The sequence below is a fragment of the Lissotriton vulgaris genome, chromosome 4_2 (assembly GCF_964263255.1).
Source record: "Lissotriton vulgaris chromosome 4_2, aLisVul1.2, whole genome shotgun sequence".
In the NCBI taxonomy this organism is placed as follows: domain Eukaryota; kingdom Metazoa; phylum Chordata; class Amphibia; order Caudata; family Salamandridae; genus Lissotriton; species Lissotriton vulgaris.
The window spans coordinates 17406-305763 of NC_141692.1; the positions used below are offsets into that span (position 1 = coordinate 17406).

At 46.4% G+C, this 288358-nt stretch overlaps 1 protein-coding gene across 1 annotated transcript; it reads right to left on the reverse strand.

Moving 5' to 3' along the window:
- Positions 1 to 9012: 9012 nt before the first annotated feature.
- On the reverse strand, positions 9013 to 134696 carry LOC147718082 (GTPase IMAP family member 4-like). The gene is made up of 4 exons (XM_086919253.1): positions 134613 to 134696; positions 112692 to 112773; positions 112022 to 112096; positions 9013 to 13505 (listed from the first exon to the last, which is right to left on the reverse strand). The coding sequence occupies exons 3-4, from the start codon at positions 112044 to 112046 to the stop codon at positions 12661 to 12663; spliced, it is 870 nt and encodes a 289-aa protein (XP_086775379.1). The 5' UTR covers positions 112047 to 112096; positions 112692 to 112773; positions 134613 to 134696; the 3' UTR covers positions 9013 to 12660.
- Between the last annotated feature and the right edge of the window lie 153662 nt (positions 134697 to 288358).

The following is a 288358-nucleotide window of genomic DNA, read 5'->3' on the forward strand; positions in this document are numbered from 1 at the left end:
ATTTTTTAAAACAAGAACAGTAAGTATAAGGATAGGAAAAGACATTTATGTTACAAGAAAGACAGCTATAGGAAGTGAAGAAAAAAAACTGTTACTCGCAATCTACTGCTGATGATGTCACTGACCATGTCAAAAATTATGTAATATATGACATGATCAGAAGTGAATTGCGGGTAACAGTATCTTTTCTTTACTCCCTATAGCTGTCTTTTTTGTAACATAACTGTCTGTTTCATTTCCTTATATTTACTGTTCTTTTTTTAAAAAAAATTTTTTTAGTTCGCTCAAAGTTCGCGTACCGGAGTGCGAACTGGGAGCGAACTAATAGAAATAGAGCTTGGCAGAGTTCAAAGAATTCTACCAATTTTTTTTAATAATGGGGAGGTAGTTCTGAAAAGAACTTTTTTTTTGTTTTTGTTGTTTTATTTATTTATTTTTTTTTGAACATTTTTTATATTTTTTTGTTTTTTTCTGAACATTTTGTATTTTTTTTATTTTTTGGGGGGTAGGGGGGAAACAAAAATGATTCAGTGAAAAGGGCTCAACAGGAGCAACGAAATAAAGAAGAATTTATTTCTTGGGTCGTTTTGGGCACACATGATTGTTGATGGCTCTCATTATAAGGATAATGCTACTTTCGCGGAAGCAAAGTGTCTGGTTGCACCACACACAGACTTGCTTCACTTCCCCCATGGTGATTTGGATGTTCGGGATCATCTCCCTCGCCTCCGGTCCCGATACCTCCTGAACAACGGATCTTCTCGACATTTCTGGGGGATTTTGTTGTTGGTCGCGAAGCTGGGCATTGCTGTAATTGTTAGGGTGCCACCGACCCATGTGCCTGTGCATTGTATAATTGCCATAGCTGTATTTTTTATCCGTGCCCCTGGAAAGACGTTCGCCGCAAATACGGCAAAAGACGTATCTTGCATTGACTTTTTTTTGGTCAGCTGGAAATTTAAAAAATTGCCAGATGTAATTTTCTTTCCTGTTATATCTCCTGGGCTCCTCTGGCAAAAACTCAGGAATTTCTTCTTCTTCCTCCTCTTCTTGATTTTCCTCCTCTTCTATAATTATTGAAGTATGTGGTCTTTTCTTCCCATGAGGAGGTGGAGGAGGTGGTGGGGGCACACTGGCTGAAGCAACCATTGAAGCCATTGCTGAAAAATCAAAAGGGGTCTTTCTCTCACCAAGATGAAAGTCAGAGTGAGGAAAGAAGGAGGGGTTTTCATCATTTGGGAGAAGGAAAAATTCTAAACCAATGAAAAGTGTTAATTTTACATCACATGACGAAGTATTACATCATTAGGAAACCAAAAGTGAAATGAACCAATGAAAAGTGTTATTATCGAGTCACATGACCTGTTGTATTTACGTTTCGCGCTTTGCTCCGCTTTCCGGATCGCTTCCGGGTCCGCTAACTTGGCGCGTCCAATGACGTATTACGCGATAACGCAAAACGTCATGCGAACGTAACACTTACGCTAAAGGAACGTTTACTGGTTCGCGTACTAAGCCGCGGCTTTAAATTGAGCTAACGGGAAGCAGACCGGTTCGCGGACTGGGAGCGAAACAAAAAAAATGTTTTAAAAAAATTATCTAAAGTACATGAAAAATATATTTCAAGATTTAAAGGAGAATACATTTTACAGCTACAGATATTAGCTTTTAAAAAAACATTGAAATTCAATGAAAAAACCATAGGTTATAGACCATATATAGTTAGGAATTTGCATTTACAAAACCTTGAAAATTCAATGAAAAAACCATTGGTTATAGAACATATATAGTTAGGAATTTGCATTTACAAAACCTTATTTTACTCGCATAAAACCATTGAAATTCCATATATAGTTAGATGCGCTAACTATATATCGCGCACCCGCAATCCACTGCTGATGATGTCACATATTACATCATTCATGACATGGTCAGTGACATCACTGATGACATCACTGATGACATCTCAAATGACATCACTGATGACATCACTGATGACAACATCCAGTGACTGTATGTTTCTGTAAAGTTAAAATATGTCTTACATATTGAAGAATGAGTGGATGTATAAGTGTCTGGATGAAGGATTTAGTAGGTGCATGACTGACTGTATGATTAAGTGATTAAATGTGTCTCACTGAGTGCATGGGTTAGTGACTAAACCGTCTTAATTTGTGCATCATTACGTCTGTTGTTCTGTAAACTGTTGCATGTGTTGATAAGTAGCTATATGAGTAACTACATGGGTTATTGATTGGTTGCCCAAGTATTTGTATGGGAGACTGAGTGTGTGTGTGGGTGGCTGGGAGGTGTATGACTCTGTGCATAGATGTGTGAGCAGTTGATTCACTAGATGTATGGTTTCAAAAGTGCATGTGGAAACAGCTGTATGGGTGGTTGACTGTGTGCATGAGTGTATTGGTGAGTGAATGGATATCTCAGTGCTACATGTCAAAGTAAGTACATATATAAAACACAGTACATGTGAGAGTTGACATATATAAATAACTGTGCATAAGAGCCAGTGAATGTGTGAGTGGCTGTATGGATCATTGTGAACTTGTATCAGGGATTGTATAATAGAGTAAATATGTGTTAGTATATGTTTGAATAAGTAAAGTTTGTATAACTGTATAGTTGAGGAAATGGAGGTGTGATTGATTCTTTGCATGACTGACTAGGTGTGTGAGTAACTCCATGGATGAGTGACAGTCTGTGAGTGTCTGTTTACACTGATTGTATCTAAGGTTATATTAGAGTCTGAAGAGGTTCATCGTATTATCACATGAATGATATCATCAGTGATGTGATCAGTAATGTCAAATGAGATGTCATCAGTGATGTCATCAGTGATGTCATCAGTGATGTCATTTGAGATGTCATCAGTGATGTCATCAGTGATGTCACTGACCATGTCATGAATGATGTAATATGTGACATCATCAGCAGTGGATTGCGGGTGCGCGATATATAGTTAGCGCATCTAACTATATATGGAATTTCAATGGTTTTATGCGAGTAAAATAAGGTTTTGCAAATGCAAATTCCTAACTATATATGTTCTATAACCAATGGTTTTTTCATTGAATATATATATATATATATATATATATATATATATATATATATATATATATATATATATATATATATATATATATATATATATATTTATTTATTTATTTATAATTTGGCAGGGGTGTAAAACATCAGCAGAAGAGTTTGTCAGTAATATCAATAACAACTCTTTGAACCTAGAATTCTGCGCTGACATCAGCAATGTAAAAGTTAATTTTTTAGATGTAGAGGTGTACATAAAGAACAATGAGATCATGACTAGAATGTATAGAAAAACTACGGCTGGAAACTCAATTTTACATGCGCAGAGCAACCACCCACACCATCTTATTAAGAGCATCCCCTATGGGTAGTTTTTAAGAATCAGGCGCATATGTAACAATGAAATTGATCTTATGATTTGCTTAAATGGGTCTTACCAAAGATTTTTGCGTAGAGGTTATAATACTCTTAACCTCACTGACTCTCTGAAAAGGGCTTTGTCAACTACATTATTGGCCACGATAGAAGAGCCTCCTTTAGTCATTCCCGAGGAGGAAGTTTCTGTATCAGAGAAAACTTCTATTCGTCTAATCACCACTTTTAATAACCAACATAAAAAGATGAGGCAAATCATTAAATCTAATTGGCCCATCTTAAAAACAGACATTGTGGTGGGCCCTATGTTAGAAGATATGCCTAACATTACTTTTCGAAGAGCACCCTCTATGAGGGATGCTCTGGTTAAAACTAGCCCTGAAACCATTGTCAAACCTAACTGGTATTCTAACAAAGCAGGCTTTCGAAAATGTAGTTCATGCCGGGCTTGTAAATTCGGTGTGAACACCAGCGAGTTCGTTGAGGGTCTCACCAATGCTGTAATTCCGATTAAGAACACATATACCTGCAAAACAGACCATGCGGTCTATGTTTTAAAATGCACGTGCGACTTGCATTATGTAGGTAGCACGAAACTGCAAGTATTTAATCGAATTCTACAGCACCTACGTGCCATTGTAAATTCTGACCCAAATTACCCAGTGGCACGGCATTTCAAGCTGATTCATAATACCAACCTCAATGACCTGCAATATTTTGTTATCGATTCAGTTCCCCCAAATTAAAGGGGTGGTGACAGAGAGAAAAGGCTCAGGCAATTAGAAAGCCAATATATTCTGAGGCTTAACAGCAAGATCCCTAATGGCCTGAACATGGGAGAAGACCTGAAAAACTTTTTGTAAATTTGTCATATGCATGATTTCTTATAATGGATTTTTTACTATTTATGGTTTTAATCTATTTATTCATGTTGAGGTTGGTTTATTAAGATTTGCTCCAACTATTTAATCAAACATGTAAGAATATGACTGGCATATATTATCCAACTGTGTTATTATGAGATTTGGTTTCCAACCATCAATGCTGATTTTGATATTGAGATCAATCGTCTATATCTCCCCCTAAAACAGCATAATTTATGCATTGCCGACTTTTGCACTTTTTTGCCACTTTGCACTTTATCAACACAAGTTTTCTGCTCCAGGGCATTCCTGGCTATATCATGTTTGTTCCTTAACATTGTGATTCAGCACTTTGCACTTTTTTCTTTACACTTTTGAATTCAGTAGTGGTTTTTAGATCAGTATACTGTAATAATAACGGACCCTATGGGCATTGATTCTATTTTCATTCAGTCATTATATGCACGTTAATTTTGCAACAAACCATTTGGGCACTTGCCCTCTATACGATGAACATAGTGTAGATGTTCATAAAGTTGATAATGTGTTGTTGCAGTTATATGCATTTATGCATGGAGTTTTATTACATTTTAACTTTTAATGTTGCATTTTCACAATATGAATGATATTTCTTCCATGTTTATTTATATGTGGGAGGAGCTCCGTTTGTAAATCAGTATATAACCACTTATGTCTCTGGGTCTTGTCATGTGATCAAGTCCGGGTTTCCCGGACGAAACGCGTCATGCTGCCATCCCCATTGATGGAATAAAAGCACACTATTTCTTTTGAATCCTTGGTCTTGTGGTCTGTACCTGGCTGTGTCCGTTTGGTTCCCTCGGCGCTTCAGGATTGTGGATCTTGATATATATATACATATATATATATATATATATATATATATATATATATATATATATATATATATATATATATATATATATATATATATATATATATATATATATATATATATATATATAACCTACTGGCGGTCGCCAGTAGGTAGTTATAGTTAGACCTAGCTACCATAGGAAATCCGCAACATTCTATTGGGAATGACTCTGGCGCCGGTTGAGGAATTTGGGTGTAATTTTCCAAAATTGTGGCCAGCTCCGCTGCGCTCCTTCCGTTAAAGTTTTGGGGGGATTCGTGAAGTGGGGGCTGAGAAAAAAGGGGGTTCCCAAAACGTGTTTTCCCCATGTTAATTTCCATAGGACGTTCGGACACGTCTACAGCCCGAACCGCAGAACGGAATTACGCAAAACTTTGCAAAATTGTAGGGACTGGTACGCAGATGTGCCTTTGCTATGTTTGTTGAAAATTGCTCCAGTGTTTTTTTTTTTAAATTAACTTTAAAAACACATATATATCTATCAGTCTCTCTGATGCCCGTTAGATTGAAGTGAAGAAAACTGGTGTACTGTCTGAGACACTGGACAGGATTGCTAAGAGCATTTGCCTGGTGGGTGACTGCCCTATCCTGAAAGAAGAGACTTTTTCCTTGAAACTGGGCTTTGTTTCTTGAGTTGCGAGGTGTGCAGCTCCACCGTGGAAACAACAAGAGCCTGCCTGTGAGGCTCAAACAGACAGAGTGAGAAGACTCCCCTCTGGTTGGTTGTACAGTGGCTTCAATTTCCCCAAAGACTTCTTCTTTTGTTAATAATGTACCCCTTTAGTCGTCCCATTTTTTAGGAGGAGCAGCCCTTTGCAGCTCTTCATTCTAATTCTTAAGGCTCTGTGTGGTCCTCCTGGTCCCAGAGATGATTAATGTTCTGGCCCTCATAAAAGGAAAATGTAACAGTCAATTGGAAAATGTTTTTATTAGATATGTGGCTATTCTGAAATTTAAATTAAATAGTCACTGAAATACATAGGAGCCCTGAAAATGTTTACTAGATGCTTTTAGGATTTGCTTTTGCTTAGGACTAAAAAAATGATAATTCTGTTTGTAATAGTGGTCATTACTTTATCCTGATATCTGAATGTTAATTATAACCTAATGCTTTGTTCCCTTTGTATTCCTGCTTATGCTTATATATACCCGCTTAATGAAATGTTTAGAATGAAAAATGCCCACCTAGCAATGTATTAGGAAATGGATAAATTTATGAAAATTAATGTGCAAATATTTTCTATGTTCCTACTGGATCATAGGAATGTCTTTAGCTCATGCTAAAAGGACTATCTGTTAAATAGTGGACTGATTTGTCAGCATGAGCTGAAAGCCATTTTGTATTTCTGGCAGCCATTTTGCTTGCCATGTGCTCGCCATGTGCTCTGTCCTCCCTCAGTGTTGACTGCTCTTGTAATCTGCCTAGAAACTAACTATATTTAGCATCTTCCACCTTTGCACATGCCCAGAAGGGCCTAGCCAGTAGAATGCACTTGCTTCTCTAGTATAACTGTCAGGCTATTTTTGCTGCTGTATGGAGAAGTAACTCTCCTCCCACTTTGTTGAGCAAGTAGATCTTGTATGCCCATATTAGTCATTTTGCATGCTTACATGAGCCAGGACTGCCCCAGGGTCTTAAGCTGACTATGTAACCCTAAGCATATATAAGGCCTCTGTTTTCTGCTCTCTTCAGACTGCCTCATTCAGTTGCTAAGGCTTATGTGTGACGTAGTTTGACTCATTTGAGGTTAATAAAGATGTTCTTTTAAATTTCAGCTTCTGTGCCAATTTCTTCTTTGTTGGTTTAAAAGACCCAAGTATCGGTGGGACCCCTGAGAAGGTTTCTTGATTTCTTCAAAACGAGATTGAGCTATATTAGGTAATGTAAGATATGAGGTCCGAAACGTATTTTTTTTTTTATTTCATAGTTCAGCTGCGACTGCCTGGAAAATTCCACTGTAGGTGTGTCTTTGCATGGCTATGAAATTTTCAAAATGTATGTCTATGCTTACTGATATCAGTTTCCTCTGTGACACTCTCTATGGCTGTGCAGACGGGGCTCCGCTTTGAGTGTATTTGAATAAAGTAACTTTTGGTATATTCTCTACTTTTCTTCCGACTTCATTTGGTGTAGAAGGCTGATAGATGGTATCGAATGACCCGGGAGGCCTATAGTGGATCACTTTCTTCATATTAAAATGGGGCACATTGGTATCTTTTTTCCAAACTCATTCCTGGCCTCTGGTCTCCCAAGGGCTCAGCGCACTTGAATGTATAAAATGGCAATACATGAAAAGAGCAGTTTGTATAGCATGTGTATTGACAAACATTTTCCCAGGGGCCAAAGTGTTTGGTATGTGATATGCCTGAATGCTATATTGTTGTCAGGAGAGTGGCAGTCAGAGTCTGCGGGAGGCAGGCTTACCAGTAAGGTGGGTGTAGGGGAAGCATAACATATACATCTAGTGGCTCTGTTGCACAATGTGAAAAATCTAAATTCTGGTATTAATCCTTGCTTTACCCTTAACCAAAATGTGTGATCCTAGGCAATTGTTTTTTTTTACTTCCCTTCTTTTTCTTCATGTGCACGCATAAGAGGACCTTGAAATATATGTCTACAGGATGTGTGCTGTACAAAAACGTACTCGGTGTTTGTGATTTAGTAAACTCGAATGTTGTTTATGTATAATAGGAACCCAGGCAACCCGAAGAAGCTCCCATAACAATTGACTTGCCACTTACTTCAGTGCTGGCATTGTTGTTACATGGGTGTGGAGAATTTAACGTTTTAAGTTCCTGCTTGAAATCTAGCAGTTTTGTAAAAATGCTTCGCAATTCACTGATATAATATAATGTGCTATTGTGAAACAGTTCTGTGTGTTAAAGAAATGCATTTTTTAAGTTTATCATATGTTTACAATTTGTCTTTAAAAACAAAGGTGTTTTTAAGGTTAAGCGGTAGATGTCACAAAATTAACTTTATTTAACTTCTAATAAAAATTCATCATCTATTTGCTGGTTTTTGTATCACCTTGTTAATGCTAGAGCTTAGTAGAGTAACCAGAGGGGCACATATGGCCCATGGGAAGTACTTTAAGTATCACTGCTTTATTGGAAGTATAGGAACAGTGGTTTTCTTTCTGTTGCAGGACATGCTGCCTTCCTTCAATTGCTGTGGCATTGAGTCTTCTTTTTATTGTCATGACAGATACCCAGGCTTCCCATAATTGACACTGTGCAGTGATTATTGGTGTCCTAGAGAAGTTAATCTGAGGAGGTCGCACAGCTTTGCGTAAAGGGTTTGAGGCATTACCTTGATCATCTGATAGGAAAGAGGCAGCAAATGAATGACCGAGGCTTAGACATATAGCATAGGTGTGGGAGCAAAGCCATGCACCTTGCGCGTGTCAACAAGGACAGGAACAGGGCAAAGGTGCAGAGACATAAGCAAAGTGAAGTTCAGGACTACAAAAGTGTGAATTCCCTGATGAGGTGCAGAGACAGTAGGAGTCTGAGGTGCAAGGACAGAAGGTGTTTGTGCAAGGGCAGGAGAGGCATAAGTGGTGCATAAAAAGGGCATGAGCAGGGTGATGTGCAGAGCCAGCGTCAGTGTGAAGTGAAGGGTATTTTGCAGAGACATGTGTAGTAGAAACAGTAGCAGTGTAGATACAGTATTGTGGTGAACAGTCAGTATATTTGTATCTTTGAAGTCTTGGAAATCGTAAGGCAGTAGGGTGAGAAAAACATACAACAATTTTTCCCAAACAGTGGGTCATGACGCAAGGGTGGGTCACAAAAGTCCAAGCAATAAATAAAGACGACTTTAAATTCTGTATTTATTATGTCACATTTGCTGTGCTTCAACGATAGAGGTCACATGTCAGGCCATGCCTTCTGAGAATTTGTTGGTTATTTCCCTAGCATGGGGATTTGTGTTTACAGACTCCTGTCACTTTGGAATCAGATAAAGAAAAAAGCAAAGTGAAATATGTTAACATATAAAAAATGCAAATATTTGTAAATACATTTTACACAACCAGCAGTTAGGAATAGTGACGTTTTACCTTCAACTCTGTTTATTTAATATACAAGAAAACCAGAAAAAAGAAATAGATAAAAGACATGTTGCAAAAAGGAAGCCCATACCCAGTGACAAAATATACTGATGAAGTCAAATGAGAGGTAGACATTACAATACAATCCAAGGCAAAATATGAGAGCTAAATAAGGAAGAAGAAGATGTAGTTCACCGTTTTCCCGGTAAGGGTTATAGTTGGGCACTGTTTTTACTAGGGGGACCTCCACGCAATAAAGCATCTAAGCAGAGGAACCAAGTGGCTATAGGTGGAGGAATGGGCTTTTTTCCAAAATAAGGCTATGGATTGACGTGCAGTAGTGAAGTTTTAAATTGTATTTGGCAAAGAATAAATCAAGACACTTGACTTGGTGGTGCACAAATGATGGATGTTCACTGAAGCTTGATTTTCACACATTATCATTTGTGAGCAGTAAAGTTTTGGCGAAATAGGGTTGATCCAAGTGTAACTAGAAGTTGCTTGATATTCAGACTGCCTCGTGCCTAGGGAGCAACAAAACATCAAGGACAGCTTTTTGCTCCATATCCCAGTCCCTGGTGAGAGTCTGTGCCTTGCCTTGTTATGGCTTCTACTGGTTAATTTTATGTAATTACTTTAAGCTCAAATAGAAAAACAGCAGGACTCTATAAAGCTTTGGTGGCAGAAAGGAAAACAGATAGAAAACGGCCATAGGCCCTTCTACACACAGGGCGCACTTTCAGTGTTAGTGCCATGGTGCATCTTAAAACAGGTGCCATGGATGCAAACAGAGACAGTGTTCCCTATTACCATGAATGCACTGCCCCCAGGGCAGCCGCAAACTCATGCTTTCCTGGGGGCAGCGCAATGAAGTGAAAGACGGAGCAGCTGTGAAAGAGCTGCTCCGTGTTTCACTGTGGAGACAGCATTTAGGAGAGGCGAGAGGTCCCTTTGCAGGCAGGTGTAATGAGTGACTGAACCTGCCTGAAATGGCATGATGGGGGGTCCATAGGCCACCCTTACTCTCTTCCAGAGGGCTGCTATGAGGGAGTGGACAAAGGGATTCCCTGCCCCCATGCAAATGAGGAAACACCCTCTGGTGATAATGTTGGTACTACATGTACACCAGCACTATTAGTATTACAGAAGGGTTCGCACAAGCATCTGCAGTCCTTTCTGTAATTCCAAAGTGCCTCAGGGGTGCAGAGAAGGTGTAGAGTTTTCTAAGCACCTATCTTTCCCAGCTTGGGATGTTCAGAACCAGGTGGAATGCTGGGAATGAGCTACATTTGTGTCAGTGTGTGTAGGTCAGAGTAATTAGGAGAATGAAATTGAAATAGGTGCTATATGTGTTTTATTTGGAAATCACGACCGTTTAAAATGCTAAACAAATAAGAAATATGTTGTATGTATTTGGTTATACATGGCTTTTCACTGTTTGGAACGTAAATCGATCTATTTATATATGTATATATATTAGTCAAAATATGCTGTTACATTATGTTTTCTGATAATATTAGACATTACAATATGTGTTATTGTATTTTTTAAATATTTGTTTTTACATACACGTATATACATATACATATATATGTGTAAATGTGACTGTCTTTGTGTACTCTCTCTCTCTCACTATTTATATTGTAATTGTAGTGTAATTGCATTTATATAGTGCTTACTACCCCTGACGAGACGTTGAAGCGCTTTTTTGGCGGGAAGCATGCTACTCTGGGACCCATAGAGGATTAGTTTTGAATTAGTATAGTGAAACATGCAAGTACATTTTATGTGGTGGATAGGTTAGTCAGTTATTTGGATTTGGAAGGGTAGCAGAAGGATAGAGGAGGACAATGGTTTGTATTTATATAGCGCTTGTTGACGCAGGTTATTCAAGAAGCCCATAAAGTATTAGTGGTGAATTAATATGGTGAAATATGAGGTAATTTCAGTGGTGGATATTGGTCAGTTACTTGGAGTGAGAAGGATAGCGGAGGGATAAAAGGGGAAGAAAGATTTGCATTCATATAGCACTTGTTACCCCTGATGGGTGTTAAAGCGCTTTTCTGGCGAGTAGCACGCCAATCTGGAGCCCATAAAGGATAAGTGTTGAAAATTAGTATAGTATAAATATGAAGTAATTTGAGTAGTAGATATGTTATTCAGTTATTTGGGCAGTATATTAGTATAGTTTAATATGGAATTCGAGAAGAGAACATGATAGTCTGTTAATTTTTAATGAAAAGGATAGCGGACGGATAAAAGAGTGAAGGATTTTTTTTTTTAGGTCTTAGTAGTAGGAGGAGGCTTTTGGATGAGTAAAAAGGAGTTTTTGAGGGGGGAAGTCAGAGGGAAGAGTTTCGAAAGGTTTGTTTTAGGGGATCAGAATAGTAAAAGAGGTGTCAGATGATTCAAGGAGGGTTAGAGTAGGAGAGAGTCTAGAAAGGGTTATATTGGCAATTATAGTAGTGGTGGTATGGGGTTTGAGATAAATGAGAGAGTGGAAGTAGAGGATATATTGATAGATGTTTAGGATGAGATATAGGGTAGTGTATTGGAAAGCAGCATTTCTGGCCCTCATCCCGATCAGTCTCGAACAGGCAGAAACAGGCAACTACCTTTGTCCTCTCTGCCCTTAGCCTTGACGCCCGGGCTGGGACGCCTTAAGCCTGCCCTCTTTTATAGCCCTAGTAATCAGGTGACCCCTTCAGCTAATGCGAACCCAGCTCTAACACTATCCAATCAGAACACTAGCCCTAAAATCTAGAACCAATAGGAGACCAGTACCTTACTGCCAATCTTAGCCCTAGTCAAAGCACCCAATCAGATCAAAAACCCTGATCTCGACGTCCAATAAAGACCCTAGCCCTACCAGTAGTCCCAACCCAAGTCCAAGCAGCCAATGGTACAGGTAACCCTAATCCCTACTTCCAATAGAAAGCCTAACTCTAGCCCTAGTCCCAACCCTACAATGTTTGAATCACAGACCCAGAAACCAATCAGAACCCTCAAATACCCAACCAATGAGGACATTAAGTATGGGGATGTACACTAAGATGTGTGTCTTTTTTCATTATTTGTGTTTACATATTATTTCTAAACTCTTTTCATTTTTGCCACGTTTGATTGTAACTTCATTGTAATTATTTTCCGCGTATTATGATGAATGTAATAATAATGTTACACGATTGCTAATGTTATATTGTATGAGGCAATTTCCTCCAATAAAATAGCCCTATCATAACGGGGTGAGGCCTTTTTCCATTCGTAAATGTGGGGCCAGATTGTTTTGCGATGTAACAGAAGTCTGAGGTGCACTCGTGTTAGAGTTATGTATTTTGAAGAACAGGGCGAGGTGTGAAGTATGGCCCACAAGAATCCGTTGATTGTTGGCTGAGTGCTGTCGTTTTTGTGTTTATCCTTTTGAAAAGATCTGTTTGAGTCTTGCCCCTACGTCCCGCATTGATTGCATGGCGGAGGCGCCTAGTCGCTTGCAGGCGTCAATGATGCTCACCATCACATGGCGCTCAGCTTCCTCGCGGATGTCTGGTTTGCTTATCACTCTCCCTTTGCTCCTGTGCTGCTCCGTGATCTCCTGCTCGCGCCTCCGGACGGCCTCCTGTGCCTGCTCGAACATCTCCGAGGTGTACCAGGAGCCCCCGGTTTGCTTCCCCATCCTCTGGATCATGGCGAACAGCTCGCGCAGCTGCTTCCTCTGCTCGGGCTCATGGGCTTTGTTATTAAAAGCCACGTATCGGTTCCCGCAACTTTGCACCACGCTTTTCAAGTGCTCGTCAGCCTCGTCGATGTAATCTTCGATGGATTTATCTTCCAGCTCTTCTTTTCGCGTAAAGACCACAATGGTGTACTGCGCGGCCCCGTCTCCGAGCAGCTCCTGTAGCTGGCGCACGGCATCCCTCTCCTCCGGGGTGAAGCGGCCGATCTGCAGCACCAGGAGGATGGCGTGGGGTCCCGGGGAGGCCAGCACCACGCACTTGGCGATGGTTTCCAGGATTTGTTGATTCGATAAGCTCGTATCATACAACCCCGGAGTGTCGACGACAGACACAAGCGTCCCGTCCCTGTAATAACCCATCTGCCTTTGGCACTCGGTTGTTACTGAAACGGCTTTAGCTTCAGAAAGAAACACTTTTCCTCCAAGGATGGAATTTCCCACGGCGCTTTTCCCAACGCCCGTCTTTCCGACCATAATGAGTCTGACTTCCTCCATCACACGGTAACCATCATCGTCCGCTGGACCTGTGAACAGAAGAGAGCGCTGGTTACACAAGTCACGATGAGGAACAAGTTAAAAAATGCCATAGGTGAAGAGATGTGGCCTATCGCCCAGAGCTGTCACCTTTTTTAAATGGAAAACCTGGGTTCATATCAAAATAGGCTGTGCTATCGCTTTCAACTGCAGAACACCTACTTTTACGCATCTGCAGAGCTTACGCTACATTCATTTCATCCACTATCAATCACAGTTACAAGTTCATTATTAGCATAATTACTCAAGCGTAAACACACTTACCAACGTCATTACACCCTGAAAACAAGGACACACGTCCCATTTGCAGTGGAATGCACTAATTCCCCTTACAGGCAACAAAGGTAAGCATAAAAACATCAAAAATAAATGGCAAATAAAAAAAACACTTTTCTATGGACACAGGGGCATATCACTAACCCACTATCAACACCTATCGCATGAAGCAGCACATACAAGTTACTAAACAACATTTTAGGTTTAGTTATTTGCAGGAAGGGACACCCTCCTATACATAAACAATCCTCCCTGTTCGAAGACACCCTTGCACTCTAGTGCAAGGGTGCCTGCGTTGGCAATAAGTCGTGAGACATATCGCCATCGCAGGGCGAAACGCCAGGCTGCACAATATCCTTGGTGATATAGTGCAGCCTGGCGCTTCTGAAGTGGCAAAGAGAAGCATTAAGACACCTTGGCACCAACACCAGAGTTTCTTTTCTACAAAACAGAATCATTATGTGACTGAAACAGAACATTTGAGATTGATATACACAAAAATTTCAGAATGCTCGAACAGGAGCAACTTTCTATCACATACTATCTACTTGTTTTATGAACAAACACCTGGGTCAGAAAAGCATGTAGGCCAGCCAGGCAGCACCAAATGGGCTACTCAGAAGGATATCGAAGCACAAAGTTTTTTGCGCTGTTTACAAGATGGTTTTTTGGTGTCCTAAGCTGGTTTTTGCTGTGATTTCCTTAATATTAAAGCAAATATTGCCTGCCACAAGCACAAATCAATGTAGACTGTTGTACATTATTATACCTTTCTCCTGCACTCCTTTATAAGTTCGAAACTGTTTTAATTTTCGAAGAGCATGAGTCAGGGACTTTTATGCGAAGGAAATGAAGATGCAACAGTGGGCTTCTGGTATCCAATGGAGGAGGTCTGAAGAGAGCTGAAGGCTGGCAGGCTGGGTCTAAGAGACAGCGGAGTGGATCTGAGAGGAGGCAGGGGGGGGTCTGCAAGCTGACATGGTGGGTCTGAGAGCAGGCAGGGTGGGTCTGAGAGCAGGCAGGGTGGGTCTGAGAGCAGGCAGGGCGGGTCTGAGAGCAGGCAAGGTGGGTCTGAGAGATGGCAAGGTGGGTCTGAAAGATGGCTAGGTGAGTTTGTGAGCAGGCAGGGTGGGTCTGAGAGCAGGTAGGGTGGGTGTGAGAGCAGGCAAGGTGGGTCTGAGAGATGGCAAGGTGGGTCTGAGAGATGGCAAGGTGAGTTTGTGAACAGGCAGGGTGGGTCTGAGAGCAGGTAGGGTGGGTGTGAGAGCAGGCAAGGTGGGTCTGAGAGATGGCAAGGTGAGTATGAGAGCAGGCAGGGTGGGTTTGAGAGCAGGCAGGGTGGGTCTGAGTGCAGGCAAGGTGGGTCTGAGAGATGGCAAGGTGAGTTTGTGAGCAGGCAGGGTGGGTTTGAGAGCAGGCAGGGTGGGTCTGAGAGCAGGCAAGGTGGGTCTGAGAGATGGCAAGGTGAGTCTGAGAGCAGGCAGGGTGGGACTGAGAGCAGGCAGGGTGGGTCTGAGAGCAGGCAAGGTGGGTCTGAGAGATGGCAAGGTGAGTCTGAGAGCTGGCAGGGTGGGTCTGAGAGCAGGTAAGGTGGGCCTGAGAGCAGGCAAGGTGGGTCTGAGAGAAGGCAAGGTGAGTATGAGAGCAGGCAGGGTGGGTTTGAGAGCAGGCAAGGTGGGTCTGAGAGATGGAAAGGTGAGTCTGAGAGCAGGCAGGGTGGGTCTGAGAGCAGGTAGGGTGGGTGTGAGAGCAGGCAAGGTGGGTCTGAGAGATGGCAAGGTGAGTTTGTGAGCAGGCAGGGTGGGTTTGAGAGCAGGCAGGGTGGGTCTGAGAGATGGCAAGGTGAGTCTGAGAGCAGGCAGGGTGGGTCTGAGAGCAGGCAGGGTGGGTCTGAGAGTAGGCAAGGTGGGTCTGAGAGATGGCAAGGTGAGTATGAGAGCAGGCAGGGTGGGTCTAAGAGACAGTGGAGTGGATCTGAGAGGAGGCAAGGTGGATCTGAGAGAAGGCAAGGTGAGTCTGAGATCAGGCAGGTTGGGTCTGAGAGCAGGCAGGGTGGGTCTGAGAGCAGGCATGATGGGTCTGAGAGATGGCAAGGTGAGTCTTAGAGCAGGCAGGGTGGGTCCGAAATCAGGCAGGGTGGGTCTGAGAGCAGGCAAGGAGGGTCTGAGAGATGGCAAGGTGAGTCTGAGAGCAGGCAGGGTGGGTCTGAGAGCAGGCAGGGTGGGTCTGTGAGAAGGCAAGGTGAGTCTGAGGGCAGGCTGGGTGGGTCTGAGAGCAGGTAGGGTGGGTCTGAGAGCAGGCAAGGTGGGTCTGAGAGATGGCAAGCTGAGTCTGAGAGCAGGCGGGGTGGGTCTGAGAGCAGGCAGGGTGGGTCTGAGAGAAGGCAAGGTGAGTCTGAGAGCAGGCAGGGTGGGTCTGAGAGCAGGTAGGGTGGGTCTGAGAGCAGGCAAGGTGGGTCTGAGAGATGGAAAGCTGAGTCTGAGAGCAGGCAGGGTGGGTCTGAGAGCAGGCAAGGTGGGTCTGAGAGAAGGCAAGGTGAGTCTGAGAGCAGGCAGGGTGGGTCTGAGAGCAGGCAAGGTGGGTCTGAGAGAAGGCAAGGCGAGTCTGAGAGCAGGCAGGGTGGGTCTAAGAGCAGGCAGGGTGGGTCTGAGAGAAGGCAAGGTGAGTCTGAGAGCAGGCAGGGTGGGTCTGAGAGCAGGCAGGGTGGGTCTGAGAGCAGGCAGGGTGGGTCTGAGAGCAGGCAAGGTGGGTCTGAGAGAAGGCAAGGTGGATCTGAGAGAAGGCAGGGTGGGTCTGAGAGCAGGCAAGGTGGGTCTGAGAGAAGGCAAGGTGAGTTTAAGAGACAGCGGAGTGGATCTGAGTGGAGGCAAGGTGAGTCTGAGAGAAGGCAAGGTGGGTCTGAGAGAAGGCAAGGTGGGTCTGAGAGCAGGCAGGGTGGGTCTGAGAGCAGGCAAGGTGGGTCTGAGAGAAGGCAGGTGGGTCTGAGAGAAGGCAGGTGGGTCTGAGAGAAGGCAAGGTGAGTCTGAGAGCAGGCAGGGTGGGTCTGAGAGCAGGCAGGGTGGGTCTGAGAGCAGGCAAGGTGGGTCTGAGAGAAGGCAAGGTGGATCTGAGAGAAGGCAGGGTGGGTCTGAGAGCAGCCAGGGTGGGTCTGAGAGCAGGCAAGGTGGGTCTAAGAGACAGCGGAGGGGATCTGAGTGGAGGCAAGGTGAGTCTGAGAGAAGGCAAGGTGGGTCTGAGAGAAGGCAAGGTGGGTCTGAGAGCAGGCAGGGTGGGTCTGAGAGCAGGCAAGGTGGGTCTGAGAGAAGGCAGGGTGGGTCTAAGAGACAGCGGAGTGGATCTGAGAGGAGGCAGGGTTGGTCTGAGAGCAGGCAAGGTGACTCTGAGAGAAGGCAAGGTAGGTCTGAGAGAAGGCAGGTGGGTCTGAGAGAAGGCAAGGTGGATCTGAGAGAAGGCAAGGTGGGTCTGAGAGTAGGCAGGGTGGGTCTGAGAGAAGGCAAGGTGGGTCTGAGAGAAGGTAGGGTGGGTCTGAGAGCAGGCAGGGTGGGTCTGAGAGAAGGCAGGGTGGGTCTGAGAGAAGGCAAGGTGGGTCTGAGAGAAGGTAGGGTGGATCTGAGAGCAGGCAGGGTGGGTCTGAGAGAAGGCAGGGTGGGTCTGAGAGAAGGCAAGGTGGGTCTGAGAGATGGCAAGGTGAGTTTGTGAGCAGGCAGGGTGGGTTTGAGAGCAGGCAGGGTGGGTCTGAGAGCAGGCAAGGTGGGTCTGAGAGATGGCAAGGTGAGTCTGAGAGCAGGCAGGGTGGGACTGAGAGCAGGCAGGGTGGGTCTGAGAGCAGGCAAGGTGGGTCTGAGAGATGGCAAGGTGAGTCTGAGAGCTGGCAGGGTGGGTCTGAGAGCAGGTAAGGTGGGCCTGAGAGCAGGCAAGGTGGGTCTGAGAGAAGGCAAGGTGAGTATGAGAGCAGGCAGGGTGGGTTTGAGAGCAGGCAAGGTGGGTCTGAGAGATGGAAAGGTGAGTCTGAGAGCAGGCAGGGTGGGTCTGAGAGCAGGTAGGGTGGGTGTGAGAGCAGGCAAGGTGACTCTGAGAGAAGGCAAGGTAGGTCTGAGAGAAGGCAGGTGGGTCTGAGAGAAGGCAAGGTGGATCTGAGAGAAGGCAAGGTGGGTCTGAGAGTAGGCAGGGTGGGTCTGAGAGAAGGCAAGGTGGGTCTGAGAGAAGGTAGGGTGGGTCTGAGAGCAGGCAGGGTGGGTCTGAGAGAAGGCAGGGTGGGTCTGAGAGAAGGCAAGGTGGGTCTGAGAGAAGGTAGGGTGGATCTGAGAGCAGGCAGGGTGGGTCTGAGAGAAGGCAGGGTGGGTCTGAGAGAAGGCAAGGTGGGTCTGAGAGATGGCAAGGTGAGTTTGTGAGCAGGCAGGGTGGGTTTGAGAGCAGGCAGGGTGGGTCTGAGAGCAGGCAAGGTGGGTCTGAGAGATGGCAAGGTGAGTCTGAGAGCAGGCAGGGTGGGACTGAGAGCAGGCAGGGTGGGTCTGAGAGCAGGCAAGGTGGGTCTGAGAGATGGCAAGGTGAGTCTGAGAGCTGGCAGGGTGGGTCTGAGAGCAGGTAAGGTGGGCCTGAGAGCAGGCAAGGTGGGTCTGAGAGAAGGCAAGGTGAGTATGAGAGCAGGCAGGGTGGGTTTGAGAGCAGGCAAGGTGGGTCTGAGAGATGGAAAGGTGAGTCTGAGAGCAGGCAGGGTGGGTCTGAGAGCAGGTAGGGTGGGTGTGAGAGCAGGCAAGGTGGGTCTGAGAGATGGCAAGGTGAGTTTGTGAGCAGGCAGGGTGGGTTTGAGAGCAGGTAGGGTGGGTCTGAGAGATGGCAAGGTGAGTCTGAGAGCAGGCAGGGTGGGTCTGAGAGCAGGCAGGGTGGGTCTGAGAGTAGGCAAGGTGGGTCTGAGAGATGGCAAGGTGAGTATGAGAGCAGGCAGGGTGGGTCTAAGAGACAGTGGAGTGGATCTGAGAGGAGGCAAGGTGGATCTGAGAGAAGGCAAGGTGAGTCTGAGATCAGGCAGGTTGGGTCTGAGAGCAGGCAGGGTGGGTCTGAGAGCAGGCAAGATGGGTCTGAGAGATGGCAAGGTGAGTCTTAGAGCAGGCAGGGTGGGTCCGAAATCAGGCAGGGTGGGTCTGAGAGCAGGCAAGGAGGGTCTGAGAGATGGCAAGGTGAGTCTGAGAGCAGGCAGGGTGGGTCTGAGAGCAGGCAGGGTGGGTCTGTGAAAAGGCAAGGTGAGTCTGAGGGCAGGCTGGGTGGGTCTGAGAGCAGGTAGGGTGAGTCTGAGAGCAGGCAGGGTGGGTCTGAGAGCAGGCAAGGTGGGTCTGAGAGATGGCAAGGTGAGTCTGAGAGCTGGCAGGGTGGGTCTGAGAGCAGGTAAGGTGGGCCTGAGAGCAGGCAAGGTGGGTCTGAGAGAAGGCAAGGTGAGTATGAGAGCAGGCAGGGTGGGTTTGAGAGCAGGCAAGGTGGGTCTGAGAGATGGAAAGGTGAGTCTGAGAGCAGGCAGGGTGGGTCTGAGAGCAGGTAGGGTGGGTGTGAGAGCAGGCAAGGTGACTCTGAGAGAAGGCAAGGTAGGTCTGAGAGAAGGCAGGTGGGTCTGAGAGAAGGCAAGGTGGATCTGAGAGAAGGCAAGGTGGGTCTGAGAGTAGGCAGGGTGGGTCTGAGAGAAGGCAAGGTGGGTCTGAGAGAAGGTAGGGTGGGTAAAAAGATCCAAATATGCATAAGTTGATTTCCAAGAAAAGGGTTTATTGATCATACAGAGTTGAAGCACAGCACATCTAAACAGGTACAAATAGAGATCTAATGAATCGGTTGGTCTGGAATCTGGAACCCAGGATGTAAAATGCAGGCACGCATCATACATTCCAGGCAGCAGATTCAGACAGGGAAAACAAGGCAGAATGAATGTAAAACAAAATGCAACACATCTTACCCCCAAAAAAAAAACATTAATCCAGATACCTGCTGGGAACACACTTTTGCCTATTGGAAACTTTAACCCTGGAGGCAACAGAGGAATCTAGATGAACAGAACTGGGAGAAGGTAAAACGGGAAAAGCATCATGTGTACTTTGGCAAAGGTCCTGAGTAGAAGAAGGAGAATACTGTACATTTTCAGGATTGCAATATTTAGCAACCCTGCGGACATTCCATACTCTACCATCCTGTGTGACAACACTATTTTTGAAGACTTTAACAATTTTGATGGGAGGGTAAAATTTGGAAAGACCCTTTACCAGAAAACCAGGTTTCCTAATCCGTACCCAATCCCCCACAAGAAAGTCATTATCTTTGGTTTTCATTTTGGAATCAAACAGGGTTTTCATCTGTAGTTGTTTGTTCTCAACCCGTTTGGCCACAGCAGCAAGATCACAAACAGAATTATTTACATCAAGTTTTACATCAAGTTTTTTAATCCACCAGGGACATATATCAGAGGGAGGTTCCCTACCCTTAAGGAGTCTAAAGGGACTAACACCAGTGACAGAGTGAGGGGTTATGCGATATGTCCACAATCTTTTCCTCACAACATCCACCCAACCATCGTCAGAAGTCTGTATAAGATTCAAACATTCCTTAAGAACGCGGTTAAAGCGTTCAACTTGGCCATTTTCCCTAGGCTCGTAGAGAGAGGTGGTGTAATGCTTGATTCCACATGCACCGAGGAATTTCTCAAACTCATCAGACACAAGTTGAACACCATTATCCGTGACGCAGGTTTCAGGAAATCCCTCCCTAGCAAAGACTTCCTTAAGGAAGAGAATAACAGATTGGGAAGAGGCGGAGCTGACGAACTTTACCTCGGGCCACTTGGAGTGGTAGTCTACCAGAACTAAGGCATACCGAGCATTATAAGGTAACTGCTTGAATGGACCAGATATATCAAAACCCACTTTCTGCCAGGGAAAAGTGGGCCAAGCCACAGGCTTGAGGGGAGCAGAGGTCACATGAAGCATTTTGTCACTGTTGACACAATGCGAACAATTTCTTACCAGCCTATCCACCATTTTGTCCACACCCGGCCACCAAAAGCTCTCTCTAATAAGACGTTTCATCGACGACATGCCAATGTGACTCTGGTGAGCGAGAAGAAGAATCTTCTCTTGTAAGGATTGGGGTGGAATTAATTTACCAGCCTTGAAAAGTAAACCAGAAAACTCTTCAATTTCCGATGAAACCTGGGAAAAGGGAGCTATATCCGGAGAAACACCCCTAAGGAGTGGCCAACCATTCCTGACAAAATCAAACAGCTGTTGGCAAATCACATCCTTGCCAAGTTCAAGGAACCATTCCTCCTCCGACAATGAAATGAACTCCTTGGACACACAATCTCCAACAGAAGCGACAACATCAATGTCATTAACCAAGTTTGAAGAGTCTTCACAAGGAAACCTTGAAAGAAAATCAGCAGTCACGTTACATTTACCAGGCACATATACAATATCAAAATCATACTCTTGAAGGCGTGAAGTCAAACGAGCTATACGCGCAGTGGAGTTCCATCCACCACCAGGGGATAAGATACCAACTAAGGGTTTATGGTCGGTGCGTAAAACAAAACGATTTCCCCAAACATAATTCCTGAAGTGCTCCACCGCCCAAATACAAGCCAGAAGTTCCTTTTCAATTACGGAGTACCTTCTCTCCGTGGGAGACAAAGTCCTTGAGGAGAAGGCAACGCACCATTCGTCCTTCCCTGATGACTGACTTAACACACTACCAATACCATAAAGGCTGGCATCAACAGTAATGATGCACTTCTTGTTGACACAAAAGGACTTTAAAGTAGGAGCATTTACTATCTCCTCTTTGATCTGTTTAAAAGCTTGTTCCTGCTTCTCCGACCAAACGAATTTGGCTGAACTTCTTGTAAGTTCTCTGAGAGGCTCCATTTTATTTGCAAAATTTTTAATAAATTTGCTATAATATTCGCAGAGACCTGCAAAAGATAGTAACTTTTCCTTGTTGTCTGGAGAAGGAGCCTTGACAATGGCATCCACGAGACTTTTTTTAGGTACAACTCCATCCCCTGAAAGTGAATGGCCCAAATAATCTACTGTCTTACAAAAAAACTTGCACTTACTAGCTTTGATGGTCAAGCCAAACTCCTCCAACCTGGAACAAACCTCCCTAAGGTGACCATCATGTTCAGAGATGTTTTTTGAAAAGATGAGGATGTCATCTTGAAAGCATTTGACGTAGACACTCAAATCCCTGAATATGTGATACATTGCTCTCTGGAAAACAGAAGCGGCTGACGCTAGGCCAAAAGGCATTCTTTTAAATTGAAACAAACCATGGGGAGTGATGAAAGCGGTGAAGTGTTTTGAGTCTTCTGTGAGCTCAATCTGGTGGTATGCAGACCTAAGGTCTAATGTGGAGAACACACAGGCACCATCAAGCATACACAGCATTTCATTTATGTTAGGTAACGGGTGACAATCTGTAACCAAACATTTATTTAGCGCCCTCAGGTCTACACATAGCCTAATTGTTTTGTCGGGTTTAATCGCCAAAACAATAGGCGAAACCCATTCAGAGGATTCAACCTCCTCTATGACACCATCTTTGACCATGTTATCAAGCATGACTCTGAGCTCCTCTCTGATACTGATGGGAACCCCTCTCAATTTCTGTTTTAGGGGCACCGTATTAGGTTTGACCTTAATTCTGTGCGTAAAACCACTCAATCTCCCTAGTTTCTCAGAAAATACGTTAGGAAAGGAGATGGATAACTCTTTTGACATGGACGCTAGGTCATAGTCGCCATCAGTTATAGCCAGGACACAGACTGGATCTTTCAACCTAGGATTTAACGAGATCCCCAACTTAGCTTGATCCCGCCAACCTAGAACATTCACACCTTTAGACGCAACATACATCTTAATAATGGCTGAATTGTTTTTTACAATAATAGGAACTTCTTTAAAACCTATAAACTTGATCTTGGAAGTATCAAAATTGTATGCATCAATATCAGGTTCACATAAGGAATTCACATCAATTAGATTACCAAATGACTCTATACAGTAATCACGAGTGATTATAGTCCACGGTGAACAGGAATCCACCATGAGCTCCAGAGTTTTTCCTAATATATTCACTGAACTCTTTGGAGAAGGCAGAGTATCTGCTAGTGTCATGTCGAACGAAGACTGTATAGAAATTACAATGCCAGACTCTCTAACCAGCTGATCATTACCCTCCCTCTCCGCAACATAAGATACATTACTATTTGTACGTTTGTAAGTACTATAAGAAGGTTTCTTGTAATCATTAACAGGTTTAGTTGAAGTTTTGCAATATTTAGAAAAATGACCAGTGCGATTACACTTATTACATTGTCTATTCAGAGCAGGACATTGTGGAAAGGAAGCTATATGATCCGGGCTTCCACATCTAAAGCAATAAAATTGTTTGCTTTTGCCCTCGTATTTGTTAGAATTTTGGGTTTTAACATTCACAGTGCTAACATCACCAGTGGAAGTAGAGGGAGTAGGTTGAACAGAGACCTTGTCTAAGGATTTGATCCATTTGTCAGACTGTTCTAATGCTTTGGCTGTACTTATGGCAGTCTCCAAACTGGGATCTCCTAAGATCCATAACTGCTCTTGTACTTTTTTGCTTTTAACATGCACCACAATTTGATCTCTAATCATTTCGTCGGTCATCAAACCAAAATTGCAATGAAGAGAAAGTGCACGCAAAGCAGTTAAAAAGTCATCGAAACACTCACTCTCATCTTGTACCCTTGTATAAAATTTAAACCTGTTCAAGGCTACACTGGTTACTGGTTTAAACCTTCCCTCTATTCTGTGTACAGCTTCATCATAGACATTTGAATCACCACCAGATCTCACTGGAGGTAAAGTCCTAAAGACAAGTTGTCCTTCTGAGCCAAGACAATGTAAGAAAATGTTTTTTTTCCTTTCCGCCGACATCCTTTCACCATCCATAGCCTTAAGGTAAGTAAAAAATTCTTCCTTCCATCTAGTCCAAGGGATGGGCGGGTCTCCTTTGGTTTGTAAGAACTTTGAAGGTGGGTCGAATTGCATACTGGCTGTAGTAAGATGCTCTCTCTCTTTTTTTTTTTAAAAAAAATTGAACAGTTTCTCACAAGTAGCAATGTACATCAAAAATAACAGGTAGTATATTTCAAGTCTTTTGTTTTTTAAAAAGAGCGTAATTCTGGTAAAAGTATATGAAGGATAATGAAATTATGTCTAATTCAGTCTTTCCGTGTATAAATATACTTTGTTTTACCTTCCGGCGTGCAAAACTTGCCTGACATCGGCTGACACGCGTGGGTTCGAATCCCATCCTCGTCGCCAATAAAAAGATCCAAATATGCATAAGTTGATTTCCAAGAAAAGGGTTTATTGATCATACAGAGTTGAAGCACAGCACATCTAAACAGGTACAAATAGAGATCTAATGAATCGGTTGGTCTGGAATCTGGAACCCAGGATGTAAAATGCAGGCACGCATCATACATTCCAGGCAGCAGATTCAGACAGGGAAAACAAGGCAGAATGAATGTAAAACAAAATGCAACAGTGGGTCTGAGAGCAGGCAGGGTGGGTCTGAGAGAAGGCAGGGTGGGTCTGAGAGAAGGCAAGGTGGGTCTGAGAGAAGGTAGGGTGGATCTGAGAGCAGGCAGGGTGGGTCTGAGAGAAGGCAGGGTGGGTCTGAGAGAAGGCAAGGTGGGTCTGAGAGATGGCAAGGTGAGTTTGTGAGCAGGCAGGGTGGGTTTGAGAGCAGGCAGGGTGGGTCTGAGAGCAGGCAAGGTGGGTCTGAGAGATGGCAAGGTGAGTCTGAGAGCAGGCAGGGTGGGACTGAGAGCAGGCAGGGTGGGTCTGAGAGCAGGCAAGGTGGGTCTGAGAGATGGCAAGGTGAGTCTGAGAGCTGGCAGGGTGGGTCTGAGAGCAGGTAAGGTGGGCCTGAGAGCAGGCAAGGTGGGTCTGAGAGAAGGCAAGGTGAGTATGAGAGCAGGCAGGGTGGGTTTGAGAGCAGGCAAGGTGGGTCTGAGAGATGGAAAGGTGAGTCTGAGAGCAGGCAGGGTGGGTCTGAGAGCAGGTAGGGTGGGTGTGAGAGCAGGCAAGGTGGGTCTGAGAGATGGCAAGGTGAGTTTGTGAGCAGGCAGGGTGGGTTTGAGAGCAGGTAGGGTGGGTCTGAGAGATGGCAAGGTGAGTCTGAGAGCAGGCAGGGTGGGTCTGAGAGCAGGCAGGGTGGGTCTGAGAGTAGGCAAGGTGGGTCTGAGAGATGGCAAGGTGAGTATGAGAGCAGGCAGGGTGGGTCTAAGAGACAGTGGAGTGGATCTGAGAGGAGGCAAGGTGGATCTGAGAGAAGGCAAGGTGAGTCTGAGATCAGGCAGGTTGGGTCTGAGAGCAGGCAGGGTGGGTCTGAGAGCAGGCAAGATGGGTCTGAGAGATGGCAAGGTGAGTCTTAGAGCAGGCAGGGTGGGTCCGAAATCAGGCAGGGTGGGTCTGAGAGCAGGCAAGGAGGGTCTGAGAGATGGCAAGGTGAGTCTGAGAGCAGGCAGGGTGGGTCTGAGAGCAGGCAGGGTGGGTCTGTGAAAAGGCAAGGTGAGTCTGAGGGCAGGCTGGGTGGGTCTGAGAGCAGGTAGGGTGGGTCTGAGAGCAGGCAGGGTGGGTCTGAGAGCAGGTAGGGTGGGTCTGAGAGCAGGCAAGGTGGGTCTGAGAGATGGAAAGCTGAGTCTGAGAGCAGGCAGGGTGGGTCTGAGAGCAGGCAGGGTGGGTCTGAGAGAAGGCAAGGTGAGTCTGAGAGCAGGCAGGGTGGGTCTGAGAGCAGGCAAGGTGGGTCTGAGAGAAGGCAAGGCGAGTCTGAGAGCAGGCAGGGTGGGTCTAAGAGCAGGCAGGGTGGGTCTGAGAGAAGGCAAGGTGAGTCTGAGAGCAGGCAGGGTGGGTCTGAGAGCAGGCAGGGTGGGTCTGAGAGCAGGCAAGGTGGGTCTGAGAGAAGGCAAGGTGGATCTGAGAGAAGGCAGGGTGGGTCTGAGAGCAGCCAGGGTGGGTCTGAGAGCAGGCAAGGTGGGTCTGAGAGAAGGCAAGGTGAGTCTAAGAGACAGCGGAGTGGATCTGAGTGGAGGCAAGGTGAGTCTGAGAGAAGGCAAGGTGGGTCTGAGAGAAGGCAAGGTGGGTCTGAGAGCAGGCAGAGTTGGTCTGAGACCAGGCAAGGTGGGTCTGAGAGAAGGCAGGTGGGTCTGAGAGAAGGCAGGTGGGTCTGAGAGAAGGCAAGGTGAGTCTGAGAGCAGGCAGGGTGGGTCTGAGAGCAGGCAGGGTGGGTCTGAGAGCAGGCAAGGTGGGTCTGAGAGAAAGCAAGGTGGATCTGAGAGAAGGCAGGGTGGGTCTGAGAGCAGCCAGGGTGGGTCTGAGAGCAGGCAAGGTGGGTCTGAGAGAAGGCAAGGTGGGTCTGAGAGAAGGCAAGGTGGGTCTAAGAGACAGCGGAGTGGATCTGAGTGGAGGCAAGGTGAGTCTGAGAGAAGGCAAGGTGGGTCTGAGAGAAGGCAAGGTGGGTCTGAGAGCAGGCAGGGTGGGTCTGAGAGCAGGCAAGGTGGGTCTGAGAGAAGGCAGGGTGGGTCTAAGAGACAGCGGAGTGGATCTGAGAGGAGGCAGGGTTGGTCTGAGAGCAGGCAAGGTGACTCTGAGAGAAGGCAAGGTAGGTCTGAGAGAAGGCAGGTGGGTCTGAGAGAAGGCAAGGTGGATCTGAGAGAAGGCAAGGTGGGTCTGAGAGTAGGCAGGGTGGGTCTGAGAGAAGGCAAGGTGGGTCTGAGAGAAGGTAGGGTGGGTCTGAGAGCAGGCAGGGTGGGTCTGAGAGAAGGCAGGGTGGGTCTGAGAGAAGGCAAGGTGGGTCTGAGAGAAGGTAGGGTGGATCTGAGAGCAGGCAGGGTGGGTCTGAGAGAAGGCAGGGTGGGTCTGAGAGAAGGCAAGGTGGGTCTTACAGAAGGGCAAACCAAACTACCAAGCCAATTCTTATACTGGGAAGGAAACAAGCTTCCGGGGACCGGTTTCTGGCATTTCAGCCATCGTCGGCCCGGCTTGCTTGAATCCTGATGGTGCAATGAGAGGAGGCAGGGTGGGTCTGAGAGTAGGCAAGATGAGTCTGAGAGAAGGCAAGGTGGGTCTGAGAGAAGGCAAGGTGAGTCTAAGAGCAGGCAGGGTGGGTCTGAGAGCAGGCAAGGTGGGTCTGAGAGAAGGCAAGGTGGGTCTAAGAGACAGCGGAGTGGATCTGAGAGGAGGCAAGGTGAGTCAGAGAGAAGGCAAGGTGGGTCTGAGAGAAGGCAAGGTGGGTCTGAGAGCAGGCAGGGTGGGTCTGAGAGAAGGCAAGGTGGGTCTGAGAGAAGGCAGGGAGGTTCTAAGAGACAGCGGAGTGGATCTGAGATGAGGCAGGTTGGGTCTGAGAGAAGGCAAGGTGATTCTGAGAGAAGGCAAGGTGGGTCTGAGAGAAGGCAAGGTGGGTCTGAGAGTAGGCAGGGTGGGTCTGAGAGAAGGCAAGGTGGGTCTGAAAGAAGGTAGGGTGGATCTGAGAGCCAGCAGGGTGGGTCTGAGAGAGGGCAGGGTGGGTCTGAGAGAAGGCAAGGTGGGTCTTAGAGAAGGGCAAACCAAACTACCAAGCCAATTCTTATACTGTGAAGGAAACAAGCTTCCGGGGACCTGTTTCTGGCATTTCAGCCGTCGTCGGCCCGGCTTGCTTGAATCCTGATGGTGCAATGAGAGGAGGCAGGGTGGGTCTGAGACCAGGCAAGGTGAGTCTGAGAGAAGGCAAGGTGGGTCTGAGAGAAGGCAAGGTAGATCTGAGATAAGGCAAGGTGGGTCTGAGAGCAGTCAGGGTGGGTCTGAGAGAAGGCAAGGTGGGTCTGAGAGAAGGTAGGGTTAATCTGAGAGCAGGCAGGGTGGGTCTGAGAGAAGGCAGGGTGGGTCTGAGAGAAGGCAAGGTGGGTCTTAGAGAAGGCAGGGTGGGTCTAAGAGACAGGGGAGTGGATTTGAGAGGAGGCAAGGTGAGTCTGAGAGAAGGCATGGTGGGTCTGAGAGAAGGCAGGGTGGGTCTGAGAGAAGGCAGGGTGGGTCTGAGAGATGGCAGGGTGGGTCTGAGAGATGGCAGGGTGAGTCTGAGAGAGGCAAGGTAAGTCTGAGAGCAGGCAGGGTGGGTCTGAGGGAAGGCAAGGTGGGTGTGAGACAAGGCAAGGTGGGTCTGAGAGAAGGCAAGGTGGGTCTGAGAGAAGGCAGGGTGGGTCTGAGTGCAGGCAGGGTGGGTCTGAGAGAAGGCAAGGTGGGTCTGAGAGAAGGCAGGGTGGGTCTAATAGAAGGCAGGGTGGGTCTGAGAGAAGGCTAGGTGGGTGTGAGAGAAGGCAAGGTGGGTCTGAGAAAAGGCAAGGTGGGTCTGAGAGAAGGCAGGGTGGGTCTGAGTGCAGGCAGGGTGGGTCTGAGAGAAGGCAGGGTGGGTCTTAGAGAAGGCAAGGTGGGTCTGAGTGCAGGCAGGATGGGTCTGAGAGAAGGCAAGGTGGGTCTGAGAGAAGGCAGGTGGGTCTAAGAGACAGCAGAGTGGATCTGAGAGGAGGCAAGGTGAGTCTGAGAGAAGGCAAGGTGGGTCTGAGAGAAGGCAAGGTGGGTCTGAGAGCAGGCAGGCTGGTCTGAGAGAAGGCAAGGTGGGTCTGAGAGAAGGCAGGGTGGGTCTAAGAGACAGTGGAGTGGATCTGAGAGGAGGCAGGGTGGGTCTGAGAGCAGGCAAAGTGAGTCTGAGAGAAGGCAGGGTGGGTCTGAGAGAAGGCATGCTGGGTCTAAGAAACAGAGAAGTGGATCTGAGAGGAGGCAAGGTGAGTCTGAGAGAAGGCAAGGTGGGTCTGAGAGCAGGCAGGGTGGCGCTGAGAGCAGGCAGGGTGGGTCTGAGAGAAGGCAGGGTTGGTCTGAGAGAAGGCAAGGTGGGTCTGAGAGAAGGCAGGGTGGGTCTAAGAGACAGCGGAGTGGATCTGAGAGGAGGCAAGGTGAGTCTGAGAGAATGCAAGGTGGGTCTGAGAGAAGGCAAGAAGGGTCTGAGAGGAGGCAGAGTGGGTCTGAGAGAAGGCAAGGTGGGTCTGAGAGAAGGCAGGGTGGGTCTAAGAGACAGCGGAGTGGATCTGAGCGGAGGCAGGGTGGGTCTGAGAGCAGGCAAGGTAAGTCTGAGAGAAGGCAAGGTGGGTCGAAGAGAAGGCAAGGTGGGTCTCAGAGAAGGCAAGGTGGATCTGAGAGAAGGTAAGTTGGGTCTGAGAGCAGGCAGGGTGGGTCTGAGAGAAGGCAAAGTGGGTCTGAGAGAAGGTAGGGTGGGTCTGAGATCAGGCAGAGTGGGTCTGAGAGAAGGCAGGGTGGGTTTGAGAGAAGGCAAGGTGGTTCTGAGAGAAGGCAGGGTGGGTCTAAGAGACAGCGGAGCGGATTTGAGAGGAGGCAAGGTGAGTCTGAGAGAAGGCATGGTGGGTCTGAGAGAAGGCAGGGTCGGTCTGAGAGATGGCAGGGTGAGTCTGAGAGAAGGCAAGGTGGGTCTGAGAGCAGGCAGGGTGGGTCTGAGAGAAGGCAAGGTGGGTCTAAGAGACAGCGGTGTGGATCTGAGAGGAGGCACGGTGGGTGTGAGAGAAGGCAAGGTGGGTCTGAGAGCCGGCAGGGTGGGTCTGAGAGAAGGCAAGGTAGGTCTGAGAGAAGGTAGGGTGGGTCTAAGAGACAGCGGTGTGGATCTGAGAGGAGGCAAGGTGAGTCTGAGAGAAGGCAAGGTGGGTCTGAGAGAAGGCAAGGTGGGTCTGAGAGCAGGCAGGGTGGGTTTGAGAGAAGGCAAGGTGGGTCTGAGAGAAGGCAGGGTGGGTCTAAGAGACAGCGGAGTGGATCTGAGAGGAGGCAGGGTGGGTCTGAGAGCAGACAAGGTGATTCTGAGAGAAGGCAAGGTGGGTCTGAGAGAAGGCAAGGTGGATCTGAGAGAAGGCAAGGTGGGTCTGAGAGTAGGCAGGGTGGGTCTGAGAGAAGGAAAGGTGGGTCTGAGTGAAGGTACGGTGGATCTGAGAGCAGGCAGGGTGAGTCTGAGAGAGGGCAGGGTGGGTCTGAGAGAAGGCAAGGTGGGTCTTAGAGAAGGGCAAACCAAACTACCAAGCCAATTCTTATACTGGGAAGGAAACAAGCTTCCGGGGACCGGTTTCTGGCATTTCAGCCGTCGTCGGCCCGGCTTGCTTGAATCCTGATGGTGCAATGAGAGGAGGCAGGGTGGGTCTGAGAGCAGGCAAGGTGAGTCTGAGAGAAGGCAAGGTGGGTCTGAGAGAAGGCAAGGTGGGTCTGAGAGAAGGCAAGGTAGATCTGAGAGAAGGCAAGGTGGGTCTGAGAGCAGGCAGGGTGGGTCTGAGAGAAGGCAAGGTGGGTCTGAGAGAAGGTAGGGTGGATCTGAGAGCTGGCAGGTTGGGTCTGAGAGAAGGCAGGGTGGGTCTGAGAGAAGGCAAGGTGGGTCTTAGAGAAGGCAGGGTGGGTCTAAGAGACAGGGGAGTGGATTTGAGAGGAGGCAAGGTGAGTCTGAGAGAAGGCATGGTGGGTCTGAGAGAAGGCAGGGTGGGTCTGAGAGAAGGCAGGGTGGGTCTGAGAGATGGCAGGGTGAGTCTGAGAGAGGCAAGGTGGGTCTGAGTGCAGGTAGGGTGGGTCTGAGAGAAGGCAAGGTGGGTGTGAGAGAAGGCAAGGTGGATCTGAGAGAAGGCAAGTTGGGTCTGAGAGCAGGCAGGGTGGGTCTGAGAGAAGGCAAAGTGGGTCCGAGAGAAGGTAGGGTGGGTCTGAGAGCAGGCAGGGTGGGTCTGAGAGAAGGCAGGGTGGGTTTGAGAGAAGGCAAGGTGGGTCTGAGAGAAGGCAGGGTGGGTCTAAGAGACAGCGGAGTGGATTGAGAGGAGGCAAGGTGAGTCTGAGAGAAGGCATGGTGGGTCTGAGAGAAGGCAGGGTGGGTCTGAGAGAAGGCAAGGTGGGTCTGAGAGCAGGCAGGGTGGGTCTGAGAGAAGGCAAGGTGGGTCTAAGAGACAGCGGTGTGGATCTGAGAGGAGGCAGGGTGGGTGTGAGAGAAGGCAAGGTGGGTCTGAGAGCAGGCAGGGTGGGTCTGAGAGAAGGCAAGGTGGGTCTGAGAGAAGGCAGGGTGGGTCTAAGAGACAGCGTAGTGGATTTGAGAGGAGGCAAGGTGAGTCTGAGAGAAGGCATGGTGGGTCTGGCGGCAGGCAGGGTGGGTCTGAGAGAAGGCAAGGTGGGTCTAAGAGACAGCGGTGTGGATCTGAGAGGAGGCAGGGTGGGTGTGAGAGAAGGCAAGGTGGGTCTGAGAGCAGGCAGGGTGGGTCTGAGAGAAGGCAAGGTGGGTCTGAGAGAAGGTAGGGTGGGTCTAAGAGACAGCGGTGTGGATCTGAGAGGAGGCAAGGTGAGTCTGAGAGAAGGCAAGGTGGGTCTGAGAGAAGGCAAGGTGGGTCTAGGAGAAGGCAAGGTGGGTCTGAGAGTAGGCAGGGTGGGTCTGAGAGAAGGAAAGGTGGGTCTGAGAGAAGGTAGGGTGGATCTGAGAGCAGGCAGGGTGAGTCTGAGAGAGGGCAGGGTGGGTCTGAGAGAAGGCAAGGTGGGTCTTAGAGAAGGGCAAACCAAACTACCAAGCCAATTCTTATACTGGGAAGGAAACAAGCTTCCGGGGACCGGTTTCTGGCATTTCAGCCGTCGTCGGCCCGGCTTGCTTGAATCCTGATGGTGCAATCAGAGGAGGCAGGGTGGGTCTGAGAGCAGGCAAGGTGAGTCTGAGAGAAGGCAAGGTGGGTCTGAGAGAAGGCAAGGTGGGTCTGAGAGAAGGCAAGGTAGATCTGAGAGAAGGCAAGGTGGGTCTGAGAGCAGGCAGGGTGGGTCTGAGAGAAGGCAAGGTGGGTCTGAGAGAAGGTAGGGTGGATCTGAGAGCTGGCAGGTTGGGTCTGAGAGAAGGCAGGGTGGGTCTGAGAGAAGGCAAGGTGGGTCTTAGAGAAGGCAGGGTGGGTCTAAGAGACAGGGGAGTGGATTTGAGAGGAGGCAAGGTGAGTCTGAGAGAAGGCATGGTGGGTCTGAGAGAAGGCAGGGTGGGTCTGAGAGAAGGCAGGGTGGGTCTGAGAGAAGGCAGGGTGGGTCTGAGAGATGGCAGGGTGGGTCTGAGAGAGGCAAGGTGGGTCTGAGTGCAGGTAGGGTGGGTCTGAGAGAAGGCAAGGTGGGTGTGAGAGAAGGCAAGGTGGATCTGAGAGAAGGCAAGTTGGGTCTGAGAGCAGGCAGGGTGGGTCTGAGAGAAGGCAAAGTGGGTCCGAGAGAAGGTAGGGTGGGTCTGAGAGCAGGCAGGGTGGGTCTGAGAGAAGGCAGGGTGGGTTTGAGAGAAGGCAAGGTGGGTCTGAGAGAAGGCAGGGTGGGTCTAAGAGACAGCGGAGTGGATTGAGAGGAGGCAAGGTGAGTCTGAGAGAAGGCATGGTGGGTCTGAGAGAAGGCAGGGTGGGTCTGAGAGAAGGCAAGGTGGGTCTGAGAGCAGGCAGGGTGGGTCTGAGAGAAGGCAAGGTGGGTCTAAGAGACAGCGGTGTGGATCTGAGAGGAGGCAGGGTGGGTGTGAGAGAAGGCAAGGTGGGTCTGAGAGCAGGCAGGGTGGGTCTGAGAGAAGGCAAGGTGGGTCTGAGAGAAGGCAGGGTGGGTCTAAGAGACAGCGTAGTGGATTTGAGAGGAGGCAAGGTGAGTCTGAGAGAAGGCATGGTGGGTCTGAGAGCAGGCAGGGTGGGTCTGAGAGAAGGCAAGGTGGGTCTAAGAGACAGCGGTGTGGATCTGAGAGGAGGCAGGGTGGGTGTGAGAGAAGGCAAGGTGGGTCGGAGAGCAGGCAGGGTGGGTCTGAGAGAAGGCAAGGTGGGTCTGAGAGAAGGTAGGGTGGGTCTAAGAGACAGCGGTGTGGATCTGAGAGGAGGCAAGGTGAGTCTGAGAGAAGGCAAGGTGGGTCTGAGAGAAGGCAAGGTGGGTCTGAGAGCAGGCAGGGTGGGTCTGAGAGAAGGCAGGGTGGGTCTAAGAGACAGCTGAGTGGATCTGGGAGGAGGCAGGGTGGGTCTGAGAGCAGGCAAGGTGATTCTGAGAGAAGGCAAGGTGGGTCTGAGAGAAGGCAAGGTGGATCTGAGAGAAGGCAAGGTGGGTCTGAGAGTAGGCAGGGTGGGTCTGAGAGAAGGAAAGGTGGGTCTGAGAGAAGGTAGGGTGGATCTGAGAACAGGCAGGGTGAGTCTGAGAGAGGGCAGGGTGGGTCTGAGAGAAGGCAAGGTGGGTCTTAGAGAAGGGCAAACCAAACTACCAAGCCAATTCTTATACTGGGAAGGAAACAAGCTTCCTGGGACCGGTTTCTGGCATTTCAGCCATCGTCGGCCCGGCTTGCTTGAATCCTGATGGTGCAATGAGAGGAGGCAGGGTGGGTCTGAGAGGAGGCAAGGTGAGTCTGAGAGAAGGCAAGGTGGGTCTGAGAGAAGGTAAGGTGGGTCTGAGAGAAGGCAAGGTGGGTGTGAGAGAAGGCGAGGTGGATCTGAGAGAAGGCAAGTTGGGTCTGAGAGCAGGCAGGGTGGGTCTGAGAGAAGGCAAAGTGGGTCCGAGAGAAGGTAGAGTGGGTCTGAGAGCAGGCAGGGTGGGTCTGAGAGAAGGCAGGGTGGGTTTGAGAGAAGGCAAGGTGGGTCTGAGAGAATGCAGGGTGGGTCTAAGAGACAGCGGAGTGGATTGAGAGGAGGCAAGGTGAGTCTGAGAGAAGGCATGGTGGGTCTGAGAGAAGGCAGGGTGGGTCTGAGAGAAGGCAGGGTGGGTCTGAGAGATGGCAGGGTGAGTCTGAGAGAAGGCAAGGTGGGTCTGAGAGCAGGCAGGGTGGGTCTGAGAGAAGGCAAGGTGGTTCTACGAGACAGCGGTGTGGATCTGAGAGGAGGCAGGGTGGGTGTGAGAGAAGGCAAGGTGGGTCTGAGAGCAGGCAGGGTGGGTCTGAGAGCAGGCAGGGTGGGTCTGAGAGATAGCGGAGTGGGACTGAGAGGAGGCAGGTTGGGTCTGAGAGCAGGAAGGGTGGGTCTGAGAGAAAGCAAGGTGGGTCTGAGAGCAGGCAGGGAGGGTCAGAGAGACAGCAGAGTGGATCTGATAGGAGGCAAGGTGAGTCTGAGAGCAGGCAAGGTGAGTCTGAGAGAAGGCAAGGTGGGTCTGAGAGAAGGCAGGGTGGGTCTGAAAGAAGGCAAGGTGGGTCTGAGTGAAGGCAAGGTGGGTCTGTGAGAAGGCAGGGTGGGTCTGAGAGAAGGCAGGGTTGGTCTGAGAGCAGGCAGGGTGGGTGTCTTGCCACAAGCTGCTTCAACTTGCCTGGGGGTGCCGAGCTGCCAGAACTCTTGCCTTGGTGCATATTGGTTTCCCTCCCGCCGCCGCTCGAGTCATTCTCGCGGCCGCCGAGCGGAGGGAAACTACATTTCCCAGACTGCCCAGCGACCCGGAACACCATCTCTGGGGTCACCGCACCCGGAGGCGCTAGAAATTCCCGCCGTCCTCGGTGGAGCGGGTGTCTTGCCACAAGCTGCTTCAACTTGCCTGGGGGTGCCGAGCTGCCAGAACTCTTGCCTTGACTTGGTGCATATTGGTTTCCCTCCCGCCGCCGCTCGAGTCATTCTCGCGGCCGCCGAGCGGAGGGAAACTACATTTCCCAGACTGCCCAGCGACCCGGAACACCATCTCTGGGGTCACCGCGCCCGGAGGCGCTAGAAATTCCCGCCGTCCTCGGTGGAGCGGGTGTCTTGCCACAAGCTGCTTCAACTTGCCTGGGGGTGCCGAGCTGCCTGAACTCTTGCCTTGAGTTGGTGCATATTGGTTTCCCTCCCGCCGCCGCTCGAGTCATTCTCGCGGCCGCCGAGCGGAGGGAAACTACATTTCCCAGACTGCCCAGCGACCCGGAACACCATCTCTGGGGTCACCGCGCCCGGAGGCGCTAGAAATTCCCGCTGTCCTCGGTGGAGCGGGTGTCTTGCCACAAGCTGCTTCAACTTGCCTGGGGGTGCCGAGCTGCCAGAACTCTAGCCTTGACTTGGTGCATATTGGTTTCCGTCCCGCCGCCGCTCGAGTCATTCTCGCGGCCGCCGAGCGGAGGGAAACTACCTTTCCCAGACTGCCCAGCGACCCGGAACACCATCTCTGGGGTCACCGCGCCCGGAGGCGCTAGAAATTCCCGCCGTCCTCGGTGGAGCGGGTGTCTTGCCACAAGCTGCTTCAACTTGCCTGGGGGTGCCGAGCTGCCAGAACTCTTGCCTTGACTTGGTGCATATTGGTTTCCCTCCCGCCGCCGCTCGAGTCATTCTCGCGGCCGCCGAGCGGAGGGAAACTACTTTTCCCAGACTGCCCAGCGACCCGGAACACCATCTCTGGGGTCACCGCGCCCGGAGGCGCTAGAAATTCCCGCCGTCCTCGGTGGAGCGGGTGTCTTGCCACAAGCTGCTTCAACTTGCCTGGGGGTGCCGAGCTGCCAGAACTCTTGCCTTGACTTGGTGCATATTGGTTTCCCTCCCGCCGCCGCTCGAGTCATTCTCGCGGCCGCCGAGCGGGGGAAACTACATTTCCCAGACTGCCCAGCGACCCGGAACACCATCTCCGGGGTCACCGCGCCCGGAGGCGCTAGAAATTCCCACCGTCCTCCGCGTCGCGGGACGCGAGCGGGACGCCCGGACGAAGCCCGGACAAAGGGCGGACAGTCTAAGACAGTCCAAGACTGGCCACGACTGGACTGGACCAGGACATTAACATCACCAGTACTGTGAGTCATCTGCACCAGCGCTTTATTACTATAGACTGTTTACATATGTAAGGGTTAACATCTTGCTTGTAGCACCTTACTATCTTGTCCAAACATGTCGAAACAGAAAACACCTAATACCCCTGCTAATACTATGGACAATTATTTAGTACATAGGGTGGCAAAAATAAATAGCGACCGGAGGTCTTCTTTGGGGATTGATGACTCCCCTCCTTGCACCCAAAGAGAAGCTTCAGGTTTAATTTAACTGGATACAGAAGCAATGAATCTAATTGATTCTCAAATTGTAGAAAATGATGATTGCCCAGTATTAAATGCTTCTATAAATGTCTTACAACCCGTCATAAATGTTGATCTACTAACGGGGGATGACCCTCACATGCCCTGTAATGACTTAGAGCTAGTTGATGGGAGCATTACCCCGCCAACGCCAGTCCCTGCTCCAAGAGCGGTTAAAAGGTCCACTAAGGTCCCCCCCAAAAGACCAGGACTACGGTCCAGTAGCAAAAAACCAGCAACTCCCCCTAACATTAAACACAAAAATGTAACTGATGATATAAGGGAGGAAGGGGGTGGCACTATAGATTGGGATGACCTGCTATCGAACAAGTTTATGGGCATGTTAGAATCCAGGATCTCACGAATAATTAAACCGCTCATATCTAAAATAGACTATTTGTCCGATAAAGTACACAAACTGGAGACCCTTTTAAAAATAACAAATGATAACATGGGGGAAATTCCAAACTCGATCATGAACAAAATAGATGAGATGCAGGTGAATATGACTGGGAATCCAAAAGTTACATCTGACCCAATTCAGACTGGTGTAACCATTGCCAGAAATGATCTTAACAACCCCACAGTTGTAGTCCCTCCGACAACCCAAGGGAATGTTTTAACACCTGATCTCCACCCAGAACTAAATCCTGTAGAGTTGATAGTGGAAGCCTCACCCCTAGTTTTAGTACTTGCTAACGTCCCACCGCTGAAAAAAGATCAGATTGAGACTCCTGATTCCCTTTTAAATAAATCCTTGCAGTGGTTAGGTAACAATATCCAAATATCTCCTTGGGGTAAAGAAAAGCTGTCCGAAGATCTCCTAACAGCAAGAAGAGTAAAGTGGATCGGGACCAAACCCAAGAAATTTGCCGGGGACTGTGTGGTACTAAACCTTAAGGGCCCAGATGTATTACCAGACATTCTGCATAACATTTTTCCACCCCAACGCAGAATGGCAGAAATAGTTCCGTTAACGTTGGACTTTTTTTTATAGCAGAAGAGGCCTATTGGCAAAACCAAGTATCCTAAGGACTAAGTGGTCAGTAGTTGGAACTAGAAGGGCTAGGGGTGGTCCAAGCTGTGATTGGGGGCTAAATTTGGAAAACTGCTTTTCGGCTTTATACGATTTAAATGAATGTGATTGACTCACAAGCCCTGATCCGGTTTCTCCTAATAGGCCGATGTTGCAAAAGTTTCTAAGTGGAGGAAATATGATATGCATTAATTCGGCCAATCAGAACATAGAGAAACAGAAATTAACTCACATGGTATGTAAAAATCCTGCTCTTAAAGAGACAAAGATAGCAGCTGAGGATACTGCAATTGCTACAGAGGCGAAAGGGACCAAGGTTATCTCAAGGGAGGGAAAAATAGCATTACCAGAAATGAAAGTAAATGCAAGCGAACATGAAAATGATCAGCTATTACATCAACAAAAACTTAATTTACTATCCCTTGTATCATGGAATATTGCAGGCATAGCAAGTAAGATAAGCACATTGGAATGGGCTGAATATATCCACCAACATGACATCATTATGCTGCAAGAAACCTGGTCTCTCACACCAACTTTTAGAGAGGGATATTTAAATTTTTACATTCCAGCAACCAGAAATCGCCTAGGACGTCCCACTGGAGGCCTGTTAATATGGATACGCCAATCTTTGAATTGTACCATAAAACAACTATCCATACCATCTAATGATATTATGGCTCTCATTGTTAGATGGGATAACGGCCAAGAGTTTATCTTGTTTAATGTTTACGCCAGGGGAGTGGCTAGTGGTAAATCTTCGAATACCATAGCAGTCTTAGAACAGAACATTGAAACGCTACCACCACAAAGCCAAATAATAGTAGGTGGTGATTTCAACGTAACTTTTGAGCCCCTGGGTGAGGAGGACAGGATCTTGTCTGAGGAAGAGGACGCCAAGTGGGGAATTCCACAGTTGGAGTTGCTAGCCATTAAAAAATGGAGTAGTGTGGCAATCCAGCTAAAAAGTCTCTGCCTAGCTAGAGGTTTGAGAGCGGCAAATGGGCGCTCGCCATCCGACCTAATAGGTAACAATACGTTTGATAATGGGCGATCAACTAGCAGAATTGATTATATATTATTAGACGTAAGGATCTGGAGTAAAATGCTAGATATGGTTGTAGAAGATAGACTAGAAAGCGACCATAACCCCTTGCGATTGACCTTCTATTCCTATTATGAGCCTATACTGCATTCTAATAACATTGGAATGGTGACGCAGGATGTAGTATGTTCGAATAACCTACGCCACCTCAAATGGAGAATGCTAATAGAGGACAATGCAAAATTAGAGGCACTTAAAAAACTAGTAGTAAATGAAGTAAATAACATCAAATCTCATGAAGGGATGCCTAGCTTCCAAGATTACAAGATGGAGGCTCACGAAAACCTCTTTTATAAATTACAAAGTTTTTTTACTAAAAGAGTAGATCCCTGTAAAGAGGGAAAAATTCAACCAAGGCAAGGTTGGTATGATAAGAGCTGTAGGGTGGCACGATTTAACTTGAGTTTGGAACTAAAATCAGGCAATGCAATAGCAATTAGGAGAGCAAGAGATGTATACAGACAAACCCAAAAACGGGCCAAGAAACGCTGGGACGAAGAAGGGTGGCTGGACTTGAAGGAAGCTTCCGCAGCAAAGGATTCTAAGCGCTTCTGGGCTATAGTAAAATGGGAGAGGGGAGGAATAGCTGCCCAGCCACAAAACAATGTTGCAATAAACAAATGGACTGAGTTTTTTAAACCACATTATGCCCGCAACCCTGCCCACGTTTCTGTTCAACCTCCCCCATCTATTTTTTTCAAAAACCAAATATTTGATGAGAAGGAAGTGAGTAAAGCACTGGATTGTATAGCTGGGGGAAAAGCGCCAGGCATGGATGGCATCTCGGCCGACGTATTTTTATCGGACCGGAATGCCTGGTGTTCTTATTTCAAAATGTTGGCAAATGCTGTGGCAATGGGAGGGGAAGTGCCCCATTCATGGAAGGGAGCAGAAATTATCCCCATATTTAAAAAAGGAGACAAAACATTAGCCCAAAATTATAGACCCATTAGTCTTATAGACACAGCGCAAAAACTGATGGGCCGCTTAGTCCAGAATAAGCTACAACAATGGATTGATGAAAAGAACATATTGTCCCCATACCAGGCAGGGTTTCGTCCACTGACTAGTAGTGTTGACCAAGTTCTCTATTTTATAACCATCTATTGGAGAAATGTCACACTTAAAAAGGGCTCGTTGTACGCTGTCTTTGTGGACTTAAAAGCAGCCTTCGACCTAGTCCCTAGAGAAAAATTGTGGCAGACCCTGGCTGATGTAGGACTAAGCCAGGAACTCATCACCCTCCTAGTCCGCCTTCACGATAATAACTTTGCCAAAATTAGATGGGGCAAGCAAGGAGAAGTCACAGATCCCTTCCCAGTAGAACGAGGAGTTAGGCAAGGGTGCGTCTTAGCCCCAACACTATTTTCAATTTACATAAACGGAATCGTTGACCATTTAATGAAATCCCCAAGTGAAGCTCCGATTATAGCAGGCTCCCACGTCCCTGTCCTAATGTTCGCGGATGATACGCTTTTACTTTCACGCACTCCGAGCGGTCTCCAAAAAGTGGTTGATGCCTTTGGTGAATTTTGTGATAGTAGGGGGCTTGAATTGAATACCACCAAAACCAAATTCATGTGCCTAAACTATCAGTCCTCTTTCAAAGGCGTAATCAAATATAAAGGTATCCCTTTAGAGAAAGTGGATGCCTTTACCTACCTAGGCATCACCCTTCAGGGAAATATGAAGTGGAAATCGCATATTGACAATACATTATTGAAGTTTAACCAGCTTGCTGGTGCAGTTGCCCTGAAACATCGCAAATCGCTAACAAAGCCGGTTAAATGTGCACTTGAAATATACAATATGAAAGTATTAGGCGCCTGCTTATATGGTTCTGAACTGTGGGGGTTTTCAAATTTGGGAGAGTTGGGACGTGCAGAAAACAGATTTTTACGAGGGCTTGTTATGGTCCCACAAAGCACACCCACACTTCCTCTGAAATTGGACCTTAGCAAGAAAAATATCGAGGATATAGCGACCGTTTCCATTGTGTTGAATGGCTAAAGGAACTTCGGGGGCTTCTTGTATTGTTAAAGTTGGAACACCTTTGGGGCAACCATGATGTGGCTAGCTTTCCTTCGAAAGCAAAATTGAAAGAATTATATTGGGAGATGGTGTACGTAACAATGTTCTGTAAAGGTTCCCAATCAATATTGACAACTCGCTTTTGTGATATTAAAATGTATCCATCTTGCGAAACATATTGGGACATAATAGAACGACCACATGATAGGAAACTATACTTTCAATTTCGTATAGGAACTTTACCAGTGAATGCATTCAAAAAACACTGGTAACCCCATGTGGGATGATCACTGCTATTTTTGTAAGGATCAAATAGAGCACATTTCCCATTTGTTGTTTTGCTGCCCATTATATGCTAGCCCTAGACGTAAATGGCTGAAGCCAGTGTGCCTAAATATTGGCACCCGTAGTCAATCGACAGCCCTGAGAATACTTGAATCGGATTGTTCCACACCATTTGTAGTTGCCGTAGCTAAATTTCTTGCCTGGGCATGGTCAATTCGTACACGCACTTTAAAGTCAAATGTAAATATATCATGAAATAGTGTTGTTTTAATCCAATTATTCTACTGCATTGCATGAATTGTTTTTAAAAAAGAAACTATTTATAGAAACAACTGAATTTTTTTTTTATTGTACTTCTCATGTATAATATTCAACTGTCAAATGTTTAATATGTGTTTTAGAATTATTTTTAATTGTAGTATTTATTGTATTAGGGTTAGGAAGGATGCTTTTATGACATTTGTCGAATAAAGCTTTAAAATTGAAAAATTGAGAGCAGGCAGGGTGGGTCTGGGAGCAGGCAGGGTCGGTCTGAGAGCAGGCAGGGTGCATCTGAGAGAAGGCAAGGTGGGTCGAAGAGCAGGCAGGGTGGGTCTGAGAGCAGGCAGGGTGGGTCTGAGAGAAGGCAAGGTGGGTCAGAGAGCAGGCAGGGTGTGTCTGAGAGAAGGCAAGGTGGGTCTGAGAGAAGGCAAGGTGGGTCTGAGTGCAGGGTGGGTCTGAGAGAAGGCAAGGTGGGTCTGAGAGAAGGCAGGGTAGGTCTTAGAGACAGCGGAGTAGATCTGAGACGAGGCAAGGTGAGTCTGAGAGAAGGCAAGGTGGGTCTGAGAGAAGGCAGGGTGGGTCTGAGAGAAGGCAAGTGGGTCTGAGAGCAGGCAGGGTGGGTCTGAGAGACAGCGGAGTGTATCTGAGAGGAGACAAGGTGAGTCTGAGAGAAGGCAAGGCGGGTCTGAGAGCAGGCAGGGTGGGTCTGAGAGCAGGCAGGCTGGGTCTAGGAGACAGCAGAGTGGATCTGAGAGGAGGCAAGGTGAGTTGAAGAGAGAAGGCAAGGTGGGTCTGAGAGCAGGCAGGGTGGGTCTGAGAGAAGGCAAGGTGGGTCTGAGAGAAGGCAGGGTGGGTCTAAGAGACAGCGGAGTGGTTCTGGGAGGAGGCAGAGTGGGTCTGAGAGCAGGCAAGGTGAGTCTGAGAGAAGGCAGGGTGGGTCTGAGAGAAGGCAGGCTGGGTCTAAGAGACAGAGGAGTGGATCTGAGAGGAGGCAAGGTGAGTCTGAGAGAAGGCAAGGTGGGTCTGAGAGCAGGCAGGGTGGGTCCGGGAGCAGGCAGGGTGAGTCTGAGAGAAGGCAGGTTGGGTCTGAGAGAAGGCAAGGTGGGTCTGAGAGAAGGCAGGGTGGGTCTGAGAGAAGTCAAGGTGGGTCTGAGATCAGGCAGGGTGGGTCTGAGAGTAGGCAAGGTGGGTCTGAGAGAAGGCATGGTGGGTCTAAGAGACAGCGGAGTGGATCTGAGAGGAGGCAAGGTGAGTCTGAGAGAAGGCAAGTTGGGTCTGAGAGCAGGCAGGGTGGGTCTGAGAGCAGGCAGGCTGGGTCTAAGAGACAGCAGAGTGGATCTGAGTGGAGGCAAGGTGAGTCTGAGAGAAGGCAAGGTGAGTCTGAGAGCAGGCAGGGTGGGTCTAAGAGACAGTGGAGTGGATCTGAGAGGAGGCAAGGTGAGTCGGAGAGATGGCAAGGTGGGTCTTAAAGACAGCGGAGTGGACCTGAGAGGAGGCAAGGTGAGTCTGAGAGAAGGAAAGGTGGGTCTGAGAGCAGGCAGGGTGGGTCTGAGAGGAGGCAGGGTGGGTCTAAGAGACAGCGGAGTGGATCTGAGAGGAGGCAAGGTGAGTCTGAGAGAAGGCAAGGTGTGTCTAAGAGACAGCTGAGTGGATCTGAGAGGAGGCAAGGGTAGTCTGAGAGCAGGCAGGGTGGGTCTGAGAGAAGGCAACGTGGGTCTGAGAGAAGGCAAGGTGGGTCTGAGAGAAGTCAGGGTGGGTCTAAGAGACAGCGGAGTGGATCTGAGTGGAGGCAAGGTGAGTCTGAGAAAAGGCAAGGTGGGTCTGAGAGAAGGCAAAGGTAGGTCTGAGAGCAGGCAGGGTGGGTCTGAGAGAAGGCAAGGTGGGTCTGAGAGAAGGCAGGTTGGGTCTAAGAGACAGCAAATGGACCTTAGATGAGGCAGGGTGGGTCTGAGAGCAGGCAAGGTGAGTCTGGGAGAAGGCAAAGTGGGTCTGAGAGAAGGCAAGGTGGATCTGAGAGAAGGCAAGGTGGATCTGAGAGATGGCAAGGTGGGTCTGAGAGCAGGCAGGGTGGGTCTGAGAGAAGGCAAGGTGGGTTTAAGAGAAGGCAGAGTGGGTCTGAGAGCAGGCAGGGTGGGTCTGAGAGAAGGCAGGGTGAGTGTGAGAGAAGGCAAGGTGGGTTTGAGAGAAGGCAGGGTGGGTCTAAGAGACAGCGGACTGGATCTGAGAGGAGGCCATGTGTGTCTGAGAGAAGGCATGGTGGGTCTGAGAGAAGGCAGAGTGGGTCTGAGAGAAGGCAGTGTGGGTCTGAGAGAAGACAGGGTGGGTCTGAGAGCAGGCAAGGTGGGTCTGAGAGCAGGCAGGGTGGGACTAAGAGACAGCGCAGTGGATCTGAGAGGAGGCCAGCGAGTCTGAGAGAAGGCAAGGTGGGTCTGAGAGCAGGCAGGGTGCGTCTGAGAGCAGGCAGGGTGGGGTCTAAGAGACAGCGGAGTGGATCTGAGAGGAGGCAAGGTGAGTCTGAGAGAAGGCAAGGTGGGTCTAAGAGACAGCGGATTGGATCTGAGAGGAGGCAAGGTGAGTGTGAGAGAATGCAAGGTGGGTCTGAGGGCAGGCAGGGTGGGTCTGAGAGCAGGCAGGGTGGGTCTGAGAGAAGGCAAGGTGGGTCTGAGAGCAGGCAAGGTGGGTCTGGGAGAAGGCAGGGTGGGTCTAAGAGACAGCGGAGTGGATCTGAGAGGAGGCAAGGTGAGTCTGAGAGAAGGCAAGGTGGGTCTGAGAGAAGGCAAGGTGGGTCTGAGAGCAGGCAGGGTGAGTCTGAGAGAAGGCAAGGTGGGTCTGAGAGAAGGCAGGGTGGGTCTAAGAGACAGCGGTGTGGATCTGAGAGGAGGCAGGGTGGGTCTGAGAGCAGGCAAGGTGAGTCTGAGAGAAGGCAGGGTGGGTCTGAGAGAAGGCAGGCTGGGTCTAAGAGACAGAGGAGTGGATCTGAGAGCAGGGTGGGTCTAAGAGACAGCGGAGTGGATTTGAGAGGAGGCTTGTGAGTCTGAGAGAAGGCATGGTGGGTCTGAGAGAAGGCAGGGTGGGTCTGAGAGAAGGCAGGGTGGGTCTGAGAGATGGCAGGGTGAGTCTGAGAGAAGGCAAGGTGGGTCTGAGAGCAGGAAGGGTGGGTCTGAGAGAAGGCAAGGTGGGTGTGAGAGAAGGAAATGTGGGTCTGAGAGAAGGCATGGTGGGTCTGAGTGCAGGCAGGGTGGGTCTGAGAGAAGGCAAGGTGGGTCTGAGAGCAGGCAGGGTGGGTCTGAGAGACAGCGGAGTGGATCTGAGAGGAGGCAAGGTGAGTCTGAGAGAAGGCAAGGTGGGTCTGAGAGCAGGCAGGGTGGATCTGAGAGCAGGCAGGCTGGGTCTAAGAGACAGCGGAGTGGATCTGAGAGGAGGCAAGGTGAGTCTGAGAGAAGGCAGGGTGGGTCTGAGAGCAGGCAGGGTGGGTCTAAGAGACAGCGGAGTGGATCTGAGAGGTGGCAAGGTGAGTCTGAGAGAAGGCAAGGTGGGTCTAAAAGCAGGCAGGGTGGGTCTGAGAGTAGGCAAGGTGGATCTGAGAGAAGGCAGGGTGGGTCTGAAAGACAGCGGAGTGGATCTGAGAGGAGGCATTGTGGGTCTGAGAGCAGGCAGGGTGAGTCTGAGAGAAGGCAGGGTAGATCTGAGATAAGGCAGGCTGGGTCTAGGAGACAGAGGAGTGGATCTGAGAGGGGGCAAGGTGAGTCTGAGAGAAGGCAAGGTGGGTCTGAGAGCAGGCAGGGTGGGTCTGAGAGCAGGCAGGGTGGGTCTGAGAGAAGGCAGGGTGGGTCTGAGAGAAGGCAAGGTGAGTCTGAAAGAAGGCAGGGTGGGTCTAAGAGACAGCGGAGTGGATCTGAGAGGAGGCAATGTGAGTCTGAGAGAAGGCAAGGTGGGTCTGACAGAAGGCAAGGTGGGTCTGAGAGCAGGCAGGGTGAGTCTGAGAGAAGGCAAGGTGGGTCTGAGAGAAGGCAGGGTGGGTCTAAGAGACAGCGAAGTGGATCTGAGAGGAGGCAGGGTGGATCTGAGAGCAGGAAAGGTGAGTCTGAGAGAAGGCAAGGTGGGTCTGAGAGAAGGCAAGGAGGGTCTGAGAGAAGGCAAGGTGGATCTGAGAGAAGGCAAGGTGGGTCTGAAAGCAGGCAAGGTGGGTCTGAGAGAAGGTAGGGTGGGTCTGAGAGCAGGCAGGGTGGGTCTGAGAGAAGGCAAGTGGGTCTGAGAGCAGGCAGGGTGGGTCTGAGACACAGCGGAGTGTATCTGAGAGGAGACAAGGTGAGTCTGAGAGAAGGCAAGGTGGGTCTGAGAGCAGGCAGGGTGGGTCTGAGAGCAGGCAGGCTGGGTCTAGGAGACAGTGGAGTGGATCTGAGAGGAGGCAAGGTGAGTTGAAGAGAGAAGGCAAGGTGGGTCTGAGAGCAGGCAGGGTGGGTCTGAGAGAAGGCAAGGTGGGTCTGAGAGAAGGCAGGGTGGGTCTAAGAGACAGCGGAGTGGTTCTGGGAGGAGGCAGGGTGGGTCTGAGAGTAGGCAAGGTGAGTCTGAGAGAAGGCAGGGTGGGTCTGAGAGAAGGCAGGATGGGTCTAAGAGACAGAGGAGTGGATCTGAGAGGAGGCAAGGTGAGTCTGAGAGAAGGCAAGGTGGGTCTGAGAGCAGGCAGGGTGGGTCCGGGAGCAGGCAGGGTGAGTCTGAGAGAAGGCAGGTTCGGTCTGAGAGAAGGCAAGGTGGGTCTGAGAGAAGGCAGGGTGGGTCTGAGAGAAGTCAAGGTGGGTCTGAGATCAGGCAGGGTGGGTCTGAGAGTAGGCAAGGTGGGTCTGAGAGAAGGCATGGTGGGTCTAAGAGACAGCGGAGTGGATCTGAGAGGAGGCAAGGTGAGTCTGAGAGAAGGCAAGTTGGGTCTGAGAGCAGGCAGGGTGGGTCTGAGAGCAGGCAGGCTGGGTCTAAGAGACAGCAGAGTGGATCTGAGAGGAGGCAAGGTGAGTCGGAGAGATGGCAAGGTGGGTCTTAAAGACAGCGGAGTGGACCTGAGAGGAGGCAAGGTGAGTCTGAGAGAAGGAAAGGTGGGTCTGAGAGCAGGCAGGGTGGGTCTGAGAGGAGGCAGGGTGGGTCTAAGAGACAGCGGAGTGGATCTGAGAGGAGGCAAGGTGAGTCTGAGAGAAGGCAAGGTGTGTCTAAGAGACAGCTGAGTGGATCTGAGAGGAGGCAAGGGTAGTCTGAGAGCAGGCAGGGTGGGTCTGAGAGAAGGCAGCGTGGGTCTGAGAGAAGGCAAGGTGGGTCTGAGAGAAGTCAGGGTGGGTCTAAGAGACAGCGGAGTGGATCTGAGTGGAGGCAAGGTGAGTCTGAGAAAAGGCAAGGTGGGTCTGAGAGAAGGCAAAGGTAGGTCTGAGAGCAGGCAGGGTGGGTCTGAGAGAAGGCAAGGTGGGTCTGAGAGAAGGCAGGTTAGGTCTAAGAGACAGCGAATGGACCTTAGATGAGGCAGGGTGGGTCTGAGAGCAGGCAAGGTGAGTCTGGGAGAAGGCAAGGTGGGTCTGAGAGAAGGCAAGGTGGATCTGAGAGAAGGCAAGGTGGATCTGAGAGATGGCAAGGTGGGTCTGAGAGCAGACAGGGTGGGTCTGAGAGAAGGCAAGGTGGGTTTACGAGAAGGCAGAGTGGGTCTGAGAGCAGGCAGGGTGGGTCTGAGAGAAGGCAGGGTGAGTGTGAGAGAAGGCAAGGTGGGTTTGAGAGAAGGCAGGGTGGGTCTAAGAGACAGCGGACTGGATCTGAGAGGAGGCCATGTGTGTCTGAGAGAAGGCATGGTGGGTCTGAGAGAAGGCAGAGTGGGTCTGAGAGAAGGCAGTGTGGGTCTGAGAGAAGACAGGGTGGGTCTGAGAGCAGGCAAGGTGGGTCTGAGAGCAGGCAGGGTGGGTCTAAGAAACAGCGCAGTGGATCTGAGAGGAGGCCAGCGAGTCTGAGAGAAGGCAAGGTGGGTTTGAGAGCAGGCAGGGTGCGTCTGAGAGCAGACCGGGTGGGGTCTAAGAGACAGCGGAGTGGATCTGAGAGGAGGCAAGGTGAGTTTTAGAGAAGGCAAGGTGGGTCTAAGAGACAGCGGATTGGATCTGAGAGGAGGCAAGGTGAGTGTGAGAGAATGCAAGGTGGGTCTGAGGGCAGGCAGGGTGGGTCTGAGAACAGGCAGGGTGGGTCTGAGAGAAGGCAAGGTGGGTCTGAGAGCAGGCAAGGTGGGTCTGGGAGAAGGCAGGGTGGGCCTAGGAGACAGCGGAGTGGATCTGAGAGGAGGCAAGGTGAGTGTGAGAGAAGGCAAGGTGGGTCTGAGAGAAGGCAAGGTGGGTCTGAGAGCAGGCAGGGTGGGTCTGAGAGAAGGCAAGGTGGGTCTGAGAGAAGGCAGGGTGGGTCTAAGAGACAGCGGTGTGGATCTGAGAGGAGGCAGGGTGGGTCTGAGAGCAGGCAAGGTTAGTCTGAGAGAAGGCAGGGTGGGTCTGAGAGAAGGCAGGCTGGGTCTAAGAGACAGAGGAGTGGATCTGCGAGCAGGGTGGGTCTAAGAGACAGAGGAGTGGATTTGAGAGGAGGCTTGTGAGTCTGAGAGAAGGCATGGTGGGTCTGAGAGAAGGCAGGGTGGGTCTGAGAGAAGGCAGGGTGGGTCTGAGAGATGGCAGGGTGAGTCTGAGAGAAGGCAAGGTGGGTCTGAGAGCAGGAAGGGTGGGTCTGAGAGAAGGCAAGGTGGGTGTGAGAGAAGGAAATGTGGGTCTGAGAGAAGGCAAGGTGGGTCTGAGTGCAGGCAGGGTGGGTCTGAGAGAAGGCAAGGTGGGTCTGAGAGCAGGCAGGGTGGGTCTGAGAGACAGCGGAGTGGATCTGAGAGGAGGCAAGGTGAGTCTGAGAGAAGGCAAGGTGGGTCTGAGAGCAGGCAGGGTGGGTCTGAGAGCAGGCAGGCTGGGTCTAAGAGACAGCGGAGTGGATCTGAGAGGAGGCAAGGTGAGTCTGAGAGAAGGCAGGGTGGGTCTGAGAGCAGGCATGGTGGGTCTAAGAGACAGCGGAGTGGATCTGAGAGGTGGCAAGGTGAGTCTGAGAGAAGGCAAGGTGGGTCTAAAAGCAGGCAGGGTGGGTCCGAGAGTAGGCAAGGTGGGTCTGAGAGAATGCAGGGTGGGTCTGAAAGACAGCGGAGTGGATCTGAGAGGAGGCATGGTGGGTCTGAGAGCAGGCAGGGTGAGTCTGAGAGAAGGCAGGGTGGATCTGAGATAAGGCAGGCTGGGTCTAAGAGACAGAGGAGTGGATCTGAGAGGGGGCAAGGTGAGTCTGAGAGAAGGCAAGGTGGGTCTGAGAGCAGGCAGGGTTGGTCTGAGAGCAGGCAGGGTGGGTCTGAGAGAAGGCAGGGTGGGTCTGAGAGAGGCAAGGTGAGTCTGAAAGAAAGCAGGGTGGGTCTATGAGACAGCGGAGTGGATCTGAGAGGAGGCAAGGTGAGTCTGAGAGAAGGCAAGGTGGGTCTGACAGAAGGCAAGGTGGGTCTGACAGAAGGCAGGGTGGGTCTGAGAGAAGGCAGGGTGGGTCTGAGAGAGGCAAGGTGAGTCTGAAAGAAAGCAGGGTGGGTCTATGAGACAGCGGAGTGGATCTGAGAGGAGGCAAGGTGAGTCTGAGAGAAGGCAAGGTGGGTCTGACAGAAGGCAAGGTGGGTCAGAGAGCAGGCAGGGTGAGTCTGAGAGAAGGCAAGGTGGGTCTGAGAGAAGGCAGGGTGGGTCTAAGAGACAGCGAAGTGGATCTGAGAGGAGGCAGGGTGGATCTGAGAGCAGGAAAGGTGAGTCTGAGAGAAGGCAAGGTGGGTCTGAGAGAAGGCAAGGAGGGTCTGAGAGAAGGCAAGGTGGATCTGAGAGAAGGCAAGGTGGGTCTGAAAGCAGGCAAGGTGGGTCTGAGAGAAGGTAGGGTGGGTCTGAGAGCAGGCAGGGTGGGTCTGAGAGAAGGCAAGGTGGGTCTGAGAGAAGGCAGGGTGGGTCTAAGAGACAGCAGAGTGGATTTGAGAGGAGGCAAGGTGAGTCTGAGAGAAAGCATGGTGGGTCTGAGAGAAGGCAGGGTGGGTCTGAGAGAAGGCAGGGTGCGTCCGAGAGATGGCAGGGTGAGTCTGAGAGAGGGCAAGGTGGGTCTGAGCGCAGGCAGGGTGGGTGTGAGAGAAGGCAAGGTGGGTCTGAGAGAAGGCAAGGTGGGTCTGAGTGCAGGCAGGGTGGGTCTGAGAGAAGGCAAGGTGGGTCTGAGAGAAGGCACGGTGGGTCTGAGAGCAGGCAAGGTGGGTCTGAGAGCAGGCAGGGTGGGTTTGAGAGACAGCGGAGTGGATCTGAGAGGAGGCATGTTGGGTTTGAGAGCAGAAAGGGTGGGTCTGAGAGAAGGCAAGGTGGGTCTTAGAGCAGGCAGGGTGGGTCTGAGAGACAGCAGAGTGGCCCTTGGCACTCCTATCGACAAGAATGACTGTGCACTCGCGAATGGGACTTAGTCCTTATGAAATTGTGTTCGGCCGCCCAGCCAACATATGGGGAGTGCCAAGGCCAACTAAGTTCAGTGAAATCGAACACCCTGTATTGCTTGATTACCTTTATGAATTGACGGCTAAATTGCGTGTTTTACACCAACAGGTTATCGATACCCTGCCTCCGGTCTCTGAAGCTCCAGGACATCCTATCAATCCTGGATCCTATGTGCTAATATAGAACTTTCAAAGGACGGAGAATGATCAGCCCCGGTGGACCGGCCCCCATTTAGTCCTCCTCTCAACAAGATCAGCTGTGCGAGTGGAAGGAAAGAAGAACTGGATCCACGGAAGTCATTGCAAGAGGGTCCCTTTGCCTCTGCCGCATGACCGGTGGGTCCAGGAGGGTATTGCTGACTCTGAGACTGAAACTGTGCCTCGCTTTCTGCTCTTTAGCGATGCACGTGTAAAAGGAACAAACTCTGTACGCGAGAGTGACGACATTTTGCAAGGATCTGTGCCACCGTCAATGCGATTGTCACTAAAGAGCCTGAACTTTTGTTCCAGGACCAGACATTGCCTGTAAGAAACTAATATAATTTGCGACCGAGAGTCATGGACAAATAAATAAATAAAGCTTTTATAATTTTTCTGTTTGCAGGCTAACTCTCCACCGTAGATCTACTCATTTTTGTTTTTCGAACCGCCATCCGGGTTCAGATGTAGGGTCGCGGTTGCCCAAAGTCTTCGGAGTGCAAGCCTGAGACACTAGGTCGAAGGTTCTGGTCGGCCTAAGGGAGTTGCCCTGGGTTGACAGAAGCACTCCTTAGCACAGAACACCCTACCATCGCGAGCAGCATATTTAGTTTAGGATGGATTTCTTCGAGTCGGAGAGGCCTGCATGGACAATGATTTTTGCAAAGAAAATGTGTATAATGATGACAAAGAAACGATTTTTGATATTATGTATTTTCATGTTGCTTAGTGCGATGATGTTTTTAGTAGGATATGTTTTATTCTCTTTTCAAGCGACAATTGCACCCACTACACCGCCTACACCCCCTTCTACTATTTCCTCACATTCTTTTCACCCTCTTCCCGAACACGAGTCTGCTAGAAGATTGGAATTTGTCAATAATTCATTCGTTCAGCTTTTGCACCAACACCAGTTAGTAGTAAACACGACTAATTGTTGGGTGTGCGGTCTTATGCCAAACATGACAGACAAAGGTATCCCATATTTTGTCTTGCCATTTAGCTATAATGGTTCTTTGTGGGCTTTTCAGACGATGTTCTTATATGCCATTGAACCATATTCCCCACGTTCCACCAAAAGTAACTCGAGCAACAAGGCATTGGTAGTGGGTATCACAAATATGAGCAGGAACATTGAGATGTATAGAACGATTCCCAGAGATGAGTTGCAGGCTTACGGTAGATGTAACGCAACCGAGAATGGAATTACTCTGAGTGAGAACAAGCGAGCGAAGAGATCCTCCCCGATTTGGATTGTACCCCATCAAGGCCACCTATGTCTGCAAGGTACGGCAAAAATCTCAGAGCTCAGTTAGGGAGAAGTATCTGCACCGAAACCTATGTTTTTGCATCTCGAACTTCCCCTTCATTCCTAGCAGCTAAGGGTACCTATTTCATCTGCCGTGATAGAGCCTATACATGGTTGCCCCCTGACTTCTCAGGCATGTGTTTTCTTTCGCTCCTGTTGCCTCCCACCTACACGGCCGCGGCAGATTACCATAAGACAAGGATAGTTAGAGGTGTCATGAGTAAAGATGACACTGCAGGACAAGAATTTGGAGATTTTGTAAAAGATTTTCTGCCATTTTGGGGGCCTATGGTGAACAACAGGAACATTCGCCAATTGACACGGGTGGTTGAGTCCACCATAGTTGAAACTGCCGGTGCCCTTAGTAACTTGACTGCTGAGCTCCAGTCGGACCGCCTTATGACTCTTCAGAACAGACGTCATACTTGCAGACCGAGGTGGGGTATGTAAAGTCATCCAATCCAGTTGTTGTGTTTTCATCCCAGATAACGCTCCAACAGTGTACCAGGCTGTAGGAAGGTACCTCCTGACTATGGTTGCCCCCAACTTTTTGCCCTGTGTTTTAGCTGGTATTTGACATAGTCGGCCTAGGGCCCTGCCAATCAGGACCCCAGGCCTACTGCTCTCTCTGTAAAATGGATTCCATGTACCCTAGGTGCATTTCCAATTGGTACTGGGCCACCTTATCAGACCCTGTAACTCAGGGCATAGGTGTATCCAGGGCCTACCAGGGGCTGAAGCATGTATTATGCCACCCCTGGCTGGCCTCCTAAATTTGACACAACTGGCTGCATGACAGCTGGGGCAAAGTCGTGTAATCACCCTTTGCTGTAGATATAGTATACCTATATCTAACCTATATCTAACCCTAAAATGGACACACAGATTCCTATCAGTCACTCCTATGGCAGGCCTTAACAATCCTGAAGGCAGAGTGCATGGAATCGTGTGCGATGGTGCTCTGGCATGAGCTGAGCCTGTCTGCAGCTTGCGGAACCAAGTCCTAATAGCTGTTCCATGATATCGCATACCATATACTCTTAAGTGCATTATAATCCTCGCGGTTAAATGCTATCTTTGGTATTGCTTTATCAAAACATGTCGAGTAAGGTGTCATACGAATTGGAATACTAACCCCTCGCCAATTCTGGCGACGGGGTTAGCATTCCACCCTTCTAGAGGGACACGATATGTATGTAACTGTGAACCCCGGTTAAAGTTAAACGAAGGCTCAGCTCCACAAAATGGATGCTGCCACAACAGACACGAGTCTGACCCCCTGAGCTGGGAGTCCTTCCAGCGAGGGGAGCCTGGACAAAGGGTTTCCTGTCAGGGGCGGTGCTAGCACCGTCCCAGACATGGTTTTGTGTATCCTGGGTAGGCAGGGCTTTTCAGGAAGGTGACTGCTGAGTGGCACCCCGGTGCTCACTACGCATAGGCCGGTCAGAACCAGTTCCAGGGGCACACCAGCCCCTGGCCTGGGGAAAGTCCAGCATGGCAGAGGGGTGTAACCACCCCCCTCCTAGTCCCACCCATAGGCAGGACCTAGTCACCGGGTCAGCCCCCTTTTTTAGTATAAAGATGGGAGCGGGCCCCCTGTTCAAATTAGATCTTCTTTGGAATCAAGACACGTCTTTCTGCGAAAGGACTTCAAGATTTCCTTCTTCAAGATTCTCCCTTGTGGCTAAGGAGTAGTCACCCTGCATCCGCAGGCACCATCCTAAGAACACTGCGGTCTGCTGCAAGTCCTTCTTCATGAATCCGACCACCCAGCTTGACGAGACCCGGCTTCCCTGGCACCTCTGACCTCTACTCACCTCTACAGCAAAGCTGAGAACTGTGAGTGCGACGAGACCTCGAGGGACCGACGATCGCCAAGACTGCACGACTTCTTTGCAACAAGCCCACCGTGTGCTCCACTGGTGAGTGCTTTGGGGTCCGAGAAGCCCCAATCCTGAGCAGCTCCCGCATCGAAGATCAGCCCTCCAGCATCTCCACGATCTGCGTGGGGCCCTTCTGCTTTTGCGTGCTCACCGCGCTGTGTGGCTACTAGCCGGCTGGCTTGTGGCCTTCTTCACGACGCCCGACGACATCACTGCTGCTGGTCTGGTTGCTCCAGACTGGCCCTTGCTTCCTTCTTCAAGAGAGGCACCCCGGACCCTCCTGGTCCACTCCAGACGCCATTTTGAGTCTACCGCGTGGGCTTGAATTTGCCAAGGCTTTGTTGCCCAATCCTGGGTCCAGCGACGCCGACAGCTTCATCCATCGTGGGACAGCTCGCTTCTCCATCCTGGTCGCCCACAACGCCTCCTGGTCCGTGAGATCTGCGAGCACAGCGTCACCCACTCACCTAGTCGAGGTGGCTACCATCCGGTGCCCTCCTGGTGCCCACTGACTACTGGCTAGTAGTCTCGAACTTGGTCCCCTCTGCTTTCAGGTGTCATCTTCCTTCGATCCAGGCTTGGATCCATCGAACTTTCTTCACTGGTCGCCTGCCAGCAACTTCTTTCTTCCAGGCTCCTGGTCCGTCTACGAGGATTCCCGACGTCGTTTGAGACCTATGCAGCTGCAGCCCCTGGGCTAGGTAACTTCGGCATTTCGGTGCCCCAGCATAGCCTCACTATCCAAGGGTCAGAATCCACTTTCGTTTTCCTCCTACCAGGTCGGGTTCGCCCGAGAACACTAACTTTGTCATTACTAGCTACCATAGACTTTGTCCCGCATCACGCGTGAGAGTGCACACTCTGCACCCGAGTCCCCTAGGCCTCCTATAAGTAATCTGAAGGTTCTATAGTCAAGTCCTAGCGATTCCTAAGCCTATTAGTACTGTACTTACCTGCTAGTAATTTCGCATTCCACTTTCAGAGTATATGGTTTTCCGTGCCCCTCGGGCATTTGTATATACTGTGCTAACTTAAGTATTTTCGTAAGAGTTTTGTTTTGTGCTTAGTACCCTGTCCTCATAAAGAGTACAGGGCTGTTGTGATTCTTAATAAATATCTTGTTTATTTTCATAACACTTGTGTGGTGTCCTTTCACTTGGTATTCAAGGGGTATATGTGTGGTAAACAGCTGGCTTAACACGCCCTCTCGAGTCTTTAGCCTTAGACTGCTCGTATCCACGCTACTAGGATAGCTGGTCTATAAGGTTGACTTACAACCAATCATCAATAAGGGTTGCTGGACTGATACATAGTGTTCACTAGAATAGTGAGCACTCATATCAGGCCACCTTCTCACATTGGTGAGCAGCGGTTGGGATTTGAGCTTGCTGTTGTTTTACCACACGTATCCTAAGAATATCTTGTTGAAAGATCACATAAGTACTGTTAGGTACATATAACTAAGCTTAGAATACTCTGAGTTCTACTGAACCAGCTGTTGCAGCTCCTCAAGGCTTAGCACACCTTGGCTGCAACTCTTAGCAAGGGATCAGTAGGTAAACACATAGTGTAGGTAGGTGCATCACTTACACCACACTAGAAACAGTATGTCAGACAAAGGAGGAAACTCTGAGTCTCCCCTTGTGTCAGTGGACCCTCCACAGGTCCTTCCTTCCAGATATACTGTGCTTAGCTTCCATGAGTTACGACAAGTGTGTACCTCTAGTAAGATTAAGCAGGAATCTAACCCCACAACTTCCTTTCTGATTGGTCTCTTAGAGACTTATGATGCCAGAAAAGCTGAGAAACTTCAAAGCTCTTCTAATCCAGATGGAGGCATGCCTCCCCTTGAGGGAACCAGAGGAGACCCTGACCTAATCCACCTCTCAGCTGAGACTGAAGAGGGGGAGGAGGATGAGGATCCCTCTGGGGATGAGGCAGACAAGGGACAGGTAGAAGTCAGCAGACTAACCAGGTCCAACTTAAGCAGACATGAGATGGATACTGGGGGACCCCTGGGACCACTCTCAGGACAGCTTAACATTGGGAATGGACGAGCCAGATCTCTATCAAGAGGCTCTGGCAGATCCCTTCAAACCAATGGCTCTCACAACTCTTCTCAAAGAGGGATGACTTCCCCTCAGAGGAGAGTGTATGAAGCTAAAGAAAGGGCAGCCAATCTGAGGATTGAAAGGGAAGAACTTGCCCTGGCCAAAGAGAGGCTTGCCTCTGCTAGAGAGCAACAGTTAAGTGGGGTAGTCCCCACTGGTGGAAGCAATATACCTAGCAATAGGGAAAGGAGTTTTGATACAAAGCACCTGAATAAGATAGTGCCCCCCTTTAAGCAAGGGGATGACATACACAAATGGATTACTGCTTTGGAGAGGGCCTGCACTGTGCAGGGTGTTCCCCAAAGTCAGTGGGCAGCTATCTTGTGGCTCTCCTTTGATGGTAAAGGTAGAGATAAGCTCCTCACTACTAGAGTTGAGGATGCTGACAATTACCAAGTCCTGAAGAATACACTGGTTGATGGGTTTGGTTTAACCACTGAACAATATAGGATGCTGTTCAGAGACACCCAGAAAACTCAGTCTCAGGATTGGACTGACTTTGTTGATTGTGCCACTAAAGCTTTTGAAGGCTGGCTACTGGGTAGTAAGGTTACTGATTTTAAAGGATTGTACAATCTAATTATGAGGGAGCAAATCTTAAGTAATTGTCAGAACCAGTTATTACACCAGCACCTGGTAGACTCTGATCTGATCTCTCCACAGGAATTGGGTAAGAGGGCAGACAAATGGGTCAGAACCAGGGTCAGGCCTAAGAACCAGGGTGGTGACCAAAAGAAGGAATCAACCAAGCCTCAAGAGAAGGGTGGGGATAAATCTATAGAGAAGACTTCCCAAGGGCCCCAAAACTCCAACAAGGGTGGTGGGTCCCAGAACACTCCTTCAGAACAGAAGAAACCTTATTGCCATACCTGTAAACAGGTGGGCCATTACAAAAGTGATGCCAAGTGCCCTAAAAATAGCAATAAGGAAAACATACCCCCAAGTAACACTCCCAGACCTCCTGTTACCACTAGTGGTAATCCCCCAGGTGGTGGGAGTGCCCCCAAGAATGTGGTGGGCATTACTTTGGGCAATCAGGAGGACTATGGCCTAGCCAGGTCCCTGACCACACTCTTGTCTGTGAGACTGGCATGGGGTTTGCCAACTTCACTACTGGACCCCACATTTTGGGAAAGTATAGACAAGAGGTCATAGTGAATGGTCAGAAAGTTGAGGCATTCAGAGACACAGGGGCCAGCATCACCATGGTGATTGACCATCTGGTCCCCTCTGCTCAACTGACCCCTGGTTTTACTTGTCAGGTGACAGACATTCCTGGAGTGAAGAGAAGGCATCCCATGGCAGTAGTCAAGCTCAGCTGGGGTAATGTCACAGGGCCCATGAGAGTGGCAGTGACAGATAACCTACCTGTAGATTGCTTACTAGGGAATGACCTGGAACTCTCAGCATGGGCTGAGGTAGAGCAAGAAACTCACTCCAGAATGATAGGCCTATCCAGACAGGTTAGTGGGGCAGTAAAAGCTACAGCCCCAGTCCAAGCACCATTCCTCCCTGAAAAGGTAGGAAGGGCAGTGGTAGCCACTGCCCAGGCTCAGACAGACTTTCCAGAACAGGATAGGAGGGCTGTGACAGTCACAGCCCAAACACAAACTGAGTGCCCTCCTGAAAAGGTTGGCAAGGTTGAAATGGTCTCAGCCTCTACTCAAACAGATAGTGAGGTTGTGAAGCCTGAAACAATGGATCACTCCACTCAAACAGAGAGCCTTGGGGAGGAAGAAGAGTCTTCCCCCTCCCAGACACTAGGTGAGAGCCAGCCTCCTCAGGGAACTGACTCTACCCCTGTTGAAGGAACTGCCCCAGAGGTAGTCAGGCCTAGCCTGGCAGTGTCCCTGATGGCAGTGGACCCTTCCCAGGTGGGACCCAGTCTGGAGCAGGTAACCTGCACCTCTCTACCCTGCCTCAGTCAGCCCAGGGCTGAAGAGGTCAGGGAGGCCAGTGGTGGACCCCAAAGGGCCCCCTGTCCAAAAGAACACCTTAATCAGCAGATTAGGATCACTGAAGCTGGTAAACCTAGCCAAGTGAAAATAAATTAGACTCCTGAGGGATCCCCCTTAAAAGTAGTTAGGGACCTCCCACAGCTGGACACTGTTGGGCACAGCCAAACATGGGGCCTAAAAACCCCAGACCTGACCTGTCCCTCCAGTAAGCCAAACAGAGGGACTCAGCCTCCAGCTTTAGGTAGCCAGAGGCTGACCCTGAGAGCTCAGTGCATCTCAGCTAAAGAAAGAAAGGCACACATGATGAATGGTGATTGGAGGAAGTTGAGCCCAAAGGTAGAGGAGCCTCACTTCAGTACTCCATCCCAGCATCAGCCTTTTTCTTTCCCAAAACACACCAGAGACAGAGATTCCCTATGGTGGAGACCCTCAGATACCCTTAGGGTGAGGGGTTGCCTAGTGGACCATGACACAGGTGGAAATCAAGCCAGAGCTGGTCCTTCCTTATATGGCCAATTAGGTAATAGAGGCTTACCTGGACAAGGATAGCCTTATCTCCTTTCGTTTGGGGGGGGGGGGGGGGTTGTGTAGGATGGTACCTCCTGACTATGGTTGCCCCCAACTTTTTGCCCTGTGTTTTAGCTGGTATTTGACATAGTCGGCCTAGGGCCCTGCCAATCAGGACCCCAGGCCTACTGCTCTCTCTGTAAAATGGATTCCATGTACCCTAGGTGCATTTCCAATTGGTACTGGGCCACCTTATCAGACCCTGTAACTCAGGGCATAGGTGTATCCAGGGCCTACCAGGGGCTGAAGCATGTATTATGCCACCCCTGGCTGGCCTCCTAAATTTGACACAACTGGCTGCATGACAGCTGGGGCAAAGTCGTGTAATCCCCCTTTGCTGTAGATATAGTATACCTATATCTAACCCTAAAATGGACACACAGATTCCTATCAGTCACTCCTATGGCAGGCCTTAACAATCCTGAAGGCAGAGTGCGTGGAATCGTGTGAGATGGTGCTCTGGCATGAGCTGAGCCTGTCTGCAGCTTGCGGAACCAAGTCCTAATAGCTGTTCCATGATATCGCATACCATATACTCTTAAGTGCATTATAATCCTTGCGGTTAAATGCTATCTTTGGTATTGCTTTATCAAAACATGTCGAGTAAGGTGTCATACGAATTGGAATACTAACCCCTCGCCAATTCTGGCGACGGGGTTAGCATTCCACCCTTCTAGAGGGACACGACATGTATGTAACTGTGAACCCCGGTTAAAGTTAAACGAAGCCTCAGCTCCACAAAATGGATGCTGACACCACAGACACGAGTCTGACCCCCTGCAGCTGGGAGTCCTTCCCGCGAGGGGAGCCTGGACAAAGGGTTTCCTGTCAGGGGCGGTGCTAGCACCGTCCCAGACATGGTTTTGTGTATCCTGGGTAGGCAGGGCTTTTCAGGAAGGTGACTGCTGAGTGGCACCCCGGTGCTCACTACGCATAGGCCGGTCAGAACCAGTTCCAGGGGCACACCAGCCCCTGGCCTGGGGAAAGTCCGGCATGGCAGAGGGGTGTAACCACCCCCCTCCTAGTCCCACCCATAGGCAGGACCTAGTCACCGGGTCAGCCCCCTTTTTTAGTATAAAGATGGGAGCGGGCCCCCTGTTCAAATTAGATCATCTTTGGAATCAAGACACGACTTTCTGCGAAAGGACTTCAAGATTTCCTTCTTCAAGATTCTCCCTTGTGGCTAAGGAGTAGTCACCCTGCATCCGCAGGCACCATCCTAAGAACACTGCGGTCTGCTGCAAGTCCTTCTTCACGAATCCGACGACCCAGCTCGACGAGACCCGGCTTCCCTGGCACCTCTGACCACTACTCACCTCTACAGCAAAGCTGAGAACTGTGAGTGCGACGAGACCTCGAGGGACCGACGATCGCCAAGACTGCACGACTTCTTTGCAACAAGCCCACCGTGTGCTCCACTGGTGAGTGCTTTGGGGTCCGAGAAGCCCCAACCCTGAGCAGCTCCAGCACCGAAGATCAGCCCTCCAGCATCTCCACGATCTGCGTGGGGCCCTTCTGCTTTTGCGTGCTCACTGCGCTGTGTGGCTACTAGCCGGCTGGCTTGTGGCCTTCTTCACGACGCCCGACGACATCACTGCTGCTGGTCTGGTTGCTCCAGACTGGCCCTTGCTTCCTTCTTCAAGAGAGGCACCCCGGACCCTCCTGGTCCACTCCAGACGCCATTTTGAGTCCACCGCGTGGGCTTGAATTTGCCAAGGCTTTGTTGCCCAATCCTGGGTCCAGCGACGCCGACAGCTTCATCCATCGTGGGACAGCTCGCTCCTCCATCCTGGTCGCCGACAACGCCTCCTGGTCCATGAGATCTGCGAGCACAGCGTCACCCACTCACCTAGTCGAGGTGGCTACCATCCGGTGCCCTCCTGGTGCCCACTGACTACTGGCTAGTAGTCTCGAACTTGGTCCCCTCTGCTTTCAGGTGTCATCTTCCTTCGATCCAGGCTTGGATCCATCGAACTTTCTTCACTGGTCGCCTGCCAGCAACTTCTTTCTTCCAGGCTCCTGGTCCGTCTACGAGGATTCCCGACGTCTTTTGAGACCTATGCAGCTGCAGCCCCTGGGCTAGGTAACTTCGGCATTTCGGTGCCCCAGCATAGCCTCACTATCCAAGGGTCAGAATCCACTTTCGTTTTCCTCCTACCAGGTCGGGTTCGCCCGAGAACACTAACTTTGTCATTACTAGCTACCATAGACTTTGTCCCGCATCACGCGTGAGAGTGCACACTCTGCACCCGAGTCCCCTAGGCCTCCTATAAGTAATCTGAAGGTTCTATAGTCAAGTCCTAGCGATTCCTAAGCCTATTAGTACTGTACTTACCTGCTAGTAATTTCGCATTCCACTTTCAGAGTATATGGTTTTCCGTGCCCCTCGGGCATTTGTATATACTGTGCTAACTTAAGTATTTTCGTAAGAGTTTTGTTTTGTGCTTAGTACCCTGTCCTCATAAAGAGTACAGGGCTGTTGTGATTCTTAATAAATATCTTGTTTATTTTCATAACACTTGTGTGGTGTCCTTTCACTTGGTATTCAAGGGGTATATGTGTGGTAAACAGCTGGCTTAACACGCCCTCTCGAGTCTTTAGCCTTAGACTGCTCGTATCCACGCTACTAGGATAGCTGGTCTATAAGGTTGACTTACAACCAATCATCAATAAGGGTTGCTGGACTGATACATAGTGTTCACTAGAATAGTGAGCACTGCATATCAGGCCACCTTCTCACACAGGCCATTTCCAAACTGCATAAAATCTCCGAATCTATTCATGTGGATAAAGGGGACTGGTCATTGATGGGATGGTTCAGGGAACTGATATCTGCCTGGGGATGAAAGGTTCTAATGATCATTGGGATGGTCTTAGCCATTCTTTTCCTGTTCTGTCTGTGCAAACAGTGTGCTCCTACTATATGTGGCCTCTGTGCTACATTGTGTGTAAGAAAACCTGTATCGAGGGACGAGCTAAGTAATAGGATGATGCTACAGCAACATCTCAATGACTTTATGAATATAGACCTGGACTCAGATTAGCGTGAGTATAGGTTATTGCCTATGTAAGGGCAAAAGGAGGGTCTGTGGTACTCAGAATTCTGGACCCGTGTTAATTACATCGTCGTATTATGACGATTTTGGTATCAGCAGACCGGAAATGGCGAGTATACTACGTACGAGCATTGTCGCTGTGTTCGAGTGATGAGATCACCATTAAAATAGAGTTTCCTTTCTGAACCCTCGGGTTCCATTTTGTGAACGGCAGCCATTTTGTGATTGCCCTCACATAGGCCAGTGTTTTAGGCCGAGACCGAGTTAGAAGGACAAGTACACCTTTGATGACTTCTCTGTGACCTGGGCAAGCTGACTCCACTGCCGGAAGCCAAACCTGTTTGGCCAGGTCCTTTCCAGTGGCTGAATGAGATTAGTATCAAGGCACAGCATGTCATAAACCTTTCATCGCACACAAACCATGACTAATCTTACACACACCTGTCTCTGTTCTATTCTTTATGACTTGCTTTACAACGAGGAGGAGGTGCCCGTTTTTATTGGGGGTCTGTCGATATCTGATGAAAATACTGGGTCTTGCCGGGAAATTGATTATGGGCTGGGCAAACTGAAATGTGGGCTTGTCATCATGACTCTGCTTTTTCTTTGTAGTGAAAATATGTGAATGGTCAACTGTAAAACAAGGAATGTTGCCTAGAGCACAATATTTTGTATATAAGAAGAAGACTGGCTTTGTAACTTTGAGCAGTCTCCTGAGAATATACACGCTGTTGTACTTCAAGGATATCTGTTACTGGCTGCAGCCGATAAATTCGATCTTTGACTTCACCTAGAAGACTCTGTGTTTCTGTAGTCTGAAACAGGAAGTACTCGAGGTCATAAGGGTGTGTTCCCTGGCGCCACTGGGTTCCGAAAAACCCAGTACCTCAAGGCAAGGTGGGTCTGAGAGAAGGCAGGGTGGGTCTAAGAGACAGAGGAATGGACCTTAGAGGAGGCAGGGTGGGTCTGACAGCAGGCAAGGTGAGTCTGAGAGAAGGCAAGGTGGGTCTGAGAGAAGGCAAGGTGGATCTGGGAGAAGGCAAGGTGGATCTGAGAGATGGCAAGGTGGGTCTGAGAGCAGGCAGGGTGGGTCTGAGAGAAGGCAAGGTGGGTCTAAGAGAAGGCAGAGTGGGTCTAAGAGAAGGCTGAGTGGGTCTGAGAGCAGGCAGGGTGGGTCTGAGAGAAGGCAGGGTGAGTGTGAGAGAAGGCAAGGTGGGTTTGAGAGAAGGCAGGGTGGGTCTCGGAGACAGCGGAGTGGATCTGAGAGGAGGCCATGTGCGTCTGAGAGAAGGCATGGTGGGTCTAAGAGACAGCGCAGTGGATCTGAGAGGAGGCCAGCAAGTCTGAGAGAAGGCAAGCTTGGTTTGAGAGCAGGCAGGGTGCGTCTGAGAGCAGGCAGGGTGGGGTCTAAGAGACAGCGGAGTGGATCTGAGAGGAGGCAAGGTGAGTGTGAGAGAAGGCAAGGTGGGTCTGAGGGCAGGCAGGGTCCGTCTGAGTGCAGGCAGGGTGGGTCTGATAGAAGGCAAGGTGGGTCTGAGAGCAGGCAAGGTGGGTATGAGAGAAGGCAGGGTGGGTCTAAGAGACAGCGGTGTGGATCTGAGAGGAGGCAGGGTGGGTCTGAGAGCAGGCAAGGTGAGTCTGAGAGAAGGCAGGGTGGGTCTGAGAGAAGGCAGGCTGGGTCTAAGAGACAGAGGAGTGGATCTGAGAGCAGGGTGGGTCTAAGAGACAGCGGAGTGGATTTGAGAGGAGGCTTGTGAGTCTGAGAGAAGGCATGGTGGGTCTGAGAGAAGGCAGGGTGGGTCTGAGAGAAGGCAGGGTGGGTCTGAGAGAAGGCAGGGTGACTCTGAGAGAAGGCAAGGTGGGTCTGAGAGCAGGCAGGGTGGGTCTGAGAGAAGGCAAGGTGGGTCTGAGAGCAGGCAGGGTGGGTCTGAGAGACAGCAGAGTGGATCTGAGAGGAGGCAAGGTGAGTCTGAGAGAAGGCAAGGTGGGTCTGAGAGCAGGCAGGGTGGGTCTGAGAGCAGGCAGGCTGGGGTCTAAGAGACAGCGGAGTGGATCTGAGAGGAGGCTAGGTGAGTGTGAGAGAAGGCAAGGTGGGTCTGAGGGCAGGCAGGGTCCGTCTGAGTGCAGGCAGGGTGGGTCTGATAGAAGGCAAGGTGGGTCTGAGAGCAGGCAAGGTGGGTATGAGAGAAGGCAGGGTGGGTCTAAGAGACAGCGGTGTGGATCTGAGAGGAGGCAGGGTGGGTCTGAGAGCAGGCAAGGTGAGTCTGAGATAAGGCAGGGTGGGTCTGAGAGAAGGCAGGCTGGGTCTTAGAGACAGAGGAGTGGATCTGAGAGCGGGTGGGTCTAAGAGACAGCGGAGTGGATTTGAGAGGAGGCTTGTGAGTCTGAGAGGAGGCATGGTGGGTCTGAGAGAAGGCAGGGTGGGTCTGAGAGAAGGCAGGGTGGGTCTGAGAGAAGGCAGGGTGACTCTGAGAGAAGGCAAGGTGGGTCTGAGAGCAGGCAGGGTGGGTCTGAGAGAAGGCAAGGTGGGTCTGAGAGCATGCAGGGTGGGTCTGAGAGACAGCGGAGTGGATCTGAGAGGAGGCAAGGTGAGTCTGAGAGAAGGCAAGGTGGGTCTGAGAGCAGGCAGGGTGGGTCTGAGAGCAGGCAGGCTGGGTCTAAGAGACAGCGGAGTGGATATGAGAGGAGGCAAGGTGAGTCTGAGAGAAGGCAAGGTGGGTTTAGGAGCAGGCAGGGCGGGTCTAAGAGACAGCGGAGTGGATCTGAGAGGAGGCAAGGTGAGTCTGAGAGCAGGCAAGGTGGGTCTGAGAGCAGGCAGGGTGGATCTGAGAGTAGGCATGTTGGGTCTGAGAGAAGGCAGGGTGGGTCTAAGAGACAGCAGAGTGGATCTGAGAGGAGGCAGGGTGGGTCTGAGAGCAGGCAAGGTGAGTCTGAGAGAAGGCAGGGTGCGTCTGAGAGAAGGCAGCCTGGGTCTAAGAGACAGAGGAGTGGATCTGAGAGGAGGCAAGGTGAGTCTGAGAGAAGGAAAGGTGGGTCTGAGAGCAGGCAGGGTGGGGCTGAGAGCAGGCAGGGTGGGTCTGAGAGAAGGCAGGGTGGGTGTGAGAGAAGGCAAGGTGGGTCTGAGAGAAGGCAGGGTGGGTCTAAGAGACAGCGGAGTAGATCTGAGAGGAGGCAAGGTGAGTCTGAGAGAAGGCAAGGTGGGTCTGAGAGAAGGCAAGGTGGGTCTGAGAGCAGGCAGGGTAGGTCTGAGAGAAGGCAAGGTCGGTCTGAGAGAAGGCAGGGTGGCTCAAAGAGACAGTGAAGTGGATCTGAGAGGAGGCTGGGTGGGTTTGAGAGCAGGCATGGTGAGTCTGAGAGAAGTTAAGGTGGGTCTGAGAGAAGGCAAGGTGGGTCTGAGAGAAGGCAAGGTGGATCTGAGAGAAGGCAAGGTGGGTCTGAGAGCAGGCAGGGTGGGTCTGAGAGAAGGCAAGGTGGGTCTGAGAGAAGGTAGGGTGGGTCTGAGAGCAGGCAGGGTGGGTCTGAGAGAAGGCAGGGTGGGTCTGAGAGAAGGCAGGGTGGGTCCAAGAGACAGCAGAGTGGATTTGAGAGGAGGCAAGGTGAGTCTGAGAGAAGGCATGGTGGGTCTGAGAGAAGGCAGGGTGGGTCTGAGAGAAGGCAGGGTGGGTCCGAGACATGGCAGCGTGAGTATGAGAGAAGGCAAGGTGGGTCTGAGAGCAGGTAGGGTGGGTGTGAGAGAAGGCAAGGTGGGTCTGAGAGAAGGCAGGGTAGGTCTAAGAGACAGCGGAGTGGATCTGAGAGGAGGCAAGGTGAGTCTGAGAGAAGGCTAGGTGGTTCTGAGAGAAGGCAGGGAGGGTCTGAGAGAAGGCAAGTTTGGTCTGAGAGAAGGCAGGGTGGTTCTGAGAGAAGGCAAGGTGGGTATGAGAACAGGCAGGGTGGGTCTGAGAGACAGCGGAGTGGATCTGAGATGGGGCAAGGTGAGTCTGAGAGCAGGCAAGGGGGTTTAACAGAAGGCAGGGTGGGTCTGAGAGACAGCGGAGTGTATCTGAGAGGAGGCAGGTTGGGTCTGAGAGCAGGAAGGGTGTGTCTGAGAGAAGGCAAGGTGGGGCTGAAGCAGGCAGGGTGGGTCTGAGAGACAGCAGAGTGGATCTGAGAAGATGGCAAGGTGAGTCTGAGAGCAGGCAAGGTGAGTCTGAGAGAAGGCAAGGTGGGTCAGAGAGAAGGCAGGGTGGGTCTGAAAGAAGGCAAGGTGGGTCTGAGTAAAGGCAAGGTGGGTCTGTGAGAAGGCAGGGTGGGTCTGAGAGAACGCAGGGTTGGTCTGAGAGCAGGCAGGGTGGGTCTGAGAGCAGGCAGGGTGGGTCTGGGAGCAGGCAGGGTGTGTCTGAGAGCAGGCAGGCTGCATCTGAGAGAAGGCAAGGTGGGTCAGAGAGCAGGCAGGGTGTGTCTGAGAGAAGGCAAGGTGGATCTGAGAGAAGCCAAGGTGGGTCTGAAAGAAGGCAGGGTGGGTCTGAGAGCAGGCAAGGTGGGTCTGAGAGAAGGCACGGTGGGTCTAAGAGACAGTAGAGTGGATTTGAGATGAGGCAAGGTGAGTCTGAGAGAAGGCAAGGTGGGTCTGGGAGAAGGCAGGGTGGGTCCGATAAGGCAAGGTGGGTCTGAGAGAAGGCAAGGTGGGTCTGAGAGAAGGCAAGGTGGGTCTGAGAGAAGGCAGGGTGGGTCTGAGAGCAGGCAGGGTGGGTCTGAGAGCAGGCAGGGTGCGTCTGAGAGAAGGCAAGGTGGGTCTGAGAGAAGGCAGGGTGAGTCTGAGAGCAGGCAAGGTGGGTCTGAGAGAAGGCAGGGTGGGTCTGAGAGACAGCGGAGTGGTGCTGAGAGGAGGCAGGTTGGGTCTGAGAGCAGGAAGGGTGGTTGTGAGAGATGGCAAGGTGGGTCTGAGAGCAGGCAGGGTGGGTCTGAGAGACAGCGGAGTGGATCCGAGATGAGGCAAGGGGAGTCTAAGAGCAGGTAAGGTGAGTCTGAGAGAAGGCAGGGTGGGTCTGAAAGAAGGCAAGGTGGGTCTGAGAGAAGGCAAGGTGGGTCTGAGAGCAGGCAGGGTGGGTCTGAGAGCAGACAGGGTGGGGCTGAGAGCAGGCAGGGTGGGTCTGAGAGAAGGCAAGGTGGGTCTGAGAGCAGGCAGGGTGTGTCTGAGAGAAGGCAAGGTGGGTCTGAGAGAAGGCAAGGTGGGTCTGAGAGAAGGCAGGGTGGGTCTGAGAGCAGGCAGGGTGGGTCTGAGAGAAGGCAGGGTGGGTCTAAGAGACAGCTGAGTGGATTTGAGACGAGGCAAGGTGAGTCTGAGAGAAGGCATGGTGGGTTTGAGAGAAGGCTGGGTGGGTCTGAGAGAAGGCAAGCTGGGTCTGAGAGAAGGCAGGGTGGGTCTGAGAGAAGGCAAGGTGGTTCTGAGAGAAGGCAGGGAGGGTCTGAGAGAAGGCAAGTTTGGTCTGAGAGAAGGCAGGGTGGTTCTGAGAGTAGGCAAGGTGGGTCTGAGAGCAGGCAGGGTGGGTCTGAGAGACAGCGGAGTGGATCTGAGAGGAGGCAGGTTGGGTCTGAGAGCAGGAAGGGTGGGTCTGAGAGACAGCGGAGTGGATCTGAGATGGGGCAAGGTGGGTTTAACAGAAGGCAGGGTGGTTCTGAGAGAAGGCAAGGTGGGTCTGAGAGAAGGCAGGGTGGGTCTGAGAGCAGGCAAGGTGGGTCTGAGAGCAGGCAGGATGGGTCTGAGAGACAGCGGAGTGGATCTGAGAGGAGGCAGGTTGGGTCTAAGAGCAGGAAGGGTGGGTCTGAGAGAAGGCAAGGTGGGTCTGAAGCAGGCAGGGTGGGTCTGAGAAACAGCAGAGTGGATCTGAGAAGATGGCAAGGTGAGTCTGAGAGCAGGCAAGGTGAGTCTGAGAGAAGGCAAGGTGGGTCAGAGAGAAGGCAGGGTGGGTCTGAAAGAAGGCAAGGTGGGTCTGAGTGAAGGCAAGGTGGGTCTGTGAAAAGGCAGGGTGGGTCTGAGAGGAGGCAGGGTTGGTCTGAGAGCAGGCAGGGTGGGTCTGAGAGCAGGCAGGGTGGGTCTGGGAGCAGGCAGGGTGGGTCTGAGAGCAGGCAGGCTGCATCTGAGAGAAGGCAAGGTGGGTCTAAGAGCAGGCAGGTTGGGTCTGAGAGCAGGCAGGGTGGGTCTGAGAGAAGGCAAGGCAGGTCAGAGAGCAGCCAGGGTGTGTCTGAGAGAAGGTAAGGTGGATCTGAGAGAAGGCAAGGTGGGTCTGAAAGAAGGCAGGGTGGGTCTGATAAGGCAAGGTGGGTCTGAGAGAAGGCAAGGTGGGTCTGAGAGAAGGCAAGGTGGGTCTGAGAGAAGGCAGGGTGGGTCTGAGAGGAGGCAGGGTGGGTCTGAGAGCAGGCAGGGTGGGTCTGAGAGAAGGCAAGGTGGGTCTGAGAGAAGGCAGGGTGAGTCTGAGAGCAGGCAAGCTGGGTCTGAGAGCAGGCAGGGTGGGTCTGAGAGACAGCGGAGTGGTGCTGAGAGGAGGCAGTTTGGGTCTGAGAGCAGGAAGGGTGGGTCTGAGAGAAGGCAAGGTGGGTCTGAGAGCAGGCAAGGTGGGTCTGAGAGACAGCGGAGTGGATCTGAGAGGAGGCAAGGGAAGTCTGAGAGCAGGTAAGGTGAGTCTGAGAGAAGGCAGGGTGGGTCTGAAAGAAGGCAAGTTGGGTCTGAGAGAAGGCAAGGTGGGTCTGTGAGAAGGCAGGGTTGGTCTGTGAGAAGGCAGGGTTGGTCTGAAAACAGGCAGGGTGAGTCTGAGAGCAGGCAGGGTGGTTCTGGGAGCAGGCAGGGTGGGTCTAAGAGCAGGCAGTGTGCATCTGAGAGAAGGCAAGGTGGGTCTGAGAGCAGGCAGGGTGGGTCTGAGAGCAGACAGGGTGGGTCTGAGAGCAGGCAGGGTGGGTCTGAGAGAAGGCAAGGTGGGTCTGAGAGCAGGCAGGGTGTGTCTGAGAGAAGGCAAAGTGGGTCTGAGAGAAGGAAAGGTGGGTCTGAGAGAAGGCAGGGTGGGTCTGACAGCAGGCGTGGGTGGGTCTGAGAGAAGGCAGGGTCGGTCTAAGAGACAGCAGAGTGGATTTGAGATGAGGCAAGGTGAGTCTGAGAGAAGGCAAGGTGGGTCCGAGAGAAGGCCGGGTGGGTCTGAGAGAAGGCAAGGTGGGTCTGAGAGAAGGCAAGGTGGGTCTGAGAGAAGGCAGGGTGGGTCTGATAGCAGGCAGTGTGGGTCTGAGAGAAGGCAAGGCGGGTCTGAGAGAAGGCAAGGTGGGTCTGAGAGCAGGCAGGGTGGGTCTGAGAGAAGGCAGGGTGGGTCTGAGAAAATGCAGGATGGGTCTGAGAGAAGGCAAGGTGGGTCTGAGAGAAGGCAGGGTGGGTCTGAGTGTAGGCAAGATTTGTCTGAGAGAAGGCAAGGTGAGTCTGAGAGAAGGCAGGGTGGTTCTGAGAGAAGGCAAGGTGGATCTGAGAGAAGGCAGGGTGGGTCTGAGAACTGACATGGTGGGTCTGGGAGCAGTCAGGGTGGGTCTTGGAGCAGGCAAGGTGGGTGTGAGAACAGGCAAGGTGGGTCTGAGAAAAGGCAGGGTGGGTCTGAGAGCAAGCAGTGTGGGTTTGAGAACAGACACTGTGAGCCGGAGAACAGGCAAGGCGGGTCTGAAAGCAAGTATGCTGGGTCTTATAGCAGGCAGGGTGGGTCTTACAGCAGGCAGGGTGGTTCTGAGAGCAGACAGGGTGGGTCTAAAAACAGGCATGGTAGGTCTGGGAGCAGGCAGACTAGGTCTGAGAGCAAGAAGTGTGGGTCTGAGAGCAGGTTTGGTAGGACATAGAGCAAGCAGGGTGGGTCTGATAGATAGATGGGTAGGTCCGAGAGCAAGCAGGGTGGGTCTGTGAGACAGCAGAGTGGCTCTGAGGGACAGCAGAGTGACCTGAGAGACAGCATAGTGATATGAGAGCAAGCAGGGTGGGTATGAGACAACAGGGTTGGTCTTGGCGACAGCATAGTAATCTGAGAGCAAGCAGGGCGGGTCTGAGAGACAACAGGGTTTGTCTCAGAGACAGCAAGGTGGGTCTGAGGGCACATAGGTTAGATCTGAGAGCACGCAGAGTGGCTCTGAGAGCAAACAGGGTTGGTTTGAGAGCAAGCAGGGTGGGTCTGAGAGACAGCACAGTTGGTCTGAGATCAAGCAGTGTGGATCTAAGAGCAGGTAGGGTGGGTCTGAGAGTAATTAAAGTGGGCCTGAGAGCAGGCAGGGTGGGAATGAGAGACAGTATAGTGTGTCTGAGAGCAAGTAAGGTGGGTCTGAAGGCAGACAGGGTGGGTCCGAAGGCAGACAGGGTGGGTCTGAAGGCAGACAGGGTGGGTCTGAGAGCAGGCATGGTGTGTCTGAGAGTAGGCAGGGTGGGTCTGAGAGTAGGCATGTTAGACCTGCCATGTTTTGGCATGTTTCCCCTGTGTTTTTGCTTGCAGCCCTCTTGCTCTGCTGGCCTAGTTTCTCAGTGCACTTCTGCACTGCAGTTCTGTGTTAAAGTGCAAGTGATCCCACTGTACATTATGTTATGGAGTGGTGTTTCCATGATTGGAACGTTTGATTTACTGGTAAGTCCCTAGAAAAGTGCACTGAGAGTGCCATGGCCTGTAAATCAAATGCTACTAGTGGGCCTGCAGCACTGATTGCGCCACACAAACCCGAAATAGCCCTGTAAAGGTATATCAGACCTTCCCCTGCAGTGTCTGTTTGCTGTTTTTTAATGCCATGTCGATTTGGCAAGTGCACCCGCTTGCCAAGCCCTGACCTACTCTTTTATTACATGTAAGTCACCCCTAAGGTAGGCCCAAGGTACCCCTATAGGCAGGGTGCAGTGTATGTGAAAGATAGGATATGTACTGATGTGAGGGACATGTCCTGATAGTGAAACACAGTACATTTCATTTTTCAAAATGGACAGGCTTTTTGTCCCATGACATTGAATTGGAGATACTTTGTAACATCTTACATGTTTAACTTCCCATTGGGACAAGATGGAGACATGTAGTTTAATATGTCTGAACTCAGAATGTAAAGATGCTTCATTTGGTAAAGAAGAACGTGGGTATTTTCTTTATTCTCTATACTGTTTGCCTCTGCTGGTTTGTGGATTGACTGTCTGCTTTGGAGTAATAGGGGGTGAGAATTAGCATTCACTGCAGACAGCCATTGGATATTTAATGTGTGTCCTGCCTTTCCTGGATGAGTCAAGGTTTGGCTGAATAGACCGGGGCTGCATTTAGAGTAGTGAGAAGAGATTTACTTGCACCTGAAAAGACCTTGTCTGCCTTAGACAATGTTGTCTCCACCTCCTGTCAGGAAACTTGTCCAGTGTGGAGGGAACTGGTTTAGATGAGTAAAACAACTCTCTGCCACAAGAGAACAAAGAGTAATGCAGTATTAATATTGGGCCACCAGGACCCAGAACCTTTAGAGCTCACTTGGATCATGGAGCCTTCCAAGGAAAAGAGCTGGAAGAGCTGCCAGGAGGAGTGCTGTCCCTTTAAAGTGTTGTTGCTTTGCTGGGTCCGCCTGTAGCTGCTGCACCTTGGGCAGTGAAAGGACTAGACTGAACTTTTTTTACTTGTTAATGACTATCACCAAGGGCTTGAGGTAGACCTTGCCTCCTGTTCACAAAGTCTCAGTGACAGCAAAGACTGCATTTACCTCTGACTACCGCTTCTGGAACCATGGGTTCCAGTTGCCAAAGAAGGGGAATGCATCCATCTTCATCATCAACACTGCTGCTGGCTCCATGTACTGAAGACACTGCAAAGGAAACTGCTGCACTTCATACTGAAACCTTGGTGTCACTGCTGCTTGCATTGCGACCTGTGGGCACTAGACCCCAAACCGCCTCACTTCACTACGCCACCCTGGTCTCTCCGACAACATGTCTGCCTGCTGCCTTTGACACCTGTGTTTGAACTATCATTTGGGAATGCCACTCATAAGTCACACAACGCACTGCCCCGTCTCACACTGCAGCCTGGGCAAACTGGAGCCAGCTCCCATCGACCGGCTCTGTTACTTGCATCATGACCTCTCTGTAACGCACCGAGTACCACCCCACTTTGCACAACAGCCCTGGTCTCACCAATGCTGCTGGACGACCGTCATGAGGACCAGCCTGCACTGCGATCTGAGCGCACCACACATCTCGCCTTTATGCTTCACATCACAACTTCGATGGTTGCCATGATCGGCCTGTACCGACATGGTCCACCAAAACCAACGATACTGTCAAAAAGTCTTCTGACACTGCGGCCGGTCCACACTGATGCGGTCGGCCGGAACTGTTGAATTATGTTGCTTTACGCACAGCTTTAGCCCCAGATGGAGCTACCTACTACAAAGAAGTGATTTTTAAGACTTTTTATTGCTTATTGAAGATTCCAAGAACTGTATTTTGGATATTTATAATTGTTGGTCTTGTTTGCACAGATTTATATTGTTTTTTTTCTAAAACTGGTGTGGTGACCTTTCGTAGTTTTTTCATTGTATAGCTGTTGGTTATGTGCAACTGCTTTACACACTGCCTCTGAGATAAGCCTGACTGCTTGTGAAAAGCTACCAAGCGGGTGAGCAGGGGTTATTTTAGGAGTGTAACTCCCTTATCCTGACTAGGAAGAAGAGTGCCTATTTGGACAAAGATTCAAACCATTGCCAACTGGAAACCCCCATTTCCAACATCGGTTGGCAGCGGTGAAGATAGGACTTCCGCTTGCACCTGACCGACAGTGATTGGTGTACACTACCACTATATCACAGACCACTATGTCCCACATACAGTTCTTTTTGGCTATATTTTTTGATCTTGCCATTTTTTGGGAACTTTAACTTTCTATTGCATAATACCAGAGTCAAGAGCATCATCTGTTGCATCGTTGGAAGTGGCCTTTCAGGAGGAGATGTTAGAAACCTACATTGTGAAGGAATTGAAGGGTATTTGCAAGAACCTCAAAGTACAAATCAGGGGCCTTACCGGAAAAGGCACTGAGGGCCTGGGTAGCAGCCAGACATGCAAGTGGGCTTTCTGGGAATATCAGTATGTAAGTGGAAGAGCCTCATTCTAGGGTGGATGTACTTTTGGAAGGGGGAAACCTCTCAGACCAGACAGCAGTGGCTTGTCCCCAGAGGAGCTGGAGGACAGGCAGGAAGCAAGGAAAGTGGCAATGGAACTAGAATAGCTCAAGCTAGCAATGGAGGAGAACATAATGATGTAAACTATGAGATTTGGGGAAGGAGCTGGATCAGAGAAGTAGATCAGGCACAGATGGTGGTTTTAATTCCTCTGTGCAGAGATGATAGTACACCTTCCTAAAATTGTAGGGAAGGATTACAAGGAGGGTGATGATATCCAGAGGTGGTTTCATGGTTATGAGATAGCAATACATATGTATGGGCATATAAAGTCCTTAAAACATTTATTATTGCTCTCTAGTACATCTAGTATCGACCACAGTTTACTGCTGTTCACCTTATGAAACGCTAAAGTGAGATTCATAAAACCGAGCTATGAAACCTGCTTTGGTGATTGTATATTTTGATATCAGCAAATAAAGGTTCAAGGTCCTTCTCCTACCTGGCCGCCAAGACCTGGAACTCCCTCCCTCCCGACCTGCGCCTGACCCAAGACCACCTCTCCTTCAGGAAGAAGCTGAAGACCTGGCTGTTCGAGCAGTAGCGGCACCCCCCCCCCCCCAGAGCCTTGAGACCCTACGGGTATGTAGCGCGCTATATAAGTGTCACTGATTGATTGATTGACATTGGCCCACCGTGGATTTGCCTATTTGGAAGCCATATTGGACTTCTGAAATAATTTGCTATTTGCCTGCCCACTCAGCTAACCCATTCAAAAAGACCCGACCAATAACCTTGACAGTAGAGTATATCAGCAAAATGGGTTGGTAACAATGTGGGTTATCCCCATCACCCTTCTTGTAAATAGAGACAGTAATAGCAGTGGAACAAGACTGAAGCATAACAGATCACTTTACCACTTTTAATACCCTAGTCAGAATCAGGGGCCACACATCTATATTAGTCCGTTGGAGTCCCATCTTGTCCCGGGGACTTATTCTGGGACAGTCCTTCTATGCCAGTTTTAACCTCATCTAGAGGAAAGTTAAACTGATAGTCACATGGGAGGAGCTCCAAATCATTGTTATATTGATCAACATCCCCATGATTATAAACCACCTGGAAATGATTCTTCCACTGATCCTGGGTAATATGATGACCAATGGTTGTGTTATCCAGTTCCAAAAAACAAGGTCTATTGATGACTTTCCAAAAAAAGAGCTATCTTTCAGTTCACTAGCCTGAACCAGCTCTTCCCAGGACTGTTTATGTAATGAAGACCTCAGTTGTTTGAGCGCTTTTTCATAATTATTCGGGTAATTGACTATCAAGGATCTATTGCGAGGGATCTCTTTCAGAGCCATTTTAAGGTTCCTCAGCACCTGCGAACACCCACTTTCAAACCACCTTGGACTATCTGCATGAGAAGTGGCCACTGGGGCAGTGAAAATATCAGCCACTGACTTTGCGGTGGCAACAAAAATACTAATTATATCTTTCTCTGAGGATGCCATATCTAAGCACTTCAGAATCTCCTGTTGCCTAAATTTGAAGAGGGATAGATTAAAAGCATTAATATCCACCTGAGGCCACTGCAGGCGCCTACCCTGATCAGTTGTCCCTGCCACCCTACTACCTGGTACTAACTTGGGACCCTGTACCCACAGCCCCAAAGTCAAAGGATTATGATCGCTATAAGGGCTTAGTAAGATCCTAGAAACCAATATAACGGGACCCATCGATCATGATACAAAATTAAAATCAAAAGTATTGCCACTGCCCCTTCCTTTATAAGAAGGTTTGGGAAGGTTGGGGAGAGTATATTAGGGAACTTTTAAATCACAGCCATCTGAGGAATGCTCCATATGCCAGGTTTCCCTTATACTTTGTCTGATGTTTGAACACAAATGACAATTACAATCACCTAACAGGTCAAGGTTTGCCAATTGTAGGTTATTCACAGTAACTGTTCTAAGAGACCAGCTCCTTCATATTTGGTGGGCCATAATTCCTATTTCTGGAATTATAAAAGTTAAATATTGTAAATTGTATCATTTTCCCTATCACAAGCTGTTAGCCATGTGCCACTGCAATTGTTTCACAGACCCACAAAGCTCAAGTGAAATAAATATAGTTAAGCCACTTTTAGCTGGGACACTGATCGACCGTTCCACAGGGAGGAAGAATGTCTTGTAACCTTCATAAAAGAATTTATTTTTCACCTCCCAGGTCTCCTGCAGGCATATGATCTTATAAGAAGTTATAAAATGGATCCATCTATCATCTTCACATTTTGGGACTAGGCAAGCCACATTGCAGGAAATCAAATTGACCTCCCTGCCTCCTTCGGTATTAGGTAAAATAGCTGTTAGTATCTCCTCCTCCCTGGTAACCTATCTGGCAGTTCAAGTTAGAATAGTCTAGAGGGTAGACTACATTCCCCATCCAACTAAACTTCCCCATCCAACTAAAATGCATTATTATTTGCTGCAGTATTAGAACTCGGTCTATAAAAACAATAGGTGTGGTTTAATTTCTGATGCATAAAAAGGGAACTCAGCAAAATGCCACGGAATATTATAGACCAATTTTGGAAAACTACAGGTGATAATGACCGTTTAACCCTTTAAGGCTTTCTTAGATTGTCCAATTCAGGAGACCCTTCTTGCCATCAAAATGTGAGCATGATGTATCACATTACATCTGCTATGTTTCCCTAATCAATGAGACATTTATTGATCAAATTTTTTGTGGATTTCCCAACACCTACTCCCAAGCTTTGGACCTCAACTAAAACCACAGTGTAGGTGCACCAAGCCGGAAGCAGGTCATTTACTGGTAGGCCACTCTGTTTATATATCATTAGAACTAGCCCTCATGTTCTCGTGCTCACAAAAGGCAGAATATTGGTCCCCGAGCCCCCCAGCTTCTCTGTCCAAACCATGTGTTAGAGGGTTATGCCTGCTGCCATTTGCCTAACCCTGGTCCATTACATGTTTTAGAGACCCGTTCCCTAGGTTCTATTATTATGTGGATTTCGTACAGGCAAATGGGAACATGCTACCTGTGACTAGGCATTTGGTAGGGAAGGTACTTTCGATGTAGTATTCAGTATATTCTCCACTTTCCCAAGTGTTTCTCTAGAGTCTGATAGCACTTTGCCCAATTTGTCCCAGAGCTGCGAGAGAAGGCCTGTCAGCAAACTCGTAACTGTTTCTCTCAGGGTATCACAACATCCCCCCATGTCTGTCAGGCTAGTTTTTTGTTCCTCTAATCGCCATTTGGGCTCATTTCTCTTCTTTGCTTTATGCAAGCTCCTGGGTACCGGTAAAACCTCTGGCCCCTTGCCCTTCTTGTTATTATCTAAGGGCGCCTATCGCCCTCCCCTACAGTGCTCGAAGTGGGGTACTAAAACATTGCTCACCTCCCCCTGACTTTGCAACCACTGTAACAGAAGCCTGTGAATTATCCGAAGTAATGAACAATACAAATAAGCAAAACCTCATATCAGAGCCTTGGGGAAGTACGGTCAGGTTCACTGTGAGAAAGTAGCCTTGACGGAGGTTTGACTACAGGTGTCCCTCCTTTAAGCTCCTTGATGGACTCATGACGCCCAATGATGTTCACATTTTCAGTCTTTTTGATTTAACACAGACTAATTAGGTGTTGTATCTTTATTTTGTATTTTTATTAATATTGTGTTTAAGATAACACTTGAAGTGGGAATGTCATTTTCTCCTTTCTAGGTCCTAATTTAAGTGGGCACCAGTCCAAACAATCCTTATGGTGATTTAAGAGGTCAAAGATAACCTTTGGAAAGCTATCCTAGTGGTAGCTGTGGAGAGCAGCCTTCCGGCTTAATCTTGAAAGAATATTAAGCAGCTTGTTTCACCAGAATGGAATCATAATGTATTGGTTGAATGAAAAGAGAATCACACAGTAGTTTTAAAAATATGTATTTATTAATATAACACTATTCTAGTACGACAAACTATCTCCTTCCCGGAGATAGTCACAAAGCACATAATACTTAGCACAGAAGTACAGTAAAAGCACGTTATAAACAGGAGGGGGGCAGTTCATATATTAAACAAGTGGAATAAAAACCACGACTCTGGTCAAGACAGTGTATAGAGGACGTAGAATTGCAGGGACCCCAAGGAACCAACCAAGGTGAGCAAGGAAGGACCCGGTGCAGTGTGCAAACACGACTGAGGGCTCCTTAGAAGGCTATGTGCAAGTTGCAGTTAAAGTTTTAAAGTTCAAGGTTCTTTCTCAGTGGATTATGAAGAAACCCTGTGGATGCTATCCCACCCATGGGTACTAAAGTACCGGAGTTACCTATCCTACGGAAGCCAGGTGCACAGGTTGGAAACTATCATCAATCTCAATGGGAGACTTTGAGGAAGAACCACTGGAAGAAGGAAGAAGAGTGTCAGTTGGAATCCAAGGATGGATTCTTGTCGTGAATAACCTGAAAGCAGAGGGGACTGAGTCTAGGTCACTCATGATTGACCCGAATGCCCACCGATGCCAGGTACTTCTGGTACGTTGATGGAGTCCTTGACTCTGCAGCTGCGGGTACCAGCAGACATTGAGGGCAACCAGGAACCGAATGCGAGCTGTTCCACAAAGGATGTCGAGTGTTGAGGGGTCAGTGTCTGGCAAGACACCAACAAAGCCTTGGCAATGGCAACCGATGCAGAAATTTGAAGATGATTACAATTCAGACCAGCAAGGCCCAGGGGACTCACTGAGCACAGGGAAGTTGGGGCAACCAGAGAAGCCCAAGGAAAGCAAAGTTGACCCTCAAATGGACCCACAAGCTGGAGGCACAGGAGTCATGAGAGGACCTCGAGCGATTTCACCAAAACCAGCCCACAATGCATGGTACTAGCAAAAGTATGCGGTGCACAGGGGTTCCAGTTATGCAACCCCCACAAGGGATTCTGACCCCAGACTTTGTCCGAGGGCAGCTCGGACCGTGGGAGATATAGGAACCCACCTCTTATGTTTCTTGAGCCTACGGAGTCTGCAGGAGCTCCGGAGCAGCTGACCGGACAGTTACATTGAGGTGCCTGCAAATGCAAGGGCGTGACTCCTTCCCTCCAAGGGAGATGTCTTCGGTTGTCTTTGGTTATCCTTGTTGCATCATAGGTCCTACATGGATACCTGCAAAGGGCATGGCAAAGACAATGCTTAAGACCAAGAGGGAGATGGACCAGCGAATTCCCACAAAGTCTTTAGTGTCCAGGCGGTCAAAGTTCAGTGGTTTCTTTAGAAGAATCATGTCCATGTCAAATCTAGGGTCCTAAAGCCAGGTAAGCCCTTATGAACCCATGGAATGGGGTTAGCAAGATTCATGGTACCCTCCCAAGGGAGGACTTGGACAGTGCAGAGGTTACTCCAATGTCCTTTGTCCAGTTTTGTGCCAGAGCAGGAGCCACTGGCTCCCAGGACTGGTTTAAACTGGACTATGCACAGGGACACCAAGTGTGCCGCTCAGGCAGACTTTCAGGCACTTTGCAAGTGAAGCCACCCAGCCCTAATACACTAAATCCTTTCTGGGAGGTGGTCACACCTCCCTGTGACAGGTTGCATATTTTTCTGCCCTTTCCTGCTCAAGCTTGGCTCAGCAGCCGGAGGGCAGATATATGTCTGTGGTCGGCAGCAACCATTTTGTGCTGTTTGACTCTGCAAGGCTGGTACTGGGAATACCGTGGACCCCACAAGGGTTGCATCTGAGGGGGGAATAATACCTCCCACACTGTTTACCGGTATGGAGGTATGATTCCAAGGTGTTTGATACCAAAGATTATGGGTTTTGATGAAGCCATTCTGGAAATACCATTTTACGCAAGCATATAATGTACCTCTACCTATATGTATTGCTGCCTCACCGACAATCCAGGACAATGGACTCCGTAGGCTGCAGGGGTGTCCCACTCATACAGGGACACCCTCTCACTTTGAACTGAGCACCCTGCCTTCAGGATTGATAAGTCCTGCTAGAGGGGTGACTGATAGATTTTAAGTGCAGTGATCCTTAGATATACCAAGCCTATGTCTTTTGTAAGTGGTGAAAACACCAGTTTACACCGGCTGAAATGGCAGGTCTGTAGTTCCATTTTGAATGGTCTCTCATGGGTGGCATAATACATGCTGCAATCCCTGGGATGTCTCTGGGGTACCGATGCCCTGGGTACTTGTGTACCATATACTTGCAACTGACAAGGGAACCTCAGTATCCAAATCTGTGGTGTACTTAGTATATACCATAACCATTTTAGTGAGAAAGCATACAGACTCGGGGCCTGATTAGTAGGATTCAGTCAGACTAGTCGAAACAGTTGATCATCAAAAGTAAAAAGTGAGGGTAATCATAAGAAGCAGATCCTACTTTCCTACACATCACAATCAATTGCCCTGAAACTGTGATAGGCCACAACTGCACTGATAATTTATAGATGTGGCCTGTGTAATTTGTTAACATTGTTTAGTTAACTCTTTGTCTATTTTCAGGGTTGAAATTTTGATTGGTGGAAATACCCTCTAGCTTGTTGTATGCCTTCTTAACCACCTACTAAGTTTGATAAGCATGGTTTCTTCATTTTAGGTTCATGTCTTGGCCCTGAAGAAAGCCATTACACCTCTGGGGAGGGTACTAAGGCTGAAACATATTAACTAGTAATAGTCTATGACAGGTTTAACACTTCTGCAATACCTACTTATTTTAATCCTCACCTTTGGATGTCCTATTAAAGTTTGTGTTGACATACCAGCAAGTTAGTTTTAGCTCACTTTCACTCCCCTTTTCAGTCCCTCCACGCCTAGCTCATCTCAGGGTTTTAGAATACCTCTTTGACACAAAAACTAAAATCCCTAAGCTCCTCTCTCACAGTGAGGGGGTTGTAGCTTGCACTGTCACTAAGTTCACAGTACGAGGACGTTACCCAATGATGAAGCATGCCACCTACAGGTGGGTGAGGCAAAGTGTCCTTTGAAAGGGAGTCCTCCGTATGTTAGAATGGCCCCGAAATTGCATCCACAGTGCCCTATGTAAGTTAGCATTTGCGGCACTATTTTATGTTTAGACGCCATTTTAACCGCATCGCTGCTGCGGTGATTTTTGCGCTGTGCGGCTGTTTTCCCTTTTCCGTGTTACATGACGAGCTCAGCTCGTCATCAGCACACGCCACCCGTGGCTGATGACGAGATCGTCATCAGCGTCGAAGGGGTTAAGTACATGAGTACAACTAACCTTTACTCGTTTCTGAGAAAAGGCCTCTGTTAAGTTTCATTTCTGTGAAAGTTGAAGCTTTGCCTTGTTAATTAATACACGGTTGATTTGCTGCATACCTTCTCACTAGATAGAGGCCCTCTCCCAGTTGTCTGGTGGCAGTTGTATGGTGAAACGCCCTTGAGCTGTATTAGATAATTTAAGATATGAGGACTGAAGCAAATTTTTTGGGTATTTCACTGTAAAACAGCATCTGCTTGGAAAATTCCACTGTAGGCGTGTCTTTGCCTGGCAACGAATTGTACAAAATGTAACTCTTTGCTTACAGATTTTAGTTCCCTCTGCAACACTCTTCACAACTGTGCAGACTGGGCTCCGCTCTGAGTGTGTTTGAAATAATCAATCAATCAATCTATCAATGAATCACAACACTTGTATAGCGCACTACTCACCCGGAAGGGTCTCAAGGCGCTTGGGGGGAAGGGTCCGCTTCTGCTCGAACAGCCAGGTCTTGAGTTGTCTCCTGAAGGCGAGATGGTCCTGGGTCAGCCGAAGGTGGATGGGGAGGGAGTTCCATGTCTTGGCCGCCAGGTAGGAGAAGGATCTGCCTCCGGCGGTGGCTCTTCGGATGCGTGGTACGGCGGCGAGGGCGAGGCTAGTAGACCGTAGCTGGCGGGTGGGCGTGTAGAAGGTCAGGCGGTCGTTGAGGTACTTGGGGCCCAGGTCGTGGAGAGACTTGTGTGCGTGGGTGAGGAGCCGGAACATGATCCTCTTGTTGACGGGGAGCCAGTGCAGGTCTCTCAGGTAGCCGGAGATGTGGCTGCGTCGGGGAATGTACAGGATGAGTCGGGCGGAGGCGTTCTGGATCCGTTGGAGTCTTTTCTGTAGCTTGGCTGTGGTTCCGGCGTAGAGGGTGTTTCCGTAGTCCAGTCGGCTGGTGACGAGTGCCTGGGTGACCGTCTTCCTGGTTTCGGTCGGGATCCATCGGAAGATCTTGCGAAGCATGCGTAGGGTGTGAAAGCATGATGAGGAGACGGCGTTGACTTGTCTGGTCATCGAGAGTGAGGAATCCAGGATGAAGCCCAGGTTGCGTGCGTGGTCTGTTGGCTTGGGAGTGGTGCCCAGGGCGGGGGGCCACCAGGAGTCGTCCCATGCGGAGGGCGATGGTCCCAGGATGAGGACTTCCATCTTGTCTGAGTTCAGTTTCAGCGGGCTGTTCTTCATCCACTCGGCGACGTCTTTCATCCCTTCGTGGAGGCTGGTTCTGGCGGTGTCGGGGCTTCTGTTGAGGGAGAGGATCAGCTGGGTGTCGTCGGCGTAGGAGATGATGTTGAGGTTGTGTTGGCGTGAGATGGCTGCCAGTAACTCTTGGTATATTCTCCACTGTTCCTCCGACTCTTCATTTGGTGTGGAAGGCTGAGAGGTGGTCTTGAGTGACCCTGGTGGTCCTTAGCGGGTCACTTCCTTCACACACTCCATTTATCCATTTTCGCTGTAGACCCAGGTGTGCCCTTTTGTGTTGCTTGATTGTATTATGGGGGAGTCACCCTCTGCTGGCCTCTAAACCTCCTCAGGCCTAAATTGTGTGTACTATAAGTCATTTATTGTGCCATTGCCAATGGACAACAATCACTGGGAAAGCCAATCAGTCTCACCTTTAAACAGTTAATTATTGTTGCTTGCATTTGGAGCAGCGTAATTTTAGGTCCACCCATTTGTGATTAATTAGGCCACCTGTGAATGTATATATATGCTTTAATGTTTTCATGTGATCTAATTAATTAATGAAGTGAAGTGCACTTGAAGCCATCTAGAAAGTGCATTCTCTGTGTAATCCTCACATTTTTATGAGTGTGCACATTAACGTTTTCTTTACAGTACCAGAGAATTGCAGTTCTCATATCTTTACACGTGTGCAGTTTGGCTAACACTATTAATCTTCATGTATTTACTTACACATGTTAGTTATATTTTGAATCTATAACACAATGAAATGTGTATTTATTAGAAAAGTGATTTGCTCTTATAATAATACTGGCTATGTATCTGTAATCACACAGTTAAAAAATGCATTTAAATGCTTCTTAACCCGTTTGACCGTGGCACGAATTCTGCCGTGGTGCAGGCATTTTAATCGGTGGGCGGGGTCTCCTTTGCACATACCCACCATTAAGTCCTCAGCACCAAAAGGGTTAAACAAAAATTGAACAAAGGTCTTAAGCATTTGGATTTCACAACATTTAACCTTTAACATGAATATTTTCTTTGCGTGCAATGTTTTTCTTTCCAATGCTAGCTCCATGGATTGATCCAATAAACGGAGAAAGGCACACTGTGTGAATCAGATGAGGAAGCTCATGGGTAATATTCTAGGTAAGAATGATTAGCCTAACAAGCAAAGGAAAGAGGAGGTGGAGTCCAAGGCCATTTGGAATATGTGGATCAAAAAAGAACATTAAGAGTGTAGCTGCCAAAGAGTATGAATGAAGTTGGACAGTAATGAGACCTTTGATATTTGAATCTTGAAGGGTATTTCTGTGGGTAGTACTAGGCAACACTCTTTAGTTTGTTCAGATTCCTTTCAGACTAGCAGAGGTACAGACCTCTATACACTACTCTTGTGGTGTGGCTTTGTGCTATACAATATTTTTCCTGGATGGGCTTCTACAGAATTTCTGCTATACTCACACATTTCTACTTTATTGGATCCTATTAGGGTTCCTATCTGACAGAAACTAGCGTGGGTTAGTTAAGGAAAATTAGTATACCTTCATGCAACACAGGCAATGATAAACTTTGGGCCCGAGTCACAGAACTAACTTAAGACAAAATCCTAGACTTACTACTTTTGGTATTCACAGAAGGCATTTAGTAGTAGTAAAGTTAGGATTCTGTCCTAAATTTGTCTTAAGTTTGTCCTAAGTTTGTCTTAAGTCTGTCTTAAGTCCGTCTTAAGTCTGTCTTAAGTTTGTCTTAGGTCTGTCTTAAGTCTGTCCTACTACTTTTGGTATTCACAGAAGGCATTTAGTAGTAGTAAAGTTAGGATTTTGTCTTAAGTTTGACTTAAGTTTGACTTAAGTTTGACTTAAGACCGACTTAAGACAGTCTAAGCCACGTCTGCATTGGAAGCCCTTGGAATCTTCACAGAGGACTTTTGGCACTCCGAGATCCATGACAAGAGTTAGCCACAACCCAGTTGTGGACTAAGGACTAGACTGAACTTCACCTCTGTAGACCACACAGCATCCACAGCATCCTTAAGCATCTTTAAAGACTACACCCCTCAGCACCCGGATCCCTCCATATAAGTCAAATGCGGTCATGCTATAAAGTTTTGAACACTCCTTGTCATTGTTCTCTACTTACCAGCCTGATACAGTGTTTCTAGATATACCTAGATGCCTCACTAATAAATGTGATAACCAAGACAATCTAATATATTTTTTTAGATTATGTGGATCCTGCCTTGTCCAGTTGATTTATTCAAAAATTCCCTCTTACCGCCAAGTCTCTGAAGAGGGCAACCCCGCTTTGGTGGTACAATCTCACCAGGGTGAGGAGAAGATTCATATGATAAAGCAAGACACTATTATGTGGGTGAGGCATCCTTTTCCATAAAGAATGGTGTTCCCATTAAAACAATGACCACTTTTCTTAAGTCTAGGAATTTGTCTTCCTTATGATGTTTGGTCTATCGCACTACCACTGTATTCTTTCTAGCTTCTAGACTTCAGCCAGTTTGGATTTGGTCATCCTAGTTGGTCTGGAACACTTACAACGTTTACAAACTATTCAAAAGTTTCCAAACTTTGTGTTTTCCATTGCTTGTTTGTAGGTTCATTCATCAAGTATAAAGATTTTTTTTAATATGTACCTTTAGAACCCCACAGTGGATATTAATGATTAAACTCTCTAGAAATTAATAAAAATATGCTCTATCTTTTCAAATTGCTGTTGTGTGCCTTTCTTGTTTGGTAATTTTCCTATTCTGTTGTTTGGTGCTCTTAAATGATTCATACAATGGTCCTTTGCTAGGCCTTGCTGTTCTATGTCATAGCTACCAAAGGGTTGAGCTGAAGATTAAGTAAAGGTCAAGTAAATTACTCTGACTGGACTCAAGGCAGTATCTGTGAGTGTACTCCACAATAAGGCCCCAAAATTCACACAAGTAGGGAAGGTGTTGCACATTGGTGGGTATAATTGACTATTTCCACTCCAAAGAGCACTGGATTTTGAATGGGGTTATATTACTATTCCCATTCCAAAGAGCGTAACAGTTTGCTTTACAGTAGGGAAAACATTTAACTTCGAATGGGTTAAATGAACTGAAAGAGTTGTGCAAAACGTACTATTCCCATTCCTGTCCGGTCAATAGCATTGAAAGCATTGGATTTTATAGGAATTACACTTACTATCCCCACTACAGTCTAAGCAACAGTAGGGAAGGCGTAGAAATTTGGATGTGTGAAATTCACTATCGACATTCCAGTGAAAATAACAGTAGGGAAAGTGTTGGACTTTGGAGTAGTTACATTTATTATTCCCAACCCAACAGCCCAACAGTAGAGAAAGCGTTGGATTTTGGAAGGGTAAAACTTACTATTCTCATCGCAAACAACACAACCGAAGGAAAAGTGTAGAATTTTCATAGGGAAACATTTGCTATTCCCACACCATTCTGTGCAAAACGTGGAAACGGTTGGATTTCAGGAGGTTAAAATTTACTTTACCCACTCCAGTCATTGCAACAGTAGTGTTTGTGTTATGTGGGGTAAAATATTTATTACCCCTCCAAGCAGTGCAAAAATACGGAAGACTTCACTAATCCCACTCCAGTTTGTGCAACAGTAGTGAAAGAGCTGGACTTTGGAGGGGTTACATTTACTATTCCCGCCCCAAACTGCACAAAATTAAGGAACAGTTTGAAATTTGGCTGGGTTAAATTGACTATTTTCACTGAAATAGGACAACAGTAGGGAAAGTGTTGGAATGCAGAGGACAACATGTATTATTCTCCCTCCAGAGAGTGCAAAAGTAAGTTATGTGCAGGACTGGTAAAATGTACTTTCCCAATCTAGTCTGTAAATCAATAGGTGGAGTGCCATTCCAGTGTAAGGAACAGTAGGGAAAGTGTTGGACCTCCAAGGGGTTAAATGTACTATTACCACTTCGCACAGCACCAGAGTAGGGAAAGCATTGGATTTTGGAGGGGTTAATTCTACTATTCCCACTCCAGTCTGTGTATTAAAAAAAAGCTTTGGCTTTTGAGAGGATTACATTTACTATTCCCACACCAGTCTGTGTAATAGTAGGGAGTGAGCTAGAAATCTGAGGGGCTACATTTACGATTCACACTCCAAATAGTGCATAAGTATGGAAAAGGTTCTATTTTTGAGATCTGACATTTGCTATTCTCTCTCCAATCCATGGCACACAAGGGAGAAAGTCCAAACAACAAAACAATAATGAAAGTGTTGGACTTCAGAGGGGTTAAATGTACAATTCGTTCTTTTTTTTTTTTTTTTTTTTTTATCCTCATCCACATTCATGGTTTTTAGCTGCCATTCTCCAAACGTAGGTAGTGAGGCACATAGAGTACAGTCGTGCTGACTCAGTCGAAACTGGCTGGGACGATAAACGGATGGTGATAACATATCCCTTCAGCAACATCTGACTCATTCCCAACAAACCAACTTTGTTGCAAAGTGGCAGATGACACCAATAAGCCAGATGCTATCATGGCTAATACCAACAGTTATTTGGGTATAGCAGAATGATTGAACCATGGCAGTGTAATCATCGGACCAGGGGAAAAAAAAAATCCAGGTTCAATTTGACCAGCCCAACAAATGCCAAAAGGCTCTTCTCTCTTTCTTCCCTGCTCTGACCAGTTCTAATTTCGAGATCTGTACAATAGAGTTACACCAATAGTTAAACGTAGGGGGGGAAGCATCTTTCCAATGTTTACAGATTTCTCTTCGAGCTGCCAGGATGGAATAAAATATTAAGTTCTTTACCGGACTACGAGTCTGATCCACAACTCCAAAGATGACCATGCAGAGATTATTCCCTACATTGGAGCCCAAGGAAGATGAAAGTTTGCTGCTTATTGAGTCCCAAAAGATCGTCAACTGGGGGCAATCGAAGAACATATAAGTATCCGGGGCCTCTTTCAAACCACACCTTGGACAGGCCACAGGGCATCCAAGAGAAAACTTTGACAACCTCTGTGGGGAGTAGTACGCCCTATGTAGGGTAAAAAGATGGTTTCTACGCAGCCAAGCTGGTTTAACTAAATCCCAAAGGACCCTACAGGAGAATGACCAGAGATCTTTCACATGTACTCATGGCATTAATTCTCCCCACAGCAACTCTGGGAGAGGGAAGTTACCATTGATCTCTTCTAATATTAAGTTATGCCACACAGAGATCTCTTTCTTTGCTGGTGGTTTATATACCAGAAGAGTTTCGAGTTCACAGCCTCCTCCTAGTGGCAAATTTGTTCGTCGTGCAGATTTAGTGGTAGCAGCTTGAGCCCAGCTCGAAATTTGTAGATATTTAAATCTAGACATGTTGGGCCCCACCTTATTTACTAGATAGTCCGAATGAAGCAGGGTCCCTTCGCCAAACAAATCTCCCCAGGTTGATATTCCAGCTTCTCTCAATGGGAGTGCTAATGCGTCACTCGCCCAGCTTGGAGCCAAGGGTAGATCCCAAATTGGAGATCTACTGGAATAGTACCCCAAATTAATTGTAGATCTGATCTTTGTCCAAGTTCTTGCCAGGCCATATAGCACCTTCAATTTTACTTTTTTTTTAAACTTGGGATCTCCGAACTTGAAGAGGTAACCTGATTGACCAATTCCCTCACAGCGTAGGAGAGCCGAGAACATATTGCCTACTCCATCTTCTGTTGGTGTTTTGAGAAGCGTGCATGAGTGTGAGAGTTGAAATGCCCACCCGTATATCTGTATATCGGGACCCGCCAGTCCATCCTTCTCCCTACGCCACCTGATCTTTTTCCAGGCTATCCTAGGATTTTTGTTTTTCCATAGGAAGGAAGAAATTTCTCTCTGTAACTTTGCCAGCAAAGAAGGGTAAAAAAAAGTGGGATTGTATTAAACAAAAAAAGAAACTTTAGGTAGAATTGTCATCTTTACAAGATTCACTCTTCCCAACAGGGACAAGGGAAGGTATTGCCAAGATCTCATTAGCTTATGACACTCTTTTGCTATTGCTGCAAAGTTTAAGGGGGCAATCTGGGTGATATCTTTGACGATATTCAACCCTGAATAACGCAAGTTTCCACTAAGATGTTGATTAAAGCCACTAGCATCATCGTTCCAAGTCATTACCTCGATTTTGGAGGCATTAACCTCGTGACCTCCCGGAATTCTAGTGCTATTTTAATTGCTGCAGAAAATGCGGTACTGATATCCGAGGTCATTATCATGATATCGTCCGCATATAGGGTCACCCTCTTTTCCCAATCCCCATAAAAGAAGGATTTGATGGTATTGTCCTCTCTTAATCTCTGCGCGAAGGGCTCTATATATAGATCAAATAGGAGGGGGGATAGAGGGCAGCCCTGCTGTGTGCCTCTAGTTACTGCAAAGGGTTCAGACAAAGTCCCATTAACCAACATGGAAGCTGATGGACAATTATACAGCAATTTCACCGCCCTGCAAAAACCCTATCCGACGTTGAACTTTCTCAAGGCCCCCGACAGGAAAATCCAATTAACCCTGTCGAAGGCTTTGGTAGCGTCCAACGTGAGGATAGACAAAGGCATAGAATCTTTAATTGCTATGTCTATGGCACCTATGAGATCGTTCGTGAGTTCGTGCAACTGACGACCCCTCACAAAGCCCGTCTGATTAAGATGTAAGATGTCAGGGGCCACCAGGGCCAACCTATTTGCTAACAGAGATGCAAAGATTTTGTTATCCGCGTTCAGGATTGATATAGGGCGATACGAGCCACAGTTGTTAGCAGGTTTACCTGGTTTCAAGATAAGCGTTATTGACACGCTATTCCAGGATGTGGGTGGGAAGGCCCCATCCTGCAGTATGTAGTTAAAGAGTATAACAAGGAAAGGTGATATTTCAGCCGCCAGATTTTTGTAAATTTCGGCTGGAAGGCCATCAGGGCCAGCTGCCTTGTTGCTCTTGCTTCCCAGGATAGCTGATGTAACCTCTTCCTCTGTAATCTCCCTATCCAAAAAAACACTCTGTTCTAACGAGAGTGATGGAAGGGAGACACCGTCTAGCCAACTGTCTACATTATCTAGAGTGATGTTCCTGTCCTCCTGATATATCTTTTTAAAGAAGTCCTTAAAAGCTGTTCTAATTTCTATGTCTGAAGAGAGAGTGCCGTTGTTCGTAGTTACCGAGGCTATGATGTTTCGAGCCTGGTCTGTTTTGGTCTTCCAGGCCAATAATTTGCCTGCTCTCTCCCCATATTCAAAATGGGATAGTTTGCTACTCTCCCATCTTTGGAGGATACGTTGATTCAGGACCGTGGCCAATTTCTCTTTCAGGATGCGCAGGTTGTTCTGTAGGGGTGTAGAATCCTGATTAGAGGCGCTATGCATGGCTTCTATTTCCGCTTGCACTCTACAGAGATCAGATTCAATAGATGCGATTTCTTGGGTATACTGCTTTTTACGAAACACCACCTTATTTTTAATTACACCTCGAAGAAAAGCTTTGTATGCATCGCAAACTGAAGAATGGTCCACTGAACCAATGTTTAGTTGCATAAACTCTCGGGTATCAGTTTTTATAGATAAGATATCATCCGATGATGTGAGGAGTGAGATAAAAATACCAAGTTCTAGAAGGTGATGAAAATATTCAGTGTAGGGTCAATGATACTAAGGAGTGGACAGACAGATGCGAGGGCAGATATCTTACATTTTTTACCGAATCAATCAAGTTACGACTAATTAATAAAAAGTCGATTCTGGATTGATGCCTATATTTGAAATTTCTGAAAGAGAATCCAGGTTCCAATTCTGCTCTCACCCTCCATATATCCGCGAGACCGTATTGACTCATGCAGTTCAGAAGTAAGGCTCTAGTTTTTGAAGAAGTTAACTGCCTACTGCCAACTGCTTGGGGATTTATCAAGCAAGGGATCCAATACGATGTTAAAGTCCCCTGCTATATTAATAGGCTCTGGAAAATTTAAAAGATGAAATAATAGTGCTTCAAGAGCTGAGGAATCATCCAGAATAGGCCCGTAATAACCTGCAAGAGTCAAACGAGACCCCCTATGTCTATAAATGCAGTGGCCCATCTCCCACCAGAATCAACCTCCTGCAAAATAATTCTTGCATTTAAGTTTTTTTTAAAAGAATGATCACCCCCCCTTGTGTTCGAGGTTTGGGAAGAGGATATTGAGGTGTCAATCTGCCTATTTTTCTTTACAACTTCGAGCATCTCAGCCTCGATTAAATGTGTCTCCTGTAGTATAATGACCTGCGCATCTTTATCACGCAGGTATTGCATAATCCTATTTGCTCTTGGCTTGGTGCGCAGGCCATTACCATTCCAGGAGAGGATCCTGAGATTACTCATAACTCAAGGACCCTATCAAAACCGTAACTTCTAGATTTAGTGCCACAAGAGTCAGCTCTTGCTCCTGCAGTTTTTAGAATCACTACCCACATATTAGAGTAAAAAAGAAATAGCCAAAAATCTAAACATAGATGAGGAAATTTTGTGTTTAATACCCACCCCTTAGTCCCTCTAGTGCCCCAACCTATCCCCCCCCTCCCCTGAGGAACCCTTGTGCTATCTAACCGGAGCAAGTCCGGCTGATGGCACTCCCTCCCCTCCCCAAGCCCCCTTCAGAATGATGCTGTGATTTATTTATTTTTTTATTTGGGATTTAATGTTTATTTGTCATATCCCCCTGGAGTCTTTATCTTTTTTTTCCAATTTTTGACTTTTACTATGATTAATTAGCTTTATTTCCACTGCTTATATAAACAGGGACTCTACAATCATTTTTATTCCGACTGAAGCGCTGCACTAAGATAAGAAGATAGGAGGAGTGCCACCAAGAGAAACGACCAGTATTGCAAGACCTGATGTTGTTATACCAAGAGAAGCTTACTCTTAAGTTAGCCAGTGGCCCCCTTTTTCCCTCCAATAGACAGCAACAGCTCGTCTGCCGCCTGAACAGAACAAACGTTAAACATCTTGTTGTTGAACATGATCTTTAAAGCTGCTGGAAAGCCCATTTGTACTGTAGCGCCCAGATCACAAAATGCCTCCATCCTCCTCCCCAGTTCCCATTGTTTTTCCAGGGTGATCCTGCTTAGATCTGAACGTATTTGAAAGGTGAATCCTTTGCAGGTTAAAGATTTTTGCTTTAGCGCTAAATTGAGGATCTGTTCTTTTAGTGTATATGTATGAAAGTTCACTAAAATCTTTCTGGGCTTTTGTTCTTGAAACAGGACAAAAGAAAGGAAAGAGTTGGACTTTAGAGGGGAAAAATGTACCATCATCAATCCAGTCTGTGAAATAGTACGGAAAGCATTGCAGTTTAGAGGCATTACATTTACTATTCTTGCTCCAGTCTAAGCAACAGTAAGGAAAGTGTTAGACTCTGACAGGGTTAAATGTACAATTTGTACACTAGTCAGTACAAATATTCGGAGAGCATTGGACTTCAGGTGGATTAAATATGCAATTCCCACTCTTGTCTGGTCCACAGCATTGAAAGCATTCAATGTCACTATTCCCACTCCAGTCTAAATAACTGCAGGAAAAGTGTTGGACTTTGGAGTGGTTTAATATACTATTTCCACTTAGTGCCACAGTAAAGATAGCATTGGATTTCAGAAGTAGCAATATTTACTATTCCTATTCCAAACACCATAACAGTAGTGAAATATTGTAACAGTAGTGAAAATGTACTATTCCCACTCCAGTCTGATCAACAGAGGGATGAAATGTATAATTCCCATTGCAGTTACTACAACAGTATAGAAAGCATTGGACTTCGGTGGGGTAATTTACTGTCTTAAATAAGCCTCTGGGATGGGAAAACGTCGGGATACCCTATCGGTTGATTAGCTATGCTATATAAATCCTATTGATTGAATAATTGATTGAAACAGTGAAGGGTTAAATTTACTATTCACGCTCCAAACAGCACTATAGTAAGGAACGTATTTGATTTCCAAGCCATAAAAATTAGAATTCCCACTCTAAAAAGCGCAATTAGAGGGAAAGTGTTGCATTTCAGTCAGGTTACATTTACCAGTCTGACTTCTAACAGTACAAAAGTAAAGAAAAAGTTGTACTTTGGACGGGTAAAACATAGTATTACCACCCAGTCTGTGCAACAGTAGGGAATGTGATGGAGTTTGTATAGATTAATATCTTTATTTCCACTTCAAACAGTGCAACAGTAGGGAAAGTGTTGGACTTTAGAAGGATTAAAAATACAATTCACACTGAAACAAGACAACAATAGGGAAAGCGTTGGATTGCTGAGTGGTAAAATGTACTATCCCAACTCCAAGTAGTACAAAAGTAGGGGAATTGTTGATCTTTGGATGTGAAATATTTACTGTTCCGACTCCAGTCTGTGTAACAGTAGGGAAAGAGTTGTTCTTTTGACAGGTTAAACTTATTATTCCCACTCCAAATAATGCATAATTTGGTGCAATCATTGGATTTTAAAGGGGTGAAATGTACTATGTACTATTCCCACTCCAGTCTGTTCAATATAAAGGGAATGAGTTGGGATTTCAAAAGGGTTACATTTGAGGACGTGCTCGCGGCGCCTTTCAAGATGGCCGCCTTAGCTCTGAGCTCCGCACTACGTCAGTAGATCGTTAGGGGTTTCTAGCGGTTCCAGTGCGTTTTTCTGCATTTCGGGGAATGCATCTATTGCAGACTGTCCCCTGATCATGAGGCTGTTTTCTGGACCCTTCCTCGTACCTTTGATGAATTGAAATGTCGTGAGACACTTTCTCTTGCCTTCCGGCCGCCATGTTGTCTCATATCCTGACTGGATTTTCCTTTCAGCTCTGTTTATTTCATATGGTACTTTCTTTTGCTCAATGACTCTTGAGATTTATTTCCCTCAGCTATTGACACCTTGCTCCAGCTATTCTTAAAGAGTATTTTTTACACCACAAGTCTTTTTATTACTTATTAAAGGGAATACTTATGTTTACTTACCTCTCTACGCTAGTTTATTTTGGTACCTTGGATTACATGGGCAGATCTAAACAGCTGTTGCATTGTAGTAAAATGTCTACTACTAGTTTGCCTGCATCGCACTCCGCTTCTTTGGCACCCTCTATGGATGACTTGTGCAACCCGGTCAATATGGCTCATTCTAACTCTTCCAGAGCAGATTCTTCATTCATTGTCCCTACAAAATTAAATCTGCCTTCATCTACTAACTAGATCCTCCTTCTCCACCAAACCTCTCTAGACACTGTTCTTGAGGAAATACGTGCTTTACACCCATTTAAAGAGGAAATCAATACACTTTTAGAGGTATTGGATGCTAAATGGTTTACGCTTGATTCCAGGCTATCCACAGTCAAACAACACGTCGTGTCCTTAAAGATTTCTCTCCGAAAATGTCATCTTCAGAAAAGGAGATGGTTCACTTGAAAAATCTGCTGACGATCTTGAATACTGAAACAGGCGCAACAACCTGTGCCTGTATGGTCTTCCTGACGGTATCAAGGGAGACAATCATGTGACTGTTTTCACCTCTTTCCTTCTGAAGCTTTTGAACCTTCCTGCTTCAACTAATCTGAATAGCCAGCGTACCCATAGGCACGGCCCTCGCCTTTCTTCCACATCCGCTCCCTCAAGACCTTGTGGCAAAAATCTTTGTTTTTTGCAATTCACAGACCGTTTGCAAGTTCTGAATGCAACTAAACATAAGAATCAATTCGGATCTAAAGTGTTCATATCCCAGGATGTCTCAATAGTAACAGCTAAATTACTGAAGGAATTTCTGGATCTTAGACCAGCTTTACATTCCACTGGTGCCCGATATGGTCTATTCCATCCATGTTTGTTCAAAGTTACTTTTCAAAATAACAACTCTACTTTTGAAGACCCTGTTGACTTTCGAAAATGTCTTCATTCACATTCTTTAACTTCCATGGCTACAGCCAGTCCTCCTTCCATAATGTGACTTCTATGTGAAAGTTTCTCAGATTTTTTAAAGGCTCTTGTAATGCTTACGCTAACCCTTAATAATAATTGTTTTGGCAGGTTATGTTTTGGTAATTACATCTGTTTATAGTCATTCATGTTGTGTCTTTTACTTTTTCCTTTATTACAGATCATTTGGATTCCATACATATTTATTTCCATAACCTCGCCTTCCTTTTTGGATTGCCCAACGTGGTTCGTCTCCCCTGGCGGGTGTGCCATCTTTGTTGTTTGTCACCAGTCCTAGTTTCTGTCTGTTTCCCCTTCAGGTATGTATCTCAGTTGTCATTCTTTGTATGACATGTACTGTCTTCCATTAACCCCTTCGCTGCTCATGACGAGCTCAGCTCGTCATGAGGCACAGTGGAGCTGTGCTTATGAGAAGAGTCCAGCCGGTGGCAGGGGCTGACTCTATCCGCTCACGCTGTGTGTCTTCTGTGTTACACTCAAGCGCTGATTTCCAATAGCGTTTTTAAACTTTGGCGAATGCTGCTAAATTTTATGTTTGTGTAATACTATGTAAGTTTTTAAATAGCGCCTCACCTGAAATCACTCTGTTTCACTTTTAAAACTCCCGCCCCAGTCCGCCGCGTCCATCTTGGGCGTTTGTTGCGGAGGGTGGAGGAGGAGCCCTGCACTTCCGGGCGCAGGGCTGCTAGCTCAGCGCTCTAGTCACGCTGTACTGCAATATTGTATAAATTCCTCACTTCAGCACACTCGCGTGGTGGAGAAGAGTCCAGCCGGTGGCAGGGGCTGACTCTATCCGCTCACGCTGTGTGTCTTCTGTGTTACACTGCGAGCGCTGATTTCCAATAGCGTTTTTAAACTTTGGCGAATGCTGCTAAATTTTATGTTTGTGTAATACTATGTAAGTTTTTAAATAGCGCCTCACCTGAAATCACTCTGTTTCACTTTTAAAACTCCCGCCCCGGTCCGCCGCGTCCATCTTGGGCGTTTGTTGCGGAGGGTGGAGGAGGAGCCCAGCACTTCCGGGCGCAGGGCTGCTAGCTCAGCGCTCTAGTCACGCTGTACTGCAATATTGTATAAATTCCTCACTTCAGCACACTCGCGTGGTGGAGAAGAGTCCAGCCGGTGGCAGGGGCTGACTCTATCCGCTCACGCTGTGTGTCTTCTGTGTTACACTGCGAGTGCTGATTTCCAATAGCGTTTTTAAACTTTGGCGAATGCTGCTAAATTTTATGTTTGTGTAATACTATGTAAGTTTTTAAATAGCGCCTCACCTGAAATCACTCTGTTTCACTTTTAAAACTCCCGCCCCGGTCCGCCGCGTCCATCTTGGGCATTTGTTGCGGAGGAGGAGCCCAGCACTTCCGGGCGCAGGGCTGCTAGCTCAGCGCTCTAGTCACGCTGTACTGCAATATTGTATAAATTCCTCACTTCAGCACACTCGCGTGGTGGAGAAGAGTCCAGCCGGTGGCAGGGGCTGACTCTATCCGCTCACGCTGTGTGTCTTCTGTGTTACACTGCGAACGCTGATTTCCAATAGCGTTTTTAAACTTTGGCGAATGCTGCTAAATTTTATGTTTGTGTAATACTATGTAAGTTTTTAAATAGCGCCTCACCTGAAATCACTCTGTTTCACTTTTAAAACTCCCGCCCCGGTCCGCTGCGTCCATCTTGGGCGTTTGTTGCGGAGGGTGGAGGAGGAGCCCAGCACTTCCGGGCGCAGGGCTGCTAGCTCAGCGCTCCAGTCGCCCCTAGGTCGCCTATAAAATGTGCGCAGGTCCGCGTCCGCGCAGCGGACGCGTGCAGCGGGCGCGCCGGAAGCGCGCCGAAGTCGAGCCAAAGTCCAGCCCGTCTGCGCCCGTCCGCGACAGGACGGGGCGTGGGGCCAGGACTCCTTGCCACCCTCATTCTTCACCGCTACGATATGATAGGCAGGTACTGCTGGATCTATGTCCTGATGTCCCCCTCCCATGCAAACACACTATGGAGGCACTTTCCCTGCATAGCTGCCCTTTGTGCTCATTTACGCCGATTATGTCACCTACTAAGACTCCTATCATTAGGCAGATTAAGGCTGGCCTAATTAATTGCCGCTCACTTATCAAACACAGCATTCAAGTATATCATCTACTTGAGGATGAAGGACTTGATATCCTGTTTTTAACTGAGACTTGGTTAGGTGAATTTTCAGACCCTGACATCATAGAGGCTATGCCTCCTGGCTACTCCCTCTCCAGAATAGACAGAAAGGATGGTAGGGGAGGAGGAATTGCTATAGCCATCAGATCTCCTATAGTCTGCTCCCTATCCCCCATTACAATTGACCATTGTGAAGCTGGCTCTTTTACTATAGTCATCGGACCTCAACTTTCCCTGTCAGGCATTCTTGTATACAGACCTCCTGGCAGACTGTATGATTTTACAACCAGACTGATAGAAGCTACAGCACATTTAGCAATAAGGAAAAGTAGACTGATAGTGCTAGGTGATATGAACGTCCACTTTGACGATCCCCTCAATACAGAGGCTAAGGACATCAGGTCTGAACTTCATTCTCTACAGCTCGACCTTATTAACAATGATCCCACTCACAGACTGGGCCACCTCCTAGACCCTATCTTTATGAATGGTTCCGGAGTACAAGCCACTTCCCCTATTCCGGTCCCTTGGACTGATCACTTTATGATCCCATTTATCATTCAGCTATCTGAATCTGATCCTAAACCAGCCTGCAATCACCGTTATTTACGATGGAACTGGAAAAAAATTTCCCATGAGACTTTTAACAAGCTACTCAAAATAGGAGGTCCCCTGGGAGGCACAGACTGCGAAACAGCCTACAGTCACTTGCAGAATCACATCTTAAAGGCCCTAGACAGCACCGCTCCTATTCGGAAAATGAAAAACCCCAACATTGCGAGGAAATCTAGCCCTTGGTACACGCCTGAACTTCAGGCTATTAAAGCTGCATGCAAGAAATTGGAGCGTGAATGGCGCACCAATTTCTGTCCTGCAATTAAAACACAGTACAAAAATGCACAAAAACAATATAACAAAAAAATCCGCTCCTCCAAAGCTCTCCACTATAAAATCCGCATAGGGGAGGCTGAGAACTCCTCTAAAGAGCTTTTCAAAATTTTCAAAGAAATTTCGGTGCTTACCAATGACAACCAATCCTGTAATGACTCGGTGAAAACCTGCAATAAAATAGCGCAGTATTTCTCCGGGAAAATCACCACCATTTATGCTAACTTCTCTGGACATCTGACTTCTGGTCCCGACTTTAAGGAAAGCTCAGAAACTGATCCTATGGAGCAGAGTCTCCAACACTTTTCGGTACCTCCCACGGAAACGCTTATAAACATATGCAAAAGCGTTAAATCAGGATCCCCCCGGGACCCAGCCCCTCCAAAAGTTCTAACCACTAGCCTACAAGTACTGGAACCCCACTTCAGGCATGTCATTCAAATATCCTTTTCCTTGGCTTGCCTTCCGGAGGATTGGAAAAAAGCGATAGTATTGCCCATTAAAAAGAAACCTAACGTCAGTCAGGATACTTTAGAAAATCTCCGACCTATCTCCCTCCTTCCCTATCTCGCGAAAGTGGCTGAGAAAATTGCAAACAAACAACTTATGGCTCACTTAGAATCCAATAACTCCCTACATGGATCCCAATCTGGTTTCAGAACGAACTACTCTACGGAGACAGCCCTCCTAAGAGCGACTGAAACTCTTCGGGCAGGAGCTGACGAGGGTCACACAATGGCACTCATCATGCTGGACCTCAGTGCTGCGTTTGACACTGTAGCACATTCCATCTTGCTACAGTGTCTAAACAAAGCTGGGGTCACCAAGACAGCACTAGGTTGGCTTAAAGCTTTCCTTTTGGGCCGCAGCTTTCAGGTCCAAAGAGGTTCATTCCTCTCAGACAGCATTGCTCTTGAACAGGGGGTGCCTCAGGGTTTTGCCCTGAGCCCTACCCTGTTCAATCTGTATATGGCCCCTCTGGTAGATGTGGTACAATCGTATAGCATAAAATTAGTATCCTATGCCGACGATACCCAACTGCTCATCTCGCTATCCCAAGCCCCTACCTTAGCTGCAACCAACTTCAAAAACTGCATGCAGGAGCTTGCAGGTTGGATGAACCAACACTGCCTGAAACTCAATGGCTCCAAAACAGAGGTTCTTGTGATAGGTGGTAGCGATACCAGCTGGACTCAGGATTGGTGGCCCTCTTGTCTGGGACCTTTACCTACCCCCGGCAAGGAAGCCACGAATTTGGGGGTCTGGGTTGATCCCAAACTCTCCTTTGACAGTCATGTCCACAAAGTGGTAGGGAAGTGCTTTGGGGTGCTAAAAACCTTAAATCGAACTCTAGACCTCCTTCCTCTAGAAGCCAGACGCACCCTGACCCAAGCACTAGTCACCTCCCGTATTGATTACGGTAATGTGCTACTTCTAGGGACAACAGAAAAGAATATGAAAAAGCTACAAGTCCTACAAAATACGGCAGCACGGGTAGTCCTCAGGCTACCCAAAAGAGCTCCCTCTAAACCCACCTTGGATGCTCCTTATTGGCTTCCGATAAAAAAAAGGATCCTCTTCAAAGCATTGCTCATATGCTACAGAATTAACTCCATGAAAGCCCCTGAATACCTCAAGGACCTAGCTATACCCTATGAGCCAAATGGAGCACTTCGCTCTATGGGAACTGGTCTCCTCAAAATTCCTCGTATAAAGAAGGCCAGGATGGGAGGACGATCCTTTCGTGTGTTGGCGGCAAAAAACTGGAATGTCCTTCCCATGAACATCAGACTAGCTGGAACAGAAACAATTTTCAGGAAACTCTTAAAAACCTACCTGTACACCCTGTAATTTTGCCCTCCGTCTTGCTACTCTCTCCACAGCGCGGGGACACGCCGGGATGGCATCACCAGGCGCTTTACAAACTCCTTTATTATTATTTATTATTATTATTATTACGAGCTGAGCTCGTCATGAATAATGGGTTTCAAGGAGGATCAGCACAGGAGGGGAAAACCATTAGCAGCCAAGGTGTTAATATCTCCCTTATGCTGTCTGTTTTTTCCCTTCTCTTTCCCTCTTTCCTTTTATTCAGTGATTTCATTAGATAATTTACTGTATGTCTCTTTTCCCCAGTCCACTCTTCTTTTTTCTTCATCGATGTTGATTGTCTATTTTTTACAATTAATCTGTTTTTTGTACATTCAAAGTTGTTTTCATGGAATGTGAAAGGTTTTAATAATCCTATACAGAGGCAAAGAATATGATCTCATTTAGCCTAATATAATCCTGACTTTGTTTTATTACAAGAGACTCATTTGACAGAAATAGAGGCTTTGAAGCTTAAAAGACAGTGGATAGGTTTAGTCTTGGTGTCTCATACGTCCACTAAGAAAAATGGGGTAATTATTCTAGTTCATAAAAGTTTGTTTATCTCCTAAGAAATTGATTTTTGTTGTCTCTAAAGAAATTGATTTAGAAGGTTGTTGGATATCAGACCCACCACATAGGTTCAATATAGGGCAGGACCTTTGGAGCACATTTGACTACGAGGCTACCCCACTGTGACCCATGTGATATTTTCATACCCCTTTATTTGGGCTGAATTTTTTGTTATCAGAAGAAGGGAGATATGTATTCTCCCCACTGTCATTGATTTAATTGTTACCATTGTCACAAAGGCTGCAGCTTTTTTTTGGTCAACACCAGGGAGGGGATATTTGCTGTGCCCTGACGAAAGCCCAGGACCATTTTTGGCCACTGAATTTTTAGGCTGAAACATGTTGGCAGTCCCCCTGGACTATATATCCTAAGAGCTTCCTGAAATGTGGTTAAGCCCTCTCTGACCTTTAGAATTCAGGGTGAACCCGATGATGAAGCATGACCCCAATAGGGTGCGTGAGGGTTAAATAACGAAAGGAAATTCTTCCTTCCCACATTTTGCGGTACACGCCACCGAAAGGAGTTGAGGAGGTTTTAGGAGCCACATTTAAGTTTAGATACCTTATTGTGAGTACAATTTAAGTCGGGAGGAGGTATCCTCACCCTCACCGCTGTTACCTCTTCTCGTGGACAGTGGGGGACTCCCCATTGTGAGTACACTTTAAGTCGGGATGAGGTATCCGCACCTCTCTTACCCCTTCTCGAGGACAGTGGGTGACTCATCACTGTCTACATTAGGCCTGCATTTGCTGGACACTATACATGAGGCCCTTGATGGACAGTTATTGCCTCGGAATGGTGCCTGGCAGAGATAGTTCTGTTTTTGCAACCAGGTCGTCCTCCAGAAGACCCATCTTAATGCCGCCCGATTTCCCTGATCAATTTTGAACCAAAACTCCTGGGAAAGTTACTGGCAGACCGCCTACGAGCATGCATCCAGGAGCTGGCCCCTTTGGACCAACCCGGTTTTATGCCATATCGCGCCAACTGCCATAATATTCGCAGGGTCCTTAATGCTATTTACTGGCCTCCAAGCTGGGGCGTCCTGCGACTATACTCCTTGCCGACATAGACAAGCCTTTCGATTTCCTGAGCTGGGAGTATCTATTTCAGCTGCTGCCTGCCTGTAATTTTGGTCCACGGTTTTGGGCATACGTGCGTTTGTTGTATACTAGGCCCATGGCTTCAGTCCATGTCACCGGCCAGAGTTCCTTCCCTTTTTACATTGGCCGTGGCGCACGTCAGGGGTGCCCCCTGTCTCTGCTCTTATTTGCTTTGGCAGTGGAGCCCCTGGTGATATGGGTTCGCCATGATACGGTGCTCTGGGGTTTTGATTGGCCTAACTTACAACCGGATTGTATAGAATTACACACGGATTATGTTCTATTTTTTATTACTGACCCTTGGATATAGGGCACACGTATTTTACAGATTCTCTGTGTCTTTTGCCAGACCACTGGCCTCCATACTAATCCTCCTAAATTGGTACTATTCCCAGTTTGTGGGTGGCAGGGTGGGGGCACTTGGGCATCTCATCTTAGACATGCTACTGATGGCTTCCAATACCTGTGTGTTTATGTTTATCCCTCCCACAGGACTGCATGGTTAAGAAATATTACTCCCCTTCTAGTCCGGCTATGTGAAGAGACCTCCATATGGTCCTATCTGCTTCTCTCGCTGTACGGGCTGTCAGCTATTTTCAAGATGGTTTCTTTCCCAAGGGTGCTCTATCAACTCCAAAATTTCCTTTATAATATTCTACTGTCCTGGTTCGTGCAAATAAATACTATTCTTAATACCTTCCTCTGGGGTGGGGGTGCGGTAAGGGTGGCTCTGTACACATGTATACAATCCACTTGCTGAGGTGGTATTGCGGTCGCCGACGTATAGACATACTATGCAGCATCTCATCTGTTGGTCATAAATGACTGGTGGTACAAATCATCCTCAGACCCGGCGTATGCCCTAGAACACGCAGTGTTGGCGGGGACCCCCCTCTTACGGTCACTTTATGGTACACAAAAGCTTGATTTTCTGTCTCACACCAGTCTAACGAAGATTCGATTGTGGAGGTATGTAGTACGGAAGATGGGCTGGTGGAGATACCTGACCCAGGCTATGCCATTGTGGCAGGGTAACTGTTTGCGCCAGGGGACAGCTTTGAGGGTGTTCCATCAGTGGGACCTCATCAGCATCTCCACCCTAGGTGACATCGTGCGAGGCACAACACTCAAATCTTTCCAGCAATACCAGGACGAGTTTCAACCTAATACAACTCAATTTTTTAAATACCTTCAACTTCTTCACGCGCTCATGCCTGCGATAAGACATTTAGACACTCTCCTGGAATTTCACCCACTGGAGGGCCGTCTACTCATGTGGGATCTGGGTGCTCACAAAATGTTGTTAGCATTAATTTTAACAATGTCAGTATTATGGGAAAAGTTAAAAAATGTTTTTTGTTATAAGTTTATTTTACTGTCACATTACTAACCGATTGGACACAGAATTTGTTTTTTTAGAAAACATCCCTGTGGTTTATATGATCGATTTGTTGGCATGTATTGCCCAAATAGCCATGTCAAGAAAGCACTCATACGCAATGTCTATGGCAGAATCTGACATATCAGCAGCTCCGTATATACTGACAGAACGATACTTTTACACAGCAATAGTTGTTACGATCGCTTTTGCATAAGTCTGTTGTTTATGTGTTAAAGTTGGAGCGAGAAAAGTTAGCAGCGTAGTGCGTTTTTGATTTCTATGAAATGTGTCATTCATCGCTAGACGCATGAGCGGCGTTTATCGTCGCCATTAGAGCAGAGTTGAGATACTGAAGCTGATTTTCAACCGTGGATCGAGAAGCTGTTACGGTTAGTGAACAGCTCACGGTGATGCCAATTGCAGTAACAGAACGAATAGACGTTATACAGTGATACAATTAGTCTTTTGTTTTTAACTCTTTAGAATGACGAAATAGCAGCGTTTAAAGTTGGTTATGAACAGTGAGGAAAGGTTCTGAGTTCAAGTACGGATACAAGGTAAGTATCTATATGGTTATTGTAGTATTGGTATTCTTACAGTTTTTCAATTTAAAGCAGATGAAAAATCGGTCATTTTTTGTCCATTCAGATTCTGAGACTATTGTGAACATATCCGTTCGAACACAGTGAAACAGTGAGTTGATATCATGATTTCAGTAAAGTTCGTTTGTTTGTGTCTTAATCACAAGGGACGTTTGTTTATATACGGTTAATAACAAGCTGATAAACCTTTTTTTGTTTAATTTGTCTGATCGCTCTTTATTTTCGACATAGTTGAATCATCTCAGCATAAAGTTGTGATGGTATTGATCTGAAGAGTTGAAGAGCACACAAAGTGGTTTCTTTCTACTAACCCACCAGCAGTTAATTAAGCATTTACTCCAATGAAATGTGCATCAACATAAAATTTGTAAATAATTATTGCTACACTTGAACTCATGTTCCATGTAAATGAAAGTATGTTTTTCATTTATTTGTACTACAGATCAAGCTCCCGAAGAAGGGCGGATGGCCTGAAATGCATTGGGCAGCTTCACCAAGAATGATTGAAATGTATTGTTATTGAATAATTGAATTCATATTTAAAATATGTCTAATTAAAAATGACAGCTTGCTTTGACAAGAATTAAGGAGTATTGTGGAAATTTTAATTTTGTTCTTTGTGATAATTGTGTATAGTTTGAATTTATGATTACAACCAAATGGTACAGGCAATAGTGCGTAGAGGCCAAGTGGGACCACTTGGATTTGTCTGCTCACAAAATACAACAGGTTTATCAAACATTGACCACGCATGCCTGCACAAACCTGCACAAGACTCGTAGGGCATGGTACAATGATATTCCGGAACTAACTGATGACGATTGGGCAGAGGCCATAGCTAGCCCAAGGGGCGCAGCGGCGTCCTCTAGACATCGGCTTATTTAGTTGAAATCTGTCCATAGGGTGTATTACACACACCTTCATCTTTGGAAGATGGGAGTTATTACCTCCCCACAGTGTCCACGCTGTGACCGGGAAGAGGGGTCATATTTTCATACGGTGTGGGGTTGCCCTTCCATACAGCGCTTTTGACATAGTGTGCGGTCCTGTCTTAAGGAAGTACTGTTGTGGGACCTCCCACTGGACCCCCAATTGTTTATTTTCCATAGTACAGAGGATATAGGGGGAAACAGGTACAATCAACATTTACTTTTCCTGGCACTCATGATTGCCAAGCGTGATATAGCTCCTTTGGAAGGGGATCTCCCCGCTGACAATGGGCAAGTGGTGTGGGGTGCTCTATACATGCATGGGGGCAGAAATTCAGTCGTTCAGGCATGGGGTTGCCCACATAAACACAAAGGAATTTGGTCTAGATGTGCTACCTAACGGGGTACAGATCTTCTCCTGCTCCCCTTGCAATCTCTTTAAGAACCTGTTTATACCTGGGGGCAAATGCCATCTCGCTGGCTAGTTTGTCCGGCTTACTTATTCATTGTGTACAGGTTGTCAATGATGTATGCATATACTGGGGTTCGGTTGTTACGAATGTTATGTTTACCAAATGTACATTGTAGATGTCAAAAATTGTGTAATGTGCTATTTTCCTGTGAACAGACATTTGTTGGATATCCAGTGATGAGGTACTTTGACACTGCAATAAAAAATGTTAAAAAAAAAAAAGTAATACATAATTATTTTCAAGTATTCATTAATTAACGTTTCACTCTATATCCATGCACACCTAGCAGCCCACAACTAAAATATAACAAAAAATAAGTAAATATTTAAAAATGATAAATTAATAAATGAATATTTATTTCTTAAATATTTATCACTTATTTAACTTCCCAGCATACACTCCTTCAATAGTAACACCCCACAAACAAAATATAAGTATTCCAGAATTACATAATTAGAAATCAATTAAATCTTTAATTGACAATAAATGTATAACTAATTAATGACTAATTAATTAACACTCCAGCCTATACTACTACAAACCTAACAACCCGCAAACAACATCTACTGAAAATAATTCGTATTACATGAATTACAAAAGAAATTGTAATCATGATTTTCGTGTGTCAAAATATTTAATTTCTGACATTTCCGTCTCCCTATATTTATCACATACCCCACCACCTGCCGGTACTCCACTGCAATCAGCAGAAGGAGCATTAAAGTTGCTGTGTCCTTCTGGAGTGTGCCTCCCGGGCCAGTGCTCCAGCAGGGATAGTTAGATGTTCCAAAGAAATAAACACTATTGCAATACTGAACCCATTGTGCAGTGGCCACAACATTGAGGATTCTCTAGGGCTATTTTTTTTAATGTGATTCTAAGGCACATTTTTCTAACACAAATGATCCACAATGCAGTAGCAATGTATGGTATGAATTAAACCACGATCAGAACCATATTCAACAGTCAATGTTTTTTATTGAAAAAGGATTGCAATCCATTTTTTTTGATGATGACGGGACACCTTCCACACATGCTTAATGTGTGTTAATTAATGAATGAGCTGCAAAATATAAATATTACAGGCCTAATTACTATGTCGGGCGGACTTAATACCACCCAACACCGTCTCGGTCCTGGGACCGACAGAACTCCGGTCGGAGGTCCGGACTGCCTAATTATGGGTGCTTGCATTACAGCCATAAACCGGACATAATACATGCTCCAATAGGGAAATGGGAGGTACAGTTATTCCCTCCATCCAGAGGAATGCACCTCAAGGTGCCTGCAAGGGGGTGCAGGGATCAACAGAGAGGAACCAAAAGTCCCCCCTCTTACACCCCAACCACCGACTGAACACACAAAGAGGCCCTGCTTTTGGCCCCAAAACACACTTTCCAAATGGTTTCCATATCAGACTGGCCGGCATGGAAACCATGCCGGAAACTATGCATCATAATCCCAATTGCGAAAAGGCCTGCCCTTTAGAATTACGTGCCGGTTCTGACTGGCAGATGGGCTTCTTGAGCCCATTGGAATCTAGCCGAATGACTCGAGTTTCAATTCCGACCGGCTGACACATATTCAGCTGGTCAGAATTGAAACCGACGGTGGGAGTCGGAAAGCCTCTGACCGAAGGACGGAAGCTTTCTCAGCTCCATCTTAATCAGCCCTATAGTGTCATTGATGAACATGGCACATTGAAATATTTCTGCACAATTTACTTGATTAACGTGCAACATTAGTAGAGACATCCTAGAGGGACAGCAAATGGTGTGTCATCACAAATTTCAATGGGCCTGCTTTTGCTGATACTCCCACCTGGCCCCACAACTCCAGAATGAGTTAATCAATGCACACTACACCCTTCACCAATGTTCCCTCTAATTTATTTCCTTTGTGTGCGGCAGTGGAGAGTCTGTGAGCTGCAACCATGGCAATGTGCGCGAGGTAACTAGACTGCGCGCGTGTGAAGCCAAATGTCACTCCGAACTTTTACTTTAAAAAGTGAAAAGATGGTGCTTTTTCACACACCCAGCACCACGTTAAGGGTCTTAGGATTGGTGTGCAAATTGGATAAACACGCCATGACATGAATTGGTTACACAGGGCCAAACATATTTGGTTGTGGTGTGACAGAGGGTCGCAATGATGACTGCAATGTAGTATCAGGGACGTGAGAGGTGTTAAGGTGCCCTTAGAGAAGAATGTACATTTAGTGGCTGAATTAAATTGCACAATGTGATACCAGAAAACTTGGGATCAATATTGGCTTCTCCACTTCACTTTGGCTGGATAACTCTGGAGATTGATGGACCTGCTGAAGAGAGATCGGAGTTTTGTCTAGTGGAAGTTTTGACTCATCATAAAGTAACGGAGGAGGTCAAAACGCCTGATACAAAGCAGGTGAACCTTGCAGATCACAAATTGCATGCAATGTACATAGATCACTGCGTTACTGCATCTGTCAGAGAGACCCTTTTGTTACTTGCAGTTTATAAGTCAAAATCCTAATATAGAAAAGTGAGTTATTAACTATCAAAGAGCTGCTTGCAAACTGCAAGGTTTACATTATAGCATTATGACCCCCCAGTCTTCCATTATCCTAATGCTGCAAAAGGTTTAACTTGGGTTCAAATCAATTCTTATTAGTAACGCCAACCCCCAACCATGGTGTTACATTTTAAATTCTTAGTGTGTGCTTCTTCAGATGAAGCACTTTTAAACTATACTGTCCACCAGTATGGATGACTTGGGCCTCCTACAACTTGTAGTCCTCTGCCTGATGTAAAATTTCCTTTATATTAATTTACACACTATGGTTCAGTGTCTCTGTGTAATGCGTATGCAATGTAATGTGGGGTGAGGTAGATTGGGGTGGAGTGGGGTAGATTGGGTGGATTGGAGTGTAATAGATTGGGGTGGAGTGGGGTAGAGTAGTGTGGGGGGAGTGGAGTGTTGCGGCATGTTATGGAGTGCCTTAGAGTGGAGTGGCATATTGTACAGTGGACTGGCGTAGAATGTAGTTTAAGTCAGAGTGGAAGGGCTTAGAGCTAAGTGGAGTAGTGTAAAGTGGCGTATGCATGGTGTAGTAGTGCACTACCATTACAGACAACACATTTTCAATTGAAATCAGCATTTCATTTATGCCGAAATAGGGTAAAACTCCACATAAACGATAATGTGTGCATAGGTCATCACCTAGTGAATTGATGTGTTTTGGTCACATTCAAATATTTGTTTCCAGCACTCTTTAGAATTACAAAAAGAATTGCTTCTTTTGTAGTGAGATTAATCTAGTTTGAAAAATTAACACAGTTCATTTTTTTATGTGCTAGGAAAAAGAAAATCCTACACCCTCTCCTCTTACATTGATGCTCTTCAGGATTATAGCATACATTCTCTCACTTTGAAGTTAGAGAAGGAAAAGTAAACACCAAGCTCCCTCTGTTGAGAGTGCTTGCTATTTGACCTCTGTCTTTGAATGCACAGCAAATGTGAACAGATAAGACCAATATGTAAAGGCCTGTTTACAGAAAGAGAGTTTGTGGAAGAATACAGTAAACAAAGTCTGAGCAACGGGAGGGACGAATTCAAGCTGGACAGCATAAAGCAAATAAAGTCAGCAAATAGAAAGCATGAAAATGTGAGTTACAAGCCCTAAAGCCAACGGTAAGCAACGGACTGAATACATTCCTAGGTAAGCTTTCTGAATGTCTCCAAAATGTCTTTAGCAAACCTAAAAGTGCAAGGCTTTCAGCTAAAAAAACGAAAGCTGGCAGGTAAACAACACTTTGATGCAGGTATGCAGTGACGAAGTTCAGTGACAGACCAGGATGTTACAAGAATGGGCAACATTGCTACAAGTGGGTAGGGAAGCAGGTTAGTCACAGATTAGGAGGTGGCAGAAATGGAAAACCTTGGTACAAAAAATAACTTGCTGGGGTAGAGAATAACAACAGCTGTGAAAGTGGCTGGGAAGGGTGCGAGGTTAGCACTGAGCACTCAGTTAGGCTACAGTAAAGCAATTCATGTTACATCTCAGGGTTTTGTTTATGGATTAAAGCTTATTCAGAAGATGCAATCCTTTTATGCAAAACTGACTCCCATTAGAGTGGGTGAGGAAAGAGCATATTTGTAAGAGACACGCTTGAATGTCACCTCAATGGTACAGTAGCCCACTTTACCTTAAACTATATTTCAGGAATGTAGTGATCCCACACATGGTAAGTTGATGTCCCAGGAACTAAGATGACACAACAAGTTTTAAATTCCTGTTTAAACCACCCTGGTATTTGTCAGTATTAATTAACGAATGGAAGGAATTCAAGATTAGTTTATCTTGAATATTTGTTAGTGAAAGAATGACAAATGTATAAACAGACATTTCCAATGTCACCACACTTCAGGCATGGGACTTGCATCAGCATTGGAAGCAGTCACACATTGCTGAAGCAAGGTTACTTTACATGCTCTTGAGAAGTGGACTGTAGTTTGGTAGACAGTGTAATACCTCCCATAACTACTGAAGGTGCGTGCACACCTTACAGGGAACAGAGTTTAGGATTGATGCAGCCTTTGCAAGCTGACCAAATGTGTATACTGTCTAATATCCAGCTAGGGTATCATCACAATAGTCTGTGATTCACATGGAACATATCACCCCAATTTTTTTATTTTTTTTGCAAAGTCCTATGCAATTAGCATCTAATTATTTTACATAGCCAATGACTGATCACCCTGGTTATATAAGAGGAAGCCGTATTAGTTATTGGGAATGTTGATAGCTCCTTTTTAGACAATACCTTGTCAGAGGTCCAAATTGGCTGGCTTAGACCTTCTGCTTCAACATTTCACAGCATACTTTTTTTCTGAAAAGTTTCATTAAGAACATTGTACATTCAGTAGGTGAAATGTACCCATAGCATTATTAATATTATTATTACTAAAATGAAATTTATAGGTGGCACAACTAAACCCGTAGGCATCAAGGCGCTGAGGGTGGTAAACGAAAGCTCAGAAATCCCCTAAGGAGGAATTATGGGTACGCTTCTTGAAATAGCCAGGTCTTAAGGGCTTTACGGAACAAAGTGTGGGAGGTGATCACCTTGAGGTCATTGGGGAGTGTGTTCCAGAGTCTGGGTGCAAGGAAGCGGAAGGACCTTCCGCCCCATCTGGCCTTGATTATATTAGGGACAACAATCAAGCTTTTGCTGGAAGAGCGGAGTGCTCTACCAGGGGAATAATAGGTCACCAGAGTGCGAATAGCCTCCGGTCCAGACTCATTAAGGGCACGTTGTGTGTAAGGCATAAGGCCTTAAAGTTAATCCTCGCCTGCATGGGGAGCCAATGCAGCTTTTTTCTGATGGCCGTGCCCGAGGAGCGTTTGGGAGCACCCACAACAAACCGGGCGGCCGCATTCTGCACAGTCTGGAGGCGATGGACCAGACCATTGCTAATGCCAAAGTAAAGTGCATTGCAATAGTCCAGTCTAGAAGCAATGAGCGCCATAACTACCTGTTTGCGTGACTGAGGAGAAAGATCATGAATAATTTTTCTTAAGATCCTCAGAGCGTTGCAACAGGTGGCCACAGTCCTGCTGACCTGCTTGTCTAACGAGAGTGTAGTGTCCAGAATGAGCCCAAGATTGCGGGCGGATAGGGACGGCAAGGGGCAGGTGCCTAGTGCAGAGGGCCACCAGTCCATAGACCAGATCTCACTTTTGCCCCCAAAAATGAGGACCTCCGTTTTCTTCCCATTAAGCTTGAGGTAGTTCTCAACCATCCATCCGGCGACCGCCTCCATACAGTTTTTAAAGTTAAGAGCAGTTATGCTCGCAGATTGAGAGATGGAGGCCATAATCTGCGTATCGTCGGAGTAGGAGAGAACTTCTAGCCCAAAGGATCTTATAAGCCTGGCGAGTGCGGCAACATAGACGTTAAAAAGCGTCAGGCTCAGTGGGGAGCCCACACTTCACAGCCTTAGTAGATGACATATACTCGCCTAGCTTCACCTTTTGCTTCCGTTGGTCGAGGAAGGATGTAAGGAGACTGAGAGCAGAACCCTTGACTCCAAGATCATTGAGTCGGCTAGCCAGAATGGTAGGGGACAGGGTGTTGAAAGCAGCCGTAAGGTCAAGGAACACCAGTAAGGTGGTTTGACTGGTGTCAACCTTAGAACGGATGCTGTCGACAACCACTGTGAGCGCCGACTCAGTGCTGTGAATCCTCCGGAAACCGTGCTGTGAGGGATCAAGGGAGTTGGAACTGTCAAGGAAAGTGCTCAGATGGAGGTTGAGATGAGCCTCTAGGAGTTTGGCAAGGGCAGGGAGAAGGGAGATGGGATGAAAGTTCTTTAATGTCCCAGGGTCGAGGGTAGGTTTTTTCAACAGAGGCTTGACAATGGCCATTTTCCAAGAGAGGGGATAGGTCCCCCCTGAAATGGCCAGATTCATAACCTCCATCAAAGGGGGCATAGCATTATGGCCCTTCTTTCTTTTGCGATCCAGTTTATAAAAGTTATTTCCCTCATTAATGGACCTCACAGTAGCTTTAACAACTACAATCTTCCTAGGGCCACTATGTCCTGGATAATTTGTTTACTTGCTGCAGTTCTCTTCTTGATAGATCGGAACTGCAGGGTAATTGTGTGCTTTTGTTAAAGTTTTCAGGTTAATTGCAGCTCATGGCAGGCACTGTGATTAACCTGAAAACTTTAACAAAGGTACGCAATTACCCCGCAGCTCCGGTCTATTTAGAATGGAAATGCAGCACGTTTACAACACAGTGTGCTTTTTAGGGTAATCTGCCTTATCAAGCGAACCCTACTGACTCCCCACTCAGCGGATCTGACCGTCAGGTCACATTTCCTCCCCTCTTCCTACATGTGTGAAAGTGGTCTCATGCAAATACAAGTGAGTTCAATGACATCACTTATAGAGGAGATAACTCACTTCAATTCACCATTAGACACAGGAAACATCGCCAGGGTCCATGCACTACTAATCTCTCATTTAACAGACAAATTTATCAATTTTCTTTGTTCTGCCTACACACCACTTGTTCTCACTCAAGGTAAATTGCTAACAGTGTTCACTAGCTTTAGAGTTAGAGGGAGTAGCTTTAAACTCCATAAAATATTAATGTCAGGATTCTGCTTTCAATTCGAGTGAACTTGCCCAAGCTCAAGCCAATTTTCTTGAATAAGGGAGTAAGCATGGGCGGATTTTGCGGATCCACGATCCGCGAATTTGCGGATTTGCATATTCGCGGATCCGCAAAATCAGCGAATTTGCGAATCCGTGGATTTTTTAAATGGGGGGGGGTCTTCTGTGCGAGTTCAAGGGCCTCTTGTGTGTATAAATGGTCAGAGACCGATCAGAGAAGCAGATCAAGAGAAAGAAGCTCCTGGTCAAAGGAACAGCACGAGGATTGTGCTCGTGAAAGTCAAGGATACAAAGGCCTCTATCCAGCATCACAGCTGATTTTCGACGGTAGATTTGAGAAGAGGGTACACCTGCCCAGCCTCGACGACCCTCATGATTGTTTTTGGGCTGATGAATGAGTCACTGAATTTGAGCTTCAACTAGTTCCAGCGACCATGTGTGTGTTACTATGCAATCGCTCCCGAAGGGCGCAGGGGTTCCTTGAGTGAGCTGTCATCTCATCATCCTGTAACTATTTTAGGATGGCGCCGGCAAGCTGCCAGCGCCATCCTAAAATAGTTACTAAATTTGCTTCATCAGGAAGCACTAGTAGATAAAAAAAGCAGGTGCTCGAGCAGGAGTGGAGAAGTGTGGCTCACCGGTTAGAGGAGGCAGACCCAGAAGCAGAGGTCGGCCCGAGACCAGGGTTCAATTCCCGACGTGGCAGGGTTTGGAGCCCAAATGTCCACAGACCTGATAATTCTCGCTTCGGTGCCTACTTGAATCAGGGGTTCACGCTCTGCAACTCTGGGCAATAGCTTGCTCAATCTCCACTACGGCCCCCGCGGCGGGATGCCTGGCTTTCACCTTGGGGGTGCCCAGCTGGGCTATCCCACAGGGAAAAACCAGGACGGGTTCCCAAAGCAAGCGCCGAGATACCCTTTGTGGTGATACGTCCACTATATAAGAAACTACATTACATTTTACCATTACCATTTTATCTATTAGTGCTTCCTGTTGAAGCTAACTTAGTAACTTTTTTAGGATGGCGCTGGCAGCTTGCCGGCGCCATCCTAAAATAGTTACAACAACTTCAAGCTTGAAGGCTTGAACTTTTGCCCCCCAAATCCCCCGCTCGCGGATTTGCGGATTTTCGGTAAATTCGCGGGAGTTCGCGGATTGCAGATTTACCGAAAATCCGCAAAATCCGCGAGCGGAACTGATTTTCCGCTCACACTTATAAGGGAGCAATAAGTAGAAATAAGCTTAGCAGTTCCCTTCTGAAAGATTTGAACACGGCTGCTGGGAATATTGTGTGCTTTAAATTAAGTATTCATGTTAATTGCAACCCCCTTCACGATCTGCGATTAACAGGAATACTTAAATAAAAGCACACAATCTGCTCCGCAGCCGCGCTTTACTGACAAAACAATACATTAAGTCTGCAAACAGTGCGTGTGCTTCTTAATGTCAATTCAAAAGCACACTTGGCGTTTGCTTTCTGAAGGTGATAGTTTTACTGCTGGCGGTTGCTTTGCCAAGTAAGTGTGTAGAAATCACAGAAGCGTTATATAATGCACATGTTTATGTCCGAGGTAACAGCGTTACCTCAGACATCAATGTGTGCATTATATGAAACTGCCAAAGAGATGATTGATCGAAGAATTGCACTCGGAGCAACCCCTCAGGTCCTGGACAATATACCGGATTTAGAAGGCGGAATTTTTCAATTGTGCCGATTTGCTCGCCTGCAGCACTCGAAGGAGAAAGCACTCAGTGGACGATCCCTAGTAGATTGTCGAGCTGCACGACAGGGGTGGCTCTAGGCTCATGGTGGCCCTGGACAGGGAGCGTAGGTAGGGGGCCCCAGAAGAGGGGGTCCGGGCGGGGCGGAGCCCCCTGGAGCTCAGGAAGATACCAGCCGGCCAGCAGTGGGTAGGGAAAAAAAGAAGCCCAGGAGGAATGCAGGCACGGAGGCCAGTGAAGCGGGGGGTCAGGGTGTTTGGAAGTGGAACAGAGCCGGAGGCCGCCAAATCCCTGCCAGGGGCCACCACGCAAATATGTATCCATCCTCAGAGGATTATTATATTAAGGAAATACATTGGCGTGGCGGCCCCCGGGGTTTGGTGGCCCTGTGCAGGTGCACAGCTTGCACATGCCTAAGGCCACCCCTGTGCACGAGCAGAGGTTTCTAATTCTTTAATCACCTTTCCGTCGCCGAGACAAAAGTACAGAAAGTGCCCACATCTTAATGAGCAAGTTACCTGCCACTCCTCAGTGTTTGCTTTCGCCACCCTCTGCAATCAGGAAAAGTAATTTTTTTGTGCTCCTAACCTTTTAAAAGCGGTGGCGGGAATACTCTTGCGGGACTGTGCTGTGTGTGTGCGCGCCACACATGGCACTGCGCGCTCGGGAGTATAGAAATGTGCTCGCGCGCGTTATTGGGAACAGTGCCCTTCACTCAAAATAATAATGTACAAATACTTTTCCCTTGGCTATGAGGCAAGTAAATAATAATGGTTAGGTGTGTAAAACCACAGGCCCTGGATTAGGTTTATGTTTGGCTATAGACTAGTTGGGTCAGATTGTCATATGTTAAAGGTAGGCTTAGTTGCATGGTTATGCATTTCGGAAAAGTATCGCAAACACAAGTATGATGGAACAAATTATTCTGTCAAAAATTTAGAGGACAAGAATATCAAGTAAGTTATTTTGTATGGGTAAGTAAAGATTTATTACATATTAATCCACATATATGTACCTTGACAATATATATATTTTGAGTTATGAATGGTAAACTTATACTTACCTATTTGAAATTCCATACTCAGCATTCTTGTCCCCAATATTTTTGACCCAAAATTCTGTCCATAAAATAATTGTGTTTCCAATTTTCTGTTACTGACCCCATGGTTAATTTCCGCTAGTAATGAAGCCATGAGAAGTCACTTAGGCAGAAACTGTGGGAGACATGTGGCTCATGCTGAGATTAGGTTGCAATTTATGGGGTGTGTGGGAAAGGAAGAATGGTAGAAGTTACAAGTTATCGGGAAGTTGGAACTGGGCAATAAACCTTTCTTCTAACAATCGAAGGGGAGAGATGATGAGACCAAACACAGAAGGAGAAAATATTGCCAACTGGGCTTGGAAGAATAGGAGCAATATCTTAATGAAAGCAGTATTTGCAAAATGAAATTGGCTTACGACTTATACCTGCAGGCCTACTTGGCCTCGCCATTAGATGCAGGCTTCTCTGACCCTTCAAAAAAGCGTGCAGTTCTCCCAGGCCTAGACAAAAACATAACACACATATTAAATACCTGCTGTAAATAGACATCACATCATTTTGCAACAGGTATGAACTCAATGCATCATTCATTTTGGGTCATCCATTCTTATCTTCTATCAAAACTTTCAATTTAAAGTGAAAGGCCGAAGGGATGGAAGGGAATACAAAGGATGTACGGTAGTATACTGCCATGCTACTTTGTCATGACATGATGGAACCCTGTATGACATGATATCCTGTTGGAAACCATAACCATATCTGTACCTAAACTATGGACTGTTTGCTCAAAAACTCCCTTTCGTCAACCTACATGATGTGAATACTTAGGCCTGCCTTTCTCTATGTATTACCAACAATCTTTTGTTAACACTGGACATGTACAAGAGGGGCAAGAGAATGCTTTCTAAAATGGCAGAGGAAGAATGGTACAGGCATGAGGAAGTTAGCTGCAGAAACTGGGAAGGTATAAAGAATACACAAAGGCAGGTTTGTTTTTCTAAAGTGATGATTTAACTAAAATAGAGAGGTGACGTCAGAAAGAATACAAAAACCCAAATGCATACTAGTTTAAAGGTATAAAATATTCAACATTACCTAAAAACAGCACCAGCAGGAATTCATCGGGATGCTCCTTCGCTCCTATGGGACAAGTTGTGGTCAGTGGTAGTTGACTGTCCTGGAAGGGGGAAAATAAAGAAGAGACTTAATCTTTTTAAAAGAAAACTGGGGTATTTTATATTAGCGATAAGACAATCTAACACCTGACTGGGCAATCCTTTACTTCCCTTCAGTTTAACTCTAAAAATGAAATTTGTATTAGTAAATGGTTCTTCTCCCTTGCTTTATACAGTTTTTAAACTTGTTAACACTCTGAAAGATATGGGCACAGTCAGTCTCTCTTTGTATATTGCACCAAACAGAGATGGAGCACTTACAAGAGGGGTGAAGGAAAACAGTGCGTACATGGCACAACATGCTCAAGACTGAATATCAATTTTGATCCAAGAGCACGTCTGTCCACCTCTTTTGCCTCAAACTGAAAAAGAATTGTCAAACAAATTGCTATTATATATGTGTATGTATATATAAATATAAATTCATTGAAAAAAACATAGGTGTTAGGGAAAGTTATAGTTAGTTGGATATTTCACTCGTACAAAACTAGAGAAATGTCCCCGTTATTGTGAGTTCAGCTAACTATAACTTGCGCCCCCACAATGCACTGCTGATGATGTCACGTAGTATATCACTCATGACATGGTTAGTGACATCACTGATGACATCTCAAATGTAATCACTGATGACATCATGGATAACATAATCCATGTGATAATCTAATGTACCTCCTCAGACACTGATCTGTCATCGATCTCCCTGATCTAAATCCATACTGGACATCGGTGATAATTCGATGTTCCTCAGCCCAGTCTGTAAGGCGCATAAGGACCACTCTATCCTGAACTTTAGCTGTTACTTCTATCAATGAGATAGGTCGGTAACACTGAGGGTTATCTCTATTCCCCATTTTAAAAATTGGGATTATTGTTGCCGACGACCATGAACATGGGAGGCCAGTTGCAAAAGCCGCATTTATCACCCTTGTGAGGATGGGGGCCCATAACTCAACTTTGCTTAGGAAGAGATCAGGTGGGATGCCATCTGGACCTGGGGCTTTGTTTTGTGATAAACCCTGGATGGCCACTATAATTTCCCCCAGAGAAAATTCCAACCGAGGAAACAAACTGGCTGTCCCCCCCCCCTGTATTATAATTATTCTCCTCTGAGTGATTATACAGGCCTTTAAAATGGTCATACCATTGTTCAGGCAGATAGTTGTGCCAATTTCTGGAGTGTTATTGTCCTGGAAACACAGTTTGTTTATTGTTTTCTAGAACACAGTCATATCTCTTCGCTCTGCTGCATCCCTTAAATCTTCCCAGGCTTGAAATTGTAGGGGGGTCTTCCTATATTTGATCGCCTTTTTATATGCGCTCCTACACTCCGCAATTCTAGACTTGTCACAGGGAAGACTTTTCAGACTAATTTTTAAATCCCTCTGTGCTCTGGAACAATCTTTGTCGAACCATCTCGGGCTGTGTTTGACCTCACAGGGGTAGTGGATTTTAGTAGACCGTCTATCAGGTGGGCCACTGCCTCAAATGCACTGACCACAAACGGCCCCTCCACAGAGCGGTCCAAACAGTTCCCGATGGGTTTTTACCCAGTTTCCATTAGTGATTTGAAGAAGGCCTCCCCATCAACTTTAGACCATCTCAGACGTGTTCCCTGGTCCTTTACCTTTTCAATACTGCCTGCCATCTCCCCTCTCCTGTCTTTCCTAGGGGGCAAATTCATTATTTCGAGAGCTAAAGGGTTGTGATCACTAAATGCATTCCATTCAATCTCAGCCCCTGTTATCCAGCCCTTAAATAAACTAGACACCAGAATGTAGTCTATGTATGAGCTACATCCTCTACCTTTGAAGGTTGGGGTAACAACACCATCCCTTCCGATGGTGACCAGGTCAATAGTATGTTCTAAAGTGTGACTTTTCAATACCTTGCCTATTTCAATCCCCTCACTCGAGTGCTCCGAGGGGATTGCATATAGCCATGTCTGAACAGGGGTGGCAGAGTGGGCTAAAGAACGGTGATGGATTAAACCCAGATCAGTTGACTGGGGGTGAGTGTTTGTATTGTCAACGCTCTGTCCATCATTTCTTTTGGTTTTTCTTTGTTCGCCATAAGTTGGCAGGGTATGCTCAAACGTGAGTCTCTTGCTCACTTTGCCATTGGATTCAAGCAAGCCGGGCTGAAGACGGCTGGAATGCCAGAAACCGGTCCTCGGAAGCTTGTTTCCGGTCCAAGGAAGACATGGCTTGGCAGTTCGGGCTGGACTGTTCTCATGAGGCACAGGGTCAGATGATTTGCATATAGCCATGTCTGAACTGGGGTGGCAGAGTGGGCTAAAGAACGGTGATGGATCAAACCCAGATCTTTTGACTGGGTGTGAGTTTTTGATTGGTTCAGATGCTCCGTCCATCACCACCCCCTTTTGTACCACTTTGGCCGCCATAAGGGTGGCAGGGTATGCTCAGACGTGAGTCCCTTGCTCACTTTGCCACTGGATTCAAGCAAGCCGGGCTGAAGACGGCTGTAAAGCCAGAAACCGGTCCTCGGAAGCTTGTTTCCGGTCGAGGGAAGGCATGGCTTGGCAGTTCGGGCTGGACTGTTCCCATGAGGCACAGGGTCAGACTGATTTGCATATAGCCATGTCTGAACTTGTTTGGCAGAGTGGGCTAAAGAACGGTGATGGATCAAACCCAGATCTTTGGACTGGGTGTGAGTTTTTGATTGGTTCAGATGCTCCGTCCATCACCACCCCCTCTTGTACCGCTTTGGCCGCCATAAGTGTGGCAGGGTATGCTCAGACATGAGTCCCTTGCTCACTTTGCCACTGGATTCAAGCAAGCCGGGCTGAAGACGACTGTAATGCCAGAAACCGGTCCTCGGAAGCTTGTTTCCGGTCCAGGAAAGGCATGGCTTGGCAGTTCGGGCTGCACTGTTCCCATGAGGCGCAGGGTCAGACTGATTTGCATATAGCCATGTCTGAACTGGGATGGCAGAGTGGGCTAAAGAACGGTGATGGATCAAACCCAGATATTTTGACTGGGTGTGAGTTTTTGATTGGTTCAGATGTTCCGTCCATCACCACCCCCTTTTGTAACGCTTTGGCCGCCATAGGTGTGGCAGGGTATGCTCAGAGGTGAGTCCCTTGCTCACTTTGCCACTGGATTCAAGCAAGCCAGGCTGAAGACGGCTGTAATGCCAGAAACCAGTCCTCGAAGCTTGTTTCTGGTCCAGGGAAGGCATGGCTTGGCAGTTCGGGCTGGACTGTTCCCATGAGCACAGGGTCAGACTGATTTGCATATAGCCATGTCTGAACTGGGGTGGCAGAGTGGGCTAAAGAACGGTGATGGATCAAACCCAGATCTTTTGACTGGGTCTGAGTTTTTGATTGGTTCAGTGTTCCGTCCATCACCACCCCCTTTTGTACCGCTTTGGCCACCATAAGTGTGGCATGGTATGCTCAGACGTGAGTCCCTTGCTCACTTTGCCACTAGATTCAAGCAAGCCGGGCTGTAGACGGCTGTAATGCTAGAAACCGGTCCTCGGAAGATTGTTTCCGGTCAAGGGAAGGCATGGCTTGGCAGTTCCGGCTGGACTGTTCCCATGAGGCAGAGGGTCAGACTGATTTGCATATAGCCATGTCTGAACTGGGGTGGCAGAGTGGGCTAAAGAACGGTGATGGATCAAACCCAGATCTTTTGACTGGGTGTGAGTTTTTGATTGGTTCAGATGCTCCATCCATCACCACCCCTTTTTTTACCGCTTTGGCCGCCATAAGGGTGGCAGGGTATGCTCAGACGTGAGTCCCTAGCTCACTTTGCCACTGGATTCAAGCAAGCCGGGCTGAAGACGGCTGTAATGCCAGAAACCGGTCCTCGGACGCTTGTTTCCGGTCGAGGGAAGGCATGGCTTGGCAGTTCGGGCTGGACTGTTCCCATGAGGCACAGGGTCAGACTGATTTGCATATAGCCATGTCTGAACTGGGGTGGCAGAGTGGGCTAAAGAACGGTGATGGATCAAACCCAGATCTTTTGACTGGGTGTGTGGTTTTGATTGGTTCAGATGCTCCGTCAATCACCACCCCCTTTTGTACCGCTTTGGCCGCCATAAGTGTGGCAGGGTATGCTCAGACGTGAGTCCCTTGCTCACTTTGCCACTGGATTCAAGCAAGCCGGGCTGAAGACGGCTTTAATGCCTGAAACCGGTCCTCGGAAGCTTGTTTCCGGTCCAGGGAAGGCATGGCTTGGCAGTTCGGGCTGGACTGTTCCCATGAGGCGCAGGATCAGACCGATTTGCATATAGCCATGTCTGAACTGGGGTGGCAGAGTGGACTAAAGAACGGTGATGGATCAAACCCAGATCTTTTGACTGCGTGTGAGTTTTTGATTGGTTCATTGCTCCGTCCATCACCACCCCCTTTTGTACCGCTTTGGCCGCCATAAGTGTGGCAGGGTATGCTCAGACGTGAGTCCCTTGCTCACTTTGCCACTAGATTCAAGCAAGCCGGGCTGAAGACGGCTGTAATGCTAGAAACCGGTCCTCTGAAGATTGTTTCCTGCCAAGGGAAGGCATGGCTTGGCAGTTCCGGCTGGACTGTTCCCATGAGGCACAGGGTCAGACTGATTTGCATATAGCCATGTCTGAACTGGGGTGGCAGAGTGGGCTAAAGAACGGTGATGGATCGAACCCAGATCTTTTGACTGGGTATGAGTTTTTGATTGGTTCAGATGCTCCATCCATCACCACCCCTTTTTGTACCGCTTTGGCCACCATAAGTGTGGCAGGGTTTGCTCAGACGTGAGTCCCTTGCTCACTTTGCCACTGGATTCAAGCAAGCCGGGCTGAAGACGGCTGTAATGCCACTAACCGGTCCTCAGAAGCTTTTTTCCGGTCCAGGGAAGGCATGGCTTGGCAGTTCGGGCTGGACTGTTCCCATGAGGCACAGTGTCAGACTGATTTGCATATAGCCATGTCTGAACTGGGGTGGCAGAGTGGGCTAAAGAACGGTGATGGATCAAACCCAGATCTTTTGACTGGGTGTCAGTTTTTGATTGGTTCAGTGCTCCGTCCATCACCACCCCCTTTTGTACCGCTTTGGCCGCCATAAGTGTGTCAGGGTATGCTCAGACATGAGTCCCTTGCTCACTTTGCCACTGGATTCAAGCAAGCTGGGCTGAAGACGGCTGTAATGCCAGAAACCGGTCCTCGGAAGCTTGTTTCAGGTCAAGGGAAGGCATGGCTTGGCAGTTCGGGCTGGACTGTTCCCATGAGGCACAGGGTCAGACTGAACTCCACCAAACTCTGGGATCTACTCGACACTACATCACCGGACGTCGCCTTCCTTACTGAAACATGGAAGAACGCATCATCAACACCCGACATCGCCATAGCCATCCCGGAAAATTACAAGATCATCCGAATAGACCGCACCGTCCAAACAGGAGTAGGCATCGCCTTCGTCCATAAGAACACCATCAAAATCACGACCAGCTCCGACGATAACCTTACAATGGCCGAACACCTCCACTTCCAGATCCACACCGACCCTAGGACCACACTCAGAGGCACCCTCATCTACAGGCCTCCAGGAACCCGTAAACAATTCAGCGAAGACATCACTGACTTCATCAGTCCACATGCCCGCTCCTCCGAGAACTACATTCTACTAGGAGACCTCAACTTCCAAAAAAAACGACTGCAAAACCACAACCCTTCTTGACAACCTGGCCAATCTCGGTCTCAAACAACTCGTTGACACCCCCACCCATGTAGCCGGACATACGCTCGACCCAATCTTCACCTCCAGCAAACACATCTCCTTCGATCGCACCACAGCTCTCCATTGGACGGACCACAGTTGTGTTCACTTCAGCTACAAAACCACCTCAACCCACAACCTATCCCCTGGAGAAAATGGAACAAAATCACTACCGACCAACTCCTCACATCGCTCAACCAAAACCCACCCGCCCTCTCATCGGACCCAAACCAAGCTGCCATCAAATTCAAACAATGGATCACTCACAGCGCTGACGAATTAGCACCCTTGCAAAACCATCACACCAAACAAGACAGCAAAAAGGCCCCCTGGTTCAACGATGACCTTAAGAAATCCAAAAAGCTATGCCGTACTCTCGAGAAAACATGGAGAAAAAACCCAACCACCGACAACATGACCACTTTCAAGGCAGCCACCCGCAAACACCACCAGCTGATTCGATCCACCAAGAAATCAGCATTCAAGAATCGACTCGACAACAACACCCATAACAGCAAGGAACTATTCAACATCGTCAAAGAATTCACCAACCCCACTGCAGCCTCAAACGACATCACTCCCTCCCAAGACCTCTGCGATTCGTTATCCTCCTTCTTCCACAACAAAAATGCCGACATACATAACAGCTTCGAAAACAGTCCCAACGAACAATCCTCTCCAGCCCCCTCAGAACCTAAACCGCCCTCTAACAACCTCAGCGCCTGGAACCCAATCACCACTGAAGACACCATCCACCTAATGAATTCCATCCACTCTGGCTCGCCAACCGACCCATGTCCCCACCACATCTTCAACAAAGCAGACCCCATCATCACACCCCATCTCCGTGATTTCATCAACTGCTCCTTCATCTCTGCTACCTTCCTAGAAAGCTGGAAACATGCCGAAGTCAGCGCCCTCCTGAAGAAACCCACAGCAGACCCCTCTGAACTTAAAAACTACCGCCCCATATCCCTCCTCCCATTCCCGGCCAAAGTCATTGAGAAAGCCGTCAATAGCCAACTCGCCGCCTTCCTCGAATCCAACAACTCCCTCGATCCCTCACAGTCCGGCTTTCGAGTCAAACACAGCACAGAAACTGCCCTCATCGCAGCAACAGAAGACATCCGAACACTACTGGACAACGGAGAAACAGTGGCCCTCATTTTACTCGACCTCTCCGCCGCCTTCGACACTGTCTGTCACAGCACCCTCATACAACGCCTCAGCAACATCGGCATAAAAGGACAAGCCTTGGACTGGATCATCTCGTTCCTAGCTGGAAGAACTCAGAGAGTCCGACTTCCCCCATTCAAATCAGAGGCCACCGAAGTCATCTGCGGTGTACCACAAAGATCATCACTCAGTCCCACCCTCTTCAACGTTTACATGAGTCCCCTCGCTTCCATCACGCGTCAACACAACCTTAACACCATCTCCTACGCTGACGACACCCAGCTGATCCTTTCCCTCACCAAAGACCCCAACACCGCCAAAACCAATCTTCAAGAAGTCATGAAAGAAGTAGCCGTATGGATGAAAAACAGCCGCCTTAAACTTAACTCAGACAAAACGGAAGTGCTCATCCTAGGATCATCCCCCTTTGCCTGGGACGACTCTTGGTGGCTTTCGGATCTGGGCTCAGCACCCATACCCACACACCACGCACGTAACCTTGGCTTCATCCTACACTCCTCACTCTCGCTGACCAAACAAGTCAACGCCGTCTCATCCTCCTGCTTCAACGTACTTCGTATGCTCAGAAAAATCTTCCATTGGATCCCCGCCGAAACAAGAAAGACTGTCACCCACGCACTGGTTACGAGTCGACTATACTACGGAAACACCCTCTACGCCGGAATTACAGCCAAGTTACAGAAAAAACTCCAACGCATCCAAAAAGCATCAGTGAGACTCATTTTGGACATCCCTCGCCAAGATCACATTACCGGCCACCTGAAAGACCTCCACTGGCTTCCCGTAAACAAGAGAACATTCCGTCTCCTCACCCACGCACACAAGGCCCTCTACAAACTAGGGCCCGAATTCCTCAACACTCGACTATCCTTCTATACACCCACCTGCCAACTAAGATCCTCCAATCAAGGCCTCGCCGCAGTTCCGAGTATCCAAAGATCCACCATGGGAGGTAGATCCTTCTCCTACTTGCTGGCCAAGACCTGGAACTCACTCCCCACTCACCTCCGCCTTACACAGAACCACATCTCCTTCAGAAAAGAACTTAAAGCCTGGCTATTCGATAAATAATGAACCCCTCCCCAAGCGCCTTGAGACCCTCTGGGTGAGTAGTGCGCTATATAAATTCCTGAACTTGAACTTATTTGCTTATAGCCATGTCTGAACTGGGGTGGCAGAGTGGGCTAAAGAACGGTGATGGATCAAACCCAGATCTTTTGACTGGGTGAGAGTTTTTGATTGGTTCAGATGCTCGGTCCATCACCAACCACTTTTGTACCGCTTTGGCCGCCATAAGTGTGGCAGGGTATGCTCAGACGTGAGTCCCTTGCTCACTTTGCCACTGGATTCAAGCAAGCTGGGGTGAAGATGGCTGTAATGCCAGAAACCGGTCCTCGGAAGCTTGCTTCCGGTCCAGGGAAGGCATGGCTTGGCAGTTCGGGCTGGACTGTTCCCATGAGGCACAGGGTCAGACTGATTTGCATATAGCCATGTCTGAACTGGGGTGGCAGAGGGGGCTAAAGAACGGTGATGGATCAAACCCAGATCTTTTGACTGGGTGTGAGTTTTTGATTGGTTCAGATGCTCCGTCCATCACCACCCCCTTCTGTACAGCTTTGGCCGCCATAAGTGTGGCAGGGTATGCTCAGACGTGAGTCCCTTGCTCACTTTGCCACTGGATTCAAGCAAGCCGGGCTGAAGACGGCTGTAATGCCAGAAATTGGTCCTCGGAAGCTTGTTTCCGGTCCAGGGAAGGCATGGCTTTGCAGTTCGGGCTGGACTGTTCCCATGAGGCACAGTGTCAGACTGATTTGCATATAGCCATGTCTGAACTGGGGTGGCAGAGTGGGCTAAAGAACGGTGATGGATCAAACCCAGATCTTTTGACTGGGTGTGAGTTTTTGATCGGTTTAGATGCTCCGTCCATCACCACCCTCCTTTGTACCGCTTTGGCCGCCATAAGTGTGGCAGGGTATGCTTAGACGTGAGTCCCTTGCTCACTTTGCCACTGGATTCAAGCAAGCCGGGCTGAAAACGGCTGTAATGCCAGAAACCGGTCTTTGGAAGCTTGTTTCCGGTCGAGGGAAGGCATGGCTTGGCAGTTCGGGCTGGACTGTTCCCATGAGGCACAGGGTCAGACTGATTTGCATATAGCCATGTCTGAACTGGGGTGGCAGAGTGGGCTAAAGAACGGTGATGGATCAAACCCAGATCTTTTGACTGGGTGTGAGTTTTTAATTGGTTCAGATGCTCCGTTCATCACCACCCCCTTTTGTACCGCTTTGGCCGCCATAAGTGTGGCAGGGTATGCTCAGACATGAGTCCCTTGCTCACTTTGCCACTTGATTCAAGCAAGCCGGGCTGAAGACCGCTGTAATGCCAGAAACCGGTCCTCAGAAGCTTGTTTCCGGTCCAGGGAAGGCATGGCTTGGCAGTTCGGGCTGGACTGTTCCCATGAGCCACATGGTCAGACTGATTTGCATATAGTCATGTCTGAACTGGGGTGGCAGAGTGGGCTAAAGAACGGTGATGGATCAAACCCAGATCTTTTGACTGGGTGTGAGTTTTTGATTTGGTTCAGATGCTCCATCCATCACCACCCCCTTTTATACCGCTTTGACCTCCATATGTGTGGCAGGGTATGCTCAGACGTGAGTCCCTTGCTCACTTTGCCACTGCATTCAAGCAAGCCGGGCTGAAGACGGCTGTAATGCCAGAAACCGGTCCTCAGAAGCTTTTTTCCGGTCCAGGGAAGGCATGGCTTGGCAGTTCGGGCTGGACTGTTCCCATGAGGCACAGGGTCAGACTGATTTGCATATAGCCATGTCTGAACTGGGGTGGCAGAGTGGGCTAAAGAACGGTGAATTATCAAACCCAGATCTCTTGACTGGGTGTGAGTTTTTGATTGGTTCAGATGCTCCGTCCATCACCACCTATTTTTGTACCGCTTTGGCCACCATAAGTGTGGCAGGGTATGCTCAGACGTGAGGCCCTTGCTCACTTTGCCACTGAATTCAAGCAAGGCCGGCTGAAGACGGCTGTAATGCCAGAAACCGGTCCTCGGAAGCTTGTTTCCGGTCCAGGGAAGGCATGTCTTGGCAGTTCGGGCTGGACTGTTCCCATGAGGCACAGGGTCAGACTGATTTGCATATAGCCATGTCTGAACTGGGGTGGCAGAGTGGGCTAAAGAACGGTGATGGATCAAACCCACATCTTTTGACTGGGTGTGAGTTTTTGATTGGTTCAGATGCTCCGTCCATCACCTCCCCCTTTGGTACCGCTTTGGCCGCCATAAGTGTGGCAGGGTATGCTCAGACGTGAGTCCCTTGCTCACTTTGCCACTGGATTCAAGCAAGCCGGGCTGAAGACGGCTGTAATGCCAGAAACCGGTCCTCTGAAGCTTGTTTCCGGTCCAGGGAAGGCATGGCTTGGCAGTTGAGGCTGGACTGTTCCGATGAGACACAGGGTCAGACTGATTTGCATATAGCCATGTCTTAAATGGGGTGGCAGAGTGGGCTAAAGAACGGTGATGGATCAAACCCAGATCTTCTGACTGGGTGTGAGTTTTTGATTGGTTCAGATGCTCCATCCATCACCACCCCCTTTTGTACCGCTTTGGCCGCCATAAGTTTGGCAGGGTATACTCAGACGTGAGTCCCTTGCTCACTTTGCCACTGGATTCAAGCAAGCCGGGCTGAAGACGGCTGTAATGCCAGAAACCGGTCCTCGGAAGCTTGTTTCCGGTCCAGGGAAGGCATGGCTTGGCAGTTCGGGCTGGACTGTTCCCATGAGACACAGGGTCAGACTGATTTGCATATAGCCATGTCTGAACTTGGGTGGCAGAGTGGGCTAAAGAACGGTGATGGATCAAACCCAGATCTTTTGACTGGGTTTTAGTTTTTGATTGGTTCAGATGCTCCGTCCATCACCACCCCGTTTTGTACCGCTTTGGCGGCCATAAGTGTGGCAGGGTATGCTCAGACGTGAGTCCCTTGCTCACTTTGCCACTGGATTCAAGCAAGCCAGGCTGAAGACGGCTGTAATGCCAGAAACCGGTCCTCGGAAGCTTGTTTCCGGTCCAGGGAAGGCATGGCTTTGGCAGTTCGGGCTGGACTGTTCCCATGAGGCACAGGGTCAGACTGATTTGCATATAGCCATGTCTGAACTGGGGTGGCAGAGTGGGCTAAAGAACGGTGATGGATCAAACCCAGTTCTTTTGACTGGGTGAGAGTTTTTGATTGGTTCAGATGCTCCGTCCATCACCACCCCCTTTTGTTCCTCCACCGGACAGCAAGACCACTCTTTATTGGGGGGTAATAGGTTGGGGCATAGATGGCAATTAAAATCACCAAATAATACTAGAAATTGGGCCACCGCCCCCTTCCTCCGGGCTGTCTCAGCACTTAGCCTGTTTTTACTTCCTGTATTATGGGTTATTTCCCCTTAACTGCAGCAGCATTGTACAGGTTAATCAGTATCACATTCATCCCATTCCTAGAGAACCCAAGAGCCTGCAAATTATTTGAGGTACAGTTTACATTGGTCCACACTCCCTCTATGTGCAAATCAACGAAATTAAAAAGCCTTCCCATGGCTCTCCTCGAAACTGATTTCTGAGCGGGCACAACAAAATGCTTATACCCTGCTAGATGAAAGGGACTACAATCTACCGCCCAGGTCTCCTACAAACAGATTATCTGGAACCTTGTGATGCATTGCCTCCATTCCTGGTTATCAAATTTAGCTGATAAACCAGCTACGTTCCACGATACTAGTTTGAGCCCCCCTTGCGTGTGTCTTTTTGTGGGCTGGGGTGTAACAGGGATTTTGTCAACTGATCTTACACAATTCAAATCAGCGATGAATCGTATAAGCCTAGGTTGGGTAATTTGTCTATGGGATGACGTGGAGGATTGATCTAATCCCAAAACGTCCTCACTCCCTAGTAACAATGGCAAAGACCCAAACGAGTGTCCTGAAACAGTAGTGGAGTCAAGAGGGCTCTTGCTAAGATACTCAATTATTGGTGCCACTTCTACCGTTGTTGGTAAATTCCAGAAGTCATTCTTATACTTCAACTGCGAGCCCCAACTCAAATCACTTTCAACACTAGTGAGCTCATTCAGTGCGGGGCAGGGGAATAGGGGTGCAACCTAGTGGGTGATGGTAGGACCTACCTCTTCCCCTGAGACCTTCTTGGGAGGAACTCTATTATTCATTAGTCAGTCCAATTCCTCTAAAGACATCTAGAGGTCAAAACTGTTCCTTAGACTCAGTACACCTGGATTTCCTTGGAAGGCACTGGCAATGGGTGACACGGTCCCAAACTATCGTCGAAACTGTCCCTTCTTCCCGGACTCATGTACTCATAAAATCCTCCAGGCACTACCCATGCAGCCATCCAATCACCCAAGAAGTACCCATGCACTCATCCATTAACTCAGCACTCATCTAATAGCTAGAGCCCGATTCACAGAACTAACTTAAGACAAAACCCTAAACTTACTACTTTTGGTATTCACAGAAGGCAGTTAGTAGTAGTAAAGTTAGGATTCTGTCTTAAGTTTAACTTAAGACAAAGTTAAGACAGACTTACGACAGACTTAAGACAGACTTAAGACAAACTTAAGACAGTCTTAAGACAAACTTAAGACAGACTTAAGACAAACTTAAGTTAGGATTTTGTCTTAAGTTTGTCTTAAGTCTGTCTTAAGTCTGTCTTAAGTATGTCTTAAGTTTGTTTTATGTTAAACTTAAGATAAAATCCTAACTTTACTACTACTAAATACCTTCAGTGAATACCAAAAGTAATACGTTTAGGATTTTGCCTTAAGTTAGTTCTGCGAATCGGCCCACCAGACACTACCATTGTACTCATCCAGTACCCATGCACTCAAGTATTCACTCAGACACTACCCACACACTCATCCATTCACCCAGCCACTACTCATGGAAACATCCAATCACTCAGGACCTAGTCATCTGTTCTCTCAGATACTATGCATGCGCTCATCCACTCACTCAGGTATGACACATGTACTCATATATTCACCCAAGTTACTACCCATGCACTGAATTATTCACGTAACCATTATCCATGCACTCAACAATTCAATCAGGCGCTACCCTTGCAGGCATCCATTCAATGAAGCACTACCCATGCACTCATTTAATCACCCAGGCAGAATACAAGTTCTCACCCAATCATGCAGGCATTATACATTCATTCATCCAATGACCCAGGCACTATCTGTGCACTCACCCAATCACCCATGTACTATCCTTGCCGAAATGCAATTACCCACCCACTACCTTGCACTCATCCAGTAACTCAGGTGTTACCCTTCCACTCATTCATTTACTTAGGCATTACCCTTGCACTGATCCATTCACTCATGCTCCACCATGCACTCATCTATTCACCCATGTACTAATCATACATATATCCATTTACCAGGCACAACCTTTTCACTCATCCATTGACCCAGACATTACCCATGCACATATCCAATCACACAGGCACTACCCTTGCACTCATCCATTCAGTCAGTCAATAAAATTTTATCCGGTTTTTCAACCATAAAAGTATACACTAAGCAGCATAACAAGCAATAAAATAAGCTGATCATAACCATAAAAAATACAGAACATTTCTTATTCTTTTCATTCACATATCCTTAAAAACAAGAGATAAATATCTTTAAAATTTACTTTTAAAAGCAAGCTCACCTTCCTTTGGTCACATCGAACTTCAAATATGTCTTACACCATGCTTCTATCCATAGATATCTCACACACCCTGACACTTTAAAGATCTATAATTCAACCATCCTCTTTACATTTAAGGAACTCTTTAACTTTCTTTAGATATTTACCAGTGGCACGGGCTATATAATCTAACAGTATATGTAAAATACGACCAGCAGTACCTAAAGTGCAAGTGCATTTTCCATTGCTGTTGATCATAAAGGGGCCGATTCCGATTTGGGAAAAAACATTCTGAATAGCCGTTCGGAGCGTTTTTCCCATAAGAATTGTACCCTGCAACGTCCCCCGCACGTACGATGAAGTACGATTCGTACCAGGAGCCGTACTCCGTACGAGTCGTACAGAGACCGTACGACTCTAATCTCCGTACGATTCTCCCTTGGAACCCGCTGTACGTGACATCTGTACAGTTCGCGGGTGGTTTTTATGACCCAGCAAGTATGATACATGTCGGGGACGCACCGTACGACCCTTTTTCTACGGGAGCTGAAAACAGCTGTAAAAGCAGAGTTTGCGCCGAAACAGATACAGAACACCCCCCCCCGAGTACGGTGCATAACCCCATGATCGCAGGGGTACGGTGCGTACCCCTGTGATCATGGGGTGTACGCACTGTACCCCATGTACGATGGGTGTACGCACTGTACCCCATGTACGCTGGGTGTACGCACACTACCCAATGTACGATGGGTACACCCATCACTCCAGGGGGTACGGTGCGTACACCCATCGTACATGGGGTACAGTGCGTACACCCATCATACATGGGGTACGGTACGTACACCCATCGTACATGGGGTACGGTGCATACACCCATGATTGGTACCCCTGCGATCATGGGGGGTATGGACCGTACGGTGTGTATGTGTTTGTGTGCTTTTCCGTACTACTCGCCCTTACCTGACGTGGACCGTATGAATCGCATCCTCATACCCCGGTCCGGATCATACTCGTCGGGTTGTACTGCATGTGTACGAGTCGTACGGCATGTGTACGAGTCGTACGGTTCACGGTTTTAGCCTTGCAACACCTACGGATCGCGACGATTCGGACGGATTCACGGAATACTGATCGTACTACGCGACTCAGATGGATGGGTACGATTTGTACGGAGAGGGCTCCGGATACAAATAGTATGGATGGTTTTTTCCTGATTCGGAATCGACCCCATAATGTTTTACCCCTTTATTCATGTAACAAGGGTTTATCCCAATTCTCAATCGTAACACTTCATGCCTTAGCTGGCAGCTTGGTAACCTGTCGATATACTGGTAATGTAGATCATTTTTCCATGCTACGACCATATGGTAGACTGAACCTTTCCATGATAGATACTCTTGGTCAAGGGTTCGAGACACTTCCAATCCCAAAATCCCAAGGACTTTCTTACCTATCTTAGGTTCAAGGGACTGGGGGCCCCACTTTAGATTTAACACATCATACGCTTCATTAATTGAGGCTCTCGTCTCTTTTGCCCAGAACAACTCACTGTAGGCAATTTCATTTTTGCACCACTGTGAGACTTTTTGGTCCTCACTCAGACCCAGCCGCTGCCAAAAACGTAACAAAGACATGCTATGATACTCCATGCAGTGGTTCCCAATTCTAATCTTACTGCCTGTACCATAGACAAACTTGGGAGCGAGAACAAACATTTAAGGATATTCCCCTCCTCTTTATCCTATCTATTGTTGCCACTTAAACAGAGTACCTCTGCGCCATACAGAAATTGTGGAGGGACCATTGCTTGATAGGTCTTTAACATCGGTCTATCAGATTTTTCTCCTTATACACTACTAAATCTTTTTAATACCTTCACTGAAGCAGAAGCCCTCATTTTTAATGCATCAAGATGGGTATCATACTCATCCATTCACTAAGGCACTACCCATGCACTCATCCAAACCCCCAAGCAGTACCCAGGCCCTCATCCATTCTCGTACGCACTATATATGCACTTTCCCAATCACCTTGGCACTATCCATGCACTCATTCAATCATCCAGTCATTACTCATGTAATCACATAGGCAATACTTATGCACTCATCAAAACAACCACGCACTACTCCTACATTCTCTCAATCACCCAGGCACTATTGTTGCACTCATCTGTTCAATCAGGCAGTATGCATGCGCTCATCCATTCACTCAGGCACTACCCATGCACTCATTGAATGATCCAGGCACTGCCCAGCCCCTCATTCATTAACTCTGGCACTATCCATGCACTCATCCATTCACCCAGGCGGTGCACAGTCAAAATATCGAATTCCAAATTATCGACCAACATTAATATTGAGTTAAAAATATCAAAGGTGAAGAATATCAAGGTCAAGAATATCGTTGGACAGAATATCGACCCTAAGGTAAGTAGTATCGTCTTTTTTTATATCGATGTAAGTAATATCGAAGTTAGTAATATCGATATCAATTATATTGATGTTACTAATTTCGATGTTAATAATATCGATATTTGTTCGTTGTTATGTATTTTATTATGTATTTTATATGTATGTGTTATATGTTTTTTGTTAAGTTTTTTATTTGTTTTTAATTATATGTGAACTATTTTTTATATATTAAAAATGTTATATTTAATTTAATTTTATGTTTTAGTACTGGAGAGGGTTTTGGGTTTATAGGGGAATAGGGTGGGAAGAAATTTAATTATAGTAGATTAATTATAAATTTTTAGTAATTGTAAATTAATTTTAATTAATTTTTTCATTTAAGTTCTGTAGCGGGTTGTGGGTTTATAGGGGAATTGGGTGGGAAGCAATTTAATTGTAATTAAGCAATTATTTATTTTTAATTGATATTGATAATTATTTTATTTATAATTAAATATTAATTGGTAATCAAGTATTTTAATTGCTAATTAATTTTTTTTATTGGTAATTAAGGTTTGTCATTAGTAATTACATTTTTTAATTGGCAATTAATTTTGTTAATTGGTAATTAAGGTTTGTTATTGGTAATTGCATTTTTTATTTGGCAATTATTTTTTTAATTGGTAATTAGGTTTGTAATTGGTAATTACATTTTTTAATTGGTAATTAAACTTTTTAATTAGTAATTATTTTTTTTAACTGGTAATTGATATGTTTAATTGTTAATTACTTTTTGTTAATAGGAAATTCATTTTATTAATTGGTAAAAAAAATTTCATGACAAAATATGTTTTATTTTAAAAAAAATTGTTTACCATTTTTCAATTGGTAATCAATTTTTCATTATTAATATTTATGTTTGGAAAAATATTTTAGTGTTCAATATTTATTATTTGGTAATTTATATTTCTTAAATAATATTTATTGTTATTTATTTTAAATGTATTGTTAATTATTCATTCAATTGTAATTATGTTTTTAGTAATTATTAATGTGTATTTGCAAATGATGTAGAGTTATTTAAAACTTAAATTTTTAATTATTTTATTTACAACAATTATTTATAAGTATGTCATATTTAGCTTTTACGCTATCCAATGTTTTTCCTACTGTTGCACTCTCTGGAGTTGGAATAGTAATTTTTACCCCTACGCTATCCAATGCTTTCCCTACTGTTGCTCTCTCTGGAGTTGGATTAGTAATTTTTACCCCTATGCTATCCAATGTTTTCCCTACTGTTGCACTTTTTGGAATGGGAATAGTAATTTTTAACCCTATGCTATCCAGCGCTTTCCCTACTGTTGCACTCTCTGGAGTTGGAATAGTAATTTTTACCCCTACGCTATCCAACGTTTTCCCTACTGTTGCACTCTCTGGAGTGGGAATAGTAATTTTTACCCCTACGCTATCCAACACTTTCCCTACTGTTACACTCTCTGGAGTTGGAATAGTAATTTTTACCCCTACGCTTTCCAATGCTTTCCCTACTGTTGCTCTCTCTGGAGTTGGATTAGTAATTTTTACCCCTATGCTATCCAATGTTTTCCCTACTGTTGCACTCTCTGGAGTTGGAATAGTAATTTTTACCTCTACGCTTATACAACTGTTTCTCCACTATTGTGCTCTCTGGAATGGGAATGGGAATTTTAAGTTCTATGCTATCCAACATTTTTATTAATGTATTTTTTTTACTTATGGATTTTGAATAGTATTTTTATTTACGACCTGAGCGCGGCCTTCGACACCGTCAACCACCAACTCCTGGTTAAACGGCTTAAGAAGGTAGGAGTAGAAGGCACCGCTCTATCCTGGCTTTCTTCCTTTCTGGCCCAACGTTCCTTCCAGATCTGGGAAAATAACACCCGCTCCTCCGATACTCCCCTCCAATGTGGGGTGCCTCAGGGCTCCTCCCTGAGCCCCACATTGTTTAACATCTATATGTCCCCATTGGAGGAGGTTGTCATCCCGTTCGGAGTGAGCATTGTCAGCTATGCGGATGACACACAGCTAGTTGTCTCCCTCTCCCACCCTAGTCAACAGCCAGCGGATTTATTCAACTGCTTAATACAGATCCAAGGGTGGATGAATAACTCAGCCTTAAAGCTGAATGGTTCTAAAACTGACATTCTCCTTCTGGGTCAGAAAGGATGCACCTTCCCTCTGAACACCTGGCCACCCTGTCTGGGCCCCCCCCCTGCTCCCAAACAGGAAGTAAAAAGCCTGGGAGTATGGATTGAAACAGATCTCTCTTTTACTACGCAGGCCAAAAGAGTAGCAGGCACCTGCTTCGGCCTACTCAAAGCGATGAGAAAGATTCTGCCCCTCCTTCCACCCACATCGCAAAGACTTCTCATCCAAGGCCTTATTTTGTCCAGGCTTGACTATAGCAATGCTATATACCTGGGCGCACCCGAAGCAACCTTAAATAAACTGCAGAAAATTCAAAATGCTGCCGCCCGGATCCTCACACATACTCCTGCCAGAGCTTCAGCCAAACCTGCTCTGAAGCTCCTTCACTGGCTTCCAGTGAGAGAACGAATAACATTCAAAGCCTTAAGCCTGGCTCATAGGCTAGTGCAGAATCAGGGCCCCCCCATTCTGAGGAAATTCATACAACCATATAAAGCCCCTAGATCTCTCCGATCGGACGGGGAGTCCCTCATCACCGTGCCCAGATTCAAAAAAGCCCGCACGGGTGGAAGACGTTTCTCGATCCACACAGCGCGCCTATGGAACGCCCTTCCTCGAGACTTGAGGAAAGAATCAAACTATTTACGATTCAGGAAACGACTCAAAACCCACTTGTTTCCTTAAAACAGCTTTTAATCACTTCCTTTTGCTCTGTTTAAATTTGCTTCTGTCTAAAATTGCTGTACCCCCCTTTTTCCCCCCCCCCCCACTGGTGTAGGGATTTTTTAGCGCTGGGATACCTCCGGGTGAGTACGCGCTCTATAAAAATTTTTAATAATAATAATAATAATAATAATAATAATTTATTTCGTTATTTAAATTTTTGGGAAAAATGTAGATAATGTAGTATATAATTAATTTTAAAAATATTAAAGGTAGATTTTTTTATTTTTATTTATTAAACATAATTCTTTACTTTTTATTTATGTTTATGTTTTATGTTTGTAAATGTATTTGTAATTTGAAATATTTTTTATTAATGTATAAATTATTAAAATAAATATTACACCTTATTGTTAAGTGCGTATATATTATGGGAAACATCCGTTACAACGCGGATGTTACAACGCAGTGCTGTTACGACGCGTCCGTAACAACGCAAGTCGTTACCACGACTTGCGCTGGAGGGCGCTAGAAGATTAAAAATAGTAAATTTACTATTCCAACACCTTTCCTAGTGTCCACGGGGACTGGTGTTAGAATAGTAAATTATACTATTCAATATCCGCGCCCCCAACGCAAGTCGTGGTAACGACTTGCGTTGTAAGGGACGCGCTGTAACAGCACGCGTTGTGACGGTACGCGTTGTACCGTCACCAATCCATATATTATATATTTTCTGTATATGTTTAATTAATGTATTATTATTATTATATATGTATTATTTATTAATTTTGAACATTATTAGATATTTTTAACTATGTTTATTTTATATATTAGTGTTATTTACTTTATTTTACATTCATATTTTTACAGAAAAAAACGATATTTTTAACATCGATATCTTTTACATCTATATTTTTTTCTCGATATTTTTGTACTTACCATGTTGTAGATAGGATGTCGATATTCTTGCCTTCGATATTTCTGAATCGATATTCCTGTAGGTCGATATTTTCAACGTCGATATTTTGTCAGTGATTCCACCCAGGCAGTACTCATTCACATATCCAATCACCCAGGCACTACCCTTTCACTAATCCATTCACTCAGGCACTCTGCATGCGTTCATCCATTCATTCAGGCACTAGCCGAACACTCTTCTAATGACCCAGGCACTACACTTGCACTCTGCCATCCACTCATGCACTCATGCATTCACTCGGGCATTACCCATGCACTCATCCAATCACCCAGGCACTATCCATGCACCCATTCATTTACCCAGCCATTTTCACACACTCGTCCATTCACTCAGGCACTACATATGCACTCATCCATTCACCAACACGACCCATGTACACATGCAATCGCCCAATCACTACGTTTGCATTCATGCAATCATTCATACACAATTTATGCACTCATAGATTTACTCAGCACCACTTCTGCACTCATTGTAAAATCCATGTACCAGTTGTGCACTCATTCAATTGTACATACACCAGTCATACACTCATTCCAACTCATTTGAGATGTGATCTCATGAGATAAAAGGAGCTCATATGATTTGCCTGTTCATTTGCTCATAAAAAAGGTAAATGACAAAAATCCTTGGATTTCACATCTGTGTGCTGATATCTTTGTAGTCTGTATCCAGCAGATGAACCATGGTGTGTGTGATTAAACTGCCTAAAGGTCAACACGGGCAAGATCAAAGGGGTATTCTTAAGAATGAAGGCCTCAGCATGGGACTCCACCTGGTGGTCAGTATACCGCCTCCCCACACCAATCCCTATCACTCTGTCCAGGAGCCTTGGAATCCTCCTCAATGACAAAGTTCTCAAGTAAGCCCAGATAAACATGGCCACCAACACCTGCTTCCAAGTGATTCCCGGAAAACACCAGGAAAATAGTAAGACAGGCCCTGATTGCAGCAGACCTGACATGGGCAACACAACTCCTGAACAGAGTCCAAACCATCCAGAACTGAGCAACAAGACTCATCCTTAACACATACCGCCACACTCACATTTCCCCACAACTCACTGCACTGTGTCTCCATACACACACTCAATTGATTCTATTCACACACATGTGCAAAGCCTTACAGAAAATAGGCCTCGCCTACCTCATCAGTGCATGTAATTTCACCACCACACCAGACAGTCCACTCCGCAAGGTAGTCACTAGCAAAGGTACCCCACATACAGAAAGACAGAACAAGAGGCCGCACTTTGTCTCACCCTTAAAACCTGGAAATAATAGAGAAGAAGCGAAATCATTGGAGAACAGAGCCAGAGAGGCAGGAGCTCAGGATGAAAGTGAAGCGGCTGCAGAATGGAAAGAAAGGGACAACAAAATACACCTGGCCGTAAGTCTTTGTCCTAAAAGGATGTGTGACAGGGGTTGGAGAGCCGTGGAAACTGTATTCTGAGCTGGGCTTGATTTTCGTATTGAAGAATTTAAGTGTTTTGAAGATTCTACGTTTTGGATTGTAACTGAAGGAATACAAAAAATAAAACTTTTAGTGAAACTTGTTTTTTTATTTTTAACAGACGTTATCCCCTGATCCAGCCTTAACCTAATGCAACTTGTTCTCAATTTTTAATGGACATACATTGAATTATTTATTATTTCGTTAAGTTAGGTATGCAGTAGCGAGAGGACAAAAGAGGCGGTCCGATGTCAGTGTACATGCCGCCGTCAAGACCGAGACATCCCTTTGCATGTCTGTGCTCTTGAACCGCGTCCTTCGGCTCTATCTCCCTTGGCCCAGTCCCCGTATCATATATTTGTGGTTGTCAGAAGCGCTATCGCAATAGAAAACCTATTGAACCAACACATTGCATACAACTCGCTAACATGTTTACACGGACTGCTGAAGCCAGCACAATTATGCGCAAAGCTGTTTTGGTGAGCCCGCCCCAGGACACCCTCTCATGCTCTTCACCCGAAAACCCCACAACATATCAGTACTCACGAGCCCCGCAGTGGTACCCGCCTGGCTCTGCCTCGGATCCTATCCCGGAGTCTGGCGATGTCATGTGCAGTGGGTGAGCCCTCGGCTTGTAAATGCTGCCGGCCTCCATAGCGCCTCCTATATATGAGCCGCAGAGCCCCGCCCACCGCACAGGATCTGGGAGCTGCGCTCACTTCTTCGTTGCTGTGTAGTGCTGCGCTGTGCACAATCGAAATGCAAGCGACGCCGCGCTTCCGGCTTCTGAACAAGTTCATTCCGGCCCCGCACTCTCACTCTGTGTCCAGCCCGCACTCACTCGGATCCGTCACTCACCTCGACATCACTAGAATCCCGACAGTCGCATCACATCAACATTCCACACCCAATGCATATCTCCCAAAACTGAAAGAAAAAAAAAAACATAATTACAATGCATTGAAAACACCGCACATATATCACATAATCTTACATCATAATGAAATGCATACATGAGAGGCATTCAGCCTCACATACTATACTAACTATACAATGCAATTAGAACAACATGTATATATGTACATACATATGTACACACACACATACTACATCACCAGTAGTGACTTATAGTTAGGACCTTGTTTCCAAAGGAAAATCACTGTTTTCTTCCTTATAACTTTAGAGTTGTTTGACCAATCTTCATAAAATCTTCAAAAAAGTGTCAGAATAGAAGATGGTGATTTTTGCACCATGAACCCTTTGTTGATAGCATTTGCACCCGAAAAACAGACACTGGCTTCTACCAAAACGTATTCACCATGTTTCCCCCCAAACTCCAAATGTAGCTATATTTTGTCTACTTTCTCGGTCCCCCCCAGGGGAAACCAAAACTCCAGCTACCTTTAAAATTTTAAAAATGTTGGAAGAAAAGGACGCAAATTTGAAGTGGACAACTTAAGTGGACAAAAAGGTATGAGGGCCTAAGCTGAAACTACCCCAAGTAGGCAGAAAAGGGCGTGGAACGGAGGAGAAAAGGCATGGCAGCGAAGGGGTTAAATAGCTTAACACCATTAAAAGTCTTATTCATTGCAGAGGGTAACAGGTTAAAATTATGTGTTTTTAATGTTTTAGTCATAAATGGACACAGAAAAAAAATGAACAAATCTCACACATCTCCCATTAAACTGTTTTCAGATCTGAAACATACTCCTGAATCTAACTTACCATAACCCAAAAGTCCCTCTCAAAGACCCTTCAGGGTCTCATACAGCCCCCAAAGCTCATGTAGTCCACGAAAGACCCACATCTCTCTTCAGACCCTGCACTTGCATGCTTTCAATCTTAAACCACAATAATCTAAACCATAGCCCTAAATGAGATCCTAAAATAGTCGCAAAGAGAAGAAGAGAAAGTTCCAAAGCGTTCCCTTCTTAGGACTCAACAAAACTTTTTCTAGCTTTCAACAGATTCCCAGAAATGCACTTACTAAAACCCAGCTGTATCCTTGTGATTAGTTCAAACACAAGTAATTTTACAACACTTGTGTGTTCCACTAGCCGCACTAAAAAAAACATAAACTTTTCTAGAGACGTTGAGCTCAAGGTCATGGCCACTATATAACTGTTAAAGCAATGGAAAGAAAATGAAACTACTTCTCTTCACTAAGCACTTAATAACATTCCAGAGCACATCAGATGCACAACAAAGAGAAGTGATGAGTTTTCTTCAACCTCGGTTTGTGTTTGTCAGAGGAATGACAGCTCAATAGCTATTTATTATTTTTAATGACATGGAAACCACAAGAGCTGCACAACACCAGCTCTCAGGACAATGGAAGAGCACATGCCTAATGCAGAGGTAGACATTTGAAGGCAGAATCATCAGATTGATGAGTCCAAACACATCTATACACCACTCATTGCAAGAAGAACAGAATGAGTCAGTGTTCTCATGTTTGTAAGACACCAAAACAGAAACTTAACAATCGTGGAGTCGTGGAGGAAAGTCCCTGCTTTTCTAGGAAATGTTAGGTGATACTGTGTGTTACTTTCATTTTCCCTGTCCACCACATACAATAGCTCCTTGCTGCTGCTGACTGAGTGAAAACCATGGGTTCAATTAGTCTATAAGAAAAGGGTAGCCATGCTATAAGCAGGTCAGGCGTCACCACTATGCCACGTAAGGTAGTTACACACAGTTCTTACTGGAAATTGACATCAGTCTACAGGTCAGGCAGACCAACATCAGTATACGGTTTTGACAGACACATATCATTCTCCAGGTTGGTCAGACGCACATCAATCTACAGGTTCATCAGACAGACGCTGGTCTTAAAAGCAAGCAACCTAAGCATTTTCTTTGCACCATTACCTTGTTTAGATTTTGCTCTTCTTAGGTCACAAGCTTACCCACAAGAACTCACTCGATCCAGGTCCATTGTCACAAATAGCCCTTCTTTCTTCTTCAGAGAAAATAGTAGAGAGTGGTTGTATTTTAATGATTAGAACAAGTGAACATGTAGGGAGAAAGAGGGGTGACAGCTGTCTGGACTACCACTAAGTTCAGTCAAGCACCTCACTGCCTTAGAGTCTGCACACAACCATAAAAGACCATGCTCACTCCACTTAGGGGATAATGATTAGCCCAGACTTGAATTATGGGGTACATAGAGATGCATGTTAAAAGTGTGAGAAACACTAAATTGCATAACCCCCTAAAATGCCTATATAATTGCAGAGTATCCATGTTATGGGGTTTGAAATGTTTTAATCATTAATGAATACAAACACAAGTCAATAAAAAGCTAGAAATTAATAAGGGAAAACACAAAAAAAACCAATCCATATACAGACGATAGTATGTACTTTTGCTGTGTTTTTATGCCATCAAATAGTTTTCAATTACTACAAATCTAGAAAGATTTCCATAAAATCAAAGGCAGCGAACATGTCTGTATGAAATATGTAATACAGAGAATGAAATGTTATATATTAGAAATATAATAACATATTTAACAGCCCCATATGACGACAACAATGACCATTTTCTGCATTAGAAATGCACTTACAATAGGCTTGTGACTTCATAAGACAAATAACAAATAATTAAATTATGAACATGTATTTACTTTCAAGATAATACCCAGCCAAGAACAATGCAAAATCACATATACGAAGTCTAATGCATTTGTGCACTTGAAGCAGCATCAATCATTTTAAACTCAACTGTAATTATGAATAATAATGGACACTCTATTTTTTTATATTGAAGAGGGTTGGCAAAAACAATTTCATCATTATATCATACATATATATCCTGTAATATTTAACATGTGCAATGGTTTGAATTTACATATAATGTAATATATACATCGAGTCGCATAAATAAACAAAAATAGATAATCCCTGCATAGAAAAATAGAAAAGAAGAAAAAGAGAACAAAAGAAAGAGAGAGAGTTAACAGACCATTATTATCTGTCTAATCTTCAGGGTGTCTTTATATATCCTCCACTCCTTTATATACTGGTTTGGTCGGCAATTCATCTTTCAAAAGGAGCCCAAATTACTCTGCCTCGTTTTCGAGCACCCCGGCCTTTACATTTATAAAGTTATTTTTCCAGATGATATATAGCAAATAAACGGCCGATCCATGCTTGAAACTGTGGGGGATCTGCGTCTTTCCAATGAGTGGAAATAAGAAGTCTCATTACCACTATTGCAATAAAGACAAATTTGCTCGCATGATAGCCACTTTGTAAGCTTTCATCACATCCTAATAATATTAGGGTGACAGATATTTTAATAGGACACTCTACAGCTGCTGTCAGCAAAGATTCCATTTGTTTTATTACTGTGTTTAATTGATCGCAGCTATAGAACATATGTATAGTTTCCGTAGGTCCTTAATTACATCTTGGACACTTATTATCCTCCCTTTTACCCCAGTGATATAATTTTTCAGGGGTATAGTAAAGGTCGTATAATGTATATTAATGTTGGGCTTTCAAGTTTGCCGCCAGAAAAACCTCCCTAGATAAATTCAAGGAGTGGCAGATATCAGTATCGCGATCCCCAGTCTTCATAGCCCATTTAGCTTCTACTGCTTCCAAATCGTCTGGAAGTATGTCCATTAACACTTTATATACATTCTTGATTCTAGTCTGAGGATTAGAAGCAATCTCAATTAAGGATATCTTTTGGAGCACTAATCCATTGTTTTTTAATTTATTCAGATAGCTTGCGATCTGGGTATATTTAAAAAGTGAATTATCAGATAAACCATATTTTTGTTGAAGCTCCGAAAATGGCAATCTTCGTTCAGCTGAATAAAGGTCACCCACCATCAATACTCCCTTTTCCTCCCATTGCCTAGCTATTCTATCATACAGTAATGGTGAAGAATAAGAAGATAGCCATAGCGCAGTATATCTATCATATCTAGGTATTAGTTAAGGTCTGGATCTCAATTTTCCAAATTGCTAGAATTATCTTAAACTTTGTTTTTTTGTAATAGCTAGGCTCAATTTGTCGAAAAAGTACCCCTTGAGTGTTATTTCCTACGGCTAACTCATAGATTGAGGGTAGATTGTCATTTGAGTTATATTGTCTACCACTACTGCCTGGCATAATTACATATGACATTTGCTGCAAAAAACATGAATAATAATAATATCTAATATTTGGAGCAGACCATCCTCCATGTTCCTGCAGCAATGTCAAAAACGTAAAGGATCAGTGGATTTTAGAATACTTCCAAGCAAAACAGCTGAAGATGTTATCTATTATCTTTAAAAATTGTTCTTCAATAGCAACTGGTATTTACCTGAACAGGTATAAAATTTACGGGAACATAACCATCTTTAAGATGTTGCATCGTCCTATAAGTGATAGATGGAGTCTGTTCAACCGTTAAAGGTCTATGGTAATGTGATCACATATCGGTCGCATATTTATATTCCAAATGGTATCTATATCTCTGGTAATCTTAATACCTAAATAGGTTACTCCAGCTAATTTTCGAGGATCATTACAACCAGTATTGATGGAACATATAATCTGGGTTTTGCCTGTGTTTAAAAGGTAGCCTGATTTTCGGCCGTACTCCTCTGCTAGTTTCTGAATTCAAACAATGTACTTGTCTGGTTCTGTTGTTATTATCGCCATATCATCAGCGTGTGCCAATATTTTTGGCTTACAGCCGTTACGTTGAACTGGGATGATGGTCTGATCTTGAAGAATTTGCTCAACGAAGATATCAATATATATAGCAAAAAGTATTGGCAAGCAGGGACACCCCTGTCTCGTCCTCCTCGCAATCGTTATAGAAGCAGATTCTTCCCCCATAATATTCAATTTAGCATATGGCCGATAATACATGGCTTATATAGCTGTTAGGATACCAGGACCGAAGCCCCTTTGTACCATAGTTGTCCATAGGTACTGCCATGCTACACAGTCAAAAGCTTTCTCCGCGGCTAGGAGGATCATAGCCATCTTCTCCCCAGCTGCCTCAATGATGTCTATTAAGCCTATGGCATGTTCGAATATGATCTGTAGTGCCTTTTTTCGTTATAAAACCGTGTTGCCAAGGAGAGACAAGATGAGCTATGATCCTCCCTAGGCGGGTAGCTAGAATTTTTAAATATAGTTTTGTATCTGTGTTCATGATGGATATAGGCCGGTATGAGGCAGGATTATTGGCAGATTTTCCCTTGTTTATGAATACAACTATATCCGCCCTTTGCCAGGACTCTGGAGGGACCCCGTTATATTGTACCCCCAAGAACAGATCTAATAAGATAGGAGCCATTTCTTTTTGGATCACTTTATATAGATCAAGGGGAATCCTATCTGGACCTGCCGCCTTCCCTGTGGCCATTGCTTGTAGAGCACCGAGTACCTCTGCTTCAGTTATTTATGTGTCCAGCTCTTCCTATATTTCTGCGCTGAGTCTACGTTGACTACCTAAAATACGCTCAGTATCACTATCTAGCATAGCCTCTGTATACCCTTGCTTATATAGGTCTTGATAGAATTTCTTGAAGACTTTTATAACATCTTTTCTAGCTGTATAAGAAGCCCCATCATTGCCGTTAATTTTTGTTATGTTATTTTTTGCGGCTTTTTGTTTGGTCCGCAGAACCAGGACTTTTCCAATAGATTCCCCATACTCATATTCTTCTGACATATGTGCTTGATAAATAGCTGCTCCCTTCTTAATATAATTATTGTTTATTTCAGCCTTCATGATAGCTATATTATGATGTATTGTAATTTCTACACTCTTTAGTTTTCGCTCAACTGCCCCTGCATTATCTTTTTCCAGCTCTCCCAGTTTAGATATCAACGTGTTGATTTCCTGCTTTTCTTGTTTCCTGGCTTTTCCTACAAGACTAATTGTCTCCCCACGGAGCCCAGCTTTGAAGCTATCCCAAACAATATTGCGTGAGGAGCTATATTGATTCACCTCATATTACTCGATAGCCATTTTTTAATATGCGTTCTATAGCTTTCATTATGAAATAGTGATCTATCAAATGTCCATTTCATATTCGGATGTTGTACATTTTAGACTATCAGACCCATAATTAAGAGGTTATGGTCTGAAAGTATTTTCAGGAGTTTTTTTTTACCTCTACGCACGAAATAAGAGGGGATGACACAAAAAATAATCAAGCCTATAACATGTTGTGGGGGTTTGAGTAAAACGTGTATCCAGGATCAAATGAGATGTTTTGCTCCCCAGACATCATGCAAATCGTAGCTAATTTGTAGAGCAGAGAGAGCGTGATGAATTTGGGGTTTTCTCCCTTGATATCTTTGGGTGCTGTTGAATACTTTTTCATAATGAATATTGAAATCCCCACAGAATATAAAAGGGCCAGGCCTTGATGCTGCCTCAACTTCTAGATTGTTAAAAATTTGGGGATAGTCCTCGTTTGAGCCATATTTGTGTGCATAAAGTGATTCCCATAGGGAGCTGGGCCATTGCCTATCTTCCTGATTTGTCCCCCAATGTCTGTATAGCCGACCCAAACCGGCTTTAATATGAATTGCTGTTCCTCTAATGGTTGAGGTCTGGGTAGAACAATATCACAAGATTATAACCTCTTATAGCCAATATGTCCCAGCTCCCCCATCGGATGTGTGTTTCTTGTTGGCATACATTTTAAGGATGAACATTTCTTAACATCTCTGCCACATTACTGCTTTAATGTCTGTCATTGAGACCTCCTACGTTCAATGAACAAATAGTGATTTTAGCCATTTGGTCTACTCTACTCTCTCTGCTTTAATCGCCGTTGCTTTCGAATACACACTATTTTATATTAATTTTTGCACATATCCTCTCCATTTTCTCCCTGCCCACCACCCCCAATTCCATCACCCCCCCAGTACCCACCCCACACCAGTGCCCCTTCCCTGCCCCTTACTGCACCCTCGATTCCCACCCCCCTCCCTTCCCTTACAAAAGGGCATTAAGACTACTAGTAGTCTAAGGCGATGGTCACTCCTCTCTGACCAAAAAAGATAAAGGAGACTAAGACAAAAGACAGCAAAGAAGTAAATAAGGTTCAGAGACTGATGCTATATAGCTCTGAGAGGGGAAAAAAATACACATTGGAAAGATATACCCATAAACCCTAGGATAATCCTGCCCTTGGTCCTAGACATTCACTCAGTCAATAGGTTTAGGTCCATTTCTCCAGATATTCTTGTATTTTGATTTCTGAGGTAAAACAACGGACATGTCCCCCCTAAATTACTTTCAGCCGGGTTGGATGTAGGAGGAATGTCTGCCCCCCACGATCCTGTACTGGTTTAATAATTTGTCGAAGGTGCCAGCGTCTTTCAACAGTGAAGTGACAATAGTCCAGTTGCACGAAAAAAGTATAATTCCCACCACTGCGCTTCGTTTTAGGTTTTGCTTTCTCATAAACTGCCTGGCGAAGTAGATTATTGCCAAAGTATATAAGTACAGCTCTGGGTATAGTGTCAGGCTTTCGAGATGATTTGGCATTAAAAGGAACGCGATGTGCCCTTTGAATTTCCAGTTCCCAGTTCCACTCCTCAAGCTCTGGGAATGCTTTAGACAAGACATCAACCATATATCTACGAGGGTCCCCTCCTTCTTTTCCCTTCGGGACCCCTAGAATAAGTAGGTTATTACGGCGTGATCTATTTTCAAAATCCTCAATTTTACACTGTATATCGACGAGCTGTGCCTCATGTGCCACCGTAGCTGTGCGTGTGGTAGTAACATCGGTCTCGAGGGGTCCAGTCTGAGCCTCAAGAGCTGTAAGTCGTTTGTTAATTACCGCACATGATTTAGCAACTTTCCTAACTCCCCTTGGATTTTGCGCATTGATGTCTGTGCTCATTTACTATCCTGTTGTGTCTCTTCTCGTTGAGAGAGTATACATTGGATGACAGTGTCCAAAGTTGGGGTGTAGCAGAGGATTGATTCACCGCTGATGGTGCATTCGCCTCTCAGAGCAGTTGATTTCTTACGTGCGGTATATATATTTCGGCTGCTTTGCTGTCATATTCTCCATGTGTGTCAGCGGTGAGAGAGGAGTGAACGGCTGCTCTAGTCAGCCGCCATCTTGCCCAGCAAGGGTGATGGACTGTAATTTCAACCACTAATAACATGAAACAAATGAAAACAAGAACATAACGAATGTATCAAATTCTTATTGCATAGGTCATGCCTTGCATCAGAATTAGAAAAAATCCTCACTAATAAAATGAAAAGGTATCTTGAACAAGAATTATTTGATGATGATGGGTACAGATATTTAAACAAATGTTAGGCATGCTTATCCTTTTTATTATTTTTTTTCAAAAGTCCATAAGTGTGGAAGGATTACTCTAGGAAGGCCAATAACAACAGCTTTCCGATATTCTTTTTTTTTGGCTCCTTTTTTTACAAATTTCACCATCATTTATTCAAGGTATAAAGGATATATTAAGACAATTGAATGGCAGACCTTTGGACTCCAATTATCTATTGGCAAGTATGGATATTAGAAGCTTTTATAAAGGTATTAAGCATGATCAATGTTTAGAGTCAGTGAAATCTTAGCTGTGGATCAAATCAGCCAGTTTTGTAAAACATTCAGAGATGATTTTGGACTTTACAGGATTCGTGTTGAAAAATATTGTTTTTCTCCATCAATACATATTATTTCACATGAAGAGAGGACCTGCAGTGTCTGTTTGGGAAGGAGCCTATCTGAACTTGTACTTTGGTACAATAGTAATAAATTGATATACTGGGGCATATTGATGAGATTTTTGTTATTTGGAATGGAAGCATATATGACTTCAAGCTTTATCATAAATATCCCAATCAAAACAATAAGAAAGTATGTTTACATTTAGAATTTTATAAGCAGCATATGTGTTCTTTGGATCTTCAAATGTATGTTGATAATGGTACTCTGGCTTCCAATATTTCTAGAAAGCCAACATCAATTAATTCTAGTTTACATGCAAGTCTGGGTCACCCCCAAAAAATGAAAGGTTAATACTCCTTTGCTGATTTTCTGTGAGTCTAAAGAAATAGTAATGACATACATATATATAAATTGGAAGCAAATTAAATTGTTGATTGATTTTTGCAACATGGTTCTAAAGGGTAAATCGTTTACAGGGCTAAAGGAAGAACTGGTTCTTATGTTGTTGTTGCATGGGACTGTGACTAGGGAGAGGTAGGCTGATCGGAGGTTTCTATTGGGTGCATGGAAGAAGAGACGGTTGTTGAGGTATGCTGGTCCAATGTTGTGGAGGACCTTGCATGCATGTGTGAGAAGCTTAAAGGTTATTCTTCTTTTGATGGGGGGCCCATGGAGATCGCTTAGGTGTTGGGTGATGTGGGTGTGGTGGGTATGTCTAGGATCAGTCAGACTGCAGTGTTATGGACGGTCTAGAGCTTGGGGAGGAGTTCTTTACTGATTCCGGCATAGAGATCCTCGCCATAGTCCAGTTTGCTACTAATGAGGGAATGCAGGACTGTTTATCTGGATTCTGAGGGGATCCATATGAACGTTTTTCAGAGTATGTGGAGGGTGTTGAAGCAGTCCGAGGATGTCATGTTATTTTCTATGTTTTATAGTGCGCATAGCTGTCCATGCTAAGCGGCATCCCAGCACTTGCAACTGCAACTGTTGAAAGAGATGATTATGAGACAGAACAACGGGCCTATGATGAGATGAGTTTTAATGTCTTTACGACATGCAGTGTGATTAACAATATTTTTGTTGCAGACAGGAAGATAGTTCCAGAGTTTGGAGGCTAGGACACGAAAAGTGTGCCCTCCCGGTTACACTTTCCTCACCCGGGGGACAAAAGAAAGGTGCTGGACCATAGAACGTAATTGACGGGTGAGTTTGTAGAGTGAGAGGAAATTCACCAGAATATCCGGGGAGCATAGATTCAGGATTCTGTGAACCATGAAAAGAGACTTTAACTTAATGCATTTCGCCACCAACAGCCAGTGTTGCCTGCGGATGGTGTTGGTTGTGGGACAGGCTATCAGATGGCCAAGTAGAGTCCTAGCAGCCGCAATTTGTACCCTTTGCTAGTGAATATGGCCGGGATGCCCGTCACCCCCTCCCAACACAATCCCCAAGGATGGGAAGACGGACGCAGTTCTGAATTTTTGGAAGGCGGGAGGGAGTCACCCTCCCGGCCGTATTTATTAAAATATGAAACAAAATTAAAACATTAAATAAAAGTTTCATATCATGTACAATTTTCATTTATTACATTTCGATGAAGACATGTTCATTGGCTAACCTTTACAAATCTCTAATACAAAGGTTTCCTAGCCGAGTCTAACATCCTGCAAATGCATACATTCTAAATTAAAATTGTACATCCTAGCATTAAGGGCCAACGGCAAGGTCACAACCGGTGTCAGATCCCTACTACCAAAACTCTCGCCCTCACGGTGTGAGTGGCGGCCGCGCAGAGGACTGTACCCTCCGTGCCAACTCCAATTTCCCTTGTCTTGTTGGGGGCCCCCGTTTCAGCTCGACGCCATCTTAAAGGTCGTCCGAGCACCCGTGTGAGGTATCTGTAGGAAGGACAGCGTGAACTCCCCCCCCACCCCACACTTTCTCTCACATCCGCCGTCGCGGATATCCGGGCCCCGGGAAATTCGTAGGAGGGGCATATAGCCGCCTCCTCCCCTGGAAGGGGCCAATGGCCGTCTCCCCTTAGGCGACCCATCCTTAGTGGGTGCCGCCTCCCAGTGGGAGGGGCGAATGGCCGCCTCCCCCCGGGCGCTCTGATCCATAGTGGGTGGCACCCCCCTCTAGGGACCTTGAAAGTACTGCTCACCGATCATGACCTTACAGCCACAGGGCCGGATAGTTGACCGGCTATCCGCCCCCCCCCAACAAACTCCTCCTAAAGGTCATGCTTCCTCAAACCCTTTAACCATGCTATGAAGTCTCCTATGAGTAATACATTCCCCTCCCGGGACAGGTGAACCCCAAATGCACCCATGTGGAATGCTATGCAGCTGCGCAGAGCGAAACAATCTACCAATTTTGTTGTTAACCTTCTTCACCGAATGGTTCAGATCTGATACTGAAAGGCCCCCCGCCAAACCCTTCTGGGAATCATGTGGGACCAGGCAATCATGCACCCCGGGATTCTTTTTGCCAACCAGCTAACGGCAGACAAAACTCGCTCAAGTAAGACTCGCCTACCGAGCATCACCAAGTCATTACCCCCCAGGTGTACTATGATTACAGATGGCGGTGACCTCTGCCGCCCTAAGAGACACTCAACAAAAGATTCGAACTGGTCAATACAGAGCACCCCCTTCCGTGGAAGGCCAATCTGTACCCGTATTCCCCAGCTGCGTGAGTCGCGTCACCTGATTTGAATACGTCCCCGGCCCGCCTCACGTATGAGTGGCCCACGACCCACACCACTTTCTCCTCAGCAGGTGATCCGTGACCGCTGGTCCCCTGGTGCTGCGTCGACTGCAAATTCCGCCCCGCATGACATGCTCGCGAAACTGTAAACCAAACAGAAGACAAGAAGCGTGAGTGCATGTAACTTGACTTCACATCATGTGCAAACGCACATACCTTTTAAAACAATTCGAGGACCATCGTCCTAACTGTTTCACCTCTTCCGCACTCTGACCCCTGGCTACAGCCTCGGTGGCAGCCCCTATCCTGAAGGAGTGGGTCCCAAAATCGCACGGGTCCATGCCCGCCGCCGCGATTGTCAGTGCTAGCACCCTCTGGAACTGAAACCTCGTCAGTGGGGTGGCATCGATGTGCCTCAGCAAACTCCCCCCCATGTATCCGCCCTCAGTGCCAAGTATTCCTCAATGCACCTAATCGGGCACGTGGGGAACCCTCGTATGCGTTGGACAACAACACTGTTTCCCATAGCTCCCTGGTCAGTCTTGGACCTAGCTATCGTGACTACCATCGAATCACCCCTAATCAGGATGTGATCTCTGAACAAGCCTCCCTCCACATCCTTCTTATTCTTTGCGACCAGTTCGCTCACCCGCATAGCCCCATGGAACGCTAATGCGAAAGCTGCCCGGAACAGAACTGCTTCGAACTGGGAGGAGCATGTTGTGACTAATTTCGCCATGAGTAGGGACAACCTTTCCAGGCCAATCGGGCGCCTCTCGTCTTGCTTACGACCCTCGAAGCGCTGCCAGCCACGAAGGGCTTTTTTCGCCAAAAAGGAACATGTTGGGTCTTTGATGCCGTGCACCTGAGCCATGAATGAGATGGCTGCCCGGTGTCTATTGGCCGTTGCCGCTGATCGGCCTTCCCTGTGCAGTGCTACCAGGAACCCTAAGAAGGAATCCTCCTGACCCCAGTTCTGATTCCCTGACGGACCCAAAAATGCACAATAGGAACAAAACGCTCCTTCGTATGCCTTCCTCGTCCTGGGGGCTGAGCTTGCTGTCACGAGGTCTTGTAATCCGGGGCACCGATTATCTAGAGTGCTTCGGGGAATGGTGCCGTCGCTATGTCCGCTGTAGGTAGATAACCCCTGAACGCCTGCATATGTGAACGAGAGAGTGCATCAGCCGCATGATTCAGTACACCCGGCACATGTTTCGCCCTGAACTGTACATTAAGTCTCATGCAAAGCAGCACAACTTCCTTCAACAATCTCAAGATCCATTTGCAGCGTGCTGCCTGATTGTTAATGCATTCGACAACAGTCATATTATCAGACCAAAATACCACAGAGCGGTCTCTGAACTCGTCCGGCCATGCCATCAGAGCAAAAAAATAGGGAATAGCTCGAGGAACCCTATGTTACCTGTGAGACCGCTGGAGTGCCACCATGCGGGCCATGTTTGCGCCGACCATCGATTGCCAAAGATGGTGCCGAAACCCACGCTCCCCGCCGAGTCAGTCCACAAACCCAGCTCGTTTGAAGACGCTGGCGGCTTGTTCCACACTACTCGACCATTGAAGTCCACCAGAAATGCCAACCAGATGCGCATATCCTGGTGAACCTCTGCAGACAGTCTCATGCGGTGGTGTCCTTCCTTGAGACCAACCATAGCTTGTGCAATAGAGCGTGAAAAAGGGCGGGCCATTGGTATCACTCTCAAGGCAAAGTTAAGCTGACCCACTGCCTGTTGTAACTGGTGCAGGGTCACTTTCTCCTTACTAAGGCACAGTTCCAAGGAAGCCCTAAATTTAGCTACCTTTCCCACTGGCAAACGGAAACATCCTTCCACAGAATCGAGCTCAATTCCCAGAAACTCCAGTGAAGTAGATGGTCTAACCGTCTTACCTGGTGCCAATGGCACTCCAAACTCCCTCATGAGGATGCAAAATTCCTGTAGCGCATGCGCACATTTCGTGTCGCCGGCTGCTTCCAAGAACAAAAAGTCATCTAGGTAATGCATAACATGCTTATGCCCTGTGGCCTCAGTGAATGCCCACTCTAAAAAACTGCAGAATTTCTCGAAATAAGCACAAGAGATGGAGCAACCCATCGGCATACATTTATCCATGTAGTAACGTCCTTGGAACGTAAAACCTAGCAGACGCTGATCCTGAGGGTGTACCGGGAGCAACCGGAACGCCGATTCGATATCGGATTTCGCCATCAGCGCTCCGGGGCCCAGGCGATTCAACATGGTGATGGCCTCATCGAAGGATGCGTATCGCACCGAACAGACTCCTGGGTCAATCGCATCGTTCACTGAGAAACCCCTTGGAGCCGACAGATTATGGATCAGCCTAAATTCCCCCGGGTCTTTTTTGGGGACCACCCCTAATGGGGAACAGATGAAATTCGCTACCGGCGGGCGCTGAAATGGGCCAGCGACTCGGCCCAGGGTCACCTCTTTAGCGATTTTTCTCTCCACTACACCTGGATTATGCTGTGCCGAGAGCTGATTTCTACACAAGGGTTCTCCCCGAAATTCCCCCGCCGGGATGTGGAAGCCACATAAAAATCCCTTCCTCAACACCCCAGCGAGACATAATCAGGGTATTTGTTTAGCCAGGGAGTCATAGCCATGATATCAACGGGGGTAGGCAATTGTACAAAACGATCCCACTCAGTCTTGTTTGGACCCTCCTCTAACTCCCGACCCGCTATTTTTTGACCTGCATGAACTCTCCGGGTGCGAGGAATTCCCGCAACCCGCACACGCATGTTTAAACTTACATGCCCCCTGTGGTCTGGTACAGTTGCCCCTATTGAAGCCCCAACAGACTCCCCGCTTTCCCCCGTTCCCGCCAGTTCTCGGCTGGTGATCGCCACTGGCGCCTGCTCGAAAGGGCACCGCGGGCTGCTGGCGGGAAAACCCTGATCCATTCCCACCTGGCGAGGACGTCCTCGCCGCGCCAGGCAGGAGCTGCTTCTGCCAAGAAATCGAGTCGAGACAATCCCATGTCAGAGATGAATCATACTCTTTCGCTTTACGGAATTTCATATCGTAACCCATCCATTCATTCCCCTCATATGTTTCATAAAAATCCATTATACATGCCTGATAACAAGAAAATTCGGGCAATACCTCGGGCTTACGCTCACCAATAATCGCAGTAAACATTGCAAAGGCCTTGGCCCAATTTGTTATCGTCTCATCCACCCTGAATCCCACCATTTTTGCTCGCCAGACACTCGGGTGCCACAAATCTTTCTGTGTCTTAGTCTCGCGATGGTCAGTCTACAACGAAAACATATTAACATACTTGTCTGCCCATATCAATTCTTTCGTGGCCAACGGGATATGCTGAACCACTCTCTCCCGTCTTGAGGGCAGTGATCCCTCCCCCGCCACTGGCAAAGCGAGCTTACCCGATTCGGTCGTTGTTCCCGCCGTTTTCTCGATGCCAGTTGCCGGTCCTTCCGGGGTCACCTGTGGGGAGACAAGAGGGATATTCGCCTTCGCGGCATCTTGCGACTGCCGCAACTGCTGGATTAGTACCTTGGCCTCTTCGGCCGTGTCTCCGGGCGCCGTGGCACCCCCTGCTTTTTTGTTGAGCCATGCGGCCAACTGGGTGGCCAATTCGGGAGGCATGTCCTCGTCGTCGGCGGGCGTAATCACAACCGGAATCGGTTGACCCGCGTCTGGGGTAGGTACTGGGGCATCAGCTGGTATGGCAGGGCTGACCGGGGGCACCTCGGGTACCGGGACCTCCCCTGACGCCGCCCTCCTCTTGACCCGTCTCCCTCTACCCTCGGGGATGACTCCCGGCAATGCCGGGCCTATTACCTTCTTCAGGTTACCAGGCTTGTTCATTGCGGCCAGTTGCTTCTTAATGCCCGCCATATCACGACCAAGCGCTGGAACTTGACCGATGCTTCGTTCTATTCTCGTCATTCTGTTCACCAACATGCGAAGCACCTGGTCTGTCTCGGAGCCCTTTCCTGCCTTCTTGCCAGACATGGTTCGATTATCCACTTCGGGTCGATCAAGACAGTCCGGGTCTCTTCTCTGTAAGATCACTGAAAGAGAAACACAAGAATTACAAGTTCTCAAAATTGCTCCTTGTTCCGTCGTGGGCTCACGTGCAACGAGTGGGTGCAGCTTCCAAGCAGAGGAACAAGAGGACGCTTCTTCGGATTCTCGCTCTCTTTATTCTTCTTCGGGAGGGCGTGTACCCTCCGCCGGTACGCCTACTGGGCGTGGCCATCGGTGTAGGTGTCTAGGACAACCCTTCTTGGGCGGGAAAAGGTGCGCCCTGGCTACGCCGCTTCGGGCATACCAGCCGAGACACGCCCCCGCCCAAAATGTTTTTTTCGGGAGGATCGGGGCACCCAACCATACGTTCGGGGGGACCGAGTGGTCGCCCCTTTCCAGGATCTCTGCTTTATTTGCCCCTTGATAAAAATCACTGGTGTAGTCCAACTTCAATAGAATGGTGGCCTAGATAATGACTTGACGGACTGTGGGGCAAAAAAAAACCTAGCTGAGGTTTGAGCCCGTGCAGGAGTCCAAATCAGGTACCAGCTACCATTTTAGTTTGGACCTGAATGTTAAAGGCGGAATCAACTCATACTCCCACGTTTTTGACTGCTTGTTTGAGGACGGGGGAACAACCCAGAGTTGAAGGCCAACAGCGCCCACGCCACAGTTCAGTGACTCTCTCTACTAGCAAGATCTCAGTTTTGCATGCATTTAACTGGACAGTTAGCCGTCATCCAGTCAGCTATGTTGTTAGATCGCTCCTGAACTTGAGCGCTTCCTGTGCAGAGTCCTCGAATAGTGCCACCACTATCTGGGTATTGTCAGCATAAGATACCACAGTTAGTCCTCTACTCCTGGCTATTGCCAATAATGGTTGAACATACATATTGAATAGAGTTGGGCTCAGAGCTGAGCCCTGTGGCAACCCATGTTTGATAGTGTGTGCCTGAGAGTTAAAGGGAGGGACCGACCTTTGAAAGGTTCTCTCAGATAAGAAAAAGGCAAACCAGCCTAAGGCCGGGCCCTCAATGCCGGCTTCCGCTAGATGCTGCAACAGAATCTGGTGGGATACAGTGTTGAACGCAACGCTCAGGTCCAATAATATCAGAGCTGACCTTCGACCCACATCCAATGCATCCCTTAGATATTTTCTTACAGCTAGGAGGGCAGTCTCTGTGCTATGACCAGGGAGAAAGCCATTCTGAGAGGGTTCAAGCAGACTGTTATTTTCTAGGAATCTTGTCAGAATGGAGTTTATATAGGCCTCTGCGATCTTGGATACCCACGGAAGCTCTCTGGTTTAGATTCATCCAATGTAGGTTTCTTTAACAAAGGAACCACTTTGGCCTGATTCCAGGCCCTGGGGGCAATCGCCTTGGAAAGGGACAGGTTGAATAGCTTACAAAAAGGTGAGAGGAGCTGACGTAGAGATTTAAGGAACTGCTCTGGTTTCAGAGGGTCTGCAGGAGAACCTGATTTAAATTGTATGCCGATTGTATGCATCTCCTCTTGTTAGATCGATCGGAAGCCAGAGAGTGTGGGAGTAGCATGAGGCCTACATACAGGGCCTGATCTGATCGTAGTGATGGGGAAGTACCTATAGATTTTCCTGACCTTCCTAATGAAGAAGGCGGCGATATCTTCACATTGCTGGTTAGAAGAGAGAGGGTGAGCTTTAGATTGCCCTGCAGATTTGAGCTCTTTAAGTATTGAGAATATGCATTTAGTAGGGTTACTGCAATTTCTAATCATATCAGCAAAGTAAGCAGCCATTTCCTACGGGATGGCTCTGTGATAGTTTTTGATAGCTGCCCGATAATGGCCCTTCAGAATTGGGTCATGGTCCCATCTTCACACTCATTCCATCCTTTTGCAGGCCTTCCGAGCCATGGCCAGCTTGCTTTATACCATGGACTGGATTGGCTGTTTCGGCTCTGTGACCACCTGACAAGAATACGTTTATCAAGGGAAATGCAGAATCCAATCTGATAAGGCCTTTTCGGCTGCATCTGGATCATTCGGCATACTAGGTGTATGCATGACTGTATAATGTCAAGTTTGTGCCAGGGGTGTTTCAGGACCGGTATCCGGGCTTACCCCTGGGGGTCCTACTACCATGAATGACATAGGCTCTAGGTAGTGATCAGTCCAACTCATTGGGATAGGTGGATTGAGTGAGAGTGTGGATAGATTAGAGAAAACAGGATCGAGCGGGTATTTAGCAGAGTGGAACAGCCTGAAACAAGTTGTGTAGGCTGAAGGGCAGCAAGATCTGTTAGAAAATTGCCTATCTCACAATCATGTTTGTTATAAAAGTGCAAGTTCAAGTCACCAACAATGCTAAAGTTGGCCGATCTAACAGTGTGCCTGCTGCTGAACTCTTTGAAGAGGCCAGGCAAGTGATAGACCAAGAACCCAGACATTGTACAGGTGCCATTGAAGGTGATCTTAAAGCGCGCGCACTCACATCCTGCTAGGGCCTCTTTGATAAGAGAGTAGGTATAGCTAGATTTAAAGATGATAGCAATGCCACCACTTCTGGTCCCTCTATTAGGAGTCGCAATGTTAAAGACCTGGAGCAGATCCTCTGTGTTTGGCGGGAGCCATGTCTCTGTCAGGAAGAGGTTGTCTAGTGACTCTTCTTGCATCAAAGCGTACACCTCCGGGAAGTGCATTACTAAAGAGCAGCAGTTACAACTTAAGACTTTAACAACATGCGCAGAGGGGGGTAGAGGTGATGCGATGGCCCAGGAGTTAAACTCACAGCTTTTGCAACAGAAATGGTGCTCAGGAGGGGGACACACTGGATGGTGGCAATGGCTGACCCTCTTACAAAAAGAAAAGAGGTTGCCCGGGGGATATACCTTATTGCCATTCGCTGCTCCGGCAGTATGTCTGGCGTCTGGCATTGGCCAGGCGCGGACAGGTGCAGATGGTCTTGCCTTAGGCAGGCCTTTGAAATGCCAGCATGCACGCCCTCTGCATGTGTCTGCTGCGCATCTGCGCCTTGGCAGGCATAAAGAGCCGAGGGGCACAATTGGCTCCTCCCAGTAGAGCTGCTGATTGTTGAAGGCAGAACCAATCAGTGCTCAGCCTGGAACGAGGACGCGGAAGCCAGAACAGCCCGGGAAATGTTTAAAACCCCACACAGTTTCCCAATTTATGCAGTTAAAACAGGTAAAATGACTTAAAATACAGCAGCAGAGTAACAGTGAGGTGAGCGTCAGTGGAGCTCACAGAGCGCAGCCAAATTCAACAATAACAATGGCAGCGTGTCCGCGCCTAGGCAGGCCTAAAGAGCTGGGGGCACAACTGGCTCCTCCTGGTAGAGGTGCTGATTGGTGAAGGCAGAACTAATCAGTTCTCACCCTGGACCGAGGACATGGTTGCCCGAGCAGCCAAGAAAAGGTTTAAAACCTTGAAACAGTTCCACAATGTATGCAGTTAAAACAGTGAAAGCACTTAAAGTAAGGCAGCAGATTAACAGTGCGGTGAGCGTCTGTGGAGCTCACAAAACACGGCCAAATTCAAAAGTAATAGAGGCGTTGATCTGGTGGTTCATGGTTAGGGATGAATGCAGTATGATGCTGAGGTGTCATGCATGAACTGTCGGAGTGGAGTCTTCTGAGGGCGGAGGGCCACCAGTTGTCGTCCCATGCTGAGGGGGCAGAGCCAAGGATGAGGACTTCTGTTTTCTCTGAGGTAAGTTTCAGTCAGCTCTTCTTCATCCAGATGGTTACAGCTTCCATCCCTTCTTAGAAGTTGTGGCTGGTGATATTGGGTTCCTTGGTGAGGGAGAGGATGAGCTAGGTGTCATTGGCATAGGAGATGATATTGAAAAAGTGTATTTTTAAGATGATTGTGTGGGGGCCATGTTTATGTTGAAGAGGGTGGGGCTGAGGAAGGATCCCTGAGGTACTCCACATCTGGTTTCGGTTGGTTCTGACAGGTAGAGTGGGAGTCTGACTTGCTGGGCTCTGCTTGTGAGTAATGAGCCTGTCCATTCGAGGGCCTTCCCTCGGATGTTCTAGACATGGATTCTTGTGGCTAATGTGTTGTTGGAGAAGGCGTCAAAGGCAGCTGATATGTCCAGAATAATGAGGGCTGCCGTTTGGCCCTGGTAAAGGAAGTTGCAGATGTCTTGGTGGTGGCGAGTAGGACGCTCTCTTTGCTGTGGTTACTGCAGAATTCGGATTGGGAGATGTCTTCGATTAAGATTGCTAGCTGGGTGTTGACGGCCTTTTCAATGACTTTGGCTATGAAAGGATGTAGTGAGATGAGCCTTAAATTCTTGAGGTCCGCCAATCCTGTTGAGGGTTTCTTTAGGAGGAGGATGTATATTAGAGCATTGCACAACAGGATATTAGACATCCTATGGTAATTTATTTTAAAAAACAACATTCAGCATCGGATTTAGATAAAATAAATTGTTGTATATAGAACATATAGATCCAGATAGAAGAGGAACTAATATGGATCTAATGATACATAAGAGAAAACGTGTTAGATCAATGAATTGATCTAACACTTTGCAATGGGGACTCGATGTCAATTGAGAACTTTACACATTACTATAATACATGTCATAATATAGAGAAGTGAACAAATAGATTTTTCTAAATACATGAATGGAAGTTCTTGATTTCCTCCCCCTCCCCCACCCTGTTTTGCTCATTTACATAACATATGCACATAGGGAAGTGCCACTAGTTACCTGTATTTGTGGTCAATTTCATATACTGTTCATTGCTAATGTGGTGCATTTTGTACGCTCTGCAGCCTTATAATTTTTTTTCATGATTCTTGATCTTGCTTTCACATGTCTGTTAATATTTGGATTTTTAGTAGCTAACATTCTATGGACTTTACGTGCCAGTTATCCCTATTTATTGATAGGTAGCATTGTCATTGAATGACAAGGTAATAACATGAAGTCATTTTTAGTAAGCTACTTGATTTTCTGCAGGTGCGGGTGATTTAAGTTGTCATGCGGATCAAGGTAAATTTGCTTGTTTGTTATTACTTGAATAGGTAGGTTTGTTGCCTTTGCAGTTTGTTGCATTGTATCAGACATTTACTTTACTGCATTTTTGGTATATTGAGGTAGATTATGAAATCAGTGTGGATTTCTAATTTTAGTTTATAAGTATAACCACTGTGTCTGAAAGTTGTGATGAGGATGAAATGAGAAATATTCATACTTTTATGTATTAGCAGTTTGATCCTATTACAATCAATCAATTTTCAAAGCTTTATTTGACAGCATGTCATAAAAGCAAAATATACATCCCATCACAAACATTATAAATACTACATAGCAAAATACAATGGTAAAAAGTTATTAAATCTTAATTGCTGTCATTCACAGAATTAAAACATTTTAAGAAAGTAGTTTTAAAACAACTAAAATTATCCATAAAATGAAGATCGTTCTTACATTTTTAGATGTCTTAGAGTTCTTTAGCTAACTTCTAGAGACTGTAAAGTGCGAGTGCGTATGATCCAAGCCCACCTTAAAAATTTAGCAACGGCAATCGCTATACAGGGTGAACAGTCTGACTCTAGTATCCTTAGAGCCTCAATATACCTCCGGGTGCCCAAGTTGGTACACGTTGGTTTTAGCCACTTATGACAAGGGATTGTATAATGGGGACATACAAACCACATATGGGCTATGTTCTCAGTCAAATCTTTACAGTTGTGACATTTATCATCCCGGATTGCTGACTATTTATAGCTGAAAGCTTTTACAGGAAGAGTCCCAGTTCTAAACTGGAAATACAGTTTTCGGTCAAACGGACCCTCTATATTATCCCAATAAGCCTCACAGAGTGGTAGAGGTTTAAATTCAAGGAAACGTCCTGTTAGATTAGTGTTTACACAGGTACTATGAGCGGACATCCAGATCATTTCCCAATACTTTTTTTTCAGATTTATTTTTGATGGGAACCTTGAGACGTCTGAGTCTTCCCATAGGTGGTCAAGTTCCAGATTTGTTAATAAACCCCTTATCTCTTCAAGCCATGGGATTGAAAGAAAAAATCTCTGCCCTAATAATATCCTTTATTGCAAGGGCATAGTGAGCTAGTTCTGGGGTTGTCCAGATACGTCTCCAATATAATAGAGGCCGTAGCCGTGCTATATCCTCAATTTTTTTCCTGCCAAGATCATATAAAAGCGGAACAGTGGGAGTACTTTGGGGGACCCCAACTAAACAGCGTAGAAATGTATTCTCCGCCTTTGTTAGTTGGTTCAAATAGTTAAATCCCCAAAGTTCTGAACCATACAAAGAGGCACTTATAACATTCATATTGTATATCTCTAGGGCAGGTGTAATTGGCTTGGTAAAAGAAGCTTTATGCTTGGTGGCTAAGGCACCCGCAAGCTGATATAATTTTAGAACAGCCATGTCAATATGACTTTTCCAGCCCATATTACTCTAGAGAGATATTCCTAAATACGTAAATGCCTCTACCTGCTCTAGTGGAGTTCCATTAAAATAAATTTTACCTTTGAAGGTTTTCCGCTGATTCTGAGACATGAACTTGGTTTTTGAGGTGTTTATCTCAAGTCCGCGCAGTTGACAAAATTCTCCAAACGAATTCACAGCCTTCTTGAGCCCACTTGGGGTCCGGGAAACAATCAACGTGTCCTCCACGAACATGAGGACAGGCACGCGGGCCCCAGCTAAAACGGGAGCATCAGTGGGGGAACGGCTAAGATGATCCACTATGCCGTTGATGTATAATGAAAACAGCGTGGGTGCCAGAACACACCCCTGCCGAACACCACGCTCGACAGGGAATAAGTCGGTCACCTCACCCTGTGCCCCCCATCTGATTCTGGCGTAGTTATTCTCATGCAGGCGGACGAGGAAAGTCAATAGTTCCGGGGACATCCCTGCTTCAGCGAGAACCCTCCAAAGTTTGGAACGGGGGAGTAAATCGAAAGCCGATTTCAGGTCTACAAAGACCGCATAAAGTGTCCCATTGGTTAAGGCCACATTCCTCTAGTAGAGTGCTATAAAGTAAAAGACCTGGTCAATTGAACTAGTGCATGGTCGAAAGCCAGCTTGATATGGGGACAAAATGTTGTGTTCTTCTATCCATGTTTGCAATTTGTTTGCAATTTGTTTTGCACTAAACGACCTATACGTTTTTGGGCTGAGTCTATAAGACTAATAGGTCTATAATTACTGGGTATAGATTTGTCACCCTTTTTAAAAATCAGAATTATTTCAGCGCCTTTCCATGAAGATGGGATTGGCGCAACCCTAGTCACAGAGTTAGCTAAACACTCAAAGTACTGGCACCAAGACGATCTATCACTTAAAAACACGTCAGCTGGGATGTCATCCATGCCTGGAGCTCTTCCCCCGGTCACGCAATCTAACGCTATTCTAACATCTTTAGTCGTAAAAAGCTGACTTTGATAAAAAAAATAGTTGGGGGTAGTGGACACTCTTCTTCAACTGGGTTACGAGCATATTGTGGTCTAAAGAAATCTACCCATTGTTGTTTGGCAACATTATTTTGGGGGGGTTCAGCTACCCCTTCTCTATCCCACTTAACAATGGCCCAAAATTGTTTTGAGTCCTTTGCTTCACAGGCTGATTTCAGATCACGCCACTGATCCTCATCCCACTGTTTTTTTGCTACTTTCTGAGCTTGCCTATATGTCTCCCTTGCCTTTCTCACTCCTGAGGGATTCCTAGATCTTATTTCCGTGCTCAGGTTTTGATGGGCTAATTTACAAGCATTGTTATACCACCCCACCTTGGGTTGTTTTTTGTTTCCCTTATCTGGTTTTATAATCTTCCTGAAGATCAATTGGAGTTTTGCGAAAAAGTGGATATGAGCCTCAAGCATTATTTGGGGAAAGTCATGCTTACTAATGTGAGTGTTTAAATTAACCACTTATTCGACGACCATATTTTTGAGGACCTCCAATTTCTCAGGGTTCTCAATGAATCTACCCCATTTAATGTGACACATGTTATTAGAGGCAACGATATCTAAGGTGACTTTCCAACGCCCCGGTTCCGGTTCTCTAGTCCCCTTATGTGCTTGAAATTCCATACAAAGTGGATTGTGGTCAATTTCCATCCTAGTTTTAACAGTCATGTCTATCAGACAGTACCATCCTCTTATACCCACCAGAAATTAATCTATGCCACTGGAATACCTGCCATTATCAAATATATTTTCTCCCAGGGGGTCAGACGGGGTACGCCCATTTGCTGCTCAAAGCCCTCTCACTAAGCATAAGGCCTTGAGCTGTATGGCTACGGCTGACCATCTTCTTACGGCAGGTAATTCAAACTGGGGGACGCCCCATTTACTGTCCTCCTCAGCAGCAAGAAACTGATCCTCTTGTCCAAGAGGTTCAAAAGTAGTATTAAAATCTCCACCTACTATAATAGACAACTTTATTGGGAGGATCTCAAGCTGGTGATCAAGAGCAGAGATTACCTTGGATGTTTGTCCCCCTGCCGTCCCCCTTGCATAAATGTTGTGAATAGCCACCCCTTGACCATTTGCCCATATGATTTTGACTGACAGGATGTCATTCGATGGGGAACTAATTTGTTGCACTTTACAGCATAAGGATTGGCGAACCCAGATTATCAAACCCCCTGCTGGTCGACCTTTAGATTTCTTGGTAGCAGGAGCCTGAAAATTAAGGAACCCCAAGCGATAAACTGGAACCATCGACCAGGATTCCTGAAAAAGGATGATGTCATACTGGTCAACAAAACTACACCATTCTGGAGAATTTATTTTATTGCCAATTCCAGCGAGGTTTCATGAAACGAAAGCCACCCTGCCTCGCCTTGTAAGATGCACGATGAGTCCTGCGAGATTTTAGCTCCTAGGGTCATGCCCTCAATCACTGGTTAATGTTCTATGCTAGTGGACATGTGGCAGTACATCTCTGGAGGGAACCCAACTGTTCCAGGGCAGTCACATTCCCCAATTGGGTTTGAGCAAATTAATTGTCCGAGATCCCTGTTCTCTAAGGGCTGCCCTGTAAGGTGGGATCCCTCCAATGAGTTTATTCGAAGTGTAGGGGCCTTGTTGGTTTGTGCCATACCCTGGTCCTTAGGACCATACATTCTACCAAACTCTGCTGCTTTCATAGCCTCAGTTCTTTCAGCACTCTGGAGTCAATCACATTTGTTCAAATCAGACAAAACCCCAAACCGATTTTCCAAGCTGATACCTCCATCCCTACTTTGGACACCCCTCCCCAGTGTACTTAACACAGGTATCCGTTTTAGCCATGGTCTACTGAAGTTCTCTACACTCCATCTCCTACTGTAGAAAAATTCAAGCGTTAGTGGGATCATGGCAGAGTCCCTACGTTGTGGGGTAAATAAATTTGCCAGTACATTAGGGAGTACCTTAGGACTTAAGAAGTTCAAGGCTATGCAGTCTACCTTAAATATTTTCGGGTAGTCCCCAAGCCAGGCTACCCTTCTAGCCATAAAAATTTCCCCTGCTAACTGCTGTTTACCCCAGGGAGACATCTTCATGTGTTTCGTCAGCCAATGCAGCGCTTTATCAATCAGAGAGGTTGTTGTTTCGACCTGTCCAGAGGCCAAGGGGAGGGTGTTTGCCAGGACTAAAACTAGGTGAGAAGCTTCCTCAACAAATTGAAATAAGTTGTGCTCTTGGCGCGGTTCTATGGATGATATTGGGGGATCATCTATAGCTACAGCCTGGCAATCCTCGCCAACTGAGGGCTGGGTAGGGGGCGGGTTCCGTACAACATTCTCACTGCGACCTACCCCTCTCCCAGGTGGGACCTCCTGGGTTTCACATCTACTTGATACTAAAGCTGATAAGCTACCCACTTCCTCCACTGTCTTGTTAAGGAGTCCTCCTAGTCTGTTAACCTCTGCAGTAAGCTGATCTATTTTGGCCACAAGGGGTTTAATAATACCCTTGATCTTCAAATCGATCATACTTACTTATTTTTTAATTTGTTCATCCTCCAATTTCACAGTATCACCTTTCACCGTAATAACATCGTCGTTGTGTAGGTTTTTGGGTGGAAAAACTATTCTTTTTCTAACAGAACGTGACCCCCCCGCGTTTAGTCTGGGCTTTCCTGCACGCTCTGACCGCTCTAGGCACAGGTGTCAGTGGATTCTGTACCTTAGTATCTGAGGACACTTCTAGGTCAACTGTGGGAGGAATATTTTGCTCAGGCATATCACTGGCAGAGAAGTCGAAATTAATGATATCACTGCTGTCATCCTGCGCCGGTAATACTGGTGAAGGTTGCGCAGTGGGTGGAGTAGGGGAGCAACTTAACCCTAGTGACTGCCGTCTATCACTGTTGATTTTACTCACAACCTTCACTAGATAGTTATCCAAGGTGTTAGGCACCAGGGGAACCTTTTGTTTAGACATACCCAACAATATTAATTAAAAAACAAACTGAAGCTTTGCAAAATTGCACAGAATAAAACAAGTTGCCTATAATAGACACTAAATTCTCAAGATAACCACAATATACACGTTTAAATGATTTATAGTCTCACTGTATAAGGGTCACAGAAGTCCAGTGGCATAAGTAAATCAGAGTCCCTGGCCCAGCCCAGTCACATCCTGTCCCGGACTGTCACAGACTGTCCACCCTTTGTCCAGGCTTTGTCCGGCGCGGCCCGCGCGCGGTCCCGCGACGCGGGGGCTGTCCTACGATTAAATGCGCCTCAGGGCACGGAAATGGCGTGGGCGGCCTCCGCCGCTGAGGAGCCTAGGATTAGTAGTCCGGTCCTCCGCTCGGCGGCCGCGAAGAATGGAGCTGCGGCGGCGGGAGGGGGGGACCGAGAAGACCAGCGTTCACAGTGGAGAACAGGTAGGTGAAAGCTTTGCCCCAGTAAGATTTTTCAAATGATCCTACTACATTGTAAACATTGTCTTACATAATTACTTTGACCTTGCACTTGATTGTTTCTATTTCTATTCTTGTTCTTTTATTTTCTTGTCATAATGTTGAGTAGCACTTCTTTGTTTGGAACATGTGCCCATTTTGGCTGTATATTCAAGCAAGTATAGATAGATATTGTACTTAGACGTGCTATGAATATAGAGATGGCCATATCTTAGGTGAGAGCAGTGATCCTATTGAAGGTGGTTTATGCCTCATTAAGGTTTTGAGTTTGAAGTCAATAATTATCTCAGACATTTTAGGTGGATGGCTTGTTCTTGTTCCATATCAAGGGGAGTGTTTTGAAATAGTGCCCTGTTACTATATTAATATAATGGACCAGTATTGTGAGGTAAGCTGGGAGATTTTTTTTGATATTCATGGAATATGTTATCTGTCTTGCTATTTTTGAATCTTATGTAGGATTTGGGGTATATTGAGTGTCATGAAATGATATGTGATTATTATGTGAGTGTCTTAGTTCTTTGAAGATTTTAGTTATATATTTTTTCACTTTTCTCACATGCTGCTTGCATTTCAATTTGAGTATATACATGTATGTATATCTATCTATCTCGGTATTCACTGAAAAAAAATATAGGTTTTAGGTGTGGTATAGTTAGCTGCACATTTAACTCGTACCAAACCATTGAAATTCCTCCGTTATAGTTAGTTGTACTAACTATAACTCGCGTGCCCGCAATCCACTGCTGATGATGTCACATATCACATCATTCAGGACATGGTCAGTGACATCACTGATGACATCTCAAATGACATCACTGATGACATCATCCAGTTAATGTGGTTTGGTTCGATATTTAAATAAGTATTATATATATAGCAATCTGCATTGAAGACTGAGTGGATGTATAAGTGTGGATGAAGGATTTAGTAGCACTGTGATTGACTGTCTAAGTGACTAATTTAAAGTGTCTCACTAAATATATGGGATAGTGATTTATTTATTTTTATTTATTTAAGAAGTTTTATATAGCGCTAGCCTGACCGGAAGGTATCGGAGCCCTTTACAACAAGTAGAGAGCAGTGCAAAAGAAAGCAAATATAATACAGTCAGCGAGACGTTCAGGATACGAGTCAGAGTAGAGATGGCCAATCGTATCGAGAGGAGAGCAAAGGCGTTTTGAACACTCCAAGCGGTTCCTATCTGTTCGATAGGGAGCGGTCGAGAAAAAGGATTTTGAGTTGGCTTTTGAATTTCGGGAAGTAAGGAATAGTTCTGATGTGGGGGGGATAGAGTTCCATATTTTGGGAGCATTTCCGTCAAAGGACCTGGCCTTGGTTTTTTGTTTTTGTGCTTTGAGTAGGATAAGAAGTAGGGTTTTAGAGCTTCTGAGAGTCCTGTTCTGACCCGCTTTTATGAGTTTGGATGCCAGATATTCAGGTTTGCCTGTATGAAGGGCTTTATGGGCAAGGCAGGCTGTTCTAAAGTTCGCCCGCATTTCTATAGGTAGCAACTTGAGTTATTTTAGTGCCGGAGAAATGTGATCGAATTTCTTTATTCCAGTGCCCATTCTGGCTGCCGCGTTGAGGGTTGTTTTCAGAGGAGCAAGGTGAGTTTTTGGTAATCCCGAGAGGATTGCATTTCCACAGTTGTTTGAGATCTTTGGATGGAATGAAAGGTTTAATTTTGTTTAGAAGTTTTAAGTTAGGGAAGGCACTCTTAGCTGTAATCTTGATGTGTTTGGTCAAATCAAGTTTAGAGTCTAGCGTGATGCCTAATGGTTTGACGGAGTCAGCCAAGGAGAGGATACCATTGAGCCCATCAATATATTTTAGCCATTCGTTCATTTGTGGGTTCTCTTCTTTATTCGAGATAAGAAGTAGTTCAGTTTTGTCCGGGTTAAGCTTTAAATGGTTACTTGACAGCTAACCTTGGACCTCCTTTAATGTTTCATTTAGTCTATGGATGTCTTTAGAAGAGGAAATTTCCAGGTAGAGTTGTGTATCATCAGTGTAGAGGTGAAAGGGCATATTGGCTTTTCTGAGTAGGGTGGTGAGAGGTTCCATGTAAAAAAGAGTTGGGGCGAGAGCACTGAGCCTTGGGGTACTCCCCATATGACTGGGTGGAGGTCGGATTCGGAGCTTCTAATTTTGATTCTTTGTGAGAGGTTGTGTAAGAATGAGGAGAACCAGTTAAGGACCACGTTGTCGAGTCCGGCCCTTTTTTCCAGTGCTTTGAGGAGAAGAATGTGATCTACCGTGTCAAAAGCCACTGATAGGTCTAGGAGAATGAGGAGGAGCAATGGTCTGAGTCCAGTTAATTGTGTAGGTCATCAATTACTTTGAGGATTGAGGTTTCTGTGGTGCACTCTTTCCTGAATCCCAATAGATGTGAGTCGAGGTGACTGGTATTGTCCAAGTGGCGAGTTAGTTGGTGGAGAACACATTTTTCTACGATTAGAGACGGGTGAAGTTGTTTAAGTAATTTTTGTCCAGGCCAGGTTTTTTTAGTAGGTGGGGTGATTTGTCCCATTTTCAAACAGTCTGGGACTACTCCAGTTTTTAGGGAGCTGTTGATAATCCTGCACCGCAGTGGGGCAAGGGAGAGTTTCGATTTTTTGGTGAGTTAAGCAGGAAGGGGGTCAAGGGTGTGAAATGAAGGTTTGGAGGTGGCGATAAGTTTGACTATCTCTTCTTGTAGAATGGGCTGAAAGGGTGGCCAGGGTTTAGTAGAGGGAGGGGGCACTATCAAGCACCCCACCTTGTTTGCTGTGGGGGGGAGGGAGTGGTTGGTGGCCAGAGAGTGCTCGATCTTGGAGATCTTATCATCAAAGAAGTTGGTAAAGTTGTCGCATCGCTCTTTGGAGGCCAGCTCCAATGAAGTATCAGGTTTGGAGGTTTGCTGTCTAATGATACTGAAGAGTTCCTTATGTCTATTTTTGTGCTCTCCAGAGCAGAGCAGAGCAGAAGAACATAGATTTTTTGTTCATGATGTGATTATTGTATTTCTTCGGGATAGTTCTGAGTTTGTCATGATGGTAGGTAGAGGGCGAGTTCCTCCAGCATCTTTTTGCGGCCCTTAGTTGTCTCCTTTCTTCATTAGTGTCTGAGTCGAACCAGGATCTGGATGGGGTGGCTCACTTTTTTTTTAGTTTCAAGGGTGCTAATTGGTCAAGAAGGGATCCCAAATTTGCGTTATAGAGCGAGGTGAGGTTGTTTGTGGAGAGATATTTGTCATTGGGTAGGAAAAACTTGAGTCTCTCCTCCAAGATGTCCAGGGGGGGTCTGGTTTAATTTTCTTGACCATTTCTTGAGCAGGGGGCAGGGATAGGACTCTTTGGTTGATGTGAAATAAAATGATGTGATGACCCAACCAGTCCACTGGGAGGATGTTGTCGATCGTGATCGTCTTGATGGGCAATGATGGCATCCAGGGTCGCTCCTTTGTTGTGGGTTTCTTCAGAGCCATGTTAGGAGAGGTTATTATCACAAAGGAGATTGTTGAGAGATTGAATTAATGTGTTGTTGGTTTTGTTCCAGCGTAAATTGAGATCACCCATGTTTATGAAGTTTGTGTCTTTGAGAGCACAGTGGGCAATCAGGTCAGATAGGTGTTTGCCAAAAGTGGGGAAATCGCCAGGTGGGTGATAGAGAAGGTGAACAATTAAAGGGCGGTTATCCTTAGTCTTGATGGAGACAGATAGACATTCAAAGGAGCTGTATTTGCATGAGTCTGTTACAGCGATGTCAATGTCATCTTTATGGATGATGGCTTCACACCCCCCTGGGGGTACCAGCATTTCTAGACAGGGTGGGGAGGTCTCCTTTAGCCATGTCTCCGTGATGAACGCAATGTCAAGGTTCTGAGATAGGATGGTGTCAGCTAATTCCGTTGTATGTTTGGGGGCAGGTCTACAGTTAATGAGCGTGCAGTTAGTTGCTGGATTATTTTTATTCAGATGTTTTCCTAATGGGGCCCTCCGTATGGAGGTGAGGAAGGGCGGGGGTCTGACAGTTTTCGTAAGAGGGAGGTCTCTTCCGAAGCCCGTGATCACTTGGATATTGGAGTTAGCTGGCATTAGGAAAGAGGAGTCATAAGTGAAGGCTAGGTCCAAAGCTTCTTACACAATTAACTGGACTCAGACCATTGCTCCCTCTACATTGCTGCTTTCGTTCTGGATGGTCTTTGTTTTTGTGTCTCCACATCCTTGTTAGTGTGTCTCTGAGCTCCGGGCGTTGGTGCTTTGGTTCCTGTCAGAGATTGAGGAGGGATCATCGTGTCAGTTTTTGTGGGCCTCAGAAGTCTGTTTCCACATGCCGGAGCGGTCCCGAGTTGGCGTTTTAGTGCAGTAGGCTCAGCCGGATAGGAAGGCATTGATTGGGAATGTTGGGGCTTTCTGGCCTTGTCTAGGTTGGAAAGGATTTCATCGAGGCCTCTGAATATCATTTCTAGTTGGTTTTCTAATAGATCCAGCCGGTGAGCCAAGTCTTTCGGTGCAGGTGGTGTGCAGTTTTGGGTTGGGACAACTCATGGGGTGGGGGGCAGGGTCATCTTGTGAGGTCTAATGCTGGAAGGGACCACGAGGGTGTCTCTGTTTGCGACCCTTGGTAGGGGGATTAGTCGAGGGCTCTTCCCCAATGCTTCTAGAGAAGTGATGGGGGGTTGGTACACTGAGTCCGAGGGATACTATTGTGCTTTTGAGGAGGATGCGATTGAGGGGGCGATGAAGGTTGCTCTTCTTCGGGTGAAAGAAGAGGTTCAGTAGACCAGACCCGAGGGATGATGGGGTAATGTAGAGGAGGATCAGGTTGAGGGGGCTTTGGGGATTGATCTTCCTTGTCTCGATTCGTGGGGACAGAGGAGTGAGAGGAGATTCTACAGGGGGGTTGGAGGGTCTCAATGTGGGAGTGGAGTTAGATAATTGCTTCTCCTGAAGGGGCCGGTTGATCAGGGAGGGGGGCTGGGTTGATATGGGACGCAGAGTGTGTAGATGAGAGGCGCAAAGACTAGGGAAGAGGTAGTCAAAGGTCTCCAAATTCTCGTTGTTGGCGTGTATCAGAACTGTGCCATTTGCGTAGATGGTCACTGATGTATTACCTTTTCTTGTTGCCTGGTTAGGAAGAGAGGTCGTCAGTTTGCAGCTATGTGAGGTGGTCGTCGGTTCAGATATGTGTAGTTGCATTCTTAGAGTAGTGTTCCAGCTCTCAGGTTTATCAGTGTGGAAGATGAAATCCATCTTCACCTGCACTTTGGAGAAGCAGTGGTATATGTCTACAAATAGAGTTTCTGGGTGTTGTCTGATTAGATTATGTTTGTGATTTCTTCTCGCTTAAGATGAGAGGTTAGAGGGGAAGATAATAGCAAAGGTATTAGCGCCGTGCGGTTTCATGTGGATCGACATGGGCAGTTCGGCAGGTGTGCCTGGTGACATTTTCACGTATTGTGTAGGCGGGATGGGAGGAGCTATTGAAGGGGGCAGCACTCCCTTGGACAGGGAGTATTGACTATGGTTGACTGACCACGATGAATGATATGTGGGCACTTGGGGTTCTACCCTACTAGTCGGAGCTGTGGTAGCGGGTCATAGAGTGGACTACGGTAAAGTGATGGTAGCTGAGGGGGGATAAAGCGACGTTGAGCAAGTAGAGGGTGGAACAGAGTGTATTATGTTATAGGGGTGATTGTTGCTGGGGCTAGGAGCAGGAGGAGGGGGGTATGGAGTGGATTGAGGTATAAGGTTAATTGCGGTAGGGGGCTAGGAGCTGGTCTGGCACCTTAGAGTAGGCTAGAAGTTGCTAGCGTCGTTGGAGCAGAGCGGAGGGTGATCCATGTTGGTCCTTGTTGATCATCATCGGAGGGTCCGGAGATCTTCGGAGGGCTGCCCTTAATTGTCATCAGGACGGGAGATTTGGGGGGTGGATCGCTCTTGCTTGGGAGTCCTTGCCATGACCTTAGGCTGCATGGGCAATTGGTTAGGCGACCTAGGTGCTGTCTTAAATGGCCGGTAAAATGCGGGCAGGGGAGGTGGAAGTGCGTTCCGGCTTCAGAAGAAGCCGCCTGAAGTGATCTTCATTAGTTCATTCAAGTCCCGGGCCGTGGCCATCTTACGGCTATGTGGTAAAATAAATTTACCTATGCGGAATTTCTATGCGGTAAAGTTCAATAAGAATAACTCAATCAAAAAATGAGAGGCAGAGTCCGTGGCATCTGAGTTTATAAGGGTTTTATTCCATAAAATGGAATTGGTTCGAACCAGGTATCGTGTTCCATCACCACGAAGGTTCAGGAAGGGATAGACAATGCTTTATTAACAGAGTACAATATATATAGTATATGCATACAATGGTGATGGATACAGAAGGCGGAACAGCTGAGAGAAAAGAGATAAGAACACATGTACGTAACAGAAGGTGTGCACGAGGGCGTACACGGAGGTGTGTGCTAGACAACGTCACATGAAAGTGTCACAGGTGGGTGGATCCATAGAAGAATCCTGCAGTGTCAGCAGAAATATATGGCAGAGATGCGCGTGCAGCAGCATGACGTGTGATTGACGTGGAACTGGGGGGTGAAGGGGACTTGACATTTAGCCCTGTATGAGGAGACAGAAGTCTGGCGTGTCAGAACAACCTAAACCCAAATCATATCTAATATCTTGTGTTTGAGGAACTGTATTATCTAGAAGGAACGGTCTCTCGGGCAGAGGCTATTCTATACTGACTGCTAGTACATGCATGTATAACTATGTCTCTATGAGTAATGCGAGATGGCCATGGGCCTACCATGGTAACGGGAGCAATGAATTACTTGCACGGAGACAGAAAGGCCGGGCCCTTTGCTCTGCAGCTGGGGAGATGTTTTCCTAAATCACTAGACAGGAATGTATTTTCGAGGAGCGGAGCAGATAACTTGAAGGCAAAATACAGTCTTGGCAGGCAAACAGGCCGAGCCGGGCACCGCTCGCCGCACAGGGAGTAGGGTAAGGGTCATGGATGCGGATCCAGGCTGCAGCTTTCAGAGGCAGAAGGCAGAAAGGGCTCGATGGCAGAAATCAGGGCCTAGCTCGCCAGAGCCAGGAAAACGTGAAAGTGCACCATGTAAAGACGGTGGCACGGCATACTTAGGAACTGAATATTCGACCCATTCATGGTGGATCTGAAAGAGGACATGTTAACGTTGGACGCAAATGTATTTGCGTCTTCATAGCTGGTTGTGGAGGGAACATACATGTACTTGAAGCAGGTACATGGAGCCGTTGAGGTCTACGTTAGGGGACACAATTGACCATAAAAATTCATATTACCTCAGCTAGGCATAGTCAATTTGAGCCGGTTCTGTGGGTTATTCCATCTCTTTGCCGCGCTTCTGTTGGGGTAAAGCAGGGGACTCACTGTGCAGGGCAAGGGCAAAGGAGGCGTGTTCCAGCTTCAGAAGGAGCAGCTAAAGTGGTCTTCCTCCGTCCTTCTGCTCCCAGGCGGCGGCCAACTTGAGGCCAGGCATCATCCGTTCGGCTGATCCCAGCTCCCGTCAGCCCTTGCAGTGGGGGGCGTGGCAGGGGTGTTCACGCTCCAGCCCTCAGCATGCTCTGTGATGGGGGGCAGCAGAGCCGGGCTTAAGCGAGGAGCAGCCTACTGGCATCTTCTTCCGTCTCTCTGGTCACAGGCGGCGGCCATCTTGAGGCCAGGTGTCGCCAGTTGAGCCGATCCCAGCTCGCCTCAACCCTTGCAGCGGCGGGGTGGGCTGGGGTGTTCACGCCCCAGCCCTTAGCGTGCTCTGTGATGGGGGCAGCAGAGCCAAGACTCAGTGAGGAGCAGCCTAATGGGATCTTCCTCCGTCCCTCTGGTCACAGGCGGCGGCTATCTTGAGGCCAGGCATCGTAAATTGTGCCGCTCCCTGCTCCCTTCATAACCTTGCAGCGGGGGTCGCACCCCGGCCCTAGCGTGCTCCTTGATGGGGGTGGCAGCAGAGCTTAGCCTCAGCGAGGAGCAGCCTACTGGGATCTTCCCCCGTCCCTCTGGTCAGAGGCGGTGGCCATCTTGAGGCCAGGCGCAGTCAATTGCACCGATCCCCCCTCCTTTCATAACCTTGAAGCGGGGGAGGGGTCGCGCCCCGGCCCTAGCGTGCTCCATGATGGGGGCAGTAGAGCCGAGCCTCACAGCCCCAGTAGGTGGCAGGCTCTACTGGATTGCCGAGTGCTCCGGTTAAAGCATCAGAGGGGGAGCTGTACCTGCAACTTCGATTCTCCCGCGGGGCAACTCCAGTCTCCCGCGGGGCAGATCGGGCGATGGTCCCGGCCGCCTTCGTTGTGTCGCCACCTCGGGGGTCTCCAGTGCGGCCCCCAGCTCCCGCGAGGCAGAAGACAGAGGGTGGGGGACGGCTTGCTGATATATTTCTTTCTGTTCAACAATTAGTTGTTCTTCCAAGTTTCCAAAGTCCATAATATCTTCTTGAGCTTTATGCATTGCTGTGTCCACCTCATTCATGGTGATTGCTGCTTCATTTTCAACAATTTGTTGTCCGAGTTAATCTTGACTCAGTGGAGCAGAACTTTGACTGTCTTGAGAACTGTCTCTAGCAATGTCAGCTGCAATAGTAGCTTCTTGATCAATTTCATCGGTCAACATTTTCACATAATTTGCTAAAACAATGCATTCAATGGCATCTTTACAAGCATTGAAGGAATCTTCATAGCTCTGTAAATCTCCAAGTAATTCCAATTCTGAACGCCACGGTTTCAACAGTTGTAAAAGTGCTAAATTGTAAAATTCCCTTATATCAGAAATGCCACAACTCACTTTTCTGTGCTTAATCATATATCCTTTCCTTTGGTTCACCAAACATCCTTCGGAACCAATCACTGCATATTTTCCATCATTGATGTTTTCTGTTGTATTCTGTTTAAAAGTGTAGTTTTGCAGCACTTCATAGAGACATATGTTTTCACAATATCTGTACTTTCTGGATTGCTTTCTGCTAAATATTCGATTTCTTGAACAGATTTAAGTACTCGATTTCGCATTGCAGCAAGACCTATACTCACCCAAATTATTCTTCTAGATTTTGAATATATACTTGCAGATGATAACTGCTCTGAGCATTCATACGTTGCAATTTCTCGATGGAATAACATCTTCAAACTGAAACTGTATGATTTCTTACTTAGAGCCTTCTCGGGAGAAATCTCTTCCCACATTTCTTTCAATTGCGTCTTTTCTGAATTTATAATGTGGGATGTTACATACCGAGCAATAGCAATGGAATTATCCGCAACATACTGAATATCTGCAATAGCATTCCACATTGAGAGAATAACCAGATTGTAATCATTTATGCATTTTGCTTCTTCACTTCTCAAATTGTAGGTATTTTTTTTTAGACTTTCTAGCGATCGTATGTCTCAAAGCTGACATAAAACTGCGTACTCTTCCTTTGGATATTAAAGGAAGTGGAAAACCAAAACGACATTTGGTATAAAACTTTTCCTTAGACTTGTACTTTTGTTGACAATATTTTCCACATCGATGGCTTTGGAATCGTAAGACTTGTTGTCTTAAGTCTTTTTCGTCTGTGCTTTTGGGTATAGCACATGTGGCATATTCTTTATTAGAACATTGGAATGTTGGGAGCTCCATTGAAAACAATGGAGGGCTCTGGGCTTATAATGGCTGGTATAAGCCTGGCGCTCCAACATTCCAATGTTTCTTTGTTCACAGCTCTGGCTGTGAACCAAGGCTTCAGGGAGCCTGAGGGAATTCCAATCCCCTCACGCTTCCAAAAGGCTTTGTTTTTTTTGTTAGAACATTCTGTCCTCTAGTGACAGAATGTTCTAATAGCCCTTCGTAGATGGGCTATACCGCTATTAAAGTCCCTCTCCCTTGTTAAAGGCCCTCGCCTTCGGCTCGGGGCCTTTAACGCTGGAGAGGGCCTTTAATAGCCGGTATAGCCCTCTACGGCGGGCTATAAGGCTATAATAAAAGAGAAAACAGTATCATCCGAATCTGTTCTGAATTTGGGGCATTTTTGATCCATATCAAGTGACCCCTGACCCTCCTGGTAGGTCGCTCCCGCTGCACACAGCTCTGCCTTTGTACCCCTGCTGTCGCTGCCGAGTGCCCACTGGTAAGTGTCCTCTATCTCTGTTTCTGTGCCCCGTTTGTACCCTCTGTGCCAATGTTTTTCCCCCTCTGTGTCCCCCGTTTTTGCACTCTATGCCACTCGTTTTTCCCCTCTGTTGTGCCCCGTTTTTGCCCTCTATGCCACTGTTTTTCCCCCTCTGTGTGCCCCGTTTTTGCTTTCTGTGCCACTGTTTTTCCCTCTCTGTGTCCCTCATTTTTGCTCTCTGTGCCACTCATTTTTCCCCTCTGTTGTGCCTCATTTTTTTCCCTCTTTGCGACTGTTTTCCCCCTCTTTGCGCCCCATTCTGCTTTCTGTCCCACTGTTTCCCCGCCCCCTGCCCAACCTGTGCTCCTACCTCCCAGCTGCTCCTCCCTCCCACCTCCCCATATATGCCGGACTCTGCGCTGTGAGGTGAGTGACCCCTTATCCTCCGGGTAAGTTGCTCTCTCTCCACACAGCTCCGCCTGTGTGCCCCTGCTGCCGCAAACGAGTACCCACTCATAAGTGTGCTCTACACCTGTTTCTGTGCCCCATTTATGCCCTCTGTGCCACTGTTTTTCCCCCTCTGTGTCCCCCATTTTTGCTCTCTGTGACACTCGTTTTTCCCCTCTGTTGTGCCCCATTTTTTTCCGTCTGTGCCACTGTTTTTCCCCCTCTGTGTGCCCTGTTTTTGCTTTCTGTGCCACTGTTTTTCCCTCTCTGTGTTTCCTGTTTTTTGCTCTCTGTGCCACTCGTTTTTCCCCTCTGTTGTGCCCCGTTTTTCCCTCTGCGCCACTGTTTTCCCCCTCTTTGCGCCCCATTCTGCTTTCTGTCCCACTGTTTCCCTGGCCACTGCCCACGTGCTGGTCACGCCTCCTGCCTCCCAGCTGCTCCTCCCTCCCACCTCCCCATATATGCCGGATGCTGCACGCCGAAGGCGCGCCTAAGGCAAACCCATCTGCTCCCGTCCGCGCCTGGACCGTGCCCAGGGCCAGAATGCAGGGACCCCGCGAACGCCACAACACCAGACTCCGCTACGACGCCAGCAACCTACACACACTCAATGCCGGCCAACACCATACCTGCTTCCATGCCACCCCAAAACAGACCCACAGACCCTTCTCCTGCTGCACCTGCAGCTTCACCTGCGACAGAGCCACCAAACCTCCAAGGACTGGACCCAACTACCTCTGATGAATACTCCTCAACACCCGACCCGCACGCAAACAAGTCATCGAGCTCTTGGATCTGCTCGATACCCCCGCCCCAGGCGTGGTGGAACGACTCCTCGGCACCCGACATCGCCATAGCCATCCCGGACGGTTACAAGATCACCCGCTGGGATCGCGCCAACGGAATCGGAAGAGGAATAGCCTTGTCCACCCTCAAGGTCGCCACCCATGCAGATGACACCCTCAACACCGCCGAACACCTGCACTTCCGTATCTACACCGACCCCAACACCACCCTCAGAGGAACGCTCGTCTACAGACCCCCCGGACTCCGGACTCAGTTCAGCGACTCCATCGCCGACCTCACCAGCACCCATGCACTCGCCTTCACGGACTATATCCTCCTCGGGGACCTGAGCTTCCACTTGGAGATCAACGATGATGCCAACCCCACCACACTGATTGACAACCTCGACAACTTCAGCCTCAGACAACTCATCATCGCACCCACCCACGCTGGACCCCATCTTCTCCACCGCTTTTGGCCACCATAAGTGTGGCAGGGTATGCTCAGACGTGAGTCCCTTGCTCACTTTGCCACCGGATTCAAGCAAGCCGGGCTGAAGACGGCTGGAATGCCAGAAACCGTTCCTCAGAAGCTTGTTTCCGGTCCAGGGAAGACATGGCTTGGCAGTTTGGGCTGGACTGTTCCCAAGAGGCACAGGGTCAGACTGATTTGCATATAGCCATGTCTGAACTGGGGTGGCAGAGTGGGCTAAAGAACGGTGATGGATTACACCCAGATCTTTTGACTGGGTGTGAGTGTTTGATTGATTCAGATGCTCCGTCCATCACCACCCCCTTTTGTACCGCTTTTGGCCACCATAAGTGTGGCAGGGTATGCTCAGACGTGAGTCCCTTGCTCACTTTGCCACTGGATTCAAGCAAGCCGGGCTGAAGACAGCCGGAATGCCAGAAACCGGTCTTCGGAAGCTTGTTTCCGGTCCAGGGAAGACATGGCTTGGCAGTTCGGGCTGGACTGTTCCAATGAGGCACAGGGTCAGACTGATTTGCATATAGCCATGTCTAAACTTGGGTGGCAGAGTGGGCTAAAGAACAGTGATGGATTACACCCAGATCTTTTGACTGGGTGTGAGTGTTTGATTGATTCAGATGCTCCGTCCATCACCACCCCCTTTTGTACCGCTTTTGGCCACCATAAGTGTGGCAGGGTATGCTCAGACGTGAGTCCCTTGTTCACTTTGCCACTGGATTCAAGCAAGCCGGGCTGAAGACGTCTGGAATGCCAGAAACCGGTCCTCGGAAGCTTGCGTCCGGTTCAGGGAAGACATGGCCTGGCAGTTGGGGCTGTACTGTTCCCATGACGCACAGGGTCAGACTGTTTTGCATGTAGCCATGTCTGAACTGGGGTGGCAGAGTGGGCTAAAGAACGATGGTGGATTACACCCAGATCTTTTGACTTAGTTTGAGTGTTTGATTGATTCAGATGCTCCGTTCATCACCACCCCCTTTTGTACCGCTTTTGGCCACCATAAGTGTGGCAGGGTATGCTCAGACGTGAGTCCCTTGCTCACTTTGCCACTGGATTCAAGCAAGCAGGGCTGAAGACAGCTGGAATGCCAGAAACCAGTCCTCAGAAGCTTGTTTCCGTTCCAGGGAAGACATGGCTTGGCAGTTCGGGCTGGACTGTTCCCATGAGGCACAGGGTCAGACTGATTTGCATATAGCCATGTCTGAACTGGGGTGGCAGAGTGGGCTAAAGAACGGTGATGGATTACACCCAGATCTGTTGACTGGGTGTGAGTATTTGATTAATTCAGATGCTCCGTCCATCACCACCCTCTTTTGTACCGCTTTTGGCCACCATAAGTGTGGCAGGGTATGCTCAGACGTAAGTCCCTTGCTCACTTTGCCACTGGATTCAAGCAAGCCGGGCTGAAGACGGCTGGAATGCCAGAAACCAATCCTCAGAAGCTTGTTTCCCGTCCAGGGAAGACATGGCTTGGCAGTTCGGGCTGGACTGTTCCCATGAGGCACAGGGTCAGACTGATTTGCATATAGCCATGTCTGAACTGGGGTGGCAGAGTGGGCTAAAGAACGGTGATGGAATACACCCAGATCTTTTGCCTGGGTGTGAGTGTTTGATTGATTCAGATGCTCCGTCCATCACCACCCCCTTTTGTACCGCTTTTGGCCACCATAATAAGTGTGGCAGGGTATGCTCAGACGTGAGTCCCTTGCTCACTTTGCCACTGGATTCAAGCAAGCCGGGCTGAAGACGGCTGGAATGCCAGAAACCGGTCCTCGGCAGCTTGTTTCCAGTCCAGGGAAGACATGGCTTGGCAGTTCGGGCTGGACTGTTCCCATGAGGCACAGGGTCAGACTGATTTGCATATAGCCATGTCTGAACTGGGGTGGCAGAGTGGGCTAAAGAACGGTGATGGATCACACCCAGATCTTTTGACTGGGTGTGAGTTTTTGATTGATTCAGATGCTCTGTCCATAACCACCCCCTTTTATACCGCTTTTGGCCACCATAAGTGTGGCAGGGTATGCTCAGACGTGAGTCCCTTGCTCACTTTGCCACTGGATTCAAGCAAGCCGGGCTGAAGACAGCCGGAATGCCAGAAACCGGTCCTCGGAAGCTTGTTTCCGGTCCAGGGAAGACATGGCTTGGCAGTTCGGGCTGGACTGTTCCAATGAGGCACAGGGTCAGACTGATTTGCATATAGCCATGTCTAAACTTGGGTGGCAGAGTGGGCTAAAGAACAGTGATGGATTACACCCAGATCTTTTGACTGGGTGTGAGTGTTTGATTGATTCAGATGCTCCGTCCATCACCACCCCCTTTTGTACCGCTTTTGGCCACCATAAGTGTGGCAGGGTATGCTCAGACATGAGTCCCTTGTTCACTTTGCCACTGGATTCAAGCAAGCCGGGCTGAAGACGTCTGGAATGCCAGAAACCGGTCCTCGGAAGCTTGCTTCCGGTTCAGGGAAGACATGGCCTGGCAGTTGGGGCTGGACTGTTCCCATGAGGCACAGGGTCAGACTGTTTTGCATATAGCCATGTCTGAACTGGGGTGGCAGAGTGGGCTAAAGAACGATGGTGGATTACACCCAGATCTTTTGACTTAGTTTGAGTGTTTGATTGATTCAGATGCTCCGTTCATCACCACCCCCTTTTGTACCGCTTTTGGCCACCATAAGTGTGGCAGGGTATGCTCAGACGTGAGTCCCTTGCTCACTTTGCCACTGGATTCAAGCAAGCCGGGCTGAAGACGGCTGGAATGCCAGAAACCAATCCTCAGAAGCTTGTTTCCCGTCCAGGGAAGACATGGCTTGGCAGTTCGGGCTGGACTGTTCCCATGAGGCACAGGGTCAGACTGATTTGCATATAGCCATGTCTGAACTGGGGTGGCAGAGTGGGCTAAAGAACGGTGATGGAATACACCCAGATCTTTTGCCTGGGTTGGAGTGTTTGATTGATTCAGATGCTCCGTCCATCACCACCCCCTTTTGTACCGCTTTTGGCCACCATAATAAGTGTGGCAGGGTATGCTCAGACGTGAGTCCCTTGCTCACTTTGCCACTGGATTCAAGCAAGCCGGGCTGAAGACGGCTGGAATGCCAGAAACCGGTCCTCGGCAGCTTGTTTCCAGTCCAGGGAAGACATGGCTTGGCAGTTCGGGCTGGACTGTTCCCATGAGGCACAGGGTCAGACTGATTTGCATATAGCCATGTCTGAACTGGGGTGGCAGAGTGGGCTAAAGAACGGTGATGCATCACACCCTGATCTTTTGACTGGGTGTGAGTTTTTGATTGATTCAGATGCTCTGTCCATAACCACCCCCTTTTATACCGCTTTTGGCCACCATAAGTGTGGCAGGGTATGCTCAGACGTGAGTCCCTTGCTCACTTTGCCACTAGATTCAAGCAAGCCGGGCTGAAGACGGCTGGAATGCCAGAAACCGGTCCTCGGAAGCTTGTTTCCTGTCCAGGGAAGACATGGCTTGGCAGTTCGGGCTGGACTGTTCCCATAAGGCACAGGGTCATCAGTAATGTCATTTGAGATGTCATCAGTGATGTCATCAGTGATGTCACTGACCATGTCATGAATGATGTAATATGTGACATCATCAGCAGTGGATTGCGAATGCGCGAAATATATAGTTAGTTCAACTAACTATATAGGAGCAATTTCAGTGTTTTTCTATATGTTAATTCCTAACTATATAGGGCCTGAAACCTATGGTTTTTTCAGTGAATTTTCAAGTTTTTTTAAATGCTAATTCCTAACTCTATAAGGCCTAAAACCTATGGTTTTTTCAGTGAATTTCAATTGTTTTTTATATGTTAATTCCTAACTATATAAGGCCTAAAACCTATGTTTTTTCAGTGAATTTCAAAGGTTTTTTAAATGCCAATTCCTACCTGAATAAGGCCTGAAACCTATGGGGCTGTGAGAGTGTGGGCTGTGTGGGCTGTGAAGGCTGTGAGAGCTGTGTGGGCTGTCAGAGCTGTGTGGGCTGTGAGGGCTGTGTTGGCTGTGGGAGCTGTGTGTGCTGTGAGGGCTGTGAGGGCTGTGTGGGCTGTGTGGGCTGTGAGGGCTGTGTGGGCTGTGAGAGCTGTGTGGGCTGTGAGAGCTGTGTGTGCTGTGAGGGCTGTGAGGGCTGTGTGGGCTGTGTGGGCTGTGTGGGCTGTGAGGGCTGTGTGGGCTGTAAGAGCTGTGTGGGCTGTGAGAGCTGTGTGGGCTGTGAGAGCTGTGTGGGCTGTGAGCTCTGCTTCTTTTGTGCCTCGGTCTACCTAGGCGGGCTGTGAGAGCTGTGTGGGCTGTGAGAGCTGTGTGGGATGTGAGAGCTGTGTGGGCTGTGAGGACTGTGTGGGCTGTGAGGTCTCTGTGGGCTGTGAGAGCTGTGAGAGCTGTTTGGGCTGTGAGAGTGTGAGCCATGTGGGCTGTGAGAGCTGTGTGGGCTGTGAGAGCTGTGTGGGCTGTGAGAACTGTATGGGCTGTGTTGGCTGTGAGAGCTGTGTGGGCTGTGAGGGCTGGGTGGGCTGTGTGGGCTGTGTGGGCTGTGAGGGCTGTGTGGGCTGTGAGAGCTGTGTTGGCTGTGAGAGCTGTGTGGGCTGTGAGAGCTGTGTGGGCTGTGAGAGCTGTGTGGGCTGTGTGAGCTGTGTGGTCTGTGAGTTCTGCTTCTTTTGTGCCTCGGTCCACCTAGCACAAGATGGATACCAACACTTCCTGGTTTGTAGTGTTGACAGCCAATGAGCATGCAACTTTCTCTGGAAGGCATGCTGATTGGCTGCTACTGTCTATCAACACTCCAAAACAGAAACAGTTGGCAGCCATCTTGTGCCTCAGTAGACTAAGGCACAGGAAAGCAGGAAAACAAATGTGTAGAACTCAAAAAGGGGGCAGGGTAAAAGCACCCTGACCCTCTAGGCCTGCTCAGGGGGTCCCACAAGGACCCCCAAGGCCCCTAAAAAGTATTATTTTTTTGGGAAAAATCGCGGGGTGCTCGCACGGTGCGCGCACGGTGCTTGCACTGTGCGCGCTTATAGATATATAATTGATTTCAACTTGAATTTTCTCAGCAACTACTGGAGGTATTTACACCATTTAAGCAAAAGCGTGATCTGCGAATCAGACTCTACCATTTTGCCAAATTTCTTGAAATTCCGTTCAGCCGTTTGGGCTGTAGCCGTGTCTAAAGGTCCTATGGAAAATTGCATGGGGAAAACACGTTTTGGGACCCCCTTTTTTCTCGGCCCCCGCTCCACGAATCCCCCCGAAACTTTCAGGGAAGGAGCGGAGCGTAACGCGCCATCTTCTTTGAGAAATTCACATAGATTGATCAACCGGCGCCAAAGTTATTCCCAATAGAATGTTGCAGATTTCCTATGGAAACTAGGTCCTAACTATATATACCTACTGGCAACCGCCAGTAGGTAATATATATATATATATATATATATATATATATATATATATATATATAATATATATATATATATATATATATATATATATATATATATATATATCCACTCCACGAGTTGCCACAAAGTGAGGAAGCCACACGCTATCAAGTTTCATCCTTTTATTTGCAGATTGTGAGGACAGACATCCTGGAGCCCCCAACAATGTTCAATAAGCCAAACGCGTTTCGGGTATTCACCAACCCTTGTTCACTGGCAGTAGGAGGCAGCAACGAGGAAAAACTACCTACGCACATTGAAATATCCCGCCCATGTGGGCGTGTGCGCTTTGAATGCTGGTCTCTGTAGTTTCACCATAATCATCCCGAGTGGGTGTTGCTGCAACTACTCAAATTAAAAAGTCTCACCCAAGTGGGTATGTTGAGGGTTCCCATGATGTTGCCCCAACAGTATCACCTCCACAAAGCGGACTTGATGCTCAGACAGCGCCTCTTAGTCCATTGCGCTGTAGACCCGCTAGGTACGCGGTGGGACTTCCTCGCGGCTTGGCTGCCGCAAATATCCACTCCACGAGTTGCCACAAAGTGAGGAAGCCACACGCTATCAAGTTTCATCCTTTTATTTGCAGATTGTGAGGACAGACATCCTGGAGCCCCCAACAATGTTCAATAAGCCAAACGCGTTTCGGGTATTCACCAACCCTTGTTCACTGGCAGTAGGAGGCAGCAACGAGGAAAAACTACCTACGCACATTGAAATATCCCGCCCATGTGGGCGTGTGCGCTTTGAATGCTGGTCTCTGTAGTTTCACCATAATCATCCCGAGTGGGTGTTGCTGCAACTACTCAAATTAAAAAGTCTCACCCAAGTGGGTATGTTGAGGGTTCCCAGGACGTTGCCCCAACAGTATCACCTCCACAAAGCGGACTTGATGCTCAGACAGCGCCTCTTAGTCCATTGCGCTGTAGACCCGCTAGGTACGCGGTGGGACTTCCTCGCGGCTTGGCTGCCGCAAATATCCACTCCACGAGTTGCCACAAAGTGAGGAAGCCACACGCTATCAAGTTTCATCCTTTTATTTGCAGATTGTGAGGACAGACATCCTGGAGCCCCCAACAATTTTCAATAAGCCAAACGCGTTTCGGGTATTCACCAACCCTTGTTCACTGGCAGTAGGAGGCAGCAACGAGGAAAAACTACCTACGCACATTGAAATATCCCGCCCATGTGGGCGTGTGCGCTTTGAATGCTGGTCTCTGTAGTTTCACCATAATCATCCCGAGTGGGTGTTGCTGCAACTACTCAAATTAAAAAGTCTCACCCAAGTGGGTATGTTGAGGGTTCCCAGGACGTTGCCCCAACAGTATCACCTCCACAAAGCAGACTTGATGCTCAGACAGCGCCTCTTAGTCCATTGCGCTGTAGACCCGCTAGGTACGCGGTGGGACTTCCTCGCGGCTTGGCTGCCGCAAATATCCACTCCACGAGTTGCCACAAAGTGAGGAAGCCACACGCTCTCAAGTTTCATCCTTTTATTTGCAGATTGTGAGGACAGACATCCTGGAGCCCCCAACAATGTTCAATAAGCCAAACGCGTTTCGGGTATTCACCAACCCTTGTTCACTGGCAGTAGGAGGCAGCAACGAGGAAAAACTACCTACGCACATTGAAATATCCCGCCCATGTGGGCGTGTGCGCTTTGAATGCTGGTCTCTGTAGTTTCACCATAATCATCCCGAGTGGGTGTTGCTGCAACTACTACTTTTCAATTTGAGTAGTTGCAGCAACACCCACATGGGCGGGATATTTCAATGTGCGTAGGTAGTTTTTCCTCGTTGCTGCCTCCTACTGCCAGTGAACAAGGGTTGGTGAATACCCGAAACGCGTTTGGCTTATTGAACATTGTTGGGGGCTCCAGGATGTCTGTCCTCACAATCTGCAAATAAAAGGATGAAACTTGATAGCGTGTGGCTTCCTCACTTTGTGGCAACTCGTGGAGTGGATATTTGCGGCAGCCAAGCCGCGAGGAAGTCCCACCGCGTACCTAGCGGGTCTACAGCGCAATGGACTAAGAGGCGCTGTCTGAGCATCAAGTCCGCTTTGTGGAGGTGATACTGTTGGGGCAACGTCCTGGGAACCCTCAACATACCCACTTGGGTGAGACTTTTTAATTTGAGTAGTTGCAGCAACACCCACTCGGGAAGATTATGGTGAAACTACAGAGACCAGCATTCAAAGCGCACACGCCCACATGGGCGGGATATTTCAATGTGCGTAGGTAGTTTTTCCTCGTTGCTGCCTCCTACTGCCAGTGAACAAGGGTTGGTGAATACCCGAAACGCGTTTGGCTTATTGAACATTGTTGGGGGCTCCAGGATGTCTGTCCTCACAATCTGCAAATAAAAGGATGAAACTTGATAGCGTGTGGCTTCCTCACTTTGTGGCAACTCGTGGAGTGGATATTTGCGGCAGCCAAGCCGCGAGGAAGTCCCACCGCGTACCTAGCGGGTCTACAGCGCAATGGACTAAGAGGCGCTGTCTGAGCATCAAGTCCGCTTTGTGGAGGTGATACTGTTGGGGCAACGTCCTGGGAACCCTCAACATACCCACTTGGGTGAGACTTTTTAATTTGAGTAGTTGCAGCAACACCCACTCGGGATGATTATGGTGAAACTACAGAGACCAGCATTCAAAGCGCACACGCCCACATGGGCGGGATATTTCAATGTGCGTAGGTAGTTTTTCCTTGTTGCTGCCTCCTACTGCCAGTGAACAAGGGTTGGTGAATACCCGAAACGCGTTTGGCTTATTGAACATTGTTGGGGGCTCCAGGATGTCTGTCCTCACAATCTGCAAATAAAAGGATGAAACTTGATAGCGTGTGGCTTCCTCACTTTGTGGCAACTCGTGGAGTGGATATTTGCGGCAGCCAAGCCGCGAGGAAGTCCCACCGCGTACCTAGCGGGTCTACAGCGCAATGGACTAAGAGGCGCTGTCTGAGCATCAAGTCCGCTTTGTGGAGGTGATACTGTTGGGGCAACGTCCTGGGAACCCTCAACATACCCACTTGGGTGAGACTTTTTAATTTGAGTAGTTGCAGCAACACCCACTCGGGATGATTATGGTGAAACTACAGAGACCAGCATTCAAAGCGCACACGCCCACATGGGCGGGATATTTCAATGTGCGTAGGTAGTTTTTCCTCGTTGCTGCCTCCTACTGCCAGTGAACAAGGGTTGGTGAATACCCGAAACGCGTTTGGCTTATTGAACATTGTTGGGGGCTCCAGGATGTCTGTCCTCACAATCTGCAAATAAAAGGATGAAACTTGATAGCGTGTGGCTTCCTCACTTTGTGGCAACTCGTGGAGTGGATATATATATATATATATATATATATATATATATATATATATTCACTGAAAAAAACATAGGTTTCACACCAGTTATAGTTAGCTGGACATTTTACTCATACAAAACCATTGAAATTCCCACGTTGTAGTTAGTTAGACTCACTATTACTCGCGTGCCCGCAATCCACTGCTGATGATGCCACATATTACATCATTCATGACATGGTCAGTGACATCACTGATGACATCACTGATGACATCTCAAATGACATCACTGATGACATCTCAAATGACATCACTGATGACATCACTGATGACATCATCCAGTGAATGTGTGTTTCTGTAAAGTTAAAATATGTTTTACATATTGAAGAATGAGTGGATGTATGAGTGTTTGGATGAAAGGTTTAGTAGGTGCGTGACTGAATTTATGAGTGAGTGATTAAATGTTTCTTACTGAATGCATTGGTTAGTGACTAAACTGTCTGAATGTGTGCATCAGTATGTCTATTGTTGTGTAAGCTGCTGCATGTGTTGATCAGTAGCTATATGAGTGGCTATATGGGTTATTGATTGGTTGCCCAAGTATTTGTATGTGAGGGTAAGTGTGTGAGTGGGTGGCTGGGAGGTGTGTGACTCTGTGCATAGATGTGTGAGCAGTTGATTCACTAGGTGAATGGGTTCAAGAGTGCATGTTGAAACAGCTGTATGGGTGGTTGACTGTGTGCATGGGTGTGTTGGTGAGTGAATGGATATCTCAGTGCTTCATGTCCAAGTTAGTACATTTGTAAAACACAGTGCATCTGAGAGTTGGCATATATAAATGACTATACATGAGAGCCTGTGATTGCGTAAGTGACTGCATGGATTAATGTGTACTTGTATAATTGATTGTAAAAGAGAGTAAGTATGTGTTAGTATATGTTTGAATAAGTAAGGTTTTGTGTGTATAACTGTATAGATGAGGAAATGGGAGTGTGATTGATTCTTTGCATGACTGATTAGGTGTGTGAGTAACTCCATGAATGAGTGGCAGTGTGTGAGTGTCTGTATAGGTGTATGAGTGCATATAATAGTGTTGTATTGATGAGTGACTGTATATATGAGTGATTGTATTGGTGAATGAGTGGATGTGTATGTAGACTTAGGAATCAGTGAGTTCGTATGTAGTAACTGGTATTGGTGTGTCAATGGTTTCTGGAATGGTAGTCTGTATTTAACACTGGGTGTATCAAAGGTTAGATTAGAGTGTGAGGAGGTGCATCGTATTATCACATGAATGATGTCATCAGTGATGTCATCATTGATGTCATTTGAGATGTCATCAGTGATAACATCAGTGATGTCATTTGAGATGTCATCAGTGATGTCACTGACCATGTCATGAATGATGTAATATGTGACATCATCTGCAGTGGATTGGGGGCGCGCGAGTTATAGTGAGTCTAACTAACTATAACGTGGGAATTTCAATGGTTTTGTATAAGTAAAATGTCCAGCTAACTATGTAGAAGCGAGTCTGCAATACAAGGGATAATTAATGATGAGAAAGACAACACAACCACAGAATTTTGTCAGCTCAGAGTATGGTATATTTATTAGCCACAACAAATAACAAATTTAACGTGCAACACGGTGACAGTCAGCATTAAAGCTAGAATGTCCAAAGATTTATTGAGTTTGGCATATTTTATAGACTCAAACCACAAGACCACCCATATGACACGTAGCAAGAAGTATTATACGTAGTCTACAGTGCACCATGAATACCACAGCCAATAGACAGGATCTGTAACAAGATATCTCCTTGTGAGGTGTGATATATTTGATGCACACATACTGTAGCTAACCATGTGATCAGAATGGGCAGTTTTGGGGACAGTCAATCAAAATGCGAGCTGCCATGGTCTGGTATATTTCCATACAAACTGTGACATAAGCAGGCGATGAGTAATATTGCGAAATCTTGTTATTTGTTAATATAAAGTATTGTGCAAGCCGTGTGTCACGTACCTCGTCTGGCGTGGAGAAATGCAAGGATAGCATTTCTCAGACGGTGAAAGTGTAAAAGCATCCCAAGATGGAGGTTTTTAGATGTAGGCTAAGTTAATATGCCTGAAGCTATTATATTTGGTATCAAAGGAAAATATGGCTTCAACATCTCCCAAATCTGATACCAAATCAATACACCCTGCGTGACAACTGATTCATACCCATGGCAGGTACTTCAGCCACTGCCTGTAGCTCTTGTTGCTCTGGCTCATGGCTGTGCCTATTGCCACAGTGCATAGAGCGTGCGCAGTAGGAGACAAGGGATGCACAGCAGACTTGGCAGACCTGTATCATGATGCAGAGTGTTAACAACACAGCTGCTATTATGATAACAGCCTTTATGATCCATGAGCCCCAACCTGATAGCCATTGCATCAGTTTATCCCAGAACTCACCAGTGTGTATGCCTTCTGCCTCATCCCTAATACCCTTTATGTTATGGATTGCCCTATCTATGTTCCGGCTGTTGTCAGGGATATACGAACAGCACCTCTGGTGGATCACCCGACAAAGCCCACCCTCTTTGGCTAGGATGATGTCTAAAGCAACCCTATTTTAAATTACTACCGCCCGCATGGCAGACAGCTCTGCTGTTATGTTTCCCAGTCCTGCTGCAGTAGAGTCAGCCAGATCCTCAATCATTCTAGCTAACTCATGTATCCTCTGGGAGGTGTACACTACTCCAGCACCTGGGACCATCACTCCAACAGCTGTCATAAAATGATCAGCCCATCCAGCTGACCTTCTCATCCTTGTAGGCCTCACACCTGGCTTTCTAGCCTGTGCTATGTCTGAGAAGTGGACCATACGTGGTATTATTGATGCAAGGTAGCAACGGCCATACCAACCTGGAGGTAGGTAAAAGTATGCCCATGGTCCGCAGACAAAAAATAGTCCCTTGTAACCCACCAGTCCAGGTGAGGACCCAGTGTTGCTGTCCCTGATACGTGACAGTCTCGTGATGTGTGTGCAGTTGCTTTTGCCCACAAAAATCTGTTTCATCTTCTTGGGTTCCATTATCCTCCTCATCTTGTTTATCCTGTCCTTACATGCCAACAATCCCTGTTGTCCCTGCAGCAGATCCTGCAACACACAAGGGTATGGTATGCATGACTGCTGTGTTGAGCAGTTATGTGCTAGATTTATGTCTGAAGGTAATTTAGGTGCTCTGTCCCGCTGCATCCCTTCATCATATAGGATGCAGGATGGGGCTAGGGACAGCTCTTCTACCCTAAACCTTGGCATATTAACCTCCTTGTTTCCACTCAGGAAATTGCCACTCTCCTCAGCCCTGTTCCTGGATCTCCTGTCAAATGTGCTAAGCATCACAGTGTCTGACCTTGTAGGGTGCATATTCCTGCATGGTGCCCATTTCTTTTTAGGCTCTCTGGCACCCTGTCTGATACTCTCTATTTTGGAAACATTCAGTGTTGGGGCTGCCGCGAGGCCAGTATTGGGAGGTGCAACTAATACTGACATATTGTGTTCAGTGGAGAGTAACTCATGCATCAGAATACAACCCATATACTTGGAAACTGGTAGTACAATGTAGCTCATGCTGTGTTGTGTATCTGTAGGTAGATAGGTGCAAACATAACACCCTGAAATGTTCATGATCTGTACATTTAATTTCAGCATTTCAACATATTTATTGTTATCATATTCTTCCCACAATTCTCTGTCATTCTCTTGTGTAGCCTCCTTCTTCCCCAACACAATCTGGTCTGGCACAACTATGTTTCGCTCCTCATGTTGTATAACTGTATTATTCTCATCACCCACTTTGCCATGAAGAAATGGGATGTCAAACTCCTCTGCAAACATTATAAACATGGTTGTCAGAACTATCCCAGGTAGTGGTGATAATAGAGCTGCCAGAATATTTGGCCATCTATGCTCATTTGTCCTTGGCTTAGGCATTTTAAAGCGTTTATGGGATTAAAAATAAGCCGTTATTTTCGCCCCAATTGACGTCTGTAACAATATGTAACCCACTGTTTTCTATGGCAATTATAATACTTTGTAAAACTTCAGTGCGTGCTGTTGCTAGCTCCTGGGCTGATGGTAGGAAGCCAACTATTGGGAAGGAAAGGTCATTCAGTATAAGTGTCTGCAGCCCGCTCAATATTGGGGGATTTGGCACTGCTACTCTCTGAACAGTTGTTACCTCTACTCCTGGTGACAACATTGCCACTGCTGACCTTATTGTTATATATAACACCCTTTCTTCCACCACCCGTATCGTAATCCACCTGTGTACTGCAGGTGATGCAACCTGCATATCTCAATTTTATTAGCAATCAATAAAATGTGGTTACAACATCCATTATTGCCCCCCAGCCAATGTGATGTATGCCAGATATTACACTGTCCAAGATGTCAAGGCGTGTGTTTGCCAGTTCCTGTGTTGGTGCTTGGCTGCCAAATGTGGGAAATGTAAGCTGTTGCAATATCAAGTCTTTCAACTTGCTCATCAGTGGTGGTTTTGGTACAATCAGCTGGATTTGTCCCTTCTTTTCCACTCCTGGCCACAATAATCGTATGACTATCACCAATGCTGACTCTTGTACTTCTATTGTCATTCGCATCAGTCTACCACTCCTTGTTGTGATCAAAGGTGGTCCAGATGTGGTGGTAGTCATGTAGGTGAATATAGTCTATTTCCACAGTTCAATGTTCCTCTGGTGCTTCACTATTCCGTGTTGTGCTTATAGTTCTTTATGTCTAACTAGCAGGGTCTTGTATCCCTAAATTTGATACAGACCATTTGAAATCAAACACGTTGGTGCCTTTGCTGGGTCTGACAGCGGTTACCAGTACATAACAGACAATAGGCACTTGAAGGAGACAGGTGTCTCTATGATGTCACCTGGAGGATGTGTCTGCTAGGCACAGCAGATAGTTGCATTGGTCGGTCTGTTGGAGGGTTGGCCCGCAGCCAGTAGGAGATCTCTTCTTCCTTATCCCCTGTCGTGCTGGTCAGGCTGGTCCTTCCTGGTGGATCGGAGGTTGTACCTATGGTCCGCCTCAGGTGCTGCTGGTGATGCAGGCGGAGCTTGCTGTCCGTCGTCCTGGTCCGCCATCCGCTTGGTGTGGGAACTGTGTATCCACGAAGTCAATCCCTCGCACTTTACTGCGGTCGCGGTGGTCAAGATGACGGTGAAGGGACCCTTCCACCTGGGCTGAAGACAGTGCCGCCGGGTATGGGCCTTGATCCAGATGCGGTCGCCAGGCTGCAGGTCATGTGGTGGTGGAGTTGCTGCTTCTGGAAGAGCCTGCAGGACCTGGCGGTGAAGATAACGTAAAGTCTCTGTTCGTTTTTTACAGTAACACAAAAGCAAATTGTCTACTATTGGCAGAGGCGCAGTGGACATATGACCTGCAATATTCATCGGGCGACCGAACAACACTTCATGTGCGCTTAGTTTTGTTATCCTGTCAGGTGTACTTCTCATTGCTATCAGAGCAATTGGCAGTGCATCCACCCATGACAGTTCTGTGGATGCGCAGATTTTCCCTAATTTATTTTTCAAGACCCCATTTTTCCTTTCGACTGCACCTGCCGCTGGTGGGTGGTAAGCGCAATGCAACTTCTGGGTGACCCCAAGACCTTTGCATAGACCCCTTATCACCTGAGAAATAAATGCAGGCCCATTGTCTGAGGCTAGAAGTATTGGGATCCCAAATCTGGGGATCAAGTCTTTCAGGAGACACTTAGCAACTGTTAATGCATCACAGTTCTTTGTGTGGTATGCCTCTGTCCACTTACAAAACATACAGACGATGACCAAAACATGCCTGTAGTTCTGAGTGGGGGGCATGTCAATGAAGTCCATTTGCAGGCTTTCAAACGGTCCATGAGGTGGAGGGAAGTGACCAGGTGCAGTATGGGTACTCTTACCAGTGTTATACTGTGCACAGATAGTGCACTGTCTGCAAAGTCTCTCACCTGCTTGACGAAATTTGCTATGATACCAGCATTGTGAAAACAGCCTAATCATTCCATCTCTCCCAACATGTGAGGGGCCATGGAAGAGACGTGCCATTGAAGGAAGCATTGATGAAGGCAGGCATATCTACCCATTGGGCCCAGCCCACAATCCTCCCTCTGTTTTCACACACCCTCCTTTGGCCCACCCGGTCATCTCCTCAACGTCAACTTGTTTCTGGATGTGGATTGGGTCAAAATGCAATGAGTCTTGTTTAGCATCCACCCTTTCATTGCTGCTCTCTATCTGTACCATTGTTAACTGGCAGCCTGTCAGTGCTATCCTCTTTGCTTCTCCATCAATGAATGCATTGCCCCTTGACACGTAGTCGCTAGATGATGTGTGTGCAGCACATTTTATGATAGCTATCTTGGATGGGAGCAGCATCGCCTGGAGGAGGTCGCAGATCAACTGCGCATGCTGTATCTGTTGCCCTGCTGATGTGAGGAACCCCCTCATGGACCACAATTGGCCGAAGTCGTGCACCACGCCGAATGCATACTGGCTGTCGGTATATATATTTACCTTTCTACCCTCAGCCAGGATGCATGCCCTTGTCAGTGCCACGAGTTCAGCCGCTTGTGCACTTCTGGCAACTGTCAGCCTCCCTCCCTCCAGTAGTTTGTTGGCGGTACCCACCGCGTAAGACGTCTGTAGATCCCCTCTTTCATCTCTTAAGCATGACCCATCTACAAACAGGTCTCCCTGAGCATCTGATAATGGGGTGTCCAGTAGGTCTGGGCGTATCTTAGTATGCCTGTCTATAGCCAGGGTGCAGTCATGAAAGGCATCATCTGAGCAAAAATCCCCCAAAGCATGTTCTGTTGGTAAGAGACATGCAGGGTTCAAGGTGGTGCATCTCTTGATGGCAATGTGTGGTGCCAACAGTACTAGCTCATATCTGGTGAGGCGCGCATTTGTCAAGTGCTGTGTCCTGGTGGAGGTAAGCAGAACATCCACAGCATGGGGAACATGTAAAACAAGGGTATGGACCAACACAATGTTCTCTGATTGCTCCACCGCCAGTGCTGCAGCAGCCACTGCTCTGAGACACGGTGGTAACCCAGAAGCTACTGGGTCTAGCGTGGCTGAGTAGTAAGCTACAGGACGGTAGTAGGAACCATGTTTTTGGCTTAACACCCCTAATGAGCACCCTCCCTTCTCATGGCAGAATAAATGAAATTCCTTGCGGTAATCTGGTAAGCCAAGTGCTGGGGCCCCACACAATTCACTTTTCAGTGTTGTGAATGCAATTTCACAGTCTGGGGACCATGGCACCTCCTCAGGAATCTCTTTGTGTGTCAATGCTTGCAGTGGTTTAGCAATCAGGGAAAAGTTTGGGATCCATTGCCTACAATACCCCGCCACCCCCAGAAAAGCCCTGACTTCTTTCTGTTTGCGTGGACGGGGAAAACCAGTGATGGTGGAAATTCTATCAGGCAACAGTTTTTTCGCTCCCTCTGACAATTCATGCCCAAGGTACTTCACTGCAGTGAGGCAGAACTGTAATTTCTTTGGGGACACCTTGTATCCTTTCAGCGCCAGATGGCAGAGGACTGCAATAGTGTCCTCCTCGCAGGCCTCCTGTGATGGGGAGGCCAATAGCAAATCATCGATGTATTGGATGAGAGTGGATCCTCCCTTAAGTACCAGGGAGTCTAAGTCTGTTTTCAGTGCATTTGTGAAAATGGAGGGGGACTCTGTATACCCTTGAACCAATCTACACCAAGTGAATCTCCTGGAACAAATACAAAGCTAAATAGGTACTTACTGTCTTGATGCAGTAGTATTGTAAAGAAGGCGGAGCTAAGATCCATCACGGTAAAGTGTGTGGCTGATACAGGGATATTTGATAATATTGTTGCAGGATTTGGAACCACAGGGAATGAGGGCTCCACTATTTTCTTCAATTCTCTCAGGTCCTGAGTAAAACGGTACACAGGGGCCCCATCTGGGCCCTTGGATGCTTTTTTAATAGGAAGTATAGGGGTGTTGCATGGACTGGAGCGTATTTCTCTGATTATTCCCTGCTTTGGGAGATCTTTTATGACAGGTGCTATTCCTTCCTCTCCTTCTTTGGAAATCTTATACTGTGGTACTCTTGGGAGACGGGCTCCGGGTTTTAATTTTATTTGTACTGGTGGGTAATCCAAGACTTGTCCTACATCATTAGCACTTGTGGCCCATACCTTGGGTGGAACTGTGTCACGTAACCTAGAGGGTACAGCAGGATTGGGGCATGTCATGTAAGCCTGTAACATCAGACCATTTGGGCGACTCTCCAGAAAAACCCCTGTTGGTGAACAGTGTATGGTCCATTGGAGTTTGCAGAGCAAGTCTCTACCTAGTAAATTAACCGGACAGAATCTGCTGAAGATGAATTGATGGGTAACAGTTATGCTGCCCACCACTAATTTTAGTGGTTGCGTCAAATATTCATCTATTGGCTGTCCTGTCATTCCGACTGCAGTGATTAATGTCCCAGAAAGTGGTGCCATAGACATCTCAGATGCCTTAAGCATTGATCTTTGAGCTCCTGTATCAATCAAAAATGGTATGATTTGTCCCATTATTGATCCCTCTACATATGGGCCTGATTGGTCCACTGCAATTGCTCGAGCTATTAAGCAGTCTTCCACTTTCAGGCACCCCTAGTATGAACTCCTTGATCGTGGTGGTGGTGGGAAATCAGTGTGTCTCTGCACCCACCCATCTGCCCCTGTCCAATCTCTGCACCCACCCATCTGCCCCTGTCCAATCCTGGTGACCTTGGGGATCTGATTGCACCTGTCTGAACTGGTCATTGTCCCTTTGCTCTTGGCGCTGGGGGTTTTGCTGAAAACCTTTCTGATTTTGCCCCCTGTTCTGTGAGGCTGTGTCATCCCCGTATCTCTTTTTAAGCAGTGGGCAATCAGACCTCCAATGACTAGGGTCTTTGCAGTTGAAACACGATGTACCTGGTGGGGGTACGGATTTTGAACCTTTATTAAAGTTACGTCCACCCCCTCTACCTCTTATTCTATCTCTCCCCCTGCCTTGATGTCCTGTGTAGAATCTTTCCTGTGCTACCTGAAGGACTGGGTTATTTAAGACCCAGCGGTGCCAGGGGACAACACCTGAAACCATCGTGGGTAACCTGTTCCGGCGTACAAATGACAGAGACACGGGACACTTCCTTCGGCGTCAAAGATTTGAGGTTTATTTACTGCAGGGAACACAGAAGTCACGTGAAGTACACAGTCGGTATGTTTGCGGGATCTGCTTCAATTTGTTACTGTGGATCGCTCCTTTTTCTACACATTTCTCTCATAGGTTAACATGGTACACAAAGGTTTACAACTTGGTTCCCATACTTATCCCCGAGAGGGGTCACTTTGATGTATTCAAGGTCCGGAACATAAGTACAGAAACATTTGGCGGTTCCCAACTGTAAAAGCCCATCTTCCCACCATTAGTACATTCCAATCGGCAGTAAACAGATCGAAGAAGGAACAAGGACAGGTGCAGAGGAAGGCAGAAACAGTGGGGAGATCGGAAAAGGGGTGGTATCGGGAAACACGAGCTGCAGGCATCAAAGGGACGTGCCTAATGGGATGCACGGCTGAGACAATAGACCGGCACGGCAAGATGAGCCTCGAGCGGGGCCATCTGCCTTACAGTATCATCCCCCTCATCATAAAGACACTTTCAAAGGAACTGTGTCTTCCGCAAGAGTCTTGGGAATCCCAGGGTCGCGAAGCGGACAGCGTCCGTTCGCTGGCTACTTGAGGGCAAGAGACAAAATGGATGCCATATCTAAGATGGAACCCGTGGGTACAGATAGAAAACCCACGAAACAAACGAACGGTTCAGGTTAGCACATCAAAACTGCGCACACCCACTAAACTCGTCATTTGCGGTTCATAGATATCAGACTCGACCATATCCGTGCGAGTCGAAAAACACCACTTACGATCGTCACGGAACCTCAGACGCTCCTTTTGCCCTCATGTAGGCAAGCACTAGTCAGAATCATACTCGATATTCATCAGACCGTCTAGATGTTGTTGCAACATAACTCTGTCCAACCGAGCTCCTTTGGTAACGGTATGCACCTGTTACAACGCATTTTTTACTCCGCACTACCATTACAACGCGACTTTTACAACGCATACCATTACAACGGATTGCGCTGGGGGGCGCTCTAGGATAGGGAATAAGTATAATTTACTATCCAACACCTTCCCTAGGGTCCACGGGGACTGGAGTTAGAATAGTAAATTATACTTACCACTATCCAGCACCCCAAAGCGCTATGCGTTGTAATGGTATCCGTTGTAATGGTCGCGTTGTAATGGTAGGTAGTTGTAACGGTATGCGGAGTAACGTCATACATCCTTTGGTAACAGGCGGCTGTCTTATACACGTCGTAGCACAGAGGCCACATAAGGCAGGACCACACTGCACACAAAGGCAACACGTGAACAGAAATGCTACAACAACTCCGATGATCATCAGAATCTTCCAACCCCAAGTCGACATCAGGCCCCAAAACCACCCAAGCAGCGTCCAATCCCCTACGTCCACGTGTATGGACTCAGAGATCTTATGCAACTTTGAGATGGCTTGATAGACAGTCGGAGCGTTATCTGGAATGAAAATGCAGCAGCTCGAATGGATCACCTTACATACTCCACCTCGATCTGCTAAGACCACGTCTAAAACCATACGGTTTTGTAACGTCATAAGCCTTTCCGCCTGAAGTTCTGTGGTGATATTACCAAGGGCACTGGCAGTGATATTAGCTGTTGATTCCACCACACGAGTCAACGGTCTCAGGTTCCTACTATTGACCATAGGTCCCCAAAACGGGAGGAAACCCTTTAAAAAGTCTCCTGCCTCTTGACCGGCAGTGTCCTCTTCGCTAATCACGCCTCTCACAACTCTAGTCTTGTGATAGTCTGCATCTACAGTGAACGTCGGAGGCAACAGATTTGCGATAAAACATGAGCCCACAAAGTCGGAGGGCAACCATGTATACGCACGATCATAGCAGACAAAGTATGTACCCTTGGCAGCCAGAAACACAGGGGACGAGACCATCGGCAGGATATAAGTCTCGGAGCAAGCACTCTTTCCAAGACGAGCTTTCGATCTTCGACCACGACCCATTAGACAGAAATTACCAAGGTGGGGTACGACCCATATCGGAGGCGAGCTTCTAAGCTGTTTTTCACTCGTGAGCGCACTATACTCGACCTTACTCAGGACCCTATAGGCTTGTACCTCTTCCTCTGGGATGAGCGACGGCTCATAGATATCTCTATCTAAATCCTCTATCGCTATAGACAAAGGCTTCTCGACTGGGGTAAGAATCTAGTGCACTTCGAAACATGGTTTGGAATGCTCGAGCTGAACCCTGGGAACTATAAGGTAGGACCAGATATGGAATTCCCTTATCCGTGGTATGTGGCATTAACCCACACACCCAACAATTAGTAGTGTTAACCACTAACTGATGCTGATGAAGGAGCTGAATAAAGGAATTATTTCTGAATTCCACACATCTAGCCTGTTCGTGTTCGGGTAAGATATGGAAAGAATGAGGGGATGCAGTGGAGGTAGATTTAGGTTCAGAAATAGGAGTAGGTATGGCAGAAGGTAAGAAGTACGACATCATGTAATACACCCCACCCGCCAATAGCGAAGAAACAGTCAGAAACAGTAGGAACACTTGAAACATAAAACATTTGGTACAAATAATTTGTTGCAGTTTGAATCTTTGCGCCTGAGCTTCTTCCAAGTCCATCAGCTTTGAAAACGCCATCCCCTACAACCGTCCGCAACGTTTCTTGATGCACTTCGTTCTGTGTAGCAGTAGTCAATCCCTAGGAGTTCCCAGGAACCGACGGTCTTTGACCTAGCGCCAAGACCTACTAACCAGAAGGAAGTACACGCGCAGCCCTACGGTACACCTGGATGCAAGGTATCTTACTCACAATGTATGTACAAAAGTCTCTTAGCTGTGGAAGTAAAAACACATAGATGGAACGAAACTCAATATTTACAAAAATAATCACAATTATACGGGTGTTTTAGACTGATCGTGGCAAATGGGATAATGCAGTTGTCAAGGGACAGAACGGAAATTCTTTATTTGTCTCTGGTGTTAGATCGCAAAAAGTATCGAGTTTTCCCAGGACGTGTCTGTTCATCAAACAATGGATCCGATGAAGGAACAGAGTTCTGCTGATCAGTCGATTGTTCAGATGTTGAGTCTCGTGATGACAAATGTTCAACAATGTCTTTCTGCTGCACTGAAGATTCTCCGACAGGCTGTGCGTCGCTAAAGGGTACAAAAGTCTGTGGTCCTTCGGTTTCAGATGAAGCAATGCCCTTCCTCACCCACGAGTCTGCCGGTAAAGGTATAGGAACCTTCTTGGTATGAGTGGCATGCACCCAATTTTTACGTCCTTCCAAACGGACGGCAGTTCTCGTGGCAAGGAGGACCTGAAAGGGTCCAGTAAAGCGGGGTCCCAAATTCTTTTTGCGGGCAAAGTTGCGGGTAACCACCCAGTCTCCGGGTTGGAGCTGGTGGCCTGGACCCTCCGTCTGCGTCGGCAGTGCTTTGTAAACCTGTTGGTGAATTAACCTCAGTTTAGCAGTCAGATCATGAAGGTAATCAATCAACATTGGGTACTCAAGATTAGAAAATACACCCGGTCTAGGAACCCCCCAAACATTCGCAGGACGGCCGAACACTATTTCATAGGGACTGAGCCCTACTCGGGAGTGTACTGTCGCCCTTGTTGACAACAAAGCAAGGGGCAAAGCGTCAGGCCACGAAAGACCAGTCGTAGCCTGAATCTTAGCCAGTTTGAGTTTAAGGTTGCCATTATACCCTTCAACCAAACCTGCTGACTGGGGATGATTGGCGCTATGGAATTTTTGATTAATTCCAAGGCCCTTACACACACTCTTCATCACACTCCCTACAAACTCACTTCCGTTATCAGACCATACAATTCGAGGCATTCCATACCGAGGAAAGTATTCCTTCAGCAGGATTTTCGCAGTAGACAAGGCTGTATTATCTTTAAGAGGGTAGGCTTCAATCCATCGGGAGAATGCGCAAACCACAACTAAAACGTATTTCAGGTTATTGCATCTCTCCATATGGATGAAGTCTAGCTGAATTACTTCAAAGGGATATGAAGGGGGAGCAAAATGGCCAGGAGGTGTGGGGGTCCCCTTACCAGGATTGTATAACATACATATCATGCAATTCTTCACCAATCTCTCAGCACACTTCGTAATACCATCATTCTTCCACACAGGAGACAACAACTTACAAATACCTTTTGCACTAATATGTGCTAACCCGTGTGCCATTGTCACAACAGCCAGCACATACGCATCTGGCAACATCCACCTCTTGTGCTCCGACAAATCGGCCCAGCAACCATTCGCATCCAACTTTCCCGTACTCTCTTTCCACTTCGTCTTTTCAGTCTCGGTGGCCTCATTCTGAATTGCTCTCACACTCTCAATAGTGTCCTCACACATACTAGTCTCTGTAGGCCACCTAACCGAACTCGTCACATACATTCTAGTGCTAAGGTTCCGGGCAGTCTCCTTAGCAGTCTCATCCGCAAACGCATTACCACGGCCAACATCATCCGTCACCTTACGATGCGCACTACATTTAACAATCGCTACCTGCTTAGGCAACGTAAGTGCATCCAAAAGATCATTCACAAGCTGTCCATGCTGAATCTTCGTACCATGCGACGTCATAAAACCTCTCTCCCTCCACAACCGTCCAAAGCTATGAGCGACGCCAAAAGCATATTGGCTGTCGGTAAACACATTCACTCGTTTCCCTTTCGCCAACACACACGCTCTAGTTAGAGCGATCAGCTCTGCAGCCTGGGCAGAGTTCTGATTCAATCTTGCAGCTTCCACAACAGTATTCAACGTTACCACAGCATAAGCAGTCGTCACATCACCATTCGGCAATTTAAAACATGATCCATCCACATACAAAGTCCCATCGGGATCTTCCAAAGGAGTGTTTTTAAGGTCCACTCGACCTTTTGTTTCCTCCTCAGTCCTTAAGTAACAGTCATGCGCTGCTACTTCATCTGACTCTGCACTAATTGGCAACAAAGTCGCCGGGTCCAGGACATTGCAACGTTTTATCTGAATATGACTTGCCAAAAGCGTCAACTCGTACCCTGACAACCTCGCACTTGTCAAGTGCTGAGTTTTCGTACGATTCAAAAGAGTGTCAACTGCATGCGGAACTATCACCGTAAGCATATTATCCATGACCAATCCTGCTGATTGTCGGATGGACACCGCAGCTGCCGCTGTTGCTCTCAAACAACTCGGCAATGCTCTAGCTACCGGGTCCAAGGTTGAGGAAAAATATGCACATGGACGTTGCTTATCACCGAAAGGTTGGGTTAAAACACTCAACGCACAACCTTCCCTCTCGTGAACGTATAGTGTAAACGGCTTGCTGTAGTCAGGAGTACCTAACACAGGAGCCGAACACAACGCATCACGTAGTTCAGAAAAACTTTTCTGACATTCTCCCGTCCATGGTAAAGGAGTTGAAACATCCTTGCACGTAAGAGCCACCAATAGTTTCGCTAACAATGAAAAATTCGGAATCCACTGTCTGCAGTATGACGTGATACCTAAAAAGGCACGCACATCTCTTTGGGTTGTTGGCACAGATATTCGCGCAATGGCTGCAATTCCCTCCTTTGACAATAAGTGACCTAGATAGGTTACTTCTTGACAACAATATTGAAGTTTAGAAGGAGACACCTTGTGATGTAAGTCACAGAGATGCTGCAACAACGATACAGTGGCAATTTTGCAAATGTCCTGAGTATCTGCGGCCACCAATAAGTCGTCGACGTATTGGATCAAAGCCGCACCAGCCGGCAACACAAACGCATCTAGTTGGCCCTTCAAGGCTTGACTGTAAATTGATGGACTTTCACAGTAGCCCCGAGGAGCACGTTTAAACCGGAAGCTACGGCCACCAAGAGAGAAACCGAAAAGGTCTCTGCTTTCTTCGGCAATCGGAATACTGAAGAACGCATTCTTCAGATCGATTACTGAAAACCAAGATGCAGACGCTGGAATCAGAGTCAGTAGCGCCGTGATGTCAGGCACAACAGGGAACTGAGGAATCACAATTTTATTTACCTCCCGTAAATCGATAACAAAACGATAAACAGGTGGTTTAGAAGGATCGGTACGTTTCAGAATAGGCAGTACAGGGCTGTTGCACACGTTTCCCCGAGTCTCCTCAATAACATCTTTCTCGATCAAATCATAGATGATCGCCAACAATGCTCGTTCACCATCAAGGGAGATACGATACTGGGGAATACGTGGCAATCGCACATTAGATTTCACGTGAACAACATAAGGGGAGATGTCAAGCAGGACCATGTCATTTGGACCTGTTGCCCACAAAGATGCAGGAAGAGAACTCAATTCCGGTGGAAGCTTATCGAGAGACAAATACATTGGTGAGACGACTCTCTCACCCAAAGTAAGCTTTACTCCTGCAGGAGAACAATACAAAGTCGCATACAGACGTTTTAGCAAATCCAGGCCCAAGAGATTTTCACCACAACCAGTGGTCAAAATCAGCGGAGCTTTCAGCTCACGAGGCCCAATTGTAAGAGGCAAAGGGCACGAAACCGGATTGCTAACAGGGGCGCCAGAGAATCCAACGGAAACATTTGTTAAGCCAGACAAAGGTGCGCCAGGGAGTTTCGAATGCATGATGGAACTTTTTGCTGCACCAGTGTCCAACAGAAAAGGCTCAACGACGCCCGAGGTGGCAACTGCGACGTAAGGCCCTCTCTGATCAACCGGAACTGATACTACTCCCTCTCCTTGTCTATGGCTGTCCTAGTAATTACCGTCGTCAGCATCCTGATCAACGTAATAGTCATCTACATTGTACTGTGCAGATCGTCCTTGCGATGATCCGCGTTGATCAAAACAATTGTTGGAATTTGACAAATTGTCTGAACGATCGTTGGGAGCACCACGGCCCCTACCACGTGATGTCTGCTGACAACCACCACGACCTCCTCTAGACGAATTACCACTGTTACGCTCATTCAAAACAGGACAATTGAATTTTAAATGTCCCTCCTGTCTACAATAGGCACACTGATTGTACCCTAACGAAGATCTCTGCGAAGAGGAGTCATTTCGCGATTGCGACCTACTAGATTGCGACTGCAATCGATTCCGTTGCTGCGAATCATTCTGATTCGAACGCGGAGGATACGCTTGCTGCAACAACACCTTAGTTTTGAGTTCTTTCGTCTTTTAATCAGCACGGTCATTCTCTTCTTTCTCCCTATTCTCATAATATTGTGCAGTAGCCAATATTTGAGCAGATGTAGAGACAGCCCACGCACTCTCAGAATTTTTTAATTTATTGCTCAAGTCGGGCAATAAGTTAGAAACAAATTTATCCACAAACAACCGCTGACCACCCTCAGTACTCATATCCTGACCACTGTGGTTGATAAATGCCTCCTCAAATCTCGTAAAGAAATCAGAGACACTCTCGTCCTTCTTCTGTCGACAAGCTGACAACTTGTCCCAGTTCACCCTCATAGCTGGCATAAGCGTTTTCATCAGGGTAATGATTCTCTGAGGGAGAGCAGTAATGAGTTGTTCAGGCTTAGCCCCACCAGTTTGTCGTGTATCTGCCGCAGTAAGAGCAGCCCAATCGCCACCTAATTCGTTTGCATGATCTTCCTGACGAATCTTGGCCCATACCGGTTGCGGTATGACATTGCCAAACAGCATATCGATATCGGCAAGATTCATTATCGTAGCATCTACAAGCTGCGACAATTCCTTATAATACCCTGCAGGATTTTTGCGAGGGTCAGGCAAAGATTGCTTCACCTGTAACACTTCTGATCGTTTCCATGGGAGATGTATCCACACTCTCTGGAAATGTGCCAATACCGGAGGTTGAGCCTGAGGATTAGCTGGCATCCATACTGGAGGAACCTCACGCATGGGATACTGACCAGACGCATCTAACTGTCTCTCAACGTCCTCAACGAACAAGGCTTGAGGTATCGGAGAGGGACGGAGGGCCAATAATTGCTCAATGGCACATCGAACATTGGTACCCACCACCATTCCGCTCGAAAACTGAAGCTGTAAGTTAGTCAAAGCAGTTAATACATCTTCCGATGCATCTGCCGATATACCTTGCACATTTCTTCAAAAACATACCTCTGTGTCGGTATATTGAATTGACTAAACGTATCCAATACCGAACGCGGAGGATTTCTATAGGGATGCAGCATCCATGACATTGCCATATTGTACAACGCAGCACGTTCCCTATTACCAGGAAGCTGACTACGTCTTTGTGGACCGTCCGAATCAGCGGACTCTAGAATAGGTCCAAGAGAATTAGCAAAATTTGCAGCCATTGAAGGGGTACGACGTCCAGTAGTTGGAGAAGTATACGATAGAGTAGAAACAAGAGGAGGAGTAGGAACAGAAGAAACAGTAGGAGTAAGTAGAACAGGAGCAGTAGCGGGAGCAGGAGTATGTGGAAGTACAAGCGGAGGAGCAGTAGGAACAGCAGCAGGCAAGGGAGCAGGAACAATCGGAAGAACAGGTACGGGTGGAGGAACAGGTTGAGGAACAGCTACAGGAGCAGGTACGGGGGGAACCACAGGAGCTGCGGTACCCAGTGCGTACGGAGGTGGTGACTTCATAAGATAGGACATTAAAGGATCCTCAACTAATTCCTCCTTCTTATCCGACTCCGTTGGCAAAGCGGGATAACATTTATCTATAGTCATACGCTGAAGCCTGTCAAAAACTTCCTTTTCCTTTTCCTCCTTATCACGCTGAAACTGCTCTACTTTCTTTACAATGGTAGCAACACCATCTCTCTGATTACGTTTTGTCTGTCTGATCTCTTTCTGTCGGGCTTCTTTACGCCACAACGAAAGGCATCAAACATGGCCGGCCTTGATTTTTTCTTAAACAGTTTTGCTTCGAGGTTATCTAAAATCGGGGTCTCGAAACTACCATGAGGTGGCCAACTAAGGACACCATCTTTTTTGGTGTAACGAATCCAATATTCATTAAAGGTAATAGGACCTAACCCATGCTTACTGTAAAGCTCATAAGTTGGAGTTCCAACCGGAGGTATCGGACACGAGTCCTCCAGTCGGGAATCCATACCACAACGTCTAAAACAACTGAACAAAGTACTACGACCAGGCATCTTGCACACTAGCCGAGTTTCACAAACTTCAAGGGTTACGGGATTTACCAAGTCCCAGCAAAGAGCAAAAACCCTCGGTTTTTGGCGGCTGCAGTCGTCAAATATCACAACAAAGAACCAAGTACGAAGAACCACAAATGCAATGGAACCATGCAACCACTAAGCAACCATAACCAAGGACTCTGGGAGCGACCCACAAATACTTAACTCAAAGATTGATGGCGTCACCAGGAAGGCCCGTCAATCGTCTCGCTGTACCAAGGTCTACGCCAGGCGCCAAAACAGGTCTACAGTCAAGGCAGCAGTCCGTCGCAGCCGTCAGGAGGTGGGAATCTTCGCGGGAAAAGTCGTCGGGCCACTTGTTTCGACAACAGGATCGATGAATCGGGGTGCACCTTCCCTCGGAGATTTCACACGAAGTTCCTCACGATCGTCGGGCTTGGACCGGTACCACTGATCGAGCCCCACGCTGGGCGCCAACTGAAGGACTGGGTTATTTAAGACCCAGCGGTGCCAGGGGACAACACCTGAAACCTTCGTGGGTAACCTGTTCCGGCGTACAAATGACAGAGACACGGGACACTTCCTTCGGCGTCAAAGATTCGAGGTTTATTTACTGCAGGGAACACAGAAGTCACGTGAAGTACACAGCGGGTATGTTCGCGGGATCTGCTTCAATTTGTTACTGTGGATCGCTCCTTTTTATACACATTTCTCTCATAGGTTAACATGGTACACAAAGGTTTACAACTTGGTTCCCATAATTACCCCCGAGAGGGGTCACTTTGATGTATTCAAGGTCCGGAACATAAGTACAGAAACATTTGGCGGTTCCCAACTGTAAAAGTCCATCTTCCCACCATTAGTACATTCCAATCGGCAGTAAACAGATCGAAGAAGGAACAAGGACAGGTGCAGAGGAAGGCAGAAACAGTGGGGAGATCGGAAAAGGGTGTAAAAGGGGTGGTATCGGGAAACACGAGCTGCAGGCATCAAAGGGACGTGCCTAATGGGATGCACGGCTGAGACAATAGACCGGCACGGCAAGATGAGCCTCGAGCGGGGCCATCTACTTTACAGTATCATCCCCCTCATCATAAAGACACTTTCAAAGGAAATGTGTCTTCCGCAAGAGTCTTGGGATTCCCGGGGTCGCGAAGCGGACAGCGTCCGTTCGCTGGCTACTTGAGGGCAAGAGACAAAATGGATGCCATATCTAAGATGGAACCCGTGGGTACAGATAGAAAACCCACGAAACAAACGAACGGTTCAGGTTAGCACAGCGAAACTGCGCACACCCACTAAACTCGTCATTTGCGGTTCATAGATATCAGACTCGACCATATCCGTGCGAGTCGAAAAACACCACTTACGATCGTCACGGAACCTCATACCATCAATCTCACCTTCTCCTTTTTCAGTTTTTCAGCTTCTATCAACTGTGCATTCGCCTGATAATCAGAGCAATATCTAGCAGCAGACAAAATTTTTTCAAGTGACTCTTGTTGCCAGCAAACAAATGATTGCTGCAAATGATTTTTTATTGGTGGGCTCAACCCCCGAACAAATGTTGTTACAAACACTGGCATTGCTTCTCCCATGGGGTTCTTCAACCCACTATTCTGCTGATATACCTGTAACAGGCGGTCGAAGAATGTATTTACACCCTCATCCTTCTCCTGTTTGGTATTTGTTATTTTATTCCAATCTACTTTATTTTCCGGTACCTTCTCCTTTAAATATTTAATTACTTCATCATATTTGTCTTGCACTTCATCACCTGGAGCTCCGCCTTTTTCTCTCTGTGGCTCTGCTCTCGGCCAGTCCACCTTTCCCTTGCATTCTTCCCATAAATCCTTCGGCACTATGATGTTAATTAGGGTATCGAAGTCGCGCCACAAAAGACCTCCTAATTTAGACATTTTATCTATTTCTGTGTACCACTTTCTAGGCTCCTCCCTTAATTTTGGAAATTCGCGCGTAAAAATCATCAGATCTTGCCTGGACCATGGCACAAATACGTATGCATTATCCCGGCTACCTGGCGGTGGGGGTATCTCCCTTAAAGGCATGATTAATGTTGGCGGTGCCTGTGGGTGTAATGATTTCACCACGTCTAACACCGCAAACGTGTGCACTAACTGCTTCCCCTGTCGTAATTTATCAACTGCATACTGCAGCCTGTCCTTTAGTTCTGTTTCTTGCCATGTTTGCAGATCTGTATCTATAAAGCTAAACTTAGAAACGTCCCATTCATATTGCTGTGGCAGAGATGGGGTTGCTTCCGTGGTATTTAACCCACTTGCTTTCGCCTGTTGTATGTATTTACTATGTGCCTCTGCACCACCTTCTAGGAGCTTGGCACGTGCTATGGATAATGTTTTTTCCAGATATGCTCTCCCTTTCTCAGTCGCAAACTTTGCTACTGTTAATTTCTCATCAATCATCTGGCGCAGACCTTCCTCACACTTGTCCGTATCAGTTCTAAGAAGCATTGTTTTTTTCATGGCTGGGGAACTCTGCCAAGACCCAGTGGAATCAGGGCGGGGCAGAGTAGAGTCTAGAGGCAAGCTCGTCCGTCTCTGAACATTTACCTGCTTGTCAGCCTCACTAACTGCCCTTGCCAGAATCGCGATATCGTGGTTCGTTTTCAATACATATGTGCATATGTTCCATATTAAGATATGCCATTTAGAAGGGTTGAAACTGTCATCTAGGGATCTGTCACAAAAGCACTGCATCCAGGGACAGTTAAGCAAATTTGGGGCGGAAATATTCTGCTGTAAGCAGCAGGCTAATATTAGGTCCTTCCTTTTCGACTGTGTCTCAGCGATTGCAGCTGCTTCCTGTCTCACTTGCTGTAACACAGCCATGTCTTGGACCTCTTCCAAATCTACCCGTTTAGAGGTTTCATAGAGCAAGCGACGCGTTAGATAAACAGCATCTCTCTTCTGTTCTTCGCTAGGCAGCACAGTGGGTAATGCTGGTGCTGCTGAGATACCCATTCTACCCATTAAAATGTCTTCTAAAAGTTGGTCTTCCAATCCTGCATTTTGCTCTAACTCTACTGCAAGGCTTGGGTACACTCCCACTACCTCTAATTGTGTCTGCCTCCAATCCTCATTAATTTGTCTTGCGGCTATATCATACAATACTTTATTCCTAACCTGTATAAGTTCCCTATGCACTTTGGATTTTACATCATTAGTAGCACGTAAATCTCTTACAAACTTCTGCCAAATGTAATACGTTTCCCATTCAGCAGGTCGGATCCTCCTACCCTTTAGCCTCAACATTTGCTTCAAATATGCCAGTTTATTCATATCATATGTACCTCGACATGGAAACTGTAAGTCTGGCTTATTAGCAGTCAAATCATGCCATTTTCTAATAAACAAAATTGAACTCAGTCCTAGGCGTAAAGCTACCACATGTGCAGGCGAATCTTTCGGTGGGGCTGGCTGGCAACTATCCAAACTATATTTAGTTAAAGGGTTACCCATGATAAAATAATGAGCAGGAAGTGTATATGGAGTGTGTGGTATGTACCGTGGACGCAGCGCAAGGTCTGGCCCGTGAACAGTTTTATAACCACAATGAAAACAATGCAATCATACCAGACAGATGATGGGGAAAGGTCACGCGCTGTACAGTTAACACACACGAAATGTCTACAAACCGTTGCACGTCATTTCAGCCACTTTGTCAGCTATACAGTTTCACAGAGGAAGCCAAAGGAAGCTGTTCGCCATGTACACAGACAAATCAGCCAATGCCAGTCCACCACAACCACACTGAGTATTGAAAGAAGTATATCAAGTCTTGGGTGCTATGGTATCTGGCGTCCCATTGACTGAAAAGAGAGGAGACAAAGAGGGTGATGAAAAAAGAATAGTTACTCTCCACCTCCTTGCAATCCTCCTGGATCCCAATAAACTGGGAAGAGGGGGCGGCTAGACAGAGAGTATTTGAGAGCACTCAGAACATATGCAAATTTTCATGCATATGTCAACCAATCAAAGAAGATAGAGCTGGTGGACCCCCTTCCGTCATTCAAATATTCACAAGGAACAGATAAACAGACAGACAGGAAAACAGATAAACAACCTACGTTCCTCCCTCACCGCAGCGCCGTAAAATGTGCATGTGTGTTGAGTGCGTGGAACACCTTTAGAGCCCTGAAGGTGTGTGGACACCGGATAGTTAATCTTTATGCCACCTGATAATAACGGGGCAGGCAAGCGGTTAATACATTGCCATGCAATTTATTTTTACACTGAGGCAGTCAGCCAGCACATGTGGTTAAGTCGGAGTGTCAGAAACTAGCCACAGTCATGTCAGTCACTAAGCACAGTGCATCAGAACCCTAAACAAAGCACGTATCAATACATATAAAAAATGCAATGAATTCCGAAGGCATAGAGCAACGATAATCAAGGATATCACGATAATCAAATCAAGGATATCCCCCACATGTGCCGAAGGGACCACCCCAAGGCACAGACACAACCGCAGCGCACTCGGTCCCAGCCCACAAGGCCGTGGAACAACGCTAGGCCACACCACAACTCCGGGGAGCAAACGGCTACCACCCACCACGGGAGCACTGACAGGAAACCCACGAGAAGAGAAGGGCCACACCCGCTTAACCAACATCAGAGGACAAAAACCTCGAGAAAACACTCACCTCCAGTATACGAAGTCCGTCAAACCCACTGACCTCTGTTCCAAACAATTAATGGCAGCCGTCCAACCCCAGACTGGACTCTCACTGGTAAGACAGGAATCTGCAGTAGTACGCCTTCCCTCGGACCACAAGCCAACACGAGTAGGCGTCTGGGAGTCACTGCGTGCATGGAACTCTGTGAGGTACACCGTCACACTGGGGTCGGACAGCGACCGGAGCCAAATACTAGGATGCAAGGAGAAAAACAGCAAATCACAAAGGAGCCCAGAGCCACGAAGGGACCCCTAGGTCCAGAACCGGCTGAGAAGGGAATCAGAGGAAGAATCACAACTCAAACCAGAGCATCAGGGACGCAGTCATCAACAGAGTGGTGGCAAAACAAAAAATAAATAATAACATCCACCAGAAAGAGGCAGATAAAAACACACACCAACATCGTCCCTATCCACGACATATCACAGGGACCAGCCAGACAAACAGGGCAGAGTCGAGAGGAAATACCACAAAAACTGAGCTGAGAAAAAGATCAGAGGAACAGAGCAGGAACCAGAAGTCATGAGGAACAAGGCCGCACACGAGCAGGCCGGCCACCGGCATCCAACGGAGCGAAGCAGAGAGATGCACAGAGAAAAATCAAAGTCATCGAACCTCAAAACTCCAGGCTCCAGAGGAAACCCGCGGCCGAGCCGCCCGAGACCAGCGATGTCACCACGAAGTCTGGGGCTGCAATTCTCCACCAAGATGTAGAAGCGAGTCTGCAATACAAGGGATAATTAATGATGAGAAAGACAACACAACCACAGAATTTTGTCAGCTCAGAGTATGGTATATTTATTAGCCACAACAAATAACAAATTTAACGTGCAACACGGTGACAGTCAGCATAGAAGCTAGAATGTCCAAAGATTTATTGAGTTTGGCATATTTTATAGACTCAAACCACAAGACCACCCATATGACACGTAGCAAGAAGTATTATACCTAGTCTACAGTGCAACATGAATCCCACAGCCAATAGACAGGATCTGTAACAAGATATCTCCTTGTAAGGTGTGATATATTTGATGCACACATACTGTAACTAACCATGTGATCAGAATGGGCAGTTTTGGGGACAGTCAATCAAAATGCGAGCTGCCATGGTCTGGTATATTTCCATACAAACTGCGACATAAGCAGGCGATGAGTAATATTGCGAAATCTTGTTATTTGTTAATATAAAGTATTGTGAAAGCCGTGTGTCACGTACCTCGTCTGGCGTGGAGAAATGCAAGGATAGCATTTCTCAGACGGTGAAAGTGTAAAAGCATCCCAAGATGGAGGTTTTTAGATGTAGGCTAAGTTAATAGGCCTGAAGCTATTATATTTGGTATCAAAGGAAAATATGGCTTCAACAACTATAACTGGTGTGAAACCTATGGTTTTTTCTGTGAATTTCAAAGGTTTTTTAAATGCTAATTCCTAACTATAACGAGTGTTAAACCTATGGTTTTTTCAGTGAATTTCAAAGGTTTTTTAAAAGCTAATTCCTTACTATAACGAGTTTGTAACCTACGATTTTTAAAGTGAATTATTACGTTTTTTTAATAGCTGTTTTTTTATAACTATTAATTATAATATTTTTAATATATTTTTTTTTTTTCTAAAATAAATTTTTCAATGTATTTTTCCTGTTTTTTTTTTAAAAACATTTTACCTCGGAGAGCTCAGGGTATGCGCACCTGTAAACGCACCCGTACACGTAGCGAGAGCGCTATATGGGCATGCGAAAAAAAATATAAGTATGTATTTAAAGTAAATAATAATGCAAGACATTCAGGCCTAGATGTATCAAGCCTTTTGCGATTCGTTAAGGCAGAAAATCGCAAATGGACATTTTGCATCTTTCGGGATGTATGAGAAATTAGCAAAATAAGGAATCGCAAAAATTTGCGATTCCTTATTTTGCCTAAGCATTTAAGGAATCGCAATTTTACGATTCCTTGAATGCCATGTATGAAGCTTTTTAAATTTGCGAATTCTGGTTAAGAAATCGCAAATTAACACCAATTTGAGGTTGGTGTTAATTTGCGAATTCCTTTCTAAATTCATAATTTAGCAATTTTGAAGGTGGCATATGACACACATAAATGCCCATAGGGCATGAATGTGCGCCATATGCACACACATGTACGTTTCAGGGGCGCAGCAGGGTGTCCATGAGACATCCCTGCACCCTTGCAATAATTCTCAAATTGCGATTAGCAAATTGCGAATTCGAAATTCGAGAATTATTTCGCAATCATTCCTATGGGCCTCGTGGCCCATAGGAATGAATGGGAAATTATTCCATATTTGAATAATAAGGAATTGCAAAAAAATAGCGATTTTAAACATACATCCCATTTTGCGATTTCATAATAGCGATTCGGTAAAAATCGCTATTAGGAAATCACAAATAGGAACGATGATACATCTAGGCCCCAGTGGCATAGTTATAAAAGTAGTATTTTTGATTTTAAATAACCGTATTTTAACTTTAAACGCATTTCCTAAAATCTAACAAAACATCATTCAGGCGTGTCGCGTAAGCGCCCACGGAAGCGCCTACGTACGTGCCGCGTAAGCACCCCCGGAAGCGCTCTGGTGCGCATTACGTAAGCGCGTCAAGTCATGTGACCTTAAAAAAACACTTTTCATTGGTAGTTAACAGTTTTTTTTACAACTAATGAAAACCCCACCCATTTCCTTCACTACCTCTTTCACTTCGAAGAGAGCAAGACCTGTTCCCTTTTTCTCCTCTTCAATTGTTTGGAAAGAATGGATGCCAGAGCACCAAGCAGCAGTGAATCTGATGAGTTTCTCCATGAGGACCCTCCTCAAAGAAAAACGAAGGAGCACTTCATCTGGAAGTTTTTTAGCATTCCAGAAGCGGAGAAGAAGGTTAATGCTCCTAATGTGGAATGCAAGATATGCCACACTATTCTTTCTCGTGGTGACCGCACAAAAAAATACCGTTTTGGGAACTCCACCATGATCAGACATGTGCAAAGATGGCACCCCCAGAACTATGCCCGGGAGAGTGTCAGGGACCTGGCACGGAATGCACCGAGAGATGGCGCCTCGACTTCCACCGGAGGACCAACATCATCGGGGAGAGGAAGAGTAGTCGAGTTAATACCAAACATTCAGCCTGTTCTTACTGACATTACAATTAGGTGTAAGCAGTGTGACGAATTGCTTTGTTATGGGGAGCAGAGTATCCTACTAATTGTTCGAAAAAGAGAAGAACACCGCTGCCCTCCCCAGCCCTAATTTTTCCCCTTTTTTTTGCTCCTGTTGAGCAGTTTGGCATTTCCGAGTTTTTTTTTTGTTCTGAAAAAAAAACTAAAAAAAATAAAGACGTTCAGAAAAACAAAAAAAAAAAAAAACTAAAAAAGAAGAAAAAAAACTGTTCTTTTTAGAACCACCTCCAATTCTCCAAAAAGAGCTATATTATTTACAAATTCAAAAGGAGTGAGTGAAGTGGAGTATAGTGAGAGATGAAAGGAAAATGAGTGAGGGAGCAAAGAAAGGGGCGAGAGGGGAAGGTAAGTGAAGTAGGGGGACTGAAAGAAGGTGAGTGTGGGAGGTGAGTGAGGGGAAGGAGAGTGAACATGGGGAATGAGGATAAGTGAGGAAAGTGGAGTAAGGGAATGGGGGTGAGGAAGGGTAAGAGAAGAGCAGTGAGGTTGAGGAAAGAGTGGTGATAGAGGGTGGATAAAGGCAAGTGAGCATGAGACAATGGGAGTGAGGGAGTGAGGAGACAGAGGAAGTGAAGGAAAGAGTGAGAGAAGAGGACTGAGTAAGGGAGCAAAGAAAGATAAGTGAGGGAGTGTAGGTGAGTTATAGGGAGTAAGTGTGATGGAAGATGAGTGAGGGGACAGAGGTAGTGAAGCTAAGAGAGAGGGAGTAAGGGAAGGAGAGTGAGGATATGACAGGACAGAGGTCGTGAGAGGAAGAGTGAGTAAAGAGGGATGAAAGAGGGTGGATAAAAGTGAGTGAGGGTAAGACAAAGGGAGTGAGGAAGTGAGGGGATATAGGTACTGAAGGAAAGAGTGACAGAAAGGGACTGAGTGAGGGAGCAAAGAAAGATAAGTGAGGGAGTGTGGCTGAGTTATAGGGAGTGAGCGTGACAGAAGAAGAGTGAGAGACTAAGAGGATGGAGAGAATGAGGCTAACAGAGAGAGAATGAGGGAAGGGGAGTGTAGAAGTAAGAGGACAGAGGGAGTAAGAGAAGGAGTTAGTGAAGGGGAGTATGGAGAGTAAGGGAAGGGAAAAGAGTGAAGGAGTGAAGGAAGGGAAGAGAGAGGAAGGGAAGTAAAACAGGAGATCTGAAAGAAAGTGAGTATGGGAGTGTGGCTGAGTTATAAGGAGTGAGTGTGACAGAAGAGGAGTGAGAGACTAAGAGGACGGAGAGAATGAGGCTAACAGAGAGAGAATGAGGGAAGGGGAGTGTAGAAGTAAGAGGACAGAGGGAGTAAGAGAAGGAGTTAGTGAAGTGGAGTAAGGAGAGTAAGGGAAGGGAAAAGAGTGAAGGAGCGAAGGAAGGGAAGAGAGAGGAAGGGAAGTAAAACAGGAGATCTGAAAGAAAGTGTGTGTGGGAGTATGGCTGAGTTATAGGGAGTGAACGTGACAGAAGAGGCGTGAGAGACTAAGAGGACCGAGAGAATGAGGCTAACAGAGAGAGAATGCTTTGGAAGATTTAGAACAGTGTCAGTCACACACACCAGATTTTCTTAAGCAGAATCTCTGAATAATGCTTCTGTCTCTGCAGCCTCAGAATAATGGCACAGATTCCCTCTCATTTCAGACCCATATTCTTGTACATGACCAATCAAAATTCTTCCCACACAAATTCAAAACCAAACTGCACATTTTAATTGGTTGTACATTTCAACACTTTGAAACTCACATAATATTCACCCATACCCCCAGTGCTCATTCATCCTGTTACATGGTAACTCCCACCTAACTCAGCACACAGTTGAAATGTTCATCATACTACGTTGCAAAAGAATCCAGCAAGGGTGTTTGACCACTCAATGTACTAGCTAATCATGTGCAATGTTTCTTTCAATGACTTTTTCTCAACCATTAAAATGACTTCTTTCAAAAAACAAAATCATGCACCCTAATTTTCAGTGGTGAATTTCTCGTTTTTCAAGTGCACTGAATCTCAACCACTTTTTTTCATAACTCCTACTTTCAAACTGCCATTTCATTTCCACAACTGATCTGAATACATGCACATCTACCTTAAAGATTCCAAAAGTCTGGTTTGTGGGTCATAGCTTTGTCTACTGGAGTGAACAATTTGCAAGTGACAGAGGTATTTACAACCTTGATTTACCAAATGTGGACATTGTATGGATTGGACAGAGAGGATTGAGAAGTCACCAATTGATACCATTGGTAAAATCCTTTATGCATCTACCACAGCCTGACCTCATAATTGTGCACTGTGGTGGCAATGACCTGGGCATTTTGACTGGGGTAGGTCTGGAAATGCTTTTAAAGGACATCTTTGGGCAATTGATGTTACTTTTTCCAAATACTGCCTTGGCATTTTCTAATATATGCCAAAAGCAAAAATGGAACTGGTCCAACCAATTTTGTCCACAGATTGAGAAAGCAAGGAAACATGTGAATAAATCTGTTTCTGCTTTCCTCAGAGACTATGGTATGGGTTCCATATACCACAACAACTTGCGTTACAACATGCAAGGTATCTTTAGGAGAGATGGTGTGCATTTTTCACTGATGCTTTGAACATTTTAGTTTCTATTTTTTTTTTTTTTAAATTTTTGGAAACCTTTATTGTGCATAAACAGCAGACAAATACGGGCCTACAACCACCTGGCCGGCCACAAAACTGTGAGCACTGTTGCGAGCAATACGGTACATCGGCAGTAAGGCGACACTATTAAGCAAGCATTTGGAGTTACACTGGACCATGTTGTACCGCCGATATACAGGAAGATTGAGGTTAATTTTAAGATTTATAAAAACACATGAACAAGAATGAAGTCCAGGAGAGCCATAGTCCAGTCCATCTCACTACAAAAGTAATAGGCAACGTTCAGCAGGCGAGTTTCATGAGACACAGGAAATTTGCAATCAAAATATCGGCATCGCGAAGGTAACGACAGGATAGGTAAGCAAGCACTACGACGAGAGCAAACATGAACCCACCCAGCTTCAAGCCAAACTACAGCCCAAGGACAAAAGTAAGACAAGAAAGATGAAAGAAGAAAGAAAACAAGGCCCATAGAAACAAAAAAACAAACATATAAATCCCCCCACCCTACACGCATGCAGAGGCTACGGCCTACCCCCCCCCTTGCAGTGTGTCTGTCGCCCATTAGAGTACCCGAAATATAGAGACAAGAGACAAGGAAAAAGAAGAAAGGAAAAAAGGAACCATCATAGAAAGCCGGAGGAGGGCCAATTATAGGTATTCCCAGTCAATCCCGCCATGCAGTCCACCACCGCCCCGTGAAATAAAGAAACAGTATCAACATCAGTTACAATATAAGACGGGGCGAGGCATACCAATTCGCACATTTCAACTTATATTCGTAAGTGTTCCAAGCCGAGTCCCCGCCAGCCCTTCAGTCCCGGTCATAAAACACAGTTTATCAGCCTTGGCCAGAGCGCGACAGTCCCCCCAGACACGGCGTCCGAGGGGGGCCAGATCCATATAATGCCGGAAAGCAAAATGGCCACCATCGATGAAGAAGAGGGAGGTAGGGACAAAATGGATGTCCAGAATCAGTAGCCGAGCAGCAGGCAATCAGGAAAAGTACCCCCAAACACCCAATTCGAAATCCAGTCCATAGCTGAAGAAAGGGTACTCAGGAGGCAGTAGGCTCAAGGGGACACATTTGTAGCAACAGTAAAGGTCGGGAATACAACGTCAGCCCCAAAAACACAGTCTCAAGTTCCGTAGATGACTGAAACAATGTATCCCCAACAGAGCCACCGGGCTGCCCTGTGCAGGAATCGCGGCATCGGGAGACAATCTCCAGCTCACCTTCAGCATCCGGCTCTTCAATCTCCCTTGTCGCGACTGAAAAGGTCGAATCCATACCATGCCGAGGATCAGCCACCCGGACCCGCTTCAACTGTTCTGCTGCTTCGTCTAGACGATCCCCTAGCTGACCGGAGAGTGACCGCCATTCCGCCCTAAGCTCGACGAGCGCAGCAACGATGTCCCGGCAGGTCGGCTCCTTCCGAGCGCGAAGCTGTCTCTCTGTGCGCGGTGGGGCTTGCAGTGGAGCTTCCAGTTCACCGTCGAGCAGGGAGACGCTATCAGAGGGCGAGATCACCTTCGCCACTGTAGAAAGGGCAGCCGCCATTTCGGTCGTCCAGAGGGGTTGCACGCCAGGAAGAAAGCTGACTCAGCCCCAGGGAGCTTAGGGTCCAGTCGTGTGGACCGAGCGGTTCAGGAGTGCTGCACCGAGGAAACACTACCACCTCGCAGCAAGTCGGGGGCAAGCCATGGGGCGACCCGCCCAATGGCCACCGCAGGTCAGCCTCAGAGCCGGCCAGGGGGACGACAACTGCAACAAACACTTCTCCCCAATACGCCGATCACACGAAACGGGGCTCTCGGGTGTAGCAAAGGAAATCCGTCCGACACCCCCTGTGACAACGCCAAGAAACAGGGAATCCACGCTCTCAGGGTTCCAGCGGGCGGCGGCCGTTCTGAGGATCCACGGTGGCAGGGAGCGGCGCTAGTCTTGGAGCCCGGGTATGGCGACCGGCACCTGGCACGGCGATATCTCCGGGAATCTGGCAGGTAGGGACTCCGGAGGAACACCCAGAGCATCAGTGCGGCCGTGGCTACATTCCGCAACGGCTCAAGCACAGATTCACGAGCAGGATGTAGGTGCAGAACGCACAAGCTTGCGGAGCCGGGAATCGAGCGTCTGTTCAGGTCGCCATCTTGGCTCCTCCACTTAGTTTCTATTTTTAAATGTGTGTATCAAAGGTTATATTACGCTGAGAGAAGGTCTACCACTCTTTCACAAGGATGATGTCATCAGTGATGTAATTTCAGATATCATCAGTAATGTCATGAGTGATGTCACTGACCATGTCATGAGTGATGTAATATGTGACATCATCAGCAGTGCATTGCGGGCGCGCAAGTTATAGTTAGCTGAAGTAACTATAACAGGGGAATTTCATTGGTTTTATATGAGTGAAATGTCCAGCTAACTATAACATGTGTGAAACCTATGGTTTTTTCAGTGAATTTCATAGGTTTTGTAAATGCTACTTCCTAACTATACCGTGTGTAAAACCTTTGGTTTTTTCAGTGAATTTCATAGGTTTTTTTAATGCTACTTCCTAACTATAACGTGTTTAAAACCTATGGTTTTTTCAGTGAATTTCATAGGTTTTTTTAATGTTACTTCCTAACTATAATGGGTTTAAAACCTATGGTTTTTTCAGTGAATTTCATAGGTTTTTTAAATGCTAATTATGAACTATATCATGAATGCAACCTATAGTTTTGTCAATGAATTTCAGCAAAGATTTTTTTCGAAAAGAAACAGTTTTCTTGACTGCCAGAGTTGTATAAGGACTCCTTGTAAACCGCTAGTGGATTAGAAAGTCTTTACCTTGCCTTATTTTGAACGTATTGAAATTTCTCAGTAACTGGGGATCGCGTTTGTAACTGTCCTGCGTGACCGGGTGCGCGCACCCCGCTATATATTTCCGGAAAACATTGCAGTTGCAACCCATCGAGTTTCTTCATAGACCCCCCAAAGAAGTTATAGTAGGTCAAAGAGACTATACCTAGCCTTCTTTTTAACATTTTGAAACTTTTCACTAAATGGAGCCGAATGCCTTTTTAAACTTTAGTCCGTGACTGGATGCATACACTCCATTTTTTTTTTAACAAACATAAAAGATTTTATACTTTAACAATTTTGTGCTTGGATCCCCCTCAGAAGATGTACAAGATCAGAATGTGTTTAGATTTACTCCTTTTCACGTTTTGAAACTTTAGTAAATTAGACCGCTACTTCCAAATGACGTACGTGACCAGATACTGTCACCGCGTACACGTCCTGATGTGCGCATGGAAAGTCATGTGACTTGAAAACAACACTTCCAATTGGTTCTTAGTAGTTTCTGTTCTGGAATTTTCTCAGATCCCACGCACTTCCCTCCCTCAGCACATACACGTCCTAATGTGCGTAGTAGTTTATATTCTGGAATTTTCACAGACCACTCCACCCACTTCCCTCACTATCTTTTGTACTCTCAAGGGAGAACAACGTTTTACATCTTTCCGAAGACTTTGGAGAAATGGCTGCCCCACAGAATTCATCTTCAGAATCTGAAGAAAATTATCGACTACCTTTAACAAGAAGAAAGGAATCTTTCATCTGGCAATTTTTTACTTATCCTGAGGAACAAAAAAAAGTGAATGCGCCCAAAGTTACTTATACAATATGTGATGCAGTTCTTTCAAGAGGAAATCCTTCAAAAAAGTATTCCTTTTCGATACATACCATGATGAGGCATGTGAGACATGTCCATCCTGAGAAATTTGCACAGGCATCGACAAGAGCTCTGGCAACACAACTACCATCAGCTGTAGCCAGCATATCTTCTGGTGGACGACCTGTATCTCCATCTAGTGCAAAGATGGACTTGAGACCATATTTGTCAAAGGTGCATATGAAATGCAACTTGTGTGGAGACCTTGTTGTGTACGGAGTGCAGAGCCTGATTCTTATTGAAAAATCAATTAACGCTCATCAATGCTCTGACAAAAGATAATTTTTTTCATTTCATTTTGATCCAGTTTGACAGTTTTACAGTTCAAAATTTCGGTTCAAGTTTTAAAAATTAAAAACAATATAACACTTGTTTAAAAAAAAAAAAAAAGTTATTTTCAGAACTAACTCATTGTACCAAAAAGAGCTCTATTCACAAGCTGAAGTATCGATGCTTTTTTAAAAGAACAATTATGTAAAAAAGCAACGACACATGGAGCATATTATGAAGGAGACGTACTACATTATCATCGGTTTCATCGACAGGACACTGCTGATAAAACGACGATAATAGCCTTCATAGTATGATCTATGAATTGCAACCGAAACCTACGTTAGTTGTCTTTACATCTAACATTAGGTTTGATTGCAATTCATAGAGCATATTATCAAGGCAGCTATCGCCGCTATATCTGCACTTTTCTGCCGATAAAAGCTGCGTTAATGCTTTACCTATCCTTGATAAGATTCTCCTGCACCTTCTTGAAAACAGCTTTACATCGCCTGCCGTAAGACCACCTTGCATATGTTGCGCTCAGTAAGTTAATGACATGCAAAGTGGGCGTAAGTCAAAGCACATGCAAAATGTGGTTGGAGGGGAAGATACCCTATCAGGAAAAGAGGCGTTGCAAGAAAAAGAGGTGGAATACACTTGTTTATCGCAGGACTGTTAAAGCCTGCTCTAATCAAGCATTTGGCAGCGTTAACATAGGGGTGTGGAAAATAAATCTATATTCACCCCTTCCCCTAATTACAAGGCACACATTACTGTGTGTGAAAACAACGTTTGTTTTCACACGATAATGTTAAGTACCGTGGCTGTTACAGGATTTACTATCACATATGTGTTACCATTGATATTAAAGCACTAACACCGCAGAAAATTCCGCTCATAGCGTCGATATTTAGAACGCCGAGTAGCGGCGATTTTTATCAGTTACGAGTCTTGCTATTATGAAAGTTTATCTCCTGAGTCTCTGATTCTCAAACTATACACCGCGGCTCCCCTGTGCTCCATAATGAGGTGCCAGGGGCCCTGCGCACACTGTAGACTGACTAACCGTCCATAAATTCCACGGACGCCCATACCCTGTTATCTGCAATTGTGGCCATCAAAAGGAGCTGCGCTGCTCCCGTCTGAGAGACCTCACTCCCACTGCTACAGCGGCCTCGTACTCCTCCAGGAGCAGAAGAGCAGCCCCTCCCGCCCATTGAAGTTCTGTATCGGTCTCATTACCACTTACTGAATGAAAACGAGCACTGAAGGATATTCAAGTATGTAGCGCTCCTCCTGCAACAGCGTACAGAAGGGATTGTGTTAGGCAGGGCTTTAAGTGGGCCGGGACTGAAGGGGTCTGAGCACCGGTAGTTTTTTTAAGGGGTGCTCAAACGGGTCTCTATCGGGCTCTGTTTTGAGCGCTGGCTCAGGTGGTTCAATTTCTTTCCCAACTGCAGTAACAAGCATGTCACTGCAGTCCGGAAAAAAGTGCCAGGGCACCAAACAGAGGCGATAGAGACCTGTTTCCACACAGCGGGCACATCGATGTGCGCTGCTCTCACTGCTCACTGCTCACTTCTCACTAGAAGTAGTTATGGCATGACGTTATGGCAGCTGAGCGTTGTGGGGCAAGGAAAATCCTTTAAAAAATCATTTTCTTTCTGGATTTCCCTTCTCTTTCTGAAACGCAAGAGCAGCAACATTGTGGTAAGGTCACCAGGGCTTTCATTGGAAGCTTTTTCAATTATATATGTAAGAAGAGAAGCATTAGTTGCAGCCTATTTATCTTAGGCAACTAATAACCATTGACAAAGCCAATAGTTCTTACTTGTAGGTATGATGTTACTTGATGTATCACCTATCTGGATGCAATGACAGAATCAGCAAAATGCAAGTCGGGCTGCACACTATGCTAAACACAGATTTTTGTAAGATTTGTATAGCGACACCCCTAATTACACTGGCCACGTCCCTTTGAGAGACTCCCCAGTTTTTTCATCCCACTTAAAGCCCTGGTGTTAGGTAAAAAAAAGTGAAACGCCTACACTGCAATGTTATACAACACTTCCTTTAAAGAAGCCTGTGAAATAAGTTTAAAAGATCAGGTTAACTTTCTTTAACTCTCTCATCATTCTTGAACATAAGTATTTACAATACTATATTCAACAATGCCATGTTTGCTGCTTTTTTATTTTAAGAATCTAGCAATCATTGACAAAGCCAATAGTCATGGCTTCTTTTTCGTGAGAAAATACTTGCTATGTTATATATCTATATAGAATGACAGAAACACCATAACACCAGACGGGCGCAACACTATGCTAAGCACAGATTTTTAGCCTATGTGTTTTAAACTGTCCCCTAAATTACAACCAACACATTTCTTTGAAGAGACCCCCCAGTTTTTTTAACACCTCTTAAAGTCCTGGAAACAACACCATTTAACATTTAACATCATTTACCTCCGATGTTTTCATATATCAGCGTTGCTGAACTCACTCAGTAAAATGTCGCTGATTTCATAATATCACTTTTAAGGCGCTGCTTATGACAGTGCACCTAATCCTGTGTGGAAGTGCTCACATAAAACATGACACTGGTATAACCAGGATAGACAAATAAATACCACAGTGATGGAAAAGTTTCTTTATTTTTTATACTTACCTAAGAAATAGTAACAAAATAAAAGTAAATTTCTTTAAAAAACATAGTATCTGTGGAAGAAAAGTAAAAATAAAATTATAATGTACATTTTATAAAACAAAAAAAGTAGTAGTGAATGAAACAGAAAGTGAAAGAAAAAAAGACTGAGGGAGAGTAAGAGACAGAGACAGAATGTGTAGTATATAAATCAATGAGTAAGATAATTAATTGAAAGAGATAATAGCACTGAAGGAATGAGTGTCTAAGCAAAAGTAAAGTGAGAGAGAAAATAAGAGTATGATCAGTGATAGTACACGAAATAAACAGTCTCTTAAAGAAACACAGTAAGAGTACAGGAATATCTTAGATAGAATAAAGGAATAAAGGAAAAACAGTAAGAGAAACAGAGTGAAAAAGGGTGACTAACAGAAGATGAACGGAGTAGAAATAGACAAGCACTATAAGACGCAGATAAATAGAAATGAAGTAGGGTAAGAGAAGTAAAGTATGGGCCTTATTTATGAAGGCCTTGCGCCGCCCTTTCATCACTTTTAACATGGCAAAAAGTGGCACATCAGTGGCGCACGGCTTTCATAAATGAGGCCCTTTAGATTTAAGTTTAAGAATTGAGCATAATTCATAAAAGCAGAGTAAGGTACGGTAAGACAAACAAATTAGGATTCTAGAAGCAAAGGTAATACAAGGTCAATAAAGGTGAGTCACCATGAGACAACGGAAGAAACAAACTGAAGAGATGGATAGACTGAATAAAATAGTGACAGAAAAGATGTTAGAGAAAGAGGAGAGAAAATTAAACAACGCAAAATGTGGTTGAGTTAAACGGAATAAGCGTGACTGAACAGTACTGACAAACGAAGGGGATGAAAACATTAAGCATAAGAGAGAGGCACAGGAAACTCTCGGATGTTATTAGTTGTACTTACCTTATAAATGTAATATCTGTGGAAGACAATAAAAAAATCTGTTATGATACATATTTCTAAATCAAATGTAAGAAAATAACTTAAACAACATATTACATGGTTTATTTTTGTTGTCCTCAGAATATATTGATTTTCACTATAAATAGTGATTCCAATAGTAATCATCATGTAACAACGGGGAAAAAAAAACACAATCAAAATGATTGTGTTTAAAAAACCCATACAAGATCTCTATACATAATATAAATACCTGAAAAAAAATATCTTCAATGTTTTTCTCTAATTCGCAATTTCTTGAGTAAGCACAGTTACAAACTAATTAAACCATACCACTTATTTTTAAATAAGTCTCAACAAAGCTCCGTGCAAGTATGTTCTTAAAACATTTCTCTAAAGTACACATTTTCTGCTCTCATACCTTTCCGCGTGGCGAAATAGTATCAGTTAACTCGTTATTTTTTAAATACCTCTTAAAAAACTGCCGTCCAAATATATTCTAAAAACATTTATCTCAAAAACACATTTTGTTGTCTCATATTTTTCCGCCTGGCCAAATAGTATGAGTTAAGTAGTTATTTTCTCAAATTACTTAATCTTAGTCTTATCCATTCTTTTCTCAACTTTCGAGTAAAAATTCTAATGTGTTCTGTACCATCAAATATTAAGTAAACTTGTACCTGATGCTATCACTATGCCAAATACTAATTTCATTTCTAGATTTGCACACCCTCAGTCACATGATATTTCTAAACAACAGAGTTTCATATCTTTACAGTATTAATCTTCCTACACCACGTAATGTTACTGAAATTTTGGTTGCAAAAATAGCAGATAAGAATTAGTTAAGTCAAAAGGCAAACGTTTCTTAAAAGTCAATTGACTATCATTGCAGAGCGTCCTGCCTGTTGGAGACTTTAAATAAGCTGTGTAATGTCCTGATGATGTTGAAGGCCCTTCATGAAAAATATTGGCTACAGTTACAAATGTTCTTCTAGAAATAGATACTTGAGAAGCCACAACATTTTTAAGTAAAGTTGACAATTTACTCCCATCAGCTCTGCATCGCTGAAACATTAAAATTACATATTGTCCATTTCTGTGGATAAATAATGTTGATAACATTTCAGAGTTACATTGTGAGCCGACCATATTCTGATGCGCATCTTTCACTAGTTTATTAAAGGACACTTCTTTACAGTCTGGTAATGTTAAATATATAAATCTTTCAGTGTGTATATCAGTAATACTTGAAAATGAACAATTATCACAATTATGTTGCCATTTATAAGAAAGGCCAAAAAGACTATCAATATCTACACCTTCATCTTCCAAAACTGTAAGCATACACATAATAAATTCCTGACAATCTTGCTGAATATTCTGAGAAAATTGATTTAAACCTGCAAATATGTCTAAAACATTCCTTAGTTCTGAAACACTTGCTACTTCACTATTACCACTGCTACATTTTTCAAATACTGAATTTAACGAACAACAAAATGTTTGCTCCCGATTTTGTACAATCTGTTGCTGAAATTTTTTTAGAAAAAAAACAACATTAACTACTACATTTGCATAGCAGTTGACACAAGACCTGTTTTCAAACTTAAATCCAACAATCTGTTCAATACTAACCTTTTTCTTACTGCTACCAATGACAGCTACATCTTTTTTTCTTCGTTTCCCTACTACTTCGGTACCTTTTTCCTCATTTCTCCTTTTCTGACCAACCATACACTTTTCAATTAAAGGATATTGAGGTAAACCTGGAGCATATTCTCTTCTTAACCTATTATACTCCTTCACACAATTTAAATCTGCACTAATCTTTGTCTCATCAAAATCAATTAGATAAAGACCACATAAAATTCTAACTCGAGATAAAGCAACATATGCCATACCCTCTTTGAAGACAGTGCTTCCAATATTTACCAAAGCACAATCTACACTTAAACCTTGAGATTTGTGAATAGGCACTGCATATGCCAAACAAATAGGAAATTGCTTCCGAGAGACATATAAGTCTTTCACAAGCAAAAAACGATTTGAACAGCGACTAAATTGTTGAACTTCTTCAATTCCATCAAATTTGTTTCTTAAAAATTCAATCTCTCTATTTGAGTAATTCACAAAACCGACAACATTACCCATTGCTCGATTTACCAAACCTCTTTCTACATGTAAATTTCTCCGTAAAATAATCCGACAATTTAAACATACATACAGATTTTTTTCTAAGCCAGCAGTTTTAGATATAGAATTCTGCAGAGAATCCAATTTTAACTTCAACTTTTCAGACAAAACAATAGTACTACCTTCATGCTACATTCTATCTTTAGCTTCCAGTTTCTTAATTTCTTGATTTTCTAACTTCAACATTTTTTCATTGAAAACCGAACATTCTTTGAGAGTTGACATCAAGCAAATGACTGAATTATCGGCTACCTCTTTACTATATATTTTCTCAGGTACATTATCTTCATTAGGAAACAGCTTGGAAAGTAATCGTGTTCGTAGAGTTTCTATTGCATGTTCAGTTAGTTTTGCAATCCTTATATCTTGAAGGATATTTCCATATTTAGTATCCTTTGTCTGCATATTTTGAATCAGTTCAGTATATTTGAAATGTGACCATATATTAACATTTCCAATACTGCCCAGGCACTTTCTGGTCTCTTCATACGTAACAGTTTCAAATACAGGTTGTCCTTTCACAGGAGTTAGCTGCAGTAGGTCTCCAAAAACTATGACATGTTTACCTCCAAATAAAACATCACACTCTGTCTTAAGTATCTGTTGCATTCTTAAAAGCACAAAAGCAAGCATTAAATTGGATACCATGCTTACCTCATCAATAATGAGAAGTTTCATTTTTTTAAGGACTCTAGAAACTTCAAAACAAGCTTCTCCAGATAGCTTCTGATATTGTAATTTATTTTCATGTTCAAACGGCAGCATCAGTAAACGATGTAAAGTAATACCTTTAATATTATGTGCTGCCAATCCAGTTGGAGCAGTAACAACACAAGACAGTGTTGACTGAGTTCTTTGCTGTAGATATGTAGTAATTCCTCTAATTAGGAAACTTTTACTAGTTCCAGCTTCTCCACTTACATATAGCAAAATAGGTTCAAATGACATACATGAGCATTCTTTTTTCTCATGACGAAATCCATGCTCAATGTGCTCTGTCACTTCATCATATATCTGTCTTTGCTCAAGATTAAGTTGCTTCTCCAATTCTTCTAAGTTTATTACTTCCTCTTGACCTTGCTGCATTGCTCTTTCCACCTCATCCATGGCAGTGGCTGCTTCATTTTGGATAATTGGTTGTCCCAGTGGACCTTGACTTAACGAAGCCGAACTTTGACTACCTTGTGAACTGTCTCTAGCAATCTCCGCTGCAATTGTTGCTTCTTGCTCTATTTCGTCATTCAACATTTGGAGATAATTACTGAAAACAGGACATTCGATACTACTTTTAGATGTGTTAAATGAATCTTCATAACTATCAGAGTCACCAAGTAGTTCTTCTTCTGTACGCCATGGTTTAAAGAGTTGCAAAAGAGCTAAATACTAAAATTCTCTTTTGTCAGGTGTTTCACAACTCAGTTTTTGGTGATTAATCAAGTGTCCTTTTCTTTGTTTCACCAGACATCCTTCATGTCCAATTACAGTGTGTACACCTTTATCAATATTCTCTGTATTATTCCTTTTAAAACTGTAGTTTTGAAGTATTTCATACAGACAAATATTTTCAAGCAGAGTACTTCTATTTGGATAGTATGTATCCAACATATTTGTTTTCAGAATGTCTGTACTGTTTGGTTCTTTCTGTGCTAAATATTCAATTTATTGCACAGGTTTCAGAACACGGTATCGTGTTTCTGCAAGACCCAAACTCACCCACAGGATAGTTCTTGATTTCGCATAAAGACTTGCTGATGATAAGCGATCACAACATTCATATGCTCCAATTCCTCGATGAGACAACATCTTCAAACTGTATGTATACAATTTCTTGCTTAGGCTCTTTTCATGAGAAATGTCCTCCCACATCTCCTTCAGTTCCATCTTTTTAGATTTCGTGATGTAAGACGTTACATATCGAGCCACAGCAATAGAGTTGTCTGCAACATATTATATATCCATGTTAGCATTCCACATGGATAAAATGACTGGGTTATAGTCATTTATATATTTGGACTCTTCACCTCTTCTTAAATTGTACGTATTTTTAGGTGACCTTCTTGTGATATTATGTCTCAAAGATGACATAAAATTGTTGACTCTTCCTTTTGAAAGTACCGGTCGTGCAAATCCAAAACAACATTTGGTGTAGAATGTACTCTTTGATTTGAATTTTCCCCGACAATATTTTCCACAACTATGACTTTGAAAGCGTAACACTTTTCCTCTTAAGTCCATATCAGTTGTACTATTAGGTATTTTTTTTTGGTCCTCATCTCACCTTGCAAGCCTCTGCGGGTCTTATGAAGCCGCCTTCGATATCTGTCTCTCCTACGGCTTACCGCACTCACTTGGGTCCGACCAGTCCCCTTATTTTGTGAGTGACCCTGGTGTAATCATAAGACCAATGATGTTACCATAATCTTAGATTCTTACCCCAGTTTACGAGGGGGTGCAAAATATTCGAGTTCTTATCCTCCACACCATTGTACTATTAGGTATGTCACAAGTAGCATATTGTTCAATAAAAGACAGTACAGACTCATCCGAGTCAGTTCCAAATTTAGGAGCATCCTTGATCCATAACAGCATATGAATATGAGGAGCACCTCTTGCTTGATATTCTTTTCTCCAAAAGAAATCCAGTACTTCACCAAGAGGTGGATTTTTCTTGTTTGTAATAAAAGACATCATAGCTTCAAATCTACGATTAAAATATCTGCAAACATTAACCGGATCCAACGAACAAAGTTCTCCAGGTGTCTTGTAGTTTATATTTTCCATGTTTGCATTTGCCTCCCGAAGAAATTCAAGTAAATCTTCCCAAGCATACTCTGCACAGCTTAGAGTTAAAAACCAAGTAGGTGCTCCTAAGTTTCTGAGCATACATTTCAAATCTCCATGACAACGGTACCAATACTCATTAGTACCACGCTGACAAGCCATTAAACTAATTAGGTGTGAATCCAAAACACTATCTTTCTGTTGCACTTTATCCATAAATTCCTTTGCTGAAACATTTTGCAGATGCACTCCACTTTTTAAGATATGATTTACTGCATAAGAAAGACCAGATAAGTCACTCTCAAACAGAAGATGAAACAAATAGGGAATGCATTGCCGAAACCTCGGATCTTCTGCATATAATCATGTTGTCCGGTACTCAGATGCAGGAATCTGCATAGGTCGATCATCATATCGTGTAACTTAACCTGTAGGGAATAACTGTGGGAAAGAACGACCTTCCAAACTTTCTTCCCATACACTAATAGGAATTCCTTTTGCTTTTTTCATCTGAAATAATTAAATAGCATCCCCTATTGCTTCTTTGGAATGCAGTGGATGAACACTGTAATGCTCATAAATTTCTTCACTTCTTGATAAGTCGACTTTTTCAATTTGTCCAATAGACAAATCAATGTCCTCTTATTCACTTACTTCTTCTTCTTCTATGTATACATTTTTATAGTATTTATTATTTTTGACTAAATACAACGTTGCCTTTTTGACTTTTCTAATATCCACTAAATCTTGCCAGATTTTCCTACTCTTTGTAGGTACAACATTACCTAGAATAACTAGAGGTTCCTCTTCTACATTTTCAACACCAATTGTTTCCATATTTTTTTAAATCAAGTGGCAAATATACAACTCTACCCTTTAACCCTCTTTGTAAATCTGAAGGATTTAATTTGCCAGTCTTAGGCTCCATACGAACAATAGCCTGAAAAGGATGTACACATTGAATCAGAATAGTCTCATAAGTATTTAAATCCATCAGTTCCGATGGAATATTTATCAACTCAAGATTATTATGTACAGCTCTAGCAGGCATTCTATTTTCATTTAATTTATTATAACAATACTTACATATACGTTGCTCAAAACCCAAATCAAAATAGTTTTCTACCAACAAAATCTTTACTTTGACTATTATTTTCATCTTTACTTTTTAAATATAAATCATCTAACCTAGTTTGACTTTTGTAATGAATGCGTCGACAACACACACAAGGAAAATGTGGTTTCTCACCTGCAATGACCTTAAACTTTGTTATTTCCTTTTCAAAATTTTCAAAATTTTCAGTATTAAAATTTCCAACATTTTTTAACACATTTCCTTCTATAACTATATCAGTTTCTGCATTGTCTGCACAAATCTTCTTCACATCTAATTCACATCCATGCAAAAGAACACTATTTAACTGTTTAAGTTTAAGTGCTGGACTTTTTGATTAATACAACTTTCTCCCTAATTTTCTCATTTTCGTATGATGCACTGCTAACATCCTGAAATGATGAAATACTCTCTGGCATATTTTTTTAGAAAGACAAGCCAGAGAATGGCCTTGCAGACCTATTTTTTCCCGCATTCTACAATTGTCAAATTTTTGCAAAATTACAATTTTTTTTTAAACTTTCCTTTGTATACTTACGTAAGACATTGCGAAAGAAATCAATTGAATCTTGTCGTACACTGCAAATGCTAATACAATTCCAACTGTAAACAGGAACATTAAAACGTCCCTCTAAAACGTCCCTGCATTTCTAACCACAATTTTCTCTTTCTCAATTGCAGAACCATCCTTCACCTCATATGCTCGACCACTGGTGTCAACTGCATGCAACAAATCGTTACTTTGAAAGTAAATCTCTTCATTAAAAAATGGCTCAGAAGTTGAAGTATGCATCCACTTCGCAGAAAACACTTTACAAAAATTACTTCTATTTATGTGTCTCTTCCATTTACTCTTAGCTTTTAAAACTCTGATTGCCTTATTTAGTGTATTTATTCTATTAATTACTAAAATAAATAATTTTCTTTTTGTCTCAAACGCGCGTTCAACAACATCCTCTATATGTTATTTCTTCTTATAAAAAGAAGATCTTCTTTTACCAACTTTCTCCTTTTTTAATACATTCGAAACTACTCTGTTATAAAACAAACGCTTCCTGATTTCCATAAACAGATTCGTACGCGTATAGAATATATTTTTTCCTCTCTGCTGATTCGAGAAACATTTTGATTTTTTGTAGCATTTGTCCTTCTAAATACTGATAACTGTTTTTCCTTTTGCTGATTATCCTTTACATTTCTCCTTTGACATAATCTTCTTAAAAAATCTTTGCTTTTCTTACCAGGAGCACTCTTCTTTTTATCCGTCCTTTGTTGTTTTGAAAATTGTTCTAATTCTTTCCTCTTCAAATGGTATGTCCGTTTATACAGCTTTCTTTTTTCATTTTTGGTCGGCATACTAATTTATATTTCTGATGAAAATGACAATCTGTAAAGATCAAACATAACAAATATTATAGTTGGCTACTAGCATATAACATACAAATTAAAACCACAGATTCATTTTCTAAGTGGAATAAAGACAAAGAAACAGTTTCTGAACAGAGTAGGAAATCCTGTAGTGAATGTTGGTTCTAAATTTATGACAGTCCATAGCTGTATCAATATTATAGAAGTATTTTCTGATTCTAATTTTTAAAGCATACAAACAGTACACTGTTTTTCAAGAACTGTCGGTAATCCTAGTGCTTTTATTTTTGTTTAACTATAATCTTTTATACACTTCATGAGAACATGTATTATCACTCTCATAAAGCAGATCAACGACGAATATTACAAGAAAACTGTCTTCAAGAATGGTTTACTATTCAAAATACATTTATTTATTTAAAAGTTCATAATCTAAAAGAACTTGAATCATTATTTCATGGGGAAATTCTTCCAATTCATCACCCTCATCCTCCAATCTCTCCTCTTCCCCTTCCACCATCTCTAAATAAACACTGTCTAATGTTTTACCCATAAAGTCCTAATTTTCAAAGTTATTTTCTTCCTGAAAAACTCCATCTAGTAACTCTTCCAGCAGATCATTTACGATTTCAAAATGTATTTATTTTTTTCAGAATAATTCTCCATCTCTAATTTTTTTCTTTCTTCTGTATCCTTTTAACAAAATATAAAGACTAAATTATACCTTTTTCATAAATAGATAACTTAAAAGTACCTTTACTAATTTTTAAACTACATACATTTTTATACTTTCTAACTCATTAACTACATATATTAAGATAGCACCTTCCTCTTGTTTTGAAAACAAATTGACCTATGAGCCTAGACATTAACACTGTTCCTTTTTTTCCATTAAATAATTACTGCTGTAAAAAGACATCTTACTGTAAAATTTGTTTTTAGATTTTCTGGATATCACAACTATTGATAAACTTTATAATTGATTTTTAGGGATCCATTTTCTGAATTCACCACTACAAACTGCTATTCAAACTATATACAGTCTGAAGGGGAGGCTCACATTGTACAAACCATAACATTCACTTAACAGATTACTACTTCCCACAGAGACAGTTGCTTTTATGTTTCAACAGCATACTCAGCATGTGAATTTCATAGCATGTAGAAAATTTCATGCTAACCATAAGGAACAACATCATAATAAAGCTCTGCAAATATATGTAAAACAGTGCACACAGATAGTACAGTCACAGATATGCAGAAAAGATGCCCATCACACCAAGAGCCATATCATAATACACCTCTGTAAATGAAGAAAAAAGACTGCCAAAGATAATACAGCATGAGTTTGAGAAATAATGAACAATTATTCCATGGAAACCGCAAAGAATTATAGTCAAATGTTAGATGAACCAGAACTGCATCGAAAAGAACACATATACCAGGCCCATAAAAAGATAATATCAACTGTCAGTGGAAAAATATCTCAAAATACATATCTAGTACAAGCAGATACAGACATGGCAAAAATGGAACATAAAATCCTGCTCCAAAAAATAACTTTGCAAATATTTTAAAAAATCTTCCTTATTATTTTAATGTGGACCCAAAAAAATTGCCCTTCAAATGGAAAGGGGCGACCATTCGGTCCCCCCGAACGTATGGTGGAGTACCCCGATCCCCCCGGGAAGCCATCTTGGGCGGGAGGCGAGTCTCGGCTGGTATGCCCGAAGCGGCGTAGCCGGGGCGCGCCTTTTCCCGCCCTGGAGTGGGTTGTCCTAGACACTGACGCGGCCGGCCACGCCCTCGGAGGCAGGCGGGGGCGGGTTTACGCCTGCCCGAAGACGGATAAAAGGAGCAACAAGCCAAGAAAGCATCCTCTTGTTCCTGTGCTCTGAAGCTGCACCTCCCCGCTGCACGTGAGCTCGAGACGGAACGAAGAGCCAATTTTGAGCGTTGTAATCTTTCTCTTTGTTTTACAGATATCTTCGTTTGAGAATGCCAGGCAAGAAGGTCGGAAAGCGGGTTGGTACCGATCAGATGCTCCGCATGCTCATAAAGGAGGTAGCCGATTTGAAGAAGCAGATGGCGGCTAAGAACGGGGAGGGAGGACCGAAGCGAGTCATCGGACCATCTTTGCCAGGAGTAGTCCCTGGTGGGAGAGGCAAGAGGTCCAAAAGGGGGGCACTTGGGGGGGAAACCCCGGTTCCCAATACCCCACTTGAGGAGCCAACCCCGGTTCCGAAGGAGGGGCATCCGATCCCCGTGGTGGTCACCCCCGTGAACGGGGAAGATATGCCTCCCGAGTTAGCGGCGCAATTAGCAGCGTGGTTGGGAAAAGATATTGAGGGCACCACGGCTGACGACGCCCGGGCAGTAATGAGACAACTGCGGGAATCTAGAGAGGCTGCGAAGGCACCATCTTCTGTTACCCCGCCAGTTCCGGCGGCGGAAAATGCAGCAGGCCCAAGTTTGGCAGCAAATGCAGCATCTGGTTCAGGTAAGCGGCCATTGCCGATCGCGGGGGAGGGGTCTGTACCTTCACGAAGGGAGAGGGTGGCTCAGCATGTTCCACTGGAAATTAAGGAAAAGATTTGGGCGAATAAGTATGTGAACATTTTTTCTTTGCTTACCGACCATTACGAGATGGAGCATGTTAAGAGCCAAAAGGAGCTCATGCATCCGAGTGTTTGGCGCGCAAAAATGGCCGCCTTTAAGGTTGACGAAAACATAGGTACTTGGGGCAGAGCGTGGGGCATTTTTACCTCCATCGTGGGCGAGCGCAGGCCCGAGTTGCTGACCGAGTTGCCTATTTATCAGTCACGTATCATGGAGTATTCCCTGTCGTACGGGGGCAATCAGTGGTTCTGTTATGACAATATTTTTAGAAAAGCTAAGGAGCACGACCCAGATCTAACATGGGATTGTTTCGACTCCGTTTCATGGCAGAAAATGGAGAGTTCAGGAATGTTAAAAGTGCCATTGTCAGGGAGTAACGGGGGTGAATTTTCCCGCCAATCCTCTGGGACACCCTTTCGGACGGGTGCAGGTAACGAGCACCACTCGAAGTCGAGTGGCAACGCAGGTAAAAGGGGGATTTGTTGGAATTTTAACAGGGGAAAATGTACGAGGCCCCAGGTGTCATGCAAGTTCAGACATGAATGTGGGGGGTGTGGGCAGCCATCCCATCCTGAGTCCATGTGCAGAGCCAAAACGGGTGATAACGGTGGTAGGGGAAGCGCCAAACAGGTCTGAAATAGTCCGAGGGGCGCCTTTACCTACTCCGATTGATACCATGGCAATGATTCCTTGGCTCAACGAATACCCGGATCATGCTTCCGCTGGGGTGTTGCGTGATGGGTTTTCATATGGTTTCCGCATCCCAGTGGGGGATTTTCAGGGTGTAGCAAACTGTAAGAATCAACTGTAGGTCTTGCAGCATACGGCGGTGGTACAGGTAAAGATTGGGAAGGAGGTGACTCGAGGTCGTGTCGCCGGTCCATTTGATTTGCCACCGGTTGCTAACTTTGTTTGTTCCCCTCTAGGGGTGGTCCCCAAGAAGGACCCGGGTGAGTTTCGGTTGATACATAACTTGTCAGCCCCACGTGGTCTTTCCGTGAATGAAGCGATAGACCCGGAAGTGTGTTCGGTGTGGTACGCATCTTTCGATGAGGCCGTTGCCATGTTGAATCGCCTGGGGCCCGGGGCGCTGATGGCAAAATCAGACATCGAGTCAGCGTTCCGGTTGCTCCCGGTGCACCCAGACGATCAGCGTCTCCTTGGTTTTATGTTTCAGGGTCGCTATTACATGGATAGATGTATGCCAATGGGGTGCTCTATATCCTGTGCCTATTTTGAAAAGTTCAGTTGTTTTCTGCAATGGGTATTCACAAGGAAGACGGGTTTTCAGCATGTTATGCATTATCTCGATGACTTTCTGTTTTTGGGGACAGCCGGGGATCCTGAATGTGGACAGGCCTTACATGAATTTTGTGTCTTAATGAATCATTTTGGTGTGCCATTGGCGCCAGGTAAGACTGTGGGTTCCTCAACTTTGCTCGAGTTTCTGGGGATCGAGCTCGACTCGGAAGAAGGTTGTTTTAGATTACCCAGGGAAAAAGTGTTAAAATTCAGGACATCCCTTGAAACATGTATTCGTGCGACGAAAGTAAACCTGCATCAATTGCAACAGGTGGTGGGTCAGTTGAATTTTGCCCTGAGAGTAATGCCAATGGCCCGCCCCTTTTCCCGCTCGATTGCACAAGCCATGGTCGGCCTGAAGGAAGGACATCACCGCACGAGGCTCTCGGCAGAGGTTCGCCAGGACATGCGCATTTGGTTGGCATTTCTGGCGGATTTCAATGGTCGAGTTGTCTGGAACAAACCGGCGGTGTCCTCCGAGGAGCTGGGGCTTTGGACAGATTCGGCGGGGAGTGTAGGTTTTGGTGCCATATTTGGTACACAATGGTCGGCTCAAAAATGGCCGTCATGGTGGCACGAGTGCGGGCTGACGAGTAACATTGCTTTTCTTGAACTCTTCCCTATTTTCGTGGCCTTGAAAACATGGCCGGAGGGGTTTCGGGATCACTCTGTGGTGTTCTGGTCTGATAACATGACTGTGGTTGAGTGTATCAATAGTCAGGCAGCACGTTGCAAATGGATTCTGAGACTGCTCAAAGAAATTGTGTTATTGTGTATGCAGTTGAATGTGCTCTTTAGGGCAAGACATGTCCCGGGGGTACTGAACCAAGCGGCTGATGCGCTTTCTCGTTTCCGTATGCAGGCTCGGTCCCCCCGAACGTATGGTGGAGTACCCCAATCCCCCCGGGAAGCCATCTTGGGCGGGAGGCGAGTCTCGGCTGGTATGCCCGAAGCGGCGTAGCCGGGGCGCGCCTTTTCCCGCCCTGGAGTGGGTTGTCCTAGACACTGACGCGGCCGGCCACACCCTCGGAGGCAGGCGGGGGCGGGTTTACGCCCGCCCGAAGACGGATAAAAGGAGCAACAAGCCAAGAAAGCATCCTCTTGTTCCTGTGCTCTGAAGCTGCACCTCCCCGCTGCACGTGAGCTCGAGACGGAACGAAGAGCCAATTTTGACCCACCCACCAGCCCCTGAGGACAGCTAGTTGTTTTAAATAAAGTTTTGATGTGGTAACTCTATTTCTTGCAGGTTGTGATGATTGTCGTGATATTTTGAGTATGCAATAAAGAATGGTCATTTTCAGTATGTTTTTTCAAATAAAGTAATTCTGCACTAGTGTTGATCAGTAATCATACTTGTAATAGTTATGGTTGTTTTTGTAATTTAGTGATTTTAGGTAAATTGTCGTATTTATTTTGGTCGGGCGGTAAGGTCATGATCGGTGAGCAGTAATTGGAAGATCCCTATGGGGGGCGTCACCCATTACGGATGGGAGCGCTCGGGGGAGGTGGCCATTGGCCCCTCAACGGGGAGGCGGTCCCTTCTAAGGATGGGCCGCCGGAAGGAAAGGAAAGGCGGTCAAGGCCCCTTCCTGGATAGGAGGGGCTACGGGCCCTCCTGGGGAATTTCCCGGGGCCAGGACATCTGCGACGGCAGATGGGGTAAGTTGTGTGGGGTTTGGGAGGGGGTTTACGCTACCTTTTAGACACCTCACACGAGTCCTCGGACGACCGTTAAATGGCGTCGAGTTCATTGGGGCCCCCGTCAAGTCAAAGGGAAATTGGTAGATGCACTTGAGGTACGCCTCTGTGCGGTCGCTCCCCTCACAAGTGAGGGGGGTATTTCTGGTTTAGGGATCTGACACCGGTTACGACCTTGCCGTTGGCCCTTAACGTTAGGATGTACAATTTCAAGTCAAATGTTTTGTAGGATGTTAGTTCGGCTAGGAGAACCTTTGTATTAGAGATCTGTTAAGGTTAGCCAAACATCGTAATGTGGAAATGAAATTGTACATAATATGAAACTGTTATTTTAATGTTTTGGTTTTGTTTCATATTTTAATAAATACGTCCGGGAGGGTCACTCCCTCCCGCCTTCCAAAAGTTCAGAACCGTTTCCGGTTTCCCATCCTTGGGGATTGTGTGGAGAGGGGGTGGCGGGTATCTCAGCCATAAATACCAACTCACCTGTAAAAAAAGAATATGATTCCTAAAAAAACTCTGTAACGTAGAAGGCAGGTTGTTACTGTTCAGCACCAAACACTATAAAAAAGAGAAATAATGAAATTTAATTAACATATTACAGACATATTTATTATACAACATAGATCCATTGTAGCAAACAACAAGGCTAACAGATAAATTACCTAAGATTCTCTACCATTAGATATCCTAATGCCTAACTAAGTTCAATGATTGTTTTTTGAATACATCAAATAAATAAATATTAAATAAAATATTAAATATATAATAGAAAAGAGACACAGAACAGGAGAGATACAGACTACATGAGAGAGAGACAGTAGCAGGGAGAGGAATATACAGAGACAGACCAGCATTCAAAGCACACATGGAGAGACAGAAAAATAACAGCACAACTGAAAAGTGAAGAAAGAAAGGGAAGGTACAATAAAGAAAAAGATGACCATACAGACGGAGTCACAGAGTAGAAATAACAGAGAGAGTACAAAGAAGACAAAAGACAGGAAGCACAGGAACAGAGAGGACAGCAGGCAAACACTACAATATGGTGAGAGAGAGCAGAAGGAACACAGAGATTGACAAACAAAGCAGAATAGAGAGAGAAAGATGGAAAGAAGAAGACTGAATAAGAAGAAAACAGATATACACCACCATACAGACAATGTAGGAGGAAGACTGAGAACAGGACACAGAGAAAGATACAAAACGAGCACGAGAAAGAGAGAGATATGAAAAGGAACAATGAAGATAAGAGTGCTTTCAGGCCAGAAAAAAAAAGAATGAAAGAAATGAATAAATGTAGTGAAAAGCACAACAAAGACAGAGAGAGCAAGAGAAACAAAAAGAATAGGGCACAAAGGGCCTCATTTACGAAATCCTTGCGCCACAGATGCGTCATTTTTTCCCATGTTAAAAGTGATGCACCACCGGCGCAATGCCTTCATAAATAAAACCCCATGTGAGGAAGAGCAACAACTGCATAGAGAGAAAATGTACGAGACACAGGAACGGTAAAAATCAGAGGATAGGCAACGTGGACGAAAAACTGCACAGTAGACAAAGATACAGAGGGCGAGCCAGACACACTAAAATATATGAAGTAAGCAGCACAAAAACAGTATGTTGAGAAAACGAAAACAGCAACACAGATATATGGAAAGGGGCGACCAACTTGGTCCCCCCGAACGTATGGCTGAGTGCCTCGATCCCCCCGGGAAGCCATTTTTGGGCGGGAGGCGCGTCTCGGCTGGTATGCCCGAAGCGGCGTAGCCGGGGCGCGCCTGTTCCCGCCCTAGAGTGGGCTGGCCTAGACACTGACGCAGCCAGCCACGCCCTCGGGGCAGGCAGGGGCGGGTATACGCCCGCCCTGAAGACGGATAAAAAGGGACGCAAGACCAGAAGACGCCCTCTTGTTCTTGTGCTCTGAAGCTGCACCTCCTCGCTGCACGTGAGCTCGGGACAGAACGAAGAGCCAATTTTGAGTGTTTTAATCCTTCTTTTTGTCTTCTAGATACTTCGTTTGAAAGATGCCCAAGAAAGGCGCGAAGAGAATGTCGACTGACCAGTTGGTTCGGGCCCTCATGAAGGACATGTCCGAAATTAAGAAGCGGTTGGCGGAGCGAGACGGCGAGGAGGGATCGGGGCGTCCACCGGCCGGAGGGAAGCCAAAGAGGCCGAGAAGGGGGCCGGTCGGGGGAGACGTCCCGGTTCCCTGTTCCCCGCTCGAGGCGCCAGCCCCGGTACCGGCCCCGGTACCGAAGGAGGGGAATCCGATTCCCGTAGTAGTTACCCCGACATCCACTGAAGACATGCCTCCCGAGTTGGCGGCACAGTTAGCGGCGTGGTTGGGGGACAGTAGCGAGGGCGCCACGGCTGCCGAAGCGCAAGCACTCATTAAACAGTTGCGCGAGAAACGTGATACAGCCAAGGTGCCCGCGTCGGATGCGGTGATAGACAAGCCACGAGTGGCGGAGGCAGCGTCCGGTGCAGGTAAGCGGCCATTGCCGATCGCAAGGGATGAGTCAACACCCTCTCGTAGAGAAAAGTTGGGGCAACATGTTCCTTTGGCAATAAAGGAAAAGATTTGGGCGGGGGAATACGTAAACATTTTCTCCTTGCTCGTTGATCATTATGAGGTTGAAACTGTTAAGGGCCAAAAGGATCTGATGCATCCAAGTGTTTGGCGCGCAAAAATGGCCGCCTTTAAAGTGAATGAGAATATTGGCAACTGGGGTAATGCTTGGGGAATTTTTACGTCAATTTTGGGGGAACGTAGGCCTGAATTGCTCCCTGAATTTCCAGTATATCAGTCACGAATTATGGGGTACTCGACATCGCACCAAGGTAACCAATGGTTCTGTTATGACAACCTTTTCAGGAAAGCGATGGAGCATAACAAAAGTTTAACCTGGGACTGTTACGATTCTTTGACATGGAATAAGATGAAAGAGTCGGGGATGTTGAAAGTGCCGTTGGTGGGGAGTACTGTTGGTGAATCCTCCCGCCAAAATGGGGGGACGCCCTTTCGGTCGGGTACGGGTACAGACGATTACCCAAGACCCGCCGGCAATACAGGGAAGAGGGGTTTCTGTTTCAATTTCAACAGAAGTAAATGTACTAGGCCCCCGGGATCTTGTAAATTCAAACACGAATGTAGTGGTTGTGGGGCACCCCATCCTGAGTCCTCGTGCAGAGCCAAATCGGGTGAAAATAGGGGTAGAGGGGGCGCCAAACAGGTCTAATATAGTCCGAGGGGCGCCTTTACCAACCCCGATTGATACCCTGGCGATGATTCCCTGGCTCAGCGAATACCCAGATCGTACTTCAGCTGGGGTGCTGCGAAACGGTTTTTCATATGGTTTCCGCATCCCGGTGGGGAACTTTCAGGGTGTCGGGTCGTGCAAAAACCAACTTTCCGTCTTGCAGCATACGACTGTAGTACAGGATAAGATCCGGAAAGAGGTTACCCGAGGTCGGGTTGCCGGCCCGTTTAGTGTTCCCCCGGTACAGAATTTTGTTTGTTCGCCTTTAGGGGTGGTCCCCAAGAAGGACCCAGGTGAGTTTCGATTGATTCACAATTTATCAGCGCCTCATGGCCTTTCTGTAAACGACGCAATTGATCCAGAGATATGTTCGGTGCGGTACGCATCATTCGATGAGGCCGTAGCCATTTTGAATCGCCTGGGGCCCGGGACGCTGATGGCGAAATCAGATATCGAGTCAGCGTTCCGTTTGCTCCCGGTATACCCGGAAGACCAACGGCTTTTGGGATTCATGTTTCAAGGTTCGTATTACATGGATAGGTGTATGCCGATTGTAGGAGAGTAGGGTCTGCAATCCTATGATCACCCAGATTTTTTGCTTTTGTTTCACTGGTTTACGACTTCCTCTGGCTGTGGGCCTGCCAATCAGACCCACAGCCTGGCTGTTCTCTTTATAAATTACGAGATGTACCCTAGGTGCATTTACCAATTGGTACTGGGCCACCTTATCAGACCCTGTAACCCAGGGCGTAGGTGTACCCAGGGCCGTCAGGGGCTGCAGCATGTATTATGCCACCCCTGGCTGGCCTCCTAAATTTGACACAACTGGCTGCATGACAGCTGGGGCAAAGTCGTGTAATCACCCTTTGCTGTAGATATAGTAGCCCTATATCTAACCCTCCAATGGACACCCGAGTTCCTATCAGTCACTCCTATGGCAGGCCTTGACAATCCTGAAGGCAGAGTGCATGGGCTCGCGTGAACTAAGCTCTGGCCCGAGCCGAGCCCGGTTGCAGCTTGCGGAATCGAGACCCAATGGCTGTTCCATGATAACGCGTACCACATCGGTAACTCCGGTGTCGCGTTATCAAGACATGTCGAGTAAGGTGTCATACGAATCGGGATGCTGCCCTCTCACCACCTCTGGCGACGAGGTTAGCATTCCGCCCTTCTAGAGGGACACGACATGTACGTAACTGTGAACCCCGGTTAAAGTTAACGAAGGCCTCAGCTCCACAAAATGGATGCTGCCACCACAGACACAAGTCTGACCTCCTGCTGCTGGGAGTCCTTCCAGCGAGGAGCACTTGGACAAAGGGTTTCCTGTCAAGGGCGGTGTTCGCACCGTCCCAGACAGGGTTTGTGTATTCTGGGTAGGTAGGGCTTTTGCGAGAAGGTGACTGCGGAGTGGCACCCCGGTGCTCACTACGCATCTGCCGGTTAGAACCAGTTCCAGGGGCGACAGCCCTGGCCTGGGGAAAGTCCGGCAGGGGAGAGGGGTGTAACTACCCCCCTTCCTGGTCCCACCCTTAGGGCAGGACCTAGTCATGTACCCACCCCTTTCTTTAGGATAAAGGCCGGAGCGGGGACCCTTCCAAATTAGATCATCTTTGAATCAAGAATACTTTCTACGAAAGGACTTCAAGACTCTTCTTAAGATTTCTCCCTTGTGGCTAAGGAGTAGTCACCCTGCATCAGCGGGCACCATCTAAGAACTCTGCGGTTTGCTGTAAGTCCTTCCTCAAGGAATCCGACGGCCCAGCTCGACGAGAACCGGCTTCCCTGGCACCTCTGACCTCTACCCACGTCATCAGCTCAGCTGTGATCTGTGGGTGCGACGAGACCTCGAGGGACCGGCCATCATCAGAACCTGCACGCTCTTAAATCCAGCACGACCATCGAGGTAACTCTCTGGTGAGTGCTCTGGGGTCCGAGAAGCCCCGACCCTGAGCCGCTCCAGCACCGAAGTGCAGTCTCCCAGCATCTCCACGATCTGCGTGGGGCCCTTCTGCTCGCTGCTCAGCACGTTGTCTGGTCACTTGCCGCTGGCTTGTGCCCTTCCGTGACGACGACCAAGAATCAACACTGCCGGTCTGGTTGCTCCAGACTGGCCCTTGCTTCCATCTTTCCGAGAAGCACCCCGGACCCTCCTGGTCCACCCAAGACGCCGACAGCGACATCCGTCGTGGGACAGCTCGCACCTCCACCGTGGTCGCCGACAACGCCTCCTGGTCCGTGAGACTGCAGAGCCGAGCGTCGCCCACTCACCTGGTCGAGGTGACGGCCAACCGGTGCCTTCCTGGTACCCTCTGACTACTGGCTAGTAGTACGAACTTGGTCCCCTCTGCTTTCAGGTTTCATCAATCTCTACGAACTATACACCACTGGTCGCCGGCCAGCAACTCCTTTTCTTCCGGCGCCTGGCTCGTCAGTGAAGACCCCGACGCCTGTAAGACTTGCAGCCGCAGCCCTCGTGGCTAGGTAACTCGGCATTTCGGTGCCTGCATAGCCTCCTTACTCTAGGGTCCCGAGTCCCTCGCTTCCGACTTGCCTTAACCTTTCCGTGTCCTCGGACACTTGTCTTTAAACGTGCACTTGAAGTATTTGCTAAAGAGATTTGGTTGTGCTTAGTACCCTGTCCTCATAAAGAGTACAGGGCTGTTGTGATTCTTAATAAATATACTGTTTATTTTCATAACACTTGTGTGGTGTCCTTTCACTGGGTGTTCAAGGGGTACATGTGTGGTAAACAGCTGGCTTAACGCGCCCTCTCGAGTCTTTAGCCTTAGACTGCTCGTATCCACGCTACTAGGATAGCTGGTCTATAGGTTGACTTACAACCAAACACCATAAGGGTCGTTGGAACGATACATAGCGGTCGCTAGAATAGCGAACGTTGCATATCGGGCCAACTTCTCACATTGGTGAGCAGCGGTTGGGATTTGAGCTTGCTGTTGTTTTACCACACGTATCCTAAGAATATCTTGTTGAAAGATCGCACAAGTACTGTTAGTACATATAACTAAAAGCTTAGAATACTCTGAGTTCTACTGAACCAGCTGTTGTAGCTCCTCAAGGCTTAGCACACCTTGGCTACAACTCTTAGCAAGGGAAAAGTAGGAAAACACATAGTGTAGGTAGGTGCATCACTTACACCACACTAGAAACAGTATGTCGGGCCAAGGAGGAAACTCTGAGTCTCCCCTTGTGTCAGTTGACCCTCCACAGGTCATCCCTTCAGGATATACTGTGCTGAGCTTCAAGGAGTTAAGACGATTGTGTCACTCCCGGAAGATTCAGCAGGGGTCTAACCCCACAACGTCCTTTCTGATTGGTCTCTTGGAGACTTATGATGCCAGGAGAGCTGAGAAACTTCGTAGCTCTTCTAATCCAGAAGGAGACATGCCTCCCCTCGAGGGAACCCGAGACGATCCTGACCTCATTCATCTCGCAACCGAGAACGAGGATGTGGAGGAGGATGAGGATGAGGATCTCTCTGGGGACGAGGCAGATAAGGGACAGGTAGAAGTCGTCAGACTAAGCAGGTCCAACTTAAGCAAACATGATAGCGGTACTGGGGGACCCCTGGGGCCACTATCAGGTCAGCTTAACATGGGGAATGGACGAGCCAGATCTCTATCAAGAGGCTCTGGCAGATCCCTTCATACCAACGGCTCTCACAACTCTTCTCAAAGAGGGATGACGTCCCCTCAGAGGAGAGTGTACGAAGCGAAGGAAAGGGCAGCTAATCTGCGGATCGAAAGGGAAGAACTTGCCCTGGCCAAGGAAAAGCTTGCTTTCGCTAGAGAGCAACAGTTAAGTGGGGCAGTCCCCACTGGTGGCAGCAATGTACCTAGTAATAGGGAAAAGAGTTTCGATACGAAACACCTTGGGAAGATAGTGCCCCCCTTTAAACAAGGGGACGACATCCACAAATGGATTACTGCTTTGGAGAGGGCCTGCACTGTGCAAGGCGTTCCCCAGAGTCAGTGGGCAGCTATCTTGTGGCTCTCCTTTGAAGGTAAAGGAAGAGACAAGCTCCTCACCACAAGGGTAGAGGACGCCAACAATTACCAAGTCTTGAAGAATACACTCGTTGAAGGGTTCGGCCTAACCACTGAGCAGTACAGGGTGCTGTTCAGGGATACCCAGAAAACGCAGTCTCAAGATTGGTCTGATTTTGTCGATTGTGCCACTAAGGCTTTTGAGGGCTGGTTGCTGGGCAGTAAGGTTACTGATTACAAAGGATTGTATAATTTGATGATGAGAGAACAAATTTTAAACAATTGTCAGAACCAGTTGTTGCATCAGCATCTTGTCGACTCGGATCTGACCTCTCCTCAAGAATTGGGGCAGAAGGCAGACAAATGGGTTCGTACGAGAGTTAAACAGAACCAGGGCCAGAATCAAGGTGGTCAGAAGAAAGCAGACCAGAAGGGTAAAGATTCTAAGGGGGAACAAAATGACCAGAAGTCTTCGACAGGTCCCCAACAACCCAAAGAGGGTGGGGGTCAGGCTCCCCAAAAGAAGAAAGAAGGCCAATCCAAACGATGGTGCCAGTACTGTAAAAGTAAGTCTCACTGGTTTAGTGAGTGCACCAAGAAAGGAGGAGGGCAGACTCCTGCCACTGCAGCCCCTAAGGCACCTGTGCCCCCTAGTACAGTCAGCAGTGGTAGTGCGCCTCCCAAGGGTTTAGTAGGGTTAACCCTGGGTTCTGAGGGGCGTGACAACTTAGTTGGCACACTCACTCAGGCTGTCCTTGTCAGTACAGGGGACGTAGACGTGTCCCCTGACGTAAGCCCCAATACTTTGGGCAAATACAGACAGACGCCTTTCATAAATGGAAAGATGGCTCAGGCCTATAGGGACACTTGTGCCAGCGTCACCATGGTGACGCCTAACTTTGTGGACCCTGGACAGATCATGCCAGGTACAGAATTCCTGGTGACCAATGCAAGCAATGTCACTACCAATCACAGTATGGCAATTGTAGCTTTCTCCTGGGGAGGGGTAACTGGCCAAAAGAAGGTTGTAGTTAGTTCAGACCTCCCAGTGGATTGTTTGTTGGGCAATGATTTGGAGTCGTCACAATGGTCAGAAGTGGAGCACCGGACTCACATGTAAATGTTAGGTTTGCCAGCACATGTGTTCGCTGTGACTAGGTCACAGGTCAGGAAATGCCCCACTGAACAGGTGCTGGATCCTGGAACAACGGACCAGACACCTCCCAAGAAAAAGAGCAGTAGGGTTAAGGCTGCGCCTTCCCCCTTGCCCCAGGTCGAGGATCAAGTCTCAGAGGAGGCTGACCTACAGGAATTGAGGGAAACTGAGCCGAGAGAGTTCGAACTTGATCAAGTTGAATTCTTGGGCTCAGGGGGACCCTCAAGGGAAGATCTGGGGAAGGACCAATTAGACTGCCCTTCTCTTGAACCCCTCAGACAGCAGGCTGCTGCTGAGGCTGCTGGGAACGCCACAGGTACCCACAAGGTATACTGGGAAGATGGACTCCTGTACACTGAGGCAAGAGACCCCAAGCCTGGCATGACCAGGAGGCTGGTCGTCCCCTTGTCTCAGCGTGGTTTCCTACTTACCTTGGCCCACGAGATTCCCTTAGCAGGTCACTTAGGCCAGACGAAAACGTGGGACAGGCTTGTCTCGCACTTTCACTGGCCTCACATGAACGAAGATACCAAGGAGTTTTGCCGCTCCTGTGTCACTTGCCAAGCCAGTGGTAAGTCAGGTGGCACGACAAAGGCCCCCCTTATACCAATGCCTGTGGTGGGGGTGCCCTTTGAACGGGTGGGGATCGACATCGTCGGTCCCATGGAACCACCGACAGCATCAGGGCACAAGTTTATACTGGTGGTAGTGGATCATGCCACCAGGTATCCTGAAGCTATTCCCCTTAGGACCACTACAGCCCCTGTTGTGGCAAGAGCCCTAGTTGGAGTATTCTCCAGAGTGGGCTTCCCTAAGGAGGTCGTCTCCGACAGAGGTGCAAACTTTATGTCGAGCTACTTAACTGCTATGTGGAAGGAATGTGGTGTCAACTACAAGTTCACTACACCCTATCATCCACAATGCAATGGGCTTGTTGAGAGATTCAACAGGACCCTAAAAGGGATGATTCATGGACTACCGGAAAAGCTTCGGCGTAGATGGGACGTCCTGATCCCCTGCCTCTTGTTCGCCTACAGAGAAGTCCCACAGAAGGGGGTTGGCTACAGCCCTTTTGAACTTTTGTACGGGCATCCTGTAAGAGGACCCCTGTGTTTGGTGAAGGAAGGATGGGAGAGACCTCTCAAAAAGCCTGCAGCCAACATAGTGGACTATGTGCTCGGCCTCCGCTCGCGGATGGCTGAATACATGGAGAAGGCATCCGAAAACCTTAAGGCCAGCCAAGAACTCCAAAAAGCTTGGCATGACCAAAAGGCTGTCTTGACTGTTTACCAGCCCGGACAGAAGGTGTGGGTGTTGGAGCCAGTGGCCCCAGCAGCACTCAAGGACAAATGGTCCGGGCCCCACACCATCCTGGAGAAAAAGGGAGAGGTCACCTACCTGGTCGACCTGGGAACTCCCCGGAGCCCCCACAGGGTGCTTCATGTCAACAGGCTAAAAGCATATGTCGACAGGAAGGACATGAGTTTGCTCATGGCCATAGATGAGGGACAGGAGGAGGAGAGTGACCCTCTCCCCGACCTGCTCTCTCAGAATCCTGACGATGGCTCGGTAGATGGTGTTGTCTTTTGCGGCAGCCTCTCCGACCATCAGCAGAGCGACTGTAAACAGGTTCTTCAGTCGTTCCGACATCTGTTTTCTCTGACACCCAGTCAGACCGATTGGTGCACCCATGAAGTCGACACTGGTGACAGCCTGCCCGTAAAGAGTAAAATCTACAGGCAGCCTGATCACGTCAGAGACTGCATCAAAAGTGAAGTGCAGAAAATGTTGGAGCTGGGAGTCATTGAACCCTCGGATAGCCCTTGGGCTAGTCCCGTAGTTCTAGTGCCGAAACCTCACACCCAGGGTGGTAAGAGAGAGATGAGGTTCTGCGTAGACTACAGGGGTCTCAATGCAGTCACTAAGACTGACGCCCACCCAATACCAAGGGCAGACGAGCTTATTGATAGGCTGGCTTCGGCCAACTACTTAAGCACGTTTGACCTGACAGCGGGGTATTGGCAAATCAGGTTAGCTGAGGACGCCAAGCCTAAGACAGCATTTTCAACCCCTGGTGGGCATTATCAGTTCGTGGTGATGCCCTTTGGTCTGAAAAATGCACCTGCCACCTTCCAACGGTTGGTGAATCATGTCCTTACTGGGCTGGATGACTTCTGTGCGGCGTATCTTGACGATATTGCTGTCTTTAGCTCCACCTGGGAGGATCACCTGGTCCACCTGCGGAAGACGTTAGAGGCACTGCAAGCAGCAGGTCTCACTATCAAGGCCACCAAGTGCCAGATAGGGCAGACACAGGTTGTATACCTGGGCCACCTTGTAGGTGGAGGTCAGGTTCAGCCACTGGAGAGCAAGATACAGTCAATCAGGGACTGGGCTCCTCCAACCACCCAGACTCAGGTTCGAGCTTTCTTGGGCCTGACTGGATACTACAGGAAGTTTGTCAGGAACTATGGGTCCATCGTGACACCATTAAATGAACTGACAAGTAAGAAAATGCCAAAAAAGGTTCAGTGGACAGCGAGCTGTCAAAAAGCATTCGATGACCTAAAACAGGCCATGTGCACGGCGCCTATCCTCAAGAGTCCGGACTACTCCAAACCATTCATTGTCCAAACAGATGCTTCTGAGTTGGGTGTGGGAGCTGTTCTTTCTCAACTGAATTTTGATGGTCAAGACCAGCCCATTGCTTTTATAAGCAGACGGCTGACCCCTAGAGAGAAGAATTGGTCAGCTATTGAGAGGGAGGCCTTTGCTGTGGTTTGGGCCCTGAAGAAGCTGAGGCCATACTTGTTTGGCACTCACTTCAAGATTCAGACCGACCATAAGCCCCTCTTGTGGCTAAATCAGATGAAGGGTGAAAACCCCAAACTGCTTAGGTGGTCCATTTCCCTACAGGGGATGGACTTCACAGTGGAACATAGACCTGGTACTGATCATGGCAATGCCGATGGGCTCTCCAGATATTTCCACTTAGAACAAGAAGACTTACCTGGTCAAGGTTAGTTAGTTGTTCCGACGTTTGGGGGGGGGTCATGTAGGAGAGTAGGGTCTGCAATCCTATGATCACCCAGATTTTTTGCTTTTGTTTCACTGGTTTACGACTTCCTCTGGCTGTGGGCCTGCCAATCAGACCCACAGCCTGGCTGTTCTCTTTATAAATTACGAGATGTACCCTAGGTGCATTTACCAATTGGTACTGGGCCACCTTATCAGACCCTGTAACCCAGGGCGTAGGTGTACCCAGGGCCGTCAGGGGCTGCAGCATGTATTATGCCACCCCTGGCTGGCCTCCTAAATTTGACACAACTGGCTGCATGACAGCTGGGGCAAAGTCGTGTAATCACCCTTTGCTGTAGATATAGTAGCCCTATATCTAACCCTCCAATGGACACCCGAGTTCCTATCAGTCACTCCTATGGCAGGCCTTGACAATCCTGAAGGCAGAGTGCATGGGCTCGCGTGAACTAAGCTCTGGCCCGAGCCGAGCCCGGTTGCAGCTTGCGGAATCGAGACCCAATGGCTGTTCCATGATAACGCGTACCACATCGGTAACTCCGGTGTCGCGTTATCAAGACATGTCGAGTAAGGTGTCATACGAATCGGGATGCTGCCCTCTCACCACCTCTGGCGACGAGGTTAGCATTCCGCCCTTCTAGAGGGACACGACATGTACGTAACTGTGAACCCCGGTTAAAGTTAACGAAGGCCTCAGCTCCACAAAATGGATGCTGCCACCACAGACACAAGTCTGACCTCCTGCTGCTGGGAGTCCTTCCAGCGAGGAGCACTTGGACAAAGGGTTTCCTGTCAAGGGCGGTGTTCGCACCGTCCCAGACAGGGTTTGTGTATTCTGGGTAGGTAGGGCTTTTGCGAGAAGGTGACTGCGGAGTGGCACCCCGGTGCTCACTACGCATCTGCCGGTTAGAACCAGTTCCAGGGGCGACAGCCCTGGCCTGGGGAAAGTCCGGCAGGGGAGAGGGGTGTAACTACCCCCCTTCCTGGTCCCACCCTTAGGGCAGGACCTAGTCATGTACCCACCCCTTTCTTTAGGATAAAGGCCGGAGCGGGTACCCTTCCAAATTAGATCATCTTTGAATCAAGAATACTTTCTACGAAAGGACTTCAAGACTCTTCTTAAGATTTCTCCCTTGTGGCTAAGGAGTAGTCACCCTGCATCAGCGGGCACCATCTAAGAACTCTGCGGTTTGCTGTAAGTCCTTCCTCAAGGAATCCGACGGCCCAGCTCGACGAGAACCGGCTTCCCTGGCACCTCTGACCTCTACCCACGTCATCAGCTCAGCTGTGATCTGTGGGTGCGACGAGACCTCGAGGGACCGGCCATCATCAGAACCTGCACGCTCTTAAATCCAGCACGACCATCGAGGTAACTCTCTGGTGAGTGCTCTGGGGTCCGAGAAGCCCCGACCCTGAGCCGCTCCAGCACCGAAGTGCAGTCTCCCAGCATCTCCACGATCTGCGTGGGGCCCTTCTGCTCGCTGCTCAGCACGTTGTCTGGTCACTTGCCGCTGGCTTGTGCCCTTCCGTGACGACGACCAAGAATCAACACTGCCGGTCTGGTTGCTCCAGACTGGCCCTTGCTTCCATCTTTCCGAGAAGCACCCCGGACCCTCCTGGTCCACCCAAGACGCCGACAGCGACATCCGTCGTGGGACAGCTCGCACCTCCACCGTGGTCGCCGACAACGCCTCCTGGTCCGTGAGACTGCAAAGCCGAGCGTCGCCCACTCACCTGGTCGAGGTGACGGCCAACCGGTGCCTTCCTGGTACCCTCTGACTACTGGCTAGTAGTACGAACTTGGTCCCCTCTGCTTTCAGGTTTCATCAATCTCTACGAACTATACACCACTGGTCGCCGGCCAGCAACTCCTTTTCTTCCGGCGCCTGGCTCGTCAGTGAAGACCCCGACGCCTGTAAGACTTGCAGCCGCAGCCCTCGTGGCTAGGTAACTCGGCATTTCGGTGCCTGCATAGCCTCCTTACTCTAGGGTCCCGAGTCCCTCGCTTCCGACTTGCCTTAACCTTTCCGTGTCCTCGGACACTTGTCTTTAAACGTGCACTTGAAGTATTTGCTAAAGAGATTTGGTTGTGCTTAGTACCCTGTCCTCATAAAGAGTACAGGGCTGTTGTGATTCTTAATAAATATACTGTTTATTTTCATAACACTTGTGTGGTGTCCTTTCACTGGGTGTTCAAGGGGTACATGTGTGGTAAACAGCTGGCTTAACGCGCCCTCTCGAGTCTTTAGCCTTAGACTGCTCGTATCCACGCTACTAGGATAGCTGGTCTATAGGTTGACTTACAACCAAACACCATAAGGGTCGTTGGAACGATACATAGCGGTCGCTAGAATAGCGAACGTTGCATATCGGGCCAACTTCTCACACCGATGGGGTGCTCTATATCTTGTGCATATTTCGAGAAATTCAGTAGTTTTCTACAATGGGTTTACACGAAGAAAACGGGTTTTCGAAATGTGATGCATTACCTCGATGACTTTCTGTTCCTTGGGGCCGCTGGGAATGATGGATGTGCCCGGGCCTTGACTGAATTTTGTGTTTTGATGAATCAATTTGGCGTGCCATTGGCACCAGGTAAAACTGTGGGTCCCACGACTTGCCTCGAGTTTCTCGGGATCGAGTTGGACTCTAGTGAGGGTTGTTTTCGTTTACCAGCTGCCAAAGTGTCGAAATTCAGGGCAGCCCTGCAAATGTGTATTATTGCATCTAAAGTTACGCTGCATCAATTGCAGCAATTGGTGGGGAAGTTGAATTTTGCCCTGAGGGTAATCCCGATGGCCCGCCCCTTCTCCCGTTCAATTGCCCAGGCGATGGTCGGCCTAAAAGAGGGTCACCATCGCACGAGATTATCGGCCGAGGTCCGCCAGGACATGCGTATTTGGTTAGCATTTTTGGCGGATTTCAATGGTCGAGTCGTCTGGAACAAACCGGCCTTGTCCTCTGAAGAGCTTGGTCTATGGACGGATTCAGCGGGAAGCATGGGTTTCGGCGCCATCTTCGGCACAAAATGGTCGGCACAAAGGTGGCCAACATGGTGGCATGAAGGGGGGCTGACGAGTAATATTGCTTTCCTTGAACTGTTTCCCATCTTGGTGGCCCTCAGAACCTGGCCCGATGGATTCAAAAATCACTCTGTCATATTTTGGTCTGATAATATGACCGTTGTAGAATGCATCAATAGTCAGGCAGCACGTTGTAAAATGATTTTAAGGCTGCTTAAAGAAATTGTCTTACTGTGTATGCAACTGAACGTGGTATTCAGAGCAAAACATGTCCCGGGGGTGATGAATCAGGCGGCTGATGCACTGTCTCGTTTTCAAATACAGGCTTTCTTGGGTTTCCTTCCCTCAGCGGACCCAGAGCCAGCACCCTTTCCCGAAGCTCTCTGGTCTCTCGGTGCCCCGAACTTCGTTACCTCATGGGAGAGAGTCTAGCACCAAGGACGAGGAAGGCATACGAAGGGGCGTTTCGGGCCTATTTAGCCTTTTTGGGGACTGAGAGAGGGGGGCTTTGGGGGCACGAGGATTGGGTAGTACATTTTCTGATGTCCTTGCGTAGGGCTGGGAAGTCGGTGGCTACAGCCCAGAGGCATCGTGCTGCCATTTCCTTTGTTGCCAGGGCTCATAATATCCAGGACCCGACAGCGTCTTTCGTGGTACAGAAAGCGCTACGTGGGTGGCAACGCCTTGAGGGTCGCAGAGTAGATGAGAGGCGCCCGATAGGTCTGGATAGGTTGGCCCAGTTGCTGGCCACACTCCCCGCCACATGCTCGTCTCAGTTCGAGGCCTGCTTGTTCCGAGCTGCTTTTACGCTTGCATTTCACGGGGCGATGAGGATAAGTGAGCTGGTGGCAAGGAACAAACAGGATGTGGTGGGGGGTTTGTGCCGGGAACACGTTCAGATCAGGGGTGAGACGATGACTGTATCCTTTGTTAAGTCAAAAACCGATCAAGGTGGGGTGGGAGACTGCATAGTCATTCGCAGGATTCCAGGGTCCCCCATGTGTCCGGTGAAGTGTTTAGAAGATTACCTAGCACGAAGGGTGGCATCATGGGGAGGGACATTGTTGAGACACGCGGACGCCACCCCGCTGACGAAGTTTCAGTTTCAGCGGGTGCTCGCGATGTCAATTACTGCAGCGGGCTTGGACCCGGGTGAGTTTGGGACCCATTCCTTTCGGATAGGGGCTGCCACTGAAGCTACAGCCAGGGGTCTTAATGTGGAACAAGTAAAACGAGTGGGGCGTTGGTCCTCCAATTGTTATAAGAGGTATGTGCGGTTGCACATGTTGTGAAGCTGTAATAATGTACTCACGCTTCTTGTCTTTTGTTTGGTTTTCAGTTACGCAAGCCTTCGAGGCGGGGCGGACTATGCAGTCGACCCAACACCAGGCCAGCGGTCAGACATCACCGGCTGTGAGAAAGAAGGTGTGGGTCGTGGGCCACTCATACGTGAGGCGTGCCGCAGACGTATTCGAAGCAGGTGACATGATTCACGTAGCTGGGGAATACGGGTACAGAATGTCCTTCTACGGAAGGGGCGGTCTCTGTATTGACCAGTTTCAGGCATTCTTTGAGGGTTTGTTAGGGCGGACGAGGTCACCGCCGTCTATAGTCATAGTACATTTAGGGGGCAATGATTTGGTCACCACCGGTAGACGACTTCTCCTGGAGGCCATGCTTTCCACTGTAAGTTGGTTGGCGAGGAAAGTTCCGGGGTGCATAATTGCGTGGTCTCATATGATCCCACGAAAAGTGTGGCGGGGGGCTGTTTCGATCCCTGCTTTGAACCATTCTGTTAGAAAACTTAATAACAAAGTGAGTAGGTTGTTTCGTTCCAGGACATTGCATTCTATCTCGCACGGTTGTATTAATGATGACAGTATGTATCTGGGGGATGGTGTGCATTTGTCTCGGGTGGGAAATGAGTTACTCATAGGAGACTTCTTAGCATGGTTAAAAACGTTGAAACATGACCTTTAGCTAGGAGTTTTGTGGGGGGCCCGGATAGCCGGTCAACTATCCGGGCCTGTGGCGGTAAGGTCATGATCGGTGAGCACTAATTAGTAGATCCCTATGAGTGGGCGTCACCCAACACGGATGGGAGCGCTCGGGAGAGGTGGCCATTGGCCCCTCAATGGGGAGGCGGTCCCTTCTAAGGATGGGTCGCCGGAAGTAAAGGAAAGGCGGTCAAGGCCCCTTCCTTTGTAGGAGGGGTTACAGCCCCCTCCTGGGGAATTTCCCGGGGCCAGTGACATCTGCGACGGCAGATGCGGTAAGTTGTGTGGGGTTGGGATAAGGTCTACGGTACCTTCTAGATACCTCACACGAGTATTCGAACGACCTTTAACTGGCGTCGAGTCTTTAGGTGCCCCCGTCAAGTCAAGGGAAATTGGTAATAGTTGCACTTGAGGTACGCCTCCGTGCTGTCGCCCAGCCCAAGTGGGAGGGGTAAGTCTGGTTAGGGATCTTGACACCGGTTATGACCTTGCCGTTGGCCCTTAAACGTTAGGTTGTACAATTTCAATATGTCAAGAAATGTTTGTAGGATGCTAGTTCGGCTAGGAGAACCTCTGTATTAGAGAATCTGTTAAGGTTAGCCAAACATCGCAATATGGTAATGAAATTGTACATAACATGAAACGTTTAATGTTTTAATTTTTGTTTTAATAAATACGGCCGGGATGGTCACTCCATCCCACTTCCAAAAACTTAAGAACTGTTTCCGGTTTCCCTCCTTTGGGGATTGTGTTGAGAGGGGGTGGCGGGTATCTCGGCCATATGGAAAGGGGCGACCAACTTGGTCCCCCCGAACGTATGGCTGAGTGCCTCGATCCCCCCGGGAAGCCATTTTTGGGCGGGAGGCGCGTCTCGGCTGGTATGCCCGAAGCGGCGTAGCCGGGGCGCGCCTGTTCCCGCCCTAGAGTGGGCTGGCCTAGACACTGACGCAGCCAGCCACGCCCTCGGGGCAGGCAGGGGCGGGTATACGCCCGCCCTGAAGACGGATAAAAAGGGACGCAAGACCAGAAGACGCCCTCTTGTTCTTGTGCTCTGAAGCTGCACCTCCTCGCTGCACGTGAGCTCGGGACAGAACGAAGAGCCAATTTTGACCCACCCACCAGCCCCTGAAGACAGCCAGTTGTTTGTAATAAAGTTGATTAATTTTGCTTGTGTTCTCGTTTCCAGGTTGGAGCATCATGTTGATATTGAGTTAATAAAGAATGGTCTGTTTGAGTACGTTTTTACCATTAAAGAGATTCAGATTTAGTGTTGAATTTTATGCATGCCCTTTCGGTCATAGTGGCCAAGGTATTCTGAGTTTTAGTTAGCACTGTCGTATTTATTTGGTAGGCGGTAAGGTCATGATCGGTGAGCACTAATTAGTAGATCCCTATGAGTGGGCGTCACCCAACACGGATGGGAGCGCTCGGGAGAGGTGGCCATTGGCCCCTCAATGGGGAGGCGGTCCCTTCTAAGGATGGGTCGCCGGAAGTAAAGGAAAGGCGGTCAAGGCCCCTTCCTTTGTAGGAGGGGTTACAGCCCCCTCCTGGGGAATTTCCCGGGGCCAGTGACATCTGCGACGGCAGATGCGGTAAGTTGTGTGGGGTTGGGATAAGGTCTACGGTACCTTCTAGATACCTCACACGAGTATTCGAACGACCTTTAACTGGCGTCGAGTCTTTAGGTGCCCCCGTCAAGTCAAGGGAAATTGGTAATAGTTGCACTTGAGGTACGCCTCCGTGCTGTCGCCCAGCCCAAGTGGGAGGGGTAAGTCTGGTTAGGGATCTTGACACCGGTTATGACCTTGCCGTTGGCCCTTAAACGTTAGGTTGTACAATTTCAATATGTCAAGAAATGTTTGTAGGATGCTAGTTCGGCTAGGAGAACCTCTGTATTAGAGAATCTGTTAAGGTTAGCCAAACATCGCAATATGGTAATGAAATTGTACATAACATGAAACGTTTAATGTTTTAATTTTTGTTTTAATAAATACGGCCGGGATGGTCACTCCATCCCACTTCCAAAAACTTAAGAACTGTTTCCGGTTTCCCTCCTTTGGGGATTGTGTTGAGAGGGGGTGGCGGGTATCTCGGCCATATGTATGCTGACTCCACTAACTTAGTGCAAGAACGTATCTGTTACAGGAAATTCTGCATAATCTTAACTCACAACTCTTTCTTTTCCTTTAGCCCCAACCCTTTCCCCTCTGAACTCTCACCCACCAGTGCAGCTCTCGTCCACAAACCACACTGTAAATTTTGCCCTCCATATTTTTACATGTAGATATGGTACAACACATAACATCATACCTACAGCAACTAAGTACTAATGCCTTTGACACAGATTCATAGCTGCACAAGTTAACTAAAAAGTCTGCCTACGGCAGGGCTCAAAAGTGCAGCCCGATAGACAGCAAGCCTACCTTTAAGAAACTGCCTGTGCTAAAACCCGAAGAGACCCGGCCAAATTAAAGCCCTGAAACTATCTTAATTCTCTCCTCTCTCTTTAAACTTCTACATTTAATTTTTCAAACAACGTTTGCTTTCCATGACACACGTTTTTTTCAATGTTTCACATTCAACGGCTAGACACTTTTCCCTTTTTAGTATCCAAAGCCGCAACTGCAACATGGCTAATGCACGAATTAATTAGTCTACCTTTCGGTTTTTTTTCAGTGTTTAAATTCTATAAATTTCTTCACAGAAATAGATACCAGCGGTTCAGTATCTCCTACACTCATAAAACCAAGTTGCTCCCTTTCACTTACAAATGCCTTCGAAACGGCCAAAAAATGTCAGGCAGATTTACAAGCCCCTTACGCCACTTTACCGTTACTTTTAACATAGGAGAAGTGAAGCAAAAGTGCTGCACAGAGCATGTTAATGTGCCCCTATATCTGCATACAGATGACTGTACTGAAACATGTAATTAGTCGTTCACATTCAGCCACTTTCAATTACATGACTTATTTAACTAGAAGCGCTCTAATGTTGCATGTCTTTTCATAAATTACACCATTGCTTGCTATAATGCCGACTTTTTCCTTATTCTTCAACAGTGGTTATTTTTTTTTTCATGTAATGAGAATTGTTATGAGTTTTTAAACGGCAAAGCTTACGCGGTAATATTCACTCTGCATATGCTTCACTGTTAGAATGTAGTTTATCCAACCCCGCATGGGAACCTTTATGTTTCCATCTGGCCGCGAATTCTGGCCTTGAATTGAAAGTAGAATCTCAAGACATGAACAAGAGGCTTATTGTCACAAAAATAAGTTACCCTACCATCTGTGCACAAACATATCTCTTTTAGTTAGCTAATATTCACAGAGAAGAGCATCACTTATAAAATATTGACCTTCCTGTACAATTTGCTGAGGTGACTCCCTTATTCTTTAACGCATCCTCCACTTCAAGGCAGGCCTTTTTTTTTATAACTACTGAGCAATGTTTTAGTGACCAGAAATTATTTGAAGTCATTCTGCTACTCTTCACTCCATAGTCGGTGACCTGTTTTTCTGGTCTTCCTGTTCTTCGACCAGTGGCAGCTGCTTTTCTATTATTATTATTTTGTTTATTACAAAATGGATGTCCCTCCTGTCTTCGCAAACGAGCCGCAGCACTTAGAACTATTTCGCCACAGGATGCTTGAGTACTATGGCATCCTGCCACTCACGACTTTGAGTGCGTCATATCGATTATCATTTCGATTTTCCTATTTCACCTGTGTGCAGCCTGTATTTCATTGCCTGAACTGTGATTTCATGTGGGCCCTGGACTTATGTCTCTGCAACTTGGTATCTCCTGAAGTGAATTACAATCATCTAATGAATCCGTTAATTGATCATGAACAGCTTTGTTCCGATGGAGGGATTATGGCCTTTGCAGCGATACATGGAGTTCTGGGTCATTGGAATATATTCGCAGCGGCGCAAGATTTTTTGGCACACAGCTACATAGAAAAGACACAGAGTTGCCCTCTGATGGTACTAGAGGCTCCGGTAATTCAAGACCATGTATGTTCTTTTCCTCTTTTCAATTAGATGGCTGACATGTTTTCGGATGATAACAGTGACTTCCTTTTAGATGCGGTAGCCGCCTATTTCGCCTACTCAGTTGGTGGATGACTCTTATGCAAGCCATTGACGTTTACATTTTGTTTTCCCTCCCTATCTTTTTCATGTTTTCTTGCATTTTTTTTAGATGAACAGACCTATTGGCTTTACTAACAGTGGACATTACAATTTCCTGCTGCTCAGATTTTTGTGTTTTATGTGGACTGAATTTTTTTTCCTCACCCACTCGATTTGAAATTAAATTTTTTATTGAACTCTAATTTCAACAATTCAGATGCATATCTTCTCTTCTCTTCTTGCAAGCATACTCGGAACAAAGCAGGGTAATATATGCTACATATACCCTGATTATTGTGTAAAGTTAGCATGAGCTTTTTATAAGTTTAAACAGCATTTCCCCTTTCAACTGCTTATTTGCGCCTCACACACCTCTGCTCCTTTAGTTTTCCATGTACTGAAATATTTTCGATTCATACGAGAAAAATATGTTCTTACACTAATATTTGCATTACTTTTCGAGCTGTATTTCAGATAGAGTACTAAAACGTTTAAAAGATATGTCAATACAGTAGTTCTTCTCAACACTTATTTTTGAACGTTCCAACAGATTACATACATGCAGCTGCACCCAACTTCTCGCTTTTGGCGCGTTTTTTTCCCTTACACAATAGCATAACACAAAGTTGATAGTGCTTCGCATGCAGAGAGCTGATTGTTAATGAGCTGATGTCAAACCACTACCATTTTCATTTATCGTTGCTAAACTTAAAGGCAAGACACCTTCTTAGATTTAATAAAATGTAATGTACTTCCTCAGAACTGTGTAGAATAAATTTTGCTAAGCCGTATTCATTTTACATCAACTATACCGTTTGTATTCTATGAACTACTGACTATGCTGATTACTTTGTTTCTTACAATATCTGTACTTGTATTAGATAAGAAACTTGCCTTGAAATCATTGCATTACAGAATAAACATTTCAAATATACACGTTCTCTCTTTTAATCCATATTCTGAACTGAAATGATTGTATACTGAAAGAGTATTCATGTGTTCCACGTAACCTCAGCTGTACTAAGTTCATGTTTTCTTTTGTCGACCTGACTTACTCATACTACAACCCGTAGGCCTATGACGGGCCGTCAAACCTTTCTTAGCGGGTCACGGACCATGCAAACAATCGTACCTCTGGTAAGAAAAAAATGTATTACTGTTACAAAGCACCGCCGCAGTTCCGCTTCACTTACAGTGTTAATCACTGCTCCCCCGCTTCTACAGACCAGACGCTATGTTGTATTTCACTACTTATCACGCGTTCATCTCCACAATAACAAACACTTCTCCGCCAGCCACCAGAGAACAGAGTGCAGATGCAGAGGCACTAAGAAGTGAAATACGACATACCCTCTGGTCTGTGCAGCCAACAGAGCGGTAATTGTGAAAGTAGACATGCACTAGCGCTTTAAAAAACATCTCAGTTATATAAATAGTTTTTAGAAAAACAACCAATTACTTTCATGCGACTATCTGTCTTTGCCTGCAGAGCAAACTTCCTCAGCCCGGACTGAAGGCAGACACAGACAGACACACACACACACTAAGATAACACAGGGCAACGGACACGGAAAACAGGAGGGAGATAAAGATGGAGTCAAACGGCAGGAGGGAGAGAGATATTTGTATACTCGGTCTGCTACCTTAATGTATGAAGCCATGCCCTGCACAAACCTGTGTACAACCTCATAATCACAAGTTTTTTTTTATTTTACTCGGCCACCTCCCCCTCTTACCCCACCCCCACCAGTGCACCCCGCAACCACAAACCACACTGTAATTTTGTCGTCTGACAGAAAGTTTATGAATACCTTAAGCATTAGCATGTTTTGGACGACGGTTTCACATGTGTACTGCACGAACCTATATACAACCTCATGATCACAAGTTTTCATTTTATTTTACTCGACCACCTCCCACTCTCACCCTACCCCCACCAGTGCAGCCCGCAGTCACAAACCACACTGTAATTTTGTCGTTAGAAAGAAAGTTTAGGAATACCTTAAGCATTAGCACTTTTTGCCGATGGTATCACATGTAATGTACCATTTCTCTCTCTATCTACATTATCTGTGTCTCTGCTAATACCATTTTTTCATCTCAAAACAAACTTCTCTGATTATATGGAAATGCTTCAAAATCACACATATAATTACTGTCTATTTTAAACATATTTTATATTCCATTTTTTCCTGTACACCAAAATTATATACAAAACTATAATTTACACTTGAAAGAATGTAAAGAAAAGGCACGCAACCCCAATAAATTCACAAGACTTCAGGCCCCCACCCCCCTCCCATCTGGTGTGACAGTGCAAGGTAACATATATATTCCAGATAAACACACAGCCGCTCCTGAACGTTTCACATCTCTGTAAACATCCATTTCAATGTTAATTAGGCCTTGCAGTTGTTTTACCCCTTCTAAAAGCTCCTGCAGCTTTACTCTGCCTACTAATCAAACATTCATGTACGCCTAACAAAATTTTCTTAATTTGCCCCCCCCCAAATTTCGTTCCAGTTTCGTCTCTGACTGACAGTGAATTTAAAGAAAAGATTACTTAAGAACATGACTGAAGACCAGTCAGCTTATTGAAATTTATTATTCAAAATTTTAAAGTAATAATGGCAAACAAATAATGTCGTTAAAGAGTGATGAAACGAAATAGAAAAATAGTTTTAAAAATACAAGACATTGTCACAGTCAAAAATGAGGTGACCTAGAGACTGTGAGGAAAATGAACTAATTATAGTGACTAAACCACATTTTATGGTACATGACAAAAGAAACAGTTACAGACTTACCTTTACCAATGCTTTGAACGATGTTGAACAGTGACAGTCACAGAACAGATATTCGTTTGACAGAACTCTCAATAATGCTTCTATCACTGCAACCAAAATTCAATGGCACAGATATCCTGTCAATACAGACTCATATATGTCTCTTCAACCAATCATATTTGTTTCCGCGCAATTTTAAAATCAAATTAACATTTCAGTTGGTTGTCCCTTTCAATATTTTCAAAGTCACATAAACGTCACCCTTCACCCTCTCCCTTCTCTGGCTGTTTCTATGGTAACACCTCAATCTGCACCTGGCTGAAGGCACAGGTCAAAAGTTCATATCTGAACGTTCTACATCAAACCAAGAAGACTGTTTTTCCTCCAGAAACACCTGCCTATTCACTGCTTTGTTACATTTCATTTTTTTTTAAACCCAATAATACTTTTCGTTCTACATAAACATTAACATGCAACGAACTCTTCAGTCTTTAGGTATTAGAGTCAACCAATCATTTTTAGTTTTTCAACCACACCAAGCCTCATCCACTTTTATATGCGGACTTTCAGCTTTTAACTACCATTCCACTTCCAGAACCCATCGGAGTACTACTGCATGTGCCTTGAAAATGAAGGTTTGGCTTTTAGGACACAGTTGTATTCACTGGAGTGAAAAATATGCAGCAAACAGACGAATTTCCAACCTTGATTTACCAAATGTGCAGATTACGTGTATTGGCCAGAGAGTATTGAAATGTCACCAATTGATACCATTGGTGAAAACTTTTATGCATCTCCCAGAAACCGACCTTATAATTGTGCACTGTGGTGGGAACGATCTAGGCACATTGACTGGGGTAGGTCTTGAAATGCTTCTAAAGGACACCTTTCGGCAATTGATGACACTTTTTCCTCGAACTACCTTGGTATATTCCAATATATGCCAAAGACAGAAATGGAATTGGTCCAATCAACATTGTCCACACATCGAGAAAGCAAGGAAACATGTAAATAAATCTGTTTCTGCTTTCCTCAGAGATTATAGCATGGGTTCTATTTACCATAACAACTTGCGTTACAACATGCAAGGCATCTATAGGAGAGATGGTGTTCATTTTACGGATGAGGGAAACAGAATCTTCCCCTGTAACATGAGACTCTGCATCGGTACTTACTTATAAGTGCAGAAAAAACTCAATTAACACAAGGGCTCTTTTAAGAGCCACCTTATATCTAAACACTCAAACTTCTGATTTATCTCCATTTTCACACTCTTGTAAATAGGTGTGCGCGACCGGGTGCGCGCACCCCGCAACTTTTATTTAAAAAGAAAAAAAATTATTTTCACGTTCAAGAGCCTTACTGCACCCCCTGAGAAAACCTACGCGGCCAGAAATCTCTACCTTGTCCCCTTTCCATATTCCAATGCTTTGAAATATACAATATATTCACTCGCACTAACAAAATGGCGGTCAACACTCCCTGATTTCCTTCGAATCAAACGTTCACAGACGTCACACACACCAAAAAAAAAATTCCGCTTGCGCACAGCCGCATTAGTGCGCCCACCCGTGCGCGCTTATAGATATATAATTGACTTCAACTTTAATTTTCTCAGCAACAACTGAACAGATTTACACCATTCGAACAATAGCGTAATCTGCGACCCGGACTCTACCTTTTCACCAAATTTCTTATAAATCCATTCAGCCGTTCGAGCTGTAGCCGTGTCTAAACTTCTTTGGAAAATAACATGGAGAAAACACGTTTTGGGACCCCATTTAATCTCAGCCCCTGCTTGACGAATCCCCCCAAAACTTTCAGGGAAGGAGCGCAGCGGACCGAGCCATCTTCTTTGAGAAATTCACAAAGATTCGTCCAACGGGGCCAATATATAGTTAGGAATTAGTATTTACAAAACCATAAAAATTCACTGAAAAAAACATAGGTTATAGACCATATATAGTTAGGAATTAGCATTTACAAAACCTTGAAAATTCACTGAAAAAACCATAGGTTATAGACCATATATAGTTAGGAATTAGCATTTACAAAACCTTGAAAATTCACTGAAAAAACCATAGGTTATAGACCATATATAGTTAGGGATTAGCATTTACAAAACCTTATTTTACTCGCACAAAACCATTGAAAATTCGCATATATAGTTAGTTGCACACCCGCAATCCACTGCTAATGATGTCACATCGTCAGTGACATCACTGATGACATCACTGATGACATCTCAAATGACAAAGGTGGCACCCAATAAATTACAGTGCTGCTCAAGTACGTGATTTAGTGGATAATCCCCGACCTGTGGCCAGTACATCCACCAATGAAGAGGCAGTGTCGGGACCAGAGGCGAGGGAGATGGTCCCAAATATTCAAATGAAATTTGCAAGTGTGAAGCATATTTGCATTTTTTGTGGACAACTCATTTGCTTCAGAGAGAGCAGCATAAACTTAATTAATAAAGCAATTGACAATCACAAATGTGCAAAACGTCCCAGAAAATAAATTATCTTTTTTTTTGTTGCTCCTGTTGAGCCCTTCATAATGAATCATTTTTGTTTCTCCCCCTTCAAAAAAAACAAAAAAAATATAAAACTGTTAAAAAAATACAAAAAAAAACCAAAATGCTCAGAAAAATAATAAAAAAATATAAAACAACAAAAATAATAAAAAAGAAGTTCTTTTCAGAACTACCTCCCCTTTATAAGAAATTGCTAAAATGTTTAGCACTCTGACAACCTCTATTTCTTTTGGTTCGCTTCCCGGTTCGCGCGCCGGTACGCATACCGGAAGTGAACTCAAAAAAAACATTTTTAAAAAAAAGAAGAGTAAGTAAACTGAAAGTAATGTTAAAAGAAAGACAGTTAGAGGGAGTAACACAGAGATACTGTTTAAAGAGGGACTGAGAACAGGAGTGGAAAGAGTAGAGTAAAAAAAGTAATAGAAAAAGGAATGAGGGAAGTAGCAAAGGCAGGAAACTGAGGGTTAAAGAAATGAAGCAGTGGAACTAATAAAAGTTAATTGTAAAAGAGATGTAACAGAATGAGTACTAAACACTTACCTTATAATTATCGTTAACTTAGTCATGTGTCATTTTTATACTTTCAATCTGTGAATGAGAGAACTCAAATTTTAAAATTGATAGAAAGTAGTAAAAGATGAGTGAGCATGAGAAAAGATAAGTACATATTAAAAATCACAATTCAAAGTACAGAATTAATTATACATATTAAATGGTTTATTTTTGCTGTTCTCAGAATATATCAAATTTCACTGATAACAGTGAGTTGAAGGTATTCATCATATAACAGCGGGGAAAAAAAAACTCAATCAAAATGATTGTGTTTAAAAAACCCATATAATATTATCAATTAGAAATCAGAACTCCTCAAAAGTAACTTACTTTCCATGATGTCAAAGGATGTCCTATGAACAGCTTATACTCTGTTGTGCTGTTATTATTTTCTGCCCGCCACTTTCTGAAAGATAAGCTCTATCGTTTTAAGAAAAATGAGACATACAAAGCAATTTAAAACAGCACACTAAATTACAACAACACCTATAATCATTATAATTCAGTTACCTACCCTAAATTCTCACTACTGAAAACAAGTCAAAAGGCAACATTGCTTCATAGTCAAATTCTAATCATTGCCGAAAGAGCAGCCTTTTTTAAATTTGTGGACAGCATTGCAGACTTACATTTCCTCTACTCCTTGTTTTGATCTACTGCTTGAATTAGCTTATAAACACAAACAGTTTTCGCTCTGTACTACAAATATCCACAAGGCCATATTGAGTAGGAGCCATTATAACCTCTTGAAATTCCTCAGAACAAATCCCAAGATTCCCTCCCTAAAATGTTGGTTGTAAAAACACCAGGTAAGAATTTTGAAGGTGGAAAGGCAATCTTTTTCTGAAAGTTAAAACAGAATCATTGCAGAATGACCAGCCGTTTCCAGATTTTAAATAAGCTGTGTAATGTCCTGAAGTTGTTGAAGGACCGTCATGATATATAATTGCTCTAGTTACAAAAGTCCTTCCTGATATTGACAACTGCGAAGCCACAAAATTATTAATTAAAGTTGTCAATTTAGTTCCATAAGACCTACATCGTTGGAACATTAAAATGACATACTGGCCATAACATATAATTAACGTGGACAGCATTGCAGACTTACATTGGCTACACTCCATGTTTTGATCGGCTGCTTTTACTAGCTTATTGAAGGATACTGAGTTACTGTCAGGCAAAGTTAAATATATAAATCTTTCTGAGTCTACACTAGTAGTACTTGATAGCCTACAGTTCTCGCAGTCATGCTGCCATTGATAAGAAAGGCCAAACAGATAATCTACATCTACACCTTCATCTTGCAACACATCAAGCATATACATTAAAAACTCCTGACAATCCTGCTGAATATTTTGAGAGAATTGCGTTTGACCTGAACATTTGTCTAACAGATTACGAATTTCAGACACACTTTCTACTCTTCTTCTATCTGCGCTACATTTCTCTAACACAGAATTCAACAACCAGCATAAACTTTGTTCCGAATTCATCACAATCTGTTCTTTTAAAGTCTCTAGTGAAAAGACAACATTAACCACTACATTAGCATAGCAGTTGACACCAGAACTATTTTCAAATTGAAAACCAACAACATCTTCAACAGAATTCATTTTCTTTCGGCTTACTATTTTCGGTTCATCGACTTTTGGTCTTTTTGCTACAACTTCCCTACTATTACTGATATTTCTTCGTTTCCGGCTTACCACACGTTTCTCAAACAAAGGATATTGAGGCAAATGTGGTGCATACTCTCTTCTTAACCTATTGTAGTCCTTAACACAATCTATATCCGCACAAATGTTTGTGACATCACAGTCAATCAAGTACAATCCCGATAAAGTTCTGACTCGTGACAATGCTACATAAGCCATACCCTCTTTGAACACAGAACTGCCAATATTCACAAAAGCAGTGTCTACACTTAAACCTTGCGATTTATGGATTGTCACTGCATATGCCAAGCAAACAGGAAACTGCTTACGGCGAACATATAAGTCTTTTACAAGCAAAAACCTAGCTGTGTAACGACCAATTAGCTGTACTTCCTCAATGCCATCAAATTTAATTTTCAAAAATTCAATTCTATCTCTATTTCTGTATTTCTCAAAATCAACAACATTACCCATTGATCCATTTACCAGACCTCTTTCAACATGTAAATTCCTTCTCAAAATGATACGGCAATTTATGCACACATTCAGAGTCTTTTCAAAAACAGCAGTTTTAGATATAGTCTTCTCTAATGAATCCAATTTAGATTTCAAATTCTCAGACAAAATAATTGTCGCTCCCATATGCTCTATTCTGTCAATAGCTTCCAGTTTCACAATCTCTTGGTTTTCTAAATTCAACATTTTGTTGTTGAAGATGGAACATTCTGCAAGAGTTGGCATCAAACATATTCCACATTTCTTCTCAATAATTTTCTGAAAAATATCCTCTGGCAGAACATCTTCTTCTGGATACAAATTTGACATCTTGTAGAATATTCTTGTAATCTTAATCCTTTGCCTGACGCATATTTTCACGCAGCTCAGCATAATTGAAGTTTAACCATATGTTAACGTTGCCAATGCTCCCTAGGCACTTCCTGGTATCTTCATGCGTAAGCAGTTTAAACACTGGCTGTCCTTTCACTGGTGTCAGCTGCAGAAGATCACAGAAAACAATGATGTGTTTGCCACCAAATAACACATCATACTCTGTTTTAAGAACTTCCTGCATTCTCAAATGCACAAAGGCAAGCATGACATTGGAAACCATGCTTACTTTGTCAATGATAAGAAGTTTCATCTTCTTCAGGACTCTAGATACTTTACAACAAGCATCTCCAGATAACTTGTGGTATTGTAATTTGTTATCATGCTCCACTGGCAGCATCAGTAGCCGATGCAAAGTAATACCTTTAATATTATGTGCTGCCAGACCAGTTGGAGCGGTCACAACACAAGACAGCGATGACTCAGTCCTTTTCTGCAGATAACATGAAATTGTTTTAATGAGGAAACTTTTTCCAGTTCCTGCTTCTCCACTCACGTACAGTCTGACAGGCTTCAATGACGTACATGAGCACTCTTTCTTCTCATGACTTAATCCATGCTCAATTTGTTTGGTAACTTCGTCATATATTTTCCTCTGCTCAACGTTGAGTTGTCTTTCCAAATCTTCTAAGTTAACAGCATCCTCCTGAGCATGTGCCATGGCTCTTTCCACTTCAATCATGGCAGTGGCAGCTTCATTTTCGATAACTGGGTCTCCTAGTGGATCCTGACTCAATGAAACAGAACTATGACTGTCCTGAGAACTGTCTCTAGCAATCTCAGCTGCAATTGTTGCTTCCTGATCGATTTCTGCATTCAACATTTCTAGATATTTTGGAAAAACAGGACATTCTATGGACTCCTTAGCTGCATTGAAAGAGTCTTCGTAACAGAGGAAATCTCCAAGCAGTTCCTCTTCTGCACGCCAAGGCTTGAAAAGTTGCAAAAGAGCTAAATAGAAAAACTCTTTTCTTTCTGGAGATTCGCAATTCAATTTTCGATGATTTACCAATTGACATTTTCTTTGCTTGACCAGACATCCCTCACTTCCATTTACAGCATACACTCCTTTATCAATATCTTCTTTGATGTTCCTCTTGAAAATGTAATTTTGTAAAACCTCATACAGACAAACATTCTCCAGGTGACTGCTTCTATTTGGATAATATGTATCCAACATGTTGGTCTTCAAAATATCTGTACTGCTTGGCTCCTTCTCCGCCAAATACTCAATTTCCCGTACAGGTTTCAGAACTCGATTACGCGTTGCAGCAAGACCAAGACTCGCCCAAATGATACTCCTAGATTTGGCATAGAGACTTGCTGAAGATAACCGGTCAGAACATTCGTAAGCTCCGATTTCTCGATGCGACAACATCTTCAGACTGAAACTGTACAACTTCTTACTGAGGCTCTTTTCATGGGAAATATCCTCCCACATATCCTTGAGTTCTGTCTTTTCTTTTTTTGTGATGTAAGACGTCACATACCGAGCCACAGCCATACAGTTGTCAGCCACAAACTGTATATCCATGTTAGCATTCCACATGGACAAAATCACTGGGTTGTAGTCGTTAATGTACTTGGACTCTTCGTTTCTTTTCAAATTGTATGTGTTTTTGGGTGATTTCCTCAACACATTATGTCGCAGCGAAGACATCAAATTGTTCACTCTTCCTTTAAATATCACCGATCTTGGAAAGGTGTAGTACTTGTCCTTGTTTCTGAATTTACGACTTTGGAACAGCACATGTAGCATACTGTTCTATGAAACTCATCACTAAGTCATCTGTTCCAAATTTGGGTGCATCTTTGATCCATAGCAGCATATGTATATGAGGAGCACCTCGTGCTTGATACTCCTTTCTCCAGAAGAAATCCAACACCTCTCCAAGAGGTGGATTTTTCTTGTTTGTGATGAAAGACATCATAGCTTCAAATCTATGATTGAAGTGCCTGCATACATTCACTGGATCCAAAGAGCACAGTTCTCCGGGTGTCTTGAATTCAATATTTTCAATGTTTCCATTTGCCTCTCATAGAAATTCAAGTAAGTCTTCCCAGCCATACTCAGCACAGCTGAGAGTGAGGAACCATGTGGGAGTTCCTAAGTTCCTCAGCATACATTTTAAGTCACCATGACGATGGTACCAATACTCATTAGTACCACGCTGACATGCCATGAGATTAATCAGGTGAGAATCCAAAATACTGTCTTGCACATTGACTTTATCCATAAAGTCCCTTGCCGAGATATTTCGCAGTTGTACACCACTTTTCAGGATGTGGTTCACAGCATAAGACAGTCCAGACAGATCACTTTCATACAGTAGATGAAACAAATAGGGAATGCATTGACAAAACCTAGGATCATCTGCATACAATCGTAAAGTCCGGTATTCAGAGGCAGGAATTTGATCAGGTCGCTCATCATATTGTCCTCCTCGACCTGTGGGAAATAACTGTGGGAAACACCGAGCTTCCAAACTTTCCTCCCAAACACTAATAGGACTCCCTTTGGCTTGTTTCATTTGAAACAACTCAATAGCATTCCCCATGACTTCCTTGGAATGCAAAGGATGAACGCTCCTCTCCCCGAGTTGAGTGGTCGCTCCCCTGTGTCCCTCGAGGATACTGGTATCGTTGTGCAATTGCTAGCGCTGCTTCTCATTACTGCTTTTAATCTGCTGCCTGCTGCTTGCATAGAGCCGATTTCAGCCTCATTGCGCACTGCATTAATTGTCAATTTCAGCTTCATTGCCGATCTGCATTAATTCATACTCTGTTGTACCTGACTGCTGCCTGCCTGATCGCCGCTGAGCTGTGCCTGTATCTCTGGGTGATATTGACGCTGTTTTGAAGGGTGTTTTCAGCGCGTTCACTGTACTCCCCCCCCTCCGCCTCCATTTTGCTGTTGTTGTGGTAGTCTCGTGCCCGCCCCGCCTCCCAGCTGAGACGCCCTCCCACTGACTATTACCAGCGCTTCCTTCCTGTTAGGCGCCGTGACTCGCTCCTCTCCCCGAGTTGAGTGGTCGCTCCTCTGTGTCCCTCGAGGATACTGGTATCGTTGTGCAATTGCTAGCGCTGCTTCTCATTACTGCTTTTAATCTGCTGCCTGCTGCTTGCATAGAGCCGATTTCAGCCTCATTGCGCACTGCATTAATTGTCAATTTCAGCTTCATTGCCGATCTGCATTAATTCATACTCTGTTGTACCTGACTGCTGCCTGCCTGATCGCCGCTGAGCTGTGCCTGTATCTCTGGGTGATATTGACGCTGTTTTGAAGGGTGTTTTCAGCGCGTTCACTGTACTCCCCCCCCTCCGCCTCCATTTTGCTGTTGTTGTGGTAGTCTCGTGCCCGCCCCGCCTCCCAGCTGAGACGCCCTCGCCCCTCCCCCTCCACCATCCATATATGACAGGTGTCCCCACGCGCAGCGACCGCGCCCAACCCGCGCCGAAGGTGCGCCAAAGGTAAGCCCGTCTACGCCCGTCCGCGACTGGACCGCGCCCAGCACCATACCCCCTGGCCCCCGTCCCTCCCAGCCCCCCCGCCTTACCTACGATGCCGCCACCCTCCTAGCCCTCAACCCTGGGCGCGCCCCCAACTGCGTCCAAGCCGCCCCTGGACAAACCCATGGACCTTTCTCCTGCTACTCCTGCAAATTCAGCGGCACCGACAACATCTCCGCTACGACTACACCACTGACTCCCGACCCCAACCACCTACAATGCATCCTTCTCAACACCCGTTCGGTCCACAGGCACGCCATTGACCTATGGAATCTACTTGACACCATTTCCCCAGACATCGCCTTCCTAACGGAAACATGGATGAATGCTTCCTCCGCACCAGACATCACCATTGCCATCCCTGAAGACTATAAGATCACTCGCAAAGACCGTAGCGGCCACACTGGAGGAGGAATCGCTATCGTCCATAAGAAAACAATCCGCATCTCAACCAGCTCTGACGCCAACCTCGCCAACTCCGAACACCTTCACTTCCAGATCCACATCGACCCCAAGACCACTCTCAGAGGCACCCTCCTCTACAGACCACCAGGACCCCGCGCAAAATTCAGTGAAGACATCACGGACTTCATCACTCCACACGCGCTCCCCTCCAAAGAATACATCCTTCTGGGAGACCTCAACTTTCACCTTGAAAAGATCAACGACCGCAACACCACCACCCTCTTGGACAACCTCGCCAACCTCGGACTTAAACAACTGGTCACTTCCCCCACCCACATCGCAGGTCACACACTCGACCCCATCTTCACCTCCAGCAATCATGTCTCCTTCAGCCACACTACGGATCTCGTCTGGACTGACCACAGCTGCGTTCACTTCACCTACAACAAGCCCAAACCCACCAACCACCTCCAACCAACTCTGCAAAGAAACAGGAACAAAATCACCACCGACCAGATCTCCTCATCGCTCCTTCTAAACACCCCAGCCCACTCCTCGGACCCAAACCTAGCCGCCGCCAACTTCACTCTATGGTTATCCAACACCGCCGACACCTTAGCACCACTGAAAAAACGTCAAAGCAAACCTGGCAACAAGAAGGCCTCATGGTTCAACGATGATCTTAAGAAGTCCAAGAAACTCTGCCGCACCCTTGAAAAAGCTTGGAAAAAAGACCCAACCACCAGCACCAAGGACGCCTTCAAAAACGCCACCCGCACTCACCACCAACTAATCCAAAAGGCCAAGAAAACAGCTTTCAAGGATCGACTTGACAACAACGCCCACAACAGCAAGGAACTTTTCAACATCGTCAAGGAGTTTTCCAATCCCTCGGCCAACTCCAACGACATCACCCCCTCTCAAGCCCTCTGCGACTCCCTAGCCTCATTCTTCCACAACAAGATTGCAGACATCCACAACAGCTTCGACAACCAACCCGGAGCCCAACCCACCCAACCACACGCTGAACACTCTCCCCCTGCGATCACCCTTAACGACTGGAACCCAATCTTCACTGAGGACACCATCCGCCTGATGAACTCCATCCACTCAGGATCCCCCACAGACCCATGCCCTCACCACATCTTCAACAAAGCAGACTCCATCATAGCACCGCACCTCCGAGACGTCATCAACTGCTCCTTCAACTCCGCCACCTTCCCGGAAAACTGGAAACACGCTGAACTCACCGCCCTTCTGAAAAAACCCACAGCGGACCCCACCGAACTCAAAAATTACCGCCCCATCTCGCTCCTTCCATTCCCAGCCAAAGTCGTCGAGAAAGCTGTCAACAACCAGCTCGCCGCTTTCCTCGAAGCCAACAAATCCCTCGACTCCTCACAATCCGGCTTCCGAGCCAAGCACAGCACTGAAACCGCCCTCATCGCAGCAACAGACGACATCCGAACTCTACTGGACAATGGAGACACAGTCGCCCTCATCCTCCTCGACCTCTCTGCAGCGTTCGACACAGTCTGCCACAGCACCCTTCTACAACGCCTCAATAACATTGGAATCCAAGGAAAAGCACTTGAATGGATCACCTCATTCCTCACCGGAAGAACCCAGAGAGTCCGCCTTCCTCCATTCAAGTCCGAGGCCTCTGAAGTCATCTGTGGCGTACCACAAGGATGCTCTCTCAGCCCCACCCTCTTCAACGTTTACATGAGCCCCCTCGCGACCATCGCCCGCCAACACAACCTCAACATCATCTCTTACGCGGATGACACTCAACTGATCCTTTCTCTCACCAAGGACCCCAGCACCGCCAAAACTAACCTACACGAAGGAATGAAAGAAGTTGCTGAATGGATGAAACACAGCCGTCTGAAACATAACTCAGACAAAACAGAAGTCCTCATCCTAGGTACATCCCCCTCTGCATGGGACGACTCTTGGTGGCCGGAAGCCCTTGGAAAAGCCCCCATCCCGACAGACCACGCACGAAACCTAGGCGTTATCCTGGATTCTTCACTTTCAATGAACAGACAAGTCAGCGCCGTATCCTCATCCTGCTTTAACATCCTTCGCATGCTCAAAAAAACATTTCGCTGGATCCCCACCGAAACCAGGAAAACAGTCACCCATGCTCTGGTCATGAGCCGACTGGACTACGGAAACACCCTCTACGCAGGCACTACCGCTAAACTCCAAAAGAAACTCCAACGAATCCAAAACGCCTCAGCCAGAATCATATTAGACATCCCACGCAACAAACACATCTCTGGTCACCTGAAAGACCTCCACTGGCTACCCGTCAATAAGAGAATCACTTTCCGACTGCTAACCCACGCACACAAATCACTCTACAACATCGGACCAGAATGCCTCAACTCAAGACTGTCCTTCTACACCCCCTCCCGCCAACTACGCTCCTCCAGCCAAGCCCTCGCCACTGTACCTCGCATCAACAGGACCACCATGGGAGGCAGATCCTTCTCTTACCTGGCTGCTAAAACGTGGAACTCACTCCCCACTTACCTTCGCCTTACCCAAAACCACCTAGCTTTCAGAAAGCAACTTAAAACGTGGATATTTGACAAGTAATCCTCCTCCCCCTCCTTAGCGCCTTGAGACCCTCTGGGTATGTAGTGCGCTATATAAATTATCTGACTTGACCTGACTTCATATATTTCTTCATTTTTAGAAGCTTCTATTTTCTCAATTTGCCCAGCACACAATTCGCTGTCCTCTTCTTCACTTACTTCCTCTTCTGCAGTACATACATTCTTGTAGTACTCATTATTTTTATCAAATGCAATGTTGCCTTTTTGACTTTCCTAACATCCACTAAATCTTGCCAGATTTTCTTACTCTTTGTCGGAACCCCATTAACTAGGATAACTAGAGGTTCCTCTTCCACTTTCTCTACTCCAATTGTATTAATGTTTTTCTTCAAATTTAAAGGCAAATAAACAACTCTTCCCTTTAATCCTCTCTGTAAATCTGATGGAGGCAATTTCCCTGTCTTTGGCTCCATTCGTACAATAGCCTGAAAGGGATGAACACTTTGAATCAAAATAGATTCATAAGTATTTAAATCCTTCAATTCGGAAGGAATGTCAACCAATTCCAGATTATTATAAACCGCTCTAGCAGGCATCCGGTTTTGGTTTAATTTCTTTGAACAATAAGTACACATTTGTTGGTCCGATCCCAAATCAAAACGATTTTCTACCATCAAGTATGTGGCAAAATCCTTCCATTCACTATTGTTTTCCATTTCACTTTTTGCATATAAATCCACTAACTTAGTCTGATTCTTATAATAAGTCCGTCGACAACACACACAAGTGAAATTAGGCCTCTCACTTGATTTCACCTGAAAGTTGAAAATTTCCTTCTGAAACTTATCTATATTAGAAATCAGTACACTCTCTTCCACATTACCTACTTCTACTGGGTCAATTTCAACATTGTTCTCTTCACCAGCAGAGTAACAGAACTCAATTTCTTCACAAATATTCTTCACATCTACTTCAGAACCATGCAAAAGAGCAGTGCTTAATTGTTTAAGCATAATTGCCGGACTCTTAGCATAATACAACATTCTAACTAATTTCCTCACTTTATTATGATACACTGCTAGCATCCTGAAATGATAAAAAACACTCTGGCATACTCTCCTGGAAAGACAAGGCAGTGAATGACCACGCAAACCTGTCACTTCTCTCACTCTGCAAGGATCTAATTCTTGCAACAACTTCATTTTCTGTTTTAAACTTTTCTTATAAATGTACGAACAAAATCACAAAGCAAATTGATGGAATCCTGTCGCACACTGCAAATAGAACTACACTCCCAGATGTACACTGGTCCCTTAGGACGTCTCCCTAAAACCTCATCACCTAACACCTCTTCTGCATCTGCAGACACAAGTGTTTCTTTTTCAACCGGACAACCATCTTTTACCTCTTATGCTCGACCACTGGTGTCAACTGCATGCACCAAATCATTGTCCTGGAAGTAACTCTCCTCATTGAAAAATGCCTCACAACTTGAACTATGCATCCATTCTCCTGAGAAAACTTCACGAAAATTACTACGATTAACTACTCTCTTCCATCTACTATTTGATTTAAAATCATAAATTACCTTGTTTAGTTTCCTAGTTCTATTGATTACCAAAATAAATGACTTTCGCTTAATTTCAAAAGCCTGATCAATAATTTTCTCTACATTTTTCTTTCTCTTATAAAAAGCCACTTTCTGTTGACCTTTCTTAATTTTTTTTTAACAAATTGCCAAATATCCTGTTGCGGAACATTCGTCTACGAATGTCTCTAAACAGATTTTTCCATCTACTACCATGCACAGAGTTGAGGGACCTTTCCTTCCCGTTTAAATTGGCTCTCTTCTTCTGAACTAAAACATGTTCTTTAGTGATACTTTTTCGTCGGAAAATGTTTCTTAAAAAAGATTTTGTTGTCTTACCCGGAATTTTTTTGGTGACTTCTCAACTTTTAATTCTAGAGGACTGCTGCAAAGGTCCATTATCTCCATTTTTTTAAGGTGCGGTGTAAGTCGCTTTGCTTCTTTTGTTTTTCTTTGCCTTGAGGGCATGTTTCAATTTTCAAGAATATTTTGAGTTGAATCTGTGGAAAATTTATTTAAAAAATGTTATTAAATACTATTACCAAACAGTAAATCAATAACAGCAAGCAAACAATTGAATGGAAGGATTTTGCAACATACTTGATGGTAGAAAATAGCAATGGAATGAAATGCTTCAACATATCACCTGTGCTCTGTTATGTGTTAATCTCAACTAATTTCTATTTAGAGATTTTTCCACAACAGACATTGTTCATGTTATTGTTATTGACTTAAAATTGCCAAGCACACATGAGGACGTATTTACAAGGCCCTTGCACCAGGGGGAAGTGACTTGAAATGGCCAAGCACACATGGGGGCATATTTACAAGGCCCTTGCACCAGGGGGAAGTGACTTAAAATTCCAAAGAAACATGAGGACGTATTTACAAGGCCCTTGCACCAGGGGGAAGTGACTTGAAATAGACAAGCACACATGGGGGCGTATTTACAAGGCCCTTGCACCAGGGGGAAGTGACTTAAAATTGCCAAGCACACATGAGGACGTATTTACAAGGCCCTTGCACCAGGGGAAAGTGACTTGAAATGGCCAAGCACACATGGAGGCGTATTTAGAAGGCCCTTGCACCACTTATGCATCGCTTTTGGAAAGGGGCGACCACTCGGTCCCCCCAAACGTATGGTTGGGTGCCCCGATCCCCCCGGGAAACCATTTTGGGCGGGAGGCATGTCTCGGCTGGTATGCCCGAAGTGGCGTAGCCGGGGCGCGCCTTTTCCCGCCCAAGAGGGGTTGTCCTAGACACCTACACCGTTGGCCACACCCCGTAGGCGGTCGGAGGAGGGTCCACGCCCTCCCAAAGAAGAATAAAAGGAGCAACAATCCAAGGAAGCATCCTCTTGTTCCTGTGCTTGGAAGCTGCAGCTCCTCATTGCACGTGAGCCCGAGACGGAACAAGGAGCCTATTTTGTGTTTCTCCTTTCAGTGATTCCGAAGCTTTGGATCCAGGACCTCGAGCTGAATATCCGTGAACGATGCCTGGCAAGAAGGTCGGAAAGAAGGTTGGGACCGAACAAATGCTTCGCATGCTGGTGAAAGACATGGCGAACATGAAGAAGCAGATGGCGGCAATGAATGGTATGGGAAGACCGAAGAAAGTCATCGGACCAGCATTGCCGGGAATAGTCCCTGCCGGGAGAGGTAAAAGGGCCAGGAATAGGGCGGCAGGAGGGGAGTCCCCGGTTCCCGAGTCACCTCCGGCGAGCCCGGTCAGGCCGGTGGAGGCCCCTGTTCCGATCCCGAACGCGGGACAGCCGATCCCCGTGGTAGTTACACCTGTTAACGAGGGGGATATGCCTCCCGAGCTGGCCGCTCAGTTGGCGGCGTGGTTAGGCAAGAACAACGAGGGTGCTGTGGCACCGGGAGACACGGCCGAGGAGGCCAGGTTAATAATGAAGCAGTTGCGGCAATCAAGAGATGCTGCGAAGGCACCTTGTCCTCTTGTTTCCCCGCAGGTTCCCTCGGAACAACCGGCGTCGAGCGTTGGAACAGCAGATACAGCTACTGGTTCGTTACCCTCAAGGAGGGAAAAGGTTGTCCAACATATCCCGATGGATGTGAAAGAAAGGATTTGGGCGGATAAATATGTGAGCATGTTTTCACTGTTGACCGATCACTATGAGATAGAGCACGTTAAAAATCAGAAGGAGTTGTTGCATCCGAGTGTATGGCGTGCCAAAATGGCGGGTTTCAGAGTAGATGAAACGATCGCTAATTGGGCCAGGGCGTTTGGAATGTTCACTGCAATCATGGGGGAACGTAGGCCTGAAGTATTGTCAGAATTAGCTTGTTACCAGACACGTATTATGGAATTTTATGAAACGTATGAAGGCAATCAATGGATGGGTTATGATAACAAATTTCATAAGGCCAAGGAGCACGACTCATCCCTGACGTGGGATTGTTTCGACTCCATTTCCTGGCAGAAGCAGGTTATGCCGAACACGACGAAGTCATCTTCTTTTGGTGGGAATGGGACGGAGCCTTCCCGCCATTATTCGGCGGCGCCCTTTTGGGCGGGCGCCAACAGTGATCAGCACCCGAAGAATAATGGGAACTCGGGTAGAAAAGGGGTCTGTTGGAGCTTTAACAGAGGCAAGTGCACTAGGCCACAAGGGACATGCAAGTTCAGGCATGAGTGTGCAGGGTGCGGACAGTCCTCACACCCTGAGAGTTCGTGCAGAGCCAAGAATGGTGATACAGGAGGTAGAGGAGGGGCCAAACAGGTCTAATATCGACCGAGGGGCACCGTTACCTACTCCCGTTGACATCATGGCAATGATCCCTTGGCTGAACGAATACCCTGATCATGTCTCCGCCGGGGTGTTGCGAGACGGTTTCTCATATGGTTTCCGCATCCCGGCGGGGGGATTTTCGGGGGGAAGCACAGTGTAAAAACCAACTATCAGTTCAACAAAATACGGCGGTGGTACAGGCAAAGATTGCAAAGGAAGTGGCCCGAGGTCGGGTTGCGGGACCATATGGGAACCCGCCAGTTGTTAACTTTGTTTGTTCACCGTTGGGAGTAGTCCCCAAGAAGGACCCAGGTGAGTTTAGGTTAATCCATAATTTGTCCGCTCCTAGGGGTCTTTCGGTGAACGATGCGATTGACCCTGGAGTTTGTTCGGTGCGGTATGCATCCTTTGATGAGGCCGTCGCCATGTTGAATCGCCTGGGGCCTGGAGCGCTGATGGCTAAATCAGATATCGAGTCAGCGTTCCGGTTGCTCCCGGTACACCCACAGGATCAGCGTCTCTTAGGTTTTGTTTTTCAAGGACGCTACTACATGGATAAATGTATGCCGATGGGTTGCTCCATCTCTTGTGCGTATTTTGAGAAGTTCAGTACTTTTTTGCAATGGGCGTTCACCAGAGCCATGGGCTTTACCTAGGTTATGCATTACCTTGATGATTTTCTGTTTCTGGGGGCAGCCGGGGACACGGAATGTGCACAGGCTTTGAGGGAATTCTGTAATCTCATGAAACGGTTTGGCGTGCCACTGGCACCAGACAAGACAGTGGGGCCATCTACTTCACTCGAGTTTCTGGGAATTGAGCTCGATTCTGTAGAGGGGTGCTTCCGTTTGCCCGAGGAGAAGGTAATGAACTTTAAGGCCTCGCTTGAAATATGCCTCGGCGAGAGAAAGGTAACTCTCCATCAATTGCAACAAGCTGTGGGTCAGCTTAACTTTGCCCTTAGAGTGATAACGATGGCTCGCCCCTTTTCCCGCTCTATCGCACAAGCCATGGTTGGTCTCAAGGAAGGGCACCACCGCACAAGACTGTCAGCAGAGGTTCGCCAGGATATGCGCATATGGCTGGCATTTCTGGCGGATTTCAACGGTCGCGTCGTGTGGAGCAAACCGCCAGCTTCCTCCGAGGAGCTGGGGTTGTGGACCGACTCGGCAGGGAGTGTGGGTTTTGGCGCCATCTTTGGTAATCAATGGTCGGCACGAACATGGCCGGCGTGGTGGCACGAGAGTGGGCTCACAAGTAACATTGGGTTTCTTGAGCTGTTCCCCATTCTGGTGGCCTTGAAAACATGGCCAGAGGGGTTTCGTGATCGCTCTGTGGTGTTCTGGTCTGATAATATGACCGTTGTTGAATGTATCAATAATCAGGCAGCGCGCTGCAAATGGATTTTGAGATTGCTGAAAGAAATTGTCCTGCTATGTATGAGACTAAACGTCCACTTTAGGGCAAGACACGTGCCGGGGGTACCGGACCAGGCAGCTGATGCACTCTCTCGTTCCCATATGCAGGCCTTCCGGGGTTTTCTGCCCTCAGTTGACTTGGTGGCGGCACCATTTCCGGAAGCTCTCTGGTCTCTCGGTGCCCCGGACTACAAAACCTCGTGGGAGAGAGTTTAGCACCAGGACAAGGAAGGCATATGAAGGGGCGTTCCGTTCCTATTGGTCATTTTTGGGTTCAGCTAGGGGGGAGCATTGGGGGCAGGAGGAGTATGTCCTGAAATTTCTGGTATCACTACATCAGGCAGGCCGATCACTGGCAACAGCCAATAGGCACAGGGCTGCCATTGCCTTCATGGCACAGGCTCATGGCATCCAGGACCCCACATCGTCCTTTCTCGTAAGGAAGGCACTGGGTGGGTGGCAACGCCTTGAGGGTCGTAAAGTGGATGAGAGGCAAGGTTGTCCCTGTTAATGTCCGTACTACCTGCGACATGTTCATCTCAATCAGAGACGGTGCTGTTCCGGGCCACTTTTCAATTAGCATTCCATGGGGCTATGCGGATAAGCGAACTGGTAGCGAGGAATAAGCAGGATACGGGGGAGGTCTGTGTCGAGAACACATTCAAATTAAGGGTGAGACGAGGGTAGTCTCAAAAGCCAGGTCCAAGACCGATCAGGGAGCGATCGGGGACAGTGTGGTAGTCCAGCGGATTCCAGGGTCTTCCATGTGCCCGGTAAAATGCGTGGAGGAGTATTTAGCGCAGAGGGCGGCATCATGGGGAGGAAGCTTGCTGAGGCACACCGACGCCACCCCACTGACTAGGTTTCAGTTTCAGCGGGTGTTAACAATGGCAATCGCGGCAGCGGGCTTGAACCCGAGCGATTTTGGGACCCATTCCTTCCGGATAGGGGCTGCTACAGAGGCTACAGCCAGGGGTCTGAGTGTTGAAAAGGTGAAACAGTTGGGGCGATGGTCCTCCAATTGTTATAAAAGGTATGTGCGGTTGCACATGTTGTGAAGCTTCACACTTCACACTTCTTGTTTTCTTTTTGGTTTACAGTTTCGTGAGCAGGCTTTGCGGGGCGGTCTGTGCAGTTGACCCGACACCTGGGGACCAGCGGTCAAAGATCACCGGCTGAGGGAAGAGTGGTGTGGGTCATTGGCCACTCATACGTGAGGCGCGCCGCAGACGTATTCAAAGCAGGTGACATGATTCACGTGGCTGGGGAATACGGGTACAGGGTGACCTTCCACGGAAGGGGCGGGCTCTGTATTGACCAGTTTAAAAATTTTATGGAGGGACTGTTAGGGTGGACGAGGTCACCGCCATCTATAATCATAGTGCATCTTGGGGGCAATGATTTGGTGACCATTGGTCGACGAGTACTTCTCGAGTTAATTTTATCCGCAGTGAGTTGGTTGGCGAGAAGGGTTCCGGGGTGCACGATTGCATGGTCACACATGATTCCTCGGAAGGTGTGGCGGGGGGCCCTCTCTGTGTCAGCTTTGAATCAGTCAGTAAGGAAGGTTAATAACAAACTGGGTAGGTTGTTTTGTACAGGTAAATTGCATTGTATTCCACATGGATGTATCCAGGGGGACCATATGTATCTGGAGGATGGGGTCCATTTGTCCCGGGAGGGAAATGTCTTACTCATAGGAGGCTTCATAGCTTGGTTAAAGAGTTTGGGTAGCCATGACCTTTAGTAGGAGTTTTGTGGGGGGTCCGGATAGCCGGTCAACTATCCGGCCTGTGGCGGTAAGGTCATGATCGGTGAGCAGTAATTGGAAGATCCCTAGAGGTGGGGCGCCACCCATTATGGATGGGAGCGCCCGGGGGGAGGCGGCCATTGGCCCCTCACGCGGGGAGGCGGTACCCTCTAAGGATGGGGCCGCCAAAAGGGAAGGCGGTCATAGGCCCCTCCCTGGGGAGGAGGGGCTAAGGGCCCCTCCTGGGAATTTCCGGGTGCCAGGACATCCGCGACGGCGATGTGGTAAGCAGTGTGGGGTGGGAGGGGGGTCTACGCTACCTTCTAGACACCTCACACGAGTCCTCGGACGACCACCAAGATGGCGTCGAGTAAATATGGGGCCCCCGTTAAGACAAGGGATATTGGAAGTTGGCACAGAGGTACAGTCCTCTGTGCGCCCGCCCCTCACAAGTAAGGGGGGGAGTTCTGGTATTAGGGATCTGACACCGGTTACGACCTTGCCGTTGGCCCGTAATGTTAGGATGTACAATTTGAATTTTGAGAAATGCTTTTACAGGATGTTTTAGAATCGGCTAGGAGAACCTCTGTATTAGAGATATGTTAAGGTTAGCCAATAAACATCGTAATGTGTAAATGAAATTGTACATGATATGAAAGTGTTATTTTAATGTTTTAATTTTGTTTCATATTTTTAATAAATACGGCCGGGAGGGTAACTCCCTCCCGCCTTCCAAAAGTTCAAGAACCGTTTCCGTCTTCCCATTCTTGGGGATTGTGTTGGGAGTGGGTGACGGGTATCCCGGCCATATGGAAAGGGGTGACCACTCGGTCCCCCCGAACGTATGGTTGAGTGCCCCGATCCCCCCGGGAAACCATTTTGGGCGGGAGGCGTGTCTCGGCTGGTATGCCCGCAGTGGCGTAGCCGGGGCGCGCCTTTTCCCGCCCAAGAGGGGTTGTCCTAGACACCTACACCATTGGCCACGCCCCGTAGGCGGTCGGAGGAGGGTCCACGCCCTCCCAAAGAAGAATAAAAGGAGCAACAATCCAAGGAAGCATCCTCTTGTTCCTGTGCTTGGAAGCTGCACCTCCTCGTTGCACGTGAGCCCAAGACGGAACAAGGAGCCAATTTTGACCCACCCACCAGCCCCTGATGGCAGCGATTTGTATTACAATAAAGTAGATAACGAGGATATTATCTCTTTTTCAGGTTGTTTCTAATAAAGTTTGGTTTGTGTGATGTGACAATAAAATGGTTGCTCTTTTAGCATGTACTTAGGCGAAGTCTTGCAGCTGAGTTGAAAGAGGTGTATTGCATAGATAGAAGTTTATACTTTGAAATGCCCAGTATAACTGTTTATTCCGTCCTCATTAGGTTAAAAAATGTCGTATTTATTTTTTGGTCGGGCGGTAAGGTCATGATCGGTGAGCAGTAGTTGGAAGATCCCTAGAGGTGGGGCGCCACCCATTATGGATGGGAGCGCCCGGGGGGAGGCGGCCATTGGCCCCTCACACGGGGAGGCGGTACCCTCTAAGGATGGGGCCGCCAAAAGGGAAGGCGGTCATAGGCCCCTCCCTGGGGAGGAGGGGCTACGGGCCCCTCCTGGGAATTTCCTGGGGCCAGGACATCCGCGACGCGGATGTGGTAAGCAGTGTGGGGTGGGAGGGTGGTCTACGCTACCTTCTAGACACCTCACACGAGTCCTCGGACGACCACCAAGATGGCGTCGAGTAAATATGGGGCCCCTGTTAAGACAAGGGAAATTGGAAGTTGGCACAGAGGTACAGTCCTCTGTGCGCCCGCCCCTCACAAGTAAGGGGGGGAGTTCTGGTATTAGGGATCTGACACCGGTTACGACCTTGCCGTTGGCCCGTAATGTTAGGATGTACAATTTGAATTTTGAGAAATGCATTTACAGGATGTTTTAGAATCGGCTAGGAGAACCTTTGTATTAGAGATATGTTAAGGTTAGCCAATAAACATCGTAATGTGTAAATGAAATTGTACATGATATGAAACTGTTATTTTAATGTTTTAATTTTGTTTCATATCTTTAATAAATACGGCAGGGAGGGTAACTCCCTCCCGCCTTTCAAAAGTTCAAGAACCGTTTCCGTCTTCCCATTCTTGGGGATTGTGTTGGGAGGGGGTGACGGGTATCCTGGCCATATGACATTGACACTGTGGAGCACCATGGGGCATAAACAGCGCAGATGCATCATGCATCTATTCCATAAAAAACACGCATTGCAAGAGTCACATCGCAAGTAAATACATTCTTATACATTTAAAAAGCATTCCTTTTCCTTAAAAACGATTTTCTGATCATAATTTGAAAACACAGCACCAGGGGGAAGTCACATAAAATTGCCAACCACACATGGGGCCGTATTTACAAGGCCCTTGCACCAGGGGGAAGTGACTTAAAATAGCCAAGTACACATGAGGGCGTATTTACAAGGCCCTTGCACCAGGGGGAAGTGACTTAAAATGGTCAAGCATACATGGGGGCGTATTTACAAGGCCCTTGCACCAGGAGGAAATAACTTAAAATGGCCAAGCACACATGGGGACGTATTTACAAGGCCTTTGCACCAGGGGGAAGTGACTTGAAATGGCCAAGCACACATGGGGGCGTATTTACAAGGCCCTTGCATCACGGGGAAGTGATTTGAAATGTGCAAGCACACATGATGGCGTCTTTACAAGGAACTTGCACCAGGGATAAGTGATTTAAAAATGCCAAGCACACATGAGGGCATATTTAAAAGGCCCTTGCACCAGGGGTAAGTGACTTAAAATGGCCATGCACACACATAGGAGATTATTTACAAGGCCTATACACCACTTATGCATCATTTTTAACATTTACAATGTGGAGCACCATGGGGCAAAAACAGTACAGATGCATCATGCATCTATTCAACAAAAGCGACGCAATGCAGGACTCACATTGCAAGTAAATAAATTCTTATAAATTTAAAAAGCATTCCTTTTCCTTAAAAACGATTTTCTGATCATAGTTTGAAAACACAGCACAGCTCCTATGTAGAAGCACACCTTGTCAGTACTAATACTTCACATTATCTACAATTACAATTTGTAAAAGAATGCAATAGCTTTTTGGAAAACATAATGCAAACACTTCACACAAAACATCATTTTAAATGCACAACTGCCTTCCTTATTTTCTCCAAAAAGCATACTAGTCTCTTTCTAAAATAAAGGAACCATATCTCACCTTACCAAATGCTTTTTGAATTTAAAAACAGTCTCAGAGGCCTTTGCACCAGGGGGAAGTGACTTAAAATTGCCAACCACACATGGGGGCGTATTTACAAGGCCCTTACACCAGGAGGAAGTGATTTGAAATGGCCAAACACACATGGAGGCGTATTTACAAGGCCCTCGCACCAGGGGGAAGTCACTTAAAATGGCCAAGCACACATGGGGACGTATTTACAAGGCCCTTGCGCCAGGAGCAAGTGACTTAAAATTGCCAAGCACACATGTAGGCGTATTTAGAAAGCCCTTGCACCACTTATGCATCGCTTTTGACATTGACAGTGTGGAGCACCATGGGCCATAAACAGCACAGATGCATCATGCATCTATTCCATAAAAAACACACATTGCAAGAGTCACCTCGCAAGTAAATAAATTCTTATAAATTTAAAAAGCATTCCTTTTCCTTAAAAACGATTTTCTGGTCATAATTAGAAAACACAGCACAGCTCCTATGTACAACCACACCTTGTCAGTACTAATACTTAACATTATATGCAATTACAATTTGTAAAAGAATGCAAAATATTCTTGGAAAACATAATACAAACACTTGACTCAAAACATTATTTTAAATGCACAGCTAGCTTTCTTATTTTCTCCAAAAAGCATACTAGTCTCTATCTAAAATAAAGAAACCATATCTCACCTTAGCAAATGCTTTTTGAATTTCAAAACAGTCTCAGAAACACACCAATTTGTCTTTGGCAGAACAAAAGGTATGCACTCCAGAGGCTGCAACCAAGAAAGGCACATAAATGCTGATATTCATCACACATAACTCTCATGTCAGCCAATCAAAACTCTTCCCTCACTTTTTTCAAATTAACACCCTTCCCCCCTCTGCCCTTTCTGCCCTTTTCCATAGCAACTACCTCCTGCCAGACCTCTCATGCTTACAAGTTCACACAACAATGTTTCAAATGAACTCTGAACTCTCAGTACACCTGCTAATCCACTGCAATCTTTCATAATATCATTTTTTCTTAACCATTCAAATTACATCTTTCAAAGAACACATCCATGCACCCTAACTTTCTGTTTTCAGCAATGGAAATCCACCAATCATTGCTAATGAACCATTAGCACTGAAACTCCACAGTTTTTTTTCTTTACAAACTCCTACTGTTTCAACTGCCATTTCATTCCCACACTTCATCTGACTGCAGCAGTACCTCCTCTCGCCATGTTTTCTGTCTGGATTCTTGGACATAGCTATATCCACTGGGCTCACAGGTATGCTGATAACAGAAAATTACACAACCTCAATTTACAAAATGTGGATATCAAATGGATTCGGCAAAGAGGATTGAGATGTCACCAATTGATACCATCGGTGAAAACCTTTTTGCATTTGCCAAACCCTGACCTCATAATAGTGCACTGTGGAGGACATGATTTGGGCACTTTGACTGGGGTAGGTCTGGAAATGCTCTTAAAGGACACCTTTGAGCAATTGATGACACGTTTCCCTCAAATTGCCTTGGTATATTCCAATTTGTGGGACACCCCCGCGCCGCACGGCCACCAGCTGCTGCGTGTGTTCCCCTCTGCCTGCCTTCTGCCTCGCCGCCGGCCTCGCTGACGCCGTGGTCGCTCCCCTCTGGTTTCCCAGTTGTTTTGCCCTAAATTTGTGCTTGTCTGTTTCTGCCGTCTGCTCGCGTATTTTGCTGTTTTTCCTTGTTTTGCCCTAAATTTGTGCTTGTCTGTTTCTGCCGTCTGCTCGCGTATTTTGCTGTTCTTCCTTGTTTTGTCCGTAATTTGTGCTTGTCTGTTTCTGCCGTCTGCTCGCGTATTTTGCTGTTTTTCCTCGTTTTGCCCGTAATTTGTGCTTGTCTGTTTCTGCCGTCTGCTCGCGTATTTTGCCGTTTTTATTTGTTTTGCCCTAAATTTGTGCCTGTTAATTTCTTTGTATCCCCTGTGCCGTGTCCAGTTTCCTTCCTGATTGGCCGCCTACCTCGCCGCCCTCCGCTCTCGCTTCCCGCCACCGACATTGGCCCCGCCCCTTTTTCTCTTCTGTTCCCTCCCCGCTCCCGCCTCCCAGCTGCTCCGCCCACCCGCGCACTTCGCCTTAAATGGCGACCGTGCGGACGCGCAGCGGTCACGCGCAGCGGTCACGCGCAGCGGGCGCGCCGATTGTGCGCCGAAGGCGCGCCAAAGGTAAGCCCGTCTACGCCCGTCCGCGACCGGATCGCGACCAGCGCCAGGACCCCTGGCCCACGAAGACCCCGACCGACCCGCCTGACGTACTCCGCCGCCACCCTCACCGCTCTCAACACCGGCCGACTCCCAGAATGCCATCAAGCCTCTCCACGACGTACCCACGGACCCTTCAGCTGCCACGCCTGCAAGTTCACCTGCTTCCGGACCTGCCTCGCACCAGCACCCACCAAGCCGAACACCAGCAGTACCCACCTCAAGTGCATCCTGCTCAACACCCGCTCCATCCACAGACATGCCATCGAACTCTGGAACCTCCTCGACACCACAGCTCCAGGCGTTGCCTTCCTCACGGAGACCTGGATGAACGCCTCTTCAGCTCCCGACATCGCCATCGCCATCCCAGAGGGCTACAAGATCGTCCGGAGGGACCGAAACGCCAACCAGATGGGAGGAGGCATCGCCATCATCCACAGGAGCACCATCCGTCTCACGACCAGCACCGACAACTCCCTGACCACCGCCGAACACCTGCATTTCCAGATCCACACCAACCCGAACACCACCCTCAGAGGCACCCTGATCTACCGACCCCCTGGACCACGCACACAATTCAGTGAGGACATCGCCGACTTCGTCAGCCCACATGCCCTCCCCTCCGCTGACTACATCCTCCTGGGAGACCTCAACTTCCATCTGGAGAACAACAACGACCGCAACACCAGCACCCTGCTCGACAACCTCACCAACCTGGGACTCAAGCAACTGGTGTCCACCCCCACCCACCTCGCCGGACACACACTCGACGCTGTCTTCTCATCCAGCAAGGACATCAACTTCAGCCACACCACAGAGCTTCAATGGACGGACCACAGCTGCGTCCACTTCACCTTCAAGAAAACAACGACCCACCACCACCAGCAACAGACCGCCCGCAGAAGCTGGAACAAGATCACAGCAGACCAGCTCGCCACCTCCCTGAGCCAGCACCCTCCTGCCAGCTCAGCGAACCCCAGCCAGGCCGCCGACAACCTCACGAAGTGGATCAGCAACTGCGCGGACGAACTCGCCCCACTGAGGACCCCGCCCAGCAGACCCGGCAGCAAGAAAGCCCCATGGTTCACCGACGAACTCAAGAGCTCCAAGAAGAACTGCCGAGCCCTCGAGAAAGTCTGGAGAAGGGAACCGACACCGGACAACAGGACCTCCTTCAAACTTGCCACCCGGAAACACCACCAGCTGATCCGCGCCGCCAAGAAAACAGCATTCAAGGACCGGTTGGACAACAACGCACACAACTGCAAGGAACTCTTCAACATCGTCAAAGAGCTTTCCAACCCCAGCGCAGGAAACAACGACATCACCCCATCGCAAGACCTCTGCAACTCCCTGGCTTCATACTTCCACAACAAGATCGCGGACATACACAACAGCTTCAACAACCAACCAACGCACACCATGACCGAACAACCACCCCCCACCACCACCCTCCACGCCTGGACCCCGATCAGCACCGAAGACACCATCCGCACGATGAACTCCATCCACTCCGGATCACCGACCGACCCCTGCCCTCACCACGTCTTCAACAAAGCCGACGCTGTCATCGCACCCCACCTGCGAGACATCATCAACACATCCCTCGACACCACCATCTTCCCCGAGAGCTGGAAACACGCCGAACTCAGCGCCCTACTCAAGAAACCAACAGCGGACCCCACCGACCTCAAGAATTACCGCCCCATCTCGCTCCTCCCGTTTCCAGCCAAAGTCATCGAGAAGACCGTCAACAAGCAGATGGCCGCTTTCCTCGAGACGAACGGATCGCTCGACCCCTCACAGTCCGGCTTCCGAGCCAACCACAGCACCGAGACCGCCCTCATCGCCGCCACCGACGACATCCGAGCCCTGATGGACAATGGAGAAACAGCGGCCCTCATCCTCCTAGACCTCTCCGCGGCATTCGACACGGTCTGCCACCGCACCCTAGTACGGCGCCTCAGCAACGTCGGAATCCAGGACAAGGCGCTGGAGTGGATCACCTCCTTCCTCGACGGGAGAACACAGAGAGTCCGCCTACCACCGTACAAGTCAGAGGCCACCGAAGTCATCTGCGGCGTCCCCCAAGGATCATCTCTGAGCCCCACCCTCTTCAACGTCTACATGAGCCCCCTCGCGGCCATCGTACGCAAACACAACCTCAGCATAATCTCCTACGCCGACGACACCCAGCTGATCCTCTCCCTGACCAACGACCCCGCCGCCGCCAGAGCCAACCTGCACGAAGGGATGAAAGAGGTAGCCGAGTGGATGACGACCAGCCGCCTGAAACTGAACTCGGACAAGACGGAGGTCCTCATCCTGGGCTCCTCTCCCTCCGCCTGGGACGACTCCTGGTGGCCTCCCGCCCTGGGCACCGCACCCAAACCGACAGACCATGCACGCAACCTGGGCTTCATCCTGGACTCCTCCCTCTCCATGACCAGGCAAGTCAACAACGTCTCCTCGGCATGCTTCAACATCCTACGCATGCTACGGAAGATCTTCTGGTGGATCCCCACCGAGACCAGGAAGACCGTCACCCAGGCCCTCGTCACCAGCCGACTGGACTACGGCAACGCCCTCTACGCCGGGACCACCGCCAAGCTCCAGAAGAGACTCCAGCGGATCCAGAACGCCTCAGCCAGACTCATCCTCGACATCCCACGAACCAGCCACATCTCCGGACATCTGCGAGACCTTCACTGGCTCCCCGTCAACAAAAGAATCACCTTCCGCCTCCTCACCCACGCACACAAAGCCCTACACGACCAAGGCCCGAGCTACCTCAACAGCCGAGTCAACTTCTACGCTCCCAAACGCCACCTCCGATCAGCCAACCACGCCCTCGCCGCCGTCCCCCGCATCCGAAGAGCGACTACAGGAGGAAGGTCCTTCTCCCACCTGGCCGCCAAGACCTGGAACTCCCTCCCGACCGACCTGCGCCTGACCCAAGACCACCTCTCCTTCAGGAAGAAGCTGAAGACCTGGCTGTTCGAGCAGTAGCGGCTCCCCCCCCCCCAGCGCCTTGAGACCCCACGGGTATGTAGCGCGCTTTATAAGTGTCACTGATTGATTGATTGATTGAATATATGCCAAAGACAGAAATGGAGGTGGTCCAATCAATTTTGTCCACAAATTGAGAAAGCGAGGAAGCATGTAAATAAGTCTGTTTCAGCTTATATGAGAGACCATGGAATGGGCGCCATCTACAACAATAACTTGCGTTGCTACATGCAAGATATCTACAGAGGAGATGGTGTGCACTTCTCAGATGAGGGAAACAGAGTTTTCATACAAAATTTAAGACTGTGTATTGGTACCTACTTATAAGTACCTAGAACTTACACAGAACACAAAATCTCTTTTCAGAGCTACCTTAACTATAATTAGTCTTTCCAAATTTCGAATGTACATTTTTCACAAATTTTCACTTATGTTCGCTTCCCGGTTCGCGTACCGGCAGCTAACCGCGTGAAAAATTCTAATTTGTTTTTAATTCCAACATATATGAGCCTCCTCAGCCACCCTCAGAAAACCTAGGGGGTCAGGATATGTCTCCCGTGCCCCCTTATACCCATTTCCCACATTGTTTTTCCTCCATCTTGTTATTAAATTCCACCGAAACACAAAATGGCGAACTCCCGTTCCGCTACCGGTGAGCGACCCGGTTCGCGTACCGGGAAGTGCTTCTACTGCAAAAAATCGATTTTTTGTATTTTGCCCCTCAGGACCCTTTAATAACCCCAACATCATTCCTAGGGGGTCAAGAGGGGTCTACCTTGCCCCCTTTCATTAAATTCCCCCTCCGTTTTTCTCCTCCTCTTGTCTCTCGATCCTACCGAGAGACAAGATGGCGGCCGGTCCGGACTGTTTAGAATGTTGACAGACACCAGAGAGCCAATCAGCTTCGCGAAGTTCCGTTACGCGTCAGGTACGCGAACCGGAGCGCTAACCGGAGCGCTGTCACAGATATATCTGTTTTTTAAAACGTTAATTTCTCAAAATCCACTGGAGCATATATATTGAGACATAGCAAAGGCACGTCGGGCAAACCATATCTACAATTTTGCCAAGTTTCGTGTAAATCCATTCAGCCGTTCGAGGTAAAAGTGAGTCCAACCGCCCTATGGAAAACTCAATGTTAAAAACGAGTTTTGGGACCCCCCTTTTTTCTCGGCCTCCACTTGACGAAACCCCCCCAAATTTTTAGGGGCTGCTCAGAAACATAATGTGCCATTTTCCTGAAAATTTCAGCCAATTCCGTCCACAAACGCCAAAGTTATTCGACATAGAATTTTCAAAAATCCCATAGGAAAAAAATCCTAACTATATATACCTACTGGCGACCGCCAGTAGGTAATATGTATATATATATATATATATATTCACTAAAAAAAACATAGGTTTTACACACGTTATAGTTAGGAAGTAGCATTTACAAAACCTATGAAATTCACTGAAAAAACTATAGGTTTGACACATGTTATAGTTAGCTGGACATTTCACTCATATAAAACCAATAAAATTCCCCCGTTATAGTTACTTCAGCTAACTATAACTCGCGCACCCGCAATGCACTGCTGATGATGTCACACATCACATCACTCATGACATCATCTATTAAATGGGTTAGTTTTAAAAATTACATATATTTTACATATGTAGATCTGAAAGTTGGTTGAACAAAAATGTAGTATATAAATGTATAACCGGTTGTTTTTTAGGTGAAAAATAGATTCTATAACTGACTGATTAAATATATCTTAATGAGTACATGGGTTACTGAGTAATATTTAAATATATACATATCTGTGTCTGTCTATCAGTTTCTATTTTATTGGCTGAATGTGTTGATGAGTAGCTATATCATTGAAACATTATATGTATATAGGTTATCGTTTCTTTATTATTACCAAGAGTGTCTTAGTGTCTAAGTGTTAATATGGGACATTAAGAGTTTTTACATATTGCATACATGCCTGAATCAGTGACATACTATACCTGTATGTTGGAGATAACATATGTGACATATTAAATGTTATCAGTGATGTCAAGAGTGATGTCACTGACCATGTGATGAGTGATGTAATATGTAACATCATCAGCAGTGCTTGCGGGTGGGCGAGTTATAGTTAGCTGAAGTAACTATAACGGGGGAATTTCATTGGTTTTATATGAGTGAAATGTCCAGCTAACTATAACATGTGTCAAACCTAAGGTTTTTTCAGTGAATTTCATAGGTTTTGTAAATGCTACTTCCTAACTATAAAGTGTGTAAAACCTATGGTTTTTTAGTGAATTTCATAGGTTTTTTAAATGCTACTTCCTAACTATAACATGTGTAAAACCTATGGTTTTTTCAGTGAATTTCATAGGTTTTTAAAATGCTAATTCAGAACTATCTCGTGAATGCAACCTATACTTTTGTCAATAAAGTTCTGGCAATATTTTTTTCGGAAACACGCCGTTTTCTTGACTGTTCAGGTTGCATAGAGACTCCTCGTAAAGCGGTACAGAATTAGAAAGTCTGTACCTTGCCTTTTCTTGAACGCATTGAAATCTGTCTGTAAATAAAAATAGCCTTTCTAAACTTTTGTGCGCCACCCGGTGCGCGCACTCTCGGCACCAGTTGTCAATAAAATGGATATCGCCTTTCCAGGCTTTCGTGCGCGACCGAGTGCGCGCACCCGCCTATATATTTCGTGAAAACTTTGCAATTTGAACTTATTGAATTTCTTCATAGACCCATCAAAGAACTTATAGTACGTCAAAGAGACTAAACCTAGGCTTCTTTTTTATTGTTATGAAACTTTTCATTAAATTGAGCCGAATGTCTTTTTAAACTTTCGTGCGTGACCGGATGTACACACCTTGGTATTTTTTTAAGAAATATAAAAGGTTTTATAGTTTAACAATTGTATGCTTGAATCGAGCTCAGAAGATATACAAAATCTGGATGTGTTTGGATTTACTCCTTTTCACGTTTTGAAACTTCCCTGAATTAGACCGCTACTTCAAAATAACGTACGTGATTAGATACTGTCACCGCGTACACGTCCTAAGGCACGCATGTGAAATCATGTGACTTGAAAACAACACTTCCAATTGGTTCTTAGTAGTTTCTATTCTGGAATTTACACGGAGCACTCTACCCACTTCCCTCACTATCTATTCTACTCTCAAGAGAGAACAACGTCCAACATCTTTCGGAAGACTTTGCTGAAATGGCTGCCGTTCCGCATTCATCTTCCGAATCTGAAGGAAATGAGCGACTACCTTTAAAAAGAAAAAAGGAATCTTTTATCTGGCAATTTTTCACTTATCCTGAAGATCAAAAGAAAGTGAATGCGCCAAAAGTAACCTGCACGATATGCAAATCGGTTCTCTCAAGAGGAAATCTAACAAAAAAATATTCCTTTTCTATACATACCATGGTGCGGCATGTCAAACAAGTGCACCCTGTGGAATTTGCAAAGGCATCGACAAGAGCCCTGGCCACGCTATTACCATCAGAGGTGGCCAGCACATCTTCTGGTCGACGACCTGTATCTCCATTGATTGCAGAGATGGACTTGAGACCATATCTTGCGAAGGTGCACATGAAATGCAACGACTGTGGAGAAATTCTTCTATACGGAGGGCAGAGCCTCAATCTTATTAAACTAAAAATTGAGAGTCATAAATGCTCCGAGAAAAGATACATTTTTTCATTTCATTTTGACCCTGTGTCACACTTGAAAATGTCGTTGCAAGTTTAAAAAATCAAAAACAACGTAACACTTGTTTTAAAAAAAAAAAAAAAAGATCTTTTCAGAACTAACTCATTGTACCAAAAAGAGCTCCAGGAGCATATTATCAAGGGGCTTTATCTCCGCTTTTTTGGCTTTCAAAGCCAAGAAAGCGGAGATAAAATTATCTCCCTATTACCAAGCTGTCGCTAACACCTGTTAGCGACAGCTAGTAGGAGATAGCGACCATCTTGGGCCCCACTTTGCATGTCAGTGATATTTATCACTAATGATATGCAAAGTGGGCGTGCCAAGATCTTAGCGACTGGAAACAGTCGCTAACATCACTATCTCCTATTACCAACTTTTGGAGATATTCGCGCTAAGCGCGAATATCTCCAAAAGCTAACACCTGCCCTGAGCAGTCTTTAGCCATGTTATCCAAATGGGAGGTGGATAACATGGCTAAGAGCATTAGCTCGGTAATGCATGAATATCGCTGACTTTTCAGCGATTTTCATGCATTGCAGCCAATTTTTATCGCATTCGCGATAACCAAGGTTTATTTGGGATACAAATCGCCGCAGCTCAGCGGTAAATTTTTGTCTCTAACCAAGCAATAGCGATAATTATCGCTATTGCTTGGTAATATGCCCCCTATTCAGAAGCTGAAGTATCAACGCTTTTTTTCAGGACAATTATGCAAAAAAGCGACGATACTTCGGAATATTATGAAGGAGACGTAATACATTATCGTCGATTTCATCCACAGGACACTGCCGATAAAACGACGATAATAGCCTTCATAATATGATGTATGAATTGCAACCGAAACCTACGTTACTTGCTTTACATCTAACATTAGATTTGATTCCAATTCATAAAGCATATTATCAACGCCGTTATCGCCACTATATCTGCAGTTTTCTGCCGATAAAAGCGGCGTTAATGTTTTACCTATCCCTGAAAATATTCTGCTGCACCTTCTTGAAAACGGCATTACATCGCCTGCCGTAAGACCACTTTGCATATGTTACGTATACTAAGAAAGTAACATGCAAAGTGGGCGTAGGTCAAAGCACATTTAAAATGTGGTTGGAGGGCAAAACAACCTATCACAAAAAGAGGCGTTGCGAGAAAAAGTTTATCGCAAAACTGTTAAAGCTTCCTCTAATCAAACATTCGACATTGTTAACATAACAGTGTAGTAAATAAAACTAAAACCACCCCGTCCCCTAATTACAAGGCACACATTACTGTGTGAAAACAACTTTTGTTTTCACGCGATAATGTGAAATACTGAGGCTGTTACAGGATTTTCTATCACATATGTGTTCCCATTGATGTTGAAGCACTAACACCGTGGAAAATACCACTGATAGCGGTGATATTTTTAACGACGAGCACCAGCGATTTTTATCGCTTAGAGGCCTTGCTATTATGAAGGTTTATCTCCTAAGTCTCTGATTCTCAAACTGTGCAACGCGGCTCCCCTGTGTGCCGTAATGAGGTGCTAGGGGCGCCGCGCACACTCTAGTGTGACTAACCATCCATAAATTCCACGGACATCTCTACCCTGTTATCTTCAATTGTGGGCATCAAAAGGAGCTGCGCTGCTCCCCTCTGAGAGGCCTCACTCCCAC

What these genes read in the sequence shown, in the direction of transcription:
- LOC147718082 (XM_086919253.1), bottom strand. Translation starts at nt 112,046, where the DNA reads ATGGCGAGGCCAAGTAGGCCTGCAG. An exon ending in GAGGCCAAGTAGGCCTGCAG is followed by an intron (nt 13,506 to 112,021) that starts GTATAAGTCGTA and finishes TTCTGTTCACAG; the next exon opens with GTCCAGCGGACGATGATGGT.